The sequence below is a fragment of the Pristiophorus japonicus genome, chromosome 12 (genome assembly GCF_044704955.1).
Source record: "Pristiophorus japonicus isolate sPriJap1 chromosome 12, sPriJap1.hap1, whole genome shotgun sequence".
In the NCBI taxonomy this organism is placed as follows: Eukaryota; Metazoa; Chordata; class Chondrichthyes; family Pristiophoridae; genus Pristiophorus; species Pristiophorus japonicus.
In genome coordinates, this window is record NC_091988.1 from 159,927,182 (window position 1) to 160,169,500 (window position 242,319).

General features: G+C 45.5%; 2 protein-coding genes across 2 annotated transcripts; both read left to right on the top strand.

Annotated features, from left to right (window-relative positions):
* Positions 1 to 107,128: 107,128 nt before the first annotated feature.
* On the top strand, positions 107,129 to 222,887 carry LOC139276883 (bactericidal permeability-increasing protein-like). The gene is made up of 16 exons (XM_070894880.1): positions 107,129 to 107,239; positions 120,351 to 120,483; positions 123,515 to 123,629; positions 132,450 to 132,578; positions 134,059 to 134,214; positions 138,711 to 138,774; positions 140,913 to 140,976; positions 170,822 to 170,913; positions 171,887 to 172,063; positions 175,510 to 175,569; positions 185,175 to 185,342; positions 185,434 to 185,501; positions 201,814 to 201,856; positions 214,124 to 214,187; positions 217,521 to 217,597; positions 221,841 to 222,887. Exons 1-16 carry the CDS (start codon positions 107,129 to 107,131, stop codon positions 221,877 to 221,879), a joined length of 1,560 nt encoding a protein of 519 aa, XP_070750981.1. The 3' UTR covers positions 221,880 to 222,887.
* A 5,365-nt stretch (positions 222,888 to 228,252) lies between these two features.
* Positions 228,253 to 230,135, top strand: LOC139277025 (uncharacterized). Its single transcript, XM_070895030.1, has 3 exons — positions 228,253 to 228,331; positions 228,951 to 229,110; positions 229,420 to 230,135. Exons 2-3 carry the CDS (start codon positions 228,987 to 228,989, stop codon positions 229,902 to 229,904), a joined length of 609 nt encoding a protein of 202 aa, XP_070751131.1. The 5' UTR covers positions 228,253 to 228,331; positions 228,951 to 228,986; the 3' UTR covers positions 229,905 to 230,135.
* Positions 230,136 to 242,319: the final 12,184 nt, after the last annotated feature.

Below are 242,319 nucleotides of genomic sequence, written 5' to 3' on the forward strand. Positions count from 1 at the left end.
AACGCACTACTGAGTGGCTGAATGCTCAGCAAGGGGCCCAAGTTCATCCTGGCTAGCTCCAATTAAAGCAACCTGCACTACTTAAAGACAATCTGTGATACGTCCTTTCTATACAGTATAAATGCACACGAGGCCCATGCTTGAGAAAAGGTCAGTCTGTGACCTGTCCTTTATTCCATAGCACTCAAGTGATGAAGGTGGGTGGAGCTTCCCCTTTTATACCTGAAGGTCCAGGTTAGGAGTGTCTCCCAAAAGTTCACCACCTAGTGGTCATTGTTCTCACAGTGTACAACTTGTCAGTTTATACATGGGTTACAATGCTGGTTGAATACATGACATCACCTCCCCCACAAAGTCTTATTGGGATCACAGGTTGAGTCTCTCTGGTAGTTTAGGCTCTCTTGTAGAGCACCTGAGTTGGGGCTCCGGTTGTTGGGTGCTGGCTTGAGTGTCTGCTGTTTGCGGTGCCTCAGGCCTGTCCGGACTGCCCACAGTGACTGGGCTCTCCTCCTTTTGGTTCCGGTGATCGGTCATCTGTGGTGGAACGATATCATGTTCTTCCTCTGCTTCTTCTATGGGGTTGCTGAACCTCCTTTTTGTTTGATCCACGTGTTTGCGGCAGATTTGTCCATTGGTAAGTTTAACTACCAGAATCCTATTCCCCTCTTTTGCAATCACGGTGCCTGTGAGCCATTTGGGCCCTGCAGCATAGTTGAAGACAAAGACAGGGTCATATACATCAATACATCGTGCCCTCGCATTCCTGTCATGGTAGTCACATTGTGACTGCCGCCTGCTCTCGACAATTTCTTTCATGGTGGGGTGTATCAGGGATAACCTGGTTTTGAGCGTCCTTTTCATTAGCAGCTCTGCGGGTGGAACCCCTGTGAGTGAGTGTGGTCGGGATCTGCAGGCCATCAGGAAGCGTGATAAGCGGCTTTGTAGGGAACCCCCTTGGATTCTGAGCGTCCCCTGTTTGATTATCTGCACTGCTCGTTCTGCCTGGCCGTTTGAGGCCGGCTTGAACGGTGCCGTTCTGACATGGTTAATTTCATTGCCTGCCATGAAGTCCTGGAATTCAGTGCTTGTGAAGCACAGGCCATTGTCACTGACCAAGATATCCGGTAGACCGTGGGCGGCGAACATTGCCCGTAGACTTTCTACCGTGGCAGAGGATGTGCTTGAATTTAAAATGTCACACTCGATCCATTTGGAGTAGGCGTCCACTACAACCAAAAACATTTTCCCATGAAAGGACCTGCATAGTCCACATGGATGCGTGACCAAAGCTTGGCGAGCCAGGACCAGGAGCTAAGGGGGGTTTCCCTAGGTGCGTTGCCCAGCTGGGCACACGTGTTGCACCTGCGAACACAAAGTTCCAGATCTGCATCTATCCCTGGCCACCAAGCATGTGACCTGGCAATTGCCTTCATCATGACAATGCCCGGGTGCTCATTGTGGAGTTCTTTGATGAACACCTCTCTGCCCATCTGGGGCATGACTACATGGTTTCCCCACAGTAGGCAATCGGCCTAATCGAGAGTTCATCCTTGCGCCTGTGAAATGGTTTAAATTCCTCAGGGTTTGCCCCATACATGGCTGCCCAGTCCCCACTCTGGACACATTTCTTAACTAAAGGCAATAGCGGGTCTCTATTTGTCCAGACTTTCTTTAATCTGACGGGCTGTCACGGGTGAGCCTTCGCTTCCGAAAGCTTCAACAGCCATGACCATCTCAGCAGCATGCTCAGTTGTCCCCTCAGTGGTGGCTAGTGGGAGCCTGCTGAGTGCATCGGCACAGTTTTTGGTGCCCGGTCTGTGCCAAATTATATAGTCATAGGTGACTAACGTGAGTGCCCATCTCTGTATGTGGGCCGATGAGTTTGCATTTATGGCCTTGTTGTCGGCCAAAAGGGACGTTAGGGGTTTGTGATCTGTCTCCAGCTCAAACTTCCTGCCAAACAGGTACTGGTGCATTTTCTTTACCGCATATACACATGCAAGCGCCTCCTTTTCTACCATCCCGTAGCCCCTTTCTGCATGGGACAGACTTCTGGAGGCATAAGCTACCGGCTGTAACTGACCCTTGGCATTGACATGCTGCAACACACACCCGACACCATAGGACGACGCATCGCACGTTAACACAAGTTTCTTTCATGGGTCATATAGCATTAACAGATTGTGGAACATAACAAATTTGCGTGCTCGATTAAAAGCCCTTTCCTGGCTGTACCCCCAGACCCATTCGCGACCTTTGCGTAGGAGCACCTGTAGCGGCTCTAGCAGCGTGCTCAATTTGGGAAGAAAGTTACCAAAATAGTTTAGGAGCCCCAGGAACGAACGCAGCTCCGTCATGTTACGGGGTCTGGGTGCTCTCTGGATCACTTCCGTCTTGGATGCAGTAGGGCTGATCCCGTCTGCTGCTACCCTCATCCCCAGGAATTCTACCTCTGGAGCTAGGAAGACACACTTCGCCTTTTTCAGTTGCAGCCCTACCCGGTCCAGTCTGCGTAGAACCTCCTCCAGGTTGTGGAGATGTTCTTCAGTACCACAACCCGTGATGAGGATGTCATCTTGAAAAACCACCGTCCCTGGAATCGACTTGAGGAGGCTTTCCATATTTCGTTGGAAGATCGTGGCGGCCGAGCGAATCCCGAACGGACATCTGTTGTACTCAAACAACCCCTTGTGTGTCGTGATGGTGGTCAGCTTCTTCGACTCACTCGCCAGCTCCTGGGTCATTTAAGCTGAGGTCAGGTCCAATTTTGAAAAAAGTTTTCCACCGGATAGCGTCGCAAAGAGGTCCTCCGCTCTCGGTAGCGGGTACTGGTCTTGGAGTGACACCCGATTGATGGTGGCCTTGTAATCACCACATATCCTGACCGACCCATCCGCCTTGAGCACCGGCACAATCGGGCTCGCCCAGTCACTGAATTCGACTGGCGAGATGATGCCTCCCTCAGCAGGCGGTCCAATTCGCCTTCTATCGTTTCCCGCATCACGTACGGCACCGCTCTGGCCTTGTGGTGTACTGGTCTGGCGTCCGGGTTTATGTGAATCACTACCTTGGTCCCCATGAAAGTGCCAATGCCGGGTTGAAACAGTGAGTCAAATTTGTCCAGGATCTGTGAGCATGATACTCACTCCACAGAGGAAATTGCATTGACATCGCCCCATTTACAGTTCATGACAGCAAGCCAACTCCTCCCCAGTTGTGCGGGACCGTCCCCCGGGACAATCCAGAGTGGCAATCTGTTCTCCGAACCTTTGTGGGTCACGACTACCATGGTGCTGCCTAGCACCGGAATGATTTCCTTTGTGTAAGTCCGTAGCTGTGCGTCAATCGGCGATAATTTTGGCCTCCTGACCTTGGACGGCCACAACTTTTCGAACTGTTTGAAACTTATCAGGGACTGGCTGGCCCCCGTGTCTAGCTCCATTGATACTGGGATGCCATTGAGGAGCACTTTCATCATTATCGGTGGCGTTCTGGTGTATGAACTGTATACGTGCTCCACATGAACTCGCTGAACCTCAGCTTCCAGTGATTTCCCCCAGCATTCATTAACAAGTGTTGATGGCCCCATTACTAGCCGCATTGTCCCTTGCAATGGCGTGAATCACCATTCGGCTAGCCATTGTCTCTGTTGAACTCCCCCTCTGGGCTCGACTACATGTTCGGGCATGCCCAATTGCCCTTGTCTGCTGGAGAACTGTGTGCTGCTTTAACAATGTTGATTCTCTGTCCCAACCATTCCTTAACACAGTACCTCTCGTCTGTTCTGCCACTGGCCATGCTCGCGTGATTTAAATCCCAGTTTCTCGTCGCCATTGATACGTCCTTACTGTACAGTATAAATGCACACGAGGCTCATGCTTAAGAGAAGGTCAGTCTGTGACCTGTCCTTTATTCCATAACACTCAAGTGATGAAGGTGGGTGGAGCTTCCCCTTTTATACCTGAAGGTCCAGGTTAGGAGTGTCTCCCAAAAGTTCACCACCAAGTGGTCATTGTTCTCACAGTGTACAACTTGTCAGTTTAAATATTGGTTTCAATGCTGGTTGAATACATGACAGTCTGCACCTCTTAAAGGGGAGGTGCAATCTGCCTGCAGCAGCTCATTGAACTGGCTGAAAATGCTAGAACATCAACTAATGATGGCACAACAGGGGAGCGAGCATGTAGAAAGGTTCTTGGATACAGCAATGGAGGCCCTGATGCAGGAGGTGGATAGGAGGAGAGGCCCTGTTTCCACAGGGGGCCAAGAGGCCCTCCAGTTAAATCGCAATCAGCAATGGGAGTAGATAGCTATAGCTGTCAATGCCAGCAGTGTAGCCCCAAGGACCTGGTTGCAGTGCAGGAAGAAGTTTAATGATCTCACACGTGTGTTCAAGTTCAGTGAGTCCAGCTTCAAATGCCATATCCCACCATCTGCACCACTAGCCTCACACACTGCTCAATGCACCAAACTCCACCTACCAACAGTCTCCAACAAGCATGACTCATACTTCACATTCATAGCATCACCTCACCCTCATACATTTACAACTGCTGTAAGCCTCACACCCACATCTCACAGCTTGCACACATTGACAGCTAATCAACCATGACAGGCACAACACCCAAACACATTGCACCACACTCACTGACACACTTCCTTCTCTCTTGCAGAACAAGGTGGCTCACAATTAGAACTAGCAGGAGCTGCCCGACGGGGCACAGATGCGAGTGCATAATCTTACCCCCATGGAGAAGACAGTGCTGGGCATTCTTGGGAGGCTAATTGCAGAGCCCGTGGGCAGTGGCTGAAACAATCCAAGATGATGGAAACATAGAAACATAGAAACATAGAAAATAAGTGCAGGAGTAGGACATTCGGACCTTCAAGCCTGCACCGCCATTCAATAAGATCATGGCTGATCATTCCCTCAGTACCCCTTTCCTGCTTTCTCTCCATACCCCTTGATCCTCTGAGCCGTAAGGACCATATCTAACTCCCTCTTGAATATATCCAATGAACTGGCATCAACAACTCTCTGCGGCAGGGAATTCCACAGGTTAACAACTCTCTGAGTGATGAAGTTTCTCCTCATCTCAGTCCTAAATGGCCTACCTCTTATCCTAAGACTATGTCCCCTGGTTCTGGACTTCCCCAACATCGGGAACATTCTTCCCGCATCTAACCTGTCCAGTCCCGTCAGAAACTTATACGTTTCTATGAGATCCCCTCCCATCCTTCTAAACTCCAGTCTCTCCTCATATGACAGTCCAACCATCCCTGGAATTAGTCTGGTGAACCTTCGCTGCACTCCATCAATAGCAAGAACGTATTTTCTCAGATTAGGAGACCAAAACTGAACACAATATTCCAGGTGAGGCCTCACCAAGGCTCTGTACAATTGCAGTAAGACCTCCCTGCTTCTCTACTCAAATCCCCTAGCTATGAAGGCCAACATACCATTTGCCTTCTTCACCGCCTGTTGTACCTGTATGCCAACCTTCAATGACTGATGAACCAGGTCTCATTGCACCTCCCCTTTTCCTAATCTGCCACCATTCAGATAATATTCTGCCTTCGTGTTTTTGCTCCAAAAATGGATAACCTCACATTTATCCACATTATACTGCATCTGCCATGCATTTGCCCACTCACCTAACCTGTCCAAGTCACCCTGCAGCCTCTTAGCATCCCCTTCACAGCTCACCCAGTTTAATGTAATCTGCAAACTTGGAGATATTACACTCAATTCCTTCATCTAAATCATTGATGTGTATTGTAAAGAGCTGGGGTCCCAGCACTGAGCCCTACGGCACTCCACTAGTCACTGCCTGCCATTCTGAAAAGAACCCGTTTATCCTGACTCTCTGCTTCCTGTCTGCCAACCAGTTCTCTATCCACGTCAGTACATTACCCCAATACCATGCGCTTTGACTTTGCACACCAATCTCTTGTGCGGGACCTTGTCAAAATCCTTTTAAATGTCCAAATACACCACATCAACTGGTTCCCCCTTGTCCACTCTGCTAGTTACATCCTCAAAAAATTCCATTAGATTTGTCAAGCATGATTTCCCTTTCATAAATCCATGCTGACTTGGACCGATCCTGTCACTGCTTTCCAAATGCACTGCTATTTCATCCTTAATGATTGATTCCAACATTTTCCCCACTACTGATGTCAGGCTAACTGATCTATAATTACCCATTTTCTCTCTTCATCCTTTTTTAAAAAGTGGTGTTACATTAGCTACCGTCCAGTCCATAGGAACTGATCCAGAGTTGATAGACTGTTGGAAAATGATCACCAATGCATCCACTATTTCTAGGGCCACTTCCTTAAGTACTCTGGGATGCAGACAATCAGGCCCCAGGGATTTATCAGCCTTCAATCCCATCAATTTCCCTAACACAATCTACCGCCTAATGAGGATAGCCTACAGTTCCTCCTTCTCACTAGACCCACTGTCCCCTAGTACATTCGGAAGGTTAATCGTGTCTTCCTTCGTGAAGACAGAACCGAAGTATTTGTTCAATTGGTCTGCCATTTCTTTGTTCCCCATTATAAATTCACCTGAATCCGACTGCAAGGGACCTACATTTGTCTTCACTAAACTTTTTCTCTTCACATATAAGCTTTTGCAGTCAGTTTTTATGTTTCCTGCAAGCTTCCTCTTGTACTCTATTTTCCCCCTCTTAATTAAACCCTTAGTCCTCTTCTGTTGAATTCTAAATTTCTCCCAGTCCTCAGGTTTGTTACTTTATCTAGCCAATTTATATGCCTCTTCCTTGATTTTAACACTATCCTTAATTTCTCTTGTTAGCTACGGTTGAGCCACCTTCCCCGTTTTATTTTTACTCCAGAGAGGGATGTACAATTGCTGAACTTCATCCAGGCGATCTTTAAATGTTTGCCATTGCTTATCCACCGTCAACCCTTTACGTATCCTTTGCCAGTCTCTTCTAGCCAATTCACACCTCATACCGTCGAAGTTATCTTTCCTTAAGTTCAGGACCCTAGTTTACGAATTAACTGTGTCACTCAGGACCCTAGTTTCCGAATTAACTGTTTCACTGGTGCAAGGGTCAAGGATGTCTCGGAGCGGTGCAGGACATTCTGAAAAGGAAGGGTGAACAGCCAGTTGTCGTGGTGCATATAGGTACCAACGATATAGGTAAAAAATGGGATGAGGTCCTACGGGACGAATTTAGGGAGCTAGGAGCTAAATTAAAAAGTAGGACCTCAAAAGTAGTAATCTCAGGATTGCTACCAGTGCCACGTGCTAGTCAGAGTAGGAATCGCAGGATAGCTCACATGAATACGTGGCTTGAGGAGTGGTGCAAAAGGGAGAGATTCAAATTCCTGGGACATTGGAACCGGTTCTGGGGGAGGTGGGATCAGTACAAACCGGACGGTCTGCACCTGGGCAGGACCGGAACCAATGTCCTATGGGGAGTGTTTGCTAGTGCTGTTGGGGAAGAGTTAAACTAACATGGCAGGGGGATGGGAACCTATGCAGGAAGACAGAGGGAAATAAAATGGAGGCAGAAGCAAAAGATAGAAAGGAGAATAGTAAAAGTGGAGGGCAGAGAAACCCAAGGCAAAAAACAAAAAGAGCCACATTACAGCAAAATTTTAAAGGGGCAAAGGGTGTTAAAAAGACAAGCCTGAAGGCTCTGTGCCTCAATGCGAGGAGTATTCGGAATAAGGTGGACGAATTAACTGCGCAGACAGCAGTTAACGGATATGATGTAATTGGCATCACGGAGACATGGCTCCAGGGTGACCAAGGCTGGGAACTCAACATCCAGGGGTATTCAACATTTAGGAAGGATAGACAGAGAGGAAAAGGAGGCGGGGTGGCATTTCTGGTTAAAGAGGAAATTAATGCAATAGTAAGAAGGGACATTAGCCTAGATGATGTGGAATTGGTATGGGTGGAGCTGCGGAATACCAAAGGGCAGAAAACGTTAGTGGGAGTTGTGTGCAGACCACCAAACAGTAGTAGTGAGGGTGGGGACAGCATCAAACAAGAAATAAGGAATGTGTGCAATAAAGGTACAGCAGTTATCATGGGGGACTTTAACATATTGATTGGGCTAACCAAACTGGTAGTAATGCGGTGGAGGAGGATTTCCTGGACTGTATTAGGGATGATTTTCTCGACCAACATGTCGAGGAACCAACTAGAGAGCTGGCCATCCTAGACTGGGTGATTTGTAATGATTCGGGACTAATTAGCAATCTTGTTGTGCGAGGCCCCTTGGGGAAGAGTGACCATAATATGGTCGAATTCTTTATTAAGATGATGGTATCCTCATACCTAATCCTCCTTCTCACTTCCCCATTCCCCCTCGTCCCACAATCTCTTCTGATTTACAAGCTGTACATGGTGTAAGCATGACCCTCTTACTTTCCCCTGCCCCGCACCACAATCCTATCCTTGGGCCTTTCTCATTTCAGAGACCCAAGAAATCCAAACTGCCCAGCCAGTGGTGCAAGAGGAAGAGGAAGAGGAGGAGGAGAGTGATGATGAAGAAGAAACACCGTCACTTGATCTGACAGTCACAGCCACCAACTCAGACAGACATTGCACAAACTTTAGATGTAACTTAGAGGCGGGATCTGCATATGGTGAGTCAGCAGGCACGAGTGGACTGTTGCCAGGGCAAGGAGAAAGGGTAGCGCAAGTAACGCAGGTGCCAGCTCCTCAGAGGGTGAAGTTGCACACAGGTTCTGCTGCAAAGGACTCAGATGAGGACATTGATGGAGCAGCCTACAGAAGAATGTTGATGGGTAGGCACAATGAAATGTTTGGCAGATTAGTCGGCCTGCCAGAAAGCCTAAATGCAATGTTAAGGAGCATGGAAGAATCTGGCACCAATCTTGTACATGGCTTTGTGCAGAGCTTGGAGCCCATGATTTCCAGCATGGAAGTGATGGCTAACTCCATTAGCACACTTGTAGACCCAACCATTATGTAGCGTCTGATGGCTGATGTCTCAGCTTCCATTGTCGCACAAGCAGAAGCCACCCAACGTCTGAGTGCTACAGTGGAAGCTTGGACTTTTCTCATGCAAGCTCGGCTTGCTGCCACTGTGGCTGCATTTACCAGTGTGGAAAGGACTTGCAGAGTGTCACAGCAGTCCAGCAATCTGTCCTCCAACAGATGGCTAGGAAGACTGAAGCGCCACCCCAGGGGAGTATCAGTGGCTCCATGGAGCACGAACCTGCTGTCCTCTCTCAGGAAGGCAGCATTCATCCTCCTACCACTGCCACTCCACCAGTGGCCTTGATGTTGCCTGCCAGCCGGCCAGCACAGACTGCTGTCACCCATGCCAAGGTGGTGCAGTCTACAGCCGGGCCTTCTAGGACCAGAGCTGCTCGAGGTTGTCCTGCAAGTCTCCTGCACTGAAAGTCAGCAGCCTTCCACCAACCATGCTGCAGCCACTGGGGTAGCACTGCTTAGGAGCACTAGGACAGAGAAAGGCACACATACAAGGATGTTGCCAGAACTGCAGAATTTTAGCCACGAGAAATGATTGGATAGGCTGGGGTCTTTCTCTTTGGAATAGAGGACGCTGAGGGGAGACTTGATTGAGGTGTAGAAAATTATGAGGAGCCTAGATAGAGTAGATAGGAAGGACCTATTTCCCTTAGCAGACAGATCAACAATCAGGGGAATAGACTTCAAGTACTTGCTGAAGGATTAGAGGGGAGTTGAAGAGAAACCTTTTCACCCAGAGGGTAGTGGGGGTCTGGAACTCACTGCCTGAAAGAATGGTTGAGGCAGAAACCCTAATCACATTTAAAAAGTACTTGGTGTTGCAATCTACAAGGCTACGGACCAGGAGCTGAAAAGTGGGATTAGGCTGGATAGCTCTTTCAGCCGTCACAGACACAATAATCCGAGTGGCCTCCTTCTGTGCCTTAAATTTCTGTGATTCTATGATTCTACTTGTTATGTATGTAAACATTACCACAATGTGTAAGACTTGCCACCAGGGGATGCACCTGTAGGAGACCCAAGGGTCACCTGCACACCGTGGGCAAGCAGGTATAAAAGGCAGTCTACCATGCTACCTCCAGACTCTGGAGTCACAATAAAGAGACCAAGGTCACAACAGTTTGAGCTTAAGATGTACAGTCTCGTGGAGTTACTCTAAACGTAACAATTGGCGACGAGTAACAGATCACAAACTTTCGCAGTTATGGCTGCCGTTGGTATTCTTGAGAGATTTGTTGAGGGTGATGATTGGGAAGCCTTCGTTGAGCGTCTTGACCAGTACTTCATGGCCAACAAGCTGGAAAAGGAAGAAACCGCGATCAAGCGCAGGGCGATTCTCCTCACCGTTTGCGGATCCACGATATATGGCCTCATCAAAAATCTGCTAGCACCAACGAAACCAATGGAGAAGACATATGAAGAGCTGGGCACGCTGGTTCAGGAACAGCTCAAGCCGAAGGAGAGCATCTTGATGGCCAGGTATCGCTTTTATACACACCATCGCTCCAAGGGCCAGGACATGGTGAGCTATGTCGCTGACCTAAGACACCTTGTGGGACCGTGCGTATTTGCTGGATTTTTGGGGGAAGTGTTGCAGGACTTTTTCGTGCTTAGAATCAGCCACGAGGTCATTCTTTGCAAACTGCTGTCTGCCGAATCCCTAGATCTGAGCAAGGCCATCATGATAACTCAGGTTTTTATGTCCATGAACGATAACACTAAACAGATATAATTGCAGCATCGGAACTCACTGGCAAGTACTGTGCATAAAATAACGCCTTCAGCAGGCAGAACTGTACATGGCAAGGCCTACACGCCCGCAGAGGCCAGACCTAGGATGACTCAGAGCCCGCTGTGGGGCGTGAATGCGAATCCATTAGCACCATGTTGGCACAGCAGAGGTGATCATTGAGCCCATCAATGTCAATTCAAGCACTACGTGTGCAAGGGCTGTGGAAAAATGGGGCACCTCCAGCGAATGTGCAGACATGCTGCGACTCACCACATGGCAGAGTCGGCAGAAGATGACCGATCCGGCGTGGGTCACGCTGAAGAGTAAGAGAAGCAACTCAACCCGAGTCTGAAGAGGAAGTGTATGGGGTACACACCTTCACCATCAAAAGCCCTCTGATAATGTTAAAAGTCAAATTAAACGGCATTTCAGTTTCCATGGAATTGGACATGGGGGTGAGTCAATTATAAGCCAGAAAGCTTTTGAGAAACTGTGGGGCAACAAGGCACAAAGGCCAAAACTAAGCCCGATCCACACCAAGCTGCGCACTTACACCAAAGAGCTCATACCAGTCATTGGCAGTGCGGCAGTGAAGGTATCGTACGATGGAGAGCTGTCCACTATGGATTGTACCAGGCAATGGCCCAACGCTGTTCGGCAGAAGCTGGCTAGGAAAGATCCGATGGAACTAGGAGGACATCAAAGCACTGTCTTCGGAGGATGACGCCTCGTGCGCCCAAGTGCTAAACAAATTCCCTTCATTATTCGAGCCAGGCATCGGCAACTTCACAGGCACCAAAGTGCAGATCCATCTAGTCCCTGATGGACCCATTCATCACAAGGCCCGAGCGGTTCCATACATGATGCGAGAGAAAGTCGAGTTCGAGCTGGACAGACTTCAATGAGAGGGGATCATATCACCAGTCGAGTTCAATGAGTGGGCCAGTCCAATCGTGCTGGTGTTGAAGAGCAACGGGACGGTCAGAATCTGCGGGGACTACAAGGTAACGATTAACCGAGTCTCGTTACAGGACCAGTATCCACTACCCAAAGCAGATGATCTGTTTGCAACACTAGCAGGGGGGAAGTCGTTCACCAAGCTGGATCTAACTTCTGCTTACATGACACAGGAGCTGGTTGAACCTTCAAAAAAATTGACATGCATCAACATGCACAGAGGGCTGTTCATATACCACATATGCCCCTTTGGGATTCGCTCGGTGGCGGCCACCTTCCAGAGGATTATGGAGAGTCTGCTGAAATCGGTTCCACGCACCATGGTGTTCCAGGATGACATCTTGATCACTGGCCGCAACACCACTGAACTCTTGCTCAACCTGGAAGAGGTTATCAAGCGACTGGACAGAGTGGGACTCCGGCTGAAAGGCTCCAAGTGTGTTTTCCTGGCGCCAGAAGTCGAATTTCTGGGGAGAAAGATTGTGGCGGACAGCATCATACCCATAGACTCCAAGACGGAGGCCATCAATAATGCACCGAGACCACAGAATGTGATGGAACTGCGTTTGTTCCTGGGACTCCTCAACTATTTTGATAACTTTCTACCGGGGTTAAGCACTTTGCTGGAACCATTGCATTTATTGCTACGCAAGGGTGACAACTGGGTTTGGGGTAAATCCCAAGACACAGCCTTTAACAAGGCCAGAAACCTGCTATGTTCCAACAAGTTACTTGTATTGTATGACCCATGTAAACGTTTAGTACTAGATTGTGATGCATCTTCGTACGTGGTTGGTTGTGTGTTACAGCAAGCCAATGGGTCAGGCAAACTGCAACCGGTTGCATGTGTCCAGAGCTTTTCTAAGGCTGAAAGAGCTTACAGTATGGTTAAGAAAGAAGCATTAGCATGCGTATACGGGGTTAAGAAAATGCACCAATACCTATTTGGGTTCAGGTTCGAGCTCGAAACCGACCACAAGCCGCTCAGTGGAGCCTCCCTTGGTTATCCTCAGAAAACAAAGCTATTAACACCAATGCTTCGTCCCGCATCCAAAGATGGGCACTAACGTTATCTGCGTATGATTATGTAATCCGCCACAGACCAGGCACTGAGAACTGTGTGGACGCCCTCAGTCGGCTACCATTGCCCACCACTGGGGTGGAAATGGCACAACCCGCAGACTTGCTTCTTGTAATGGATGCTTTTGAGAGTGAGGGGTCACCCGTCATGGCTCGCCAGATCAGGACCTGGACTAGCCAGGACACAGTCCTATCACCATTAAAAAGCTGTGTCCTTAATGGGAGCTGGTCGGCGGTCCCAGGAGAAATGCAAGACGTAAGGACGAAATGTCCATCCATTCGGACTGCCTCCTATGGGGGAACCGTGTAATTTTGGCAAAAAGAGGCAGGGAAATATTTATACGCGAAATTCACAGTACCCACCCAGGCATAGTCATGATAAAGGTTATTGCCAGGTCGCATTTTTGGTGGCCCGGCATTGACTCAGAATTGGAGTCATGCGTACACCAATGCAACACTTGCTCACAGTTGAGCAATGCACCAAGGGAGGCCCCACTGAGTCTGTGGTCATGGCCCTCCAAACCATGGTCAAGAGTCCATGTAGTTTTCACTGGCCCCTTTCGAGGAAAGATGTTCCCAGTAGCAATGGATGCTTATTCTAAATGGATTGAATGTATAATAATGTCATCACGTACGTCCACTGCCACCATTGAAAGCCTCCGGGCCATGTTCGCCACCCATGGTATGCCCAATGTCCTTGTTAGTGACAATGGACCATGCTTCACCAGCTTGGAATTCAACGAGTTCATGACCTGCAGTGGCATCAAGCATGTCAGATCTGCGCCGTTTAAGCCCGCATCCAATGGTCAAGCAGAACGGGCAGTCCAAACCATCAAGCAGAGCTTGAAACGCGTGATGGATGGTTCCCTGCAGACCCGGTTATCTCGGATTCTGCTCAGCTACCGCACGCGACCCCACTCGCTTACTGGTGTTTCCCCTGCAGAATTGCTAATGAAGAGAGCACTCAAAACCAGGCTCTCCTTAGTCCACCTGGATCTCAATGATCATGTAGAAACTGGGCGTTACCGACATAGCATGTACCAAGATCGCGCAGCTGTATCACGTGATATTGCAGTTAATGACCCTGTGTTTGTTCTTAATTATGGTCATGATCCCAAATGGGTTGCTGGCACTGTGTTAGCCAAGGAGGGGAATAGAGTGTTTGTTGTCAAACTTTTGAACAGACAAACGTGCAGAAAGCACTTGGATCAGACCAAACTACGGTTCACTGACAACCAAGAACAATTTGAAGAGGACATTACCATCATTGATCCACTCACATACACCAACCAGCAATCGACCTCGCGGTCAACCATGAGGATGAACCCACCATGCCCGACAGTCCGATCAGACCAGCCAGACCGCAGTGCAGCAATGATCCGACCGACTCACCCATGCCAGGACTTCAACTCAGGCGATCAACCTGGGGACGCAGAGCCCCGGATCGCCTCAACTTGTAAATAACTTGTACATAAGCCTTTGGGGGGGGATGATGTTATTTTTGTAAACATTACCAATGTGTAAGACTTGCCACCAGGGGGCACAGCTGTGGGAGACCCACAGGTCAGCTGCACACCCTGGGCAAGCAGGTATAAAGGCAGTCTACCATGCTGCCTCCAGACTCTGGAGTCACAATAAAGAGACCAAGGTCACAACAGTTTGAGCTTAAGATGTACAGTCTTGTGGAGTTAGTGTAAACGTAACACTAATGAGCAGATAATCTGGTTTTGGTTGATGGATAAATATTGGCCAGAGCACTGGGGAGAACTCAGTTTAATGTCTCGTCTGAAAGACATCACCTCCGACAGTGCAGCGCTCCCTCTGCACAGCCTAGATTCTGTGCTCACAACCTTCAGACTCAGAGGCGATAGAGCTACCACTGTGCCATGACTGACAGCTTAACTATAGGGGTGTTGCGAATAGTCTGGTAAAAGGCAACGCACCTGTCCTCTGAGTTGAAGAGGTATCGTGACAGGCAGAGACGATTTTTTTTTGAAAAGGGAGGAACTTACCCAAATATGAATGTAAAAATAGAATTAAAAACTAAAAGAACACATGCTGAGCCTGTGACCCCCCCCATAGAGAGATACCGGTCATGACTATATCATCAGCAAGAGGCACTGATTTGCCATAAGAAGGGAGACTAACATGGAGAAGTTCAGCCAGCACCGACTTGTTGCACACACCTAGCAGCTGGTCTGTGAAGATCATTGGCAGAGGCCTGGAATGGAAACAGGCCACCTGCCCCAGTTTGAGATGAGGAATGAAGTTTGGCACTAGGGGAATACAAAGAGGAATAGTACAAACAATAGGCCATGAAAAAAACACATTTAGAAGGAGTTAAAGAGTTAAATGGAGCTTTTTTGTAGGTTGTTTTCTCTGTCATTTTAAACTTCTGTGTACACATGACAACAGCAAAGCACCTCAGCCTTTTTATAAGTGTTTCCTCCTTAATAAGAATGATAAATCAGCCAGCTACCCTCAAAGGCTGTGCAGCTGGGAAAACAATAGCAGGATTTAGTGCCAATGGAGTATATCCTGTATTTTTAGCCAGGGTTGTATTTGATCATATTAATGGAAGGACAGCAACAGCTGAAGAAAGATTGAAACGTCTACAAGCGTGGGCTTGTCTACAGTTCACTGGCAATAAATCAGCAGAGTTAATGACTGGAAAACAGTGGGACCCCATTCATAACAGCATTCCATAGAAATCTCCCAGCACTGTCCATAATCCTCAAATCTGTGTGCAGTCATTGTCACTAAGAAAGAGCTCTATCTTCTTTGCCACTGCACTGTAGTGTTTTGAAAAATTCCATGAATAACTAATTCATGGCATAATGCTAAAATAATTGTTCTTCAGATTACAAGCAGTCTTAAGAGCAAAAAATGTCCACGGCCTTAATTCTGCTAAAGCTGTATTTGAATTTCATCGCCTCCGATAACTAATTTTTTTGTGCAGCATGCACTTGAATCTCAACAGTGAACAAGGCTGGTTGGAGTCCACACAGTATTATAGTTCTCTCTCTATGTTGTTATCGCTCTAAAATGTAGAGTGTTGCAAATCTTAAAGACATACATGCACATATTTGAATATACTTAACTTTTCATCAGTCCGAAATATAGCAATACTGGTCATTTTGTGTCTTGTTGTAATTAATAGTTAATATACGAGAGGATTGGGTGGCATAGTCAGTTCACAGTTGCGGCCTGAATTTCAACTTTGCCCAACTGTTGGGCAATGACTGGTATAGGAATAGAAATTAAATACTGGTTCAGTTGGGGATGTTCTTTTAAGGTTGATGTCACTAGGGCAGAGTGGACAGGACTTTACCCTCTGGGGAGCATCTGATGCCAATACTGTATGCCAAAAGAGGAAAATGTTCCAGCACCCAGTACTGGCATTCTACACCTTAATAAACATCAAATTCATAAACCAAACTGAGCAGTCAACACTGAGGTAAATTCTTGACCTCTGCTTGGCAATAGGAGATAAGTCACAAACAGAGGTGAATCAATTTGACAGTGGAAAAATCAGAAGACAAGCCAACTCTGGCACCTTACATGTACCTCTGAACAGCTGGGTATAAAGTGACACTGGCAGAGGTCTGAGAGCAGGTTGCAAGATCTCTTAATGAGAGAATAGTATGTAGCGCTTGCTATGGGCTGGGAAGTTTCCCGTTGCCGAGCGTGCAAGTTTGGGGATGGGTCGGCAGTAAAAATCCCAGAAATAGCAAGCGTGTTGGGAACCCACCATCGCCCCGCTGCCTCACACATTTAACTCGGGTAGTTTGAGGGCGTGACACGGACCCGATTGACAGTGGCGGACAACCTCATTGAAGTCATTCAGCAATTTGCAGGTCATTTCTGCAACCTTAGAAGCCACCCTCACCACATTGTTACTCAGTATCACAACATTGAGGGATTGGCCCTTTGATCTTCACTTTACATGCCATCTACTACATCAGCTTGGGTGCCGCTTATATTGTCTCACCTAGGTCCTCAGAGTCGGACCAAGATGAGCCCCACCACCAATAACACCAGCTGCACCAGTAGTAGTAGCAAATGAGCCAAAGGTGGGCAGGGGAAACGTTACAGGGACACCTTCAAAGCCTCCCTGAAAAAGTGCAACATCCCCACTGACATCTGGGAGTCCCTGGCCCTAAGTGGAGGAAAAGCATCCGGGAGGGTGCTGAGCACCTCGAGTCTCATCGCCGAGAGCATGCAGAAACCAAGCGCAGTGGAAAGAGCATGCGGCAAACCAGTCCCACCCACCCCTTCCCTCAACCTGTGACAGGGACTGTGGTTCTTGTATTGGACTGTTCAGCCACCTAAAGACTCATTTTAAGAGTGGAAACAAGTCTTCCTCGATTCCGAGGGACTGCCTATGATGATGATAAGCAGCAACCACAATAGCAGACTTCTCCTCAATAACCTGATGCTCTACAGGAGGGAGGAGGGCACCACAGGGATGCACCGTGCCTGAAGCGATACCCCCAACACAGGCTATACAGACAGAGGATGGGCTTCTTCAGCATGACAGAGCACCAGTGCTTCAGGAGGCTCAGGCTATCGCGCCAGGTCATCGCAGACACTTGTGGCTGGCTGGAACAAGACCTGCTGCCCAGAGGTCCTTGTGGACACTCCTTACCAGTGGCTGTCAACATCACTAGCGCCTTCAACTTCTTCACCTCCGGCTCCTTCCAGGGATCTAAAGCAGACATTTGCGGCATCTCGTAGTCGGTTGCCCACAGATGACCGATGCCATGTTTGGCAAGTCAGTCAATTACATCAATTTTGCCACTGATGAGGCCAGTGTTACTGAGCAGTCGGTCGACTTTACAGCTCTGACTGGCTTACCACAGGTGCAGGGCATCATCGAATGCACACATGTGGCCATCAAGGCACCCATCATCACCCAGGAGTCTTTGTGAACCGCAAGGGTTTCCACTCCCTCAAAGTGCCACTCCCTCAATGTGCAGCTCGCCTGAAACCATAAAAGGATGATTGTGCATGTGTGCACCAGATTCCCTAGCAGCAGTCATGACTCTTTCGTTCTGCACCAGTCTACCCTCCTTCTGCTCTTTGCACCTCCAAACAGACTTGCCAGCTGGCTGCTTGGGTCTATCTACTGAAGACGTGGCTCATAACACCCTTGAGGATGTCAAGTGCTGAGGCCGAGAAGTATAATAATGAGAGCCACATGTCCACCAGATGTGTCATGGAGCAAACAATAGGTATACTGAAGATGCGCATCAGATGCCTTGACAGGTCTGGAGGAGTCCTGCAATACGCACCAGCTAGGGTCTCCAGAATCATTGTCATCTGCTGCATGTGGCACAACATAGCGCAGTATTGAGGCTTGGAGCTGCAGGAGGAACGAGGCACAGAGTGCACAGCCTCTTCAGAGGAGGAGGAGGAACCTGAGGTGGAGATGGCAATAGCAGTGGTTCACATTGCTGCCCAGGAGGCCCGGGATGGCCGCATCATGGCCAAATTTACTTAACTTGCTCCAATTGCTCCAATGCACCCATATGGCTGCCACATGCTGTGCAAAGTCCCCCCGGCACTCCCCCCCCCCGACACCCCCACAAACCGAATAACACCATAATGCATCCTACAATGAACAAGTTATTCCTGTCACCAAAGCCCCAGTGCCAGAGGTCAAGTAATGTCTCACCGTTCATTCCAAGTGACAAAGCCACTTCCAAGGTAGCAGTCAAAAATGGACAGGAGTGGTGCAAAGAAAAAAATTGTGTGTCATCAAAATAGCTGACACTTAACACTAACATGTTTTTCATACACACGTGTGCATCTACTTTTGTGTCCCTTTTCTTTTCCGAGTGCTTTTACCAGGTGAGTTCAGCAGAGTTCTGCTTCAGCAGATTTAGAGGCAGGCTGCTCACTTCCCTGCTGCGACTGCATAGACACTTTAGGCGGACGTTCTCTGGGTTTTGGAGCCTGCGATGGCCTCGCCAAAGTCTGCTCTTCCCATATCTGTGCAGGGGCAGACTCGGCCATCGGGATCGGAGGAAGCATCTGGGGCTTTGACTGAGGAGGAGACAATGGGGGAGAAATGGGAGCGCTTTGAGCAGAGCCCCCACGTCCATGTCCCCTCTCACCATCATCTCTCTCATGGACCACCCACACTTCCCTGCTAGCAAGGAGCACCTTGTTGTACATCAGTGGGGTGATGAACTCCCAAGCCTACGTTTATATCCCTCCTGGAGAGTAGGTCTGTGAGCGCCTGCCATTTGTTGTCCACAGCTACCATGTGCTCATGTAGTGGTGCATTTGCTGCTCCATGCAGGTGGCCATCCTTTCCATGGAGCAGCACATCATCACCATTGCCTGCAACATGGTGGTGCTCCTGTTGGAGATGGACTCCTCCATTCTCTACACATTTGCAGACATCACAGCTGCAAAAAAATGCCAGACCCTCATGCAATTGTTGCTGTCCTTCCAAGATCGCCCCCTTTCTCGATGGCCCTCAAGGCTCAGCGTCTGCATGCAGCTCCGCAGAGCTTAGAGGGTTCTGCACCCTCCAGTGAGGAGTCTCCACTGCTGTACCTGTCAACACCAGCTGCTCTTGCTCACTTGTGAATTGTGAGAAACCAGGTGACAACTCTACTCAACATCATAGGCAGTTCCTCGAAATCGAGGAAGACTTGCTTCTCCTCTAAAAGTGAGTTCTCAGGTGACTGAACAGTCCAATACGCGAATTGCAGTCTCTGTCACAGATGGGACAGACAGTGGTTGAAGGAAAGAGTGGGAGGGGAGTCTGGTTTGCCGCACGCTCCTTCCGCTGCCTGCGCTTGTTTTCTGCATGCTCTCGGCAACGGGACTCAAGGTGCTCAGTGCCCTCCTGAATGCTCTTCCTCCACTTTGGGCGGTCTTTGGCCAGGGATTCCCAGGTGTCAGTGTGGTTGCACTTTATCAAGGAGGCTTTGAGGGTGTCCTTGAAGCGTTTCCTCTGCCCACCTGGGGATCGCTTGCCGTGTAGGAGTTCCGAGTAGAGCGTTCGCTTTGGGAGTCTTGTGTCGGGCATGTGGCCTACCCAACGGAGCTGGTCGAGTGTGGTCAGTGCTTCAATGCTAGGGATGTTGGCCTGATCGAGAACACTGACAGTGGTGCGTCTATCTTCCCAGGGGATTTTCAGGATCTTGAGAAGACATCATTAGTGGTATTTCTCCAGCGATTTGAGATGTCTATATATGGTCCACATCTCTGAGCCATACAGGAGAGCGGGTATCACTACAGCCCTGTAGACCATAAGCTTGGTGCCAGATTTGAGGGCCTGATCTTCGAACACTCTCTTCCTCAGGCGACCGAAGGCTGCGCTGGCGTACTGGAGACAGTGTTGGGCCTCGTCGTCGATGTCTGCTATTGCTGATAGTAGGCTCCCAAGGTATGGAAAGTGGTCCACATTATCGAAGGCCACGCCATGGATTTTGATGTCTAGGGGGCTGTGATGTGTGGCGCAGTTTGATGAAAATGACCAGGAGATCCAGGAGCTAATAAACCGCAAGTGCAGGGCATTTCTGAACCTAAAGCAACAACCCGACTCGGGAGCAGCAAAGCAGCTGTACAGATGGCTGAAGGCCAAAGTCCAACAAAAAACCCGCGAACTAAAGAATACATAGTGGGTGGAGAAAGCACAGGAGATTCAGCAACTGGCCAACAGCCATGACGTGCGAGGATTCTTCACCGCAGTCAAGTCTACCTACGGCCCAAGCACCCAAGACCCCACCCCACTGCTGGCCAAGAACGGAGAGACACTCATCAAGGACACCTAGGCAGTCAAGGCCCACTGGAAGGAGCACTTCGAAGATCTCCTTAATCGAGACTCTGCCTTTGGCACGAGTGTCCTCGACTCCATCTCGCAGCATGCTACACGCCACCATCTCAGCAAAACCCCAGAAAAGGCCATCCATCAGCTCAAGAACAACAAGGCATCAGGAGCAGATGGAATCCCCGCTGAGGCACTAAAGTATAGTGGAGAGGCACTATTGGCGCGAATGTATGACCTCATCGCTCTCATCTGGAAAGAGGAGTGCATGCCTGGAGATCTCAGAGATGCCGTAATCGTGACCAACTCTACTCTATAGCGCGAAGGACCCACTGAGGTGTGCGTATCTGCACTAGTGCTGGCTGCACTTGGGTCTGCTGACGGCGCATCCTCAGAGGCTGGAGTTTCCTCTGAGGAGTCTTCTTCCTCTGGCTGGACAGTGGGAGGGCACTTGATGCACCTGTGGGAGAATAAAGAGATGAATTACAAGTGTTATAATAAGAATGTGTAACGTTATCATTATGCAGATGATGATATTTCACTGGCTGCTGACATCAGTCACCATATGAATGACTGCTGTATGCCATGTGACGTTATGAGATGTGATTCTGTCACTAGGTTGCTGGTATGTCCCCCTATCTCCGCCTCCCATCACCAGCATCCCTCCACTCCCAAGATCTCGAGAGCCCCCTTCTCTGCTGGTGTTAGTTGGGTGAAGACTGGAGCGCCACCTCCAGCTCTCTGTCTCTCCCGCGTGTTCTGCACTCTTTTCTTCTGCAAGGAAGGGAAGAAGTGAAATTGGAGTGAGAGTGCTGGAATGAGTGTAAGGAATGGAAGGGTTACATCTGTAGAGGGTGACTATGAAGGAGTGGGGTGACAATGCCGAATGACCTCCTTCTGTGGTGTTACTTGCTATGATTGCATTAGGTGAGGGTGTTCGTCAGATAGGGATGTGAGTATGTACATAGAGAGTGAAGGATGGGTGGACTTGGAAGGTATGTTGGTGTGAGGAATGATGTGCAGGAGTAGGCTTGGGAAGGCAGAGTGATGGGGTCGGGGTGACAGGCACCTCAGGATGTAGGTGAGTGTGGCATTGTACTCACCTTTCTTGACCTCATGAGATCATCGAATCTTTTCCTGCAATGGATCCAGGTCCTCCTCACCACACTCCTGCTGCTGCTGACCTTCTCTGCTATATCCAGCCAGGCTCGTTTGGTATATTTTGGAGGTCTCCTTCGCTTATCAGCAGGGAAGAGGACCGCACTGCGTGCTCTGCCTGCCTCCACCAGAGTGAGCAGAGATATGCCTGAAAACCATGGTGCAACCCTCTGCCTTTGGCTATCCATCATTGCTATAAGAGTAGTCAGCCCTTTAGATTTCAGGTTCCACTCTCCTCGAGCAACCTTCAAATGATTTAGTACAAGGTTGCTTTAAATATTGACACTGGAAATGAGTCATCGATGACACCATCAGACCCACTCTATTTAATTGAGCCGGGAAACGCGCATGACTGCTTTAAGAGGGGCCATTAAGTGAAACTCGCCCTGAAGAACACGCTGAGCAGAACATCACGTTCCCGACCCGTTACACGGCCCACATGCACCCGACCCAACTCCACAGTGGAAATTCCAGCCAAAGTCATCTAAAATGGAAGAGAGGATTTTATTTTAATTCATTCTCGGGTTGTGGGCACCGCTGACAAGGCCAGCATTTATTGCCTATCCCTAGTTGCCCTTGAGAAGGTGGGACTTCGTCTTGAACTGCCGCCGTCCATGTGGTGAAGGTTCTGCCATAATGCAGTTATGAAGGGAGTTTGACCTAGTCACAATGAAGGAACGGCGATGTAAGGTGGGCTGCTATGTGACTTGGAGGGAAACCTGGAGATGATGGTGTATCCATGCACCTGCTGCCTTTGTGCTTCGAGGGGGAAGCCATTGTTTTCGGTCCCTGCCACAAACTCCGTTCCCTAGCCACTGACTCCATCCCTCTCCCCAACTTCTGTCTGAGGCTGAACCAGACTGTTCACAACCTTGGTGCCATATTTGACACTGAAATTAGCTTTTGACCACATATCCGCAGCATAACTAAGACAGCCTAGTTCCACCTCCGTAACATCGCCCGTCTCTGCCCTTGCCTCTGCTGTGAAGCCTTCATCCATGACTTTGTTACCTCTAGATTTAACTATGCCTATGCATTCTATCCTATGTAAACTAGAGGTGATTCAAAACTCAGCTGCCCGTGTTCTAACTCACACCAAGTCCCGCTCACCAACCTTGCCGACCTACATTGGCTTCCGATTAAGCAACACCCCGATTTGAAAATTCTCATCCTTGTTTTCAAAACCATCCATGGTCTCGGCCCCTCCCTAACTCTGTAATCTCCTCCAACCCTACAACCCCTCCCCGCCGAGATGTCTGCACTCCTCTAATTCCGCCCTCTTGAGCATCCCTAATTATAATCGCTCAATTGGTGGCGGTGTCTTCTGCTGCCTAGGCCCCAAGCTCTGGAATTTCCTGCCTAAACCTCTCGACCTTACTACCTCTCTTTCCTCCTTGTGTCAACTGTGGCTCAGTTGGTAGCACCTGCCTCTGAGTCAGAAGGCTATGGATTCAAGCCCCACTCCAGAGATTGAGCATATAAATCTAGGCTAACACTCCAGTGGAGTACTGCACTGTAGGAGTTGTTGTCTTTTGGATGAGACATTAAACCAAGGACCCCTCTGCTCTCTCAGGTGGATGTAAAAGATCCCGCAGCAGAATTTCAAAGAAAAGCAGTGGAGTTATCCCCGGTGTCCTGAGCCAATAGTTATCCCTCAAGCAACATCACTAAAACAGATTATCTGGTCATTATCACATTGCTGTTTGTGGGAGCTTGCTGCCATGTTTCCGACATTACAACAGTGACTACACTCCAAAAGTACTTCATTGGCTGTAAAACGCTTTGAGATGTCCGGTAGTCGTGAAAGGCGCTATATAAATGCAAGTCTTCCTTCCTTCCTTCCTTCCTTCCTTCCTTCCTTCCTTCCTTCCTTCCTTCCTTCCTGAAGTTGCAATGACCGCTATTGTACATGTGTGTGCTGTTCTGCTGCTGTTCGGACAACTCTTTGTGGATTCATTATCCATGGGAGCAAGGGATAAGCTTTGTCACCAACAAGTCATCCACCCAGAAGAGGTCAAGGAGGCCGCATTTTGAAGGATGAATACAACATGACAACTCCTTCTTCTCTCACATTGATGTGTCAGATTCTTTGCGGAGCATCACACACAATCTGTACATTCCTGGAGTGGAAGCCCATCCTGAAGAAGTTGACGTGGTTTTCTGTCATAACTCGTAAACTAACATGGGTGCCATCTATTACATCTATTTGGTCTATTACACACTGGACTTTGAAAACACAGAAACCCCTTAAAACTGGATGGCCCTACCTCGCTGTTACCTTGATGTGATGCTGAAGATGATGATTTCCCCATGCCCGTACTGCGCCTTGGCTGATATTACAGAGATTCCTCCATGGCTGCCTGAAATGAGTGCTCACCATAAAAGCTGAGTGGAATTGTCACCTGAAAAGCCACAGAGGGAGACAGCAATGAGGGCACATGCCTATGCGCATTTGGAAAGAGATGACATGATAGGTCCAAGTCAGCATGGATTTGTGAAAGGGAAATCATGCTTGACAAATCTTCTGGAATTTTTTGAGGATGTTTCCAGTAGAGTGGACAAGGGAGAACCAGTTGATGTGGTATATTTGGACTTTCAGAAGGCTTTCGACAAGGTCCCACACAAGAGATTAATGTGCAAAGTTGAAGCACATGGGATTGGGGGTAGTGTGCTGACATGGATTGAGAACTGGTTGTCAGACAGGAAGCAAAGAGTAGGAGTAAATGGGTACTTTTCAGAATGGCAGGCAGTGACTAGTGGGGTACCGCAAGGTTCTGTGCTGGGGCCCCAGCTGTTTACACTGTACATTAATGATTTAGACGCGAGGATTAAATGTAGTATCTCCAAATTTGCGGATGACACTAAGTTGGGTGGCAGTGTGAGCTGCGAGGAGGATGCTATGAGGCTGCAGAGTGACTTGGATAGGTTAGGTGAGTGGGCAAATGCATGGCAGATGAAGTATAATGTGAATAAATGTGAGGTTATCCACTTTGGTGGTAAAAACAGAGAGACAGACTATTATCTGAATGGTGACAGATTAGGAAAAGGAGAGGTGCAACGAGACCTGGGTGTCATGGTTCATCAGTCATTGAAGGTTGGCATGCAGGTACAGCAGGCAGTTAAGAAAGCAAATGGCATGTTGGCCTTCATAGCGAGGGGATTTGAGTACATGGGCAGGGAGGTGTTGCTACAGTTGTACAGGGCCTTGGTGAGGCCACACCTGAAGTATTGTGTACAGTTTTGGTCTCCTAACTTGAGGAAGGACATTCTTGCTATTGAGGGAGTGCAGCGAAGGTTCACCAGACTGATTCCTGGGATGGCGGGACTGACCTATCAAGAAAGACTGGATCAACTGGGCTTGTATTCACTGGAGTTCAGAAGAATGAGAGGGGATCTCATAGAAACGTTTAAAATTCTGATGGGTTCAGACAGGTTAGATGCAGGAAGAATGTTCCCAATGTTGGGGAAGTCCAGAACCAGGTGTCACAGTCTAAGTATAAGGGGTAAGCCATTTAGGACCGAGATGAGGAGAAGCTTCTTCACCCAGAGAGTGGTGAACCTGTGGAATTCTCTACCACAGAAAGTTGTTGAGGCCAATTCACTAAATATATTCAAAAAGGAGTTAGATGAAGTCCTTACTACTAGGGTGATCAAGGGGTATGGCGAGAAAGTAGGAATGGGGTACTGAAGTTGCATGTTCAGCCATGAACTCATTGAATGGCGGTGAAGGCTAGAAGGGCCGAATGACCTACTCCTGCATCTATTTTCTATGTTTCTATGTTTCTATGCCTGCAGGTCTTCATGCAGTAGGTGGCAGACCTGCTCTCTTTAGTGATGCACATTCTTCTTAGACACACCTCCTCACTAAGGTTCTCATATAACCTGTGCTGCCTCTATATTTTATGGGGGGGGGGGAATAATATCTGAGTCTACATCCCCCTTAAATACTGCCTGACTCTCCTTTGCTCCATGCTGTGCTGCTGCTCTTCCGCCATGATAATGACATGCCTTTTCTGGCATGCCTTTAGGGAATGCCATACCTGCTCTTATGAGGCTCTCACCACGGGTGATGGAGGAAGTGATAATCTCCCAGAGGTCTCACCCTGTCAGAAGCAGCAAGAAGCAAGACCAAGTCCGTGTAGGCAGAATGCCAACAAAAATATATTAAAAATCGCTGTTAAAGAAATCATTCCCAACTGCAGAAACCACGACTGAAATTCTTCACAAACTCCTCACGTCTGTCTGTCTCAGCGGATCCCGGCAACATATTAGAATTCTCAGTCTAACCTACCCTGAGTGCTGTGTAAGTGTAAAAGCAGGAAACTTGAAGCTGCAGTGGCACCAGCCCTCATTATAATATATGCAAATGAGCTCACTCAGGACTCAGCAGTTGGAGCTAGAACAGCCATTAAGTGGGAATACACAAAATCAATGGAATCAGTACGTCTTCCTCCATGTATGAACATAATACAGTACTGTGGCTTCACTATGGTAACACCTCTTTAAATGGAAGCCATCTCTACATTGGGAAGAGAAAGTCCAGCTTGATGTCTTTTTCACTGTATGAATGGGTCTTTGTGATATGAATGATCTCATGTTAAACGTTGCTCAAAAAGAAAAGCACAAGAAAAAGCTTCCGAGTAATTTCATCCACAAGTTTATAGTAAAGATTATCAATTCGAGCCTGTCTTCTGCTGGCAGCAAACAGTCTCCATAACATTGATCTAGTTTTAGATTTCATCCATCTGTTTATTACTCTGTCACTGTTAACAACTTCTTTCATTTCCCTTTTATCAAAGGATCACTGAAAAGATCAACATGGCTTTAATCAGGGAATCAGCAATTCAAGCAAAGCAAGTCAAACCCTTTCAGATTGAATTGGTCCAAATTTGGCTCTGTCAACATTTCTCATCTATTGACATCACACAAACAACCCTCATGTGGCAGGAAAGTCAATTAACAGATAAACAGCAGAAATATTTTGAAACAAGTTAATCTTATTGAGGGTCCTAACAGGCAGATGGGAGACTTTACAACAATGCCTGGAAATCACAAACAGCTCAAGGTCTGGACTTGCTGAGATTATAAACTGCACATGTTTTGATCATGCTTTTTTATTATGAATTATTTTGGCTTCACATAACTTTTTGGATATAGTTTTATTTGAACTGTGACCATCTTTAGAAGCTTTGCACACAAGACAAAACATTTAGTCTGTGTATTTAAGGAAGTATATACTTGTATTGGAGGCTGTTCAGAGAAGGTTCACGAGGTTGATTCAGGAGATGAGGGGGTTGACTTATGAGGATAGGTTGATTAGGTTTGGCCTATACACATTGGAGGTCAGAAGAATGAGAGGTGATTGAAACTTATAAGATAATGAGGGGGCTCAACAAGGCAGAGAGGATATTTCCACATGGGGGAAACAAAAACTAGGGTACATAGTTGAAGAATAAAAGGCTGCCCATTTAAAACTGAGATGAGGAGAAATTTCTTCTCTCAGAGGGTTCTAAATGTATGGAATTTTCTGCCCTAGAGAGCTGTGAAGGCTGGATCATTGAATATATTTAAGGCAGAGATAGACAGATTTTTGAGCGATAAGAGAGTAAAGGGTTATAGAAACATAGAAACATAGAAAATAGGTGCAGTAGGCCATTCGGTCCATCAAGCTTGCACCACCATTCAATAAGATCATGGCTGATCATTCCCTCAGTGCCCCTTTCCTGCTTTCTCTCCATACCCCTTGATCCCTTTAGCCGTAAGGGCCATATCTAACTCCCTCTTGAATATATCCAATGAACTGGCAACAACAACTCTCTGCGGTAGGGAATTCCACAGGTTAACAACTCTCTGAGTGAAGAAGTTTCTCCTCATCTCAATCCAAAATAGCCTACCCCTTATCCTAAGACTGTGTCCCCTGGTTCTGGACTTCCCCATCATCGGGAACATTCTTCCCACATCTAACCTGTCCAGTCCCGTTAGAATCTTACAAATTTCTATGAGATCCCCTCTCATCCTTCTAAACTCCAGTATATAAAGGCCCAGTTGATCCAGTCGCTCCTCATATGTCAGTCCCGCCATCCCGGGAATCAGTCTGGTGAACCTTCGCTGAATAGCATAGCAAGAACGTCCTTCCTCAGATTAGGAGACCAAAACTGAACACAATATTCCAGGTGAGGCCTCACCAAGGCCCTATACAACTGCAGTAAGACCTCCCTGCTCCTATACTCAAATCCCCTAGCTATGAAGACCAACATACCATTTGCCTTCATCACCGCTTGCTGTACCTGCATGCCAACTGTCAATGACTGATGAACCATGACACCCAGGTCTCATTGCACCTCCCCCTTTCCTAATCTGCCACCATTCAGATAATATTCTGCCTTCGCGTTTTTGCCACCAAAATGGATAACCTCACATTTATCCACATTATACTGCATCTGCCATGCATTTGCCCACTCACCTAACCTGTCCAAGTCACCCTGCAGCTTTTTAGCATCCTCCTCACAGCTCACACTGCCATCCAGTTTAGTGTCGTCTGCAAACTTGGAGATATTACACTCAATTCCTTCATCTAAATCATTAATATACATTGTAAAGAGCTGGGGTCGCAGCACTGAGCCCTGTGGCACTCCACTAGTCACTGCCTGCCATTCTGAAAAGGACCCATTTATCTCAACTCTCTGCTTCCTGTCTGCCAAACAGTTCTCAATCCACATCAGTACATTACCATGTGTTTTGATTTTGCACACCAATCTCTTGTGTGGGACCTTGTCAAAAGCCTTTTGAAAGTCCAAATACACCACATCCACTGGTTCTCCCTTGTCCACTCTACTAGTTACATCCTCAAAAAATTCCAGAAGATTCGTCAAGCATGATTTCCCTTTCATAAATCCATGCTGACTTGGACCAATCCTGTCACTGCTTTCCAAATGCGCTGCTATTTCATCTTTAATAATTGATTCCAACATTTTTCCCACTACTGCTGTCAGGCTAACCGGTCTATAATTACCCGTTTTCTCTCTCCCTCCTTTTTTAAACAGTGGTGTTACATTAGCTACCCTCCAGTCCATAGGAATTGATCCAGAGTCGATGGACTGCTGGAAAATGATCACCAATGCATCCATTATTTCTATGGCCATTTCCTTAAGTATTCTGGGATGCAGACTATCAGGCCCCGGGGATTTATCGGCCTTCAATCCCATCAATTTTCCTAACACAATTTCCCGCTTTATAAGGATATCCTTCAGTCCCTCCTTCTCTCTAGACCCTCGGTCCCCGAGTATTTCCGGAAGGTTATTTGTGTCTTCCTTCGTGAAAACAGAACCAAAGTATTTGTTTAACTGGTCTGCCATTTCTTTGTTCCCCATTATAAATTCACCTGAATCTGACTGCAAGGGACATACGTTTGTTTTCACTAATCTTTTTCTCTTCACATATCTATAGAAACTTTAGTAGTCAGTTTTTATGTTCCCAGCAAGCTCCTTTTCATACTCTATTTTCCCCCTCCTAATTAAACCCTTTGTCCTCCTCTGCTGTATTACAAAATTCTCCCAGTCCTCAGGTTTGCTGCTTTTTCTGGCCAATTTATATGCCTCTTTCTTGGATTTAACACTATCCTTAATTTCCCTTGTTAGCCACGGTTGAGCCACCTTCCCCGTTTTATTTTTACTCCAGACAGGGATGTACAATTGTTGAAATTCATCCATGTGATCTTTAAATGTTTGCCATTTCCTATCCACCGTCAACCCTTTAAGTATCACTCGCCAGTCTATTCTAGCCAATTCACGTCTCATACCATCGAAGTTATCTTTCCTTAAGTTCAGGACTCTAGTCTCTGAATTAACTGTGTCACTCTCCATCTTAATAAAGAATTCTACCATGTTACGGTCACTCTTCCCCAAGGGGCCTCGCACAACAAGATTGTTAATTAATCCTTTCTCATTGTACATCACCCAGTCTAGGATGGCCAGCCCTCTAGTTGGTTCCTCGACATTTTGGTCTAGAAAACTATCCCTAATACACTCCAGGAAATCCTCCTCCGCCGCATTGCTACCAGTTTGGTTAGCCCAGTCAATATGTAAATTAAAGTCGCCCATGATAACTGCTGTACCTTTATTGCACGCATCCCTAATTTCTTGTTTGATGCTGTCCCCATCCTCATTACTACTGTTTGGTGATCTGTACACAACTCCCACTAGCGTTTTCTGCCCTTTGGTATTCCGTAGCTCCACCCATACAGATTCCACATCATCCAAGCTAATGTCCTTCCTTATTATTGCATTAATTTCCTCTTGAACCAGCAATGCCACCCCACCTCCTTTTCCTTTCTTTCTATCTTTCCTAAATGTTGAATACCCCTGGATGTTGAGTTCCCAGCCTTGGTCACCCTGGAGCCATGTCTCCGTGATGGGGAGTGGGCAGGAAGGTGGAGCTGAATCCATGATCGTATCAGCCATGATCTTATTGAATGGCGGAGCAGGCTCGAGGGGCCGAATGGCCTACTCATGCTCCTATTTCTTATGTTCTTATAACTGACAAAACATATGAGAATGATTCCAGGGATGAGGGACTTCAATTATGTGGATAGACTAGAGAAGCTGGGGTTGTTCTCCTTTGAGCAGAGAAAGTTGAAAGATTTGATAGAGGTGTTCAAAATCATGAGGGGTTTAGACAGAGTAGATGGAGAGAAATTGTTCCCATTGGTGGAAGGGTCGAGAAGCAGAGGACACAGACTTAAGATGATTGGCAAAAGAACCAAAGGCAACACGAGGAAGCCCGTTTTACGCAGCGAGTGGTTAGCATCTGGAATGCATTGCCTGAAAGGGTGGTGGAGGCAGACTCAATCATGGTTTTCAAAAGGGAATTAGATAAGTAACTGAAGGAAAAAAAATTCAGGGCTACGAGAGAAGGGCAAGGGAGTGGGACTGGCTGATGTGCTCTTGTAGAGAGCCGGCACGGGCTCAATGGGCCGAATGGCCTCTTTCTGTGCTGTAACCATTCTATGATTCTATAATTTAATACAGCCTATAATGTCATGTATCTCACATTACTGTAAATAACTGTATCTTACCATGCTATACATGACTGTAACTGGATATGACCTGTAACAATAAGCATACCTTACCACCAGTGGTGCACTTGCAAGAGACACTCCATACCTGTCCCACTGAGGTATATAAAGGGAGGTCTCAGGCAAGTGCAGCACTGGAGAGCTGGAATTAAAGGTGCAGGTCCTGAGTGACCTTGACTTCAGCATGTGTCTCGTGTAAGTCAGTACATTAGAGTCAGGACTTAACATATACCATATAGTTATCTTTCAAACTTAACAGAGGTGTTTTGGGATTTATTTATTTTTTGTTTCCATTTTGGTCTTCTCGTCCATGACATGCATTATTCAGCAGCTTGGCGGGGGGGGGGTGCGGGGGTGGGAGTGGTGGAAGGGGATAATTTTCTTCCAGACTACTTCCAATATGGCCCTGGTAGAAGAGGGTGTATGATATTTGCTGTAAGTAATTGTTCAATCTTTTCACCATGCTAACATTGCCGCAGGTAACTAGTCTATCACCATTGTCACCCTTCTCTTTCACCATGCCAGCGCCGAGTTAATATCCTGAGCCTTCAATTTGGTAAACAGCCACATATGGGATAAACAACCATTTTACCATTCTAAGCTACATTATGTTGCAGCCTTTATATATGTACCAACTATGTAATATATCTCAAAATTAGCTCTTTCTCCCACTGAGGTTTAGATGTGAAGTTTTTTAGTACAATACTACAGGTAATCTTCAAATGAAAAAGAATCTTTTAAAGTCTGTCTTTATTATGTATTTATGTTTCACTTCAATATTTTGTTTTGATATTTTTCACCAAGTGTATTTGTTTTCAAGCTGCACATTATAGCCACATTGTGGGATGCTTTCAATTACTATTTCAAGTGGCATGTGCACAGTCATTTAAGTGTAACCAGTTCATGAAAGCTACATAGAATGCTTGAATGTTTACTGATGTGTATTCCAGTTTTAAACATTGCTTTGCCTCATGCCACACTTGGCATTCAGATTAGGCAGCGCTTTGTCATTAACTGTAAAGATGTTCAGTGAAAGCTTTCTTTTCACTCATACTTTTCTTTTCCCTGATACGTGCGTCTACTTCATATTTTGGGTACCGATTGCACAAAAGCATCCTGCTTGGAAAAATACTTAGTAAAGGAGCTAAACATTAAAGCCCCGAAAAACTGCAGCAATCCCAGTGGACTCCCATTGTAAGTTCATTGGGAGTCCAGCGGAACAGCCACAAATGCAGCCGAGATCTGGCTTAGCCTTTAAAGGCATGCAATCCTTCTGCTCTCTTCTCTGTACCCAGACAATCCAATATGTTCAAGAACATGGAGAATCTGCCCTATTGTCTGTCCAGGTATGGTTTATTGATAGTTTACTGTGCTTCGCCCATTGACCACACCTTCAGTCACTCCTCTAACACCTTGCTTAAAAGAACAACGATAACTACAACTAGGATTTATATAGTGCCATTAACGTCGAAAAATGTCCCAAAGTGCTTCACTGAGATGTAATCAGATAAAAATGGATGTCTAGCCAAAGAAGGAGATATTAGGAGGGTTTTTCTTTTTTTTATTTATTCATGGGATGTGGGCATACCTGGCAATGCCAGCATTTATTGCCCATCCCTAATTGCCCTTAAGAAGGTGGAAGTGAGCTGCCTTCTTGAACCACTACTGCCCATGTGGTGAAGGTACTTCCACAGTACTGTAAGGTAGGGAGCTCCAGGATTTTGACCTGGCAACGATGAAGAAACAGAAATATAATTCCAAATCGGGATGGTATGTGCCTTGGAGGGGAATTTAGATGTGCTGGTGTTCCCATGTGCCTGCTACCCTTGTCCTTCTAGGTGGTAGAGGTCACGGGTTTGGGAAGTGATGTCGAAGAAGCCTTGGTGATTGCTGCAGTGCAGCTTGTAGATGGTACACACTGCAGCTACAGTGCGCTGGTGGTGGAGGGAGTGAATGTTTAAGATGATGAATGGGGTAACAACTAAGTGGGCTGCTTTGTCCTGAAGGTGTCGAGATTCTTGAGTGTTGTTGGAGCTGCACACTTCCAGGTGAGTGGAGAATATTCTGTCACACAAAAACTTAGGTGGCCAAAATCTTGGTCAAGGTCGATTTTAAGGCGGTCTTAAAGAGATGAGGGAAGTGGAGAGGCAGAGAGGTTTAAGAAGGAAATGCCATAGCTTTGAGCCTAGGTAGAGGGGAAGGGAGGGGGTGGAATGCACAAGAGGTCAGAAACAGAGGAACAGAGAATTTTGAAGGGTGTTCTAAGAAATTACAGAGATAGAGAAGTGTGAGGCCATGAAGGGATTTAAACACGAGGGTGAGAATTTTAAATTGGAGGCAATGGGGAATTGATAGTCAGCAAGGACAGGGGTAATTAGTGAGCGAGATTTCATGTGGGGACAATATACAGGCAGCAGAGTTTTTGGATGAGTTGACGTTTATGGAGGATGGGAGGCTGGCCGGGAGGGCATTGGAATAATAGAGTCGTAGGTGACAAAGGCACGGATGAGGATATCATCAACAGATGGGCTGAGGCATGGTCAGAGATGGGCAATGTAACAGAAGTGGAACCACACAGTTTTATGATGGTAACAATATGGTTCCGGAAGCAGCAAGCTTTTCTTCAATGCAATATTATACAGAACACAGTAAGCTACAGTGATTCTTCAGAATCTCTCTGGGCTTTATTACAGGGCTCTATCAGATTTATCCAGGCATCTAAAACAGGACATGAGAATTCCTATTGTCTATTCTGTATAGTGGCATGGGCCTCAATGTATCTGTTTTTTCCCTCTGTCTGTGAAGGCCTTACTGGAGACATCAGCCATGACTACAGAGGATACACCTGATCACCAATCAACCATCTGCATAAATGGTTCTGAGTCGTGAGGGCTCACAAGATGAACTGTTATATAATGAATCCAGCTTCTTGGATACCTGATATTGATATACAGAATAAGTTGATTGCCATCCACACTAGCTGCACATTAATAACATTGATTCACCTTTGTCTGCTCATTTCTCTCTCTTACAACCTTTAGTACATAAAGAAAGAAAGACTTGCATTTATATAGCGCCTTTCACGACCACCAGACATCTCAAAGCGCTTTATAACCAACAAAGTACTTTAGGAGCGTAGTCACTGCTGTAATGTAGGAAACGCAGCAGCCAACTTGCGCACAGCAAGCCCCCACAAACAGCAATGTGATAATGACCAGATAATCTGTTTTTGTTACATGGGTGATTATGAAGAAAAAGAAGGAAGGAGTTGCATTTATAAAGCGCCTTTCACAACCTCAGGACACATTGATTCTACAGCCAATTAAGTACTTTTGAAATGAAGTCACTATTTAATGTGAGAAACGCGGCAGGCAATTTGCGCAAAGCAAGGTCCCACAAACAGCAATGAGATAATAACCAGATAATCTATTTTAGTGAAGTTAACTGAGGGACAAATATTGGCCAGGCCACCAGGGAGACCTCTCCTGCTCTTCTCCAATTGGGATCTTTTACATCCACCTGAGGGGACCTCGGTTTTAAAGACAGCACCTCCGACAGTGCAGCGCTCCCTCAGCACTGCACTGGACTGTCAGCCTAGATTTGTACTCGAGACTGTGGAGTGGGACTTGAACTCACAATCTTCTGATGCTGAGCCACAGCTGACAACTATGAAAGTAACAAAGAATCGCAGTGCATATTCAAAAATATAAAAGGTCACATAGTTGCTACCCCTCCCATTACATTTGGCCGTGTGCACAAAGCACTAGGTTTGGACCCTATGCTGTTTTTGAAGCATTTTAAATAGCAAAATACTGACAGGGATGTTTTGCCAGTAGTTTCAGTTATACACTTGACCAAGGACATTTTCCAACAGCTGTGGGTTCTACTCCAACTCTTTGAATTTAGTCATCATCATAGGCAGTCCCTCAAAACGAGGATGACTTGCTTCCGCGTCAAAAAAAGGATGAGTTCACAGGTGTTTCGAATGAAGAACCCGAACTACATCCTCAAGGGTGGAAGATGCCTGCGCGTGGATTTTTTTAACATCGGTAGCAGTTGCACACCAGCCACCACACGGGCTTGACAGAGCTAGGTCTTGGTCCAGTGGCGAGGATTACCCAAGACTAACTGGAGACCTGCTCTGCTTCACGGACCTAGTGTGCACACATATCGCAGTGTGGGCTGGCTCGTGCTGCCCCTGGGGCCCTGGCCCCGAACTCATGCCTCCTCTGGGCCCCAATCACATCCCTCCGCAGTCTCTCACAGCTCCTTCGCCCGATCTCGTCGCTCCTGCTGCATCTGCCCACGCTCCAATCACCGACCTGGACCTTGCTGACATCACTCGTCGCTGCAGTTGCCCTCCTCACCTGCTCGCGCTGCTTGCTGAAGTGGTATGCCGCCACGCTGTCCAGGGGCTGACGCTCGCCCTGACCTGCCGCTGATGGTCTCTCGCAGGTCGGGGCAGTAATCTTCCCACCAAACCATATCCACAATCCCAAAAGTGAAAGTTTGATCAAGGTTATTAGTTTCAGTGTAAGAAGATGCCCATTTGGCGCCCAAATTTTTATTCAACTCCTAAAAGCTAGTTCAACCCCTTCAGAGAGTCACAAATTATTTCCTCAGGTCTCATTGTGGGAAATGGTGCATTTATGTAGCACCTTATCACATCAAGGTGTCTCAAAGCGCTTTACATTGAATTTCTTTTGGAGTGCAATGACTTCTGTGGTACGTCCAAACATGTAGGTACAGTTAACATTCACAATCATAATGAATCAGTGAAGCGTTGGCTGGAATGGGTAATAATCATACTAAATGATTATAAATTGTATCAAAATGCCCATAAAATTAATAAGCATTGGGGTGCGGGGGGGGGGGAGGGGGGATTTTAACCCCCAAAAACAGGTGGGTTGGGTCGGGGGAAAAGCAAAGTCTTAAAAAATTGAATCCCGACCAGAAACCATTTTCAACCCACCAACGTCCGGTTTTAACGGAGGTGGGACATGGGGGTGGGGGGGTTAGTGAGCCCACTCCTAGGAGGGTGGATCGTCCATTTAAACATTATAACAAGGCTGGCGTTCCTCATATTTAACCAGCATTTTAAATTTAATTGTGGCTGGTTGGGTTTCACAGGCCTCAGCTGATGACTGCTGGATCCAGCGTCCCATCTAACTAACCCACCCCCGGCGATTGTAGACTCCCCCACGAGGGCTCCGATCTCCCCCACCCCCAGACCTCCGATCGTCTTCCCCGCCTCCCCCCTTACCCACCACCCCCCCCCCCCCACTAATCGTTCTTCAGGCCGGCCCCGATGTTCTCTCCCTGCCCCCTCAACTCCCCCACCCCCGCCATCATTCTCCAGGCCAGCCCCGATATTCTGTCCTTCCCCACCCCCCCCCCCACTTCCCGATCAATCTCCGATGTTTTCTGCCTCCCATCCAGCACCCCAATCTTCCTCCAGCCCCCGATGTTTTCTGCCACCCCTCCGCCCCGCCCTGACCACCCTCCAGCCCCTGATGTTTTCTGCCACCCCTCCGCCCCGCCCTGACCACCCTCCAGCCCCTGATGTTCGCTGCCCCCACCCCCCAGCTCCGATCATCCTCCGACCCCCACCCGATCCCTCCCTCCCTCCTCTCTGCCACCTGGTGCCACAGGCCTACCCACCTGCAGCCAGCCTCTCCACTTGACTGGCGATGGGCGGGAAACAGAGGTTTCAAATGCAAATCAGGCCCAGCCATTAAAGTCAGCAGGGCCTGCAGGAAACCCGTTGTCCCGGGTTTCCAGACCGCTTCACAGCCCCCACCCCCCCACCCGCTCCCAACCCGCCTCCCCATTAAAATTCCTGCCTGAGCAAGTGTTATCAGAGCAAACAAAGTAGCTCTTGCCTAAGAGATTTGGCTTTTCAGCTCCCTCCCCACTAAGAATCATACAGCACAGAAGGAGGCCATTCGGCTCATCGTGCCTATACTGGCTCTTTGAAAGAGCGATCCAATTATTCCCACTCCCCTGCTCTTTCCCTAATAGCCCTGTATTTTCTATACACAATTTTTTCCTAACAGTCTCTATCTAATTTATTTTGAATTAAAGCTTAAATTACTGTATTTTCAGATTTTTTTTCATACAAGGAATATAAGATTTATTAAAAAATACCACAAAGCCTGCAGGAAATGTGTCAGTAAAAAAAAGTCACATAGCTGGATATATGGAAACAGTCAATTAAGATTATAAAATACACACAGTCCACACATACCACTTAAAGTGGCTGCTCTATCACATCCAAACCATGTTCTCACGCAAGCTGATGAAGGCTGTAAACAAAATAACCCTGCACTGGACAAATATAGAAACTTAGCATGTTAGCTGCAAATTTAGGGGTAAAAGGAGTGATTCCAGCTGTAACCAATTACTACTTTACAGTTCAAATACAGATTCAATGAAAGCGTTTAATGCGGAGAGGGCTGATATGATTTTACCCCATACGTAGAAGCTGCAGCAGCAAATTCAAGACAGAATAAAGCAGCTAAACAGAAGGGCATAAAAAATATAAAATGGAGAAAGGTTGTGCAATCCATCAAGACCTATCCTTCAAAGAAACCAACATTGAGCTGAATACACGGGGGTTGGTTTTAACCTTGCCTTCCTGTCAAAAACAAGGCGGGTAAACAGTTAAAATCTACCGGGTGACTTCCCCAACACTGCCCTGCCCAGCATTTCCAATTTTTATTGGCACTTATTGGACAGGCTAAGCCGCTTTAAATTTGCAGATCAGGGTCTAATGAAGTCACTGGGCTCCGACTGCAATTTTAACTCCGGCCTGATCAGGGAAGCTACTGTGGTTTTCCTATCAGGTTAAGGCCTGTCAGAAGAGATCATTCGCATCCCACAAGGGAAGTTAAGGTCGCCCCAGTCCCGGACTCCCCCCATTCCTACCATGAGATGTCCCCGGATGCTCCATTCCACACATACCCAAGTGACCCTGGGCGACCAACAGCTGCCTGATTTTCTAAAGTCTGATAGCCGCTTCCTGCCCACTTCCTGCCCGTTCTGGCCGTCATATTGGTAAAGGCCAAATAATTGACGCCCAGTGCTCAAGCTTAAAACAGGCATTAGCCCCTTTGAATATGCAAATAAAGGACATGTTTGAGGCCCCCACTGCAAGACTGGTCCACATGCGACTGAACAAACCATTCCTTTAAGGGCTACGTATCAGGCCATAACCAACAAGGTAAGATTCTAAAATATACTGACCTGAATGTGGAGCAGGGAGGAGCACTCATAACAAGAACGTTGGGCTGCTATTGCTCCCGCTATTGATTCCATCCCCTCCCCTTCAAAGGAGGTGTGTGGGGTGGCTTGACCCATCCACCTCCATGGCACGAACCTGGTATTGCAGTACTTCCAGGAACGGTGCAGTGGCTCTCGGCCTTTTGGCTAAGAGCATTGGCGCAGAGTGATCCTTGATGTGTGCAAGGTGACCTCTGGCGTTTGTGATTTGACAAAGAATTGGAAAGATTGGCAACGAAAATTTTTTTTAAAAAGCCAGGCTACTAATCACCAATCATCCCCCTCCCTCCCTTACCTGAGGGCTCTGCGGATCAACCACACTTTACCGGGTGAGCTGCCTCGGACTCTCCGCAGCTCGCCAGCTTCATGGAATTGAGGCCTGATAACAGGTGTGCCTCGGCCCCACAATTCAGGCACGGGGAATTTCTTAGCCGTCATGTGTTGGAATTATTCATTTCTAACTTCAGTGCCCATGGCTTTTGAGGAAGTATTCAGCATGGGTACGGTAGCATAGAGGTTATGTTACTGGGATTTTCTGAACTAGTAATCCAGAGGCCTGGACTAATGATCCAGAGAAATGAGTTCAATTCCAATTTGAATTCAATTAAATAAATCTGGAATAAAAAGCAAGTATCAGTAATGGTGACCATGAAACTACCGGATTGTTGTGAAAACCCATCTGGTTCACTCGTGTCCTTTAGGGAAGGAAATCTGCCGTCATACCCAGTCTGGCCTATATGTGACTCCAGACCCACAGCAATGTGGTTGACTCTTAACTGCCCTCTGAAATGGCCCAGCAAGCCATTCAGTTGTATTCAAGTAGGTAGCTCACCACCAGTTTCTCGAGGGCAATTAGGAATGGGCAATAAATGCTGGCCTTGCCAGCGATGTCCACATCCCATGAATTAATAACAATGAAAAAACTGGACCTACCTGCATCTGAATGTTTGCATACACAATACACATCAATCTATTTCGCTTGCATTATCACACAAGGTAAAGCATCAATTGAAGAAATGGTTAATACTTTTGTACTGACTGTGTGGCCTAGGATCTGATTCATTTTGTATCTGCCTGAGCAACAGCTGCAGAGTTATGTTGTCCAGTCACACCACCAAATGAAAAGGGAGGCGGAACTAGATTGCAACTTGCGCGCTTTTGTGTATGCATGAAATATGACTCACGCTGCCATTTAATTTATGTTGATTGAAAAACACGGTGGAACACACTGTCAGCAGTCATTTAGTTGCAATCAGAAAATAGAGTAGCAGTTTAAGCTTTAACTACAGGTGACTAGACAGGTATTGTATCGGCTGCAGTTATACTGACCTCACACAAAGAAAAATTGGTGCAAGCCGCCTTTTTGCAGTAGCCTCGTATGTACTCCCACAGTCAAGGAGCTGCAGAGGGCAGCTTAAAAGAAAAACTCCAGTCTAAACTGTTTCTGTAGAGCCAGTATTTTCTTCAACTTCTACATGAATGAACTAGTGCCTGAGCAAAGATTCCCTTCAAACAAACAGCAGAATTAGTAATTGAACCCATTACAAAGACAAAAATAGATATTTTAATACATATTCCTATGCAGTTAAAAATTGATAAAGATTGGCACTAAAGCAGTGAAAACCAGCAACAAACAGAATCAACTGTTTTGTATCTGATTCAACATTCGCAAGGCACTGGGCAGGTACTGTACTTACTATTAAAATCCATTTCTTCCTTTCATTAACACTCCAAACTCAGTGTCCTCAACTTACAGCACTCATTGTGTTCAGAAACAGCTCTCCAATCCAGCGCGTCTCCAAAGCTCATCTGCTGTTCTGCCAGTCAGGCTAGAATTAGAACAAAAGGCTGCAGGTGGGAGGGATCAATGCGGTGGGAACTCTGAAAGGTAGAGTTAAATCACCTTTTGCAGTTAAACTGAATGGCAATGAGGGGCAGCCCCAATATTTCAGTCAAGGTTTCTTGTCTCATTCTGCCAACACATGGAGAGGAACTGCTCATCATTCCTCCATTTTATCAAGAAAACAAAGATCTGGTGAAAAATTAGATTAGATGGAGGGTGAAATTCATCTTTTTTTCTTGGAAGTCATTAGATTCTTTTTGGAATATTCAAGTTTCTTTAAGATTATGCAGTACCCCAGATAAGTTTGAAAACATGTTTATTAAGGAGCTGAGTAGGGGGTAGCTAACAGACACATATAGGCGATGAAATGGGTACAACATGCATTAAGGAGATGTATCCTTGTGCCCTTCAATGTGTATGGTTCAGCTTGCTGAATGAGAGGAACTGAGCCATGCAGACCAGCAAGATCAAAATAGAAAAAGCTGTAAATAGAGCAGATGCTGTTTCCGGCCTTAAACCCATCCTCAGGTCTGAGGGCTGGTGATTCTCCACAGATGCTGCCTGACTTGCTGACTATCTCCAGCTTTTCTATTTTTATTTTCAGATTTCCAACATCTGCAATATTTTGTTCCTTGTTTAGACCAGAAAGATCCCAGGTTTGAGCCTTCTCCTATTCTGTACTGAGTTATCTAATCTTAGGCAGGTAGTAGTTAAGGTGCTACAATTGTCCTCAGGGCTTTTGGTTAAGGGGGTGAAATTCCAATAGGGTGCCTGCTCCTGATCACAATTCAGCAAGCCCTGCTGGAAGTGTGCATTTGTGGACATCAGTTAACAAGGTCCACAGTTAGACAACCCAATAACACTCATTGTCTAGGCTCACACATGAAGAATGGCAATTGGGGCATGGTACCACAGGATGATGGCAACCCCAGCAGGGAGTCAATCTCCTCAGGAGAGGAAGGAATGAGACAAAAAAAAACTATTCTATTTTGATCCCCTTTCCTTTTTCTGTTCCCAACATGACACATGTAAAGATCATGTACAACAGGAATCACTGGGTCACAGAATACCGCCCAACTGCCAGTAATGCTGCTCCACTTTCACTCCCCACAATTGAAGGATCCAAAGATGACCTGCAACAGTAGGACGATCACTGAGTCCTCCTCCATTTCAGTTGCCCCCAAAGGTTTGTCACCATCCTCCGCCTGCTCCACAAAGACATGCAGGCCGTGATCCTGACCAATGAATCCACCACAGACCAATCCATGTCTGGACCGGGGTCAAGCAGGGCTGCGTCATCGCACCAACGTTCTTCTCGATCTTCCTCGCTGCAATGCTCCATCTCACTATCAAAAAGCTCCCCACTGGAGTGGAACTAAATTATAGAACCAATGGGAATCTATTTAACCTATGTCGACTCCAGGCTAGATCCAAGGCCGTCCCATCCTCTGTCATCGAACTACAGTACGCAGACGATGCTTGTATCTACGCATACTCAGAGGCCGACCTCCAACCATCAGCACCTTCACCGAGGCGTATGAAAGCATGGGCCTTACACTAAACATCCATGAGACAAAGGTCCTCCACCAATCTGACCCCGCCACACAGCACTGCCCCCGCGTCATCAAAATCCATGGCTCGGCCTTGGACAACGTGGACCAGTTTCCATATCTTGAGAGTCTACTATCAACAAGGGCAGACATCAATGATGAGGTCCAACTCCGCCTCCAGTGTGCCAGCATAGCCTTTGGTTGCCTGAGGAAGAGAGTGTTTGAAGACCAGAACCTCAAATCTGGCACCAAGCTTATGGTCTACAGTGCAGTAGTGATACTTGTTCTCCTATATGGCTCAGAGACATGGACTATATACAGCAGACATCTCAAAGCGCTGGAGAAATACCACCAGCACTGCCTCCGCAAGATCCTGAAAATCCACTGGGAGGATAGATGCACCAACATCAGTGTTCTCAATCAGGCCAACATCCCCAGCATCGAAGCACTGACCACACTCGACCAGTTCCGCTGGACAGGCCACATCATCTGCATGCCCGACATGAGACTCCCTAAGCAAGTGCTCTACTCGAAACTCCGACACGGTAAGCGAGCCCCAGGTGGGCAGAGGAAACGTTTCAAGGACACCCTCAAAGCCTCCTTGATAAAGTGCAACATCCCCACCAGCACATGCGAATCTCTGGCCCAAGACAGCCCTAAGTGGAGGAAGAGTATCCGGGAGGGCGCAGAGCACCTTGAGTCTCGTTGCCGAGAGCATGCAGAAAGCAAGCGCAGGCAGCGGAAGGAGCATGCAGCAAACCAGACTACCCACCCATCCTTTCCTTCAACCACTGTTTGTTCCACCTGGGACAGAGACTGTAATTCCCACATTGGACTGTACAACCACCTGAGAACTCACTTTTAGAGTGGAAGCAAGTCTTCCTCGATTTCGAGGGACTGCCTATGCTGATGGTGATGAAGTGACACACCATCCTGACTTGGACATATAATCGCTGAATATTCATCATCTCGGGATCTAAATCTTGGAATTCCAAAACCCACCATCGTGGGAGTACCATCATTGCAAATACCACAATGATTCATGGAGAAACACACCATTACCTTTTCACCTTTGTCAGTGTCACCCAGATCCTGAGAACAAATGACAAAAAGGTGGGGCAGAAGTGAGTGCAGAGTGAGTTAAAATAATTTGTAAACAAAAGAATCCAGACAGCAGTTTCTGTAATTGCTGCAGTTCAGAACACAAGAACACAAGAGGGTCCTGTGGTTATACAAAGCTGGAATAGCAAGCTGCAGCTTGTCAGAAACTCAAATCACCAGGCACTGGTGCTACTTGAAACGGAAGATTTGAAACCCTTATATAAAACAGCACACAGACAATGCACTGTACAGACACCTGACTCAATGTAATTATCACTTGGATCAAAATCACACAGAAAATGTTGAAGGAAATAATCTTGTTAGACATCTTTGGCTCAAGACAGAAAAGAGGAAGGGGGAAACTATTATAAATAGCTGGTGAACAAAGGGAGAGACTTGTTGAAAAAAAATTAGACCTTTATTAACGTCTTTTGCAGATGAAACAGATGTGCATTCAGTTTGGGAATGAAACACGTGCAGCAGAACTGGCAACAATAGGGGTCGGATCTTGCTGGAGAAATAATGTGCAAATTGGTGAGTTTGCAGGGGATTAAAAGATATGGCATGAGTTGCGAATCTCCAGAGCATGCTAGTTGATTTACATTGCCCCACTGTTTGCTTCGCTCAAACGGCATCTCACCCTTAGCCTCCCTGTTATTTTTAAGAACTTGCTAGATTTGCACATTAATTGTCCATTAAACTCACGGCAGAAAGTTTTGGCTGGTAATTAAAAGCGTAAGTATCCTTTTAACCATGTGATAGTTGTTAATTAAATGCCAAACAATCTCTCTGTCCCTGAAAAGAAACAAGTTAAAATGTTCAATCTCATTGTTGCATATAGTAAATTCATTTTAGAGATTTTAAATATTTTTATTTTTAATATTTAATTTTTTTTTAACTCTTCCTTTTGTCTCTTTTTTTCTCTCTCTCTTAGTCCAATCTTACTTTCCCTCTCTTTGGCTCAATTTTTCCCAGTGATTTACGCCGTTTTTTTGGCACACACCGCTTTTGTTGGCCTAAATTTAAAAATCCAAGTTTCCCCAAAAATTGTGCACCAGCGTAACTCAGTTAGTTACAATTTTTTTAATTAGTTTTTTTTGCGTCATATGGGGCGTAACCTGATGTCGGCAGCAGTTTTTCAAAATTATGCAAGTTTGTCCAACTTACAATTCTCCTAGGACAGCGTATGTGATCACTCCCGAAAAACCTTCTGGGCACTTAAGAAAAACCAGCGCAGTTCAAAAATTCGGCGCCGAAAGACACCATTGTTTTGTGGCAAAGTTTTGTTGGGAGTCAAGAACACATAAATATGCACTATCAAGCATAAATTTTTCCAACAGAAAATGCAGAAAATGGAAGTTTCATGCAATTCTTTAAGTTTGTAAAGTGACACGCCACCACAGAACGTCTCCAAACCGGGCTCGAGGGTCGGAGTGTTGGCCAGCAGAATCGGTCCCTTGCCCGGATACAGGGGCTCAGCTTCAAAAGAAGCCCGGGTGGGGGGCGGCGGTGGGGGGTGTGTGGAAGCTGAACGGAAGGCTTGAGAAGCCTTACACTGCCACTAAGCATCAAAAGAAGTCTGGGGGGGGGCTGAGGCGGGAGGGGAGGGTGCGGGGGGGAAGCCGATCTGAAGGCATGAGAAGCCTTATACTATGCAACTATGCAACAAGCAGCATCAAATGAAGCCCGGGGAGGCTGAGGGGGTTGGTGGGGGGGGGGGGTTTCCTGATCTAAGCAAGCCCATTGCGCATGCTCAGACCTGGGTGTGGTCCATACCAGGGCATCGACCTTGCCGTTTTGAGCTTCTTACAAAGGTACAATTTAATCATGGGAGCAATACTGACAATGCCGTACCTCATGCAAGCCTTCTACATGATGGTGTTGCAGCGGAGACAATTGATTCGACGTCATTGCATGAGGAACCTCCGAGCATGTAGGTTGGTGGGCAGGAGGCCTTACCCACATCAGGTATATCAAGACAGGCGTTCATACCTGCACCTGAGTGATGCAGACTGTGTCGGAAGGCTGTGTTTCCGCAAAGAAGTTGTAACTGAGATCTGTGAGTTAGTAAAAGCAGACTTGCAACCTAGAAACATCAGGAGTACTGCTTTGCCAGTTGAAGTGAAGGTTACAGCTGCACTTCCATTCTATGCATCTGGATTGTTCCAGGCAACAACTGGGGATGTGTGCGCTATTTCTCAACATACAACACATATCTGTATTCGGCAGGTGACTGCTGCACTATATGCACGGAAGAATGACTACATAAAGTTCTCCATGAAGGCTCGGCTTGGGATTGGAGTGGGAGTGGCAGTTGATTCTGTCAATGGGTGCGGAGTCTGGGCATGTTCCCTTATTGCAGCAGCTAACTCCGACATTCCCTCACTTATGTGCCCTGACAGTGCATCAGCTATCTGCGACATTCCCTCCCTCATGTGCACCGACATTGTATCTGCTGCCTGAGACATTCCCTCCCTCATGTTCCCAGACAGTGTTCCCATTTCTCGTGAGAGTGTTGCTACTTCTCCCAACAGTCCCGATACATCATCACCCACCCCACTGATGGTATCCAGGAGTGATCGTGTAAGGTCAATGCTCTATGCACTCATTGCCATCATCTGAACCATATCCGTTGGATCCTGCACCTCAGGAGAGAGCTGTCAAGCTCTCCTTCCCCTCCTCACCCTGGGTGTGGCTCGCAGCATCCCACTGTGATCCGCAGCCTTGGACGGTGGGGCCCTGGGTTGCTTTGCTGCACTTCATTGGAATCCCCAGCCTCGGACTGTGGGAAACCATGGAATGTCCCAGCAACACTCGTACCACTCAGGAAAGGGGCTAGCACCTCAATGGGCGGCACCTGCACCTCCTCCAACGTGAGTACAAGAGCTAGGGCTTCATCCATCACCTCCCCCTCACTCTCATCCCCATGCTCTTGGTCTGGAAGGTGGGATTGGAAGATGTTCTCCTCTTCAGGCTCGTGCGTGTCTGAATCTTCTACATCGGCTTCAGCCTCGTCAGGGGTTGGCCTGAAATTCTGCAAAATATAACAGAACAGAAAAATGGTTAGCAGCAGAGGAGGGGGCAGGGTGGGTGGCATGAGTAGGCTCACACAGCGCAGGCAGCAGGTTGATTTGAAGGACCACGATGAATGATAGCACATTGTATCAACTGATGTGTAGCTGATGGAGACATCCCCAGGAACCAAAGCATGGCTAGCCCGTGCAGTACTTAACATTTAGCAAAGCCAGACTGTGGAATTTGCAGAACTCTCCCTCGCGTGTGGGCCCAGCTTGAGCAGTGTTAGTTGCTTTTCTCCAGGCAGGGCCCATCAAAGCAGCAACGCTCTCTTCCAAGGGTGTCAGTGGGTGCAGATTTGCCGAGCCTCCTCCTGTTCGAGTTCTTTCCCATTTGTTGTGTGCCACCTTCCTTTGCAAAGATGAAAACATAACTTTTTAGTGAGGGTGTCTTTCTGTTGGGTGGGACATATACAGCTGGTCTCATTTACAATTGCAATTCCATTGAATAAATGAAAATATTACTTACACTAACTACTTGACCAAGGTCCTGCCACTTCATTTTGCACTAGCCTACAGACCTAGGGGCAGTCACCATTGCACAGTAATCTTCTACAATTTGGTTCCAGCGTTTCTTCATTTCTTTTGATGAAATTTTTATGTGACCTCTGCTGGTGTCCAGATTGTGCCATCTGGCCTCAATTACAGTAACCAGTGCCTCCACTTCATCCTGTAATAAATTCTTTGTCCTTGAGCTACGTTGCATCTTGTATTGCAGCTCCGATTTTTCCAATGAGAATTAAAGTTCTCACACACAGCTGGCTCTTTAAAAATGGCCGAATGCAGACCGGGAGCTGTACTGGGCATGCGCGCCCATAGCAATCACGTCAAAAACGTCTATTATTTTCGCCCAAGCGCAGAAGGGGGAGCATCGTTTTTTTCGGCGCAGACATTAGGCTCCTCTCCCCAAATCTACAGAACAGGCTGCGCAGCGCCAATTTCAAAAAATAGAATGGGAAACTTGGCACTTATATTTTTTGGAGTAGTCAGAACTAGAAAAAACAAGCGTAACTCTGGCAATACGCAAAAAACGGCATTGGGGAAAATTGAGCCCTTTATTTCTTTTTACGGCGCAAGAAAGATTTTCAGCAGAAGGGTGCAGAAGAAAGTCTAACTAATGGGGCATGCCATAAGGTACCCTGGTCCAGCAAGATCCGGCCCCAGATAAATACCGGGAGTGACATGATCAGTAAGCAATTGCATATAAAGCAAAGAAGTCAAATTTTGGTCATCTGAAATTAAAACATTTCAGGATTTTAAAAAACTCTCCTTTTCTTGAATGAAAATTGTTTTGAGATGAGTTATGCTTCGGTATTAAACAAAGTGAATTTGTATGGGCTGCAGGCATAGAAGTTTTGTATTAAAGCTAAATGACCTAGTTTGGTGGAATTAAGGTCCTGAAGTCTAAAAGGAATATGGAAGTGGCTGGGTTCTGACAATATTTGGGCAGAATGAACTATATTGGGAGTGTTAAATATAGGGCCAGCTGGGGGTGGGAGAAGTGGGTTGTCTGGGGCATGGATCTGTGAGAAGTAAGTCGTGTTGTGAAAGCACTGAAACCCAGTGTGAGATACAAACATGATGGGAGAGGAGATGGGGCCTGGAAGCACTGACATGGTTTGGCACCTTCAATTGGGGAAGATGGATTGTGGGACCATTGAGGGGACAACTGAGGACTTGAAGCACTGGCAGGACCTAGGGTCACCAAGGGTGGAGATGTGGGCTGGGACCACTTGAGAATGATGGGCATTGGGAAAAATCGAGGATCCAAGTCCGAGTACAGGCACAGGAGCAGGACTAGGAGTAGGCCAATCACACCTTTAAATCATAGAACCATGCAGCACAGAATAAGGCCATTTGGTCCATTGTACTTGTGCCGGCTCTTTGAAAGAGCTGTTCAATCCCCCGTACTTTCCCCACAGCAATTTTTTTCTTGTTAAGAAGGTATTCAATTCCATTTTGAAAGTTACAATTGAATCTGCTTCCACCACCCCTTTAGGTAGTGAATTCCAGATCGTAACGACACGCTGCGTAAAAGAAAATGTCCTCATCTCTCATCTGGTTCTTGTGCCAATTATCTTGAATCTAGTTACAGATCCTCCAGCCAGTGGAAACAGTTTCTTCTTATTTACTCTAACAAAACCCATCATCATTTTGAATGGAGCAGAAAAAAAAATCACCCTCTTGGTGTTTTGAAGATGAACATTTTATCTAATTTACTCCCCCAGTCCACATACTAAAAGTTACCTTTGTTGATCTTTATTACGAGATATTATTTTTCATCTGAATGTCAGGCACCTTCCTATTAAATTTAAGATAATCAAACAACCAGTCTAGTATGGCATTGAAATTCCTATGATGCTATTCTATTACTGGGCTGTGCAACTTAGGTCTGTGATAGACTGGTTCTCTAATTTCCTATCATATCCTCAAATAGGAATGGAGTAGGTTTACTCTCTGTTAAACCTTTCTCTCATTTATCATTTTCTATCTGTCATGAGACCCGCTGAACACATTATGGGGGCTGTCCTATGAGTGCGGTGTAACTTCCACAGTCCGTGGGGCCTTCTGCCTGTTGCACTACATTGGACAATTCTGAGATGCCTCTCCTAAGTGCCAGTTAAGGTTTTTGAAATTGGTATGAGCTGGATCATTTGCGCACCTCCCATCTATTGAAGGGAGTAACGTTTAGAGCTTCGCTTCTTCACAGCAACAAGTCTCCAGAATTTATTATTGTCTATTTTTAGGGACAGAATGATTGAGCAATCGCCAAACATGAACTGATCAGAGAGAGCCAGCGTGGATTAGTAAGTGGAATTGGAGGCAACATGTGGACATGGGTAGGTATTAGGTTAGGAGATAGAAAACAAAGGAGTCATCATAGGCAGTCCCTCGAAGCGAGGATGACTTGCTTCCACGCCAAAAAAGGATGAGTTCACAGGTGTTTCAATGAAGGACCTAATATTCCAGGTACTGAACTACATAGTGTAGGGTGGAAGATGCCTGTGCGTGGATTCTTTTGACGTGTGGTGGCCGTTGCACACCAGCCACCACACAGGCTTGACAGAGCCAGATCTTGGTCCAGTGACAAGTAGAGGCAATGGCTATGTACTGCAATTAACAGGAAGTGACTAGTGGTGTCCCCCAGGGATTTGCACTGAGGTCTCAGCTATTCACTGTATTTATAAATGACTTAGATGAAGGCATAGAGGGCCATATATCCAAATTTGCTGATAACACCAAGTTAGGTTGCAGAGTAAGTCCAATTCCATGTGCTCCCATTCTGTTAACGATGTTTTGCATGGAACGTCATCGACTAGGGGGATTCAAGGGGTATGGTGAGAAAGCAGGAATGGGGTACTGAAGTTGCATGTTCAGCCATGAACTCGTTGAATGGCGGTGCAGGCTCGAAGAGCCGAATGGCTTACTCCTGCACCTATTTTCTATGTTTCTATGTTTCTATGCCTTCTGGAAGTCCAAATAAATAAAATCCATAGACACTCCCTTATCTAACACCTGCTCAAAAAGGTCAACTAGGTTCGTCAGACATGACTTGCCCATTACAAATCTGCACTGGCTCTCTCTGATCAGTTCATGTTTGTCCAATTGCTCAGTCACCAGAATAATACTGGGGCTAAAAGGGTTGAATTATGAGGACAGATTGCATAGACTAGGCTTGTATTACCTTGATTTTAGAAAGTTAAGTGCTGATGTAATTGTGTTGTTTAAGATGATTATAGTTGCTAGGGTAGATATCCATCTCCCTCCCCTCTGGTGGGGAGTCCAGAACAAGGAGTATAACCCTAAAATTCGAGCTAGGCTGTTCAGGGACGATGTCAGGAAGCAGTTCTTCACACAAAGGGTAGTGGAAATCTGGAACTCTAACTCAAAATGCTGCAACAATTAGGTCAATTGAAAATTTCAAAACTGAGATTGATAGATTTTCTGTTAGGTAAGGGTATTAAGGGTTATGGAACCAAGGCGAATAGATGGAGTTAGGTTACATATCAGCCATGATCTAATTGAATGGCAGAACAGGCTCAAGGGGCTGAATGGCCCCTGCCTTAGCTCTTCTGCTGCTGAAACCCTCATCCATGCTTTTGTTACCTCTAGACTCAACTACTCTTGGCTGGCCTCCCACATTCTACCCTATGTAAACTTGAGGTTATCCAAAATTCGGCAGAACGTGTCCTAACTCGCACCAAGTCTTGCTCACCCATCACCCCTGTGCTCACTGACCTATATTGACTCCCAGTTAAGCAACGCCTCAATTTCAAAATTCTCATCCTGGTTTACAAATCCCTCCATGGCCTTGCCCCTCCCTATCTCTGAAGTCTTCTTCAGCCTCATAACCCCCCCCGAGATATCTGCGCTTTTCAAATTCTGCCCTCTTGAGCATCCCTGATTACTGCTCAACCATTGGTGGCTGTGCCTTCAGCTGCCTGGGCACTAAGCACTGGAACTCTCCTCCCTAAACCTCTCCACCTGTCTATCCTCCTTTAATTTGTTCCTTAAAACCTACCTCATTGACCAAGATTTGGGTCATCTGCCTTAATTTCTTCTTACGTGGCTTGGTGTCAAATTTATTTGTTTTGTCTTATAACACTAAGGCGTTATTTAAATACAAGTTGTTGTTGTTGTGATAATGAGACTCAATACTGTCCATTTTATTTGGCAGCTGCTCTGTTTCATCTTTTTCTTTTGGGTTCTTCCCTTAACTTTCCATCACTCGCCTGCAGTGCTCTGCAATATTCATTATTTTCATCTGAGTGCTCCAGATTGATTCTAGGGTTATCTTGATAATTACTACGTAAATGTTTGCAACCTTGGCTGCTTGTTGCAAATTGTTAATGGTTTGTTTGTTTTTCTTTCGATTCATAAGTTGGTTCCATAAGATTGGTTTCTTACTGTCTGTAGTTGTTGCTGTTTATTTCAGTAAAAATAACTTACAAATAAGCAGTTTTAAAAAAAGAATTAGGGTGATCCTAGGTGAAGAAAACACATATGAAAGACACAGAGAGCGGAGTCAAGCGAAATGTGAAATGACAGACCTAATAACTACAGCTGATGACAGACTATGCCTAAACCTGCTCATTTAGTCACTCGCTATTGAAGAATTTCAAAACTTCACTGTCAGATGTTTGGGGAATGCCTAGAATGCTGATGAAGGAAATCTTCGCAAAGGACTCTGTGGAGCTTTTCTGTCTGAACTTGGAGTTCAGCTGGATCTAGAGAAACGTCTCAGGAGCGACATCACAGCTCTTCCCACCTGAATCTCAGCCTCAGGGAAAAGGCCAGCTGGCACGACCCAGGACAAAGAAACTGCACAACCACAATTTAAGATAGCACAAGATTCAGACTGAAAAGTAGGCACCATGTAAGTTGCCTAGCCAAGTAAGTAATATACATGATATGGACAAAATAATTTTAACGACAACATTGTTTTCATCTATTGTCTTTCTTTCTACTTTGAAAAAAAGTTTTAATTATGACTAAAAGTTAAGCAGCAACATTTTGTGTTAAAACCAGGTAGAAATTTAGATTTTAATAGGTGTTGATATTAATATGCTCATGACTTAGATTTTGATCCTGATGTACTTTTGATAAGTTACGTTTTATATCTACATTGGTCTTGGCCTATATGTAGGTCAGTATTTGAGTTTGAGGATGACATTGCAATACTGCTAAGTACAGCCTGGCTACTGTAATGGATGTGTACTGTAGGAAATATATGAGTGGCACCGTTCCATTGCTATATTTTATTTTGTATTTTATCACAGATTAATGTGGCTTTGCTTTTAAGAAAATTATGTTGTTTATTTCAATCTTGGTCGCAAATGACTTACATTTCCATTGTTTATATGGGCGTGAGAGGTTACATACCTAATTGGACCACTAAGTATCCTATAGGATAGTTTATAGGCTATTGGAGCCGACTGGTAAGAACCCCAAATCGTATGAATTAGTAAGGCTAGATGGCCACTCAACAGCGGTCTGGAGTAAACCAGAATTTCCTGGCATAAGGTAACAGATTAGTAAGTCAACCACAGGGAATGGACTCAATTTCAATCTTCAAGCCCCAGGCATGTCATCCTGGAATTAATTCGACAACAAAGAGATACCTCTTACATTTTCTCCTCCCCCCAGAAGGAATATCACCAGTTAATAATTAGATATTAGAGCTCTCGTGCTGAAGTACCTGAAACCTGAAGGTGGATTTCTCTCTTTGTTGCATCTGAGGAACAAATTCCATCAGGTTTCCATCCCCACAGCGCTGCCCTGGGATTCCCTGGAACTTCCCAATTTGAAATAGGAGCAAGCCTTTTAAAATGGCAGCCAGGGGTCTCCCGGGGTCACTGCCTCACGTTACTGTTTATAGGACCAATGGATGTCCTAATGGAAGGGTCTTGAACGAAATCTGGCACAATTTTAATAGCGTCACAATTTACTGCTCGGAGCAGAGAATTGTTCCCAAGTGTCGTATAACTCAAGATATTTGGTACTAAACAGAGTCATTGGGTCTAACTGAGATTTAAACTTAAAATTAGGAAATTATCTGGCCCCACTGGCAACATTTATTCTACTCGTAGGAAATTTAAAATCCAAGCAGCAGAAGAAAACCAAATCAAATGATTATTATCACACATTGCATTTAACTTACAAGTCACAGATTTATGCAACCCTGTCGCAAAGTTTTGTTTTGGGTGGACATTTTGTGTTTGAAAGCTGCGCACACGGTTGACTGGCCGCAGTCTCGTTGCAGTGAGAACATTTCCATATATTGTTTATGCGCGGAGCTTGGTAAACCAATTAAATCACCTAATAAACCTTTGTAGATTCAGCACATGCTAAAAAAGATATATAGGACAATGTCTTGTGAGGCAATTTGGGGTGCTGAACCTTTAAAGCGATGTGTAAATTGTACAACCCATTCGACATGTTGATTGCTCACTCAAAACTTAACAATGGTTATTTCGAATCAGGCTCTCACTGTGACTTTCAGTTGTCACAACAGACAAATGTGAACTTGCAGCACCAACCAATTCTCATCCTTATTTTCAAATCCCTCCATGGCCTCGCCCCTCCCTATCTCTGTAATCTCCAGCAGCCCAACATACTCCCGAGATGTCTGTGCTCCTTTAATTCTGCCCTCTTGAGCATCCCTGATTGTAATCATTCAATTGGTGGCTGTGCCTTCTGTTGCCTAGGCCCCAATCTCTGGAACTCCCTGCCTAAACCTCTCCACTTCTCTACCTCTCTTTCCTCCTTCAAGACGCGCCTTAAAGCATACCTCTTTGAGCAAGGTGTCAAATTTTTATCTCATAATACTCCTGTGAAGCGCCTTAAAACATTTCATTAAGTTAAAGGTGCTATATAAATACAAGTTGTTGTTGTTGTTGTTGTTATAGGCCCAAAGTTTCACGTGCACCAAACAACCGAAAGGGACTCGTGGTGATAGCAGGCAATCACCACAGAAAATAAAACATTTGTCAACTATTCAGTTTGGGGAAAGCTCATCCTAAAGAGTCACACAAAGATAGGTGCTTGACCCCTGGAGTAGCGATAGTGAGTGTGCAGAATGAAAGGAAACCCTAGTCCTGAAGAAGACGAGGCAACATTTTTTGCAGCACCTACAACAGTAAGGGCATGAATTTAAGAAGCGCTTAAGCCTCATAGTCCACAAACAACTACAAAACAAAATGTGCCAAACCTGCCTCCAGCATTCTCTCACTGCAGCAGAGGATCCTTTTCTCGTATGCTCAAAATAGCTGACTTTTACTAAAATCATTTGGTGGGAAGGAGCAGGAACTAGTGATTAACCAGTGGGCAGAAACTAAAATGGTGTCTGGGGTCATAAATATATCAAATGACCCTGATTACATTATCATCATCATAGGCAGTCCCTCGGAATCGAGGAAGACTTGCTTCCACTCTTAGCATGAGTTCTTAGGTGACTGTACAGTCCAATACGAGAACCACAGTCTCTGACACAGGTGAGACAGATAGTTGCTGAGGGAAAGGATGGGCAGGGAGCCTGGTTTGCCGCACGCTCCTTCCGCTGCCTGCGCTTGATTTCTGCATGCTCTCAGCGATGATACTCGAGGAGCTCAGCGCCCTCCCGGATGCATTTCCTCCACTTAGGGCGGTCTATGGCCAAGGACTCCCAGGTGTCAGTGAGGATGTCACACTTTATCAGGGAGGCTTTGAGGGTGCCCTTGTAACGTTTCCTCTGCCCGCGTTTGCCGTGGACGAGTTCCAAGTAGAGCGCTTGCTTTGGGAGTCTCGTGTCTGGCATGCGAACTATGTGGCCCGCCCAGCGGAGTTGATCAAGTGTGGTCAGTGCTTCAATGCTGGGGATGTTGGCCTGGACGAGGACGCTAATGGTTGTGCGTCAGTCCTCCCAGGGGATCTGCAGGATCTTGCGGAGACATCGCTGGTGGTATTTCTCCAGCGACTTGAGGTGTCTACTGTACATGGTCCACGTCTCTGAGCCATACAGGAGGACGGGTATTAGTACGGCCCAGTAGACCATGAGCTTAGTTTTGAGGGCCTGGTCTTCAAACACTGCGCCATGGCCCCAACCCTCTTCTCAATCTTCCTTGCTGCCATGCTCCACCTCACAGTTGATAAGCTCCCCACTGGAGTGGAGCTAAACTACAGAACCTTCACCGTCTCCAGGCCAGGTCCAAGACCACTCCAACCTCTGTTGTCGGGCTACAGTATGCGGGCGATGCCTGTGTCTGTGCACACACAGAGGCTGAACTCCAGGACATAGTCGACGTATTTATCGAGGCGTATGAAAGCATGGGCCTTACGCTGAACATTAGTAAGACAAAGGTCCTGCACCAGCCTGTCCTCGCCACACAGCACTGCCCCCCAAACATCAAGATCCACGGCGTGGCCCTGGACAACGTGGACCACTTCCCCTATCTCGGGAACCTCCATCAACAAGCGCAGGCATTGATGGTGAGATCCAACACCACCTCCAGTGCGCCAGTGCAGCCTTCGGTCACCTGGGAATTACATTATATCCATGAGGCTCTCAACTATTTCTGGGAGTTGCTCCGGCTCCCAGGATTGAGGCCTACCTAAAAATTGGGCAAGAACTTGGCGCTTCTATTTTCTTCCCTATTTTGATTCCATTACCGCAAATGGGGCAGTAGGGTCACAGAAATCACCCCCATATCTGGGCACATGATAAGTCCTTTAAACAATGACAATGATTTCTATTTGACTACTAGGTTCACTCCCCAGATATTGGTCATGTAAAGACACACTCCAGTTCATAGTGAGTGAGGACTTGCTTATCGGAGTTGACTTTGGCATGGAACAAGAGGGAAGTATCTGGGATAACAGTGCAAAAATGAAACCTCATTTACATTTTTAGTGCCTGATGTACTAGACCCAATGCCTCAGGAGCTTCCCCACCACATAACATCACACTGTGCACTTTGGGAGCAGAGCAGGCAAGTTGGTGGCACTTGACATGTTGATGTATTATGAGATTTGACCATCATATTACCAGCCCCAATATCATCATCCATTTACTGATTACATCATCTTACAGTCCTTTGTTCAACAAACCAAGATGTTCCATCAGAAAGCTACATCGAATTTGAGAGACAATCCGACAGGGACCCGCCCAAGAAAGCACTGACAAACCTATAATACTGAGGTCTGACTCTTTTTTGAGATCCACCCAAAGAAACCAGAAATTTATTTTTTAACTAACATGCCCGGACATCTAAATGTCACCCTAACGTTTCACCAGCATGCAATTTGATATAACAGCATTAGTGTAGTGTAAAACCACAGCATGCATACATGATAGACTATTAAAGTAAACTAGTAGGAAATATAAAAACAGATAGCAAGAGTTTCTATAGGTATATAAAAACGAAAAGAGTGGCTAGAGTAAATGTTGATCCCTTGGAGGACGAGACCGGGGAATTAGTAATGGGGAACATGGAGATGGCAGAAACTCAGAACAAATATTTTGTATCAGTCTTTACGGTAGAGGACACTAATAATATTCCAACAGTGGATAGTCAAGGGGCTACAAGGGCGGGAGGGGAGGAACTTAACACATTCACAATCACTAAGGAGGTGGTACTCTGTAAGATAATGGGACTAAAGGCAGATAAATCCCCTGGACCTGATGGCTTGCATCCTAGGGTCTTAAGAGAAGTAGCGACAGGGATAGTGGATGCATTGCTTGTAATTTACCAAACTTCCCTGGATTCTGGGGAAGTCCCAGCAGATTGGAAAACTGCCTATTTGAAAAAGGAGGCAAACAAAAAGCAGGAAACTATAGACCAGTTAGCCTAACATCTGTGGTTTGGAAGATGTTGGAGCCCATTATTAAAGAAGCAGTAGCAGGACATTTGGAAAAGCAAAATTCAGTCAGGCAGAGTCAGCATGAATTTATGAAGGGGAAGTCATGTTTGACTAATTTGCTAGAATTCTTTGAGGATGTAACGAACAGGGTCGATAAAGGGGAACCAGTGGATGTAGTGTATTTGGACTTCCAGAAGGCACTTGACAAGGTGCCACATAAAAGGTTACTGCACAAGATAAAAGATCACGGGGTTGGGGGTAATATATTAGCATGGATAGAGGATTGGCTAATGAACAGAAAACAGAGGGTCGGGATAAATGGTTCATTCTCGGGTTGGCAATCAGTAATGAATGGGGTGCCGCAGGGATCAGTGCTGGGACCCCAACTATTTACAATCTATATTAACAACCTGGAGGAAGGGACTGAGTGTAACATAGTCAGGTTTGCCAATGATACAAAGATGGGAGGAAAAGTAATATGTGAGAAGGACACACAAAATCTGCAAAAGGACATAGACAGGCTAAGTGAGTGGGCAAAAATATGGCAGATGGAGTATAATGTTGGAAAGTGTGAGGTTATGCACTTTGGCAGAAAAAATCAAAGAGCAAGTTATTATTTAAATGGAGAAATATTGCAAAGTGCTGCAGTACAGCAGAACCTGGGGGTACTTCTGCATGAAACACAAAAGGCTAGTATGCAGGTACAGCAAGTGATCAGGAAGGCCAATGGTATCTTGGCCTTTATTGCAAAGGGGATGGAGTATAAAAGTAGGGAAGTCTTGCTACAGTTGTACAAGGTATTGGTGAGGCCACACCTGGAATACTGCGTGCAGTTTTGGTTTCCAGATTTACGAAAGGATATACTTGCTTTGGAGGCAGTTCAGAGAAGGTTCACTAGGTTGATTCCAGAGATGAGGGGGTTGACTTATGAGGAAAGATTGAGTAGGTTGGGCCTCTACTCATTGGAGTTCAGAAGAATGAGAGGTGATCTTATCGAAATATATAAGATTATGAGGGGGCTTGACAAGGTGGATGCAGAGAGGATGTTTCCGCTGATAGGGGAGACTAGAACTAGGGGGCATGATCTTAGAATAAGGGGCCGCCCATTTAAAACTGAGATGAGGAGAAATTTCTTCTCTCAAAGGGTTGTGGATCTGTGGAATTTGCTGCCTCAGAGAGCTGTGGAAAGTGGGACATTGAATAAATTTAAGACAGAAATAGACAGTTTCTTAAACAATAAGGAAATAAGGGGTTATGGGGATCGGGCAGGGAAGTGGGCCTGAGTCCATGATCGGATCAGCCATGATCGTATTGAATGGCGGAGCAGGCTCGAGGGGCCGTATGGCCTACTCCTGCTCCTATTCCTTATGTTCTTATGAGTTGAGTGCCCCATTTAGTATTGAAAGGATGTTGGATTTATTCTTGAATCCAGCATCTTTGTATCCGCTAACTGAGAAAACATTCTATTATTGTGAGGGTACTTTTGGAGCTGGTCCTTTCACTGGTCTGATCTTCCCCTCGATGAAAGAAGCAATTTGCATTTATACAGCATCTGATTTGCAGGATGTCCCAAAATGCTTCACTTCGAATCTATTTTTGAAGTGTAGTCAAAAAAAGACAGCCAATTTTCACACAGCAATTTCTCACAAACAACAAATGAAATGAATAATATTTTTGGTGTGGTGGTTGAGGGACAAATGTTGAACAGAATACCGGGAGAACTCTCTACTCTTTGAATGAATAGTGCCATGGACTCTTTGACATCCACAGTACAGGCAGATGGGTTCCCAGTTTCATCTGAAAGTCAACACGACCGAATACCTTGGTACTGCCCTGAGGTGTCAGCCTAGATTATATACTCAAATCCACGATTGGGGCTTGAACCCACGACCTTCGGAATGTTTGGCTCATACTCCGCTCAGCTTTATAAAAACATTGTAAAAATAACTGTGGAAGCACGAGCACTCTGCTAAGCTAAGTTGTGGTGAAACTGCTCCAGGGGTATTAGCTAGCCCAAAAAAGGAGGCAATAAGTGAGGAAGGCAGCAATCATATTTTTTTTACCACAATGATTCAGGAGTGAAGCACATGCAGCCATTTATCAAGCAGTGAACTCCCAAATACCAAACTGGAATTAAAGTTAGACTATTCATTAAGAAGGGTTTCTAATCTTGCCTGAAATCAGATTGTTTAATGTTCTAAAAGGATGTTGTTGGTTCAGCATTTTTCATGCAATATGACGTTGTTTTGCAACATTAAACAGAGAATTAAAATCAGAATGAATTTGAATCCAACTAACAGCAGGGCTTTGCAGTAATTAGTTCAGCTTTAGTTGTGTGTTAAAAGATTATTTGTATCTTATAGACATGTCTGGTATAAACTATCTGGGACTTTCAGAGTCCAACATAAAATAATTTTTAATTATCTCAAACCTGCCACACCTTGTTTGTTGGCTAACACTCCTGGCAGGTTTCTCAGTGGTATAGTAATAGGGTTACACGAGACAGAATTAAATTGAATGTATTTTGCTGTCTCTTGGCGTATTTTGATTGATGTTGGAGTAAATATCTGATCTCATATTCTAAAAGGGTGTGGATGTAGCCTATACCACATTTTGACAGTTAACACAGATACAGACAAAGCACAAAAAAATTAGTTTATACCTCAATCCGATACTTTGATCTTTGCGTGTTGAGGATTAAGTGAACTCCATTTCAAATAGTTTCTGATTGCAGTGTTTCTCAACAGAAGCTTTGTTTGGATATTCGTGATGATTCAGTCTTCTCTATCTCTGTAGTAGCAGTCCCAAATTGCAATTGTATGGAGGACTGTAGACCATCAGCAAGCGATTACAGGAACTGTACAAGAGTATTGGAGCAACTATCAGGACAGATGGTGCATGGCAACTGGGCGGTGGTTAATTTGCATGTAATCCACACCACTTCTAATAAATCTCTAGTATGCAGTCCTGTCTATTCTCTTTGTTTAACTTCCTTCTCATTGGCTTGTTACAAACGTGCAGAACTGAAAGTACACATAGACATACCCAATGAAGCCTAACTTTAAATCCTTAGCATAAGTTTGAGGACTATGCTATTCTTACTAGTTTAAAACAGAATAAAAGATCACCTCCATTCTTAATTCAGAGAATACTGGGACTGGGATTTAAAGAATATCACATAGTTTTGTACATATATAATCTAGCTTATACTGTTGTATTATCAAGAACAGTTGCGGCACAGCTTAGTAGTATTAAAAATCATAACATTAATGGTGCCTCTCCCTCTCCTAATACAGGCACCCATGGATAGATACTGGTATGCATTGTGGCCATTTTTGGGTGTAAAAAGTGAACAACATTGACAAATTTAGCAGTAAGACAGCCAGCACCCAATCGTCTGGAGATCGAAAATGGACCGTGTCCGCAGAGACACGATGTACAAATCTCTGGACAAGGAGGGAAAGAACGTTCCAAACGTGGCCCTCATCCTGAGGGCCACCTTTGTGTGCGGCTGCATCAAGCTGTGCATAGTCACTTCGTACGCAAACACCAAGTATCAGTACGTGCTGAGATTCTATCTGTCCCCGGTGTTGCGAAGGATGGGTCTGACCAGACTGCCGCGGAACGCTCCAACCAGTTGGACCATGCCTCAGCACCTGTCCTTCGTGAAAAACACCTTTGACCACAAGACCATGAAGCAGTGTCGGCACGCAAGATCCTGGTCGCCCTACAAAAGAAAGAGATGATGGATCCTGTCGGGTGGTTCCCTAAACAGACTGTCGAACTTGTTTGGCAGAATGTCTCATCGCCAGAGCTTTCACACAAGCACCAAGGCATAGCTTGGTTGGCGGTGAGAAGGGCCCTACCCGTCAAATCCTTCATGCACAGCCGGGGTTTCAGAGACACGGCACTCTGCCCCCGAGTTGGCTGTGGTGCGGACGAGACTGGCATCCATCTCCTTTGGGACTGCCCCTTTGCAAGGCAGGTCTGGAAGGAGATGCAGTGGTTGCTGTCGAGGTTCATCCCAAGCAGCTCCGTAACACAGGACTCTGTGCTCTGCGGACTGTTCCCAGGGACACACACCGAGACAGATATCATCTGCTGCTGGAGGGCCATCAACTCGGTCTTCCCGAAACTTGCTGGTCTTCCAGAGCAAGGAGATATCCACGGCCGAGTGTTACAGAGTGGCGCAATCCAAGGTCCAGGAGTACGTGCTGAGGGACACACTAAAGATTGGTGCAGTCGCAGCAAAGGCACGATGGGGAAGAGCCACAGTTTAAGGCTGGTAAACTCAGGGGATGGAACCAGACCCCCCTTGGGCTGTACTTGTTAATCTGCTTGTATACATAGAGCACCATGTACTTAAAAACACCTGTGTTGTGCCATGTACAATGAAAGTCTCTGCACTGTTTAGTAACTTGTAAAGAAATGTAAATGTATCCCCATCCGTTCCATGTACTGCATTCATCTGCATAGTGCTACATGTAACGTGATTCGTGATCGGTATTGAAATGTATCCTGGAATGTAATGTAAACCTGTTCTCATCTGCTCCATGTAATACCCTCATTTGCACAGTATTACATGTAATGTGATTTACGGATTGTACTAAACTGTACCTTGAAATGAAATGCACGCTAGTGCATTGTATGGAACTGCTGTCAGCATCCAAACGAATTGTATGGAATTGCTGACCGCAAAGTACTGAGCTATTTTCCAATGTATTGTGAAATTTTTTTATGAATAAAGTATATTTTTGAAAAAAAATGACAGCCAGCGCCCAATCTGTGCGTGCGTTCAGGCCACTGATAAATTTGTCTGCCTCACTATTTATGAGTCCCAGGCAGCTTCCCCGCTCAGGGTTCTTCAGTGGCCCCTGCGGCCTCCAACAAAGGTACATTTAGGTTTTTTTTTTAATTTCAAAAACCTTCTGGTGTAGCGAGGAGGAGCAGAACTATTCCCCAAACTCCCTCGTCATCGCGATTTCCCCCTCCCCCTGTTTCCTGCTGCAACCCTCCTCCTAAGATTTACCTTTGGATGCTTCAATGTATGAGCTGTATAGACACGACTGGCGCTAACAGATCACACATAAAATGTAAATGAGGCCCAATTTAGTGCCGGCCTCAGGTATCCTGATTGGAGCACACGCTCCCTGCACAGCGCCAAGTCTGAACTCACAAACGGGCCTAAACATATTTCTACATCCCATTTTTTGCACTAGACGTTGCATTACATTTCACAATGGCAACATATCAAGCAATTATCAAAAAACACTGTGGGCCTGAATTTGGGGAAACACAAGTTCCACCCGTTTTTCGGCGGTCCCCGGGCAGTGCGTCTTTTTTTACTGCCCGGTACCGCTGAGGTCGAATGCACGGGAGTTTCATCCCACTTTTCTTGATGGTAGCGGGAGTGGTGTGCAGCGGGCAGTGGCCGGCGGAGGAAGCCTTTCCACTCGGGAATCTTCGGCTCCCGAGTTGTGCGCACGCGGGTGCACGGCTGTCAAGGTCCACCCCCAAGAGGCACCGATCAGAGGCCAGAGATTGCCGACCTGAGATCGTTCGGGTGGGGGGGGGGGGAGAGATCGCTGTGGAAGGCGGGGGGGGGAGAGATCGCTGTGGGGGGGGGGGGGGAGAGATCGCTGTGCGGGGGGGGTGGAGAGAGATCGCTGTGGGGGGGGCGGGAGATCGCTGTGGAGGGCGGGGGGGAGAGATCGCTGTGGTGGGGAGGGAGAAAGATCGCTGTGGGGGGGGGAGATCGCTGTGGGAGGGTGATTGATGTGGGGGGGGAGAGATCGCTGTGGGGGTGTGATCGATGTGGGGGGGGAGAGTGATCACTGTGGGGAGGGTGATCGATGTGGGGGTGGGAAGAGATCGCTGTGGGGGGGAAAGATCACTGTTTAGGGGGGAGATGGGGAGATCGCTGTGGGGGGTGAGAGAGACTGAGGGGTGAGAGAGACTGGGGTGTGAGAGAGACTGGGGGTATGAGATAGAGAGAGAGACTGGGGCGGTGAGAGAGATTGTGGGGGAGAGACTGAGGCGGGGTGAGAGAGACTGGGGGGTGGGAGAGACTGGGGGGTGGGAGAGAGACAGAATGGTGAGAGAGACTGGGGGGGTGAGAGCGACTGGGGGTGGGAGAGACTGGAGAGTGTGGGAGAGACTGAGGGGTGAGAGAGAATGGGGAGGGTGAGAGAGACTGGGGAGGGTGAGAGAGACTGGGGAGGGTGAGAGAGACTGGGGGGGTGAGAGAGACTGAGGAGTGAGAGAGACTGGGGAGGGTGAGAGAGACTGGGGGGTGGGAGAGACTGGAGGGTGTGGGAGAGACTGAGGGGTGAGAGAGACTGAGGGGTGAGAGAGACTGAGGGGTGAGAGAGACTGGGGGGGGGTGAGAGAGACTGGAGGGTATGTGAGAGAGAGAGACTGGGGGGTGAGAGAGATTGGGGGGAGAGACTGAGGGGGGGTGAGAGAGACTGGGGGGTGAGAGAGACTGGGGTGTGAGAGAGACTGGGGTTGTGAGAGAGAGAGAGACTGGGGGGGTGAGAGAGATTGTGGGGGAGAGACTGAGGCGGGGTGAGAGAGACTGGGGGGTGGGAGAGACTGGGGGGTGGGAGAGAGATAGAATGGTGAGAGAGACTGGGGGGGTGAGAGCGACTGGGGGTGGGAGAGACTGGAGAGTGTGGGAGAGACTGAGGGGTGAGAGAGAATGGGGAGGGTGAGAGAGACTGGGGGGGTGAGAGAGACTGAGGAGTGAGAGAGACTGGGGAGGGTGAGAGAGACTGGGGGGTGGGAGAGACTGGAGGGTGTGGGAGAGACTGAGGGGTGAGAGAGACTGAGGGGTGAGAGAGACTGGGGGGGTGAGAGAGACTGGGGGGTGGGAGAGACTGGAGGGTGTGAGAGAGACTGAGGGGTGAGAGAGACCGGGGGAATGAGAGAGACTGGGGGGGGGGGTGAGAGAGACTAATAATATTTTTATTATAGTTCATTAATAAAGGAGTAAATAAGGCTTTATTAGACCATTTATATTATTGCCTAACACTAAAAAATACTACAATCCATTTAAAAATACATTAAACTGTGGAGAACTATAAAGATCTGTGCAATATCAAACAAACCTGTCAGCTCTGTGTACATACCGCCCACTTAAGATCCACTTAAAAGCACCTTCTCCAGGACGGTATGCAGTTCCGGCAGTATGTCATGAAATTTTCACTTTTGGGCGGTATGTGGGCAGTCTGCATGGGCGGTGTGTCACACATGAAACCTCTGCCGGGCGACATGTCGGTGGAATTTACCTGTTTTTTGACAAAACATGTGTCTTTGGGCAGTAAATGGGCAGTAAGTGGTCAGTAGTGGGCGGTATGTCGATGAATTTCGGGCCCTGTGTTTGCACCATGGTAGCAGACAGTTTCTAACAAAGGAAATTCCATGCACCAATATCAATTTCTTCCTCCAATGGGTTTGTGTACAGTGGATATCATCATCATCGTCATCGGCAGTCCCTCGGAATTGAGGAAGACTTGCTTCCACTCTTAACGTGAGTTCTTAGGTGGCTGTACAGTCTAATACGAGGACCACAGTCTCTGTCACAGGTGGGGCAGATAGTCTAAGTTCCTGGGCAACTATGGCGGTGCGGCATTCCGGCCTGTCACTGTTGGGGTTGTCCATGAGGGTCCTGACATTCCAGGTCCCGAACTTCATGTTAGAGGAGTGGAAGGTGTGTGTGATTTCTTTTAACGTGGGGTGGCCGTTGCACACCGGCTACCAAACGGGCTTAGCTGAGCAAGGTCTTGATCCAATGGCAAGGGGGTCCAAGACGACTGGAGACCAGGCACTGCTATATAGGCCTAATTACCTATGGCGAGATGTTGGCCGCAGGCTCGGCACTGGGTAGTGCCCTTGATGGTAGGTGGTCCGAGGCTTGGCTAGGGGCAGGCATTGGGAGGGTCAGTGGCCCACTGGGGTTGGATAGTGAGATGGGCAGCTTAACAAAATAGATCACAAGGGAGGAAAGGTGGATATTTGCAGCAACGGCAAGTCAGTGTGGTTCTGTAATGGAAACTAGAACTGGGCATCATTATATTCAGTGTTATTTACTGTAAAACCTTTTCACTGAGATTGCACAATAGAAATTCTTTCCATCTTGGAGGGTTCAATCTCAGATCCTGGAGGATGTACTTCAAACTGTGCTCATTCAAAAGGCTAATCTTACAAACATATTGTAACACCCTTAGCAAAACAGCAACAATACTGCACTTTATGACATCCCCAGGTTGGAACTACTGGTCTTGACTGACACTCATACTGGAGCATAAGTTGAGAGGAAGGAGGGAACACTTGTCAGGCCTGGGGGATGAGAGAACAATGTTTATGGGAGAAGCTGGCATTCCTTCTTGGACCATTCAAGCTGACTTGCTGCGAGGTTAGCCAAGGATTGGCACTGCTAGCAGTCAGCAATATCATAATTTTCTGGACATTGCACAGGAGCAACTTTATGGAAGAAAACATTCAATGTTCCAGTTTTCTAGTGGCCTAAATGGGGTAAACATCTGGCTTCTGTGCAATTCTGTGGCAGTGTGTGTCTGATCACTGCAGTCCCCTGGCAGTGTGTTTAACCCCTGCAGTCCCCTGGCAGTGTGTTTAACCCCTGCAGTCCCCTGGCAGTGTGTTTAACCCCTGCAATCTCCTGGCAGTGTGTTTAACCCCTGCAGTCCCCTGGCAGTGTGTTTAACCCCTGCAATCTCCTGGCAGTGTGTTTAACCCCTGCAGTCCCCTGGCAGTGTGTTTAACCCCTGCAATCTCCTGGCAGTGTGTTTAACCCCTGCAGTCCCCTGGCAGTGTGTTTAACCCCTGCAATCTCCTGGTAGTGTGTTTAACCCCTGCAGTCCCCTGGCAGTGTGTTTAACCCCTGCAATCTCCTGGCAGTGTGTTTAACCCCTGCAGTCCCCTGGCAGTGTGTTTAACCCCTGCAGTCCCGTGGCAGTGTGTTTAATCACTGCAGTCCCCTGGCAGTGTGTTTAATCTCTGCAGTCCCCTGGCAGTGTGTTTAACCCCTGCAGTCCCGTGGCAGTGTGTTTAATCACTGCAGTCCCCTGGCAGTGTGTTTAATCCCTGCAGTCCCCTGGCAGTGTGTTTAACCCCTGCAGTCCCGTGGCAGTGTGTTTAAACCCTGCAGTCCCCTGGCAGTGTGTTTAACCCCTGCAGTCCCCTGGCAGTGTGTTTAACCCCTGCAGTCCCCTGGCAGTGTATTTAACCCCTGCAGTCCCCTGGCAGTGTGTTTAAACCCTGTAGTCCCCTGGCAGTGTGTTTAAACCCTGCAGTCCCCTGGCAGTGTGTTTAACCCCTGCATTCCCCTGGCAGTGTGTTTAACCCCTGCAGTCCCCTGGCAGTGTGTTTAACCCCTGCAGTCCCGTGGCAGTGTGTTTAAACCCTGCAGTCCCCTGGCAGTGTGTTTAACCCCTGCAGTCCCCTGGCAGTGTGTTTAACCCCTGCAGTCCCCTGGCAGTGTGTTTAAACCCTGCAGTCCCCTGGCAGTGTGTTTAAACCCTGCAGTCCCCTGGCAGTGTGTTTAACCCCTGCAGTCCCCTGGCAGTGTGTTTAAACCCTGCAGTCCCCTGGCAGTGTGTTTAAACCCTGCAGTCCCCTGGCAGTGTGTTTAACCCCTGCAGTCCCCTGGCAGTGTGTTTAACCCCTGCAGTCCCCTGGCAGTGTGTTTAACCCCTGCAGTCCCGTGGCAGTGTGTTTAAACCCTGCAGTCCCCTGGCAGTGTGTTTAACCCCTGCAGTCCCCTGGCAGTGTATTTAACCCCTGCAGTCCCCTGGCAGTGTGTTTAACCCCTGCAGTCCCCTGGCAGTGTGTTTAAACCCTGCAGTCCCCTGGCAGTGTGTTTAATCCCTGCAATCCCCTGGCAGTGTGTTTAATCCCTGCAATCCCCTGGCAGTGTGTTTAACCCCTGCAGTCCCCTGGCAGTGTGTTTAATCCCTGCAATCCCCTGGCAGTGTGTTTAACCCTTGCAGTCCCCTGGCAGTGTGTTTAATCACTGCAGTCCCCTGGCAGTGTGTTTAATCACTGCAGTCCCCTGGCAGTGTGTTTAATCACTGCAGTCCCCTGGCAGTGTGTTTAACCCCTGCAGTCCCCTGGCAGTGTGTTTAAACCCTGCAGTCCCCTGGCAGTGTGTTTAATCCCTGCAATCCCCTGGCAGTGTGTTTAATCCCTGCAATCCCCTGGCAGTGTGTTTAACCCCTGCAGTCCCCTGGCAGTGTGTTTAATCCCTGCAATCCCCTGGCAGTGTGTTTAATCCCTGCAATCCCCTGGCAGTGTGTTTAACCCTTGCAGTCCCCTGGCAGTGTGTTTAATCACTGCAGTCCCCTGGCAGTGTGTTTAATCACTGCAGTCCCCTGGCAGTGTGTTTAATCACTGCAGTCCCCTGGCAGTGTGTTTAATCACTGCAGTCCCCTGGCAGTGTGTTTAACCCTTGCAGTCCCCTGGCAGTGTGTTTAACCCTTGCAGTCCCCTGGCAGTGTGTTTAATCACTGCAGTCCCCTGGCAGTGTGTTTAACCCTTGCAGTCCCCTGGCAGTGTGTTTAATCCCTGCAATCCCCTGGCAGTGTGTTTAACCCTTGCAATCTCCTGGTAGTGTGTTTAATCCCTGCAATCTCCTGGCAGTGTGTTTAACCCCTGCAGTCCCCTGGCAGTGTGTTTAATCACTACAGTCCCCTGGCAGTGTGTTTAATCACTACAGTCCCCTGGCAGTGTGTTTAATCACTGCAGTCCCCTGGCAGTGTGTTTGATCCCTGCAGTCCCCTGACAGTGTGTTTAATCACTGCAGTCCCCTGGCAGTGTGTATCTGATCCCTGCAGTCATAGAAACATGGAAACATAGTGTTATATATGTGGACATGTATTTACTCTGTACAGCCACCAGTGGGCTCATCCCCTGGAGTCCCAAGGGATCCCACAATCCCTTGGGAGCACAGGTATTTAAGGAGGCTTCACAGGCTGGAGAGGCACGCTGGAGACCTGCAATAAAAGACTAAGGTCACACTTTACTTTGAGTTCACAGTGTTCAGTCTGACTCTTTCTCCATACACAACAACTGGAGATGAGATACGGATAGCGAACCCAAAGATGCAGAGAACAGTGGGCATCCTGGAGAAATTCTCGGAGGGCGATGATTGGAAAACTTTTGTGGAGCAACTCGACCAATACTTCGTGGAAACGAGCTAGATAGGGAAGAGAGCGCTGCCAAATGAAGGGCGATCCTCCTCACCGTCTGTGGGGCACCAACGTATGGCCTCATGAAAAATCTGCTTACTCCAGCGAAACCCACGAAGAAATCGTACGATGATTTGTGCACACTGGTCCGAGAGCATTTGAGCCTAAAGGAAAGCATTCTGATGTCGAGGTGCTGGTTCTACACCTACAAAAGGTCTGAAGGCCAGGAAGTGGCGAGTTATGTCACCGAGCTAAGACGCCTTGCAGGACATTGCAAATTTGAAGGACATTTGGAGCACATGCTCAGAGACTTTTTCGTACTTGGCATTGGCCACAAAACCATACTTCGCAAACTTTTGACTGCAGAGACCCCAACCTTGAGCAAGGCCAAAGCAATAGCCTAAGCGTTCATTGCCACCAGTAACAATATGAAGCAAATCTCTCAGCACACAAGTGCTGCTACAAATACTGTGAACAAAGTGATGTTGTTTTCGAATCATAACGTACAGGGCAGGTTACATATGCCTGCAGCTGCATGTCTGCAGATGTCACAGAGTCCACCATCAAGGGTGATGAATGCAAGGCCATTAACACCTTGTTGGCGCTACGGGGATGATCATCATTTCCATTCATGCCGATTCAAAGAGTAGGTTTGCAAGGGCTGTGGAACAATGGGACACCTCCAACGAGTGTGCAGGCGAGCTGCAAAGCCTGTTAAACCTGCAAACCACCATGTTGCAAAGGAGGACAGATCCAGGGAGGATCACGACAAACCAGAGCCTCAGATCAAGGAGGCAGAGGTACATGGGGTGCACACAATTCACCACGAATTGTCCCCCGATAATGCTGAATGTTGAACTAAATGGACTCCTAGTGTCAATGGAGCTGGACACGGGCGCGAGCCAGTCTATCATGGGCAAAAAGACTTTCGAAAGATTGTGATGCAACAAGGCCTCAAGGCCAGTCTTAACTCCAGTTCGCACGAAACTAAGAAATTACACAAAAGAACTGATTCCTGTAATCGGCAGTGCTACCGTAAAGGTCTCCTACGATGGAGCGGTGCACAAGCTACCATTCTGGGTGGTACCGGGCGATGGTCCCACGCTGCTCAGCAGGAGCTGGCTGGGAACGATACGCTGGAACTGGGATGACGTCCGAGTGCTATCACTCGCTGATGACACTTTGTGTGCCCAGGTCTTAAATAAATTTCCTTCACTGTTCGAACCAGGCATCAGGAAATTCCAAGGAGCAAAAGTGCAGATCCACCTAATTCCAGGGGCGTGACCCATCCATCACAAGGTGAGAGCAGTACCATACCTGATGAGAGAAAGGGTAGGGATCGAGTTAGACCGGCTGCAAAGAGAGGGCATCATTTTAGCGATCGAGTTCAGGCCCACCAATATGAAGATGTAGGCAATCGAGAACGTACCGAGGCCACAGAATGTGACGGAGCTGCGGTCATTTCTGGGACTCTTGAATTACTTTGGTAACTTGTTACCGGGTCTCAACACACTGCTAGAACCACTACATGTCTTACTACGAAAAGGGAGCGAATGGGTTTGGGGCAAAAGCCAAGAAAATGCCTTTGTAAAAGCGAGAAAATTGTTATGCTCAAACAAATTGCTTGTGTTGTGTGATCCATGTAAACGTTTGGTACGAGCATGTGATGCGTCATCATATGGCGTCAGGTGTGTATTGCAACAAGCTAATGATTTCGGGAAACTGCAACCAGTTGCTTATGCATCCAGGAGTCTGTCTAAGGCCAAGAGAGCCAACAGCATGATTGAAAAAGAAACTTTAGTGTGTGTCTATGGGGTAAAGAAAATGCATCAATACCTGTTTGGGCTAAAATTCGAATTGGAAACTGACCGTAAGCCACTTATATCCCTGTTTTCTGAGAGTAAAGGGATAAATACCAACACATCGGCCCACATCCAGAGATGGGCGCTCACGTTGTCTGCATACAACTACGCCATCCGCCTCAGGCCAGGAACAGAAAACTGCATTGATGCTCTCAGTAGGCTGCCATTGCCCACCATGGGTGTGAAAATGGCATAGCCCGCAGATCTAGCCATGGTTATGGAAGCATTTGAGAGTGAGCAATCACTCATCACTGCCCGGCAGATCAAAACCTGGACAAGCCAGGATCCCGTATTATCTCCAGTCAAAAGCTGTATGCTTCACCGGAGCTGGTCCAGTGTCTCAGTGGAAATGCAGGAAGAGATAAAGCCATTCCAGCAGCGCAAAAATGAAATGTCTATACAGGCAGCCTGCCTTCTGTGGGACAATCGAGTAATGGTCCCCAAGAAGGGCAGAGACACCTTCATCAATGACCTCCACAGTACCCACCCAGGCATCGTAATGATGAAAGTGATAGATCCCACAGGTGGTGGCCCGGTATCAATGCGGACTTAGAGTCCTGGGTTCACAGATGTAATACATGCTCGCAGTTAAGCAATGTACCCAGGGAGGCGCTGCTAAGTTTATGGTCTTGGCCCTCCAAGCTATGGTCTAGGGTACAAGTCGACTAGGCAGGCCTGTTCTTGGGTAAAATGTTCCTTGTGGTTGTAGACGCATACTCCAAGTGGATTGAATGTGAGATAATGTCGGCTAGCACATCCGCTGCAACTACTGAAAGCCTGCGGGCCATGTTTGCCACTCACGACTTACCCGGTGTCCCGGTGAGCGACAACAGGCCATGTTTTACCAGTGCCGAGTTCAAAGAATTCACGATCCGTAACGCGATCAAACATGTCACATCTGCCCTGTTTAAACCAGCGTCCAATGGTCAGGCAGAGAGAGCAGTGCAAACCATAAAGCAAGGCTTGGAGAGAGTAACTGAAGGCTCACTGCAGACTCGCCTATCCCGAGTCCTGCTTAGCTACCGCACGAGACCCCACTCACTCACTCACTGGGATCCCACCTGCTGAACTGTTCATGAAAAGATCACTTAAAACAAGACTCTCGTTTGTTCACCCTGATCTACATGAATAGGTAGAGAGCAGGCGGCTTCAACAAAGTGCATACCATGATAGCGCAAATGTGTCACGCGAGATTGAAATCAATGATTGTGTTAAATTATGGACAAGGTCCCAAGTGGCTTCCCGGCACTGTTGTGGCCAAAGAGGGGAGCAAGGTGTTTCGGGTCAAACTTTCAAATGGACTCATTCACCAGAAACACTTGGACCAAATCAAACTCAGATTCACGGATTATCCTGAGCAACCCACCTTGGACCCTATCTTTTTTGATCCCCCAATATACACACCAGTGGCAACTGGCACCACGGTTGACCACGAAGTAGAACCCATCGTCCATAGCAGCCCTGCAGGGCCCAACACACCAGGCAGCCCAGCAAGGCCATCTGCACAGCAACCCAGCGAGGGCCCAACAAATGATTCAACAACACTAGCTTTCACACCGAGACGATCAACCAGGGCAAGAAGGGCCCCAGATCGACTCACATTGTAAATAGTTACACTATTGACTTTGGTGGGGAGTGTTGTTATATATGTGGACTTGTATTTACTCTGTACAGCCACCAGAGGGCTCATCCCCTGGAGTCCCAAGGGATCCCACCATCCCTTGGGAGCACAGGTATTTAAGGAGGCTTCACAGGCTGGAGAGGCACTCTGGAGACCTGCAATAAAAGACTACGGTCATACTTTACTTTGAGCTCACAGTGTTCAATCTGACTCTTTCTCCATACACAACACATAGAAATCTACAGCATAGAAGGAGGCCATTTCGGCCCATTGTGTCCGCGCCGGCCGACAACGAGCCACACAGCCCTCGGTCAGCAGCCTTGAAGGTTACATATAAACCTATGAACAATGAACAATGGCAGACAGGTAAAGAGCATCCGGCCCAACCACCTTATCCACCTGGCCTGCTACTTTCAGGGATCTGTGGACAAGCACTCCAAGGTCCCTTTGTTCATCTACACTATTAAGTGGACTACCACTTAATGTGTATACCCTTTCCTTATTAGCCCTCCTAAAGTCCATCACCTCACACTTCTCTGAATTAAATTCCATTTGTCACTGCTCTGCCCACCTGACCAGTAGATTGATATCCTCCTGAAGTCCATGACTTTTCTCTTCATTAATAACCACACAGCAATTTTAGTGTCATCTGCAAACTTTTTAATCATACCCCCTATATTCAAATCTAGATCATTGATTTATACCACAAAAAAAAAGTGACCCAGTACTGAGCCCAAGGAACCCCACCCTTCCAGTCACAAAAACATCTATCAACCATTACCCTTTGCTTCCTACCTCTAAGCCAATTTTGGATCCAACTTTGCCCTGGATTCCATGGGCTTTAACCTTCGTGACCAGTCTACCATGTGGGACCTTATCAAAAGCTTTGCTAAAGTTCATATACACTACATTGTACGCACTATCCTCATCGACCCTCCTGGTTACCTCCTCGAAAAATTCAATCAGGTTAGTCAAACACGATCTTCCCTTAACAAATCTGTGCTGACTGCCCCTGATTAATCCTTGCCTTTCTAAACATAAATTTATCCTGTCCTTCAGGATTTTTTCCAATAATTTTCCCACCACTGAGGTTAAGCTGATAGGCCTATAATTACTCAGGCTATCCCTTTCTCCCTTCTTAAGCAAGGGTACCACATTAGCAGTCCTCCAGTCCTCTGGCACCATGCCTGAATCCAAAGAGGACTGGAAAATGATGGTCAAAAACTCTGCTTTTTCCTCTCTTGCTTCGCTCAACAGCCTGGGATGCATTTCATCTGGGCCTGGGGACTTATCCCTTTCAAAGCTGCCAAGTCCCCTGGTAGTGTGTGTTTAATCACTGCATTCCCCTGACAGTGTGTGTGTGATTCCTGCAGTACAGTGGCAGTGTGTGTTTAAACCCTGCAGTCCCCTGGCAGTGTGTGTTAAATCCCTGCCATCCCCTGACAGTGTTTCTGATTGCTGCAGACTCCTGTCAGTGTGTGTGTGATCCCTGCAGTACAGTGACAGTGTCTGTCTGACTCTCTGGCAGTTTAATCTGAGTGTGTGAGGGACGGAAGACTCTCCTTCTGATTTTGACGCTCAAATTAAATAAAACGCTGATTGCCTGCATTCTGCACGTGTACTTCATTGCTGCTCCTGTCTATCATGGAGCACAGAAGGACATTAAATTAGTTCCACCAGACCTCTATATTTAGGATGACAAAATAATCTTGTGGACAGCCTGAGAGTCAGTCCCTAAAACAGTATTACTGTTTTCAGACTCACACTGCTACTGGACTGCAGGCGACCAGGCTCCCATCCAAAAATAGACACTATGGGCCCCTACTTTCCACTTGCTGGATTTTTGGTGCCCGCACATTTTAATGTACATAGAAACATAGAAACATAGAAAATAGGTGCAGGAGTAGACCATTCACCCTTCGAGCCTACACCACCATTCAATGAGTTCATGGCTGAACATGCAACTTCAGTACCCCATTCCTGCTTTCTCGCCATACCCCTTGATCCCCGAGTATAAGGACTACATCTAACTCCTTTTTGAATATATTTAGTGAATTGGCCTCAACTACTTTCTGTGGTAGAGAATTCCACAGGTTCACCACTCTCTGGGTGAAGAAGTTTCTCTCATCTCGGTCCTAAATCGCTTACCCCTTATCCTTAGACTGTGGCCCCTGATTCTGGACTTCCCCAACATTGGGAACATTCTTCCTGCATCTAACCTGTCTAAACCCGTCAGAATTTTAAACGTTTCTATGAGATCCCCTTTCATTCTTCTGAACTCCAGTGAATACAAGCCCAGTTGATCCAGTCCTTATTGATATGTCAGTCCCGTCATCCTGGGAATCAGTCTGGTGAACCTTCGCTGCACTCCCTCAATAGCAAGAATGTCCTTCCTCAAGTTAGGAGACCAAAACTGTACACAATACTCCAGGTGTGGCCTCACCAAGGCCCTGTACAACTGTAGTAACACGTCCTGCCCCTGTACTCAAATCCCCTCACTATGAAGGCCAACATGCCATTTGTTTTCTTAACCGCCTGCTGTACCTGCATGCCAACCTTCAATGATTGATGTACCATGACACCCAGGTCTCGTTGCACCTCCCCTTTTCCTAATCTGTCACCATTCAGATAATAGTCTGTGTCTCTGTTTTTACCACCAAAGTGGATAACCTCACATTTATCCACATTATACTTCATCTGCCATGCATTTGCCCACTCACCTAACCTATCCAAGTCACTCTGCAGCCTCATAGCATCCTCCTCGCAGCTCACACTGCTACCCAACTTAGCGTCATCTGCAAATTTGGAGATACTACATTTAATCCCCTTGTCTAAATCATTAATGTACAATGTAAACAGCTGGGGCCCCAGCACAGAACCTTGCGGTACCCCACTAGTCACTGCCTGCCATTCTGAAAAGTACCCATTTACTCCTACTCTTTGCTTCCTGTCTGCCAAACAGTTCTCAATCCATGTCAGCACACTACCCCAATCCCATGTGCTTTAACTTTGCACATTAATCTCTTGTGTGGGACCTTGTCGAAAGCCTTCTGAAAGTCTAAATACACCACATCAACTGGTTCTCCCTTGTCCACTCTACTGGAAACATCCTCAAAAAATTCCAGAAGATTTGTCAAGCATGATTTCCCTTTCACAAATCCATGCTGACTTGGACCTATCATGTCACCTCTTTCCAAATGCACTGCTATGACATCCTTAATAATTGATTCCATCATTTTGCCCACTACCGATGTCAGGCTGACCGGTCTATAATTCCCTGTTTTCTCTCTCCCTCCTTTTTTAAAAAGTGGGGTTCCACTCCATAGGAACTGATCCAGAGTCGATGGAATGTTGGAAAATGATTGTCAATGCATCCGCTATTTCCAAAGCCACCTCCTTAAGTACTCTGGGATGCAGTCCATCAGGCCCTGGGGATTTATCAGCCTTCAAGCCCATCAATTTCCCCAACACAATTTCCCGACTAATAAGGATTTCCCTCAGTTCCTCCTTCTTACTAGACCCTCTGACCCCTTTTATATCCGGAAGGTTGTTTGTGTCCTCCTTCGTGAATACCGAACCAAAGTACTTGTTCAATTGGTCTGCCATTTCTTTGTTCCCCGTTATGACTTCCTCTGATTCTGACTGCAGGGGACCTATGTTTGTCTTTACTAACCTTTTCCTTTTTACATATCTATAGAAGCTTTTGCAGTCCGTCTTAATGTTCCCTGCAAGCTTCTTCTCGTACTCTATTTTCCCTGCCCTAATCAAACCCTTTGTCCTCCTCTGCTGAGTTCTGAATTTCTCCCAGTCCCCAGGTTCGCTGCTATTTCTGGCCAATTTGTATGTCACTTCCTTGGCTTTAATATTATCCCTGATTTCCCTTGATAGCCACGGTTGAGCCACCTTCCCTTTTTTATTTTTACGCCAGACAGGGATGTACAATTGTTGTAGTTCATCCATGCGGTCTCTAAATGTCTGCCATTGCCCATCCACAGTCAACCCCTTAAGTATCATTCGCCAATCTATCCTAGCCAATTCATGCCTCATACCTTCAAAGTTACCCTTCTTTAAGTTCTGGACAATGGTCTCTGAATTAACTGTTTCATTCTCCATCCTAATGTAGAATTCTACCATATTATGGTCACTCTTCCCCAAGGGGCCTCGCACAACGAGATTGCTAATTAATCCTCTCTCATTACACAACACCCAGTCTAAGATGGCCTCCTCCCTAGTTGGTTCCTCGACATATTGGTCTCGAAAACCATCCCTTATGCACTCCAGGAAATCCTCCTCCACTGTATTGCTTCCAGTTTGGTTAGTCCAATCTATATGCATATTAAAGTCACCCATGATAACTGCTGCACCTTTATTGCATGCGCCCCTAATTTCCTATTTGATGCCCTCCCCAACATCACTACTACAATTTTTTTGTGTATGTTTGCGCCAGAAAAAAAATCGGGACTTTCACCAAAGCAATATTTTAATTTGGCACAGCATTGTCCGAAGTTAGTCTGGGGAGCTTCAAGTCTGCACTAAAAACTCTTTGGATACGTGCGAAAAGCTGAAATTGCCAGGGCAACCAGAGACGCTGAAGCAAGCTGAAGCCCGCTCCCCTGAAAGGACTGCTACCCCACCACTGCCCAAAAGACCACAAAGGACCTCCCCTCTGGCTGGATCCACAGCCATCGCTCCTCCCCGCCCCCCCCCCCCCCCGCACCACCCCGGCCCGAATGGCCCTCCCGCTCCCAAACTTCAACTCGCGGGGGCGGGGGGCCATTGGGCCCGGGATTGCAGCGGGTCCAGGGGGTGTCGGAAAGCAGTCCTATGGTTTGGGATTGCAGCGGGGAGAGCAATCCTTTCGTCCTAGAAATATTCTTCCTTTGCCCCAAAAAGAATTTCCCTGTGAAATAAAAAGTATTTTATTTTGTATTCTTATTGCCTCGCTCCTGTCCTCTTGTGCGGCGCGCCGATTCCTTAACTTAACAGATAGGTTTGTTTGTAGTGCTTTTGGCCAGTGTGCTCCACACTGAAAAAAATCATGGATGGCCAAAATCGGTCAAAGGGCCAAAAACAGCACGGAAATCAGTTTTTAACCAAACATGCGCCAAAAAATCTTGCGTACCAAAAACCGGTCCTGACAGTCGCCGCTGGCATACAAATTTTGAGCAAAATTGCTAAATCATGATTGCTCAAAAAAAATCAGCGGACGCCAAAAAAGCGACGCCCAATGGCACCGAAAATAGAGCCATCTTCTAATTATGAACCTTTAAAGGTTAGATTCCTTTGATAGCACACGGTTAATGCAGTTGCATTAAATTCTTTTGTGCATTATTTTAATGCAGCTAGGTTAAAAAGTGAAGGAAGGAATTTTAAACAGACCAGTTAGCAGTGTGCTACAAGATCAAATTAAACCTAGTTGTTTATAGAGTGGAGCTTGCATAAACTTAATCCAACCATGACAGATCTTGACAATTTACAGAAATAACTGTTGATTCAACTGCTATATGAACTCTAGATTTAGAATAAGTTGCTTTTAGTATTAGCTTCATTCAAAGATTTCCACTCTGGGCTCCTCTGATGGCTAAGTTGGTAACGTTTGGGCTAGACTTTCGGCAACATACCGCCCAATTACCACTCATATTATCACCCATTTACCAATAAGGAAGCCATTACTGCCCATTTCATGCATAAACTGGAAACGAATGCCCAGTTACCGCCCATATATCGCTGGCAGTAAATTTGGCAGTCTATTACCGCCGGCGGTAAACAGAACCAACCGCCCATTTGTTTTTGCTGATTTTCCCAGCACTTCAATGTGCACCGCCCAAATACTGCCCAAATTACCGCCGGGCACTAATTCGGCAATTCACTCAAATACCGCCCAAATTACCAGCGGTCTAAAGTACCGCCCTGCACTGACCTGACCTTATACCAGCGGTATGGACATCATGTTTTAAAATGGATGAACTTGAAGAAAAGACTGCTTCAAGTTGGTGGGAGCATTAAAGTCATTCGTGAGTGGATTTTAAGGATGTTTGAAATCAATGCTCATAATCTGAGGGTATTGTAGTCTATCTGGATTAAGTTTTTGGCTGTTTAAGGAAAATTGAATAATTTATAAGATAGTTTAGTGGATTTTTAAAGGAATGAGGCCTGCAATTTCTCTGCCAATATTGCTGACTAATTACGTGCTGCGAAATAGAGCTGGAAGACGGTTTATTGAAGAGCATTATGTGCTCAAAGAGGTGGTAGACTGCTGAGGAGGAGGAGACCTTAGACCCAATGCATTTACAGGAATAAACGGTCATACCTGGACCTGTCCAATAACACGTGCGTTAGAAGGAGAAAGGAGGTCATCAATGAGATATGCCAGTTCATTAAGGGAGAGCTGCAGCCTACCAGCACCATCAGGACTGCACTGCCCGTTGAGGTTAAGGTGACTGTGGCACTTTCATTCTAAGCATCAGGCTCCTTTCAGGCATCAGCTGGCGACATTTGCTGCATCTCTCAGCATGCCACACATCGATGCATTAGCCAGGTGACAGAAGTGCTTTACGTACGAAGGTTTGACTTTATAAACTTCCCAATGACCAGGGAGGCACAGAGTGAGAGGGCTTTGGGTTTTTTGAGAAAAGCAAACTTCCCCAAGGTCCAGGGTGCAATAGATTATATACACATTGCCCTGCGAGCACCTTTACAGGATGCAGAGGTGTTTCGGAACCTGAACATGCAGCTCGTTGTCGACCAAAATCAAATAATCATGGCAGTAAATGCCAATTTTCCAGGGAGCATTCATGATGCACACATCTTGCTTGAAAGCACTGTCTCCGACCTCTTTACGAGTCAGCCACAAGGTCAATGCTGGATGCTGGGTGACAAAAGATACAGCCTCGCCACCTGGCTATTGACCCCCTCCGTAAGCCCCAGATAGATGCCGAGCATCAATACAATAACAGCCACATAGCCACACACAATATAATCGAAAAGACAATCAGAGTGCTGAAGCAGTGCTTCAGATGCCTGGACCACTCTGGAGGCAGCTTACAATACCACCCTTGGCAGGTCGTGGAGCTCATTGTGGTGTGTTGCATGTTGCACAACTTAGCAATCAGAAGAGGACAGGAATTGCCAATGGGGATTGCAGGACCACCTCAGGATAGAGGGGACAAGGGGCAAAGGAAGAAGCGAAAGAGGAAAGGGAGGAAGAGGAGGTCAAGGAGGAAGAGGAGGAGTCTGGCGATGAGCCCACGACACCACCCACCCCTACACCGCCGGAGAAGCCCCGCGGTAGTTACGCAGCTTCAAAACTGTTATCAGCAGCTCATAAATGAATGCTTTGCTTGAATGATAAGAGTTATGTTTCATCCTTGCCTGGCCATTGTTTGCAACCCTTGTATTGATTGTTAACCTTCAGTTTGTAAAAGTGAGTGAGACACTGTACAATAATTGTTCAGTTGAATAAAATATTTTATAAATTTTGAAAAATTAATCTTTTGAAATAAATTAATAAATAATAAATAATTCTTTTTAAAGTAAATGTGCAACAAAATGTAAACAAAGCAACAATATTGAAAACGTTAATGCCACAACACCCACAACGACCTCCCCAACAGTCAACAAATTTTGAATAATCACTCCGCCCCGCCCCACCCCCGCCAACCCACCAAAAAATCTACCTGCGGCCACCATTCCCACCCGCCTTCCGCCCGCCCCCCTCCCCCCACCAACCCTCCACGTTATCCCCAATTGTTTTTTTCCATTACCCCTGCCCCTGCCCGAGTTGGAACCAGTGCGTTGTGCAGCAGGCCGCCTCGAACGTTGCTGCTGTGTGGGGGGGGGGGGGGGGGGTGATAGTGGCAGCACCATGTGTGGGGAATCTGGAGACGATGGAGGGTTTGATGACCCGTCTTCGGAGTCAGAAGTATCGCCATGCTCCTGACTCCCCTGTGCTGTCGGCAGTGGTGATACGACGCCTTGGGGTTCAGTGTCGTAGCCTGACTCCAGCGTCTGCCGCATGGCATCAATGGAATCGGCGGTTCACCACATCACCGCAATCAGCATCGTCATGTCCTTCGATTGGCGTGCTGACTGCGTGCCGACGTTTCCGGTGAGTGCACCTATTGCCTGGAGGAGCTCTCGACCAATGTCAACGCTTGCCCTAGACAGTGCAACCATGTCCAGGTCGACGTATAATGATTGGTGCTCCGGGGCAAAGCATGTTCCTGCGCCTGGGCAGCTAGAAAACATAATATGAGAGGTAAGCAGAAGGGGAAGGGAGGAAGGGTAAGGGTGACATTTGCGCAGACATATGTAGGCATATGTAGAGGAGCAACACTACTGCATTATATATCACCGAGAGACGCTACATACAATGAACATGAATAGAATTTACAGAGACTACATGGTATTATAATAAGATTTCATGGCCCCAGCATTGCATTACATTACTTAGCATTATTTATATATTATGTTCACATGACTCAATTACATGAATGGTGCACGGCCCGGGGATTATGCATGACATACGTGGCAGCAACATCGGATCTGCACCCCCACGGGTGGCCGAGCGATCATGTGCCCTCGTGAGGGCTGCGGCCCGCTCCTCTAGGTCAGTGAGTTCTTCCAGCTCTGCCGGCCCTCCTCCGGTGCTGCAGCACTCACCGCGATTGAAAGCAATTGTTTTCTGCAATGATGACAATAGCATGGTATAAGATAATTGCCCAGGTACTAGTACGCAGCACACAGACATCCACAATTACCCATCCCCAATGCCTTTCAACAATGTCCCATTAATGCACCGTTCGCATGAAAGTAATGCACGATGAACACATCTTAGTACAGGAAAACAATATAATAACATCGTTGATAGTAAATAATGCGTGTCACCAAGCTTACCAATATTAACAACATCACAATGTGGCAGATTTACATTTTAAATAATGAGTCAGTGCATGATTAAAGTTATTCAAGTTATTACTTACTCTTGCGGCAGAAACAAGGCCGTTCCAGTGCTTGCGGTACTGGACTGGCCCCCGAAGGACCTGGGCAACTGAGGACACCGCCTCGGCAATCTCTGCCCATATTTGCTGGTACACAGACGGGGTGGGTTTCCCACGACCAAGGCAGGTTGGGCATCCATCGTGAAACATTTTGCCCTCTTCCTCCTTCCTACCTTGGCCTCCACCATCAATTGATCCTTACTATCCATTATATATAATAAGTGACCTCTATCTTTTTTTATGGATCAGAAACAGAGATGTGTGATTTCTCCTCCAATGAATGAGAACACACAGCACAGGCAGGCAGTCTCTCTTTTCTCTCTTTCTCTCTCTCTCTCCCCCTCCCTTCCTCATCTGCACATGCGTGGGCTAACCCGGCCCCCGAACAGTGTGAAAAAGAAGAAAAAAAACGCGCATGCGCAGTAAGGCCGTTGCCAAGGACGCGGCCTTACATGAGGAAAAATACCGCTCCCGCCCAATCTCTACTGCTGCCGCCGGGGAAAAAAAGCTGAAACTAGCGGCTTTGGATCTTAGCGGTATTCCGGCCGTACTGAAAAGTCGAGACATGTATACCACCGGAATACCGCTGAGATATGGGCGGTAGCGGTAAAAGTGGGAAGTCTCGCCTTCACTCATTTAAATTTATGTCTTCCTGGCTGAACATGAAATAATATTTTAGATTTACTTACCATAGAGTCATGGGCCGGAATTTTACCGGCACAGAGAAGGTGGGATCCGAGACGAGTCAGCTGTCAAATTTGAAAAGATTGACAGCGGATCGGGAGCCTGCTGTCATCCCGCCTCCACTTTAAACTCACCTTTAGATTTTTAGAGCTTGCCAACGGCTTTCCCACTGCTCGGGGATCATGTCAGGTAAGGAGGTCGGGTGTTGTAAAAGCATGGGATGCATTAGTAACTTGCAGCTGAAAATGGCCTATAAAAGATCCGATTTCACAGCTGTTCACTTTCCAATCTCAGAAGCTGTTACTTACTGCATTTGGAAGACAGATTGAGCTTTATGCAGGTTGCAAGCGTTTGAAGCAAACTCTCGATCCAGTGTCACCTCATTGGAACAACCTCTCACCACTGACAGATTACTTCTGTCATCTCAACCTCACCTGCCATCTATTCCATCAGCATCAGTGCCCTTGAAAAAATCTCACCTTGGTCCTCAGAATCCCACCACGATCAGCCCCAACACCAGCAGCACCAGGCACACCAGCATCACCAACAACACCAAACTTCTCCGCAATCAACTGATGTTGCACAGGACACAGGACATCAGCACCCAACCACATTGCTGCCAAGGAGGCCAGGGATGGCCTCACCATGGCCAGGTTTACTTCACTTTGACGCTGTACGCCCTGGCTGCCACATGATTCACCAGGTTGGCACCACCTCACACCAAGACCATAAAGCATCCCTGCAATGCCCAAGCCATTCCTTTCACCATGGTGGGGGGTACTGTTATGTCTCACCATTCACTACAACTTACTAAACCACTTCCAAAGGTGCATACAAATCTGTCCAAGAACGCAAAGTGTTGAAAATGAAGACGTTTGGCAACATATTAACAGAATCTTTTCATGGACATTGGCGAAAACACCCAAGTGCCCTCCCTTGTGTATTGTTAGTTGGTATGATTGGACAAGGATGAGGGTGAGTGTGAGGGCTGGCTAGTGAGATGGGGATGTGATAATGTAGATAGAGAGAGAGGGATGGGTGGAGGTGCAAGGTAAGTTGGTGTGAGTAAGGATGTGCAGGAGTAGGGTAGGGAAGGCAGAGTGATGGGGATGTGATGAGTGGCACAGCAGGATGAGGTTGAGTGTGGCTTTGCAGTAACATTCTGTGAGCTACTGAGATCATTAAAAGGTTTGTGCCACTGCAGCCTAGTCCTTCTGACGACATCACTGCTTGTGCCCTCCTGTGCAATATGCAACCAGGTTGCATTGGTCTCCTGGGGAGATCTTTTCCACCCATTGGAAGGGAAGAGAACCTCCCTGCATGCTCCCTCCATAAGCATATGGAGGGAGTCATGGGAGAGCCTGGGCGCAGACGTGCTCCTTTGAGCAGTGTTTGTCAGTGTTTGCAGCACCTCAATGCTGCAGAACACCGACAGCACAACTGTCAAAATAGATTTGGCCATGGTTCCTTTAAAGAAACCGACCGATGACGCATCATCAATGATGTCATCAGATCCGCTTCCTTTTAACTGGCCGGGAACCTCGCTGGGCAGGCTTATTAAACCCAATCAGGGTAATTTCACTTGTAGAGAGCGGGATGGAACAGGCAGCGGACCGGGACCTCACTCCAGACTCCAGCCACTCTGGACTTGCCTCAGTAGGCAAAATTGTGACCATAGAATCATACTGCAAAGAAAGAAGCCATTCAGTCCATCCTGACTGTACCGTATCTTTAAAAGCGCTATCCAATTAGTCCCACTCCCTGCTCTTTCCTCATAGCCCTGAAAAATTTTCTCTTTCAAGTATTGATCTCATTCCCTTTCAAAAATTACTACTGAATCTGCTTCCACCAGCCTTTCCAGGAGTGCATTTTAGATCATAACAACTCACTGCATTAAAAAAATGCTTTTCATCTCCCCTCTGGTTCTTTTATCAATTATTTTAAAAACACTTTAGGGTTTATTGAAAATCCTTTAGATCTCCTGAATGTAATGACAAACAATGGGTATTCATAAGTGCAGTTTGTGCAGAAGGAGTTTCCTTTTTGACATACCCTTAATATTTCACTAATAGTTGGCATGACATGCACCTGACATATATATGTAAAGAATACATCAAGATTAAAGCTGCACAGAGACCTGTGTGAGCTAAGGAATTTAATAATACTCTTATATTCTTTATATAACAAGTTTTGCAACCCTTTAATGAGGGGCCTCTATTTCAGGGTTCCAGAAATATGAGGGAGTCTTTTATTAAGAGGTACTTCTCTAACACCTTCAAGATGAGAACTCACAGAAGCAGTACCATTTGCTTACTGATACATTTTCTTTCAATACTCCCAAGGAAGGGTATTGGTTAAATAGTATAAGTGAGTTGAAGACACAAAAGAAAAGACTAGCACTTCACCACTTTTCTCAGAGATGTGTCAAAGTGCTTTACATTGCAGTGACCATGATTTTATAGGCAGAATTATCAGACATTGTGTCCATAGAAAGATCCCACCAGCGGCATTGAGATGATTGAGAGAAAAATATTGGCCAGGATACCCAGAAAATCCTACTCTATGGGTTTACTAGCAGGAAGATGAATCCTTGATTTAATTCGCAACCAAAGGACGGCACTACTAATAATGCTGTACTCCTTCATTATTGCACTGAAGTGTCAGTCGAGATCATGTGCTCAAGTCCTGGAAGAAGATTGAGCTCACAACCATCTGATTCAGAGGTAAAAGTACTACCAACTAAAGGTCTTTTCCCATTTAAAAAAACACACGTTATTATGATGAGGACTATTCAAACCTAAAAAATAACAGTGAGTTGACATCGCAGGGCCAAAATTGCCCACTGCTGGAAACAGGATGCACGAACACTATTCCTAGTGTTTTCACCACCGCGGTGGATGAGGTGCCGTCTTGAACGAAATTCCTCTCTTTAGCTTTTTTTTTCAGCAGACAGGAAGTCGGTCATAATGGGGGCGGATATGCAGCGGTGAGCACACTAGAGGGGCGGAAGTGGGCGGGGGATGCGGAGTAGCCACCGCTGCCAGTCACCAGCGTAGCGCTGATGACATCATCGTGGCGCTGCATCACCATGGCTCTCCCCTTCACTTAAAATCCTACTCTATGGGTTTACTAGCAGGAAGATGAATCCTTGATTTAATTCGCAACCAAAGGACGGCACTACTAATAATGCTGTACTCCTTCATTATTGCACTGAAGTGTCAGTCGAGATCATGTGCTCAAGTCTGGAAGAAGATTGAGCTCACAACCATCTGATTCAGAGGTAAAAGTACTACCAACTAAAGGTCAAACCCAGGGGCATAATTGTCGAGCTGTTATAGCAGTCGGCCAACAAAAAGAAAACATGGTGACAGCGGCAGTGCATCCTCCCTTTTAAAGGGAGCCGCACCGCCATTTTAGAAAGCCACAGCCTCACTGGACCATCTGAGAAAAGTAGCTTTTGGCACCGCCCGGCGGGAGAAAGATTCTCTCGGCGGAATTTTGGCGTCGGGGGGAACATTGGCGGTGCGCCTTCTGATGACGCAGTATTGGGGTGAGCGGGTCACCGCCAGGATACTGCAGGTGTGGAATTTTTTAAATGGTGGCCATTACACGAAAAATCGGCGACCATTGCACTCTGCAGCGTGGCTGCCAATTTCCAACGGTAACAGGCCTTAAGGTAAGAGGCAATTTCAGCCCCCCACCAGTTTCTAAATTGTCATAATTGTGTCTCCACATGCCAGTGTCAAAGACTGCTAATTAGATAATACATATTACCCTCCTCTTGCTCACCCACCTTTTAGTAGAATGAGCAGTATTAAAAAATTAACTGGAAACGGTTTCAAAAATTGAAAATGATGCCATATTGTGTGTATGGGTCTGCCTTAGGTATCTTGAGGCGTGCAGTGGCATCAGTTACTTCTGTAAATGATCTGAGCATCTTGTTTTTGTGGGAGTTAGCTATACAATAGTGCGATTCGAGGGGTGTGACAATAGTACCCCTTGCAACCCGAACCAGATAATCGTATCTATTCCTTCAATCTCTGGACTGAGCAGCACTTGGTGAGATGAGACTTGATTCAAATCATTGTACTACTTTATTTCACAGCACGTGATCAGACTCAATGACTATCATGATCAGATTCACTTGTTTCAATCCTTTGTCTTCACATAAGACTACAAAATAATGAACACGCTACACTTCCCCACATCAGTGGATCATCTGGCATAAATAGGTCAGATGTAAAAAAAATCTGTGCCATTATTTTGAAGGAAACTAAGTTCTCCTCTGTGTCCTGGCCAATATTTACTCTTCATCCAACATCACTAAAAACAGATGATCTGGTCATTATCATACTGCTGTTTGTGGGAGCTTGCTGTGCACAAATTAGCTGCCATGTTTCCTACATACAACAGTGACTGCACATCATAAAGTACTTCATCAGCTATAAAGTGTTTGGACCTCCTGAGGTTGTGAAAGGCACTATACAAATGCAAGTTCTGTTCTGAGAAAATCACATGGACTTTCAATGTAAAAGCAACACCAATATTCACACTTGAATATGTTAAAAATATGCATCAAACAGATTAGCACTGTTATGGCTCTTTGGAATGAGCAGTAATAGGCCATTCAGCCCTTCGAGTCTGCACCGCAATTCAATATGATCATGGCTGATCCTCTATCTCAATACCATATTCTTGCTTTTTCCCCATACCCCTTGATGCCTTTTGTTTCTAGAAATCTATTTATCTCCCTCTTAAATATATTCAGTGACTTGGCCTCCACAGCCTTCTGTGGGAGAGAATTCTACAGGTTCACCACACTGAGTAAAAAAATGTCTCCTCATCTCGGTCCTAAGTTTCATACCCCATACCCTGACACTGTGACCCCTTGTTCTAGACTTCCCATCTAGGGAAAACATCCTCCCCGTATCCAGTCTATCCAACCCAGTCAGAATGTTATACGTTTCAATGAGATCCCCTCTCATTCTTCTAAACTCTGGTGAATACAGGCCTAGTCAACCCAATCTCTCCTCATATGACAGTCCTGCCATCCCAGGAATCAGTCTGGTGAACCTTCATTGCACTCCCTCGACATCAACTATATCCTTTCATAGAAACATAGAAACAGAAAATAGGTGCAGGAGTAGGCCATCCGGCCCTTCGAGTCTGCACCACCATTCAATAAGATCATGGCTGATCATTCACCTCAGTACCCCTTTCCTGCTTTCTCTCCATACCCCTTGATCCCTTTAGCCGTAAGGACCATATCTAACTCCCTCTTGAATATATCCAATGAACTGGCATCACAACTCTCTGCGGTAGAGAATTCCACAGGTTAATAACTCTCTGAGTGAAGAAGTTTCTCCTCATCTCAGTCCTTATCATTAGACTATGTCCCCTGGCTCTGGACTTGCCCAACATTGGGAACATTCTTCCTGCATCTAACCTGTCCAGTCCTGTCAGAATTTTATATGTTTCTATGAGATCCCCTCTCATCCTTCTAAACTCCAGTGAATACAGGCCCAGTTGATCCAGTCTCTCCTCATATGTCAGTCCTGCCATCCCGGGAATCAGTCTGGTGAACCTTCGCTGCACTCCCTCAATAGCAAGAACGTCCTTCCTCAGATTAGGAGATCAAAACTGAACACAATATTCCAGGTGAAGCCTCACTAAGGCCCTGTACAACTGTATTAAGACTTCCCTGCTCCTATACTCAAATCCCCTAGCTTTGAAGGCCAACATACCATTTGCTTTCTTCACTGCCTGCTGTACCTGCATGCCAACTTTCAATGACTGATGTACCAAGACACCCAGGTCTCGTTGCACCTTCCCTTTTCCTAATCTGCCACCATTCAGATAATTTTCTGTCTTCGTGTTTTTGCCACGAAAGTGGATAACCTCACATTTATCCACATTATACTGCATCTGCCACTTGTTTGCCCACTCATCTAACCTATCCAAGTCACCCTGCAGCCTCTTAGCGTCCTCCTCACAGCTCACACCGCCTCCCAGGTAAGTGTCATCTGCAAACTTGGAGCTTTTACACTCAATTCCCTCATCAAAATTATTAACGTATATTGTAAATAGCTGGGGTCCCAGCACTGAGCCCTGCGGCACCCCACTAGTCACTGCCTGCCATTCTGAAAAGGACCCGTTTATCCCCACTCTCTGCTTCCTGTCTGCCAACCAGTTCTCTATCCACATCAGTACATTACCCCCAATACCGTGTGCTTTAATTTTGCACACAAATCTCTTGTGTGGGACCTTGTCAAAAGCCTTTTGAAAGTCCAAATACACCACATCCACTGGTTCTCCCTTGTCCACTCTACTAGTTACATCCTCAAAAACTTCTAGAAGTTTTGTCAAGCATGATTTCCCTTTCATAAATCCATGCTTACTTGGACCGATCCCGTCACTGCTTTCCAAATGTGCTGCTATTTCATCTTTACTAATTGATTCCAACATTTTCCCCACTACTGATGTCAGGCTAACTGGTCTATAATTACCCGTTTTCTCTCTCCCTCCTTTCTTAAACAGTGGTGTTACATTAGCTGCCCTCCAGTCCATAGGAACCAATCCAGAGTTGATAGACTGTTGGAAAATGATCACCTATGCATCCACTATTTCTAGGGCTACTTCCTTAAGTACTCTGGGATGCAGGCTATCAGGCCCCAGGGATTTATCGGCCTTCAATCCCATCAATTTCCCTAACACAATTTCCTGCCCAATAAGGATTTCCTTCAGTTCCTCCTTCTCACTGGACCCTCGGTCCCCTAGTATTTCCGGAAGGTTATTTTATTTGTGTCTTCCTTCGTGAAGACCGAACCAAAGTATTTGTTTAACTGGTCCACCATTTCTTTGTTCCCCATTATAAATTCACTTGAATCTGACTGCAAGGGACCTACATTTGTTTTCACATAGCTATAGAAGCTTTTGCAATCAGTTTTTATGTTCCCAGCAAGCTTCCTCTCATACTCTATTTCCCCCCTCCTAATTAAACCCTTTGTCCTCCTCTGCTGTATTATAAAATTCTCCCAGTCCTCAGGTTTGCTGCTTTTTCTGCCCAATGTATATGCCTCTTCCTTGGATTTAACACTATCCTTAATTTCCCTTGTTAGCCACAGTTGAGCCACTTTCCCCGTTTTATTTTTACTCCAGACCGGGATGTACAATTGCTGAAGTTCATCCATGTGATCTTTAAATGATTGCCATTTCCTATCCACCGTCAACCCTTTAAGTATTACTCGCCATTCTATTATAGCCAATTCATGTCTCATACCATCAAAGTTACCTTTCCTTAAGTTCAGGAGCCTAGTCTCTGAATTAACTATGTCACTCTCCATCTTAATAAAGAATTCTACCATATTATGGTCACTCTTCCCCAAGGGGCCTCGCACAACAAGATTGCTAATTAGTCCTTTCACATTACACATCACCCAGTCTAGGAAGGCCAGCCCTGTATTTGGTTCCTCAACATATTGGTCTAGAAAACTATCCCTAATACACTCCAGGAAATCCTCCTCCATTGCATTGCTACCAGTTTGGTTAGCCCAATCAATATGTAGATTAAAGTCGCCCATGATAACTGCTGTACCCTTATTGCACGCATCCCTAATTTCTTGTTTGATGCTGTCCCCAAACTCACTACTACTGTTTGGTGGTCTGTACACAACTCCCACTAGCGTTTTCTGCCCTTTGGTATTCCGCAGCTCCGTCCATACCGCTTCCACATCATCCAAGCTAATGTCCTTCCTTACTATTGCATTAATTTCCTCTTGAACCAGCAATGCCACCCCACCTCCTTTTCTTTTCTGACTATCCTTCCTAAATGTTGAATACCCCTGGATATTGAGTTCCCAACCTTGGTCACCCTGGAGCCATGTCTCCGTGATAGGTAAGGAGACCAAAACTGCAGACAATACTCCAGGTGTGGTCTCACCAAGGCCCTATATAACTGTAGTAAGACATCCTTGCTCCTGTACTCAAATCCTCTTGCAATGAAGGCCAACATACCATTTCCCTTCCTAATTACTTGCTGCACCTACATGTTTGCTTTCAATGAATGGTGTACAAGGATCCCCAGGTCCCTCTGTACATCAACACTTCCCAAGCCATCACCATTTAACTAATACTTTGTCCTTATGTTTTTCCTACCAAAGTGGATAACTTCACATTTATCCACGTTATACTGCATCTGCTATGTGTTTGCCCACTCACTCAACCTAAATAAATCGCCTTGCAGCATCTTTGCATCCTCCTCACAACTCACAATCCCACCTAGTTTTGTGTCGTCAGCAAACTTGGAAATATTACATTTGGTTCCCTCATCCAAATCATTTATATATATTGTGAATAGCTGGGACCCAAGCACTGATCCCTGTGGTACCCCACTAATCACTGCCCGCCACCCCGAAAAAGACCTGTTTATTCCTACTGTTTCCTGTCAGTTAACTAATTTTCAATCCATGTCAATACATTACCGCCAACCCCATGTGCTTTAATTTTGCACACTAACCTCTTATGTGGGACTTTATCAAAGGCCTTCTGATCTATTCTATCAGGTACATCCTCAAAAAACTCCAGTAGGTTTGTCAAACATGATTTTCCTTTCATAAATCCATGTTGACTTTGTTTAATCCCGTTGATATTATCTAAGTGTACGGTTATCACATCTTTTAGAATAGACTCCAGCATTTTCCCTACTACTGATGTTAGGCTAACTGGTCTGTAGTTCCCCGTTTTCCCTCTCCCTCCTTTTTTAAATAGTGAGGTTACATTTGCCACCCTCCAATCTGCAGGAACTGTTCCATAATCTGTAGAATTTTGGAAGATGACAACCAATGCATCTGCTATTTCCATGGCTACCTCTTTTAGTATTCTGGGATGCAAATCATCAAGCCCTGGGGATTTATCTGCCTTCAGTCCCATTAGTGTCTCCAATACTATTTTCTTACAAATTATAATTTCCTTTAATTCCTCTTGCTCATTAGACCCTCGCATTTCTGTGACGTTATTTGTGTCCTCTTTCATGAAGTCAGAACTGAAGTATTTATTTAATTGTTCTGCCATTTCCTTGTGCCCCATTACAAATTCTCCTGTTTCTGTCTGTAAAGGACCGTCATTTGTCTTCACTAATCTTTTTCTTTTTATGTACTTGTAAAAATTTTTGCAGTCGGTTTTTATGTTCCTTGCAAGTTTACTCTCATACTCTATTTTTCCCCTCTTAAACAACCTCTTGGTCCTTTTGTGCTGAATTCTAAACTGCTCCCAATCCTCAGGCTTGCTACTTTTTCTGGCAACTTTGTATAACTCCTCTTTGGATCTAATACTATCCTTAATTTCTTTTGTTAGCCATGGTTGGGCCACTTTTCCTTTTGTGTTTTTACGCCAGAAAGGAATGTATAACTGTTGCAATTCATGCATTCGTTCCTTAAATATTAGCCATTGCCTATCTACTGTCTTGCTTTTTAATGAATCTTCCCAATCTATCATAGCCAATTCATTCCTCATACCTTTGTAGTTTCCTTTGTATAGATTTAGGACCCTAATTTCGAATTAGACTACTTCACTTTCCATCTTAATAAGAAATGTAATCATGTTATGGTCACTCTTCCCTAAAGGACCCCGCACAACAAGACTGTTAATTAACCCCTTCTCATTACACAATTCTCAATCTAGGATAGCCTGTTCCCTAGTAGGCTGCTCAATATACCACCTCGTACACACTACAGGAATTCATCTGCCACAGTATTATTACTAATTTGGTTTGGCCAGTCTATATTCTGATTAAAGTTACCTACGATTACTGTAGTACCCTTGCTACATGCATCTCTAATTTTCTGTTTGATGCCGTCCCCTACACTACCACTACTGTTTGGAGGCCTATAGACAACTCCCACCAATATTTTCTGCCCCTTGGTGCTCCTTAGCTCCACCCAGACTGATTCTACATCTTGATTTTCTGAGCCAATATTCTTTTTCACTATTGCTCTGATTTCATCCTTTACTAACAACGCCACACCACCCCCTCTTCCTTTTTGCCTGTCCTTCCTAAATATCAAAAATCCTTGGATATTCAGTTCCCAACCCTAGTCACCCTGCAACCATGTCTCCGTAATTGCAACTACATGCATCCGTTTACATCTATTTGCACTGTTAATTTGCCTACCTTATTACAGATGCTTCGTGCATTCAGATACAATGCCTTTAAATTTGTCTTTTTAACATTATTAGACATATTAACATTATTTTGTACTATAGCCCTATTTGTCGTATCGCTTTTTTTCTTACCTGGACCCTATTTGCTAGTGCACTCTTTTGTTTGTATGCTCTGTTCCTCCCTGACATAATCTGGTTATCGTTACCACAATCACTTTTCTGCATTGCTTCCTTTTCTTTTCTCTTTAGCAATCTAGATTGCTCTCTACTGCGAATGTTCTCCCCCCCCTCCCCACTGCCGCCGCCCCCCCGGCCCCCCCACCCCCCTTATTCAGTTTGAAGCCCTATCTACCTCCCTAGTTAGTCGGTTCGCTAGAACTCTAGTCCCAGCATAGTTCAGGTGTAGTCCGTCCCCACAGAACAGCTCTCTCTTCCCCGAGTAGTGGTGCCAGTGCCCCATGAATCAAATACCCACTTCTCCCATGTCAACTTCTGATCCAATCATTCATCTCCCTGATTCTATTGACCCTGTGCCAATTTGCTCGTGGCTCAGGTAATAATGCAGAGATTATTACCTTTGTGGTTCTGCTTTTCAATTTAGTCCTTAGCTGGTCAAACTCTCTCAGCAGAACCTCTTTCTTAGTTCTACCTATGTGTACCACGACAACTGGATCCTCCCCCTCCCACTCCAGGTTCTTCTCCAGCCCGGAGGAGATGACCTTTACCCTGGCACCAGGTAGGCAACACAGCCTTTGGGACGCACGCTCTTGGCTGCAGAGAATCCTATCTATGCCCCTAAATATACTGTCCGCTACTACAACCACCTGCCTCTTTACTCCTCCCACGCGAATGGCTTTCTGCAATACGGTGCCTTGGTCAGTCTGCTCGTCCAGCCCCAAGTCTGCACACTTGTCCACAAGGGTTACAAGAACCTCAAATCTATTGGACAAGTGCAGGGGCTGAGGCTCCTGCAATACAACCTCCTGGATCCCCGTACCTGCCTCACTCTCAGTCACACCCTCCTGTCTCTGACCACGTGTCAATTCTAAAGTATTTAATCTAGAGGATGTGGCTGCCTCCTGGAGCAAAAGGTCCAGGTAACTTTCTCCCTCCCTGATGTCTTGCAATGTCTGCAGCTCGGACTCCAGCTCCTCAACTCGGAGCCGAAGTTCGTCGAGCCGCAGCATAGCAATGTTGATCATTGGAAGAACTCAGTGTAATGCAAGAGCATTGGGAGAAGGGAGTGGCAATCAACATTCTACACAATCAGACCCACATATTCAGATGCACATATTCTTAACATTAGAGATGAGACATTAGCCACCTGGTAGGAAGGTGAATCATGCGTGGAGCAGACTTAAAGATCTTACAGAGGCTGGAAAAAATGTAGCGTCTGTTGGGATTAGCAAATTAATGTCACAATGTCTGGTTTTGATCATGAGCTATAAAATAAGTCAAAACTTATATTGTAAAAAATCCCCCATCTGGAAAGCTTGCAGAGATAGGGTTACGATAATTTTATTATCTGGCTGAAACCACCAGTGAAAAAATACATTTCAATTCACTACAGCTTTTTTAAAATGATTCATTTTCTTTTGAACAGCATGACTCAAACAGGAAAGGGACAATTCCAGGTACAAATTCTGATCTCTGCATTGTGGATCATTCAGACATTCCGAAATTTCAAAAATCCATTATAGTACCAGGGCCAATGTTCCCCACCAAGCAGACATTCAACTGTTCTACTGCGAGCTATTTTTGGCTCAGTGATCAACAATCTCATGTGAAATTCCTTTGTATACTATCGTACCAAAGTCATTAGCCTGCTTACTTTGTCAACTGCTGTTCTATTCTCCTCTTTAATTGCTGTGATAATACTTCTGAATTTTCTTGTGAGGTGCCCCAGAGAGCAGCATTAGATCTGTTGTTGTTTAGAATGGGGACAGAATCAACACTCTCCAACTTTTCAGATGATCCAAAAATGAGAGGGACTGCAAACAATGGCTTAGAAATCCCAGCCTCCCCGGGTCCGTACTGAGTGTGTACGGACCTGGGAAGGCATCGCAAAAGCCGGTTTTCAGCGCACAATGCGCATGCACTGAAAACCGGCTTTTCTGATCTGTCAAGCTCTTGTCCTTGCCAATATTTATCCCTAAATTAACATCACTGAAACTGTTGTGTAGGCATGCCTGTTCACTGTGTGATGCCTGTATGCAGCATTGAATGTACCCTTGTACTGTACACACCTTACCGGTACACTAGAGGGTGCTGTTGCTGGAGGCCCAGGGGTTGCCTGCACACGGCAGGTAACCGAGTATAAAAGGGAACTCACAGCTTGTTGTCGTCACTCAGGAGCTGCTAATAAAAGACTGCAGGTCTGCAGAGTTTAAGCACCATACCCTGCCTCATGGAGTCAATACTAAAGGTGCCCACATACACCACAACTGGCGATGGGAATACGCTCAACATGTCTAACCTCAGCAACTTTCAGCAATTTACGGAGGGGGAAGATTGGGATGCTTTTGTGGAACACTTCTTCATAGCCAACGACCTGGACGGGGACACACCAGCCACACTACCGAACAAACACAGGGCCCATCCTGCTTAGCAGTTGTGGGCCCACCATCTACGGTCTCGTCAAGGACTGACTAGCCTCGGAGAAGACAACCACCAAGAGCTATGAGGAACTTGTAACAATCATACAGGAACAACTAAAACCGAAAGAAAGCATCCTCATAGCCAGGCACCGGTTCTACACTTACCGGCGACTTGAGGGCCAAGAAATTGCCAAGTATGCTGCACACTTAAGAAGACTAGCTGCACCGTGTGAGTTTGGCGACCACCTTAATGAAGCACTAAGAGACATATTTGTCATCAGAATCGGCCACGAAGGCCTCCTACACAAATTGCTCTCGGCTGACATTACGGTCACCCTGCAGAAAGCAATTCAAGTGAGTCAGGCCTACATGGTTTCGGCCAGTGACTCCAGGCGAATACTGACCCAGGACTCTAAACCGGCGAGTGCAGTGCACCGCATGGACACTTCTAAAGGTAGAAATGCTGCCCCAAGTCCCACAACCCTGAGTCCGCCACATGGGGCAAACCGGATGGCCCCGTGCTAGCGCTGTGGAGGAAACCACAGGGTCCACCAGTGCTGCTACAAAGACTATGCATGCAAAGGCTGCAAAGAAAAAGGGCATCTTCAGACAATGTGCAGAAAAGGCTGTACTCACTGTGTCTCTGATGAGTTAGCTAATCACCGGGGCTCCGACACAGATGAAGATGAAACTGCTCTCACCCTGGGAGAGAAGTATGGAATCTTTACCTGCTCCACCGGAAGTTCTCCGTGGATGATGGAAGTGGACATCGATGGGGCCCCAGTCTCCATGGAGATCGACACCGGGGCGAGCCAGTCTGTGATGAGCCAAAAGACTTTTGAAAAAATTTGGAGGAATCCTGGCACTCGACCAAAACTGTCTCCTGTCCAGGCAAAGCTGCTCACCTACACCAAAGGTAAAACCCAAATCGTTGGCAGTGTAGATGTCCAGGTCTCCCAGGGCGGCATGTTGCACAAACTCCCCCTGTGGATTGTAGCCGGCGATGGTCCCACGCTGCTGGGCAGGAATTGGATGAACCGGGTCCACATCAGGCGAAGTGGTGCTGTGGAAGAAAAGACCACCACAGCCTGCCTGCAGCAAGACCACAGAATGATTGCAGCACCACAAGAACGTGGAAGAAAAGAGCACCACAGCCTGCCTGCAAGAAGACCACAAAATGGCTGCAGCACCACAAGAACGTGGAAGAAAAGAGCACCACAAAATGGCTGCAGCACACCAGGTAGCAGACCTCCTTCATGCCACGAGTCAACATGGAGGAGCATCATGTGACATCGAGCAGCCAATCGGATTTGAAAACTCCCTTAAAGGAGACCAGTAACCAAAAAAATTTAAAGGGAAAGTTCCAACTATTTGAGTATACGGACTTTAAAGCTAAAGATGCAATTAAAGGGTGCAGGTATGGAAATGTATGCAATGTAACCATGAATTGTGATGCCGGTTTAACTAATGTGACTAATGAGATGAATGCAGGTGTCAGTAAGGTTAAGAACAAGTTTATTATGCTTAATAATAATGATAGAGATTGTGAAATGCCTAATATAACCATGTCTGTTGAAACCAGGACACCCAAAAGTTATGCAAGTGCTAGAATGTATAATGCAGGCTCGACTATGTGTGATCAGAGCCAAGGTGTCATGTATACCGTTAGGATACTGCCAAAGGACATTGGGTCCTACAGGGACCATGCTTATGCCAATGAAATCCCCCTGTGGGAGACCCCCTGGTCCAGCAGGCTACCTGATCATGTAGCCTGGACCTTTGGAACGAATGTGATGCCCCTTGCAGGACACACACACAGGCAGTGGGAGTAGACCCATTACAGGGACAGTAGTCAATGGGCAGCCCAGCCACCATCAAAAGCAACATGCACCAGACCAGCCCAACAGCCCCTGGCCACCAGGGTCAACACCAGAAGCATGAGGCCAATACCCTCCAGCTTCCCTGGCAAACCCTGGAATGACCTGACTCTCATTCCCATTGGTGGACAAGGAGCCCACCCAGTCTTGTGGCCCTGCCCACCACCCCATAACTACCCACATCACAGTGTAGACACCCCACCCACTGCTGCCGTGGCTACCTCCCCGAGGGATCCCACAACAGTGACACCCACTTGGTTTGTGAGGGAGGGGAAATGTACGAGGCCAGCCTCAAGCACAGGGGTCACACCTGGCAACCACACAACCCTCACCACAACCTCCAACAGCCCACCACTGATCACCTCCCCTGATCATCACAACTAGGCCATGAAAAATGCTCAGTGGGGAGTATTGTTGTGTAGGCATGCTTGTTCACTGGGTGATGTCTGTATGCAACATTGAATGTACCCTTGTACTGTACACACCTTACCGGTACACTAGAGGGTGCTGTTGCTGGAGGCCCAGGGGTTGCCTGCACACGGCAGATAACCGAGTATAAAAGGGAACTCACAGCTTGTTGTCGTCACTCAGGAGCTGCTAATAAAAGACTGCAGGTCTGCAGAGTTTAAGCACCATACCCTGACTCGTGGAGTCATTACTAAAGGTGCCTACATATACCACAGAAACAGATTTTCTGATCATTATCACATTGCTTTTTGTGGGAGCTTACTGTGCACTAATTTGCTGCCACGTTTCCTACAATACAACAATGACTGCACTTCAAAATATAATTAATTGGCTGTAAAGTGCTTTGGGACATCCGGTGGTCATGAAAGGTGCTTTTTAATAGGGTGATCAAGTACAGAAAAACCTAGATTGATTTGGGAGTTGGGCTGACAAGTGGCAAATCACAAATACAAAGTCATGTGATTGGGAAAGCATAATAAACTGTGGCTACGTAGGCTAGCTAGCATTATTCTACAGGACAGACCACGGGAATGTGAAATTTGGGGATACTGCTTGCTAGATTGCTAAAGCCAACCACGTGCAACAGTAAAGAGAGCTATAGAGCAGAAAATATCCGGAAATGATTCTGAGTTTGTACAAAACACTGGTCTGGCCCCAGCTACTGTGTGCAATCTGGTCAACAAATTATGAAAAAGGCATTTAGGCATTGGTACAGCAAAAGGCAATTAAAGTGACATCAAGAATTATGCACCTGAGTTGTGAGTGGAGGCCGCAGAAGCTGGGAATGTTAACACTGGAGAAAAGAAGGAACAGTGTATTTATAGAAGTAGTCAAGATCCTAAAGAGGATAGCCAAGATAAACATTAAGCCTAAATATATTTAATGTGGTCACAGACTCTACAAAAAAGCGCATAGCCTTAAACTCAGAGGAGGAAGGGTGAAGGGACAGTTTTCATTTAACTACTTTATGCAAAAAGTGGTGAATGCATGAAACCGACAGACAAGAGAGGCTATAGTATTTTGGGACTTTTACCTATATGGTGAGGAAGGGACTTTGTTTTAATTTATATTATATTACTATAAGGTTGGATTCAACTTACAAAGAGTTACCTTCCAGAAATACAAGATTTTGACTAAACATTTAAAGGCAGCAGCAGAAAGGGACTCGGACAATTTGACGCGTTAATGAGCTACATTAAGGTGAGATGGAGCAGCCATCTATCTGTGTGTCACTTTAACTTTGAGACAATGGGGTTCATTAGACTTGATGTTAAGCATGTTTTCCCATTATAATAGTATGGTATTAATTCACTGTGCCCAGCAGGGAACTTAGCTAAAAAAGACACATTGGTTCCACTTACTTCAAAGAGAAAGCATTTCATTTAGGATGGCAACTTTGATTGACAGCTCAGTGAACTATAGAACTTCACAGTACAGAAGAAGGCTATTCGGACTATTATGTTTGTGCTGACTCTTTACTAGAGAAATCCAAATCAATCGTTCTGCCCACACGTTCCTCATAGCCTTGTATCTTTCTCTGCTTCAAATAATTAGCCAATTTTCCATTAAAAAATCCATGTTCTTTGCTTCAAGCAATCCTTGTGGCAAAGCATTACATACTTGAACAATCGTCAATGAAAAATACATTCTTTGAACCGTTTTCCTCACTCTCTTAGAGATCATTTCAAATTGATGATCTCACATCACCAATTCCACAACTATTCATGATTAAACTCTTTAATTTTAAAATCCTCAATTAAATCCCCTCTTGGCCTTCTCTATTCCAGTGGAAGTAATCCCAATATCTTAAGTCTCTCCTTACAGCTATAATTTCCCATCTCTGGTATCATCCTGGTAAATCCATACTGAACACATTCATTGCCTTTAGTGTCCTTTCTATAACTACACAAAAAAACTGCAAATATGATGTACCAATATTGTGTATAAATTCAGCATTACTTCTTTACTCTTGTACTCTATGCCCCATGTATGAATCCCAAAATGTCATCTCCTTTTTATAGCTTTATCTTCCTGCATTAGCACTTTCAGGAAATTATATATTTGAACCACTATGTCTTTTATTCAATCATACTCTTCATTGCCTTCCCATTAAAAGTATACTGCCATTTCTAATTTTTGCTCCCAAATATTAACCCACACTTATCTATATTCAATTGCAGCTGCCACTTGTCTTCCTGTCCCATTAATCTGTCTATGTGTATCTGGTCTTTTTCAGTCCTCCTCACTGTCTGCCAAGCCGCCTACTTTTGTGTTGTCAGTAGATGTTGAGATTGTGTTCCTTATAACCAAATCAAAATCATCTCTATATACCAAGCACAAAAGTGATTCCAGTACTAACCCAGTGGTATACCACTTTCAATCCTTTTCCAGTTGCCTTAGCAATATCTAGTTTAAAATTGAGCTTTCACTTACAGCAGAGGCAAAGTCACATTTTATTTATTTTTATGGTATGAGGAGCAATAGGAAATAGATCAATTCCATTATGAAAACTGTATTCTGTTCATTCGTGTAGTTCATATAAAATAAACCAGATTGTTGCTTTACAATTGTACCTTGCATGCTCCTCAGTCCACCTTCCTGTCCACCCATAAAGACAGGAACATTCTCGTTGGAAAATTGTGTGACAAGAGTTCTATTTTATGACCCCCCTCCCCAGATAATATCATAATTAGCTAGATAATTGGCAATAAAGTTGCACTCCAAAGTGTAGACGATGCAGGGTCTGTTTACAGGAGTGACATTGAACCCAAGAGAATATCTAATGCGAGACCTGCAAAATTTACAACAGAGATAAAGGGTGCTGATTGGATCAGCAAATTCAAAGAGAGTTGACTAAGTAGAAGGAGAAAATTTAGATTAAAAACTATGACAGGTATAGTGGGATATATTTTCTAGACACTGAAACTGGCCAGATGAGCACAATCTCTCTGGTCCTATGCATTCCTATGTTTTTGTTAAGTTTAGTTAGTGCAGGTCTGACCTAGACCAAAATGTTCACTTTCTCTGCAACTTTGGAATGCTGTACAAGTTTATTATTAATGACCTTAAATTAATAAAAACCTGACTTTCAGCCCGTGTTTTGATCGCCTTTTTTATTTCATTGTTGAAGGGAAGGAAGACTTATCTCCAAGAAACATCTCAAACCAATTATCATGCAATAAGTTACTTTAATATGCAGAGATTATATTATTTGGCAATCATAACAATCAACTCATTACATCAATCTGATGAATGACCACCTCATAAATAACAAACTAATCAGATCTTTTGGTACCTTTGGTTGAAAAGCCACGTTGGTTAGGCCATTGCGAAAACTCACAGCTCTTCTTCAATTAGAGCCACAGGACCCCGCTGAACCACCAAACAGGCGCAGGGCCTCCGTTTAACATCTCAGCTAAAGATGACCCCTCGAACAATGCAGAACTTCTTCAGCGCTGCACTGGAATGTCAGCCTAAATAAGTGTTCATATCCTAGAGTGGGCTTGAACTCATGACCTTCTAACCCAGAGGCAAAAATGCTACCACTGACACGCAAGGATTCTCAGCATAGTGCAATATGCAGACAAATCATTCATTGCTGCTTTCTCCTGACATTACAGCACTTTTTACTCTTGTACTTTTTTCCTAAAATTCCCAAACACAGGAACGTCAGGCCCAATGTGTTTTTGGCTTACATGTTGTGTATTTTATGCAATAAATGGGCTTCAATCAGAGATAAAACTTGATATAAGACTATAAGAAAATGAGAAATGATAAAGGTAATTCGGCCTATCAAGTTTGTGATGTATAATAATGGCATCATTTACATTGAAATTTAGGTGTTGTTCTCATTTTATGTGGAAAAAGCTGAGAAATATCAGCAGCTCCAATGTGTAAAAGTTATTTTTAATTTAATCGCAGATACTCACTTCCATGGAGGTTCAGCAAAACCCAACAAAATAAAATGCATTGTTGTTGTTTCACATTAAATGTTATGCAGATTCATTTTATCATTGTAAGATACAGTATTACTTAAGTTGTATTATTGAAAAGTTTCAGTCGTGAGAGTTAATTGCAAAGAGAAGAAAATGACTTCTATTCATTTCATAATGAGTGAAATTTTAGTTTGCCAAAAAGACATGAAGCTGATGACAATATATTTTGCAATAACTAACACATGCAGCACAATTCAATTCCGGCTGAAGAAATTGCACATCTTCCACCTACAGTCATTCACATGACGAGTCAACTTAGTGAAAGCTGAAACTCTAGCTCCATCTATCTGAATAAGTAGGTGTTTGTCCAGACCCGGTTATCAGTACTTGTAATCTCCACATTAATGTTGCTCATAAACATGTAGGGAAACACTTCAAGTTCCATACATTTTCACTGATGTCAATAAAAGGGGCATATTGAGAGTGACACACATAAACAGTAAGAGCTTGCAAATCAATTTAAACAAGCGCTGCTGTGTGTATTTTTAAGAATACATTTTAAATCAAATTGTGATTGGCACTTCAAATGAAATTGTGATTGGCACTTCAAATGAATAACACGAGGGCCCCTATTTTCCACTTGCTAGATTTTTGGTGCCCGCGCAGGTTAACGTACAATTTTTTTTGTACGTTTGCGCCAGAAAAAAAAATCGGGACTTTTGCCAAACAAATATTTGAATTTGGCGCTGCACTCTCCGAAGTTGTCTGGGGGGGGAGGCGGAGCTTCAAGTCTGCGCTAAAAACTCTCTGGGCATGCGCGAAAAAAGAAACTTCCTGGACTGGATCAGACATTTTTAAAGAGCCCTTTGTGATCGGATCGTTTTTCCTTTTGTGATCGGATCGTGCTGGCTGGATCTTTCTGCAATTTTGAGCATTAAAACCTGGAAAACATGGCTGAGAGGGAAGTGGAAGAGGAAGTTGAAGGAGGAGGAGGAATGACCATTCGATTTCTCCCACATGAAGTGGTATTCCTGGTAGATATCATTGAGAGGAAATGGGATCTGCTGGCAACTCAGGGGGAAAAGTGAAAAAAAGTAAAACCTGCTATAATAGCTCAATGTTGGACTGATGTTGCTGTAGAATACAATGCAGTAGCCATCACCCGGAGAATCGGTGGGCAGCTGAAAAAGAAGTAGCAGGTCCTAGGACAATTAGTTAAAGTAAGTATGCACTGCAATTACATTTGTAAATGTGTGTGTGTGGCCACCACAGCAGAAGGACCCTCTCTTAAAAAGTTCTATTTTCATCTTTGCAGTTGGCGAATGCAAAGATCAGGAACCACAGGAATTGTACTGGTGGAGGACCATCAAGTAAGCTGCAATTGAACCAGCTGGAACAGAGGATCTCTGATCTGATTAAAGCTCACCGGAGAAGATCCACCACCAATGTGGATGCTGGGCCCAGGTCAAATAGACAGGGTAAGCCCTGCAATTTGCACTGTGGGTTGGCTAAATATTGTGTGGGCTAGCTAGACTTTAATGGGTGTTTTCGATATGTTTTACAGCAGCTACGTGTCAGGAAGAGGCAGAAGGTGATCCAGAAGGACAAGCTGAAGGACAAGCAGAAGTACCAGCAGAAGTAGCACCCAAAGGACATCCAGAAGAAAGTCCAGAATTGTTTCCTGATTTTGAGCAGGCTGATCTGGATAAAGGCCAGCATGAAGATTCCTCCCACTGATCAGATGGTCATATTGGACCTGCAGCCGGTGGAACCCATGGATCAGGACGCAACCTAGTGTGGTCCAGCAATGCACACCTGTGAGAGGGATGCCCAATAGGGTCGAGGAACAAGGCACAGGTGGGAGACGGCGAAGGAGGGTGGAAAGGATAGCTGAACCATAAGCGCAGGTAGACATGGTACAGCTCAATGGGATGAGTGGGGAGAGTATGCAGCTAACCAGATCGCTACCAGGTGAGGGTAGAAATTGCGGGACTGTCAGAAGAAGTAGCAACACTGTCTGGAGGAATAGGACCACCACTGGCGGGGCAGATTAGGGAGGGAATGGTGGATGCACTTGATGCACTGTCGGGACAACTGATGGGGAAATTGTTTGACATATGCAACGGAAATTTGCAACTAGCTGCTGCAATAAGGGAACACACCCAGGTTGTCATTCAACAACACCAATTGGCGGCATCATCTGCTGCCACTCAAATCATTCCCAGACCATCCTCAGGGACTGTGCCTCAGGGTGATCCACAGCATGAAAAAGAAGACGAACCCGAGCCTTCCAGAAAGATGTCTACCAGGTCTGCTCCTGTCCAACCCCACAACCAACGAAAAACAAAAAAGTATAACCTTGGGCTCACCAGGGGGCCGAGGAAATCTGCTGCACCAACAGACAGGGCTAAGGGTAGAGACATCAGGGTGGGTAAGTGGGGTACTATGCGCTAGTGGTCGTTGAATAAGGAGTAGAGATATTTGTATCTTGCTGTTACTTGTTTTGTTAATAGAAAAGTTTGATACAATCAAGTTTTGTTAATTGAAAATGTTAAAGTTTGTGAGAAGTTTAAAGTTTGATACATGTTAATTCAAATTTTAAAGTTTGATATTTCTTCATTGAAAAGTTAAATGTTTTATTAAAGTTAAGTACAAATGTACAAATGTCTAATAAACCTATTCTTTTAATTTAATCAGAATCAGTGCATTGTTTTGTGAATTTAACCACATAAACCAACACAACATTATTAAAAGTGCAAACAGGTGTAAACAGTCAACATGGTGCGACACTATAATCAACCGTGCCACCGTTTAGCCTTCAGGCAGAAAGACTTTCACGGATTAGCCACTGACGCAAGTCTCTAGCAATGACTAGATGTCCCCCTGATCGCCCCACCCTCCTCCGCCGTCATCCTGCGGCTTGAGGTGGTTCCTCCTCCTGCTGCTGGCCCTCCTCCTCCTCCTCCTCCCCATCATCATCCTCGTCAGCCTCTTCCGAATCCTCATCCTTCCTTCTCCCCTCAGGAGGATCTTCAGTGTCCAGGAATTCTCTACCACAGAAAGTAGTTGAGGCCAATTCACTAAATATATTCAAAAGGGAGTTAGATGAAGTCCTTACTACTCGGGGGATCAAGGGTTATGGCGAGAAAGCAGGAAGGGGGTACTGAAGTTTCATGTTCAGCCATGAACTCATTGAATGGCGGTGCAGGCTAGAAGGGCTGAATGGCCTGCTCCTGCACCTATTTTCTATGTTTCTATGTTTCTATGACCTCCTTCCTGAATCGCAGCCTGCGAACACAGTCTGCCTCACTCAGTTACAGGTATGAGTGCCTCTCCCTATAGACTCACTGAGGGTAAGGCCTCCTCCCCATCAATCTGTCTCCCCGATATCGGCGCCACATTATTCATCGCCTCTGCATGTGCATGCCATGTATGGCCAACGCCCTTATCACATCAGGCATGCTAAAAATTATTAATGTTATTATGCAGATAAATACTTAAATGACTGACGCCACTCCTCTCCGTTTTGCTCCACAAGGCTGGGTGACTCCTTAGTTCGGACCACCCTAATCTGCGCATGCATTTGTTTGCTTGTTTGTTTGTTCAGTTATTCTCTTGGGTCACCTGTGACAAATGCTGATTTCTGCCTTGCTGCTGTGCCTGTGCACAAACTGTCCCACTTTGGATGTTGACTACAGTGATTCTGCCGGGCTCTGGTGCCTGTGTCCGGCCGAGCCCGTGACCCTGCCCAGCCAGCACTCCCCTGACCCGTGCCTGGAGCCTGGCGAGCAACGATTATGTCGGGGTGGACAGTCGCGATTTTGGTGAAAAAAAAACCCACCCTAACCCTAACCCAGCAAAGTTATTTCAGTTCCGTCCCTCCGAAAAACTTATACATTTGTTTATTAAATTGTCTCACTCCAAAAACTCGGAAATTACTTTCTGAGTTATTTTCAGAGTACCTGTCCAAAAAGAATCCATGTATTTGTACTTTATTTTGTCTTCTTTTGCCTGGCCCTAATGTTCTTTTGTGCGCCGCACCGATTTCCTTAAGTTCACAGAAGGTTTTTTTTGGGGGGGTGGCTTTTTGGCAGTGCGTGCGGCGCTGAAAAAATCGTGGATGGCCGAAATCAGCTACTTGCAGAAAAATGGCGCCCGAGCCCGAGCCCGTTTTCACTTGTGTCTGCGCCAAAAAATTTTAAACTGGTGCACATGGTCCGCGCCGGCATACAAACGTCAGCGAAAATTGTAAACTGAGGATTTGACCCGAAAACACGTTTGGACGCCAAAAAATGGCGCACAATCGTGGCCTTAGCAGTTCAGCTCACACACACTTTTTAAAGTCACCGATAGTTTGTATGTTGTGAATTCTAAGCAAGATTAAATGAATTCATCACTATTAGGAATCTATCCTTCCTATGTTATGAACCAAACCCAGATTTGATAGGCAGAGATTGTTTACTTATAAATCACATGCACTTAAGTAGAGAAAACACTTAGGAATAAATAAGATATGACAGTGCAAACAAGACTGGGTTGGCTGGAATGAATAGCTGCAATGGCCACAAGCTGTTTTCTTGTTCTGTACCTTATATTCTTAAGTTGAGAGACAATTCTGTAAAATTGTTTTGCAACTTTGAGCTCCAGCTTTCCCAGTGAATATTGGAATATTCCACTCAGGTCAAACTTTGATATTCCAGTCTCCCAGCCCAAGCAATGTGATATAATTATGAGTTCACCTCACTGTGCCCTGAATGCGTAATGTCACTGTCCAGAGCTATTATATAATTAAGGCATTTAATTTCAGGATGTGATGAATGCATTTCATTATAGACTGGAAGGGATCAACCATAATTCCCAATATTGCCATAATTATACAGATGGGGGGGAACCTTTGACCTCCGCCCCCAGCAGCCAGGAAGTCGGCAGAATGGCTGCGCTGCCCGCCCTCAGCCAGTGTCAAGAGGCCTTCAAACATTTTCAGGTTGAGGCCTCATTTGTAGTCAGTGAGCCACAGGCACCAAATAGGTGTGCCACTGCAGCTGGCCAGTTAAAGGAGGGCTGGCCCCTACACAAAGCAGGTTAGACTGGGGAGGGGTGCGAGCAACAAGCCACAATTGTTTGTGAAGCTAGCAGAAGCACTCTTCCTCCTGGCCTCCCCCAAATATATATATAAAATAAAGAATATTTGGGGCTGTTTTGTGGAGCAGGCACCAGCGGATCTTTTAAGCATTGCTGATTAGGCCGCTCATCACCTGGTACAAAATGACATCGTCTGCACGTATGGAGTCAACTTCCACAGTTATGCCGTCACCACCTAGCTCTACCATTCCACCACCTATATTGACCCTTCGATTGTCTTCTTAAACTCAACTCCCCCTTATCTCACCCTCACCTCAAACATCACGACTAACTGTGCAGTTGGCTCGACTTTATCCTTTCCTTCCTTGGCCCCAGGTCCCAGCCTTTACAGTCTTCCACCCAATCTAGTCTAGAAGCCACATCCCTCTGCAGCTTCACCCCATATCCTCTTCCCTCTCCTAGCTCATCTCGCCTCTGAGACTCCCCTGTAGCTTTCCCATCCTTTTCCTACAAAACACCCCATTCCCCTTCCTGATCCCTGTGATAGCTGACATTATCAATGGTTCCCTCTCCTTACATAAAAACATAAGAACATAAGAATTAGGAGCAGGAGTAGGCCATGTGGCCCCTCGAGCCTGCTCCGCCATTCAATAAGATCATGGCTGATCTGATTCTGGCCTCAACTCCACCTCCCTGCCTGCTCCCATAATCATTCACTCCTTTAGCGCTCAAATCTGTCTATCTCCACCTTAAATATATTCAATGACCCAGCCTCCACAGCTCTCTTAGGTGTCCTCTCCCCTTCAAAACCAACATTATTGCCACACCCCCTCAACTCTTCTGCCCTTATCAAATATCCCCTCTGCCCAACCTCTCTTCCAATTTATTTTGCTTCATTTCCTTCTCTCCCAAAACTTGCTGTTCAAATCCCTCCAGTCCAACTTCCACCTGCCTCACAGCATTGAAACAGCCCTACTCAAGGTCACAGGTGACGTCCTCTGTGACTGTGATGCTTTATCCCTTCTGTCCTCCTCGACTCCTTCACAGCATTCAACTTCATTGACCGTCCTCCTCTAACATCGCTCCTCCATCATCGAGCTTCATGAAACTGCCCGACATGGTTCCTTTCCTATCTATCTAAACATAATCAGCACGTCTCCAGCAATAGCTTTTTTTTCCATCCCACACATAGTCACCTCCGGAGTCCTCCAAGGATCTGTCCTGGGCCCCCACATCCTCCTCATCTGTATGCTACACCTCATTGACATTCCACATGTCTATCTCGCCACCACCTCCCTTGACCCCTCAACCGCCTCTGTACAGTTAGGTTGCTAATCTGACATCCAATTTTCCTCAAAACTCAGAAGGACAAAGCCACCATCTTCAGCCCCAACACAAACAGCATTTCCTTGCCACCAATTCCATCCCCCTCTTCAGCAACTGAGTCAGTTTCAACCAGACCATCCATAACCTTGGTGTCATGTGCAGCCCTGAGCTCCACTGCAGACCCTTGCCCTTTCCATCACAGAGACAGATTACTTCCACCTGCATGACATTGCTAGTTTCATTTCTACCTGAGCCCCATTGCTTCTGAAACCCCCCATACTTGCATTAGTCACCCCAGACTTGATCAGCCCAATGGTCTTGCTGGACCCTGGTGCTCCATCCCTCATGAATTCCAAACTCTGCCACATGCATCCTGAATAAAAGATTCTGTTTGGCCATTATTGTTCCCTGCCCTCCAACACATCAGATTTAAAATCCTCATCCATCTCTTTAAATTTGTCCACGAGGTATCTGCAATTTCTTCATACCGTATGTTACTGGCTCCCCCTTCTCTAAACACTCTGGCCCCTATTTTTGGGCGCCATTTTTTTGGTGCACGGCGATTTCGTTTTGGCATAATGGGTCAGTTTAAATTTTCCCCAAAGTTTTGCCACTGTTTTTGGCGGCAGATATTTTGGCGCTGGTCTACTTTATCATACGTGGGCGCCAGAAATGTGATTGTGGAAAATAGGGGCCTCTATCCCTCTGACTCTGGCCTTTTTGTATACCCCCACACTTCCACTTTGCTTTCTGTTGGTAGCAAAGCATTCAGCAGCAAGAATCCTACTCTCTGGAATGCCCTTGTCAAACGTTTTAACCTTCTTCGCCTTGAAAAGACTTCTCAAAACTCATCTCTTCAGGCAAGCTTTGCCTCCTAACCCATACTCTGGCTCAGTATTGGCTTTTATGATGTCCAACTGTGAACCACCTTACATTACAGGCACTGTGCCAATTGTTTTCTTGTTATTAGTCTTATTGTTGTTATTATTATAGTGGTAAAGTTTCAAAAGTTGAAACAGTGGTCTTGTCAATAGAGGGAATATTCACATCCAGTCCGAATTTCAACTCAGGGCTGATGAGCACACCAAAGTTCTACACTGTTACATTCAGTCAGGGAAGGTGCTGGAATTGAGGGACAGGGCGTAGATTTCTGACAAGAGCCAAACAGGACGGTTTCAGTTTTGCCGATGTTTAGTTGGAGAAAGTTCTGGCTTATCCACGAGTTGATGTTGGAGAGACAGTCCATCAATATAGTAAACGTATTCAAGGTAAAGGTGAGTGTTATCAACCCCTATAAGAAAGATGACCATAATTTTAGTGTTGAGTGTCAACATGTATAAGGTTAGATCGGGCCAAGCTGTAATGTTGGAGCAAATTAGTGGTGACCATGCAGATGAGGGAGGGCAAGCTATTGCAAGTGATGTGCTGGTTACTTTGGGAAAGGTAGGAATGGAGTCAGGAGAGCATGAAGCTACAGTAGCAAACTACAGAAGAGAGGCGATGGAGGAATTATACAGTGGCGAAGTGTCTTGAAGATCACAGAGAGGTTGAGTAGGACAAGGAGGAGGAAGATATCACAGTACAGGCATATCACTAGTGACTTTACCCAAGGCAGTTTTGTTGTGGTAGGATGGATGAAAGCTAGACAAGTGCCTCAACTTTCATCACCATTACTCACTGCCAACTGGCATGCATGAGGCATAATGGACTGGGGGAAGAGGCAGAAACCTGTTGACTGTGTCTCCTTCCAGTTTGGTGCACTTGGTGCATTTCTGTAGGCAACTTAAACGGAACTAGGATGTCCTTGGTGTGATGATTTCATCCTAAATGCTGTTTTCCAACTTTCGAGCATGAGGAACACCAGATACAAACATGTCTATGCTAACGGGGCATATTCCACACTCCTGTGTGCCAGCAGGTAGTGAAGCCCACAGGCTTAATGTTAATGAGCAGAAGATCGCAGGCTCTTACCTGGCCAATCAACAATTAAATCCAGTGTAACCTCACACTGTATTTGCTTATCGCTGCTAAACTGGACTGAAATGAGTCAGGTCATTTTGCTGACGCTGACTCAAAGCAGAGAGTTAACACATCCTCAAAGAATTGTTGTACTGTACAATGTTGTAGAAATGAATAAATCTGAGACACAATTTATCCTACTCCCACACACTTTATAACTACTTTGAATGAATATAGAGGTATGTTTTTGTCCAGTATTCCCCAGACAAAGCTTTGCGAATGTGGGCATGAAGTTCTAAAACGGGATTGCAAATCACAGAAATTACTTAAAAGTCACATAAGCAATTATACAATAATCTAACACTTTAAAGGTTTTCATGAATAGAATAACATTATGCTCACTATATATCTGCAAAATAAGTCAATGTACAATATGCGCCATTCACAGGGAAATTATAAAACACAAATGCATTAAACAATGGAGTACAGAACAATCCACATAAAAATACAGTGCAGACCAAGTAGTATGCCAAAGCATTTAAATTTAAAATTTAGTTCCTTACATTTTAACCACCAGGATAAAAATACCAGCCGGCTTGAAAGTAGACCAGTAATAAGGTGGCCCCGAGCCAGCCTATAATGAGCCCTATGTAGTCAAGCTGTGGCCTCAACTAGTTTCCATGGGAGCTAATTAAAAGTATTAAATCTCTGGCAGAATGACTTTATGCCCTGCCCACATTCGGGTGAGTTCCATTCTAAATATATGAAAGCATTTAAAGTGGGATTTTTCTGAAACACAAACATGACTAATTTCTTGCATCAACCAATTTAATACATGCATCCATTGCAGTCCTGCATACAGATAGATAGTTGTCAATCTGCAGAAGCTTCACTAAAAGAAACATAAGCAATTTTTTTTTTTAGAAATAGTTTTTTTTCCCTTTTAAACTCTGGTGTTCAAAGGGGCGTAATTGAGACAAACATCATTAAATCTTTCACATGCAGCAACCAAAGTTGGCAGGATGCAAGCTCCTTCAAGGCTTCCAGTGGAAGAGGAAGAGCAGCTCTAAAGGGGATAATAAAGGCAGGCACAACTACACCTCATGCATTATGTACTCATCCATTCTTACCCCCTAACCTTCATTTACTGGCCCAGACAAACCTTCCTGGGCATGTCAGATGAGACCTAGCTTCAGCATCTTCACCAAGATAAATGCTACATCGCTATTTCCTTGAGACTGTCCTTCAGACAGCCTGCACCATATTTCTTACATTACAACAGTGACCACACAAGTACTTCATTCACTGTAAAGCATTTTGGGACGTCCAGGGGTTGTGAAAGGCACTATAAAAATGCAAGTCTTTCTTTTTCTTTCACATAGCTAGATCTACCTGTGAGCACTAATTCTTTTATGTCACAATCCTTCCAAGCCACCATCAAGAACATGTGCTGAACCAGCTCTCCACAGATATATCAGGAAAGTGAGAGAGAATGTTTGCAAGGGGCAACACGTTCAACACTCTCTCTGTGGAAAGGAGAAAGGACTCAGAACGTTCCCTGGATGGCAGGGATTTCAAGAATGCAGAGTATTGTATTGCATAGACCAATTAACCTGGTTGTCACCTCCTGATAGGAAAGGTACACTGTTATATTTTGGAGATGGGAGTGCCAAACTTGGCAATTCTCCTTGCACATATCTCATACAGTAGCAAACGCACTTTGAGAGCCATCAAACAGCGGCTGCATTCTGTCACTTGTTCGCAGACTTTGTTTTGCTCTGCCACAGCGCCTCTTCTCCACGCTCCCTACACACAACATTGCAAAGGATGACAAATGTTTTGAATGTATTTTGAACCATTATAAAGGCTGAAATAATACTGCTCTAATGTGCAGAAACTTAGCTAGAAGTGGGCACATCCCTTTAAATTTGGGCTGACAGACAGATTTTCCATGTCCTCCATTAAGATGGGTGCCAATGCAAAACGACCATAGTTGTTCGAGGAACTCATTATTCACAGGGCCTGATTTCACAAAATGTTGCCAAAAGTGGACTTTCGGCCTCCAGCCAAACACTTCAGCAAAATCAAGACTTATTCACAAACCTCCTAAATTGGAATTAATTAGCTACAGAAAGAGTGGAAACAATTTATTTTTTAAAATGTTTTTGCAAACCTATATTTCATAACTATGGGACTAATTAAGTTCTGGGTGAAAAAGTAGATCATAATTATCATTTCCTTTCAAAAGTTAATAGCACATCTGGAATTTGATATACTCCAACTGATTAAAATCACAGTGACATATAGAAAAAAATTATGTGGGATTGAGTTTAAAGACTATCATGCAACAAAAGAACTCAAAATCATAACATAGAGGGAACTAATTGAGCAGTTTGTACCCAACATATACCTCTAAAAGTTTCTACCCAGTTAGATTAATGGATGAAAATGTCTTCTCTTTGCCAGAGGTAGGTGAGGTTAGCAGTTTCAAAGTGTTCTTACCACAGAAATGCCCACATTGGCACAAATTGGTAATCGTAGAAAGGTAACCAGACTGGCTGGTGTACAAAACAGAATTGTAACACTGTTGCTATAGGGATCACTTTTCTGATGTTGCAGTATACTGTTAGCATAGTGTAGAGGATGCTTTACTTATTTATCCTACATATGGCCAGAGAGTGATGAATTACAGATGATATATTGTTGCGTATGCAATAACTCAATGGGCTTAGTACCGTGAACTCAATCAGGTGCGACCTGACTCTACTTTATTAGCTCTCAAAGTGAGGATTAAACATGGAGGCTTTCTTTAGATACAAGGGCTGCATGTGTGTGTCTGTGGCCCAATGACCTCTGCTGGTTGCTCCCATGGTGGCAGGTTAACCCAGGCATACATACATTACAATATCATAGCTATATATTAGAGAAATTTAGGTCGAAATTTTGTTTAGGCAGGCAGGTTGGGGACAAGGTGAGGTGCGAGACAGGCAGGGTCTGAGGCAGGCAGGAAACGCAGGCCCTGCCGATTTTACTGGCAGGGCCTAATTTGAATGTGAGGCCTCGGTTCCCACAGGCAGCCAGCCAGCTTGAGAAGCTGGGGGTGGGTAGGTCGAAGTTGCGAGGGGTCGGTCTAGGGGAGGGATCGTGGGAGGGGGTTTGGGATTGGCCTGAGTGGGCATTAGAATCAGTGGGACGGGTGATCAGGATCGGCGGGGGCGGGTGGCGATCAGGAGGAGGGTCGGTGGTTGGGAATGGGGGGCGGCAATCAGGAGGGGGGAGAGAGGATCGGTGGGGTTGCAGGATCGGCAGGTGATGGGGTGGCCGAGGAGGTCCGGGATCGCAGGCACGGGGGGATCGTGGGTGGTAGGGATCGGAGATCGTGGGGGGGGATCAGAGGTCGCCAGTGGTGGGTCAGTCAGGGATCGGGGTGGGGGGCAGAGGATTGCGGATGGCCTTATCATCATTGTTGGGGGGTGGAGGCCTGGGGAGATGGGGGGAGGTCTGTGAATGCAATTGGAGGCCTCATGGAAGAGCTGCTGATCGCTGGGGGATGGTGAGATAGGGACCCTGGATCCAGGAGGTAGGTATAAAGCTACTTACCTCCTAGATCCAGCAGTCCCTGTCTCTGTTTAATTGTTGGGTTTTACTGATAGTGTGAAACTCGTCCGCAGGCAGTTAAAAACAAAATGGAGTGGGAAATAGGGGCTTCTAGCCTCATTACAATATTTAAGTTGTGGTAATGCCCCCTGGCAGCGCGTTGTCTGCCCGCGCCCCCCGTCCCGCCTCAGGTAAAGCCAGAAGTGGGCGGGTTGGAGGTGGGATCAGGTCGGGATTCACATTTTTAACAATGTAACTGCCTCCACGCTCCAAACCCCACACCCACCCCCCCTTTTTTGATGTGAAAATTCTGGCTTTAGCAATTTTGAATTAGGATAAATTGATGCTTTGTAGGGATCAATAGTTATAGAAAATTATTGCAGAACCACAATTCTCATGTTTGCAATAAAACATAATGCAGAAATGGCACAAGATCAGTAGTTCATATTTCATCTAAAAAGACTGGTGCAGTGGAAGCCACTCCAATGCTATCCTCCAAACTTCAAATACTATTTGTTATGCAACTGATTCAGCAATCCTGGTGCTGCAAAGTGATGAGCTGGCATCACTGGATGCTAAGAGGCCAGTTTCATGAATCCCATTTAAATATGCTTCCGGCACCACTTGGTACTTGCCCAGGGAGCACGACTAAGGGGTATCCATCTCTTTTGCACTTTTACATAAGTTTGTATTTTATACACAGAAATACATAGAAGTTACAACACAGAAAACCATTTGGCTCAACCAGTCCATGTCAGCTTTTACTCTCAACACAAGTATTTTTGGTGAACGTTAATGGGGCTAAAATTCCGGCCTCACCAGGTCCGTACAGAATGCGTACGGACCCGGCAAGGAACCGCAAAAGCCGGTTTTCGGCGCGCAAAGCACATGCGCCGAAAACCAGCTTTTCCGATCTGTCAAGTTTTTTAGTTTGACAGATCGAACGCATCCCCGCAGCCAGGACATTCGCGCGGGTGAGTCTGTTGCCCAGCGAATGTCCTTAAAACTCTTGCGCCTGGTAAAAGCAGGCACATAGCCTACTTTTACCAGCGTAAGAGTTTTAAGACACATAAAAATAAAAATTAAACACATATTTTATGTTAAAAACCCTGTCCACTAAGGTAAGTTTATTTTAAACCCTATTAAAACACTTTTAAAAAAAATCCAAAAAATATATTTTTTTTTCTAAAACATTTAATGAACTTTAATTTCAATTAATTTTAATTATGTGAGGTGTGTTTTTTATTTTTTATGTTGTGTTTAGTGTATTTGGATTTTTTTTCTCATTAATAGCAACAAGAACTTGTAGATACGGAGTTGTCATTGCTATTAATGAGAATACTGTACCTGATTGGTTGTACACTCACATTTGACTCCACCTTCTGCATTGGAACCTTGAAGACCCATGGCTGAAAATCTCACTGCAACATGACAATTTTACCGTTACCAAAGACCAGATTGAACTCATAAAACATAGACAATTTACATTGCCTTTAAATGCACACAATTGCAAAGCGCATTGAATAGTATGTAATAGTAACAGCTGAAATTGGTTTTATAAAATAATGTAAAGTTTAACTAGAATCAGTAGAATTAGATTATGCACCAGATGCCCATGTATACAATATATTCAGAAACAACAGTTTACTGGAAAATGAAAACATTAACCATGACGGTAGTCTGGAGGACAAGTTCATGGAATGCATTCGAGACAGTTTCATAGAACAATAGATCATGGAACCAACCAGGGAACAGGCTATTTTAAACTTGTCCAAGTCGGAAACTAGAGTTTTAAACTTAAATAAAGCCAATTAGATAGGTATGCAAGGCGAGTTGGCTAAGGTAGATTGGAAAAATAGATTAAAAGGTATTGCTCTTTCAAAGTTCCCTAGATTCTAGAACACTCCCAGCGGATTGGAAGGTAGCAAATGTAATGCCGCTATTCAAGAAAGGAGGGAGAAAGAAAATGGGGAACTACAAACCAGTTAGCCTGACATCAGTCATCGGGGAAATGCTGGAATCCATTGTTAAGGAAGTGCTATCAGGGCACTTAGGAAATCATAACATGATTAGGCAGAGCCATCATGGTTTTATGAAAGGGAAATCGTGTTTGACAAATTTATTAGAGTTTTTTGAGGATGTAACTAACAGGGTAGATAAAGGGGAACCAGTGGATGTAGTGTATTTGGATTTCCAAAAGACATTCGATAAGTTGCCACATAAAAGATTATTACACAAGATAAGGGATTATGGGATTGGAGGTAACGTATTAGCATGGATAAAGGATTGGTTAATAGACAGAAAAGAGAATAGGGATAAACGGGTCTTTTCAGGTTAGCAGGCTGTAACTAGTGGGGTGCCGCAAGGATCAGTGCTGGGGCCTCAGCTATTTACAATCTATATGAATGACCTAGATTACAAGACTGAGTGTAATGTATCCAAGTTTGCTGATGATACAAAGCTAGGTGGGACAGTAAACTGTGAGGAGAACGCAAAGCATCTGCAAAGGGATATGGATAGACTAGGTGAGTGGGCAATAAGATGGCAGATGGAATATGATTCAGGAAAATGTGAGGTTATTCACTTTGGTAGGAAGAATAGAAAAACAGAATATTTTTTAAATGGTGAGAAACTTTTAAATGTCCTTACTATACAGTATAAATGCACACGGGGCCCATACTTGAGAAACAGTCACTCTGTGACCAGTAACCTTTATTAGCCAGCACTGAAGTGATGAAGGTGGGTGGAGCTTCCCCTTTTATACCTGGAAGTCCAGGTTAGGAGTGTCTCCCACAAGTTCACCACCTAGTGGTCAATATTCTCAAGGTGTACAACTTAGGTCAGTTTATACATGGGTTACAATGACAGTTGAATACATGACATCACCTCCCCCCAAAGCCTTATTGGGATCACAGGTTAAGTCTCTCTGGTGGTTTACGCTCCCTTGTAGAACGCCTAAGTTGGGGCTCCGGTTGTTGGGCGCTGGCCTGAGTGTCTGCTGTTTGCGGTGCCTCAGGCCTATCCGGACTGCCCACAGTGACTGGGCTCTCCTCCGCTTGGTTCCAGTGTTCGGTCACCTGTGGAGGAGTGAACTCTAACATCGTGTTCTTCCTCTGCTTCTTCTGTGGGGTTGCTGAACCTCCTTTTTGTTTGATCCACGTGCTTGCGGCAGATTTGTCCATTGGTGAGTTTAACTACCAGAATCCTATTCCCCTCTTTGGCAATCACAGTGCCTGCGAGCCATTTGGGCTCTGCAGCGTAGTTGAGGACAAAGACAGGGTCATTGACATCAATACATTGCGCCCTCGCATTCCTGTCATGGTAGTCACATTGTGACTGGTGCCTGCTCTCAACAATTTCTTTCATGGCGGGGTGTATAAGGGATAACCTGGTTTTGAGCGTCCTTTTCATTAGCAGCTCTGTGGGTGGGACCCCTGTGAGCGAGTGTGTTTGGAATCTATTGGCCAACAGGAGGCATGATAAGCGGCTTTGTAGAGACCCCCCTTGGATTCTGAGCATCCCCTGTTTGATTATCTGCACTGCTCGTTCCGCCTGGCCATTTGAGGCTGGCTTGAACGGTGCCGTTCTGACATGGTTGATACCATTTCCTGCCATGAAATCCTGGAATTCAATGCTTGTAAAGCACGGGCCATTGTCGCTGACCAAGACGCCCGGTAGACCATGGGTAGCGAACATTGCCTGTAGACTTTCTACCGTGGCAGAGGATGTGCTTGAATTGAGAATGTCACACTCGTCCATTTGGAGTAGGTGTCTACTACAACCAAAAACATTTTTCCCATGAAAGGACCTGCGTAGTCCACATGGATGTGTGACCATGGCTTGGCGGGCCAGGACCAGGGGCTAAGGGGGGCTTCCCTGGGCGCATTGCCCAGCTGGGCACATGTGTTGCACCTGCGAACACAAAGTTCCAGATCTGCATCTATCCCTGGCCACCAAACGTGTGATCTGGCAATTGCCTTCATCATGACAATGCCCGGGTGCTCATTGTGGAGTTCTCTGATGAGCATCTCTCTGCCCATCTAGGGCATGACTACTCGGTTTCCCCATAGTAAGCAAGGCCTGAATCAAGAGTTCATCCTTGCGCCTGTGAAATGTTTGAACTCCTCAGGGCATGCCCCACACATGGCTGCCCAGTCCCCATTCAGGACAGATTTCTTGACTAAGGACAGTAGCAGATCGCTATTTGTCCAGACATTTCTCTGACGGGCTGTCACGGGTGAGCCTTCGCTTTCGAAAGCTTCAACAGCCATGACCATCTCAGCAGCATGCTCGGTTGCCCCCTCGGTGGTGGCTAGTGGGAGCCTGCTGAGTGCATCGGCGCAGTTTTCAGTGCCCGGTCTGTGCCGAATTGTATAATCATAGGCGGCTAGCGTGAGTGCCCACCTCTGTATGCGGGCCGATGCATTTGCATTTATGGCCTTGTTGTCGGCCAAAAGGAATGTTAGGGGTTTGTGATCTGTCTCCAGCTCAAATTTCCTGCCAAACAGGTACTGGTGCATTTTTTTTTACTGCATATACACATGCTAGCGCTTCCTTTTCTACCATCCCGTAGCCCCGTTCTGCCTGGGACAGACTTCTGGAGGCATAAGCTACCGGCTGTAACTGACCCTTGGCATTAACATGCTGCAACACACACCCGACCCCATAGGATGACGCGTTGCACGTTAAAACAAGTTTCTTACATGGGTCATATAGCGTTAACAGATTGTTGGAGCATAACAAATTTCATGCTCTATCAAAAGCCCTTTCCTGGCTGTCCCCCCAGACCCATTCGCGACCTTTGCGTAGGAGCACGTGTAGCGGCTCTAACAGCATGCTCACTTTGGGAAGAAAGTTACCAAAATAGTTCAGGAGCCCCAAGAACGAACGCAGCTCCGTCATGTTACGGGGTCTGGGTGCTCTTTGGTTCGCTTCTGTTTTGGACGCAGTAGGTCTGATCCCGTCTGCTGCTACCCTCATCCCCAGGAATTCTACCTCTGGAGCTAGGAAGACGCACTTCACCTTTTTCAGTCGCAGACCTACCCGGTCCAGTCTGCGTAGCACCTCCTCCAGGTTGTGGAGGTGTTCGTCAGTATCACAACCCGTGATGAGGATGTCGTCTTGAAAAACCACTGTCCTTGGAATCGACTTGAGGAGGCTTTCCATATTTCGTTGGAAGATCGCGGCAGCCGAGCGAATCCCAAACGGACATCTGTTGTACTCAAACAACCCATTGTGTATCGTGATGGTGGTCAGCTTCTTCCACTCACTCGCCAGCTCCTGGGTAACGTAAGCTGAGATCAGGTACAATTTTGAAAAAAGTTTGCCACCGGATAGCATCGCAAAGAGGTCCTCCGCTCTCGGTAGCGGGTACTGGTCTTGGAGTGACACCTGATTGATGGTGGCCTTGTAATCACCACATATCCTGACCGACACATCCGCCTTGAGCACCGGCACAATTGGGCTCGCCCAGTCACTGAATTCGACTGGTGAGATGATGCCTTCCCTCAGCAGGCGGTCCAATTCGCCTTCTATCTTTTCCCGCATCACATACGGCATCGCTCTGGCCTTGTGGTGTACTGGCCTGGCGTCCGGGTTTATGTGAATCACTTCCTTGGTCCCCATGAAAGTGCCAATGCCGGATTGAAATAGTGAGTCAAATTTGTCCAGGACCTGTGAGCATGATATTCGCTCCACAGAAGAAATTGCATTGACATCGCCCCATTTCCAGTTCATGACAGCCAGCCAAATCCTACCTAGCAGTGCGGGACCGTCCCCCGGGACAATCCAGAGTGGCAAACTGTTCTCCGAATCTTTGTGGGTCACGACTACCGTGGCGCTGCCTAGCATCAGAATGATCTCCTTTGCATATGTACGTAGCTGTGCGTCAATTGGCAATAATTTTGGCCTCCTGGTCTTGGACACCCACAACTTGTCGAACTGTTTGATACTCATCAGGGACTGGCTAGCCCCCGTGTCTAGCTTCATTGATACTGGGATGCCATTGAGGAGCACTTTCATCATTATTGGTGGCGTCCTGCTGTATGAACTGTATATGTGCTCCACATGAACTCGCTGAACTTCAGCTTCCAGCGATTTCCCCCATTTGGCCTCGTAGGGCTTACATCGTCCCCAGCCTCCTCGTACATCAACCTGGCTGCAGGCTTCCTGCACATACGCGCCAAGTGACCGCTGACGTTGCAGTTTCTGCAGGTATATTGCTGATACCTGCAAGCTCTGGCTGTGTGTTTGCCTCCACACCTCCAACATGAGCCATTGTTGGAAACAAAAGGTCCATTACCAGTCGATCGTCTCTGACTGTCTCTGTAACTGCCCTTAAGCGCACCATTGACAGGTGTTGATGGCCCCATTACTGGCCGCATTGTCCCTTGCGATGGCATGAATCGCCGTTCAGCTAGCGATTGTCTCTGTTGAATTCCCCCTTTGGTTTCGACTACATGCTCGGGCATGTCCGATTGCCCCTGTCCGCCTGGAGAACTGTGTGCCGCATTAACAATATTGACCCTGTCCATTTGCTGCATTTAAACCAAGATTTTTGTCAAACATCATTCTGGTCTCTTCCTCCCGAGATAAATGTCTGGGCCATCAAAGCTGCCATTTCCAGGGTCAAGTCTTTGGTCTCAATCAGTTTCCTGAAAACCCCAGCGTGCCCGATGCCCTCAATAAAAAAGTCTTGCAGCATCTCCGCTCTGAATGCATCTGGGAACTTACATAGGCTCGCCAGTCACCGGAGGTCTGCCACGAAGTCTGGAACATTTTGCCCTTCTCGCCGCTGGTGCGTGTAAAACCGGTGTCTCGCCATGTGCATGCTGCTCGCCGGTTTAAAGTGTTCCCCGATCAACTTACTGAGCTCTTCAAAAGTCTTCTCTGGCGCTTGAAGGTCCTTCATCAGGGAGTACGTCCCGGATCCACAAACCGTCAGGAGATGAGCCCTGCGTTTGTCGGCCGATCCTTGTCCCAGCCATTCCTTAGTGACGAAACTTTGCTGTAGTCTCTCAATAAAATCGTCCCAATCATCACCAACACAGTACCTCTCGTCTGTGCTGCTTGTGGCCATGCTCGCGTGGTTTAAATCCCAGTTTCTCATCGGCAATAATATGTCCTTACTATACAGTATAAATGCACATGAGGTCCATACTTGAGAGAAGGTCACTCTGTGACCAGTAACCTTTATTAGCCAGCACTGAAGTGAAGAAGGGGGGTGGAGCTTCCCGTTTTATACCTGAAAGTCCAGGTTAGCAGTGTCTCCCATAGTTCACCACCTAGTGGTCAGTGTTCTCACGATGTACAACTTAGGTCAGTTTATACATGGGTTACAATGACAGTTGAATACATGACAGATAGACTAGGTGAGTGGGCAATAAGACGGCAGATGGAATATGATGTCGGAAAATGTGAGGTTATTCACTTTGGTAGGAAGAATAGAAAAACAGAATATTTTTTAAATGGTGAGAAACTTTTAAATGTTGGTGTTCAGAGAGATTTGAGTGTTCTTGTGCAGAAAGCTAGCTTGCAGGTACAGCAAGCGATAAGGAAGGCAAATGGCATGTTATCCTTTATTGCAAGGGGATTGGAGTATAAGAGTAAGGAAGTCTTGCTACAATTGTATAGCATCTTGATGAGACCACATCTGGAGTACTTTACACAGTTTTGGTCTCCTTATCTAAGGAAGGATAAACTTGCCTTGGAGGCGGAACAACGGAGATTCACTGGATTGATTCCTGGGATGAGAGGGCTGTCTTATGATGAGAGATTGTGTAGAATGGGCCTATACTCTCTCGAGTTTAGAAGACTAAGAGATGATCTCATTGAAGATTCTGAAGTGGATTAACAGGCTGATGTTTCCCCTGGCTGGAGTGTCTAAAACTAGGAGCACAGTCTGAGGATATGCAGTAGTCCATTTAAGACAGAGATATCAGATTTTTGAACGATAAGGGAGAGAAGGATTATGGGAAATGGGCAGGAAAGTGGAGCTGAGCCCAAGATCAGATTAGCCATGATCTGATTAAATGGCAGGGGTCTATTCCTGCTCCTATTTCTTATATTCTTATGAGAAGGAATTTCTTCACTCAGAGGGTTGTAAATCTTTTGAATTCTTTGCCCCAGAGGGCTGTGGATGCCGAGTGTCTGAATATATTCAAGGCTGAGATAGATAGATTTGTGGTGTTTAGGGGAATCAAGGGATGTGGAAATTGGGCGGGAAATTGGAGTTGAGGTCGATGATCAGCCATGATCTTATTGAATGGCGGAGCAGGCTCGAGGGGCCATTGGCCTACTCCTGCTCCTATTTCTTATGTTCTTATGTTCTTATAACCTTCTCTCATGAGAAATATAAATCTCACCAATTCATGGAAATTCAGTCTTACAATCTTGGACAAACATTTAGGTTTCATTTAATTTCATAAAGCTTGAGCTTAACAAGAATGTTGGTCACTTTAGAAACACTTACATTTATGTAGCGCCTTTCACAATCTCAGGACATCCCAGGGCGTTTTACAACCAATTAAGCACTTATTTGATGTGTAGTCGCTGTTGTAATGTAGGAAAGATGGCAGGCAATTTGCGCACATCAAGCTCCCACAAGCAGCAATGTGACAATGACCAGATAATCTGTTTTAGTGATGTTGGTTGAGGGATAAATATTGGCCAGGACATCAGGCAGAGCTCCCCTGCTCTTCTTTGAAATAGTGCCATAAGAACTTTTACGTCCACCTGAAAGGACAGATGGGGCCTTAGTTTAACGTCTCATCGGACAGACAGTTCAAGGAAATGGGGGCCTGAAAATGTGAAATGTTTCTTTTCAGTTTTATTAAATTTAAATAATATTGCTGCAAGAAACAAGTGGACTAAAATCATTGCTGCTGAACGTATGCACATTCCTAACCCTAATGCAGTTTTATATGAAATAGGCTAGAATGGGAATTAATTTCTGAGTCAAAAAAGCTCATGAGTTGTTGTTTCAGTTTTTAACCTATAGATTCAAGACTTCAAGGACACGATGAGGTCGCCTGGACATCTTGTTTTCTGCGCACTTTTTCTCCACGCAGTTGGTGTTTGGGCCATTAACCCTGGATTTGAAGGAAAAATCACCACCAGAGGAATTGATTATGGTATGTTACCACAATGTAGTGTTCTAATATCTTAAAGGGAAATGTCTGCATGTGTATGTGGGTAGGAGGAAGTGCTTAGAATGTTCTATATGTTTTTCTACAACTTTTCACATCAGCTTTGCATCGAAGTATGATGAACAGTTGCTCTGCACTCACCCACACGTCTTGCATTCATTAGTGGAATTGCAATATTGTGGAACAGAATTCAATATGAAATCAGGGAATACTGAATCTCCTTATTCCCAGGAGGATAAGTAGTTACTTTATGCTTTTCAAAGTTATGTTCAATTTTATTCTCCTGTATTTAAATTGTATCTTCTGTAAATTCTGTTATCCAACAATCCTTGCTTGTTCTCACTGCAAAAAGGCAGCTTCCACAGGCAATTTTATGCCACCGACAAACTGAAATTTATCTTAATGCACCGAGTAAATTGAATGTGGCATCTGCCAGAGTTAACAATCTACCCCGTTAGCACTGGGACATTGTAAGAGTTGGTCATCGTACGATCCTGAACTCTCCAATAGGTGGGAAACCATCATTATGACTGAACTTATATTTCAGGGTGAACTACAAATTTGTACTTATTGCATACATAAAATGACATAGAAGTACAAATAAAGCAGCATACAAAATAGTAATCCTGTAGCTAACTCAGTGACAATTTAATCTAATTACAGAGATTAAAATAATGTGATGTTTTGAATTTTAGAGTTGTCAGGCCTTTAAACTGAATATTTTGATGACCTTTTTACACAAATGAAGCACATTGAATGAAGTCTCAATTTTATCCCAATTTTAATTTATTCATAGCATAACATTGCTCATACAAACATGTGAAATTGGCAGACAGGCTAAGACCAGCTACTCCATCAAGCCTGCCTTGCACCATGATGGCTGGACCATCATAACATACTCATCAGATTTCATTCATTTATTCTCATTTCTATTATGCCATGTATGTGAATGCTTTTCCTGCCAAGCTCAGGGACCCCATGACCTAGTCCTAGGCCTCAAAAAAAAATCATTCATCAGATAATCACGGCTCTTCTGCCCGCTTTAAGAGTCGTTCCATCTCTTTTGAATAGTCCCATTGCAGCACCACTTGCAATTCTTCCCCTGGCAGTGGCCCTGCAAATTTTTTAAATTCAGTTACTTATCCAACTCCCTTTTAAAAGCCGTGATTGACTCTGCCTTCACCACCCTTTCAGGCAGTGCATTCCAGATCCTAACCACTCGCTGTGTAAAAATGTTTTTTCTGATGTCGCCTTTGGTTTTTTTGCCAATCACCTTAAATCTGTGTCCTCTGGTTCTCGACCCTTCTGCCAATGGGAACAGTTTCTCATTATCTGCTCTGTCCAGACCCCTCATGATTTTGAACACCTCTATCAAATCCTCTCTCAATCTTTTCTGCTCTAAGGAGAACAACCTCCAGTTTTTCCAGTCTATCCACGTAACTGAAGTCCCTCATCCCTGGAATCATTCTCGTAAACCTTCTCTGCATCTTCCCTGAGGCCTTTACATCCTTCCTAAAGTGTGATGCCCAGAATTGAACACAATATTCCAGTTGAGGCTGAACCACTGTTTTATACAGCTTTATCATATCCATGCTTTTGTACTCTATACCTCTATTCATGAAGCCCAGGATCCTGTAAGCTTTTTTAACTGTCTTCTTGACCTCCCTTGCCACCTTCAAAGATTTGTGCATATATACCCCCAGGTCTCTCTGTTCATTCACCTCTTTTAGGATTGCACCCTTTAGTTTATATTTACTCTCCTCATTCTTCCTACCAAAATGTATCATTTCACACTTTTCTGTGTTAAATTGCATCTGCCACGTCTGTCCATTCCACCAGCCTGTCTATGTCCTCGTGAAGTCTATACTATCCTCTTCCACTGTTCACTATACCTGTACATCCAACTGCATGTGGACAGTGTAGAACCTTTAAGGGTTCTTGGATAAGACAACACCAATTGGCAGCAGTCAGTATGTTTTGTGCAATGGATCAAGATTTATTAAACTTACAGCAGTAGTATACTTAACAAAAGGAGATAACTGAACGAAAGCTCGCAGGCCTAGGTCTCCGGAAACTTCCGGACACAGTCGACGTCGTGTTCAATCTGTTCGGTGCTACTCCAGCAATTTCTGTGCAGAAGTATTCTTTGAGTATCGCTGTTTTAACCAATTTCTTATCAAAGGTTCGTTTGTCCAATGTCCATATATGGTCTTTAACAAAATCACCTTTCTTAATTGGTTCTAGTGGTCAAAATACCATTATCGCTGAGGTAATATCTTGTCCACTCCTGCCTCCAGTAATTTTCCATCAACCCTACTTTGTTCATGTTGTACATTCTTTTACATCATTGTAATTTGCCTTATCTCTTTTGCTCCTAATAAGCAGTACCCGGTCTGGTACCAAGGGCCCATTTCAAACTGTCTCTCTAGTCTTGGATGGTGCCCACACTATCTTACTTTAATCTATCGGATGGGTACCTTAACTCCAATGATCTGCCTTATTTTATGTTTATACTAACTTTGTGATTAGTTTTGTTAAATTAACTCTAATTTCTACTCTGCATGTTATTTAATAATTTGACCTTCACCAGCAGCCTGTGGCTGCTTGTGAACTGAGCTGAGTCAAACTGCTTTTTGCATTTGAGCAGTCTATATTCCCATGCCCACAGAGAATCATGGGTAAGATTAGTTTGGTCAATGACTACAAATAGAATATCTCTATGACTCTCTAATACCAGTCCTTCTTACAACGGGCTTTACACAATTCATAAGACCTGGCAGTTACAGCAAGGTGGGGACTGCTGGATCCAGGAGGTAAGTGCCTTTATACCTAACTTCTGGATCCAGGGTCCCTACCTAACCAAACCACTGTGATTGAATATCCGCACATGAGGTTTTGTTTGGAAACGCAAATGAAAATCGCTGAAGACTTTTTGACAATCACAGAACCCCATCAAGATGAAAGTCCATTTTGCCATTTCAAATTATTTGAAATAATTGGTGCAATTGTCTTTCAGGTTGCCAGATCATAATGTCTGTTTTACAAGCCAGGTTGTTAGAAATGAAAATTCCAGACATATCGGGCATCAAATATACAAATGCCTTACACCAACTTCAATACAACATAAAAAGGTATGCTAATTATAGTTTCTTTGACAATAATTGTCTAAAAGGGTTGTGCGTGTCTTATCCAACAGAGGCTCAGCTCACTTTAAATAAGTGTCTTCACATATGACTATGAGAGAAAGTAGCACTTGAGAGCTAAATAGCATTTTTCCAACAAGTAAAGTCTAAGAGGGGAAAGGCACTTGATCCTTTTACACTTTCTGATTCGAAGATTGAGTCAACCTCCTCGCTATTCCTTCCTATTCCTCGATATTGAAATCCCCTGACTCCACAAGCTTGCCATAATCCAGTTTCTAGCAGCATCATCATATTGGAAGTGCAATTCATTTTTGACAACGTTGGATTTGTAATTGTTTTTGCACTTGTTGTAGCATAAGTATGTCAATATCTTGTGGCAAATATTATGTTAAACCAAACTGGTTTAGAGTTCAAAGATTGAAATTCCAGGTGCCATTCTTACAGTACCGTTGGTGCTCCCAGGGCCAATGCTAGATGGTGTCCTTTCTCCAGTGTGGAGAGTGAATACTGGTTTCTGAAAAACCACATCACAATGACAGTGGGTAGCGAATGAATTCAGGGCTCACAGATCCTTTTGCAGTTTTACCAAATGTTGTGTATGGAGAAAGAGTCAGACTGAACACTGTGAGCTCAAAGTAAAGTGTGACCGTAGTCTTTTATTGCAGGGCTCCAGAGTGCCTCTCCAACCTGTGAAGCCATCTTAAATACCTGTGCTCCCAAGGGATTATGGGATCCCTTGAGACTCCGGGGAATGAGCCCTCTGGTGGCTGTACAGAGTAAATACAAGTCCACATATATAACAACATCCGCCCCCCGCCCCCCCCAAAGTCAATAGTGCAACTATTTACAATGTGAGTCGATCTGGGACCCTTCTTGCCCTGGTTCATTGGCTCAGTGTGAAAGTTGGTGTTGTTGAATCATTTGTTGGGTCCTCACTGGGCTGCTGTGCAGCTGGCCTTGCTGGGCTGCCTGGTGTGTTGGGCCCTGCAGGGTTGCTGTGGATGATGGGTTCTGCTTCGTGGTCAACCGTGGTGTCGGTAGCCACTGGTGTGTGTGTTGGGGGATCAAAAAAGGTAGGGTCCAAGGTGGGTTGCTCAGGGTAGTCCGTGAATCTAAGTTTGATTTGGTCCAAGTGTTTCCGGTGAATGAGTCAATTTGAAAGTTTGACCCGAAACACCCTGCTCCCCTCTTTGGCCACGACAGTGCCGGAAAGCCACTTGGGACCTTGTCCATAATTTAATACAAATACAGGATAATTGACTTCAATCTCGCGTGACACATTTGCGCTATCATGGTATGCACTTTGTTGAAGCCGCCTGCTCTCTACCTGTTCATGAAGATCAGGGTGAACTAATGAGAGCCTTGTCTTCAGTACTCTTTTCATGAGCAGTTCAGCAGGTGGGATCCCAGTGAGTGAGTGAGTGGGGTCTCGTGCAGTGGCTAAACAGGACTCAGGATAGGCGAATCTGCATTGAGCCTTCAGTTACCCTCTTCAAGCCTTGCTTGATGGTTTGCACTGCTCTCTCTGCCTGACCATTGGATGCTGGTTTAAACGGGGCAGATGTGACATGTTTGATCCCGTTACGGGTCATGAATTCTTTGAACTCAGCGCTGGTAAAACATGGCCCGTTGTCGCTCCCAGGACATTGGGTAAGCCGTGTGTGACAAACATGGCCCGCAGGCTTTCAGTGGTGGCAGCGGACGTGCTAGCCGACATTATCTCACATTCAATCCACTTGGAGTACTCGTCTACAACCACAAGGAACATTTTACCCAAAAAAGGGCCTGCATAGTCGACATGTACCCTAGACGACAGTTTGGAGGGCCAAGACCATAAACTTAGCGGCACCTCCCCTGGGTACATTGCTTAACTGCGAGCAGGACTCTAAGTCCGCATCGATACCAGGCCACCACACATGGGATCTGGCTATTGCTTTCATCATTACAATGCCTGGGTGGGTACTGTGGAGGTCATTGATGAAGGTGTCTCTGCCCTTCTTGAGGACCACTACCTGATTTCCCCACAGAAGACAGTCTGCCTGTATAGACATTTCACCTTTGTGCCGCTGGAACAGCTTTATCTCTTCCTGCATTTCCACTGGGACACTGGACCAGCTCTTGTGAAGCACACAGCTTTTGACTAGAGATAATAAGGGGTCCTGGCTTGTCCAGGTTTTGATCTGCCGGGCAGTGACGGGTGATTGCTCACTCTCAAATGCTTCCATAACCCATGGCTAGATCTGCGGGCTGCGCCATTTCCCCTCCCGTGGTGGGCAATGGCAGCCTACTGAGAGCATCGGTGCAGTTTTCTGTGTCTGGCCTGTGGCGGATGGTGTAGTTGTATGCGGACAACGTGAGCGCCCATCTCTGGATGCGGGCCGATGCATTGGTATTTATCCCTTTACTCTCGGAAAACAGGGATATAAGTGGCTTATGGTCAGTTTCCAATTCAAATTTTAGTCCAAACAAGTACTGATGCATTTTCTTTACCCCATAGACACACGCTGACGTTTCTTTTTCAATCATGCTGTTGGCTCTCTTGGCGTTAGACAGACTCCTGGATGCATAAGCAACTAGTTGTAGTTTCCCGAAATCATTAGCTTGTTGCAATACACACCCGACGCCATATGACGACCCATCACATGCTAGTACCAAATGTTTACATGGATCATACAACACAAGCAAGTTGTTTGAGCATAACAATTTTCTCGCTTTTCCAAAGGCATTTTCTTGGCTTTTGCCACAAACCCATTCGCCCCCTTTTCGTAGTAAGACACGTAGTGGTTCTAGCAGTGTGCTGAGACCCGGTAAGAAGTTATCAAAATTATTCAAGAGTCCCAGAAACGACTGCAGCTCCGTCACGTTCTGTGGCCTCGGAGCGTTCTCGATTGCCTCCGTCCTCATGTTGGTGGGCCTGATGCCGTCCGCCGCAATCCTCCTTCCCAGGAACTCCACTTCAAGCGCCAGGAAAACACACGTCAAGCGTTTTAATCTGAGCCCCATGCGGTTGAGTCGACTAAGAACCTCCTCCAGGTTCTGCAGGTGCTCGACTGTGTTCCGACCTATGACCAAGATATCATCCTGGAAGATCACGGTGTGCGGAACTGACTTCAGTAAACTTTCCATGTTTCTCTGGAATATCGCCGCCGCTGATTGGATTCCAAACGGGCATCTGTTATAAACTAAAAGACCTTTGTGCATGTTGATGCAGATGAGGGCCTTTGATGATTCCTCCAGTTCCTGCATCATGTAGGCTGAAGTCAGATCCAGCTTCGTGAACATCTTTCCTCCCGCCAGCGTTGCAGAGAGGTCGTCAGCCTTTGGTAGTGGGTATTGGTCCTGCAGGGAGAAACGATTGATAGTTACTTTGTAATCGCCATAGATTCTGACGGTGCCATCTCCCTTGAGGACTGGGACAATAGGACTGGCCCACTCGCTGAACTCGATCAGTGAAGTGATGCCCTCTCATTGCAGCCAGTCTAGCTCGATCTCTACCCTTTCTCTCATCATGTATGGTACTGCTCTCGCCTTGTGATGGATGGGTCGCGCTCCCGGAATTAGGTGGATCTGCACTTTTGCTCCTTGGAATTTCCCGATGCCTGGTTTGAACAACGAAGGAAATGTGTTTAAGACCTGGGCACATGAATGTAGTTAGCAGGCGATAGCGCTCGGACATCGTCCCAGTTTCAGCATATCTTTCCCAGCCAGCTCCTGCCGAGCAACATGGGACCATTGCCCGGTACCACCCAGAGTGGTAGCTTGTGCACCGCTCCATCGTAGGAGACCTTTACGGTAGCACTGCCAATTACAGGAATCAGTTCTTTAGTGTGAGTTCTTAGTCTCGTGCGAACTGGAGTTGAGGCCTTGAGGCCTTGAGGCCTTGTTGCACCACCATCTTTTGAAAGTATTTTTGCCTATGGGCTCGCGCCCATATCCAGCTCCATTGACACCAGGAGTCCATTTAGTTCAACATTCAGCATTATCGGGGGACAATTCGTGGTGAATGTGTGCACCCCATTTGCCTCTACCTCCTCTATCTGAGGCTCTGGTTCGTAGTGATCCTCCGTGGATCTGTCCTCCTCTGCAACATGGTGGTTTGCAGGTTTAACAGGCTTAGCAGCTTGCCTGCACACTCGATGGAGGTGTCCCATTGTTCCACAGCCCTTGCAAACGTATCCTTTGAATCGGCATGAATGAAAACGATGATCACTCCCCCAGCGCTAACAAGGTGTTAATAGCCTTGCATTCATCACCCTTGAGACATCTGCGGACGTGTAGCTGCAGGTGTGTGTGACCTGCCCTGTACATTACGATTCGAAAACAACATCACTTTGTTCACAGTACTTATAGCAGCACTTATGTGCTAAGAGATTTGCTTTGTACTGTCACTGGTGGCAATGAACGCCTGGGCTATCACTATGGCCTTACTCAAGGTTGAGTCCCTACAGTCAAAAGTTTGCGAAGTATGGTTTTGTGGCCAATGCCAAGTACGAAAAAGTCTCTGAGCATGTGCTCCAAATGTCCTTCAAATTCGCAATGTCCTGCAAGGCGTCTCAGCTCAGCGACATAACTCGCCACTTCCCTGCCTTCAGACCTTTTGTAGATGTAGAACCAGTACCTCACCATCAGAACGCTTTCCTTCGGGTTCAAATGCTCTCGGACCAGTGTGCACAAATCGTCGTACGATTTCTCCGTGGGTTTCGCTGGAGTGAGCAGATTCTTCATGAGGCCATACGTTGGTGCCCCACAGACGGTGAGGAGGATCGCTCTGCGTTTGGCAGCGCTCTCTTCACCATCTAGCTCATTGGCCACAAAGTATTGGTCGAGTCGCTCCACAACAGTTTCGCAATCATCTCCCTCCGAAAATTTCTCCAGGAAGCCCATTGTTCTCTGCATCTTTGGGTTCGCTATCTGTATCTCATCGCCAGTTGTTGTGTATGGAGAAAGAGTCAGACTGAACACTGTGAACTCAAAGGAAAGTATGACCTTTGTCTTTTATTGCAGGTCTCCAGGGTGCTTCTCCAACCTGTGAAGCCTTCTTAAATATCTGTGTTCCCAAGGGATTATGGGATCCCTTGAGATTCCAGGGAATGAGCCCTCTGGTGGCTGTACAGAGTAAATACAAGTCCACATATATAACACCAAATGTCCCTATCTGTCTCTGCACATCTTGAAACATCTTGGCCCCAAATTTGCATGGGACATAAATTCCGCATAATGCCATGATGGTGCCCTCCAGGGGTAACCCTGCCAAAGTATGTGGGATCAGTTCATTTTTATGGACACGGCAGATACCCACACACTATAGATGCATCTTGGGTGCCCTCCAGCCCACACAGACTGGAAACTCTGGCACTGGTCCTTCTCCTCGCCCAAAGAGAAACTATTTTTTTTTAAACTTACCAGTTTATTTCCCTAGCCTGACTGACCTCTCCCCCAACTATGGGACTTACTTGTGTTGGCTGGAGGTTAGTACATCTGATCTCTTGAGCATATCAGCTTCCAGCCTTACACCAAGTCCCACCGAGATTGGGACTGTTGGAACTCCCAGTGTTCCTTCTCTATTTCAGGGAACCATGTTTGAAGTGGAGAGAGGTTCTTCCCCCATACAAGGCCACTGCAAACTCCCAGTGATGGCCAGGTCCCAACAGAGCAAGGTCAAGGCTGCTGCACACCCACCATAGCTAAGGTGTGAGTGTGCCAGACTGTGCAGATTAGGGGTCCTTTTTGTTTGTTGCTAAAAGCCAAGTGCACTTTTCCTGTTCATATGAGTTAACTTCTTTTGTGGAGGAAGAGATTTTTTTAGTGGTCTTTCAAGTGAAGATGTCAATGCTAAAGATCAGAATACTTCTCTATTTTTTGACAAGAACATCAAGACCACTTAGGTCAGGTGTAACACAGTCTAGATGTTGAGTAAACCTCCCTCCATTCTGCCCTGAATAGGCCTTAAACTCAATGTCAGAGCAGCACTAGTGTGATTTTATAAGCTATCTAAGATACATAATTTAGTGTCAATTTGTGCTGAATTTATGGGGAGTTTTTGTACTATGTTTAGTTAAAATTGTGTTCTTAACATTTTACAGCATAGGATGAGGCCATTCAGCTGACTACATCTGTGCCAGCTCTCTGAAAGAGCTACTATATAATCCCAGAAAATGCTGGAAATACTCAGCAGGTCAGGCAGTATCTATTGGGAGATTAACTGAATTAATGTTTCAGGTCTTTAGTCAGAACTGGAAAAAGTTAGAGATTTAGAAGGTTTTAAGCAACTGCAGGGGCAGGGAAAGGGAGGAAAGAACAAAAGGGAAGGCCTGCGATCGGGTGGAAGGCAGGAGAGATTAAATGACAAAAGATATGATTGTACAAAGCAAAAGGAAATGGTAATGGGACAAGTAAAGAAACAAAAAATGGGTCTAAAAGAGATGTAAATGGGAATAGCAGAATCATCAACAGCTGCCATCTGAAAAAATAGGGGCAGTGGTTATGGTCTGAAATTGTTGAATTCAATTTTGAGTCCAGAAGGTTGTAAAGTGCCCAATCAAACGATGAGTTACTGTTCCTTGATCTTACGTGGAGCTTCATTGGAACAATGTGAGAGGCCGAGGACAAAGAGATCAGAGTGTGACTGGGGTGGAGAATTAAAGTGTCAGTTTACCGGAAGCTCAGGGTCACGCTTGCGGACTGAATGGGGGTATTCCGCAAAGCGGTCACCCAATCTACATTTGGTCTCTCCAATGTAGAGGAGACCACATTGTGACCAGCGAATACACTCGCACGCTAACCTCTCTGCCCTGAATTCTATCCCTGAACTCCAGTGATTTGTTTTCTTTCTTTACGGTCTTATTAACCTACGTCAGTACTGTTAGTGATTTGTGTATCTGTATCCCCCGATCCTTCTGCTCCTATACCCCATTAAGACACTTATTTTCCAAGGAGTATGTGGCCTCCTTATTCTTCCTATCAAAATGACGCACCTTACACTTAACTGTATTGAATTTCATTTATCAATTACATGCCTATTCTGCAAATGTATTAATATCTTAATATGATAGAGCAAAAATATGATTAATGAATTAAACAGTTTTATATACTGTGAATATTTATTTATGTATTGATTAGCATGCTATTAGTCATTTAAAATGGTTTTATTGTCTTAAACTGGCTTACACTCGGGTATTACAATTTAAATGACAATTTTTGTTGAAAAGATTTATTAGAACCACATCATCTGAAAGGTGAAACATAAACAAAATATCATCTGTCAAAAGAGCACAACAACAGCTTGCATTTATAAAGCGCCTTTAAAGTAACAAGAGTTCCAAAGCACTTCACAGCTAATTTATGAGGAATGGCTGTATAGCCATGGGAGACAGGTTAAAAGAGGTGACTGAAAGCAAGAAGAGATGCGTTTTTCAGAAGGTTTTGAAGGAGCACAGAGTTGAAGGGAGTTTGAGAGAGAAGGACTTAGCCAACTGAAAACTTTGCCACCTATATTGGGCTGAAGGGAGGGGTTGTTACACAGGAGGCCAGAATCCAAGGACTGAAGCATTTGCATGTCTGGAGGAAGTTACAGAGACAGAGAGGTATTAGGCCATGGATAAATTTGAAAACAAGGGTAAAGATTTTAAATTAGATATATTGGAGAACCAATAAGTGAGCACGGAGGGAATGGGGAAGCAGGACAGGATGGAAGCAGCTGTGTTTCCGACAAATTGCAGCTTATAGAGGATAGCTAATGGAGGGTGCTGGACTGATGAGTACATTTGGAGACAACAATAGTGAAGAAGAGCTGTGGTAGGGGAAGAGACAAGCAATGTTGCAAAGGTAGAAGCTTAGTTCAGGTCAAGTTTTGTTCAGACTAAGTGAAAGACAAATGGCATTGATAGCATTAAAGCAAGGTTTATGTCAAGTGGCAAACAGTAGCTTAAGTCTTCACAATGTTCACTAAAGGAAGTTGTGACTCATCAAAGGGGTGATTTTAACCTAACCCACCTATCGGGTAACTGATGGAATCGGCCATTTTACACACTATATGAAACATATGAAAATGTGTTATTTGAGCATTGGCATTTTATTTATTTATAACATATATATATATATATATGTGTGTGTGTGTAAATCTATGTAAGTATGTCTGTGCGTGAGTGAATTTATCCACAAGTGCATTGATGCATGTTTATTTTCTTGGCCAATGTCACACAAAATCATCCAAAACTTGGCTGCCCGTGTCCTAACTCGTACCAAGTCCCACTCACCCCTGTGCTCGCTGACCTACATTGGCTCCTGGTTAAGCAACGCCTCGATTTCAAGATTCTCATCCATGTTTAAAAATCTCTCCATGGCCTCACTCCTCCCTATCTCTGTAATCTCTTTCAGCCTCACAATCCCACGAGATGTCTGCGCTCCTCCAATTCTGCCCTCTTGAACGTCCCTGATTATAACTGCTCAAACATCGGTGGCCGTGCTTTCAGCTGCCTGGGCCCTCAGCTCTGGAACTCCCTCTCGAGCCTCTCTACCTCTCTTTCCTCCTTTAAGACACTCCTTAAAACCTACCTCTTTAACCAAGCTTTTGGTCACCTGCTGTAATTTCTTCTTATGTGGCTCGGTACCAAATTTATCTGTTTTGTCTTATAACACTGCTGAAAAGTGCCTTGGGAGGTTTTATTATGTTAAAGGCGCTATATAAATAAAAATTGTTGTTTTTGAAGTGGCTCAAATGGAAATCTCTCAAATTGTAGGCCAAGTACACTGCACACCCAGATTGCTCAAATTGTAAACACAATTCATCCAGCAGGCTTTATTTTTCAGGATCACCATAAGTAACGTGAACTTGCCAGACATGAGTTTCACTTCAGTCCCTAACATGGGGTTGAAAGTTGCTGTTTCTAATGGTTACATTGAGACGAACGGTAACTGGCACATCAAATCAAAGATTTTGTAAGTACTCCTTACCTCAGAAAAAAACTTACAGCACTTGGGTTTGAATCATTTATCTTGGCAAGTGCCCTTTGCAACTCATGCGTACTATTCTGGAGGTCTGTGTACAGTCTTACTGCAGGATTAAATTCTTACAAATTCACCAGAAAACACATTGAATGCACCAGATTTGAGAATTGCCTCATTTTCAGTTACATTTTGAGCTTTCTTCCAATACAGTGTGTTCAGTGTAAAAAGGTATTGGGTCTGAAAATCTGGCAGATGTATGGCAGCTGGGCTGTAAATTAGATCTAGACTCAGAGATGCCATGACCCCACCTTACCCAGGAATTTCCAGCTGGCCTTGTGTGGGGTGGGGGGGCAGAGTCTCTGCCTGTCCCAATAAGGCCATTGATGCAGAAGGCAGTGGACAATGACTCCCAACACCACAAATGCCGAGCAGAGGCTGAGCAGAGGCCCAGCAGATCATTGGTGGTGGTACAGTCTACCAGGTCACTGAAACGCAGAAGTGGGCCCCACTGAGAGATCCAAGCCTGGATCATGACCTTGATCACTGATGGAAAAAAAAGTTTAAAAAAAAAACTTATTTAGATGCAGCCTCCTTACAAAGAGGTTTTATTTCCGGGTGGAGCATGGACAGAGTTTTCCAGCCTCAGGGTGAAGGTGCGCAACCCTTGATATACATCAATATAAAAGCGGATGCTGGAATCTGGAATAAAAACAGAAAATGCTGGAAATCTCAGCGGGTCAGGCAGCATCTGTGGAGAGAAAACAGAGTTAACGTTTCAGGACGAAGGGTTATCGACCCGAAATGTTAACTCTGTTTTTCTCTCCACAGATGCTGCCTGACCCGCTGAGATTTCCAGCATTTTCTGTTTTTATTCCTTGATATACACCCATGGTTTGGGCCCACCATTGGCATCTAAATGAAGGGACTTCCCCCTGTTCCTAGGAACTTTAACAGGGAAATCTCAACTCCCAGGTGGGCACTTTTGCCAGATTGTGCGCACCACACCCTTCTCCCGCAGATATGCAGCCCATGTTTCCATAAATGAACCTATATGCAACAGGAATTTTGGATGCAACAATCTTTCGTAGATGCACATGATGCAGAATTGTATGTTGATCACACAAATTTTCAATCCACGGAATTTAAGTCTCCAGATATAAACTGAAACTGAATAAACAGAGCTGTGAGTTAATGCCAAGAGAATTTCTTCAATTTTATAGCCAAGTCTTTGAAGTTCACAGTAACTTGAGAGAACAACAGCACACATAGCTTTTAAAGAAACATATTAATGTCAGGATATCACTATCTTGTTGAAAACATAATTTAATGATTTATACATCAGAGTAATTGAGTTTGTTTATTTCTGGGCCTGTTAACCTGCAAGAATCAACATTTCACCCATTTAGTTCCAGCATCAATTAGCATTTGATATTTACAATTTTTAACTTACATTGAGCCTTTTATTCTGCAGAAGGACTTACGGTACTGTAAAGGCGAAGTTCAACAGCATTGCCATCTCCTTTTACCTTACGTTTGGCAAGGACAATACGGGCAGGCCTACTGCATCAATAACAGACTGTGCAAGTTACATTTCAAAACTCCAAATTTATGTTCCAGGAAAAGCTAGGTATCTGTGTTCTTTCCCATACTTTTATCCTGCATTTCCCCTTCATACTTCATCATGTGTTTAGTAGATACCTGTGTTTTGCATTATGGTATTTCAAATTTTATAGTCAGTTTATGCAGCTGCCTCCAATGTCTGCACTGTATAACCTAACCATGCGCATGTTCTTTCAGAGTTAGGGTGTGCATTGTGAATTTTTTGTCTGTGAGGATTAACCTTTATCACAACTTGTATTGGATTTTTGCAAGACGGACCAACTGCTGCCATTACTAAGTAGTAATGGTTCCATTCACCTATCCACATTATTGACAACATTGCCTCATCCAACATTTCACTTCACTACAGTCTTCCTTGTCTTGCTAGATTTTTTATATACTAATATGCTCAAGCTCCTTAGAACATTCCTCTCCTATTCTTCCTAAACTCTAAATACACTGTCCAACATGATTGTTTCTTCTCTGCACCCTAACAGTTGAAATAGAGGTTTATTGCAAATCATTCATCCCCAGATTTCAGAACTGTGGAACTCTTTACCGCCCCAAGCTCTTCTTTACCCTTTATAATTGGCAGATTTATAAAACCCAAGTTTGGTTCCACCTAACCATTACTTCTTGGCTTCTCTCCTGCTCTTTTCATTCTTGGCAGTGTCCAGCATGGAGTCTTGGCTCCTCACCCAGGTTTGTCAATTTAATAAAAACACTGATCAATTTATGACACTTTTCACTCCTTTCCTTTTGACACTTAAAAGGACACTGTAACCAAAAAGAAACAATAAACAAATAACCTTCGTCAAAATTACATCATGTGCAAGTGAAGAAATTGAGACTGATTTTCTTGAGGTCAGTGCCCAAGAAATCCCTATTTCTCAATTGCAGAAGTCAGGAAAATGAGGTGGACTCACTTAATGCCAGGTCTCCACCCCAATTATGTTGGCCTGGAATTTCTGGGGCATTCCAGCACTAGTCACAGGCCAATACTGCCATGGGAATGAGGTACAAGGGGACATTCCCACCCTCTGCCTCAATTTCCTGAGATTGTGTCGGGGGGGGGGGGGGTGGATGGGGTGACCATTTCCATTAATATCCTATGATTACTGGCATTAGGGCTTGAGCTTGGACCTCACTGAGACTGAAGATCTGAGGAGGCCTCTCAGGCCTGTAGCTGTGCTTCTGTCCCCAATTCCCAGCACATGACCTTACCAGGATGGGCTAGGGCCAGGATGCAACTGGGCCCTATGACTGACCTAGCCCACCAACTTGGGGAAGATAGAGACCTGGGAAGGCAGAATGCCTCAAAGTGCACTCTGCCTGTACAGTGCTCTGGCAGGGTAGCGGGGTGTGGGGGGGTGGAGGGGGCGCGGTGGTGGGGGGGAGGAGGGGGAAGAGTGGAGGGGAAGACAGGAAAATCAGCCCCATTATGTTTTTCAATACCATTGCTTTATGTGTTGGCAAATAAATAAAAAGTAGTTTGTCAAACAGTTTTGCACTGTAACTGTTCACGGTCATTTAGCTTTCTATTATGGGTGACAATGTTTGAGGAATTATTGCTGCAACAGCAAATAAACAGAAACAATGGCCCGAATGTTCCTCTCCTATGCACTGATGGAAACAGTCTCATCTTGCTGCAGGTCGGCCCAGCACAGGGGAACCAAACAAAGTTCTTGGCAAGTCTTGCAAATGGTCCTTCCTCAGATCAGGCAGTCTGAGAAGGGGCAGCCAGCAAGGTCAGAGAGGCGTATAAAGCTAAGTGATCTTCCTCCACTCCAAAGTGTTGCACTGGATCCTCAGAGCTGGAGGTATTCTGGCTGATGTTTTTGGACAGACCTCTCATGTCTGAAGAAATGGCTGGATCTCCTGTCATGGAGCATACCTGCACCTGGAGAACATCAGCCCAATACAGATGATATGAACACGAAAATCCAGGCGCTTGGGTGCACTCCAACTGACCTGCATTCAGGCAGAGAAGGGATGAAAATTGGGGCCAATATCTTTTAAGATGCAGTAATTTTACTGACACAACATTGTATATGTCAACCATTAGCACTTTGAAATTCTGAGCGACATCAATATATACCGACAAGAATCAGTACAATTGGGACCTTTATGCACCCCCACCCCAATCAAGTGCAGTGACAAATGCAATAAATAAACGCTGCTTCTCCATTTGAGTTGTTAAAATCTAACCAGCACTAAGGACAACTGCTTCTGTCTGCTGAAGGCAGGAACTCCCTTTAAAATGGGAGTATTCACTTCCAGTATTCAGACGCAGACATCAGGACCATTAGCCATGACAGTACGGAGAGAGGAGGAACAGAAACTGTCCCGTTTCCTACATTCCATTAGTGACTATAATTATAAAGTACTTAATTGAACTGCATCCCGCAGCATGCTACCCGCCACTATCTCAGCAAAACCCCAGCACTGCACGAGGTAGAAAAGGCCATCCATCAGCTCAAGAACAACAAAGCATCGGGAGCGGATAGAATCCCCGCCGAGGCACTAAAGTATGGTGGAGAAGCACTATTGGTACAAATGCATGACCTCATCTCTCTTATCTGGAAGGAGCAGAGCATGCCGGGAAATATCAGAGATGCCGTAATCGTGACCATCTTCAAAAAAGGGGTCAAGTCCGACTGCGGCAACTACAGAGGAATCTCCCTGCTGTTGGCCACTGGGAAAGTCATTGCTAGAATTCTCCTCAACTGTCTTCTCCCTGTGGCGGAAGAGCTCCTCCCAGTGTCACAATGCAGATTCCGTTCACTAAGGGGTACAACGGACATCATCTTCACCACGCGACAACTACAAGAGAAATGCAGGGAACAGCACCAACTCTTGTACATAGCCTTCTTTGACCTCACAAAGGCTTTTGACACTGCCAACCGTGAGGGATTATGGAGCGTCCTCCTCCGTTTCGGCTGCCCCCAAATGTTTGCCACCATCCTCCACCTGCTCCACGATGACATGCAAGCCGTGATCATGACCAACAGATCCAGCAAAGACCCAATCCACATCCGGACCGGGGTCAAGCAGTGCTGCGTCATCGCACCAATGCTCTTCTCGATCTTCCTCCCTGCAATACTCCATCTCACTCTCAATAAGCTGGAGTGGAACTAAACTATAGAACCAATGGGAACCTGTTCAACCTTCATCACCTCCAGGCGAGATCCAAAGTCATCCCATCCTCTGTCATCGAACTATAGTACGTGGACGACGCTTGCGGCTGCGCACATTCAGAGGCCAAACTCCAAGCCATCGTCAACATCTTCATCGAGTCGTACAAAAGCATGGGCCTTACACTAAACATCAGTAAGATAAAGGCCCTCCACCAACCTGTCCCCGCCACACAGCACTGCCCCCGGTCATCAAAATCCACGCCGTGGCCTTGGACAACGGGGACCATTTTCCATAACTCGGGAGCCTACTATCAGCAAGGGCAGACATCGACGACGAGGTCCAACACCGCCTCCAGTGTGCCAGCGCAGCCTTTGGTCGCTTGAGGAAGAGAGTTTTTGAAGACCAGGACCTCAAATCTGGCACTATGCTTATGGTCTACAGAGCAGTAGTGATACTCGCCCTCCTATATGGCTCAGAGTGGTCGACCATATACACTAGACACCTCAAAGCGCTGCAGAAGTACCACCAGCGCTGCCTCCGCAAGATCCTGCAAATCCCCTGAGAGGACAGACACACCAACGCCGGTATTCTCGACCAGGCCAACATCCCCAGCATCGAAGTACTGACCACACTTGACCAGCTCCATTGGGCAGGCCACATCGTCTACTTGCCTGACACAAGACTCCCAAAGCAAGCACTCTATTTGGAACTCATACACAGCAAGCGAACTCCAGGTGGGCAGAGGAAACGTTTCACGGACACCCTTAAAGCCTCCTTGATAAAGTGCAACATCCCCACCGGCACCTGGGAATCCCTGGCCCAAGACCACCCAAAGTGGAGGAAGAGCATCCGGGAGAGTGCTGAGCACCTCGAGTCTCATCGCCGAGAGCATGCGGAAACCAAGCGCAGAGAGCAGAAGGAGCGTGCGACAAACCAGACTCCCTCCCCACCCTTTCCTTCAACGACTGTCTGTCCCACCTGCGACAGAGACTGTAATTCCCGTATTGGACTGTACAGCCACCTGAGAACTCACTTTTAGAGTGGAAGCAAGTCTTCCTCAATTTCGAGGGACTGCCTATGATGATGAATTGGATGTAAAGCGCTTTGGGGCATCCTAATGATGGGAAAGGCCCTATATAATTGCAAGTCTTTCTTTTTGTGTTTTCTTTCACTCGTCACTGGACTTGCCTGGGGATGCATAGATTTTATCAAGACTGCAGGCTGTGCATAGAGGCTGAAAGGATAAAATCAAACTGCAGGGTGTCTGAGCAGATCAGCAATCAAGTCCTTAAATATTATGCTCATAATACAAAAAAAATGTTTTACCTAAAATTTTCTAGAAAGTTATGATTAATTAATATTCCATCATTGTTCTTTTATACCCAGCTGGTTGTACAACCTAATCATCAGATGGTTTGAACCATCCTTAAGAAGCTATCTAAATGGCAAGGTATGGTATAAAGCATAGTTAATTTAAGCGAAGTAACACCTGCGAAGTGGGGGCCACCCCGAGAGATCTATTTGCCTTTATATGCTATTAATGTAAATACAGTAACACAATATAACGGCAATTTCAAGATTTATTGACAAAAAACATTATATTTGTGAACTAGTTATTTGATATTTCAAAGTTACTTGGCCATTTAGATGTTAACACTTGAGCAAAATTCTTTCCCTAAAGAGTGGTTAGAATGTAGAACTTGCTACCACATGGAAAAGTACAGATGTTTTTAAGGGGAAGCTAGGTACATAAATGAGGAAGAAAGGAATAGAAGGATATGCTGATAGGGTTAGATGAAGTAGGGTGGGAGGAGGCTCATGTGGAGCATGCTTGGACCAGTTGGGCCGAATGGCCCATTTCTGTTCTGTAATTCTATGTAAAATATGTCTGGTGACAAACAGCGTGCAAGGAAGAAGAGAGAAAATGAGGTGGAAATACATCATTAGTTTACTCTTTGCCACAAGTTTTCTATTTTAAATATTACATGCCGCATACTTCAATAAGTTTGGCAATTCCTAAAATTAACATGTAAGGAAACACACAGACAATAAGGAGGGGAAGTTGGTTATTGCTATAAAAGGACAAAGTTCAGTTAGGGTATCTATGGGCAGATATTTATAAATAAACTGAGGGAAGGGCTAACTTTATTGTGCAAATGCCAATATTATTTAAAATAATATTACCTCTTGCTGAATTAGGGGTTAATGCCAGGATCAATGAGCACCAAGCAAATAAATGCACCATACAACTTTTACTAAAGCAATCTTTACCAAAATGTTTTGAAGAAGTTTCTTTCTTACTTACCCAACCCCTACTTAGTAATCTTACTTTTTTATAATTGTTTCTGAGTATCATAGCAAATCAGGTAGGGTATTTACTGCATTTTGGGGCCAGATATTTATAGGTGTTCTAATAAATACTTGCTCGCTATTTCCTTCAACAATGGAATGTGCTTATAGTTATAAACCTTAGTGCCAATAGTCAAAGTAAACAATAAAGTCTTCCTGAAGAACTTCCTCGGTCTATCTGTTCAAAACAGATAGGGGCAATATGATATTTGTGTTTATAGATGTAACCAAAAATCCCAAGTAGAAAACATACTGCAGTCTGCCTAAGTGTGGTGGGGAGCTTCTGTTCCATAACTATTAGACTTGACAACTTGCCCAGGTTTTAATCAGAAAGGTACTTCGAGCATAATTGAGAAAACTTTGCAAAGAAGAAAATGCACCTAGCTTCCTCACCATATCATAAGCTTATAAAAATTAAGACAATAAAAATATCACCAATGAATATAAAATATTCAATCAGAATTCTGTGTCATCAACCAATTTGCTACCCTTGACTTTTCTTCATGGATAATAAACAAAAGACATTCTCACTGATCCAAGACAAGTGACACAAGTCCAAATTTTCACCTGAGGCTCTAAACCACTTGCAGAATTCCAAAATTTGTCCCAATCTCTTCAATACACAATGCAAAAATTCCTATTTTACAGGCCTGTTAAACAAATGTTCAGCAAATTGTTCAGGATTTTCAAAAAGTTATTAATGGTCTGAGATGCATAATTTAACAAAAGAAAATCAACAATCAAAGATATCATAGATAGAAACATAGAAAATAGGTGCAGGAGTAGGCCATTCGGCCCTTCGAGCCTGCACCGCCATTCAATGAGTTCATGGCTGAACAATGTGCCCAAACATAAAAATAATATGGGCAGAATACAGGGTACTGCAATATTCCACCTTTGGGAACAGGAAGCTGATACCTCCTAATTCAATTCTTATGCTGATTCAGTGTTCTGTATAGTGCAGGGTATATCATTTCAAAATAACTGAAGCGGCAATAACACTGGGACACCAACATACACAAACTATGGAAGCTGATGTTGGAGTTAAAATCTAATGCAAATAAACAATCTTTGGAAATAATGGTATTTTGTTAAGTTGACTAAGTTTACGCATTTAAGAAAGGCAGAGAAATTAGTGCCTTAGAGCATCATATAATTAATGTTATATAATAAAATATTAAATGTAAGCTTCTGTAACAATATTTTTAATTGTGGCAATAATTTATTTTACTTTTGCAGATCTGTCTTGAATTGCAGAACATTCTCAGTGAAAAAGTGCATCCATTTCTCCAAACTGTGCCAGGTGTGAGAAAAATATTAAGTACTCAGGTTGTAATATTATAATATAACTAGCAGATGTCACATAGCTTTGCTCATGGTGAATTGTATAACATACTGTTTTATAATGACGGGGGCTATATCCTATATAAAACACATGTATTATTGTATAATGCAAGACAATAGACACCATTGAGGTAGAAGGATAAACTTTATTAAATGAACATAGTAAATATAAATGCGTGTTATGCATATCATGCTGCTGTATAATACTAAACTCTGGATGGCTCTGTTTTCTTCAGGAAGAAATTTGATTATTGTTACGGTCCTGTCAGGAGAATTGTAAAGGATTATTCCCACCTCCTGAGAAACAAGCTCACCTCTGGCACCTAGACACCAGGGCCATGAAAATACATGAGTCATGTGTATTATGTTATCTCTAATTAGTACAGCAAGACTGTTGCGGATTGCCAAATTGACAGTAAATGTCTCTGACCTGAGAGACTCCAGCTCAGAGTCTTTGAGGTGGAGTGTGATTTAGAGACACTCTGACATATAACAAGGGAGTTTTTAAATAGTTTTCTCCAGAGTACGGTCACACCTCAGAGGAAAGCACAGGTGCAGGAAGGGGAGAGTATGACTGTTCATCAGCAGGGTAAGGAGAACCAAGGGGCAATACAGAAATAGGTTGTGTCCAACAGATAAAATGTACTTGCTACCTGTGAGGATAAGGATGCAATTTGCGGGGTAGATAGCCAGAATGCTAACCATGGCACCGTGGAGCAAGAGGCGGTCCAAGGGGGGAGAGCAGAATAGAAAGGTTGTAGTCATCGGGGATTCAATAATTAGGGGGATTTGTAGCGTCTTCTGCAGTCGATACAGAGAATCCAAAAGGCTCTGTTGTCTACCTGGTAAAGGATATCTCGGAGCAACTGGAGAGGAACTTGGAAAGGGAGAGTGAGGATCCAGTTGTCGTGCACCAATGATAATGGGACGAGGTTCTACTAAGGGAATATAAGAAGTTATGAAGTACATTAACAAACAGGACCTCACAGGTGATAATCTCGGGATTACTACCCAAGCTACTTGCCAATAGGCACAGGAATAGGCAGATCGGGAAGGTGAATGCGTGACTAAAAGACTGGTGTGGGAAGGAGTGGTTCCATTTCATGGGACACTGGCACCAGTACTGGAACAGGAAGGAGCTGTACCATTGGGGCATGGCTCCATCGGAATCGGAGTGGGGCCAGTGCCCTAGAGGAAAGGATAAAGGATGTGTCTATTTGTACTAAGTGAAATGCAGCCGTTTCTCTGATTGGCTCTCCAGACCTATTGCTGATTGGTCCCCTTGGAGGATAAGCCACACCCTGAAGTTCCTCTGGAATATGTAACTGGAACCGCCCAGCCCAAGTTCTGAGTGAATTTCCAATTTGTAATTCGATCCATTTTGACTTCAGAAGCCACAGAGGATAGATTTCCCCAAAAGCTACCAAGTTCTAGCCGAAGTCCCTTACCCCAGCACAAGTGCATCCCTCCCGCAGCTGGGCCATTACCTCAGCATAAGTGCATCCCTCCGCCAGCTGAAGACCCTTACCCATGCACAAGATCTTACCCCCTCCTCCCCACCAGGACCCCCACCCCCCCCCCCCAATGATGGGGCATTGTGTGCGGATTGTTAACATGTGAAGTGAATAGTCGTAACTTCTGCCCTTCCCCCAAGCTCTCTCTCTGCCCCCCAATTCTCTCTCTCTCTCTCTGCCTCCCCATGTCTCTCTCTGACCCCCCGCCCCCCCAAGCTCTCTCTTTGCCGACCCCCTGAGCTCTCTTTCTTCCTGCCACCGCCTCCTCCCCACCCCACCCAAGGGCTCTCGCTCTCTCTGCCCCCCAATTCTCTCTCTCTCTCTCTCTCTCTCTGCCTCCCCATGTCTCTCTCTGACCCCCCCGCCTCCCCAGCTCTCTCTTTGCCGACCCCCCGAGCTCTCTTTCTTCCTGCCACCGCCTCCCCCCACCCCACCCAAGCCCTCTCTCTCACTCTGCACATCCCCCCACCCCAAGCTCGCTCTCTCCCTGTCCCTCCCAAGCTCTCTCTCTCTCTCTGCCCCCCCCCCCCAAGCCCTCTCTCTCTCTCTGCCCCCCAAGCTCTCTCTCTCTCTCTGCACCCCAAGCTCTCTCTCTCTCTCTCTGCCCCCCCAAGCTCTCTCTCTGCCCCCAAGCTCTCTCTCTCTCTGCCCCCCCAAGCTCTCTCTCTCTCTGCCCCCCCAAGCTCTCTCTCTGCCCCCCCCCAAGCTCTCTCCCTCTCTCTGCCCCCCCAAGCTCTCTCTCTGCCCCCCCCAAAGCTCTCTCCCTCTCTCTGCCCCCCCAAGCTCTCTCTCTGCCCCCCCAAGCTCTCTCCCTCTCTCTGCCCCCCCCAAGCTCTCTCTGCCCCCCCGCAAGCTCTCTCCCTCTCTCTGCCCCCCAAGCTCTCTCTCTGCCCCCCCCCAAGCTCTCTCTCTGCCCCCCCCCCAGCTCTCTCTCTGCCCCCCCCCCCCCCAAGCTCTCTCCCTCTCTCTGTCCCCCAAGCTCTCTCTCTCTCTCTCTGCACCCCTCAAGCTCTCTCTCTGCCCCTCCAAGCTCTCCCTCTCTGCCCCCCAAGCTCTCTCCCTCTCTCTGCCCCCCAAGCTCTCTCTCTCTCTCTCTGCACCCCTCAAGCTCTCTCTCTGCCCCCCAAGCTCTCTCTCTCTCTGCACCCCCCAAGCTCTCTCTGTGCCCCTCCAAGCTCTCCCTCTCTCTGCCCCCCGCTCTCTCTCTCTGCCCCCCCAAGCTCTCTCTCTCTCTCTAACCTCCCAAGCTCTCTCTCTCTCTCTAACCTCCCAAGCTCTCTCTCTCTCTCTGCCCCCCCCCCAAGCCCTCTCTCTCTCTCTGCCCCCCAAGCTCTCTCTCTCTCTCTGCACCCCAAGCTCTCTCTCTCTCTCTCTCTCTCTGCCCCCCCAAGCTCTCTCTCTGCCCCCAAGCTCTCTCTCTCTCTGCCCCCCCAAGCTCTCTCTCTGCCCCCCCCAAGCTCTCTCCCTCTCTCTGCCCCCCCAAGCTCTCTCTCTGCCCCCCCCAAAGCTCTCTCCCTCTCTCTGCCCCCCCCAAAGCTCTCTCCCTCTCTCTGCCCCCCCAAGCTCTCTCTCTGCCCCCCCCCCCAAGCTCTCTCCCTCTCTCTGCCCCCCCCAAGCTCTCTCTGCCCCCCCGCAAGCTCTCTCCCTCTCTCTGCCCCCCAAGCTCTCTCTCTGCCCCCCCCAAGCTCTCTCTCTGCCCCCCCCCAGCTCTCTCTCTGCCCCCCCCCAAGCTCTCTCCCTCTCTCTGTCCCCCAAGCTCTCTCTCTCTCTGCACCCCTCAAGCTCTCTCTCTGCCCCTCCAAGCTCTCCCTCTCTGCCCCCCAAGCTCTCTCCCTCTCTCTGCCCCCCAAGCTCTCTCTCTCTCTCTCTGCACCCCTCAAGCTCTCTCTCTGCCCCCCAAGCTCTCTCTCTCTCTGCACCCCCCAAGCTCTCTCTGTGCCCCTCCAAGCTCTCCCTCTCTCTGCCCCCCGCTCTCTCTCTCTGCCCCCCCAAGCTCTCTCTCTCTCTCTAACCTCCCAAGCTCTCTCTCTCTCTCTGCCCCCCCAAGCTCTCTCTCTCTCTCTAACCTCCCAAGCTCTCTCTCTCTAACCTCCCAAGCTCTCTCTCTCTCTCTGCCCCTCCAAGCTCTCTCTCTCTCTGCCGCCCCTCCCCCCAAGCTCTCTCTGCCCGCTGTCCCTGGCGCTGTGGGAGGCTCGGGGCCCACGGCCCGCTCGGGGCTCAGCGCTGCGGTTGCGTTCGGCAGCACAGTGGAGGCAATGTGGTGTTGGACACATGCGCAGAAAAGGGTTAGTGAGAATTGCACTGGGTGGGGGTGGAGTCGGTGATATTTGTCCTAATTCTTGCTTCTGCGCATGCGTTGGGAGGTGCATGCGCAGAAGGGATACTTAGTTCAAATAGTTACTGCAAAGAATAAATAGGGCTGCCGATAGGACTTTAAACTAGTAAAATGGAGGGCAAGCAAATGGTGAAAATAATATTATTTTGCAGATTAAAGAAGTAGAAGATGAAAGTACAGGTCAGACCAAGGTAAGGAACAAGGATAACATTAACGGTACGGGAACTAATAAAGTTAGAAAACAGAATCTTAAAAGGACAGTTAAAAACAAAGTCAAAGGAACAACTATTAAAGACGAACGATAGACAGTATCCAAAGTAAAACGTGGGGACTGGAGACAACAAGCTGCAGCAAGGAATCAGATGTTGTAGGAATAACTGAAACATGACTACATAAAGAACAGGACTGGTAACTAAATATTGCAGGTTATAACATAATCATAACAGATAGGGAAGAAAGAAAGGTGTAGGGTAGCTGTACTAATTAGAGATAATATAATGGCAGTAGAATAAAGGGACATAACTAACAGGTGATTAGAAACAGAATCCATATGAATTGAAATGGAGGCAGACAAAAAGCAGGAAACTATAGACCAGTTAGCCTAACATCTGTCGTTGGGAAAATGTTGGAGTCCATTATTAAGGAAGCAGTGGCGGGACATTTGGAAAAGCATAATTCAATCAAGCAGAGTCAGCATGCTTTTATGAAAGAGAAATCATGTTTGACAATTTTGCTGTAGTTCTTTGAGGATGTAACGAACAGGGTGGATATGGGGGAACTAGTGGATGTGGTGTATTTGGATTTCCAGAAGGCATTTGATAAGATGCCACATAAAAGGTTACTGCACAAGAGAGTTGGGATAAATGGGTCATTTTCTGGTTGGCAAACAGTGACTAGTGGCGATTGGTGCTGGGTCTTCAACTATTTACAATCTATATTAATGACTTGGATAAAGGGACCAAGTGTAATGTAGCCAAGTTTGCTGATGATACAAAGATGAGTGGGAAAGCAAATTGTGAGGAGGACACAAAAAATCTGCAAAGGGATACAGGCTAAGTGAGTGGGCAAAAATTTGGCAGTTGGAATATAATGTGGGAAAATGCGAGGTTATCCACTTTGGCAGAAAAAATAGAAAAGCAAAGTATAATTTAAATGGAGAAAAATTGCAAAGTGCTGCAGTACAGAGGGACTTGGTTGTCCTTGTGCATGAAACACAAAAAGTTAGTATGAAGGTACAGCAAGTAATCAGGAAGGCAAATGGAATGTTGGCCTTTATTGCAAGGGGGAATAGAGTATAAAAGCAGAGAAGTCCTGTTACAACTGTACAGGGTATTGGTGAGGCCAAACCTAGAATACTGCGTCAGTTTTGGTCTCCGTATTTAAGGAAGTATATACTCGCATTGGACGCTGTTCAGAGAAGGTTCACTATGTTGATTTCGGAGATGAGGGGGTTGACTTATGAGGATAGGTTGAGTAGGTTGGGCCTATACACACTGGAGTTCAGAAGAATGAGAGGTGATCTTATCGAAACATATAAGGTAATGAGGGGGCTCAACAAGGTGGATACAGAGAGAATATTTCCATTCATAGGTGAAACTAAAACGAGGGGACATAGTCTCAGAATAAAGGGCCGCCCATTTAAAACTGAAATGAGGAGGACTTTCTTCTCTCTAAGTGTTGTAAATCTATGGAATTCTCTGCCCCAGAGAGCTATGGAGGCTGGGTCATTGAATATATTTAAAGTGGACAGACAGATATTTGAGCAATAAGGGAATAAAGGGTTATGGGGAGCAGGTAGGGAAGTGGAACTGAGTCCATGATCAGATGAGCCATGATCTTATTAAATGGCGGAGCAGGCTCGAGGGGCCAGGTGGCCTACTCCTGCTCCTATTTCTTATGTTCTTATGAAATAAAAGACAAGAGATTGATCACACTAATAGGGGTATACTACTGACCACCTATTAGTGGAAAGGAGCTGGAGGAAGAAATATGTAAGGAAATATGTGAAATGAGTAAAGGACATAGAATAATAATTATGGTAGATTTTAACTACCCCCAAATAAATTGATAAAAAGAGGTAGCGAAGGAGGTATAGGGAATTAAGCTTTTACAATGTGCGCAGGACTTCTATGCTACCTAGTATGTAAAAAACCCAAAAAGAGAGGGAGTACTGCTAGATCTAGTAATGATAAATGAACCAGAAGAGATAAGAGACATAAGCATTGAGGAACATCTAGGCAATAGTGATCACAACATAATGCCATCTACAAGATGCATTGCAGCAACTCGCTAAGGCTTCTTCAACAGCATCTCCCAAACCCACGATCTCTACCACCTAGAAGGGCAAGGGCTGTAGACATGGAATCACCATCACCTGCAAGTTCCCCTCCAAGTTACACACCATCCTGATTTAGAAATATATTACCGTTCCTTCATTGTTGCTGAATCCTGGAACTCACTCCCTAACCGCACTGTGGGAGTACCTTCACCATAAGGACCGCACCACCTTCTCAAGAGCAATTAGGGATGGGCAATAAATGCTGGCCTTGCCAGCGACATCCACATTCCAGGAACAAATAATAATAAAATGCATTTTAAGCTAACGATTGAGAAGAACATAAGTAAGACAAAGACCAAAGTAATACATTGCATAAAAGTTGATTTTCAGGGCATGAGAATGGAACTTAGGAAAATAGACTGGAAAATTTATTGACAAAGAAATCGAACAGAAATGGGAAACATTTAAAACAGTGATCAATGGAGCCCAGGAGAAATATATCCCTCTGAATATATCCCACTAAATACCCAATACACCATGGATAAATAAATGACAAAGTGGAATACGAAAAGGTTAGGAAAGATGTAAAAAAAACAATTAGGAAGGCAAAGAGAAACTACAAAATTAAATTATCAAGGAATATAAAAATAAATAGTGAAATATTCTACAGACACATAAATAACAAAATAAAAATCAGGATAGGGATAGAGCCACTAAGGGACACAAACAATAAACACATTAGTAATGACAGCAAAATGGCAGAAATATTAAATAATTACTTTGCAATCATTATGCGCTAGATTTTACACTTTTCTGCTTAGCGCCCACAAATGGGCGATATTTCCAGTGTGGGCGGTAAAAAAAGGGTTTTCAGATCGCCGGCTTCTTGCCCATTCTCAAAGCACGTAGTCTCCATTTTTGAAAATGGGTGTTACCGCGAGCGATATGAAATGGATGGTAGCGTTAAATTTTTTGACCTTCTGCTGTAAAGTGTCGCCGTCCTTAGCAACGGCATGGCAACGTCGATTCCCGCGATTCAGGAGGTCAAGGGTCACCATGACATGCGCAGAAGAGGAGACAGAGCAAGAGGGAGCTCAGAGGGACTGAAGGCGTGTCTGGGTGTGGTGTGGCTGCTTTGGGAGGAAGGAGGGAGACTTTACAGCAAGTAGGGAAACAAAAATTAGCTGTTACCAGCCACATATTTTCCTGAATTTGGCCTATAATGGAGAGAGAGATGGAGGCATCACAGCACGCTGTGGAGACTGACACTGGAGACAACAGTGAGGTGGGAGAGGAGCACATTGGAGGCCGCAAAAGAGCCAGGAGGTTTTCGGACGAGGCAAATGCCTCCCTCCTGCAGGAGGTCGAGTTACACTGGGGTGATTTGACACAGGGAGGGCGTTGGAAGCCCACTCCATAGGTCTACCAGAGGATATGGACCAAGATAGCAGAGGTAGTCTCGTCGGCGACCAACGAGGTTCGTGAGGGCAACCAATGCCGCAAATGATGAAACGACCTTGTGGGATCCGCAAGAGTAAGTATTACATTGATTTATATGTACTTATGTATTTATATAATTTGATTTGTAACAATCATGAGTGACTATCAGCAGATGTGAGGTCTTTCACTTTTACCTGGAACGCTTTACTCAAAGCCTGCGGTCATGGTGCACATCTTTAGGTAAAGAATTATCATTTTCATAATAATCATGATTACATCTATCGGTTATGTGTTGGATCAGTCTTTGTGACAGTACCTAGCAATGATATCACGCAATGATCTCATGCCATGTCATTTTGTCACCTTTTACAGAAGAAGCTATCGACGATGAGGTCCGTGCAAAGGCGAACGGGTGGGAAGCCACTGAGATGGAGGAGCGGGTGCTCGCACTTGTGGGGAAGCACCCCCGGACAGCCACGGACGCATCTGCAGACCCTGAAGTGATGCCACGTGAGTAAAACTTACACCATTGCATGATGTAAAGTCAATAGATGCCACACCCATTTATATCCAACCAATCATATATGATGGATGATTTCTAATTGTCATAGAAATAGTGATGGCCTAATGATAATCATTGCAATGCAAATGTGTTGATGGTCATGAAATGTGATGTCTGTGATGATTTTGAGAGCGGTGGTGCTTTTGTCATGCATATATGTGTGTAGCGTTGGCTCACCTTGTCACCCTAGCACCTGCTTCTCCTCTAATAACCTCATTTGTGTTTTGCAGCTCAGCCAGTCCCAAGGCAAGACCACAGAGGCCAGAAGGTGGAGGCGCAGGGCCCGACTCTCCGGACGATTCTACATCTGGTGCTGAGGAGCTCCAATTCTCACCAGTCAATCCGCTGGGTCTGTTCTCCACGGATGAGAGCGCGGACTTCGAGGAACCTGCATCGCCACGCTCCAGAAGCCATTTCACCCCAAGGCCATCTAGTGGTCCTCCGGTCATTCTGCCTCCACTCTGGAGGTACCGGCCCCAAGCACCTCACCACAGGGCACCCCATTTGTCCCCAGGACGGCGCCGACCACATGGAGTTCTCGTGGATGCAGCAGGTCTGTTCCACGAGCGCCACATGAGAGCAGAGAGATGGTACAGTTGTCCAGGAGGACTGTAGACATTGGTGACCAGCTCATCGAAGTATTAGGGGGCATATCCCGACAGCTGGCCACCATGACCAAGTAATTCCGCAGATGGCGGAGTCCCTGGATGCGATAGCCAGGAACATTGCTGGCACAGGCCTCCCAGTGGTCCCCGAGCACAGCACTCCACCCCTAGGTTCCGCACCACCACTGCGAATGACAGATGAGAGCAAGGACCAAGATCCTGCTTCTGCATCAGAGAATGTTGCCCCCTCGGCACCCCCCATTCCCGTATCCGTGCAACCACCGCCTTCATCCCTCCCAATGAGGCACTGCCTGAGGAGCTCCTCGGCCAGGCGTCGTGGAGCGAGGATTGGAAGGTGCAGAGGTGGGGAGAAGAAGGGGAGGGGGGAAGGAAAGTGAGGTGCATGTCCGCAGGTGATGGCTGTGTTATATCTCCATCTGGGTGTATGCAATTTGTTATAATGTATGGGGACTGGGGACCATCCTCCTGCTTTGCCTTTGTATTCTGTGTTGCTGGACATGTTGAACATTTGATTGATGTCAATGGTGGAAAAAGTGGGGCGTGGGCGGGGTTGGGTGTTATTGCCTGTGATACTTATGATTTCAGACCAATATTGGTATAAAAAATTTTTTTATTGAACATAACCTTGTTGCGCATTGTCTCAGATAGCTGGACCATTACACTGGTGATTCCTTAACATGAAAGGGTTAAATACAACTTAACTTCAATCATAGTAAACTTTAACTGGCACCAAGCTGATGGGCACCATTGATGTCTGAGCTGTATACACACAGCAGTGTGTCAGTGTTGTCACTCACATCAACGCACTTTCAGGCAAATCGTTCAGATATCAGCTCCTCACGTAAGAATTTTGCAGCTATGTAGCCACCATGGGCCCTTTCCTGCGGTCTGGAGGGGCTCATGAGTCTTACACTCATAATAAATGGTGAGACTGAGTACTGTGTGCAGTGAACAAGTGTGACCTTAGCTCCTTTATTAAGGTTCCAGAGTGCAGGTACCAAGTGGGTGGTCTGCTTATATACTGTGCTCCCAAGGGATGCTGGGATCCCTTGGGACTCCAACAGGTAGGCCCTCTGGTGGTCAGGTGTGTTGCAGGTTACAAGGGGTTAAATACATAACAACACTCCCCCGTGAAGTCAACAGTACACTTATTTACAAGGTGAGACGATCTGGCGCTTTGCGCTCCCTTGTCGATCGTCTCGGTACAAATGCTGGTGTCGGTGGGTTGGTCAGTTCTTTACTGGGCTGTTGGGCAGCCGGCCTTGCCGGGCTGCTGGGGATGATGAGTTCGGTTTCGTGGTCAACTATGATGTCAGTTGCCACTTGTGTGTGTGTTGCAGGGTCAAAGTTGGTGGTGTCCTCTTCGGGTTGTTCATAGCTGTTGGTGAACCGCAATTTGATTTGGTCCAAATGTTTTCTGTGCGTTTATCCATTGGTCAGTTTGACCTGAAGCACCCTACTCCCCTCTTTAGCTGTTACCGTGCCAGTGAGCCATTTGGGACCATGTCCATAATTGAGCACAAACACAGGGTCATTGATCTCAATATCCCTTGACAAATTTGCGCGGTCATGGTACACACTTTGTTGATGCCGCTTGCCCTCCATGTGATCATGGAGATCAGGGTGGACAAGAGAGTCTTGTTTTAAGCGCCCTTTTCATGAGCAGCTCAGCTGGAGGAATCCTGGTGGTGAGTGGGGTCTGGTGCGGTAGCTGAGCAGCACTCGGGACAACTGGGTCTGCAGGGAGCCTTCCGACATACGTTTCAAGCTTTACTTGATGGTCTGAACTGCCTGTTCCGCCTGGCTGTTGAATGAGGGCTTGAATGGGGCAGATGTGACACGTTTGATCCCATTGTGGGTCATGAATTCCTTGAATTCAGCCCTGGTGAAGCACTGCCCATTGTCGCTGACTAGGACATCAGGCAAGCCATGTGTGGCAAACGTGGCTTGTAGGATTTTAATGGTGGCCGTGGATGTGCTTACAGACATTATTGCACATTCAATCCATTCTGAGTAAGCGTCCATGACAACCAAAAACATTTTACCTAGGAATGGGCCCGCATAGTCTACATGGATCCTCAACCACGGTTTGGATGGCCATGACCACAAACTTAGCGGTGCCTTTCTGGGTGCATTGCTCAACTGAGAGCAAGTGTTGCACTGTTTCAATGCCTGGGTGGGTGTTGTGCAGTTTGCAAATAAATGTGTCTCTGCCTTTCTTGGGCAAGACCACGCAATTGTCCCACAAAAGACAGTCCGCCTGCAGGGACAACTCGTCTTTGCGTTGGTAGAACGGCTTAATCGCTTCCTGCACCTCCACTGGGACCCTGGACCAGCTCCCATGGAGGACACAATTTTTTACAAGGACAGTAAAGGATCCTGGCTGATCCAGGTCCTGATCTGCTGGGCCGTAACGGGGAACCTCTCATTCTCAAATGCTCCCATGACCATGAGCAAGTCCACTGGCTGTGCCATTTCCACCACGGTGGTGGGTAATGGTAGCCGACTGAGCAGTTCTGTGCAGTTCTCTGTGCCTCGTCTGTGGCGGATTACATAGTTGTATGCCGACAACGTGAACGCCCATCTTTGGATGCGGCAGAGGCATTGGTATTAATCTCTTTGCTCTCCGAGAACAGCGATATGAGCGGCTTGTGGTCAGTTTCAAGCTCGAACTTGACGCCAAATAAGTACTGGTGCATTTTTTTTACCCCGTAAACGCACGCCAGAGCCTCTTTTTCAGCCATGCAGTAGGCCCTTTCCGCCTTGGACAAACTCCTGGATGCATACACAACATTGCAAAATCCCTGATTCATTAGCCTGTTGTAACACGCACCCGACCCCGCATGACGACGCATCACAAGCTAACACGAATCGTTTACATGGGTTATACAGGACAAGCAGTTTGTTGGAACACAATAAATTTCTGGCTTTCTTAAAGGCAGCCTGTTGTGAATTCCCCCATACCCAGTCGCCTCCCTTGCGCAGTAGTACATGTAGGGGTTCTAGCAGGGTGCTTAACCCAGGTAGGAAATTATCGAAATAGTTAAGGAGTCCCAGGAACGACCGCAGCTCCATCATATTTTGATGCGCATTCTTGATGGCCTCCGTCTTGGCGTCAGTGGGTCTGATGCCGTCTGCTGCGATTCTCCTTCCTAAGAATTCGACGTCCTGTGCCAGGAAAACACACTTCGAGCGTTTCAACCTGAACCCCATGCGATCCAACCGTCTAAGAACCTCCTCCAGATTCTTCAAGTGCTCCATGGTGTCCCGACCTGTAACCAATATGTCATCCTGGAAGACCACTGTGCAAGGAATCGACTTTAGCAGGCTTTCCATGTTCGACTGGAAGATTGCTGCGGCCGACCGAATCCCGAACGGGCACCAGTTGTAGATAAACAGACCTTTGTGCGTATTGATGCAGGTGAGGCCTTTCGAAGACTCCTCCAACTCCTGTGTCATGCAGGCCGAGGTCAGGTCCAGCTTGGTGAACGTCTTCCCTCCAGCCAGGGTCGCAAATAGGTCGTCTGCCTTGGGTAGCGGGTACTAGTCCTGCAGCAAAAAACGGTTAATCGTTACTTTATAGTCCCCGCAAATTCTAACTGTACCATCCTCCTTGAGTACCGGGACAATCGAACTGGCCGAGTCATTGAATTACACCGGCACGATGATGCCTTCACATTGCAGCCTGTCCAGCTCGATTTCCATTTTGTCACGCATCATGTACGGTACCACCCAAGTCTTGTGGTGGATGGGTTGCGTACCGGGAACAAAATAGATCTGCACTTTCGCTCCCGAGAAGCTTCCAATGCCTGGCTCAAATAACGATGGGAACTTGCTTAGAACCTGGGTACATGAAGTGTCGTCGACGGACGAAAGCGCTCGGATGTCGTCCCACTTCCAGCAGATTTTCCCCAGCCTGCTTCTGCCAAACAACATGGTGCCATCCCCTGGCACAATCCACAGTGGGAGTTCATGTACTGCTCCATCATAGGAGACTTTGACTTCAGAAATGCCAATTACAGGGATTAGTTCCTTGGTGTAAGTCCTTAGTTTGGTGTGAATGGGGCTGAGCTTGGACCTGTGTGCCTTCTTTCCCACAGCCTGTCAAAGGCCTTTTTACTCATTATGGACTGACTTGCCCCCATGTCCAGCTCCATGGATACTGGAATGCCGTTCAGTTCAACTTTCAACATTATTGGTGGGCATTTCATTGTAAACGTGTGTACCCCGTACACATCTGCCTCCTCAGTACGAGTTTCCAACTCAGTCTGATCCACTGTGGATCAATCTTCCTCTGCAACGTGGTGGTTTGCAGGGTTTGCCGTGAGCCTGCACATTCATTGGAGGTGTCCTATTGTTCTGCAGCCATTGCACGCATAGTGCTTAAAGCGGCATTGATGGGGCCATGATCACCTCCACAGCGCCAACAGGGCGTGTACGTTCTGCCATGTACATTTCTGCTCAAAACTGGCGTTACTTTATGCACAGTACTGGCCGAAACTTCTTTGTTCTGTGAAATCTGCTTGGTGTTATCGCTGGTGGTCATAAAGGCCTGGGCTATCGTTATAGCTTTACTCAGATTCGGAGTTTCTACAGTCAACAGTTTGAGAAGGATTGTCTCATGTCCGATGCCTAGTACAAAAAAGTCACTGAGCATTTGTTCTAGGAACCCCTCAAACTCACAATGTCCTGCAAGGCGCCTTAGTTCGGCGAGAGGCCTATAAAGGCCAGCGGGAGTCAGGCAGATCGAGGAGGCAGGAGCTCGGAGCAGTGCGAGTCCAGGGTCGGCGAGAGGCTTGTGCAGCGATAGGGAGAAGGCAAAAAAGAAGTAGAAAGAAACAGAAAGGTGACGTCACAGCCAAGGGGGTAAGTGATTGGCTGGTGATTGGTGAGTAGTTTTTCTTTTTTCTCTTCTATAACAGTGAGTAAACTTTATCATTGTTAGAAACATAGAAACATAGAAAATAGGTGCAGGAGCAAGCCATTCAGCCCTTCTAGCCTGCACCGCCATTCAATGAGTTCATGGCTGAACATGAAACTTCAGTACCCACTTCCTGCTTTCACGCCATACCCCTTGATCCCCCGAGTAGTAAGGACTTCATCTAACTCCCTTTTGAATATATTTAGTGAATTGGCCTCAACTACTTCCTGTGGTAGAGAATTCCACAGGTTCACCACTCTCTGGGTGAAGAAGTTTCTCCTTATCTCGGTCCTAAATGGCTTACCCCTTATCCTTAGACTGTGACCCCTGGTTCTGGACTTCCCCAACATTGGGAATATTCTTCCTGCATCCAATCTGTCCAAACCCGTCAGAATTTTAAACGTTTCTATGAGGTCCCCTCTCACTCTTCTGAACTCCAGTGAATACAAGCCCAGTTGATCCAGTCTTTCTTGATAGGACAGTCCCACCATCCCGGGAATCAGTCTGGTGAATCTTCGCTGCACTCCCTCAATAGCAAGTATGTCCTTCCTCAAGTTAGGAGACCAAAACTGTACACAATACTCCAGGTGTGGCCTCACCAAGGCCCTGTACAACTGTAGCAACACCTCCCTGCCCCTGTACTCAAATCCCCTCGCTATGAAGGCCAACATGCCATTTGCTTTCTTAACCGCCTGCTGTACCTGCATGCCAACCTTCAATGACTGATGTACCATGACACCCAGGTCTCGTTGCACCTTCCCTTTTCCTAATCTGTCACCATTCAGATAATAGTCTGTCTCTCTGTTTTTACCACCAAAATGGATAACCTCACATTTATCCACATTATACTTCATCTGCCACGCATTTGCCCACTCACCTAACCTATCCAAGTCACTCTGTAGCCTCATAGCATCCTCCTCGCAGCTCACACTGCCACCCAACTTAGTGTCATCCGCAAATTTGGAGATACTACATTTAATCCCCTCGTCTAAATCATTAATGTACAATGTAAACAGCTGGGGCCCCAGCACAGAACCCTGCGGTACCCCACTAGTCACTGCCTGCCATTCCGAAAAGTACCCATTTACTCCTACTCTTTGCTTCCTGTCTGACAACCAGTTCTCAATCCACGTCAGCACACTACCCCCAATCCCATGTGCTTTAACTTTGCACATTAATCTCCTGTGTGGGACCTTGTCGAAAGCCTTCTGAAAGTCCAAATATACCACATCAACTGGTACTCCTTTGTCCACTTTATTGGAAACATCCTCAAAAAATTCCAGAAGATTTGTCAAGCATGATCTCCCTTTCACAAATCCATGCTGACTTGGACCTATCATGTCACCATTTTCCAAATGCGCTGCTATGACATCCTTAATAATTGATTCCATCATTTTACCCACTACTGAGGTCAGGCTGACCGGTCTATAATTCCCTGCTTTCTCTCTCCCTCCTTTTTTAAAAAGTGGGGTTACATTGGCTACCCTCCACTCGATAGGAACTGATCCAGAGTCAATGGAATGTTGGAAAATGACTGTCAATGCATCCGCTATTTCCAAGGCCACCTCCTTAAGTACTCTGGGATGCAGTCCATCAGGCCCTGGGGATTTATCGGCCTTCAATCCCATCAATTTCCCCAACACAATTTCCCGACTAATAAAGATTTCCCTCAGTTCCTCCTCCTTAATAGACCCTCTGACCACTTTTATATCCGGAAGGTTGTTTGTGTCCTCCTTAGTGAATACTGAACCAAAGTACTTGTTCAATTGGTCTGCCATTTCTTTGTTCCCCGTTATGACTTCCCCTGATTCTGACTGCAGGGGACCTACGTTTGTCTTTACTAACCTTTTTCTCTTTACATACCTATAGAAACTTTTGCAATCCGCCTTAATGTTCCCTGCAAGCTTCTTCTCGTACTTCATTTTCCCTGCCCTAATCAAACCCTTTGTCCTCCTCTGCTGAGTTCTAAATTTCTCCCAGTCCCCAGGTTCGCTGCTATTTCTGGCCAATTTGTATGCCATTTCCTTGGCTTTAATATTATCCCTGATTTCCCTAGATAGCCACGGTTGAGCCACCTTCCCTTTTTTATTTTTACGCCAGACAGGAATGTACAATTGTTGTAATTCATCCATGCGGTCTCTAAATGTCTGCCATTGCCCATCCACAGTCAACCCCTTAAGTATCATTAGCCAATCTATCTTAGCCAATTCATGCCTCATACCTTCAAAGTTACCCTTCTTTAAGTTCTGGACCATGGTCTCTGAATTAACTGTTTCATTCTCCATCCTAATGCAGAATTCCACCATATTATGGTCACTCTTCCCCAAGGGGCCTCGCACAATGAGATTGCTAATTAATCCTCTCTCATTACACAACACCCAGTCTAAGATGGCCTCCCCCCTAGTTGGTTCCTCGACATATTGGTCTAGAAAACCATCCCTTATGCATTCCAGGAAATCCTCCTCCACCGTATTGCTTCCAGTTTGGCTAGCCCAATCTATGTTAAACAGAAGATCAATGTTGCCAATTTAAGTGTATCGAAGGGTTAAGTCATGGCAGGAGAGCTCGGTCACGTGTTATGCTCCTCCTGTACCATGTGGGAACTCAGGGACACTTCCGGTGTCCCTGATGACTACGTGTGCGGGAAGTGTATCTGCCTCCAGCTCCTGACAGACCGCGTTGCGGAATTGGAGCTGAGGGTGAATTCACTCTGGAGCATCCACGATGCTGAGAATGACATGAATAGCACGTTTAGTGAGTTGGTCTTACCATAGGTGAAGGGTCCACAGCCAGCTAGGGAATGGAAGACCAGCAGAAAGAGCAGTGCAAGGAAGGTAGTGCAGGGGTCCCCTGCGGTCATCCCCCTGCAAAACAGATACACCGTTTTGAGTACTGTTGAGGGAGATGAATCATCAGGGGAGGGCAGCAGCAGCCAAATTCATGGCACCGTGGCTGGCTCTGCTGCACAGGAGGGCAGGAAAAAGAGTGGGAGAGCGATAAGGATAGGGGATTCGATTGTAAGGGGAATAGATAGGTGTTTCTGTGGCCGCAACCGAGACTCCAGGATGGTATGTTGCCTCCCTGGTGCAAGGGTCAAGGATGTCTCGGAGTGGGTGCAGGACATTCTGAAAAGGGAGGGTGAACAGCCAGTTGTCGTGGTGCACATTAGTACCAACGATATAGGTAAAAAAAGGGATGAGGTCCTACGAGACGAATTTAAGGAGCTAGGAGCTAAATTAAAGCTTAGGACCTCAAAAGTAGTCATCTCAGGATTGCTACCAGTGCCACGTGCTAGTCAGAGTAGGAATCGCAGGATAGCTCAGAAGAATACGTGGCTTGAGCAGTGGTGCAGCAGGGAGGGATTCAAATTCCTGGGGCATTGGAACCGGTTCTGGGGGAGGTGGGACCAGTACAAACCGGACGGTCTGCACCTAGGCAGGACCGGAACCAATGCCCTAAGGGGAGTGTTTGCTAGTGCTGTTGGGGAGGAATTAAACTAATATGGCAGGGGGATGGGAACCAATGCAGGGAGACAGAGGGAAACAAAAAGGAGACAAAAGCAAAAGACAGAAAGGAGATGAGTAAAAGTGGAGGGCAGAGAAACCCAAGGCAAAAAACAAAAAGGGCCACTGAATGTAAAGGGGCTGCAGGAGGGGTCAAAACTAAAAATCATGGTTTAAAAACTAGTATTAAAACACTCTACCTAAATGCCGCAGCATTCGAAATAAAGTAAATGAGTTGACGGCACAAATCATTACAAATGGGTATGATTTGGTGGCCATTACAGAAACGTGGTTGCAGGGGGGCCAAGACTGGGAATTAAACATACAAGGGTATCTGACGATTCGGAAAGATAGACAAGAAGGGAAAGGAGGTGGGGTAGCTCTGTTAATAAAGGATGATAACAGGGCAGTTGTGAGAGACGATATTGGCTCTAATGAACAAAATGTTGAATCATTGTGGGTGGAGATTAGAGATAGTAAGGGGAAAAAGTCACTGGTGGGCGTAGTTTATAGGCTCCCAAATAATAACTTCACGGTGGGGCGGGCAATAATCAAGGGAATAATGGAGGCCTGTGAAAAAGGAACAGCAGTAATCATGGGGGATTTTAACCTACATATCGATTGGTCAAATCAAATCGCACAGGGTAGCCTGGAGGAGAAATTCATAGAATGCATACGGGATTGTTTCTTAGAACAGTGTGTTACAGAACCTACAAGGGAGTAAGCTATCTTAGATCTGGTCCTGTGTAATGAGACAGGAATAATAAACGATATCCTTGTAAAAGATCCTCTCGGGATGAGTGATCACAGTATGGTTGAATTTGTAATACAGATTGAGGGTGAGGAAGTAGTGTCTCAAACGAGCGTACTATGCTTAAACAAAGGGGACTACAGTGGGATGAGGGCAGAGTTGGCTAAAGTAGACTGGAAACACAGACTAAACGGTGGCACAATTGAGGAACAGTGGAGGACTTTTAAGGAGCTCTTTCATAGTGCTCAACAAAAATATATTCCAGTGAAAAAGAAGGGCGGTAAGAGAAGGGATAACAAGCCGTGGATAACCAAGGAAATAAAGGAGAGTATCAAATTAAAAACCAATGCGTATAAGGTGGCCAAGGTTAGTGGGAAACTAGAGGATTGGGAAAATTTTAAACGACAGCAAAGAATGACTAAGAAAGCAATAAAGAAAGGAAAGATAGTTTACGAAGGTAAACTTGCGCAAAACATAAAAACAGATAGTAAAAGCTTTTACCGATCTATAAAACGGAAAAGAGTGACTAAAGTAAATGTTGGTCCCTTAGAAGATGAGAAGGGAGATTTAATAATGGGAAATGTGGAAATGGCTGAGACCTTAAACAATTATTTTGCTTCGGTCTTCACAGTGGAAGACACAGAAACCATGCCAGAAATTGCTGGTCACAGGAATGTGGGAAGGGATGACCTTGAGACAATCACTATCACTAGGGGGATAGTGCTGGACAGGCTAATGGGACTCAAGTAGACAAGTCCCCTGGTCCTGATGAAATGCATCCCAGGGTATTAAAAGAGATGGCGGAAGTTAGAGCAGATGCATTCGTTATAATCTACCAAAATTCTCTGGATTCTGGGGAGGTACCAGCGGATTGGAAAGCAGCTAATGTAACGCCTCTATTTAAAAAAGGGGGCAGACAAAAGGCAGGTAACTATAGGCCAGTTAGTTTAACAGCTGTAGTGGGGAAAATGCTTGAAACTATCATGAAGGAAGAAATAGCGGGACATCTAGACAGCAATAGTGCAATCAAGCAGACGCAGCATGGATTCATGAAGGGGAAATCATGTTTAACTAATTTACTGGAATTATTTGAGAATATAACGAGCATGGTGGATAGAGGTGTACCGATGGATGTGGTGTATTTAGATTTTCAAAAGGCATTCGATAAAGTGCCACACAAAAGGTTACTGCAGAAGATAAAGGTACGCGGAGTCAGTGGAAATGTATTAGCATGGATAGAGAATTGGCTGGCTAACAGAAAGCAGAGAGTCGGGATAAATGGGTCCTTTTCGGGTTGGAAATCGGTGGTTAGTGGTGTGCCACAGGGATCGGTGCTGGGACCACAACTGTTTACAATATACATAGATGACCTGGAAGAGGGGACAGAGTGTAGTGTAACAAAATTTGCAGATGACACAAATATTAGTGGGAAAGCGCGTTGTGTAGAGAGGCTGCAAAGAGATTTAGATAGGTTAAGCGAATGGGCTAAGGTTTGCCAGATGGAATACAATGTCGGAAAGTGTGAGGTCATCCACCTTGGAAAAAAAAACAGTAAAAGGGAATATTATTTGAATGGGGTGAAATTACAACATGCTGCGGTGCAGAGGGACCTGGGGGTCCTTGTGCATGAATCCCAAAAATTTAGTTTGCAGGTGCAGCAGGTAATCAGGAAGGCGAATGGAATGTTGGCCTTCATTGCGAGAGGGATGGAGTACAAAAGCAGGGAGGTCCTTCTGCAACTGTATAGGGTAATGGTGAGGCCGCACCTGGAGTACTGCGTGCAGTTTTGGTCACCTTACTTAAGGAAGGATATACTAGCTTTAGAGGGGGTACAGAGACGATTCACTAGGCTGATTCCAGAGATGAGGGGGTTACCTTATGATGATAGTATGAGTAGACTGGGTCTTTACTCGTTGGAGTTCAGAAGGATGAGGGGTGATCTTATAGAAACATTTAAAATAATGAAAGGGATAGACAAGATAGAGGCAGAGAGGTTGTTTCCACTGGTCGGGGAGACTAGAACTAGGGGGCACAGCCTCAAAATACAGGGGAGCCAATTTAAAACCGAGTTGAGAAGGAATTTCTTCTCCCAGAGGGTTGTGAATCTGTGGAATTCTCTGCCCAAGGAAGGAGTTGAGCCTAGCTCATTGAATGTATTCAAGTCACAGATAGCTAGATTTTTAACCAATAAGGAAATTAAGGGTTATGGGGAGCGGGCGGGTAAGTGGAGCTGAATCCACGGCCAGATCAGCCATGATCTTGTTGAATGGCGGAGCAGGCTCGAGGGGCTAGATGGCCTACTCCTGTTCCTAATTCTTATGTTCTTATGTTCTTATGACATAGCTCGCCACTTCCTGGCCCTCCGATCGTTGACACGTGTAGAACGACATCTCGCCATCAAAACACTTTCCTTAGAATTTAGGTGCTCCCGGACCAGCGTACACAATCCTTCGTAGGATTTCTCTGTTGGTTTTGCCGGGGCCAGGAGATTCTTCATGAGGCCATAGGTTGTTGCTCCGCAGATAGTTAGGAGGATCGCCCTTCGTTTGGTGGCGTTCTCGTCCCCTTCGAGCTCATTGGCTACAAAGTATTAGTCAAGTCTCTTCACGAAGGCCTCCCAATCATTCCCTTCTGAGAACTTCTCCAGGATGCCGATTGTTCTTTGCATTTTCATGTGGTTGTTCATTACCTCGTCGCCAATTGTTACTCTCATAATAAACGGTGAGACTGAGTACTGTGTGCAATGAGCAAGTGTGACCTTAGCTCCTTTATTAAGGTTCCAGAGTACAGGTACCTCGTGGGTGACCTGCTTATATGCTGTGCTCCTAAGGGATGCTGAGATCCCTTGGGACTCCAACAGGTGGGCCCTCTGGTGGTTAGGTGTGATGCAGGTTACAAGGGGTTAAATACATAACAGTGAGCATGGTGGCAAAGCCAGCCTGATTGTCTGGCCCTAAGTCAGCGTCCTGCCCCTCGTCGTCCTCTTCCTCTCTCTCCTGAGGTGGAGCATCAGTGCCTTCTGGCAATTCTTGCCCCTCCTGATAGCTAGGTTGTGCAGCATCGGGCACATGATCACAAACTTATCTACTTGCTCAGGGTTGTATTGTAGCTCCCCTCTTGAGTGGTCAAGACATATGAAGCGCTGCTTAAGCACAGTTATTGTTTGCTGGCCCCATTGCATTGAAAGTATAATAGCGATTGATCAGAAGTAATGATTTCCACCTCGAGTAAACCCCCAATAGTCGAGAGTTTGAAAATATGTCTATTGAGATGGTCACTTCACCTGAGAAGAACTCCAGCATTAATGCAAACTTCCCCGAAGTTGAAGCAGCCTTTTGAATGAAGTGACCTACGATTTAAAAAATGGCAGCCACACCGCTGCTGTTCGTTCAGAACAGTTCCACTTTTTCTGGGCGTGTTTTTTGACGAGCGATATTTGGGGCGATATGTGTGCGAGGTGGTGAAAGTGACGGTGCGTGATCTCCTGGACGCAAGTTTTGCCAAATGTGCTCTTTATGACGGGCAGTATTATTGAATCTCGGTGTTAATTCCGTGCGGAAAGTAACGCTGGGCGATTTTATGGCCGTTGATTTCGCCCATTCTGATGATTCCGCCCAAAAAAAGTGGGCGGGTGGTAATATTTTTACCCAACGTTAAGCACATGGGGAAAGTAACGCTCGGCGATAAGTTTCCTAAAAATGTCCGTCAGTTTCCATTTTGTGCGAAAATGGGTGATATATGGGCATTAAACGTCATTTCAGTGGTAAAATGGGCGTTAATTGGGCGTTAAGCAGACAAAAAAAGTGGAGGTTCTAGCCCTATATGCTGACTGGTGGACAGCTAATGTGATTCCTATATTTAAAAAGTCCGACATGAGACTCCCTAAGCAAGTGCTCTACTCGGAGCTCCGACTCGGTAAGCGAGCCCCAGGTGGGCAGAGGAAACGTTTGAAGGACACCCTCAAAGCCTCTTTGATAAAGTGCAACATCCCCACCGGCACCTGGGAATCCCTGGCCAAAGACTGCCCAAAATGGAGGAAGAGCATCTGGGAGGGCGCTGAGCACCTTGAGTCTCGTCGCCAAGAGCATGCGGAAATCAAGCGCAGACAGCAGAAGGAGCGTGCGGCAAACCAGGCTCCCCACCCGTCGTTTCCTTCAACCACTGTCTGCCCCACCTGTGACAGAGACTGTAATTCCTGCATTGGACTGTACAACCACCTGAGAACTCACTTTTCGAGTGGAAGCAAGTCTTCCTCAATTTCGAGGGAGTGCCTATGATGATGATGATGATTTAAAAAGGCCGATAAAATAAGCCCAAGGACTAATTAGCTTAACATCAGTGGTGAGAAAGATAATGGAATCTTTACGCAAGGATGTAATAGAAAAACATCTAGAAACTGAAAATATAATAAAGAATGTCAGCTCAGGTTTCAACAGGGAAGGTATTGCTTGACCAACTTTATTGAATTCTTTGAAGAAGTAAAAGAAAGGGTAGTCAAGAGTAATGCAGTAGAATGTATTTGGATTTTCAAAAGGCCTTTGATAAGGTCATCATCATCGGCAGTTTCCTCGGAATCGAGGAAGATTTGCTTCCACACCTGAAGTGAGTTCTTTGGTGGCTTACCAGTCCAATACGAGAGCCACAGACTCTGTCACAGGTGTGATAGATAGTCGTTGAGGGAAGGGGTGGGTGGGACAGGTTTGCCGCACGCTCTTTCCGCTGCCTGCGCTTGATTTCTGCATGCTCTTGGCGTTGAGACTCGAGGTGCTCAGCGCCCTCTCGGATGCAATTCCTCCACTTAGGGCTGTCTTGGGCCAGGGACTACCAGGTGACAGTGGGGATGTCGCACTTTATCAGGGAGGCTTTGAGGGTGTCCTTTAGCGTTTCCGCTGCCCACCTTTGACTCGGTTGCTGTGAAGGAGCTCCGAGTAGAGCATTTGCTTTGAGAGTCTCGTGTCTGGCATGCGAACTATGTGGCCTGCCCAGCGGAGCTGATCGAGTGTAGTCAGAACTTCAATGCTGGGGATGTTAGCCTGAATGAGGATGCTGATGTTGGTGCGCCTGTCCTCCCAGGGGATTTGTAGGATCTTGCGAAGACATCGTTGGTGATATTTCTCCAGCGACTTAAGGTGTCTGCTGTACATGGTCCATGTTTTTGAGCCATACAGGAGGGTGGGTATTACTACAGCCCTGTAGACCATGAGCTTGGTGGCAGTTTTGAGGGCCTGGTTTTTGAACACTCTTTTCCTCAGGCGACCGAAGGCTGCACTGGCGCACTGGAGGCGGTGTTGGATCTCGTCGTCGATTCTTGCTCTTGTTGATAGGAGGCTCCCGAGATATGGGAAGTGGTCCACGTTGTCCAGGGCCGCGCTGTGGATCTTGATGACTGGGGGGCAATGCTGTGCGGTGAGGACAGGCTGGCGGAGGACCTTTGTCTTACGGATGTTTAGCGTAAGGCCCATGCTTTCGTACACCTCAGTAAATACGTCGACTATGTCCTGGAGTTCAGCCTCTGTATGTGCGCAGACACAGGCGTCACCCGCGTACACATATATATATATATATAAGGTACCGCATAGTAGACTCATAACTAAGATCAGAACATGTGGAGTCAGGGGACAAGTAGCAGAATGGATATAAAACAAAAAACAGAGAGTAGGAGTTAAAGGTATGTTTAAATAGCAAACATTTAAAGATCACATGGATGAACTTCAACAATTGTACATCCCTGTCTGGAGTAAAAATAAAATGGGGAAGGTGGCTCAACTGTGGCTAACAAGGGAAATTAGGGATAGTGTTAAATCCAAGGAAGAGGCATATAAATTGGCCAGAAAAAGCAGCAAACCTGAGGATTGGGAGAAATTTAGAATTCAGCAGAGGAGGACAAAGAGTTTAATTAGGATGGGAAAAATAGAGTATGAGAGGAAACTTGCTAGGAACATAAAACGTGACTGCACAAGCTTCTATAGATATGTGAAGAGAAAGATTAGTGAAGACAAACGTAGGTCCCATGCAGTCAGAATCAGGTGAATTTATAATGGGGAACAAAGAAATGGCAGACCAATTGAACAAATACTTTGGTTCTGTCTTCACGAAGGAAGACACAAATAACCTTTCGGAAATACTAGCGGACCGAGGGTCTAGCGAGAAGGAAGAACTGAAGGAAATCCTTATTAGTCAGGAAATTGTGTGAGGGAAATTGATGGGATTGAAGGCCGATAAATCCCCAGGGCCTGATAGTCTGCATCCCAGAGTACTTAAGGAAGTGGCCCTAGAAATAGTGGATGCATTGGTGATCATTTTCCAACAGTCTATCGACTCTGGATCAGTTCCTATGGCAAGGAGGGAGAGAGAAAACTGACATCAGTAGTGGGAAAATGTTGGAATCAATTATTAAAGATGAAATAGCAGAGCATTTGGAAAGCAGTGACAGGATCAGTCCAATCAGCATGCATTTATGAAAGGGAAATCATGCTTGACAAATCTTCTGGAATTTTTAGCTGATGTAACGAGTAAAGTTGACAAGGGGAAACCAGTGGATGTGGTGTATTTGGACTTTCAAAAGGCTTTTGACAAGGTCCCACACAAGAGATTGGTGTGCAAAATTAAAGCACATGGTATTGGTAGTAATGTATTGACGTGGATAGAGAACTGGTTGGCAGACAGGAAGCAGAGAGTCGGGATAAATGGGTCCTTTTCAGAATGGCATGCAGTGACTATTGGGGTGCCGCAGGGCTCAGTGCTGGGACCCCAGGCTATTTACAATATACATCAATGATTTAGATGAAGGAATTGAAAGTAATATCTCCAAGTTTGCAGATGACACTAAGCTGGGTGGCGGTGTGAGCTGTGAGGAGGATGCTAAGAGGCTGCAGGGTGACTTGGACAGATTAGGTGAGTGGGCAAATGCATGGCAGATGCGGGGTAATGTGGATAAATGTGAGGTTATCCACTTTGGTGGCAAAAACATGAAGGCAGAATATTATTTGATTGGCGGCAGGTTAGGAAACGGGGAGGTGCAATGAGACCTGGGTGTTATGGTACATCAGTCATTGAAGGTTGGCATGCAGGTGCAGCAGGCGGTGAAGAAGGCAAATGGCATGTTGGCCTTCATAGCTAGGGGATTTGACTATAGGAGCAGGGAGGTCTTGCTGCAGCTGTACAGGGCCTTGGTGGGACCTCACCTGGAATATTGTGTTAGTTTTGATCTCCTAATCTGAGGAAGGACGTTCTTGCTGTTGAGGGAGTGCAACGAAAGTTCACCAGACTGATTCCCAGGATGGCGGGACTGACATATGAGGAGAAACTGGATCGACTGGGACTGTATTCACTGGAGTTTAGAAGAATGAGAGGAGATCGAATAGAAACATATTAAATTCTGACGGGACTGGACAGATTAGATGCGGAAAGAATGTTCCCGATGTTGCGGGAGTCCAGAACCAGGGGTCACAGTCTAAGGATAAGGGGTAAGCCATTTAGGACCGAGATGAGGAGAAACTGCTTCACACAGAGAGTTGTTGACCTGTGGAATTCTCTTCCGCAGAGAGTTGTTGATGCCAGTTCATTAGATATGTTCAAGAGGAATTTGGATATGGCACCTACGGCGAAAGGGATCAAGGGATATGGAGAGAAAGCAGGAAAGGGGTACTGAGGTGAGGGATCAGCCATGAACTTATGGAATGGTGGTGCAGGCTCGAAGAGCTGAATGGCTTATTCCTGCACCTATTTTCTATGTTTCTATGTTTACTTTTGAGACTGGCAAGAGGTGGGAAATGGTGTTCCACAAGGATCTGTGCTGGGATCACTGTTGTTCACCATTTACATAAACAATTTGGACTTGGTAATCGGAAGTGCAATTACAAAATTTGTGGACGTCATCAAATTGAGCATGCAGTTAATACAGAGGAGGACTGCGACAAAATACAGGAAGACATTAATAAACTGGCAGCATGGGTGTAGAATTGACAAATGAAATTCAATATGGAAAATAAGTGTCTCAATGGGGTAGAAGAGCAGAGGGATCTGGGGGGTACAGATACACAAATCACAAAAGGTAGTGTTGCAGGTTAATAAGGCCATAAAAAAACAAAGCACTAGCGTTCAGGGATAGAATTGATAAGAATAGAAGCTGTATTAAACTTGCATCGAACCCTGGTTAGACCCCACTTGGAGCAGTGTGAACAGTTCAGGTCTTCATATTATAAAAAGGATATGGAGGTACTGGAGAAAGTGCAAAAAAGATTTACTAGGATGATACCAGAACTGTGAGCTGATACCTATCAGGAAAGATTGAACAGGCTGGGGCTCTTGTCTCTAGAAAAGAAAAGACTGGGGGGGTGACCTGATAGAGGTCCATAAGATTATGAAAGGGTTTGATAGGGTAGACATACAGAAGGTGCTTCCACCTGCGGGGATAACCAGAACTAGTGGGCCATAAATATAAGACAGTCACTAATAAATCTATTGGAGAAACTTCTTTACCCAGAGAGTGGTTAGAATGTTGAACTCGCTGCCACAATGAGTAGTTGAGGCAAATAGTATTGATGTGTTTAAGGGGAAGCTAGATAAACACATGAGGAAAAAACGAATAGAAGGATATGTTGATGGGGTTAGATGAAGAAGGATGGAAGGCAGCTCATGTAGAGCATAAACACTGACATGGACGTGTTGGGCCGAAAGGCCAGTTTCTGTGCTGTAAATACTACATACTTTGTAAAATGCTTGGTCCCGGCCTGCACGGGTTATTTCCGAGGGGTTTTATCTGGGACAGAACTTCTGTCTGCCACAAACATGGTGGGCCCAAAATTCAGGACCGCTGGAAAGCAGGTGCTCCCTCCACCTTTTTGTTGCCATTAGCCCCGAAATTTTTTCGTGGCTGGGCCACCCCATATTCAGCTCCAAAAGTGAACAAATGGGTTCCAGCGCTAATGAACCCGTCCAAAGTGGACAGCGGTGTGGCTGTCTTAATTTGAGCTTTATCACCACTGAGAAATACAGCATGCAGGTAAGGGTTTCTAATGAGCCAGCTGCTCCCTGGCCTTTTTAAAGGCCAGAATTTGCAGCAAGGCCCTGAGGGGGGAAGGAGTTTGGAAGGAGTTTGGAAGGATGGCTGGTATAAGAGGTGCAAGGAGAGCCAACAGGTTCAATGATATGGAGCTGGAGACACTGATGGACGGTGTGGAGAAGAAGAATAATGTTTCCTGATGTGGGGAGACCTGGCAGACCGCCAGTACATAATGCATGGAGAGAGATTGCAGGGCGGGTGTCAGGCACCTCCATATATGTGAGGATGCATCCTCCCACGAGGGTGCTGGCCAGTCTGCACTCAGCCCTTCCAGGGTGGCGATGAGTCGATGCCTCCTAGCTCTGGGGTGACAGGGATCCTCCTCCTCCTCCTCCTCCTCAGGTGGTACTGCTGGCTCGATCTCCAGCGGCTGTCCCCTCATAATGGCCAGGTTGTGCAGCATGCAGCAGACCACGATGATTATGGAGCTCTGTTGAGGAGAGTACTACAAGGTGCCACCAGAGCGGTCCAGGCACCGGAATCTCTGCTTAAGGATGCCTATGCACTGCTCTATGATATACCTGGTGGCACAATGAGCATCATTGTATGCATGCTCTGGCACTGTCCTGAAGTTCCGCAGAGGAGTGAGCAGCCAAGTGGACAGGGGATATCCCTTGTCCCCAAGCAGCCAACCGTGATCCTGATTCGGGCCGGTGAAGACGGCGGGCACACTGGTCTGGTGCAGAATGAACGAATCATGTCGGGCCGGTGAAGACGGCGGGCACACTGGTCTGGTGCAGAATGAACGAATCATGGCTGCTGCCTCCCTTGCCCAATGCCTGTCTGCATGGTGCTGATGGCGATGCCTTCTCGAGCATGCCACCCGGCTTCTGAGCAGGTGTACCAGGTGTCGCCCTCCCAACACTCCTCCCATCCTCAGGGTGAACCCTGCCAAGCAGGTCTCTGCAGCCCACAGGTCTCCACTAAAGAGTCAGACCTGAAAGTTGTACAAAAGTATGTGCAAACCTCTGAGCAGCACTCAGCAGGTTTAATGGAGCCAAAATAATTAATACAATTATTTCAAAAAATAAATACTGTGGACCATAAAAAATGAAATAAAAACACTAATAATTAATAAAACGATATAAAAAAATAAACACTGCGAATGCTGGAAAATGAAATGAAAACACTAATAAGTAATAAAACTTTTTACTAACCAAAGGGCCCCAGCAGTGTCGCGTTTGAGCACCGTAGTGAAAACCTCGCGGGAGCACTGCCAGGAAAAGTTCTGCCTTTTCCTCGGTAAATTTCGCTGTGGTAGTCCCTTTCCAGCAGCCCGCAAGCTGCAGAGCTCAACGCTGGAAACCTTCCTTTACAGCGGCTTCACAGCGCCGTTTCCGGTGGAAGTGCACACCGTTGAAATCCTCCCCGAGCTGAATATGACTAGGGGAGGGAAAAGTACTCGACCACGACGGCCAATCGACTTTTTCACTCGACCACTCAAACTCCACGGTAGCTGTCCCTTTGGGGACGGTGAATGTCGGGCCCGGTGCCTCATCTGAGGCAGGGGATGGGGCCGTCCTATGCTGGGAGTTCCTGCTTCTTTGGCCTCAGTGAGGCCTGGTGTAATTTCAGAGGCCAGTATGCTCATTGAGATGAGGCCTATTGGCCTTGTGTTTGGGGAAAGCAGGATCCAGGCTGGTGTTGCAATCTGACGCTCAATTTTCTTTCAGACTTTTTTAAGAAAATCCCCGACAACAGGGGGCAATAATCCTCTGCTTCCCAAGGGGGACCAAGCAGTCCATACATTACCAGACCTGCAAGCTTCCTGACGAGTTTTCGGGATGTTTGGGGGAGGTGCTCTGCAGATGTGTCCCCATTTAGCTGAAGGCCAGCTCCTGGAGGCCCCAGCCTCTGACCCCATGAATATCAACTGACATTTTAACCATGCTGAATTTTAACCCTCTCTGCGGCAGTGAACTAGTGAGCAGCAGTTTTACTGAGCCGCTTCAGGAAATTGTAGCAAGTTAGTCGCAGGGTCATGTGAGAAGTTAGTCATTCTTGCGACCCCTGGAATTTCAGACCCTGTGCTGATGATAGGAATGTCCACTGTACACTGCAACAAGTTGGAGATGAGCAACATTAAAATTATATTCTGTCAGGGAAATAATATCATCCACCTAGTCAGATTACATAAAGTTGGACAAATGCTAATCACATAACTTTTATGTAGTCTAATGGAAAGAGTGGGCTTGATGAGACAAATGATCTTTTATTTCATACTTTCATGTTGTGGTTGCACTAGAGAGGGTACATGGGAGATTTACGAGGATGTTGCCAGGACTGGAGATTTTTAGCTATGAGGAAAATTGGATAGGCTGGGGTTGTTTTCTTTGGAACAGAGGAGGCTGAGGGGAGGTTTAATTGAGGTATATAAAATTATGAGGGGCCTAGATAGAGTGGATAGGAAGGACCTATTTTCCTTAGCAGAGAGGTCAATAACCCAGGGGCATAGATTTAAAGTAGTTGGTGGAAGGATTAGAAGGGAGATGAGGGAAAAAAAATTCACTCAGAGGGTTGTGGGGGTCTGGAACTCACTGCCAGAAAAGGTGGTAGACACAGACACCTTCATCACGTTTAAAAAGTACTTGGATGTGCACTTAAAGAGCCGTGACCTACAGGGCTACGGATCTAGTGCTGGAAGGTATGATAGGCTGGGTAACTCTTTCTCGACCGGCACAGACATGATGGGCCAAATGGTCTCCTTCTATGTCATAATTTTTCTATGATTCTATGTTCTGATGTTATACTGAAGAGCACTCTTAACAATTGATAACATTTTAATGTGTTCTAACTCTTCGCTCTTTCAGTGACAAAGAAAATTGACAAATATGTTGGGATTGACTACTCTTTAACCAGTCCTCCAATAGTGGCAAAAGATTCCCTGATTCTGCCCCTCAAGGTATGAAAGCACTGTACAATGAAAAGATGTGCAAGCAAGGATTTCTAATTGAATGAAAATAAATGTTTCTCCAAGAAGAATCTTTTTTACAGAAGTGTACAAACAATAAAAGTGTTTTACTAGAAACTGATCAAATATAAATGGTATTCGTTCAGGGTCATTAATTATATATTCAGAAGAATGTTTTTATATTGAAATGAGCAAATTTCTCATGGCATTACTCATGTTGAGTCAGAGAATGTGCTATTTTATAATGATAGCAGCACTATACTGCCTGAGGTACAATGCATTATATAATACACCACCTGATCTCCTGTGCCATTGCTCTAGAAATTGCCTGAAATTGTCTATCTCCTTCTTTCCTATTCTCTAATCTTTCTATGTCACAGTCTGTGTCTTTCTACGTCTCCTTTTCTGAGATAGAAGTTGTTGGCAGAAGCCCGCATCGCGACTTGAGCACACAAACTATGCTGATGCTTCAATGCAGCATTGAGGAAATGTTACTTTGTTGGAGGTGTTCTCCCTCAGATGAGATATTAAACTAAGATCCACCTGCCTGTCTGGGTGTTGTCAAAGATCGAAGGCATTGCTCAAAGAAAAGCTGGGAGATCTCCTGATGTCCTGGCCAACATTTGGTCTTAACATAATATCAGGGAAAAAAAGCAAATTTGACTGCTCAGTCATCTCATTGTGGGATACTACTGGTGTAGGATTGCTGCTGCATTTGACTTGATAACAACAGTTGTTGCATGTTAAAAAGTAATTTGTTGTATGAAGTGCTTTCAATATAATATGGCACGGCAAAGTATTTTTTTTTAAGTTCTTTGTATTTGCTCTTTGGATATCTTTTTATGTATTATGCACAATCACTGAATAAGTACATGAAGTTATTCAAAAAGAAACAATTTTAATGGCTTACTGAGAAACCATTATGCATCAGAAATATACTGACTGAACTGTAATTCCATATCAGGGGGAATTTTACAATCTCTTGCATCGTACCAACGTTCCATTTTCTGCTCCACCACTGGATTTTTTAGTGGGCCATGATCGCATGCTTTACATTGGATTCTCTGAATATTTCTTTAATACTGCTGGTTATGTATTCAACTCAGTGGGAGATTTATCCATTAACATTACTGATGACATGGTGAGTAGAACATGATTCATACTTTTCTGTGCAATCATATAATTTCTGTGGATAATTCCATGTTTAAAATTGTGTCAAGGACTTCAGGCTTGAATAAGATTGTCTACAAGTTCTTATTTAATCACCAGACTAAATCCAGAAATCAATAGAGCAGTTATCACTTCGACATATGTTACAATTGATATGGGTGACCATGTTTGCAATTTTAATGAAATATGAATTGATCTCCTATTGTGTTGCACACAGAGATTCAAGACTAAGTGCTCTTTTCGGGATAAGCACGGTTAGCGGGTGGGGAGATGGTTGAATCAGGGCAGAAGAGAAGAAAAGAGGGGGTGGAAGGACAGAGAGTGTAAGGAAGGAGAGAAAGGGAAGGAGGAAGGAAAGAGGAGAAAGGAAATATGGAGATGGGGAGAGCAAAGGAGGGAGAGGTATGAGAGGAATGGACAGAGGAGGGAAGAGGAAAAGAGAGAAGAGGAGAGAGGAGATGGGGAGGGGAAAGAATGAAGAGAGAAAGAAGGAGAGAAAGACTTGCATTTATATAGCCCCTTTGACGAAGTCCCAAAGTACTTTATACTCAATTAAATACTTTTGAAGTGTAGTCACTTGTAATGTGGGAAAGGCGGCAGCCAATTTGCGTACGACAAGCTCCCACAAACAGCAATGTGATAATGACCAGATAATCTGTTTCAGTGATGTTGATTGAGGGATAAATATTGGCCAGGACACTCGGGATTACACCCCTGCTCTTCTTAGAAATAGTGTCCACCTGAGAAAGCAGACAGGGGCTCGGTTTAACATCTCATCCAAAAGACGGCACCGCCAACACTCCCTCTGGTGTGTCAGCCTAGATTTTTGTGCTCAAGTCTCAGGAGTGGGAATTGAACCCACAACCTTTTGACTCAGAGGTGAGAGTGTCACCCACTGAGATTATTGAAGCATATAAGATTCTGAGGGGGCTTGACAGGGTAGATGCAGAGAGGGTGTTTCCCTTCGGTGGGGAATCTAGAACTAAGGGGCATAGTTTCAGAATAAGGGGTCGCCCATTTAAAACGGAAATGAGGAATTTCTTCTCTCAGACGGTCATGAATATTTGGAATTCTCTGCCCCAGAGAGCTGTAGAGGTTGGGTCTTTGAATATATTTAAGGCGGAGATAGACAGATTTTTGAATGATAAGAGAATAAAGGGTTATGGGGAGCAGGCAGGGAAGGGGATCAGCCATGACCTTATTGAATGGCGGAGTAGGCTCGAGGGGACTACTCCTGCGCCTATTTTTTATGTTCTTATTCCAACAAAGCTGCTGCTTGCTCTGTTGGTTTCTGTAATGAAGCATCCAAGATGATGCTACAAAGGAAAGCTGCAGATCCGAGAGCCAGAGCTGTCAGTTGGCCTCAGAGCCTGCAAGTAGGTGTGATTGTTCCTCAAACATTCTTCTTTTCAGTCGAGTACTCCTGCATTCTGGGTCCCATGACTCAGAGGCTAATGGCAGTATTCTCCTCAGCCTCTACTGGAAAGGTGACACATCCTTACCCTCTCCCCACTTCCCCAATTCCCTGTGATCTGTGAATCGCCCGGAGCCAGATCCTCACTCACACTATCTAATTGTCCCTGGCTGAAAGTATCTGAGCTGGTGTCTGGGTGTGAGGAAGCAAGTAATTTGGAGAGAATTGGGGTCGGGAATCTTGGTGCTTGGTCGTGCTGCAGGGATCTCTGGATGGTTTGGTCCTCATCATCCTCTTCATCACCATCATCATAACTGACCAGGAAGAAATCTCTCTTTTTCTTCCTCCCCCTTCTCTTCATCATTTACTGAGATTGGATTGGAGATAAAAGGTAGAAGAATAATGGCACCAATATGTTTTGACCACTTCGCAGCAAGCAACGGGCAAGAACTTAAAGGTAATCAATGACTCTGGGACTGATCAACCTTCTTACTTGCCATCGTGCAGCCTGCTTTAGGTTCAGTATGGGATTTATGCCTGCTCTTAGCAAGCTTAGGTCCTGCAGGGCCCATCAGGTGATATACTGCACAAAATTTCTTGGGTAGCCCAGAATTCCCCCAAAGCTGGCTGCAGAAGTAGGGGGACGGGGGGATGGGGGAGGTTCGGCGAAAGACGTAATGCCTAACCAATTGGAATTTCGAAGGAGTTCAAAAGTGATGGAAGCCTAACGGTCATGTGTTGTGCCCCAGATTCCTGTCCGCTTGCAGGTACAACTTCAGCTTCCACCTCCCCTCACCACGGAATTTCAGGCCCAATTCATTCTACTCATATTATTGCTATTTTGACAATGTTAGTTATTTTATCTGGGTGTTTACAGTTCTATAGTGAGGAAATCATTCCAATCTCAAGTCTTGTTTGAGTTTGTTAATTTTGTTATATTCTCTAATACTGTGCTAAGTCTATATTATTATAATTTAGTGCACATGTCTCCTCTCAAACTTTTCTCTAATGAAAACAAGATCAGTTCTATGAATTTCTCCTTTCAAATAGACCCCAAACTCTTGGAATGATATTTGTTGATCTTCTTTGAATCCTTTCCATCAATGCCCTTTTGATATTCTCCCTATGATACATCATTTTAAATTTGGAAATCTTCCAATGTTCAAAGTACAGCAAAGATTACAATGTACTGGCTCTGTAAATCCGCAGGGTGCCCCATCTAGGCATAAGTTCCCTAAGCCTTTGTTGCTGTCTCTGGTTCACAGAGTCAGGGAGAGGTCCTTCGTTGCTTTCCACCAATGCCCGCCATCGAAGTAAAACCAAAAAAGTCAAGTATAAATGCCAGTTTCTTTTGAGAGCTGATTATTGTGAAATATAAATCTCAGAGTTTGTCTCTTTTGTTGGAGTGCTGTTGTGTTTATATATAAGGGGTTATTAATAAATTACATTGGATGGTTGCCTAGAGCCTGAAGCCCAATTTCACATATACATTTCAGATGAAAGATGATTCTCACTGATTCTGCAAAAGAAGCAGATTTTGGGTTTGACGTAAGATGTTGCAAGTTAACCCATGAAACATCTTAGTTGTCGCCCAGCATCAAAAATTAAGAATGCTCAACTCCTTTCAACCTACGGTCTGTTTCCATTACAGGAAATCATTTCCATGTATTGCTTTATCTTTCTACATTATAGATTTGATTAACTTTCTTAAAAACATGTTATCAATCCTAAAACACTCAGTCTGACTTTTATGCTGTGTACTGAAGATATTACAACTAATCGAAAATGATAAATAAGGCCTAGCTTACCCAAAACAGCCCTTCCTAGCACAGGAACCCCCTTTGATATACACGTGGAAGTAGCCAAGTATGTAAAACCTGCTCATATCTTACTGGTAAGGACCAATTCAACTATGATTCTCTTGCCCATGAGTTATGAAGACATTCATTAAAATAATTCCACTAATTAAATGTAACTGGTAATGTACAATTTTCTTGTTGCAGCTTCCCGAGGATTCACATATACACTTGGATACGGCAACCATTGGAACTTTGATACCACAGGTAATACATAGATACTTTCAAATGCACTTTTTGCATTTTTTTATGTTTGTTCTGCATTTAAACAAAAAGTGTTATAATTCTAGTTAGTTAGAATTTAATATACAGGTGATGCTGCTTACGATAAGCCTATTTTGTACAAATTTCTGCTTACAATGAACATACTTAAATATTCTGAACTGAATGTACTACAGCTCTGTATAAATATCACTCGTATATAACAAACATATTGCCCGTTTGCAATTAACTAGCTACAAACAACTTGCCAATTAGCCACAATCCAATGCTTCCAGTGGGGAACCAAATTGACATGGAACAGGGGTTGGATAATGGGCTGCAACATTGTAGCCATGATTTTCAAGTCCACACTTCATATACCCCTTCACAAGTCAGATAACTGGGTCTTCTTTGAGAATTCTTTACATCTTTCCCTTGTCCAAACTCTTGTTTCACTCTTTTGACCCTTCTATCTGTATCGGTGAAGTAACTATTCTAGCTGGCATGGAAAATAGGAACAGGAGTGGGCCATTCAGCCACTCGAGACCGTTCCACTATTCAATTAGATCATGGCTGATCTGTACTGCAACTCCATTTACCCACCTTGGTTCCATATCTCTTAATACCTTTACCTAACAAGATAATGGGCTCAAACCTCCACTTTTGTGGTTATCACCTAAAAATGGGCGTTATTTCTGGCATGGGCGGTAAAAAAGGGTTTTCAGATCGCCGGCTTCTCGCCCATTCTCAAATCACCTAGTCTCCATTTTTGAAAATGGGCGTTACCACGAGCGATATGAAATAGGCGGTAGCATAAAATTTTTTTGACCTTCTGCCATAAAGTGTGGCCGTCCTTAGCAACGGCAAGCAACGCTCAATTCCCGTAATTCTGGAGGTCAAGGGTCACCATGACATGCGCAGAGGAGACAAAAAGAGAGGGAGCTCAGAGGGACTGAAGGTATGGTTGGGTGTGGTGAGGCTGCTTTGGGAGGAAGGAGGGAGACTTTAGAGTTTCACAGAAAGTAGGCAAACAAAAAGTTGGTGTTACCAGCCACATATTTGCCCGAATTTGGCCTATAATTGAGAGAGAGGAGGAAGCATCACAGCATGCTGTGGAGACTGATGCTGGAGAGAGCAGTGAGGTGGGAGAGGAACACACTGGAGGCCGCAAAAGAGCCAGGAGGTTCTCGGACAAGGGAAATGCCTCCCTCCTATAGGGGTGATTTGACACAGGGAGAGCGTGGGAAGCCCACCCCAAAGGCCTACCAGAGGATATCGACCAAGATAGCAGAGGTGGTCTCATCGGTGACCAACGAGGTGCGTGAGGGCAACCAATGCCGCAAACGATGGAACGACCTTGTGGGATCTGCAAGAGTAAGTATTACATTGATTTACATGTACTTATGTATTTATATAATTTGATTTGTAATAGTCATGAGTGACTATCAGTAGATGTGAGATCTTGCATTTTTACCGGGAATGTTTTACTCAAAGCCTGCGGTGACGGTGTATGTCTTTAGGTAAAGAATGATAATAATCATAATAATCATGATTACATCTGTCGGTTATGTGTTGTATCAGTGTCTGTGACAGTACCTAGCAAGAATATCACGCAATGATCTCATGCCATGTCGTTCTGTCACCGTTTACAATGAAGCTATAGAAGATGAGGTCCGTGCAGAGGCAAACGGGTGGGGGCATCAAAGAGATGGAGGAGCAAGTGCTCACACTCGTGAGGAAGCATCCCCGGACAGCCACGGATACATCTGCAGACCTTGAAGTAATGCCACGTGAGTAAAGCTTACACCATTGCGTCATGTAAAGTCTATAGATGCCACACCCACTCATATCCGAACAATCATATATGATAGATGATTTCTAAAAATGTCATAGAAATAATGCTGGCCTAATGCAAATAATTGCAATGCACAATGTGTTGATGGTCATGAAACGTGATGTCTGTGATGATTTTGATAGCGGTGGTGCTTTTGTCGTGCGTATGCTGTATGTAGCGCTGGACTCACCTTGTGACCCTAGTATCCCCTTCTCCTTTAATAACCTCATTTGTGTTTTGCAGCTCAGCCAGCAGCGCGGCCCCAGGCAAGGCCACAGAGGCCAGAAGGTGGGGGCACGGGGCAGGAAGCGGTGTATGATCCTACTACATCTGGTGCTGAGGAGCTCTGATTCTCGCACGTCAATCCGCTGGGTCTGTTCTCTACGGCTGAGAGTGCAGACTTCGAAGAACCTGGGTCGCCACGCTCCAGAAGCCATTCCACCCCAAGGCCATCTAGTGGTCCTCCAATCCTGCCTCCACTCTGGAGGTACCGGCCCGAAGCACCTCTACACAGGGCACTCCATTTGTCCCCAGGACGGCGCCGACCCCACGGAGGCCTCGTGGATGCGGCAGGTCTGTTCCACAAGTGCGACATGAGAGCGGAGAGATGGTACAGTAGTCCAGGAGGATGGCAGACATTGGTGACCAGCTCATCAAAGCATTGGGGGGCATATCCCGACAGCTGGCCAGCATGACTGAGTACATTCCACGCATGGCGGGATCCCTGGATGCGATAGCCAGGAACACTGCTGCCACAGGCCTCCCATTGGTCCCCGAGGGCGGCACTCAACCCGTAGGTTCTGCACCCCCATTGCAAATGACAGATGAGACCAAGGACCAAGATCCTGCTTCTGCATCAGAAAATGTTGCCCCCTCGGCACTCCCCGCTCCCGTACCCATGCAAACCACCGCATCTGCCTTCATCCCCCCCCCCCCACTGCCCAATGAGACACCGCTGAGGAGCTCCTCGACCAGGCACCGTGGAGCGAGGAGGGGAAGGGGTAGAGGTGGGGAGAAGAGGGAGAGGGGGGAAGGAAAGTGAGGTGCATGTGCGCAGGTGATGGCTGTGTTATATCTCCATCTGGGTGTATGCAATTTGTTGCAATGTATGGAGGCTGGAGACCACGCTCCTGCTTTGCCTTTGTATTCTGTGTTGCTGGACATGTTGAACATGTGATTGATGTCAATGGTGGAAAAAGTGGAGTGTGGGTAGGGGTTGGGTGTTATTGGCTGAGAGACTTATGATTTCAGACCAATGTTGGTATTAAATTTTTGTTATTGAACATAACCTTGTAGCGCATTGTCTCAGATAGCTGGACCATTACACACTGATGATTTTTTAACATGAAAGGGTTAAATACAACTTAACATCAATCAACGTAAACTTTAATTGGCACCAAGGTGATGGGCACCATTGATGTCTGAACTGCACACACTCAGCAGTGTGTCAGCATTGTCACTCACACCAGCGCTCTTTCAGGCAAATTGTTCAGCTATCAGCTCCTCACGTAAGAGTGGGATTTAACAAATGCCAGCCACACCGCTGGTGGTCGTTCCGGTTAGTTCCACTTTTTGTGGGCAGTTTTTTGAGTGAGCGATATTGTGGGCGATATATGTGCGAGGTGGTGAAATTGATCGTGGGCAATATCCATGTCCGCTAGTTTGGGTAAATATGCTCTTTACGACAAAAAACAGTGGGCGGGCGTTAATATTGAATCTCGGCATTAATTCCATGCGGAAAGTAATGCTGGGCGATATTATGGCCGTTGATTTCACCCATTCTGCTGATTCCGCCCCAAAAAAGTGGGCGGATGGTAATATTTTTTCCCGACGTTAAGCACATGGGGAAAGTAACGCTCGGTGATAAGTTTCCTAAAAATGCCCGTCAATTTCCATTTTATGTCAAAATGGGCAATATATGGGCATTATATGTCATTTCAGCAGTAAAATGGACGATAAGTGGGTGTTAAGCATGCAAAAAAAGTGGAGATTCTAGCTCCAAATCTCACTCCTTCATCTTGATTCAATTATGTCTATCATTCTGCTGTCCTTGTTTGCCAGGGTCAGTGACAATGTTCTCTTTAAGCTGCGAGGCCCCTATGGCCGCTCAGCGCTCTGGAGGTCCCACAAGGCCGGCGCACCGGCTTTCAAATGGAAAAAAACGAACATGCACGGAATTTTGAATGGGTCGCGCAGCCCATTAAAGGTACCGCGCGGACCTCACAAAAATTAGACGGATCATTGGTCAGTGATAAAGGAAGTCAGGTGGTCACAAAATCCATTATGCCATTATACACCGGCTTTTTGTCAAAGTGGAAAATGTTGCTTTCATTGTCTAAACTGAGATATTAAGAATGAGTGTCAAAGGGCACCTAATACCCATGACACCACGTAGCTTTAACAAGAGAGGAGAGAAGAGGGGAAAGGAGAAAATAGGCGGAAAATGAATAAAACAGCTCCTGAAGTGATCATAAAACCACTGTGACAATGGAAACACATTAAAGTAGATTTACCAATTTCTATGCTGAAAACAGAATTTAGACATGCAGGAGAGAGGAACAAGACAAAAATAGATGTGCAGTTAAATTGTTCAGTACTAGGGAGAAATCATTTTTGGTCAAAATACATATTAATTTGCTCAAAATAAAGGCAGTATTCTTAACACTGTGATTTTTAAACAAGCCTTCATTTCCCTCAGCTGAAAACTGCTAATCCAACACACTTCATGGTTTGAACTTTAAAAAAACAAGAAGATTCAACAATAGTGACCCCTGCTGATCTAAACCAGTTATCACCAATGTCAATCCAAGTACCATGAAACACAATTTACAAATGGCCATTTTACTGTTACAGTAAACCTCACAGCATTAAGCTAGACTATTGAGAAAAATATAAAGCTTATAAGTACAAAATTACCAAAACGAAATTATTATTAATAAGCAACTTTTTAAAAAATTCATTCCTGGGATGTGGTGTCGCTGGCAAGGCCAGCATTTATTGTCCATCTCTAATTGTTCTTGAGAAGGTGGTGGTGAGCTGCCTTCTTGAACCGCTGCAGTCCGTGTGGTGAAGGTACTCCCATAGTGCTGCTAGGAGGAAGTTTAGGATTTTGATCCAGCGACAATGAAAGAACAGCGATATATTTCCAAGTCAGGGTGCTGTATGACTTGGAGGTGATGGTGTTCCCATGTACCTGTTGCCATTATCCTTCTAGGTGCTGGAAGTCACGGATCTGGGAGGTGCTGTCAAAGAAGCCTTGGCAAGTTGCTGCAGTGCATCTTGTAGATGGTACACACTGCAGCCACGGTGTGCCGGTGGTGGAGGGAGTGAATGTTGAAGGTGGTGGATGGAGGGCCAATAAAGCGGGCTGCTTTGTTCTGGTTGGTGTCGAGCTTCTTGAGTGTTGTTGGAGCTGCACTCATCCAGGCAAGGGGAGAGTATTCCATCAAACTCCTGACTTGTGCCTTATAGATGATGGAAAGTCTTTGGGGAGTCAGGAGGTGAGACACACACCGCAGAATACCCTACCTCTGACCTGTTCTTGTTGCCACAGAATTTATATGGCTGGTCCAGTTAAGTTTCTGGTCAATGGTAACCAGGATGTTGATGATGGGGGATTCGGCGATATTATTGCCGTTGAATGTCAACTTACAAAAAATTAAACTAATTTACATGGAAACATTGTGAATTAGATTAGCTGTTTATAGGGTGCATTCACACTATAGCTGTAGTGTTGGTGCAAAGTAATTTTGCAGTTATAGGTTCCAATGTTCATCTCACCCCTGCAGTTGCCCTGACCTGAACCCACGTGAAGTGGGTGGAGGTTCAAATCATTAGCATAGCTCCAACATGCCCCCAGTGATGACTTGCCCCGAGCAGGTCAACTTTCAGCATTTCAGGAGTTAGCATGTAGAATCCTCTGCATGTTGCCACACATAATCTGTAGGTAGAGGGAATGGAAGCTCTTCCTATTGAGGCAGTTGAGAGGTGTTCTGTAGCAGCCTGCAATGCAACGTAGGTGCCTCTGCTTACACCCTGGGCCTGCGAGAGGGAGGAAAGCCTATAAAAGTGGATGGCCCTATCTTGCTGCTGTCTTCCTGTGATGCTAACGGTGATCAGTTCCCCAGCTCTCCTGTAAAGGACACCTGATAAATACATGCCCATACTGCAGCCTAGCTGACATTGAAGAGATTGCCCGTGGCTGTCTGATCAGCTATTATAAAAGTTGATTGCAGTGTTCCACTTCAAAGCCACAGACAGAACTGTGTGGGCACATGACTGTAGGTGCCAGAGCTGCCCTATTGTCTCCTTGGTGAAGCGCACACTTCTTGAGCACAATCCCTGTAAAGTTGCTCACATGACCTGTGCTGCCTATATATTCTACGGGGGCGGGGCGGGGGGGAGAGAGAGAAAGAGATAATGAGTTGAATCTTAACCCTTAAAAACAGGTGGGTTAGGTCGGGTGAGATGTTACAACCTTTAAAATCTCAAACCCAACCCAAACCCGAGCCCAACCCGCCTATTTCCAGGTGTACCGGAGGCGGGGCGGGGGAGTACAGCCAACCCGCTCCCAGGAAGCAGGTGGGTCAATTAAATATTTCAATGAAGGTGGCAGCCTCTGATTTAACCTGCTGTGCAGGTTTAACTCTGGCCGGCCGAGTTTCACAGGCCTCGAGAAACCCGGCAGGGAGATGAAGATAGCTTCGGGGAGAAGGTAAATGCTTCTCCCCCCGGCCCGTCCAAGTTCTCCGCCTCCCCCCCACCCCCCCCTCCGCCCCCCCATTAGAAACCTCTCGATACACACACCCCACCCCAGGTCAGGGGTCGGACCCCACTCCACACGCTCCCACTAGCAGCAGCAAGTGAGTTTCCTGCAGCTGCAATGTGCTCCAGAGTGCTCCTCGTCTGACTGGGAGTCAAGCCTGTCAATCAGGCTGACTTCCAGGCAGGGAATCTGTCAAAGCAAAACTACGGATGCTGCAGAGTCAAAGCTCCACAGCATGCAGGGAAACCCGAACTTCCAGATTTTCCTGACAGAAGCTCCGCTCCACCCCCCCCCCCCGCCCTACCCCCAACCTACGCAGCCTGCCCCTGTCAAGATTCAGCCCAATGCTCCTTAACTGTACCTGACTCCCTTTGCTTCATCCTATGCTGCTGCACTTCCTTTTCCATGACAATAGCATACCAGTGTTTTCCCATAAGGAATGTAGCCATACCCGCTCCTGAGACGTCACTGCAGGGGCTGAATTTTCCGTGGAGGTAGCGGGCACAATCAGTGGCGGGTTGGGTAGGAATGTTGTTTTTTTTCACAGTGGGTCAGGAACCTGCTGTCAATTCATTCCCACGGTGCCTTCCCCCCAGGTGTATGCGTCAGCATGGAGCTGACCTGACCTGCAGCGGCGGGGAACCCAATTGAAATCCTTATGAGGTACATTAAAGGCACTTAAGAACCCTTTTTCCCCGCTACTTTTAAATTTCTCTGCATGGCCACGGGATTCACACAGCTTGGGAACCATGTCTGTCAACCTGAGGCGAGAGTTCCCTGGCCATTGCTCCAGCTGATTATTTGACAGGATGGAAAATAAACAAAAATAAAAACATGTTGATTACATCAGCTAACAGATTGATGGTGATTCTGCTCTACTTGAAAAACTACTGGTAAATTTTTCACTGGCCATTCTCAGCTGTTGCCTTTCAACTGAACAGTAATTGCAGTGAATTGATCAGCACTTAAAAAAAAGACATATACCATTTGAATAAATGTTTGTGTTGTTTCTGGTCAGGTTTTTCTCACAGTATATTGTGATTGTCCAGTTACACAATGAATCAAGTCATCAACCATAACAATTTCATTCTCATCACTCATTCCACTGATTCAATTTGCTTTCAGTCCCTGAATATGACTAATTTAATTTTTCAGTCTGAGACTTTAGGATGAATTTCTGCGGAGGTTCTCTCACTTGTCCATTGTTAACTTCAATGGAAGATCTGCAGAAATCCCAGAAACACACTGTAAGCACCACTTACACTGTGTGTCAGGGTTTCCGCAGCTCTTCCACTGATCTTGCAAAAGATTGTAAATCCATCCCTTTACAATTATAGTTAAAATCTGCTTAATTTTATATATTACCTTTACACACAAATCTTTTACTTGTACCTGTTATTGATACAAAAGTCTATAGCTTGTGATTAATGCACCAATAACTTCCCAATTAATGTACTTTTTTATCTATGTTCTTGATCGTAGTTGTAGATGCAGTCATATTAGTTAATGATAATTTTATTTAAATATTTCTTTGTCACTCATATATAATTTTTATTATATTATTGTAAAGTTTCAACACCCACTTTAATGTAATATGGTCAGGGTCCCTTTAAGGATCCCAGCTGAAAACTCGTCATGAGTGACGTCACCAGACCTGCTCCATCTAATTGGGCCGGATAACATGCTGGGCGGGCTAAATAGGCCCCATTAAGGTAAGTTCATTTTGTACAGTGGGATGGAACTAGGAGCAGGGGAGTGGGGAGTGGGGAGTGGGGGGATCTGATGACAAGGGTGTTATGCTCTTATGTTGAGGTTGTCCATGAGGGTCTTGACGTTCCAAGCCCCGAATTTCATTTTGAAGGGTGAAAGATTCCTGTGCGTGAGTTCTTTTAAAGTGGGGTGGCTGTTGCACACCGGCTACCACACGGGCTTAGCAGAGTAAGGTCTTGGTCCAGTGGCAAGGAGTCTGCATACATTCAGAAGCCGAATGCCAAGCCATTGTCAACATCTTCGCCGAGGCGTACAAAAGCACGGGCCTTACACTAAACATCCATAAAACACAGGTCCTCCACCAACCGGACCCCGCCACACAGAACTGCCCCCGGTCATCAAAATCTACGTTGCAGCCTTGGACAACAGGGACCATTTTCCACACCTCGGGAGCCTACTATCAGCAAGGGCAGACATTGATGACGCGGTCCAACACCGCCTCCAGTGTGCCAGTGCAGCCTTCAGTCGCCTGAGGAAGAGAGTGTTTGAAGACCAGAACCTCAAATCTGGCACCAAGCTTATGGTCTCCAGTGCAGTAGTGATACCTGCCCTCCTATATGGCTCAGAGACATGGACCATATACAATAGACACCTCAAAGCGCTGGAGAAATACCACCAGCACTGTCTTCGCAAGATCCTGCAAATCCACTGGGAGGATAAGTGCACCAATGTCAGTGTTCTCGCTCAGGCCAACATTTCCAGCATTGAAGCACTGAGCACACTCGACTAGCTCTGTTGGGCGGGCCACATCATCCGCATGCCCGACACGAGACTCCCTAAGCAAGCATTCTACTCTGAACACCTACACGGCGAGCGAGTCCCAGGTGGGCAGAGGAAACGTTTCAAGAACACCCTCAAAGTCTCCTTGATAAAGTGTACCATCCCTACCGACACCTGGGAATCCCTGGCCAAAGACCGTCCTAAATAGAGGAAGAGCATCCAGGAGGGCGCTGAGCACCTCGAGTCTCGTTGCCGAGAGCATGCAGAAAACAAGCACAGACAGCGGAAGGAGCGTGCGGCAAACCAGACTCCCCACCCACCCTTTCCTTCAACCACTGTCTGCCCCACCTGTTACAGTGAATGTAATTCTCATATTGGACTGTACAATCACCTGAGAACTCACTTTTAGAGTGAAAGCAAGTTTTCCTCGCTTTCTAGGTACTGCCTATGATGATGATGATGATACTCTTATTTAAAATCATAGAAATTAAATATGCACAATTGTTCATTTAATCATTCCAGGTGAAAAAAATGTATCCACTCATGAGAATGAAACTTCACCTTGTTACTGATTCAGCACCATTTGTGGCTTTTGGGTCTGGTAAAATCATTCTCACAACGTCTGGAGATATCTATGCTTTTGCTATCTTACCAAATTCAACATTAGCTCCACTCTTCAATGTTAAACTGGTGAGTTTTGGACTTCTTATAATTTGCAAAAACAATTTGATTTACAAGTTATGCTGGAATCTGACATCTGAATCTTTATTTCTATTCACAGAACACACAGATCACAACCACAGTAGGTATAAAAAATGACAAGATTACTGGGCAGCTAACGTTGGACAGGTAATATATGTTATAATAAAGTAATTGAGAGAAATCATTCATGAACTCAGCTTAATAAATCGCGTTGATGAATAGTTCTCAGTGGTCAGAGCCCTGAAGTTGGTAAATACCTGTTAAATGTAAATACCTGTTGTTTGTAAAACTGAAGTGTTTAATGTTTGTAAACTCCCATTCCCTACGCCTAATTTGTAACCTGCGCCTTGTTTTCTGAAGTGTGGACAGGGTTTTTTCGAATGTACAAAAATCTTCCCTTACTCCATTCTAAGTTGGTGTGGAGTAAGTTTTCACTGCCGAAACTTTGAAAGCAGGTGTGGGTGGCTGGACACGCCCCCTTTTGGAAAAGGAATTCTGTTCTGGAGTGAAGCTGTTCTGGCTGACTAGAACTGGAGCAAACTAAATGCCGAGAATTTGAATTTCTAAGATACTCCGTTCTACACCAGTTGCTCAAAAAATTCAGGAGCAACTGAGGCCGAAACTTGGGCCCATGGTCTCTCCCTGTATATTGCTGACTTGATCTCCACTGTGCTGATCTGAGGAAGCTATTGTATGCCTAACAGTATCTTGTTGGGTGTCCTGTTACATCTGCTCCTGACCTGCATCATCTAGGAAAAGGAGTAAAAAAAGTCCGTTTTTAAAAAGTGAGAGATGGATTTGGTACAGGTTGAGAATTTAATGCCAAGTATATTTTGTCCTTGGATCTATTTCGTAGGGGAGAATATTGTTTTAGTCTTTAACTTGTTAGAATTTAGGATAGTTTTTTCTGCATCAAATGGATAGATGGACAGAGGCTACCTGCTTCCTATTGATCCTGGTATAAAGCTATATTTTCAGATGTTTGGGTATCTTTCTGCCTCTGCTAGAATCTAATCTGTCCTGCTTAATTTATCATGATCACAGTTATAGTTTGAAAATAATTCCATTCCTGAGGTTTCATTTGGAAAGATTGTAAATGTTTTACTCTTAGATTTCTTTGTGATTGGCCATGGCTGGTCCATTGTTCTCGTATGCCAGAAATAGCCTTTTTTTCCCTCTTCCTTAGGAGGGAAAAGCCTTCACATTCTGTCCTAGGAAAAGGAAAAACTGCTTTTCGTTTGTGTTCCTTTTTTTAAATATATCTAGAATGTTATTTAAATTTTTTTTTAAGATCACTTTTTATAATCGATTTACTTTGCAATGCAGTGACTGTGTGGGGGCATCTCTCCTAGTTTGTGCGCAGCAAGAAGTCACAGACAGCTATAAAATTAATGACTAGTTGATTGGTTTCTGGGGGGACTTGTCTATCTTGCCACTGCAACCTTCATCCACTCCTTTTTCTATTCCAGATTCTAATTTGTCATTGTCCTCATTCCTATGTCCACCACCCTGCATAAACGCCAACCATCCAGAACTCTGCTGCTGATTTTCTGTCATGTTTGCTCATTTTTCCAGAAATGTAAAGCTAGCAGCTGATTAGGATGGTACCTGTCACACCATCCTAATCAGCTGCGATCTTTGCATTTTCTCCCTAAGCAACACTGGATAAAAATGATCCCGGAAAAATACAAATTTTGGGCTGCTGCCATTCATGACACTAGAAGAATAGCTCAATCTCCAAAACGTAGGCTGGAAAGAGGACCAAAAGTCTTCCGACTACTGTAGAGATTCATAGATGAATAACGCCGGAGAGAGAAGGAAAGTGGTTGCTGCTCATGAACCCATTCAAGAACGTAATCTGGGATTGATATGTTAATCAGCACATGTTTGGCAAATGGTGGAGTTGCTGAATGGATATGGAAAATTAGACGCAGTGTATAATACAACTGTTTTTGCTGTAGAAACTACTGATCACAAATATCAATCAAAGATGTGATGGGGAAGCAATGCAGGCATACTGTTTAATGGTAGAGTGCACTTAAACTGCACCACTAGCTTAGTGAATTTTTTTTGTCAATGGCTTTTTCAATAAACCAAGAAAAGGTGTTACCACTGCTGTAATGCTGCCTTTATTTTTATCCTGTAATCACAATGGGGGCACTTCTACAGAGATTGCACGAACATGATGGCCTTCTGTGGATTGGCCAGTTCAAACGGTCACAGGACAGAGTGGAGATTGCTTGTTCAAACTGTCACAGGACAGAGTGGAGAGCACCAGTTCAAAATTTTAGTCTTTAAGGGCAGGAGTGTACTAAAAAAAATTAATAATTTAATAACTAGAGACAGGGCAGCTCCGTCCCATGGAGTCCACATCCTATGCCAGGTAGGAAGTTCTGAATGCTTCGCGTACCCTGGGTGACTGGGTGGATGATCAGCCATGATCTTGTTGAATGGCGGTGCAGGCATGAAGGGCCGAATGGCCTACTCCTGCACCTAGTTTCTATGTTTCTATGTTTCTAAATGGGTACGCTGCCTTCCCAAATCCCTACCCTTCAGCACTCCCCATCTTTCCTACTCTCCTGCCGCTGCCCGAGGCTTGACTCCCTCTTAAATAAGTCTACAGCTTCTCTATGTGTCTCTCTTGGCATCCTCTGAGGTACCCATCGAGGCACTCATCACTACCTCCTTACGGACAGCAACCCCAACTGTCCCATCCTACACTCTCACCGACCCTCCCGTCCGGCACGACCGCTGATAGCTAAGCTTTTCAACCTCCTTCATACCCCTCTCCCCGCTCCCAGTGCTGACCCTGTAGACTCTGCCAGCAGATCGGTTATCACTGTCCCACTCCGCATCTCCCTCCAGAATGTTCATTCAGTGGTGAATAAGGCCCTTGGTATCAATGAACTTATGTGGATGACTGCATCGACATCATGGAAACCTGGCTGAGAGCTGATGACATCTTCTCCTTTAATTAAGCTTCCCCGCCTGGCTATTCCTTCCACCACTTGCCTCGCCTAGACCACTGCAGTGGCATTGTAGCCCTCATCACCAAATAGCAGCTTGGTCTGTCATCCATACTCTTCTGGCAACTTCTTTGAGCACCTCACCTGTTTTCAGGCCTCTGCCCTCTCGATTAAAATCGTCATTTTTTTACCACCTTTCCAAGTTTCTCACCGAGATATCTTCACTGCTTTCCTCCCTCTGCGTCTGCACCGAGCGGCTTCGCACCTTCGGTGATTGCAGCCTGAATCTCAACTTATCACACTCTCTCTCCTCTAAGTTCATTACCCTCCTATCCTCCCTAAATCTCTCCCTCCATATAAGCTCCCCTACCCATGGTCATGGCCACCCCTCAACCTCACCATCTCCCGTGGCCTTTCTACACCCATCGTGTCAATCACAGATAAGGCCATCTCTGATCATTTCCTTGTATCCCTCTCCACACATATTCCCCTTCCCCCTCACAACACCATTTTCTTCTGTGTCCGGCCCGGGAAAAAACTCTTCCCCATGTCACTTACAACTGCATTTTCAGATTCCCAACCTTTGGCCCTCCATTCATCGTGAACAATTTGCTAAATCATAGCCTCACCTCCAACTTTAAGGCTCTTGTCCCCATTAAAAACATTACTCTCTCTCTCTCTCTCTCTCTCTCTCTCTCACCCTGGTCGTTTCCTCTGCTATGGCCCTCATGTCCACTTCCTTAGGTCCAACGGACACAGGCTTGGACATCTATGATGGACAACTGGTTTAACCATTCATCGCCAGACCACATAAAGATCTGCTCTGCTCTGCCAAAACTGCTCACTAACCCAGGATCATCCTGGAAAGCAAAGATAACCCACCTTCTCTTCCCCCGCTACAAACCGTTGTCTTAAACCCATCTCCCTTGCCTCTTCCACCCTCACCTCAAACAAGTGCGAGGAGCTCATGGACTTCTTTGTCACAAAGATTGAGACCATCTGTTCAGCTGCCTCTGCCATTTCCTTCCCTTGTCCTAGCATACTAGGCAAAATTTCCTCTGCTCCCTGCTCTAGCCCTGTACTCACATCTTTCTCTAGTCTCTCTCCTATCTCACGCCATGTCCAATCCGAGTTTATCGTGTCCATGAGGCCCACCTGCTGCTCCCTAGATCTAATACCCACCAGACTGCTAATGATACAACTTCCTTTCCTGGGCCCCATGTTAGCTCCTGTTGGTAATGGTTCCCTCTCCTCAGGTACTGTCCCCCTGCCGTCATCACCCCTTTCCTCAAAAAATCCACCCTTGAAACCTCTGTCCTTGCAAACTACTGCCCGATATCCAACCTCCCTTTCCTCTTCAAAGTGCTTGAAAATTATGTCGCCTCCCAAATCCACGACCATCTTTCCCGGAACTCCATTTGTGAATCCCTCCAATCAAGTTTCCACCCCTGCCACAGTACTGAAACAGCCCCTTTCAAAGTCATAAATGACTGTGTTAGTGGTAAACTATCCCTCCTCATCCTTCGCGAGCTGTCTGCAGTCTTCAACGTGATTGACCACACCATCCTCCTCCAACGCCTCTCCTCCGTCATCCAGCTGGATGGGACTGAACTCATGTAGAAACATAGAAACATAGAAAATAGGTGCAGGAGTAGGCCATTCGGCCCTTCGAGCCTGCACCACCATTCGATAAGATCATGCTGATCAGTCCCTCAATATCCTTTTCCTGCTTTCTCTCCATACCCCTTGATCCCTTTAGCCGTAAGGGCCATATCTAACTCCCTCTTGAATATATCCAATGAACTGGCATCAACAACTCTCTGTGGCAGGGAATTCCACAGGTTAACAACTCTCGAATGAAGAAGTTTCTCCTCATCTCAGTCCTAAATGGCCTACCCCTTATCCTAAGACTGTGTCTCCTGGTTCTGGACTTCCCCAACATCGGAACATTCTACCCGCATCTAACCTGTCCCGTCCCATCGGAATCTTAAATGTTTCTATGAGATCCCCTCTCATCCTTCTAAACTCCAGTGTATAAAGGTCCAGTTGATCCAGTCTCTCCTCATATGTCAGTCCTGCCATCCCGGGAATCAGTCTGGTGAACCTTCGCTGCACTCCCTCAATAGCAAGAACGTCCTTCCGCATATTAGGAGATCAAAACTGAACACAATATTCCAGGTGAGGCCTCACCAAGGCCCTGTACAACTGCAGTAAGACTTCCCTGCTCCTATACTCAAATCTCCTAGCTATGAAGGCCAACATATCATTTGCCTTCTGGATGCTGACGGCATCCAGTTCTACCTCACCACCACATCTCTTGACCCCACCACTGTCTCTGATTTGTCATGCTGCTTGTCCGACATCCAGTACTGGATGTGCAGAAATTTCCTCCAACTAAATATTGGGAAGACTGAAACCATTGTCTCTGGCCCCTTCCATGAACTCCATTCTCTAGTCACTGACTCCATCCCTCTCCCTGACAACCCTATGAGGCTGTACCAGACCATTTGCAACCTTGGTGTCATATTTGACACAAAGGAGTGCTTCCGACCACATATGCGCTACATTACCAATACAGCCTAATTCCACCTCTGTAACATTGTCCAACACCACTCTTGCCTCAGCTCATCTGCTGCTGAAGCCCTCATCCATGCCTTTGTTACCTCTAGACTTGACTATTCCATGGCTCTCCTGGCCGGCCTCCCATCTTCCACGCTACATAAACTTGTACTCATCCAAAACTCTGCTGCCCATAACCTAACTCACACCAATTCACCCATCACCCCTGTGCTCACTGACCTACGTTGGCTCCTGGTCTGGCAACACCTCAAATTAAAATTTCTCATCCTTGTTTTCAAATCCCTCCATGGCCTCGCCCCTCCTTATCTCTGTAACCTCCTCCAGCCCTAACAAGCCTTCGACATCTCTGAGCTGCTCCAATTCTGGCTTCTTGCACATCCCCAATTTTCATCTCTCCACCATTGGCCTTCAGCTGCCAAGGCCCTAAGCTCTGGAATTCCCTCCCAAAACCTCTTCACCTCTCCTTCCTCCTTTAAGATGCTCATCTATCCTGATATTTCTTTATGTGGCTTGGTGTTAAATTTTGTTCAATAACGCTCTTGTGAAGCGACCAAATGTTTTATTACGCAGGGATAGTGGATGCATTGGTTGTAATTTACCAAAATTCCCTGGATTCTGGGGAGATCCCAGCAGATTGGAAAACTGCAAATGTAATGCCCCTATTTAAAAAAGGAGGCAGACCAAAAGTAGGAAACTATAGACAAGTTAGCCTAACATCTATGGTTGGGAAAATGTTGGAGTCCATTATTAAAGAAGCAGTAGCAGAACATTTGGATAAGCAAAATTTGGTCAGGCAGAGTCAGCATGGATTTATGAAGGGGAAGTCATGTTTGACAAATTTGCAGGAGTTCTTTGAGGATGTAACGAACAGGGTGAATAAAGGGGAACCAGTGGATGTGGTATATTTGGACTTCCAGAAGGCATTTGACAAGGTGCCACATAAAAGGTTAATTGCACAAGATAAAAGTTCATGAGGTTGGGGGTAATATATTAGTATGGATAGAGGATTGGCTAACTAACAGAGAACAGAGAGTCAGGATAAATGGTTCATCCTCTGGTTGGCAACCAGTAATTGGTGGGTGCCGCAGGGATCAGTGCTGAGACCCCAACTATTTATATCCATATTAACGACTTGGAAGAAGGAACTGCGTGTAACATAGCATAGTTTGCTGATGCTACAAAGATGGGAGGAAAAGCAATGTGTGAGGAGGACACAAAACATCTGCAAAAGGACATATACAGGCTAAGTGAGTGGGAAAAAATTTAGCAGATGGAGTATAATGTTGGAAAGTGTGAGGTCATGCACTTTGGCAGAAAAAAAATCAAAGAGCAAGTTATTATTTAAATGGAGAAAGATTGCAAAGTGCCGCAGTACAGCGGGATCTGGGGGTACTTGTGCATGAAACACAAAAGGATAATTTGCAGGTACAAGTGATCAGGAAGGCCAATGGTATCTTGGCCTTTATTGCAAAGGGGATGGAGTATAAAAGCAGGGAAGTCTTGCTACAGCTATACAAGTTTTGGTGAGGCCATGCCTGGAATACTGCGTGCAGTTTTGGTTTCCATATTTACGAAAGGATATACTTGCTTTTAGGCAGTTCAGAGAAGGTTCACTCGGTTGATTCCGGGGATGAGGGGGTTGACTTATGAGGAAAGGTTGAGTAGGTTGGGCCTCTACTCATTGGAGTTCAGAAGAATGTGAGGCAATCTTATCGAAACATATAAGATTATGAGGGGGTTTGACAAGGTGGATGCAGAGAGGATGTTTCCACTGATGGGGGAGACTAGAACTAGAGGGCATGATCTTAGAATAAGGGGCCTCCCATTTAAAACAGAGATGAGGAAAAATTTATTCTCTCAGAGGGTTGTAAATCTGTGGAATTTGCTGCCTCAGAGAGCTGTGGAAGCTGGGACATTGAATAAATTTAAGACAGGAATAGACAGTTTCTTAAATGATAAGATGATAAGGGGTTATGGGAACGGGTGGGGAAGTGGAGCTGAGTACATGATCAGATCAGCCACGATCTTATCGAATGGCGGAGCAGGCTTGAGGAGCCGTATGGCCTACTCCTGTTCCTATTTCTTATGTTCTTATTAAGTTAAAGTTGGTATATAAATGTGAGTTATTGTTGTTGTTGCCATTCGTTCTGTGATGGCTCCTCCTTTTTAGATCTGGATGCAGTGTCTTCAGCTTGTGCAGGTTCCCAGACACGTCTCTATTAACACAGCTTTGCTGAAAAGTCCCAAGCTACAACTCCTCACAAGTATCCGGCAATCAATTTAAATGCTGCTGTCTAAGTGAGTGACTGCCCTAAGTGACAGCAGCATTTGACCGAGTGTGTCACCAAGGAACCCTAGTGAAATCATCTCAATCCCAGGACATCACTGCAAGAGTTCCTCAGGGCAGTGTCCTTGGCCAACCACCTGCTTCATCAAAGACCTTCTCTCCATTATAAAGTCAGAAGAGGGGATGGCCATTGATGATTGCACAGCCTTCAGTGCCATTCGCAATTGCTCACATGCAGAATGGACAATGTGGTGTATGAAATGATACAATGAACTCCGTACTGTGAGCCAGTGACTAGCTGTAACCAGGTCAGTCTTTATGGCTTCCGGAAGTGAAGATACAAAGGTGAAGTTCATGTTATATACTGGGTCCAGCACCAGTGTACCTATGACCCTAGGACCCCTGACGGTAGTACCCCCTGTTGGTGGGCAGACCTTATGTACATATATTCTTGGCAAAAGTCTATATTACAAGTTCAGATGGTCCGGAGCCCTTTGCTTCCTGGTTGACCATCTCAGTACAATCCCAGTGCTTTCCGAGTCTCTCACAACTTGGGGCTGGCTGTTGACCACAGTGGGTTCTTCTGATGGCTGGACATGAGTTGGTTGGTCGTCTAAGCTCGCGGTGTCTTCTTCCAACTGTTCTGGTTTGTCAGTGTGTCTTTGCTTGATTTGATCAATGTGTTTCCTGCACATCTGCCCATTCTTGAGCTTAACCATATACACCTGGTTACCCTCCTTATCCGTAACATTGCCTGGGAGCCACTTGGGCCCTTGACCATGGTTAACTACATACACTAGGTCATTTGCAGATATGTCGCGTGACACTGCGGCGCTGTCGTGATACCACTGCTGGCGCTGACGTCGGGTTTCGACATAATCGTTAAGGTCAGGATGGACTAGAGAGAGCCTGGTTTTGAGGCCTCTCTTCATCAATAGTTCTGCAGACAGGACCCCGGTGAGCATGGGTGGCCTTGTCCTGTAACTGAGCAGTATGCGTGACAGGTGTGTCTGCAAGGAACCGTGAGTTACACGTTTCAGGCTCTGCTTGATGGTTGAACTGCCTGCTCCGCTTGACCATTGGATGCGGGTTTAAACGGGGCTGACCTCATGTGTTTTATGTCATTGCATTTCATGAACTCTTGAAACTCCAGGCTCGTGAAACTTGGTCCATTGTCGCTGACAACGATGTCTGGCAGACCATGTGTGCCAAACATGGCTCTCAGATTCTCAATGGTGGCAGTGGAAGTGCTGGATGACATGATCACACATTCTAGCCATTTGGAGTATGCATCCATCACCACAAAAAATATTTTACTGAGGAAGGGGCCCGCAAAGTTGATGTGGATTCTAGACCATGGTTTGGATGGCCATGACCACAGACTGAGCGGAGCTTCCTTTGGGGCATTGCTTAACTGCATGCAAATGCTGCACTGATGCACACATGCCTCTAAGGCCGAGTCAATGCCAGGTCACCAAATATGGGACCTGGGATTGGTCTTCATCATAACAATACCGGGATGCGTACTATGTAACTCCCGTACGAATCTCACCCTACCTTTCTTGGGCATTACAACATGATTACCCCACAGTAAACAGTCAGACTGGATGGAAAGCTCATCTTTGCAATGGCTGCATGGTTTGGTTTCATCACCCATTCCCTTGGGGATGGTCAACCAGTCCCCGTTAAGAACAGAATGTTTTACAACCAATAAGGCCGGATCCTGGCTGATCCAGGTCTTAACTTGTTGAGCAGTGACAGGCGACCCTTCACTCTCAAAGGCATCCATGACCATGAGTAGCTCTTCAGGCATTGGCGTTTCCACCTCCGGTGTGGACAACGGTAACCGGCTCAATGCATCAGCGCAGTTGTCGGTGTCTGGTCTATGGCGAATGACATAATAATAGGCAGGTAATGTCAGCGCCAACCTCTGGATGCAGGGCGATGCGTTGGTATTGATACCTTTATGTTCCGAGAACAACGATATAAGCGGCTTGTGATCGGTTTCCAGCTCGAAGCAAAGCCCAAACGGGTACTGGTGCATTTTTTTTACCCCATAAACACACACTAAAGCCTCTTTCTCTACCATGCCGTAGGCTCTTTCCGCCTTGGACAGGCTTCAAGATGCATATGCAACTGGTTGTAGTTTGCCTGACTCATTGGCTTGCTGGAGTATGCAGCCAACCCCATAGGACGACGCATCACAGACCAAAACTAGATGCTTGCATGGGTCACACAGTATCAGTAGCTTGTGGGAACACAACAGATTTCTAGCCTTCTCAAAGGCTCTGTCTTGAAGTTCACCTCACACCCAGTCATCTCCTTTCCTGGGCAGCTTGTGCAAAGGCTCTAATACTGTGCTCAATTTGGGTAAGAAGTTACCGAAGTAGTTGAGAAGACCCAGGAACAAACGCAGCTCCATCACATTCTGGGGCCTGGGCGCATTTTTGATGGCCTCTGTTTTAGTGTCTGTAGGCCTGATTCCATCTGCAGCAATCTTTCGCCCAAGAAATTCGACCTCTGGTGCCATGCAAACACACTTCGAATGTTTCAGCCTGAGACCCACTTTGTCCAGACGACGCCGAACCTCTTCCAAATTGTGCAGGTGCTCGGCGGTGTCACGACCTGTGACTAGGATGTCGTCTTGGAATACCACGGTCCTGGGGACGGATTTCAATAGGCTCTCCATGTAACATGGCTGCTGCCGAACGAATGCCAAAAGGGCACCTGTTGTAAATAAACAGTCCTTTGTGTGTGTTGGTGTACGTAAGTTTCTTTGATGATTCAGCTAGTTCCTGTGTCATGTCGGCCGACATTAGATCCAATTTGGTGAACGATTTTCCCCTGCAAACAGGTCATCAGCTTTCGGTAATGGGTACTGATCTTGTTTCGAAACTCGGTTGATCGTGACCTTGTAGTCTCCACAAATCCTGACCGTGCCATCGCTCTTTCACACCGGAACAATGGAGCTGGCCCATTCATTAAATTCGACCTTTGAGATGACCCCCTCACGTTGTAGCCTGTCCAATTTGAGCTCGACCTTTTCTCTCATCATGTGTGGGACCACCATGGCTTTGTGATGGATGGGCCGTGCGTCTGGGCCTAGGTGAATCTGCACCTTGGCTCCCTTGAAGCTGCCAATTCCTGGTTCAAACAGTGAGGGAAATTTGCTCAGCACTTCAGCACACAAATCATCATCCGCTGATGACAAAGCTTTGATATCGTACCATTTCCATTTTATTTTCTCGAGCCAACTCCTGCCGAATAATGATGGGCTGTTGCCCGGGATAATCCATAACGGTAGATCATGAACCGCTCCCTCATACGACACTCTTACTGCTGCACTACTGATCACTGGTATGAGCTCTTTGGTGTAGGTACGCAACTTCGCATTTATCGGACTCAGCTTGGGTCTTTCTGCCTTGGTCTCCCACAGCTTTTCGAAAGTCCTCTGGCTCATTATCGATTGACTCGCACCCATGACTAATTCCATGGATATCGGCATGCCGTTTAATTTTACCTCCATCATTATCGGTTGGCTCTTTGTTAGTAATTTTACCTCCATCATTATCGGTTGGCTCTTTGTTAGGAATGCACATACGCTATAAACTTCCTCCTCGGAGCTCTCAAATGCCTCGGGCTACATCGCCAGATCCACGCTGAATTGATCACGTGGTGTGTCGCAGCTCGCTTGCTCTGCTGTGGACACATCCACTGAAGATGCCCCATCTTCGCACACTCTCTGCATACATACTGCCTGAAGCGGCACTGATGGGGTTGGTGATTGCCCCCGCAACGCCAACACGTTGAGCTCCGTTTTGCGCCCAATGGCGGGCTTTGAGCGGCTCCCGTTCTTGCATATGCAGTCGAGTAGCCCTCGATGGCGAACTTTGAGTGGCTCCCGGTCTTACAGACGCAGTCGAGCAGGTCCTGCCATGTGCAGCTCTGCCAGCCGTTGATACAATTTTGTACACAGTACTTGTTGTGGAGTTCCTGTTTTGTTGCGATATCTGCTTCGTGTTTTTCTGCATGGACATGCAAGCCTGGGTGATGGTGATGACCTTGCTGAGGCCCGGCGTCTCCGCAGCCAGCAGCTGACTTAAGATCGATTCGTGGTTGACCCCAATCGTGAAAAAGTCATGCAGCATGTCTTCCAATTCAGGCCCAAATTTACAAGGCCCTGCAAGACATCTCAGATCGGCAACAAATGCCGCTACGCCCTTGCCTTCTGGACGAATGTGCATATAGAAGCGATATCTGGATATGAGGATTCCTTCCATGGGTTTAAGGTGTTCCCGAACTAGAGCACACAGTTCTTTGTAATCCTTTTCCGTAGGAAGTGTGGGTGAGAGCAGATTCTTGATGAGTGCATAGATCATGGGGCCACAGACGGTGAGAAGAACTGTCCTGCGCTTCTCTGCATCCTTGTCTTTGTTTAGATTGTTTGCCACGAAATACTGGTCAAGACGATCCGTGAAATCTCCCCAATCCGCTCCCTCATTGAATCTCTCGAGAATTCCAACAGTACTCGATCATGCTGTGCTCGCCATACTTTTGCGTGGGTTCATATTTGCCTTGTCTCCAGTTGTGGTGTATGAAATGATACAATGAACTCCGTACTATGAGCCAGTGACTAGGTGTAACCTGGTCAATCTTTAATGGCTTCCAGAAGTGTAGATACAAAGGTGACGTTCAGGTTATATACCGGGCCCAGCACAAGTGTACCTATGACACGAAGACCTCTGACGGTAGTGCCCCCTATTGGTGGGCAGACTTTATGTACATACATTACAGACAATATTCGGGCTTGTGCTGATAAGTGGCAAGTAACATTCGTGCCACACAAGTGTCAGGTAATGACCATCTCCAACAAGAGTCTAACCACCGCCCTTGACATTCAATGGCATTAGCATCGCTGAATCCACCAACATCAACATCCTAGCGGTGGGAGGGTCACCATTAACCAGAAACTTAGCTGGACCAGCCACATAAATACTGTGGCAACAAGAGCAGGGCAGAGGCTGGGTATTCTGCGGTGAGTGTCTCACCTCCTGATTCCCCAAAGCCCTTCCACCATCTACAAGGCACAAGTCAAGAGTGTGATGGAATACTCTCACCTTGCCTGGATGAGTGCCACTCCAACAAAATTCAAGGAGCTCAAAACCATCCAGGACAAAGCAGCCCGCTTGATTGGCACCCCGTCCACCACATCAAACATTCACTCCCTCCACTACCAGTGCACCGTGGCTGCAGTGTGTACCAGCTACATGATTCACTGCAGCAACTCACTAAGGCTTCTTCAACAACACGTCCCAAACCCGCAACCTCTACCACCTAGAAGGACAATGTCAGCAGACGCATGGAAATACCACCACCTCCAAGTATCTCTCTAAGTCGCACACCATCCTGACTTGGAAATATATCACTATTCCTTCATCGTCGCTGGGTCAAAATTCTGGAACTCCCTACCTAACAGCACTAAGGGAGTAACTTCATCATATGGAATGCATTGATTCAAGAAGGCGGCTCACATAGAAACATAGAAAATAAGTGCAGGAGTAGGCCATTCGGCCCTTCGAGCCTGCACCACCATTCAATAAGATCATGCTGATCATTCACCTCAGTACCCCTTTCCTGCTTTCTCTCCATACCCCTTGATCCCTTTAGCCATAAGAGCCATACCTAACTCCCTCTTGAATATATCCAATGAGCTGGCATCAACAATTCTCTGCGGTAGAGAATTCCATAGGTTAACAACTCTCTGAGTGAAGAAGTTTCTCCTCATCTCAGTCCTAAATGGCTTACCCCTTATCCTTAGTCTGTGTCCTCTGGTTCTGGACTTCCCCAACATCGGGAATATTCTTCCTGCATCTAACCTGTCCAGTCCCGTCAGAATTTTATATGTTTCTATGAGATCCCCTCTCATCCTTCTAAACTCCAGTGAATACAGGCCCAGTCGATCCAGTCTCTCCTCATATGTCAGTCCTGACATCCCGGGAATCAGTCTGGTGAACCTTCGCTGCACTCCCTCAATAGCAGGAACGTCCTTCCTCAGATTAGGAGACCAAAACTGAACACAATATTTCAGGTGAGGCCTCACCAAGGCCCTGTACAACTGCAGTAAAACCTCCCTGCTCTTATATTCAAATCCCCTAGCTACGAAGTCCAACATACCATTTGCCTTCTTCACCGACTGCTGTACCTGCATGCCAACTTTCAATGACTGATGTACCATGACACCCAGGTCTCGTTGCACCTCCCCTTTTCCTAATTTGCCGCCATGCAGATAATATTCTGCCTTCGTGTTTTTGCCACCAAAGTGGATAACCTCACATTTATCCACATTATACTGCATTTGCCATGCATTTGCCCACTCACCTAACCTGTCCAAGTCACCCTGCAGCCTCTTAGCATCCTCCTCACAGCTCACACTGTCACCCAGCTTAGTGTCATCTGCAAACTTGGAAATATTACACTCAATTCCTTCATCGAAATCATTAATGTATATTGTAAATAGCTGGGGTCCCAGCACTGAGCCCTGCGGCACCCCACTAGTCACTGCCTGCCATTCCGAAAAGGACCCGTTTATCGCAACTCTCTGCTTCCTGTCTGCCAAACAGTTCTCTATCCTCGTTAGTACATTACCCACAATGCCATGTGCTTTAATTTTGCACACCAATCTCTTGTGTGGGACCTTGTCAAAAGCCTTTTGAAAGTCCAAATACACTACATCAACTGGTTCTCCCATGTCCAGTCTACTAGTTACAACCTCAAAAAATTCTAGAAGATTTGTCAAGCATGATTTCCCTTTCATAAATCCATGCTGACTTGGACCGATCCTGTCACTGCTTTCCAAATGCGCTGCTATTCAATCTTTAATAATTGATTCCAACATTTTCCCCACTACTGATGTCAGGCTAACCGGTGTATAATTACCCATTTTCTTTCTCCCTTCTTTTTTAAAAAATGGTGTTACATTAGCTACCCTCCAGTCCATAGGAACTGATCCAGAGTCGATAGACTGTTGGAAAATGATCGCCAGTGCATCCACTACTTCTAGGGCCACTTCCTTAAGTACTCTGGGATGCAGACTATCAGGCCCTGGAGATTTATCGGCCTTCAATCCCGTCAATTTCCCTAACACAATTTCCCACCTAATAAGCATTTCCTTCAGTTCATCCTTCTTTGTAGACCCTCATTCCCCTAGTATTTCCTGAAGGTTAATTGTTTCTTCCTTCATGAAGACAGAACCAAAGTAGTTGTTCAACTGGTCTGCCATTTCTTTGTTCCCCATTATAAATTCACCTGAATCTGACTGCAAGGGACCTACGTTTGTCTTCACTAATCTTTTTCTCTTCACATATCTATAGAAACTTCTGCAGTCAGTTTTTATGTTCCCAGCAAGCTTCCTCTCATACTCTATTTTCCCCCTCCTAATTAAACCCTTTGTCCTCCTCTGCTGTATTATAAAATTCTCCCAGTCCTCAGGTTCTCCACCATCTTCTCAAGAGAAATTAGGGATGCGCAATAAATGCAGGCCTTGCCAGAGATGCCAACATCCCATTAATGAATAAAGTTTAAAAAAACACATTAAGATGTGATACTTTTGAAAGAAGTGGCATTATGGACATACACTGGACTCAAAGGGGCCGAAATTCAGCTCCCCAATAAGGCCCGTTACTGCCCGTTTGCGGCAGAGTCACCACGTACCTATGTTTCTATGTTAGTCAAGCGGCTGCGGATTTCTGGTTGAATGGCCGCCGCCAGCTAAATTCAGCTCGGGGGGTTTTCTGGTGGTCCCCACTTCCGCCCTGCCGTGCCTGCATCATCAGTGCACACCGTCAGGCACCCCCACCTCTCACAAAAGTTAGCGAGCAAAATTTTATTGCCGCCGAGCGGAGCCCCCGACAGCTTTTCTGTCAGTGCACCTTGTATGCTCTCTCTCTGCCCTGGCTGTGCGGCGGTCATTAAAGGCGAGGGCCATTAAAGGTGAGGGCCCAATGTTACGGCTGCCATTTATTTATTTTTTGTTGGCCGACTTCCATGTCGGCCAGCCTATTGAGCTCCCAGGTTTGGCCAGGCCACCAACAGGCAGCATGGTACTCCCTCTTGGGTGCCAGGCCAGCCGAAACCCTCCCTGGTACTCCAGTTTCCGATAGCGACTGATGGCCGATTCTCTCCCCTTTAATGGAGGCGAGGTACGTGGTGATGCAGACACGCAATGATGTCACCACCGATCCACTGCTAAGTGACAGCGGCAGAGAATCCATCCCACCTCCATTTCCGTTCCTCACCAACACTTACCACTGCACTTCCGCCCCCTTTATGACTGACTTCCTGGCCAATTAAACAAAAAACAAAGAGGTAAATTTCGCAGAAGAGGGGACCTCTTCTGAAATGACGGTAAAAACTCTTTTAAAAAAAGGTAAGAGCGGCAACTTTCCAGCGGAACTAAACCTCGGCCGCAAAATGTTGTATGTATCTTAAATAGATAGATATGGGATAGATCTTACTTCCTTTCTACTTTAAGTCCTTCTATTGTCTATTAAAACCTGCTATGAAGTTGCTAATTAATACCAAATATAACTTTTGAAACTGCTAATGGATATTTATTGTTATTCTTCAGGATGCAATTATCTTTAAAGAAATCTAACATTGGTCCATTTCAAGTAAGTATTGTTCATCCTTTATTTTCAGTTGCAACAATTGCAAACATTTTTTAGTGTTGATGGCAAATGAGGATAAGACATATTAGCCGGGAAATTCCTCAGAACTGCTCCTTCCAGCTCCACCACCATAACATTGTATGTACAGGTGGAAATATCACTTACATGTGTAAATGGTGTTTCCATCACAATTCCCGAGAAGTTTCGGTAGTGGAGCAAAGCCGAGAAAATTTCCAGCCATAACTACAGGCATTCGATAAGGTGCCACATAAAAGGTTATTACACAAGATAAGGGATCAAGGGTTTGGAGATAATTTATTAGCATGGATAGAGGATTGGTTAACGGACAGAAAACAGAGTATCTTTTTCAGGTTGGCAGGCTGTAACTAGTGGGTTGCCGCAAAGATCAGTGCAGGGGCCTCAGCTATTTATAATCTATATTAATGGCCTAGCTGAAGGGACCAAGTGTAATGTTTCAAAGTTTCCTGACGATACAAAGCTAGGTGGGACAGTAAGCTGTGAGGAGAACACAAAGTGCCAGCAAAGGGATATAGATGGACTAAGTGAGTGGACAGTTAGGTGACAGATGGAGTATAATGTAAGGAAATGTGAGGTTATTCACTTTGGTAGGAAGATTAGAAAAAGAGAATATTTTTTAAATGGTGAGAAACTTAAATGCTGGTGTTGAGAGAGATTTGGGTGTCCTTGTGCAAGAAACACAGAACGTTAGCATGCAGGTACAGCAAACAATAAGAAAGGCAAATGGCATGTTGTCCTTTATTGCAAGGGGGTTGGAGTCTAAGAGTAAGGAAGTCTTGCTATAATTGTACAGGGCCTTGCTGAGACCACACCTGGAGTACTGTGCACAGTTTTGATCTCCTTATCTAAGGAAGGATATACTTGCCTTGGAGACGGTGCAACAAAGGTTCACTGGATTGATTCCTGGGATGAGAGGGCTTTCTTATGATGAGAGATTGTGTAGAATGGGCCTATACTCTCTGGAGTTTAGAAGAATGAGCGGTGATCACATTGAAACATACAAGATTCTGAAGGCAATTAACAGGGTAGATGCTGAAGTTTCCCTTGGTTGGAGTGTCTAGATCTCGGGGGCACAGTCTCAGAATAAGGGGTAGACTATTTAAGACAGAGATAACAGATTTTTGAACGATAAGGGAGAGAAGGGTTATGGGAAGTGGGCAGGAAAGTGGAACTGAGCCCAAGATCAGATCAGCCATGATCTGATTAAATGGCGAAGCAGGCTCGAAGCGTCAAATGGTCTACTCCTGCTCCTATTTCTTATGTTCTTATGAGAAGGAATTTCTTCATTCAGAGGGTTGTGAATCTTTGGAATTCTCTGCCCTCGAGGGCTCTGGATGCTGATCTCTGAATACATTCAAGGCTGAGTTAGATAGATTTTTGGAATCTAGGGGAAGCAAGGGATATGGCGATCGGGCAGGAAAGTGGAGTTGAGGTCGATGATCAGCCATGATCTTATTGAATGGAGGAGCAGGCACGAGGGACCATATTTCTAATGTTCTTACACATCTCTCAGCTGATGAGCAAATGAGTCAGCACAAACATAAATGAGCAAGCTGGAGTCAGATTCATTCTAAGCAAATCATTCAAGGCTATTTAGTTGTCTGCAAATTACATCCGAATCGTTATGAATGCAGAACTAACTGGTCATGGGCAACCAATATATTTTCTCCTGAGCTGTGCAATGTAAAAACACTACTTTAAGCAAAGTAATCTAAATTAAGTCTTTTTGGAGGAAAGAAACTTTTTGAACTATGGTGACAGCAGGGCTAAGCAATGCTCTAGCAAGCAAGCTTCCATATTTATAGCCGTTTTTACGTTGGCAGTGTACTGTCATTGCACAAGGCACTTGGCCCCCATCAATTTTCACTCCAGCATTTTAAAGGCGTTTTTACGAATGATTTATGGGTCCATTTACAGATATTTTCCAGAGATTACTGGGCTCGGAGTAGATCCCAGAGGGCTGTAAAATAGCAATTGTAACTCCAATCGTCAAACAGATTGGTGATGAGCATTGAAATATTAACTTCTACATTTCGCATAAATTGTGGGAAAATTGATTGAAACAGTTATAAATGAGGTTGATGAGTTACAGGCGCAAGTTGCCATGTGGGGTTATGATATACCGGCTATAACGGAGAACTGGCTTAAACATGGGCAGGAATGGGAACTAAACATTCCTGGCTACAATGTATTCAGGAGGGAGAGGGAAGAGAAAAAAGACATGAGGGACAGGCATTATTGATCAAGTATATTATAGTTCTGCAGAGGGACGCTATACCAGAGGTTCAAAGACGAAGGGGACGAAATTGTCCTATTGCGCAGTGCCAGTTAGTGCCACCAGCCAGCGATAACGGCGCGCTGATGAGTTAGCACGAGGGCGGACACATCGACCCACGAGGATTTTCCCCTGGGGCACCGGCGGTAAAAAGTGTTTTGTACCGCGCCCCACGATTAGCACACCGGCACAGCGCACACACAGTGATGACGTCATCACCGTGTGCACCGACCCCTTTGCGCCCTTCGGGGGAAATTGCCCAGCGGGACATGAAATTGCCACCGACAACTTCTCGATGCAGGTAGCTGTGATGGCTGTAGTGTCTGGCCGCCCTTAAAGGGGAAGTGGTAGCGCGGCGGCCGCCATCTTTTTTCTGTCAGCCGACTTTTCAGTTGGCCCGACAATGGCGGCCATTGGTGTGGACATGCCGCCAACATGCAACCTGGCACCCCCTCTTGGGTGCCAGGCCACTAGCTCGGCCGACACCCTCCCTGGTGACCCAGTGGGAGCCACTAAAGAGGCTGCAGAGTCCACCATGACCCTTCACTTTACAAGAAGGGGAGCGATGTAGTGAGGCATCAGCGTGCCGCGGCATGTCCGCATCACTCTGATGACATCAGCGCCACATTGATGTGCTGAGCACCGCGCCAAGTGTCACATCTCACAAGCACCACGCGAGCGCTCCATTAGCGCAACAATTTTTTTTGCTCAAAGAGCCCAAATCCACACTGTGCCTGCGCTTCTCGCATCGGCATTAAAAAAAACACCTCATTCATATTATGCACTCCAAACCAAGCACGGGGCAAATTCGGCACCTAAATCTATTTATTTAGAGTTATGGAACAGAAAAGGAGCTGTCACATTGCTGGGTGTTTACTATAGACCTCCAAATAGTAAGCACAGAAACATAGAAACATAGAAAATAGGTGCAGGAGTAGGCCAATCGGCACTTCGAGCCTGCACCACCATTCAATATGATCATGGTTGATCATTTGTGCAACTTTAGTACCCCACTCCTGCTTTCTCTCCATACCTCTTGATCCCTTTAGCCATAAGGGCCACATCTAACTCCCTTTTGAATATATCTAACGAACTGGCCTCAACAACTTTCTGTGGTAGAGAATTCCACAGATTCACAATTCTCCGAGTGAAGAAGTTTCGCCTCATCTCGGTCCTAAATGGCTTACCCCTTATCCTTAGACTGTGACCCCTAGTTCTGGACTTCCCCAACATCGAGAATATTCTTCCTGCATCTAACCTGTCCAATCCCATCAGAATTTTATATGTTTCTATGAGATACCCTCTCATTCTTCTAAATTCCAGTGAATATAAGCCTAGTCGATCCAGTCTTTCTTCATATGTCAGTCCTGCCATCCCGGGAATCAGTCTGGTGAACCTTCGCTGCACTCCCTCAATAGCAAGAATGTCCTTCTGTCCTTCCTCAGATTAAGAGACAAAAATTGTACACAATATTCAAGGTGTGGCCTCATCAAGACCCTGTACAACTGCAGTAAGACCTCCCTGCTCCTATACTCAAATCCTTTCGCTATGAAGGCCAACATGCCGTTTGCCTTCTTCACCACCTGCTGTACCTGCATGCCAACTTTCAATGACTGATGTACCATGACACCCAGGTCTCATTGCACCTCCCCTTTTCCTAATCTGTCACCATTCAGATAATATTATGCCTTCGTGTTTTTGCCCCCAAAGTGGATAACCTCACATTTATCCACATTATACTGCATCTGCCATGCATTTGCCCACCAACCTAACCTGTCCAAATCACTCTGCAGCCTCTTAGCATCCTCCTCACAGCTCACACTGCCACCCAGCTTGTGTCATCTGCAAACTTGGAGATATTACATTCAATTCCTTCAGCTAAATCATTAATGTATATTGTAAATAGCTGGGATCCCAGCACTGAACCTTGCGGTACCCCACTAGTCACTGCCTGCCATTCCGAAAAGGACCCATTTATCCCCACTCTCTGCTTCCTGTCTGCCAAACAGTTCTCTATCCATGTCAATACATTACCCCCAATACCGTGTGCTTTAATTTTGCACACCAATCTCTTGCGTGGGACCTTGTCAAAAGCCTTTTGAAAGTCCAAATACACCACATCCACTGGTTCTCCCTTGTCCACTCTACTTGTTACATCCTCAAAAAATTTTAGAAGATTTGTCAAGCATGATTTCCCTTTCATAAATCTATGCTGACTCGGACCAATTCTGTCACTGCTTTCCAAATGCGCTGCTATTACATCTTTAATAATTGATTCCAACATTTTCCTCACTACCGATGTCAGCCTAACCCGTCTATAATTCCCTGTTATCTCTCTCCCTCCTTTTTTAAAAAGTGGTGTTGCATTAGCTACCCTCCAGTCCATGGGAATTTATCCAGGGTCAATCGACTGTTGGAAAATGATCACCAATGCATCCACTATTTCTCGGGCCACTTCCTTAAGTACTCTGGTATGCAGACTATCAGGCCCCAGGGATTTATCAGCCTTCAGTCCCATCAATTTCCCTAACCAATTTCCTGACTAATAAGGATTTCCTTCAGTTCCTCCTTCTCGCTAGACACTCGGTCCCCTCGCATTTCCGGAAGGTTATTTGTGTCTTCTTTAGTGAAGCCAGAACTAAAGTATTTGTTCAATTGGTCTGCCATTTCTTTGTTCCCCATTATAAATTCGTCTGATTCTGACTGCAAGGGACCTAAATTTGTCTTGACTAATCTTTATCTCTTCACATACCTATAGAAGCTTTTGCAGTCAGTTTTGATGTTCCCTGCAAGCTTACTCCCGTACTCTATTTTCCCCCCTCCTAATTAAACCCTTTGTCCTCCTCTGCTGAATTCTAAATTTCTCCCAGTCCTGCTTTTTCTGGCCAATTTATATGCCTTTTCCTTGGATTTAACACTATCCCTAATTTCACTTGTTAGCCACGGTTAATCCACCTTCCCCATTTTACTTTTACGCCAGACAGGGATGTACAATTGTTGATGTTCATCCATGAGATCTTTAAATGTCTGCCATTGCCTATCCACCATCAACCCTTTAAGTACCATTCGCCAGTCTATCCTAGCCAATTCACGTCTCATACCATCGATATTACCCTTCTTTAAGTTCAGGACCCTAGTCTCTGAATTAACTGTGTCACTCTCCCTCTTAATAAAGAATTCTATCATATCATGGTCACTCTTCCCCAAGGGATCTCGCACAACAAGATTGCTAATTAATCCTCTCTCGTTGGATGGCCAGTCTTGGATGGCCAGCTCTCTAGTTGGTTCCTCAATGTATTGGTCTACAAAACCATCCCTTATACACTCCAGGAAATCATCCTCCACCGTATTACTACCAGTTTGGTTCGCCCAATCTATATGCAGATTAAAGTCACCCATGATAACTGCAGTACCTTTATTGCACACATCCCTAATTTCCTGTTTGATGCCATCCCCGACCTCACTACTACTGTTTGGTGGTCTGAACACAACTCCCATTAGCGTTTTCTGCCCTTTGGTGTTCCGCAGCTCTACCCATACAGATTCTACATCATCCAAGCTAATGTCCTTCCTTACTATTACGTTAATCTCCTCTTTAACCAGCAATGCTACACCACCTCCTTTTCCTTTTTTGTCTCTCCTTCCTGAATATTGAATACCCCTGGATGTTGAGTTCCCAGCCTTGGTCACCCTGAAGCCAATTACATCATATCCATTAACACCTTTGAGGTCCTACTTTTTAATTTAACTCCTAGCTCCCTAAATTCAGCTTGTAGGACCTCATCCCGTTTTTTACCTATATCATTGGTACTTATATGCACCAAGACAACTGGTTGTTCACCCTCCCCCTCCAGAATGCCCTGCCACCGCTCCGAGACATCCTTGACTCTTGCATCAGGGAGGCAACATACTATCCTGGAGTCTCGATTGCGGCCGCAGAAGCGCCTATCTATTCCCTTTACAATAAAATCCCCTACTACTATAGCTCTCCCACTCTTTTTTCTGCCCTCCTGTGCAGTAGAGCCACCCATGGTGCCATAAATTTGGCTGCTGCTGCCTTCCCCTGATGAATCATCTACCCCAACAGTACCCAAAAAGGTATATCTGTTTTGGAGGGAGATGACCGCAAGAGACCCCTGCACTACCTTCCTTCCACTGCTCTGCCTGATGGTCACCCATTCCCTATCCGCCTGTGTAATGTTTACCTGCGGTTTGACCAACTCACTAAACATGCTATTCATGACATCCTCAGCATTGCGGATGCTCCAGAGTGAGTCCATGCGCACCTCCAGTGCCGCAATGCAGTCTGTCAGGGGCTGCAGCTGGACACACTTCCTGCACACATAGTTGTCAGGGACACTGGAAACGTCCCTGACTTCCCACATAGTACAGGGGGAGCATGACACGGGTCTGGGCTCTCCTGCCATGACTTAACCCTTAAATTAACTTCATTTAGAAACAATGCCAAAGGTTACCTACTGATAAGAAAAGTAAAAGAAAACAAAAAAGATTAAATACTCTCCAATCCACCAGCCAATCACTTACCCGCTTGGCTGTGACATCAACCTTCAATTTCTTATTACTTCTTTATTTACTCTTGTCCCTGCACCAGCTAGCTGCTCCTGACTGCTGCTCCGACTGCCTGAACTCCTGGCCTTTTATAGGCCTCGATCCTCTACCTCCCGCCGCTCCCGACTGCTGCTCCAACTGCCCGAACTTCTGGCCTTTTATAAGCCTCGATCCTCGACCTCCCACTTCTCCCAACTGCCGCTCTGACTGCCCGAATTCCTGGCCTTTTATAGCCTGGATCCTCGACTTCCTGCTGCTCCGACTGCCTGAACTCCTGGCCTTTTATAGGCCTCGATCCTCGACCTCCCGCTGCTCCCGACTGCTGTTCCGACTGCCTGAACTCCTGGCCTTTTATAGGCCTCGATTCTCGACCTCCCGCCGCTCCCAACTGCTGGAGATAGAAAAGAAAACCTGCAGGCAAATTTCAGAGAAATGGAAAAACAGAGCTGTAATAGTAGGAGACTTCAATTGCAGTAATATGGACTCAGGAAAAAACAGAGTAAAGGGCACGGACAGGTAAAGAATTCCTAAAATGTGTACAGGAGAACTTCTTTAATCAGTATGTTGCTAGCCCAATGAGGAATGAGGCAGTGCCGAATATCGCTCGGGGGAACAAAATAGGGCAAATGGAGGGTATTTCAATGGGAGAACAACTGGGCAATAGTAATCATAATATAATTAGGTTTAAAGTAGTTATGGAAAGGGACAAAGAAAAATTAAAAGTGAAAATACCCAACCGGAAGAGAGACAATTTCAGTGATTTGAGAAGGAATCTTGCACAGGTGGACTGGAAACAAAGATCAGCCAGGAAAACAGTAAATGAGCAATGGCAGGTCTTCAAGTCAGAGATAGTTTGGGTACAAACCAAGCATATTCCTATCAGGAGGAAAGATGGGACATCCAAAGCTAGAGCTCCCTGGATGACAAAGGAAATAGAGGTTAAAATAAAACAAAAAAAGATTTATGACAAAAGTCAGGTACAGAATGCAATAGAAAACCAGGCAGAACACAGCAGGGGGAAACTGAAAAAGCATATAAGAAGGACAAAGAGAGAGTATTAGAAAAGATTAGTGGGTAACACAAAAGGGAACCCAAAAATGTTTTATAAACATATAAAAAGGAGAAGGAATGTTAAAGGAATGGCGGAGGCAGAGGGCTTGACTGAGGTGTTGAATGCTTTGCATCTGTCTTCACGAAAGAAGAGGATGGTTAATGTCGCAATGGGGGAGGGGATGGGACGAGTAGAGATATTGCACAGAATAAAAATACATAAAAAGAAGGTTCTAAATAGGATGGCATCACTCAAATTTAACAAGTCACCTGGTCCAAATGCAATGCATTAGGGTAGAGATAGGGTAGAGATAGCAGAAGATCTGACCACAATCTTTCAAACCTCCTTGGATATGAGAATGGTGCCAGAGGACTGGAGGGTTGTAAATGTTACACCCATGTTCTAAAAAGGGAAGATGCTGTATATATGTTTTTCAAAAGATATTTGATAAAGTACCACACAACAGAAAATAGAAGCACACGACATTAAAGGGACGGTGGTAAGTTGAGTACGTAATTGGCTAAGGGATAGAAGGCAGAGAGTAGTGGTGAAAAGGTGTGTTTCTGACTGGAGGGAAGTGTGCAATGGTGTCCACCAGGGATTGGTATCAGGACCATTGCTTTTCTTGTTATAAATGACATGAACATGGGCATAGGGAGTATAATTTTTACATTTGCGAATGAAAGTAAACCTGGCAACATAGTAAATAGTGAGCAGAGTAGTAACAGACTTCAGGAGGACATAGAAATGGTTAGTCATATGATAGATGCAATTTAAAGCGGCAAGTGTGACGTGTTATATTTTGGAGAAACAACATGGAGAGGCAGTATAATCTAAATGGTACTATTTTGAGGGGGTGCAAGAGCAGAGAGTCCTGGGGGTCTCTGTTCACAAATCTTTGAAGGTGGCAGGGCAAGTATATAAGGCGGTTAAGAAAGCATATGGGATACTTGGCTTTGCAAATAGGGACATTGAATACAAAGACAAGGAAGTCATGCTAAACCATAGAAATCTCTGTTTAGGCCTCAGCTAGTGTATTGTGTACAATTCTGGGCACCACACTTTAGGAAGGATGTCAAGGCCTTGAAGAGGAGGTTTACCAGGATGATACGAGGGATGAGGGACATCAGTTACATGGAGAGATTGGAGATGCTGGGATTGTTCTCCTTAGAGCAGAGAAGGCTAAAGAGAGATTTAATAGAGGTATGCAAAATAATGATGAGTTTTGATAGAGCAAGTACGGAGAAATTGTTTCCTCTGGCAACTGGGTTGATAACCAAACATCATAGATTTAAAATAATTGGCAAAAGAACTAGAGGAGAAATGAGGAGAAATGTTGTTAAGATCTGGAACACACTACCTGAAAGAGTGGTAGAATCAGATTCCATAGGAACTTTCAAAAGGCAATTGGACATGTACTTGAAGAAGATTATTTTGCAAGGTTATAGGGAAAAAGCTGGGGTGTGGGACTAAATTGGAGAGCTCTTTAAAAGAACTGGCACAGGCACGATGGTGCGAATGGTTTCCTTCTGTGCTGTATGATTCTAACAGTGTTTAAGACATACATTAATAAGAGAGAGTCAGTCGTTTTATAATAATAATATTAGTTATATAGCACCTTTAATGTAGTAAAATGACCCAAGGTGCTTCACAACAATTTTAGGAGTAAGAAGTAGAGTTTGACAAATCTGTTGAATCTTTTGATGAAGTTAGTGACCTCATGAATAAAGGCATGGCAATAGATATTATTTACCTGGATTTTAAAATAGTATTTGACATTATCCCACATAAAAGATGACTGCATAAGGTTTCAACCCATAGTATAAATGGAAATGTATTGAATTGGATTAAAGGATGGCAAGTTGAAAAAAATAAGCAGTAGTAAATGGGAAAGCAACTGGCAAGGAAGTGACTGCTAGCACTGCACCACAGAGAGTCTGTTCAACGGTATTTGTGTTTTCAGATAACACCAAAATGGCAATAGCGGCAATGAGAAGAACCAGTGGGCCCAAATTCACAATGATATGGAAATGCTCAGGCTGATTTTCTTCTACTTAACTCCCCATGTTTATTTTTTATTAATCATTCTCGGGATATGGGCGTCGCTAGCAAGCCCAGCCTTTATTGCCCATCGCTGGTTGCAGTTGAGAAGGTGGTGGTTGACAGGCTGCAGTCTGTGTGATGAAGTACTCGCACAGTGCTGTTAGGTAGGGCATTCCAGGAAATTGACTCAGTGACCATAAAGGAATGGGGATATATGTCCAAGTCGGGATGGTGTGTGACTTGGAGTGTATGATGTTCCCATATACCTGCTGCCCTTGTCCTTCAGGTGGTGGAGGTCACGGGTTTGAGAGGTGCTGTCAGAGAAGCCTTGGCACGTTGCTGGGAAGTAGGCAAATTTATGTCATTTGAAGGATATATATATATATAGTTTATAATTCTAATAAATTAAACAAAGATATCTCACATAAAAGAATAAAGGTAAAAGCTAGTGTCTGAAGGTCTTACCCTGCCTGAGATACATTACAATTTAACTCCAAAATAGAAGAAAACAGTTTAAAGAAGGCTTTTGTAATGTCTTTGCAAAGTAAAGCCTTTATTTTGCTCTGGTAACCTTGCCAGCATTGGTGGTAGCTGAAAATGTGACATTAGATACAGAGCAAAAGGTCAGCAATCCAATGTCCATGTTTTTGTATTACTTTTATTTTAGTTTAATAAAAATGTAAATGCTAATGTAAGATCCTAACAAACAAGGCAAGAAACAGAAGTGTTCTCATTTTTATTGCGCCTACATTTCGTTTTGAGATGTGCAACTGATCTTTTGGCCATTTCCAGTTGGGGAAAAATCAATGTGCATTTTGCAAAGTTTCGTGATCCTCTCTTTTGCAATTGTTGCCAGCAGAGAAATAAAACTATCAGGATACTGCGCCCAAAATACGCTTGAAATTGCACTGGTTAGGTTACAGTTTAAGTTTCCACTAAAATTAATTTGCATATCACAAATGTATAATCTTCCAAGAACCAGCTCAATCGGTCAACATAATATAATGTCATTGTTTCTTTCTTGTTTTCTTTCCATTAAAATAATATTCCTTGATGTATTTAAGAGTGGTAACCTGGTGCAGTTTTATTAATACAACTGAAAATGGGGTTCTCAACAAAAATAAGCAGTCCTCTACCTCTGAGTATTCTGATTTAAGATATTTGAAAATAACTTTAAAAAAAATAAACTGAACCATAGAATAGTTTTATTGGTGTACATGTCAGTTTCTTCATAAATTAAATATTTTTTGATATGAAAATATGTTTAAATCGTGCCTGTGCACCTAAGAAAATGAGCGCAATTTGAAGAACCTTCCCAAACCAGCGCAATCGGTGGAATCTCATAATTTTGACTTGGGGGTATAATGTATGCACCTTGAGTGTGCTCACAGGTTTGTAGAGCTAGTGCATTGTGAGTGGCTTAGCCAGACATGTGATGTTCACATGACTCAATAAAATCCCAGTCAGTCCAGGATGAGGTATGCAGTTGTTAGCCTAGTGGATGAACTGGTAATGTGTAGTGTGATTGTTAAACCTTTGTTAAAAAACCAACTAGTTCTTAATAGCAATGTGTTGCTATAAATTCTTAAGAAAAGAACCCATGAAGCAAATACATTACAGGGGGCATGGCCAGTTTTGTGGGCAGGACCTGATTTGAGTGCATTGAATCTTGAACCAGTGTAAAAGATCATGGAAAAACACATGTAACTCACTAACATTGAAAATTCCCCAATCTGTTGCGCCAATTTTGCTGGAATCTAGGCACAAAACTAGCAGAAACAAGCGGAAACCTTTCACCCATTGTCTCTGAATGTCATGGAGAAATCCTTCTATTTATTTCACACCAGACACATACATATGTTAGCTTTGCCATAAACAATGATGTGTTGCTATGCTGAGGTGGAGCTTTCATCCTTTATTTTCTATCGCTCCAAAACATCAGAATCGGTGAATATAATGAAATCATGGGTACAATGATAACTATCTTTGAAATTATGAAATTTGGTTATTTTTAAAACATCTTATTCTAGGTCTCCTTCTCTTACTTAGGTAGTGGAATATAAATCAAATAAAATTTACATTTGGAGCCATTAATGCTATAGTCAGCAAATCCTGTGATATATTACCTGTTGACTTTCATTCCAAAGTGGCTTTTAACCAGAGTTCTTACTTGGCATAGTCAAAAACAGTTAATAAATTACTCAGGACTGTACTAATCATTTTAATCAACATTTTATAAATGTTTGACTTTGGCTCTTTTTCCTCACTGTAATAACATACTTTATTCTCACAGGTAAACTGCCTGCAAACTTCAATTGATTTCTTGGTTTCAATTGTTATTTTACCACGTATTAATGGTAAGTATCAACCTGAAAAATAAAAGTGGACTTTATCATTATTAGAAGTTCTGTAAAAGTTCAGCTTTACCTTGAGTTTTTCTGCATTAAAAGCAACACCAATTCCCAAAAGTACAAAAATCCTTCAATTGCTTAAAAATATAACTTTAGCTCTCCTGATGGCTCAGTGATTTTCTCGAAGGAGTAGCTGAATCATAAAGACCAGGGAAGTCACAGCCTCAATTCCTGATCTTTGCTGAAGTAACTAATTGCAGCAAGAGTAACAGTAGGAGTTGAGAAGACAAAAATCAATTAAGGTGTCCTGGCCAATATTTATCCCTCAATCAACATCACTAAAAAACAGATTATCTGGTCATTATCACATTGCTGTTCGTGGGATCTTGCTGTGCGCAAATTGGCTGCCACATTTCCTACATTACAACAGTGACTACACTGCAAAAAGTGCTTCATTGGCTGTAAAGCGCTTTGGGACGTCCGTTGGTCGTGAAAGGCATTATATAAATGAAAGTCTTTCTTTCTTTACTTCTGACCGGAATCTAGCAATATTCTGCTCGACGGATTAGCCTGCCTAAAGTCACTGTCAAGGCTCACATATTAATCATGGCCACTTGCATGAGGTTCCATGCACAGTCAATGCTTACAAAGAGGGGGAGAGTGCAGAAAATTGGTGAAAGAAATAAATGTCATCTACATTTCGAATGTCAATATGTAATAAACCATTATGTATTACTGGTGGTGTGTGAAGTTCCCCACTGCCAGCACATACTCACAAAATTACTCCCAATATTTTAATATGGCATAGGAGAGGAAGACAGATCTAACTTTTAAGGGCAAGGATTCACTTGAATTGAGCCAGCCAGAGCTCTTGCTAGTTTGGTCCATTTTTAGCTGACCAAACTGGTGAACAGGTGCTTGCAGGTAAAATTCTATATTTGTGTACTCTGAAAGCACGGCCTTTCCTATGTGATAAGGTTTTACAGCTGGTGATAAACAGGTTAAGTAGTGGGAGAAGAAGACATGTGCAGATCCAGTTTAGAGGGGTGGGGACAATAAACGGCTATGGTCACAAAAGTGGGGCAAACATTCAGATTCTCTTTGGCGAATCTCAGAAGGAATTTCAACCCATTAGCAGTATGCTGAAGGTGCAGGGGACTAAAAAGAGACAAGAAACAATGAAGGGAAAAGGAACCCTAGGCACAGGTGTAAGACTGCAGACAAGTAACAGAACAAGCCAGCACTCAACTCGTGTTTGTTGGTTGCTGGCATTGAGGTTGTGCTGTACAAGATGGTTGCAAGTAGGGTTGTCTCTGTACTACTCCATGATACCGTCCCTCCAGGTTATCAATGCAACTTAAAGCAAGGAGGAGGAGCCAAGTTTCAGCCCACAGTTGACAATTACCATATGCCAGCACTAAGCTTCATGGTAGGCATAGGTGGTCTTGCAGCAGAGGGTACAAGTCTGTATCTGCCTCTCTGCTGACCAAGACCATAATCAGAGGAAGTTTTGCTACGCTGTACAAAACCCTGGTTAGACCACATTTGGAATACTGTGTACAGTCTGGGCACCGCACATTAGAAAGGAGATACTGGCCTTGGAAGGAATTTCACTAGAACGTTACCAGGGCTCAAAGGGTTAAATTCTGAGGAGATATTAGATAATAAACTAGGCTTGTATTCCCTGGGATAGAGAAGGTTAAGGGGTGATTTGATTGAGGTTTGTAGGATTTTGAAAGTAAGTATGGGCAATGGACCCTTTAAGCTGCGCAGCTACACTGCACTCTGGAGCTCCCATGCAACCGGCTCACTGGCTTTTAAATGGGTAAAATCGCGCATACGCGGTATTTTGAATGAGTTGCGCACCCAAAAAAAATTAAAGGGAATATTGCTAGTGGGAGAAGTCTAGGACAAGGGACAAGGGGACATAATGCTAAAATCAGAGCCAGGCCATTCAGCAGAGAAGTTAGGAAACACTTCTCCACACAAATATGATACAAATATGGAATTCTTTCCCACAAAAAGCAGTAAATGCTAGCTCAATTAATAATTTTAAATCGGAGATTGATAGAGTTTTGCTAGCAAGGATATTAAAGGCTATGGAGACAAGGGGGCTGAAATTCGGTAAGGCCCCGCTTGGGGGCGGTAACTGAGACGAGACGGAACTTCCTGCGCCCGGCACAGAAGTCCCAGCCCGGCCATGAAATTGGGGTTACCGCCCTGAGAGGAAGTGGAGCACAATGTCGGGCGCCCTACTTCCTCTCAGGGGCAGGACCGGGGCGGTAAGGGTGTGAAATATCCAGTGCTACGTGGATCACGGCATAGCGCTGATACGAGCACAGGGCTTTTCCTTCCGCTAACTCCACTGGAAGGCAGTAGAGCTCCCCAGGCGAGAATTTGTTTGCATCCTGTTAGTGAACAGGAGGCGCAAATAATGCAAATTTCTCCCCCAGTGCTTGTAAATGGAATTAGATCACAGATCAGCCATGATTTAATTGAATGACCGAACAGGTTCAAGGAGCTGAATGGCCTACTCCTCTTCCTATGAAAGTTACTATTGAATCCGCTTCCACCAACCTTTCAAGCAGAGCATTCCATTTTTCAACTCACTGCATTAAACAAATTCTCCTCATCTCCCCCCGGAGTAGAGTAGATGGAACTTTATTCTACACTTAGCCTGTTACACTAGCTCTAGAACTGCTTATTGCTGACAAAATGAAAAACAGATCTGTTCTCCCAGCACTAACAACCACACCTTGTTAGCAACAAAAATTCACCTTTTTAAAAAATAACTATCACTGCATGTCATTCACATAATTGCTATGCTACAGGTGAACACTCAAAGTGAGCTGTTATGCAAACTCTTGCAATATTATACATTAAATTGAAATCACTAGCTTTAAAATGGGGGAAAAAAATCTTAAAGAAAATGTAAGAGTTGGACACTGAGAAAAAGAAAATGCTCCAAAATGATATACAAACAATACAGAAAATTATATTGGGACCAAAATAAACATTTCAGCAAAAAAGTCCATTTGGAGCCACTAACAGCAGGGAATTAGAAATTTTCCACATCAGCCCTACCCATGCATCCTGGCATATGCCAGGCGTGCCAAAGCAGCACATCTTCCCTATGTTGAATATATTCGGCAAACACGTTGTTCTAAATTTTGCATCATTACAGCATCTTTTGTAGCAACCCAAATGTGAAATGTGTTGCAAGTTAGAAATATGGCCGTATGGTCAAGACTGTGGGGATGGGCGGTGCAGGCCTATTGTTAATTTTAAAATTAAGCCCACAATATGTATAACTGACATGCAAACTATTGTTTTATGCAGCTGTCCTGGCTGATGGATACCCGCTTCCTCTGATCGACCACATCAAATTTTCTAACCTTATTGTACAGCCTCACAAGGTAAAGTCACGTAGTTTTAGAACTGTTGCATAAGGAACAGCCGCCTAACACTATGAAGCAATATATGGTTGTGTTCATTAATTATATACAAATGCTACAAGTCAAGACATTTATTGTAATGGACATATCAACTGAAAATAAGGTTTATACTATAAAATAGATCCAAGTTGTAGCAATATAAAGTATTATAATGTTGGGGCTATTAGTACATTTAATACTCAACATGTCCAATCTCTGAAGACCAGCAATCAACAAAGCAAATAGAATACTGAACTATATGGTCAAAATGGTAGAGTAAAAATCAGAGGAAGTTATGCTTAAACTGTACAGTGCACTGGTCAGGTCACTCTTTGAATACTGTGTCTAGCCCTGGTCACCAAGATGCAACGGGACACCATCACCAGTACCTGTGCATATATTTCATACTCACAGGCCTCCTTCTTTCAAATGTCAGGTCCCCGAGATCTGGGTCCCTGAGGTTCCTCAGTCGAGGAACGCCATCTCCCTACCCTCCGGTCAGTAATTGTCTCCTAATCTTCTCTGTTCTCCTCAACTGTGTCCAACTTGGTTCTGGATTGGAATTGTTCCTGTTTTTCCTAAATGTCACTCTACTCCTTCATTGCTTCCTGGATTGCTCTCCACTGGCCTCCGAGATCAACCTCCTATACCTCAAGACCAGTTCTCTGCACCGTTACTGTCTGCTGGTTTGACTTCTGTTCATTCTCTAGCTTCTGGTTGCACCTTGCTCTCCTTTTTTTCCCAACCAGTTTATTTCCATTGTCACCTGCTGCCTAGCAGCTTCCTCCCCTTTTATGTTAGGCCATATAATATTGGTTTGGTTACCTACTCCCTTGTCAACTGCTACTTTTATTATATAAAAACAGAAAATGCTGGAAACACTCAGCAGGTCAGGCAGCATCTGTGGAGAGAAAAACAGAATTAATGGTTCAGGTTGATGCCCCTTTATCAAAAATGGAAAAAGTTAGAGATGTAACAGATTTTAAGCAGGTGCAGAGGCAGGGAAGGTGGAGGGGAGGAAAGAACAAAAGGGAAGGTCCATGATAGGATGAAAGGCAGGAGTGATTAAATGACAAAAGGTATGATAGTACAACGCAAAAGGAGATGGCAATTGGGACAAGGAAAGAAACTAAGTATAGGTCCACAAGAGGTGTAAATGAGAATAGCAGAATCATCAACATCATCTGAAAAAATAGGGGCAGAGGTTACAGTCTGAAATTGTTGAACTCGATGCTGAGTCCAGGAGACTGTAAAGTGCCTAATTGAAAAACGTAAGCTGTTCCTAGAGCTTACGTTGAGCTTTGTGGAACAGTGTAGGAGGCCAAGGACAGAGAGGTCAGAGTGGGAGCGGAGCAGAGAATTAAAATGGCGGGCGACCGAAAGCTCAGAGTCACACTTACGGACTGAATGGAGGTGTTCCACAAAGCGGTCACCCAATATGCTTTTGGTCTCCCCAAAGTAGAGGAGACCACATCGTGGGCAGGGAATACAGTTAAATACAAGAAGAACGAGTAAATCGCTATTTCCCCTGGAAGGAGTGTTTGGTGTGTTGGACGGCTTTGTGCTACTTTTATTTTCCTGCCCAGATCTCTCCCACTGGCTCATGAAGTTTAAAGTTCCCCACTTCGCATGTGTCCTGTCATGTGTGCATTTGGTTGCTGCTCTGGATACATCCCCATTCCCCCACCCCCCACCTCCATTCTTTCTTTCAGCCATCCTTGGTATTGTTTTAATTTTTCCCTTTTGACTTTAAAAAATGGTTATGGTGCTTCAAGTCTTGTTGCAGAATGCCATTAGTCTTTTACACAGTGATGGACGCCACAGTAAGGATTATGCCACACCCTTGCCTTTTGCGATGCACCTTATTGGGAGGTAGTTGAAGGAAAATAATCACAAGCCCCCTTGGCAACTGCCGACATCACTCGCCTCAGTCTCTCCTGAGCTATTAACAATTGCTTCCCTACAGAAGAGGGAATTCACCGCTCTCTTCAACCACCTTCCTTGATGACCGGGCATTCGTTCTAAGCCTCCTGGAATGAACAGAGAAGCCTTGCAGTCAAACCAGTACCCTCTTCCTATTCTCGCACATAAATACTTCGTACACACACTTGTTTTCCCCATTCCTCCACGACTGTAAGCCACCACAGTGCCACCTCCTTAGCAGTTACTTCCAAAACAGGCTGCAGCTTAGGGTGTTACTGCCACTTCAGCCATGACCTAGTAGCGTAACCTTATTCATGCGATGGAAGCTTTACCTAAGTGCAAAGACCAGCAACATGTAATTCATAGATTCACACAAACGTACGTTAATTTAAGAACGCACCATTCTTCATCAGAAAGTGCCCAGATTAAAATCCAACCCCATTATCTGCAGAACAAATCCTTCTGACTCTCCTATGGTGATTTAACTCTACCTTCTCCATTAATGGTATTGGTGCCTTTAAAGCCCAGGATGTTCTTGGTTTTCACTTGTTTTCATGGCTGCAGCCAATACTGCGCTCCCAAGTGTGTATGTGTGACAACTATTATATTTGAATTAGGCACTACAGCAAGTTCGGATGCAGAGCTCTGGGTCCCCAATGGAGCAACTTTCCAGTGTCTTTCACACTAACTGCTACCAGAGAGTGAAAGAACAGCTCTATTCTGTCACAATGTCATTAAGCAACTCCCAATTAATGCTCAGATATTGTTAACAATTTTTTTACTGTGCTTATGATAATTTAGATTCTGTCATGTTATGCTAAATATTGGTTACTTGTACTGTGATCACTGACACTGAGCCTTGTCATGATGTTTGCCAAAATAGTCCAGAAATTGCTGGAGCAGTGCATCTCGCAAGGAGTGCCATGAATTGGATTTTTTAAACTCACCCTTCAAATGTTATTTTTGAGTTGCAAATAGCAGGAAATGTAAGTTAATAATGGCATGGTGACATCAACGGAGCATCTGGGATCTCGTGAACATCAGGTCTAATGGTCTATCTGTTTAACCAATTACATTTAAGGATAGAGAAAGAAACAGAGCGAATAACAAAGAAACAAATAGGGTGAATTAGAGTCAAATAAGATACAGAAAGAGAAATAAAGAGATGGAAAGGAAGGAAGAGGATTAAGAGAGAAAACATAGACAAAAAGGAAAAATAATATAGAAAAACCTCCAGGAACAAATTACTACCTGCAGGAGTGATACTCCAAACTTTCATTGTTCCCTTTCAGGGCCTTCTAGTTTGAATGGTATGTCAGGATCATAACTCACCTCAATAACCAGGTCCTTACGACATGAACTATCAGCCTTAAATGGCTGCAGCACAATTAGTTCGCATTAATGAGACAAATTCAGTAATTTCATGACACAATATGGGGAAGCTCACGATGAGATGGTAATTTTTTCCATTTTAATGAGGCTAACAGTGGATCGGCGTAAATCGTCCAGCAATTTGTGGCAAATCGGAACTCATTGCGTATTTTTTCTTCGCCACAAGTTGCTGTGCTTTTTACGCATTAATAATGGTGCCACTGTTATTTTTCCAGCAATTTCTGGGCCAATGTTACAGATGTAGTTAAATCAAATTGCTGGTTGAGATACATCTTTGTGTCTTATTCAGTCCTTAAACCTTTGATGAGCACTTCAGTCCATATTAAACCTTAGATCTGTGAGTGGCAGAACATTAGCTTGTTAACATTCACCTAATTAGTATATGCCAGATAATTAAAATCAAGCTAAATTAGGCATCATATATTAAATGTTAGGAAAAACATAAATTCTACATATTGGAAAAGCGGGAATGTTTAGCTTAGACCACCTTGCTCATATCTGTTACACCTTGTGATTGCAATTACATATTTCCTACATACCGCTTGTCCAATTATGATTTTATTCTTATTTCTCCCACATTTGCTTTTCCAGAACAAGCAAGACCAGAAAAGTTACTATTTTTAGTGATTTGTGAATACCTTTTTCATAAAAATTGCTAGTTTTCATAGTACACTTTTAGATATGCAGGGTAGTAATACTGTATGACAGATTTGGATGACTCCCCTGCCCTTAGAAATCTATAAACTCATGTATTTGTCTCAACTTTTATAATATTGTGAAATTATTATGCTACTAAAGGCTGCTTGACTAATGAATGCTTCCATGGTGCTATGAGTTGTGTTAAATGTAAACATGACATCTAAACCATGATTCTAGGTACTTACTGAGTCTGTATTTTTATATTTTTTAGAATTTCCTGCTGTTTGCCACAGATCTCACCTACAATTGAATATCAAAGAATTTGCACACCAATGATTCAGTGGTCCCAAACTGAAACATTCAGGAAGAAAATTATTATGCACATTTTTCTTTCCAAATGATGTTTGTCTAAAGCAATTGTCCTTGCATTTCATAATACTTTACATGTAAACACAATGGCCTGGAATTTGCGGTCAGCAGCGAAGCAAAGGTGTTGGCCCCGAAGTACGCTTCGCGCAAGGATCTCACAATCTCTGTGTCAAGAACTTCGGCTTTCCCGACCTTCAATTCAAATCAAAAGAGATTAGTGGGGATCCCCTAGTGCAAGCTGCTGTGACATCAACAGATTGTCTAAGCAGCCAATCAAAATGCAGAATTCTCACAGACAGCGAACAAGGAAGTGGGTAAGCTCTTAAAATTCTAACTTTTAAAAAATGTTGAAGAGAGCAAAACAAAGATTGGGGCTCTCACATGATGGACAAACTTTAAAAATATATATATATTTTTTAAAGGTACTTAAACATTTTAAATGTTTTATTAAAATGGACAAATTTCACACTGCACAGAATTAAAATTAGATTTTCAGCCTCTTAAACTTTGTTTAGCAGTCACTATGCTGTTAAAACCCCAGTTACACCAAATCCCTTTGGACCTAACTTTCAGTGGGGAATTTAACAGCGTAATTACTGCTGAAGAGCCAAAGTTTACGTCAGTTTCCCTAATTTGGGTGATTTCACTGATTGTCGTCTCTCTCAGGGCGGGGGGCATAGCGCAGCCTGTGAATGACAGTCTGCAACTTCAGGATTTCTACAATAGCCTGTGCATGCTCCAAATCCCGAAGTTGCAGTCAGTTTCAAAGGCGTAATGACGGCGAATGCTGTTAGTTTGCTGTCAACCTGACTACAAATTCCGGGCCATTAATGCTTTATATTATTTTACTACAATTACCAAGGTCCGAAGGCTGATAATAAATGGATCTGTACAAGAAACTGATCAATATTCCACTTTTTAAAAGTACATAATAAAGGCTACAAATGTTTGCTTCTGTTTCTTTTATGTATTTGTTTACTTCTATTGCCTCAGTAAATTGAACACAATATCTTGTAGTCTCACTCAATCCTGTACCTATGTTTTCTTGCTGGATACTATTCGCTCCCCAAATCACGGAGGTTCAGTTGTCCTCAGTATATCATTTCATTTGTATCTGTCATTCTCCATCTCAGCGCTTTATTCCACATGCTTTGTGACCAGTCGTTCACATTGAGGAAGTACAGGAAGAGACAATATTTGGCTGACTTTGATCATCGCAGCATATGAGAAGGTGAATTATTGATCATACATTTCATCTTCATGTACAAATATGGGGGGGAGGGGGAATCATGAGCGTTCTATTTGAGGTGACATTCCCAATATTCTGTGTAAAAGACTCCATGTAAAAGCACGTTTAATCTTTTCCGCCTAGTATTGGCTGCAGACTTTTATGATGTCTGATGCATCCGATGTAATTCATTCATCAGTTCTCTTTGGTTCAGCTTTATACTTAATCACAGTCACTATTGGCAACCAGGTAATAGCAGCCAGCAAATAATTGTGCAGTGGAATTAGCCTTGGTCTTCTCAGTCTCACCCTCTTCTCAATACCATCTCCTAGTTTCAAGACCTTCAGGCCTTATTGGGGGACAAAAGAAGAAATATTATGTCTCAGAATGAGGCCACATGCACAGTGTAGTGGAAGGCGGTTGTCTAGCTTGTGCTTGTAGTGAAATTCTTAGAAGACTATTCCCCTGTGGAATAATAGCATTATGCTATTGATGTGTAATGATTGAATTTATTTGTTCACAATATATGGGCAATGCTGATAAAGCTTCATTTTAATTGTCCATCCCTAGTTTCCCTAAGAAAGTTGAGGTGTGCCTCCTCCTTGAACTGCTGCAGACTTTGTGATGTTGATGTTCCCACGATGATGTTGGGCAGGGAATTCCAGGATATTAATACAGCAAAAATGAAGGAATGGTAGTATATGCCCAAGTAAGGACTGTGTCTGCCTTGGAGGTGAAATTGGAGGTGATGGTGTTCCCATGATCTTACTGCTCCTGTCCTTCTTAGTGGTTGCAGGACTAGGAGGGGCTGTTGAGGTTAGCTTGGTAAGTTGCTGCAATGTATGCTGTAGATAGTATGGCAACCAGAGTATGTCAGTGGTGGAGGTGGATGACTACAGAGTCCAGTGGTAGGGGCACCGATCAAGGGACTACTTGCGTGGATGGTATCACACATCTAGTGTTGTTGCAGCTTCCTGCATGAAGGTGAATGGTGAGTATTCCATGTAAGCTTTGTAGATGATGGAGCGGCTCGTGAGCCACTAATCAGAGTTCCCAGCCTTTGTCCTGCTCTTGTAGCCAGATTGTTGATAGAGTTGGTCCAGTAAAGCATCTGGTCAATGGTAATCCCCAGAATGTTGATCGTAGTGGAGGCTCAGCGATGGTGGTGCCAACGAACTAAAAATGCCCATCCTCTATATCTTCCATGCTTGCACAATCTGTCAAGGTATGAACATAAGTGCTGATGTATAAAATAGTGGAGGAGCTTGACTCAGGCTCTCCCTTCACTCTTCCCACCCCAGGATAATCATCACTCTGCCATTAGGACAGTATTGCTGCAGGCCTGGGAGGAGGCAAAGGAAGAAGACTTGAGGGAGCAACTCGGTATTATCACCACTGTCAGTGACAAGCCTAATGTGAATGTTAACTGTGCCAGCTGTGGCTCAGTGGGTAGCACTGTCACCTCGGAGTCAGAAGGTTGTGGGTTCAAGACCCACTCCAGAGACTTGAACACAAAAAATCTCTTCAGTGCAGTGCTGAGGGAGTGCTGCACTGTCAGAGGTACTGCCTTTCAGATGAGACGTTAAACCGATGCCCCGTCTGCTCTCTCTAGTGGATATAAAAGATTCCATGGCATTATTTTGAAGAGCAGGAAAGTTATCCCCAGCGTCCTGGTCAATATTTATCCCTCAATCAGGATAGCAAAAAAACAGATTATCTGGTCATTATCACATTGCTGTTTGTGGGAGCTTACTTGTGAGCAAATTGGCTGCCACGTTTCCTACATTACAACCGTGACTACACTCCAAAAATACTCCTTTGGCTGTAAAGCTCTTTGAGACATCCAGTGGCTGTGAAAGGCGCTATATAAATCCAACTCTTTTTTTTTAACCACAGGGATCCTTGCAGCACAATCTGCACCTGGATGTCTGCTGATCTAGAGCCTGTATAGCCACTTCCACACAGTCTCTGCCAGATTGCTGCGGATTGGAAGATATAGGTCTTCCTCTGATAGAACCTAGCTTACCTGCTGGCATCCCTACATTTTTTATCACTTCTTCCTCTAAAAGACATAAATTAATTAGGAATCCCAATGGGAAAGCCACTATCCCAATATCTTGGTCACACAAAAATGGCAGCACCAAAACATTTGGCACAAAGCTTCCTCACTAAGTGGAAATTGAAAATAAATAAAAAAGTAAAAAAAAAATACATGACAACCTCAAAATGCTGCTACTTATTCTAACATTGTGCTCTTTAAATGTATTTCCAGAAACAGCACAACTAGCAGCCCCAGATCCTTAATTCATGACTGATTAATAATTGACACAAACATGGGAAATTATGCAAATATCCAAGTAATATCATTGGAGCTAATTGTAATATAACGAATTACAAATTGATAAATTGATACCGGTCTAGCACAGATGCAAAACCTAACTGGAGAATTCAGTAAAATGGATCTCTTCCCATTTTTCCAATCGGTTACACCAACTTTATGGGAGCGAGATTGTCCCTTTTTGCGATGCCTGTTAGCACCTCCGGGGGGCGTTAATGGGCCACAAAGCACTTTACACCTGGGGGCGCTACCGGATCTTGGGAAATTGCCCAGGATTTTACGGAGGCGCTGTCATGGCATCGCCACACCCCACGAGTAGCGACCCGGGCCACTGCACAACAGGGGGATATTGCCCCGCGAGGCTGGTGCGATGGGTGTCAGCACCAGCTTCACAGGTTGCGAATCAGGTTGACATCCGCTCGCAGGGTGGAAGTTAAAGGGGAGGTCACCAGCACCCAGCAGCACCATCTTACTTGTTTTGCTGACTCTCAGGTTGGCTCTGTTGGTTCCCCCCTAGCATGGCCCAGGCCACCATCGTGTAGCCCGGCAATCCAGTTTGGATGCTGGGCTGCAGCCCAGGTACCACGCTGCCCTGGTGGTCTAATGGAGGCCTTACAGAGTGCGTAGCGACCGTCCCCTTTAAGTGAAGGGGCGTTGAAACACATCAGCGCTACACGGAGCAACCGTGTAGTGCTCCCAATCGGTCTGTGTAGCCTGCCATATGTGGACATTTTGATCAGAAATATAGCTCAGAAAAGAATTAATAAGTGGTAAACTATAATGAGGATTTTGATTCGTAGGGTTTGAATAATGAGCTCAGACCTGCAATGTGTCTGCATCCCCATCCATCAGATATGTTTGTAAGTACCATATTGTAAGTGTGTGTCTAAGTACTATTGTATGTACTGTATGCTTAATAAGACTATGAATGCTTGACCTCCATGCTTCAAGAATCATTTTGATTTTGAGTAACAGATAGAACATCTTGGGGTAGAAATTCACCCCCGCCAGAAACCTGGCGCACCTACTGTTTTCCAAATGTTTTTACCGTCGTGTCAGAAGAGGCGGACTGTTGATCCATTTTCAGCTCTTTGGCAATTTCTTTGGAGCAGACTGGAAGTCCATCATTATGGGGGCGAAAGTGCAGCGGTAAGTGCTGGTGAGAGGCGGAAGTAGGAGCGGGATGGAGTGTCCACCGCTGTCACTCAGTGGCGGAGTGGTGGAGGCGTTACTGCGCATGTGCGTCACCAAGTATTTCACCTCCGTTAAAGGGGAGAGAAGTAGCGATTGTTTAGGTTCGGCCCACTGGGCCACCAGGAAGGGTTTCGGCCAGGCCAGCGGCCTGGCACCCAAGAGGGGGGTGCCATGCTGCCTGTTGGTGGCCCAGCCAAACCCAGGGCCATAACTGTCTGGCCGATTGGGAAGTCGGCCGGCAAAAAGAAAAGAAAAGAAAAAGAAAAAGCTGTCGGGGGCACCGCGCGCCGAATTCTTTCACCTAAATTTCGCGGGGGGGGGCCATGGAGGTGAGGGAGATTGGCGGTGCGCGCTTTGATGACGTGCATAGGACGGTCAGCAGCAGCAGGGCAGAAGTGGGGACCGCCAGAAAATTCCCCGAGGTGAATTTCGATCGTAGCGGCCATTGGACCGGAAGTCGCAGCCGCTAGACTCCGCCGCCTGGCCGCCACTTTCTGGCGGTAAGTGGCCTTTTTGGGAGACTAAATTTCGTCCGCCATAAATCATAAATAAAAACCATCCTCTAACAATGAAAAGTTGGTTTCTTTATAAAATAGAATTATGTCAGGGATAAATATGTTTTCATTTATGTTTTGTGGCAATAAAGGCAGGCTAATATGTGACAAAGTGGGCAATGGTAGATTTCGAACAATTTGTGTTTATCTTCCCATCAGCATTCCATGAGATGGTCTTCAGAATATTATGATTAACATTATAAAAAATCTGTGCTATTGTTTCCTTGATCACAACTGATTATCCCTGGCTTCAAAAAAAATTAAGATTTTAAAACATGAGAATATTTCAATGCTGAACAGTTCAAGCATAGCCTTTAATATCTAATGAATGTCCATTTGGATGCATAAACAGCACAAGCATTTGGGAGCACACATTCTATTATGTACACCTTTATCTAAAAGATCGATCTCAAAACAGCATTCTGTTTACCATGTGATGAAATAAAGCTTGTCCATTTCATTCTAAGAAATTTGTCCATTCAAAAAACCATATGAAAAGCTGGAAGAAGTTTTACTGTTTGTTCATTCTTACCTTGATAAATCCAAAAATATAACCCTTTGTGGACTGTTTCCAGATGTTATAAGTCAATGTGCTGTGTACTAGTTGCTTAATATCTTTACTTCTTTAAATTAAATTTAAATAAATTTAATTAGTGGTGTTTAGCTGTACCAATGCCTTCAGTGTGATATTTTTCATCATTAGAGACAGAGACTGCAGTGAGAATACTGTGGGCCCGAAATTGGTCGTTGTATAAGGTATGCCCATTTCCCGACGGTATGCCGGCGGTGCGTCGTTTCAAACCGCCGGCATACCGCCGAGACCGAAGAGGACAAAAAATGTTTTGGCATTATGTCAGTTGTATGCCAACGATCTGCAGTGGGCAGTAGGTAACATAGTAGTCGATCCAGATCGACTTTCTTTTCAATGGACGGTGTGGCACTGAACTGCGCATGCGTGATTTTTTCCCCTGTTTTTTTCACAGAAGCGTTTTACACGGGATTTCAGGGGTCACCCGGGCATGCGCAGTGAGGTGAAGAGGAGGGAGAGAGAATGAGAAGGAGCAGCAAGCTAGTCGACGGTCAGTTACTTTAAAACACATTGCAGAGTTAAAAAATATTCATAACAACTAATAATTCTATAGTTTGACATATTTTACAAAGCAAAAAGCATAACAATATAAATATAATGGAAATATTAATTTAAAAAGTCAAAGCGCAGGAACATTGAAAAGAACGGGAGGTTGAGGGCACCCGCCTTCGACGAGACGGAGTTACCTGCCCTTCTCAAGAATATTACAGAGAGGTACACTGAGCTAACGAAGGTTGGTCATGGAAAGCCCCCCCCAAAGGAGTACAACAGGATATGGGACGAGATCGGAGAGGCTATGTACTCCACAAGTACCATGGTATGCACCGGGGAAAGTTGCCGTAAGAGGTGGAACGACCTGGTGAGGGTAGCAAAAGTAATGATTTTATTTATGCACCCCCTACGTGCCATGTACCATGTAAATGTAGGTTCAGTGTCACACGGATGATGTTATTTATCTTAAGGTTTTGCCGATGTATTCGTGCTTTCAGGCAATGACAAGATGATCAACGCAGTGTTTTTTAATGTGTATGTGTGTGTGTGTGACCCTGTATGTCTGCGATGTTAAATGGATTGAATATTTTTACTTTCATTTACTTTACTTTCTGCAGAAGAAGACATCTGCAAAAGCAGCTGATCAGCGGCTTATGGGGGAGGAAGAACCCACAACGCAAGAGCCATTGACAGAGATAGAGATCCATGCCCTGTCGCTGGTCGGGGATAGCAACTGTGCCACTACCGGCATTGGAACTGACCCACTCACACAGGATGGTAAGTTGAATACAATCCCCGGTCTGTGTTGCAGTTCTGTCATGTCAAGTAATGTAACTGTAACTGTAATGTTGGGCTCATGTAATGTAAGTTTGTTTCACTATAATGTTGGACTCATGTGATGTACTGCAATGTTGGGGGCATGTAACGCAATGCATATATGTATTGTCTATCTGCGATATGTAATGCAGTACTGCAACAGTGGTGGACATTTAAGTAAGACTGCAATAAGTCACTGTACTATGTACTCATGTAACCCTGACCGTCCCCTGGTGACAAGCATTTTTAAATGTTGTTTTGTACTTCCAGACTCGGACGATTCAGAACATACCAACACAGAGAGACCAGACGACAGATCCACTGCCTCCAACTCTGGCGTCACCCAGTCCTCTCCTGACTTCACCACTGTCAGAGATGATGAAAACGAAGAGGAAGAGGAAGAGCCACTCATCCTGGAGCCAGTGGAGGTGGAGGTGGGGGTGGAGATGGAGGAGGATACACCAGCTCCATGTGGGCCAACTGGAACATCCTCCACCACCGAGTCTATATTCAGGGGATTCCCCCATGGCTCCTCTGATTCTGTGAGACCAAGTGCTGTGCAGCAATATACCCCCAGTGTTGCAGCGACGGAGGTTGGTGCAGAAAAGGTCATTTGCTGCACGACAGATAGTCATGTACCAGGACATGGTGCGTCTGTGGCAGGCCAGCGTCGACATAGGTCGAGAGCTGCTCAAGGCCATGGCTACGATAGCCGCAAACATCGCAGCTCTATCAGAACGGCAGTCGGAGGATAGTGTCATGTCTGATCACCGAGATGGAGCAGACCGCCGACCCCGTCGAAGCCATGTGGCAATCGACGGGATGGGACATGGCGCGGAATCCCCCCGTGCCATAGTAGTCAGGTCAAAAGCACCTGAGGGTGAGGAGCTGCCAGCAGCTTCCAGCCCTGAAGCCGTGCCTTCCACATCACGAGCTTCTCCTGAGGCCCCATTTATTGCGCCTGCAATGTCTGACCCCCAATAACAGCAACAGCACTCAGGGTGCGGTGCTGCACGCCGGCTTTGTACCACCTCGGGCTCAGGGGCAGTGGGAAAGGGAAGGGCGGGAATAAGAAAGGGGGGAATAGTCCCAAGGGTGGTGTAGCATGGGGTTGAAGTTGTGGTCGAGGACAGTAAAGGGTCTTTTGTTGTACTTGTTCATTGAATAATTGAAGTTTGAGAAAAGTTTATTCATGTTGTTAAAGTTTTGTTAAAGTTGTTATTAAAGTTGTTACAGTAGTTATATAGTTATAACTTTCACAAAGTTATAAAATTGTTGCATATTTTTGACATTTTGACATAAACGTTTAAATTGAATTTAAGCACTCGTGTACAGTGTCAAACTTTTGGGGTAACAGTCATCAGGGTCGCCAAACGCAGCTCTCCACATTCAAACAAAGCATTCATTTATGAGCTGCTGCCGTAACAATTTTGCAGTGGCATACGTTCCGCGCACCCTCTGCTGTGGTGTTGGGGGGGTGGTGCCATGGGTTCATCTGGAAGCTCCTCATCTTCCTCCCCCACATTTTCCTCTTCTTCCTCCTCTGTCTCCTGCACTCTCTCTCCAGGTGGTCCCGCAGTCAACCTGTGGCAATTCCTGTCCCTGCTTGATTGCTAAACTATGCAACATGCAGCACACCACTGTGAACTGAGCAACTGCTCAGGGTGGTATTGCAGCCTGCCTCCCGAGTGGTCCAAGCATCGAAAGCGCTGCTTCAGCACTCCAATTGTCTTTTCGATAATATTGCTGTGGCTATATGGCTCTTATTATATCGTTGCTCGGCTTCTGTCTGAGAGTTCTGCAGGGGAATCAAGAGCCAGGTGGCGAGGCCGTACACTTTGTCCCCCAGCATCCAGCACTTACCTTGTGGCTTAGACTTCAACAGGTCAGACACAGTGCTCTCACTCAAGATGTGTGCATCATGGATGCTCCCTGGAAAGTTGGCATTCACTTCCATTACGTGCTGTGTATGGTTGCATACGAGTTGCACCTTGAGGGAGTGAAATCCCTTGTGGTTTCGGTACACCTCCGCCTCATGTAATGGTGCTCGCAGGGCAATATGGGTACAGTCAACAGCACCCTGTACCTTGGGGAAGCCGGCAATGCATGCAAATCCCAAAGTCTGTGCCTCCCTGGTCATTGGGAAGTTTATAAATTCCATCCAGTGTGCATACAGTGCTTCGGTTACCTGTCGAATGCACCGATGAGTAGCGTACTGAGAAATATAGCATATGTCCCCAGCTGATGACTGAAAAGAGCCACATGCATAAAAGGGAAAGTGCCGCAGTCACCTTCACCTCGACAGAGAGTGCAGTAATGTTGGTGGTACTGGGCTGCAGGTCTGCCTTAATGAGCTGGCAAATCTCATTGATCACCTCTTTTCAGAAGTGCAGCCTTTAAACGCACTATCAATCAGTCAGGTCCAAGTATGAACGCTTCTCCCTGAAAAATTCTTTGCTGGTAAGGCCTCCTCCTTCTCATCAGTCTGCGACATCCTCCATTACCCTGATAACTCTGTTCAATAAACCTTCTCACATCTGGATCCTGCAGGTGGGCTAGCGTTAATGGCTAAAGAGGAGGTTAACACAATAATAAGGAAGAACATTAGCTTGGATGATGTGGAATCTATATGGGTAGAGTTGCAAAACACCAAAGGGCAGAAAACATTAGTGGGAGTTGTGTACAGACCAGCAAATAGTGTTGGGAGGTTGGGGATGGCATCAAACAGGAAATTAGGGATGCGTGCAATAAGGGTACAGCAGTTATCATGGGTGATTTTAACCGACATATTGATTGGGCTAACCAAACTGGTAGCAATACTGTGGAGGAGGATTTCCTGGAGTGTATAAGAGATGGTTTTCTAGACTAATATGTCGAGGAACCAACTAGAGAGCAGGCCATCCTAGGCTGGGTCTTGTGTATTAATTAGCAATTTGGTTGTGTATGGCCCCTTGGGGAAGAGTGACCATAATATGGTAGAATTCTTCATTAAGATGGAGAGTGACACAGTTGATACAGAGACTAGGGTCCTGAACTTAAAGAAAGGAAACTTCGATGGTATGAGATGTGATTTGGCTACGATAGACTGGCGAATGATACTTAAAGGGTTGACGGTGGATAGGCAATGGCAAACATTTAAAGATCACATGGATGAATTACAACTATTGTACATCCCTGTCTAGCGTAAAAATAAAACAGGAAAGGTGGCTCAGCCATGGCTAACAAGCGAAATTAGGGATAGTGTCAAGGAAGAAGCATATAAATTGGCCAGAAAAAGCAGCAAACCTGAGGATTGGGAGAAATTTAGAATTCAGCAGAGGAGGACTAAGGGTTTAATTAGGAGGGGGAAAATAGAGTATAGGAGTAAGCTTGCAGGGAACATAAAAACTGACTGCGAAAGCTTCTATAGATATGTGAAGAGAAAATGATTAGTGAAGACTAATGTAGGTCCCTTGCAGTCAGAATCAGGTGAATACATAATGAGGAACAAGGAAATGGCAGACCAATTAAACAAATACTTTGGTTCTGTCTTCACTAAGGAAGACACGAATAACCTCCCGAAAATACTAGGGGATCGAGGGTCTCGCGGGAAGGAGGAACTGAGGGAAATCTTTATTAGTCAGGAAATGGTGTTAGGGAAACTGATGCGACTGAGGCCGATAAATCCCCAGGACCTGATAGTCTGCATCCCAGAGTACTTAAAGAAGTGGCCCTAGAAATAGTAGATGCATTGGTGGTCATTTTCCAAAATTCCATGGACTCTGGATCAGTCCCTATGGATTGGAGGGTAGCTAATGTAACACCACTTTTTAAAAAAGGAGTGAGAGAAAAAAGGGAATTATAGACCGGTTAGCCTGACATCGGTGGTGGGGAAAATGCTGGAATCAATTATTAAAGATGTAATAGCAGTGCATTTGGAAAGTAGTGACAGGATCAGTCCAAGTCAGCATGGATTTATGAGAGAGAAATTATGCTTGACAAATCTTTTAGAATTTTTTGAGGATGTAGCTAGTAGAGTGGACAAGGCAGAACCAGTGGATGTGGTGTATTTGGACTTTCAAAAGGCTTTTGACAAGGTCCCACACAAGAGATTAGTGTATAAAATTAAGGCACATGGTATTGGGGGTAATGTATTGACGTGGATAGAGAACTGGTTGGCAGACAGGAAGCAAAGAGTGGGAATAAATGGGTCCTTTTCAGAATGGCAGGCAGTGACTAGTGGGGTGCCGTAAGGTTCAGTGCTGGGACCCCAGCTATTTACAATATACATTAATGATTTAGACAAAGAAATTGAATGTAATATCTCCAAGTTTGCAGATGACACTAAGCTGGGTGACAGTGTGAGCTGTGAGGAGGATACTAAGAGGCTGCAGGGTGACTTGGACAGGTTAGGTGAATGGACAAATGCATGGCAGATGCAGTATAATGTGGATAAATGTGAGGTTATCCACTTTGGTGGCAAAAACAGGAAGGCAGATTATTATCTGAATGGTGGCAGATTAGTAAAAGGGGAGGTGCAACGAGATTTGGGTGTCATGGTACATCAGTCACTGAAGGTAGGCATGCAGGTACAGCAGGCAGTAAAGAAAGAAAATGGCATGCTGGCCTTCATAGCGAGGGGATTTGAGTATAGGAGCAGGCAAGTCTTATTGCAGTTGTACAGGTCCTTGGTGAGACCATACCTTGAGTATTGTGTGCAGTTTTGGTCTCCTAATCTGAGGAAGGATGTGCTTGCTATTGAGGGAGTGCAGCGAAGTTCACCAGACTAATTCCTGGGATGGCAGGACTGACATATGAAGAAAGACTGGATTAGCTAGGCTTATACTCACTGGAATTTAAAAGAATGAGAGGGGATCTCATAGAAACATATAAAATTATGACGGGACTGGATAGGTTAGATGCAGGAAGAATGTTCCCAATGTTGGGGAAGTCCAGAACCAGGGGTCACAGTCTAAGGATAAGGGGTAAACCATATAGGACCGAGATGAGGAGAAACTTTTTCACCCAGAGAGTGGTGAACCTGTGGAATTCTCTACCACAGAATGTTGTTGAGTCCAGTTCGTTGGATATATTCGAGAGGGAGTTAGATGTGGCCCTTATGGCTAAGGGGATCAGGGTGGTATGGAGCGAAGGCAGGAGTGGGGTACTGAAGTTGCATGATCAGCCATGATCATATTGAATGGTGGTGCAGGCTCGAAGGGCCGAATGGCCTGCTCCTGCACCTATTTTCTATGTTTCTATGTTTCTGTTAGACAGGCAGTCAGCCACACAGGCTGAGATAGTACAGGCTTTTTAAATCTCCAGAATATTTTTCAATGAAAAAATATAACTAAAATGCCTTTGATCTTAATAAATTACTCAATACCAATAAACATACCTTTTCCACTATAAATTACTGTCACTGTTCACCTCAGAAATACAGAGGTGCTACTTTAGCTGACTGTTCCAGATTTAAAAATTGCGGATCCATGCACTCCGCCCTTTCCCACCCACTTAACATCGCGTAAAACCACATTTTCCAGGACAGTATGCAGCTCCAGTGGTATGTCTGTGGTATGCGATGAAAATCGGACTTTTTGGGCAGTATGCGGGCGGTCCTGCATGGCGGACGGTGTGCATACCGCTCGGCGGTATATCAATGATGAATATTCCACCGAGTGATATGTTGGTGGTATGTGTTTTTTCACCAAAATCACATTTTTGAGCGCTAAGCGGGCGGTAGGGGCCTATGTAGTTTAAGCAGCATCACTGCCCAATACAGTAACAGTTAGTCCTGGTTTGCACAACCCAAGATGTATATTTTTTTTATTTGTTCACGGGATGTTGGCATCGCTGGCAAGGCCAGCTTTTATTGTGCATCCCTAATTGCCCTTGAGAAGGTGGTGATGATCCGCCTTCTTGAACCGCTACAGTCCATGTGGTGAAGGTATTCCCACAGTGCTGCTAAGGAAGGAGTTCCAGGATTTTGACCCAGTGACGATGAAGGAATGGAGATATATTTCCAAGTCAGGATGGCATGTGACTTGGAGGGGAATTTGCAGGTGACGGTGTTCCCATGCGTCTGCTGCCCTTGTCCTTCTAGGTGATAGAGGTTGCAGGTTTGAGAGGTGCTGCCGAAGAAGCTGCAATGCATCTTGTAGTTGGTACACACAGCAGCCATGGTGCACCGGTGGTAGAGGGAGTGAATGTTTAAGGTGGTGGATAGGGGGACAAGGCGACTGCTTTGTCCTGGGTGGTCTCGAGCTTCTTGAGAGTTGTTGGAGCTGCACTCATCCAGATAAATGGAGTATTGCCTCACACTCCTGACTTGTGCCTTGTAGATCGTGGAAAGGCTTTGTGGAGTAAGGAAGTAAGACACTCGCTGCAGAATACCCAGCCTCTGACCTGCTCATGTTGCCACAGTGTTTACGTGGCTGGTCCAGTTAAGTTTCCGGTCAATGGTTACCCCCAGGATTTTGATGGTGGGGGATTTGGCAATGGTAATGCCATTGAATGTCAAAGGGCAGTGGTCAGACTATCACTTGTGGGAGATAGTCATTGCCTGGTACTTGTGTGGCGCGAATGTTACTTGCCACTTATCAGCCACTTATCAGTCCTGAATGTCATCCATGTCTTGCTGCATGTGGGCATGGACTGTTCCATTATCTGAGGAGTTGCGAATGGAACTGAACACCGTGCAATCATCAGTGACTATCCCCACGTCTGACCTTATGATGGAGGGAAGGTCATTGATGAAGCAGCTGAAGATGGTTGAGCTTAGGACACTTTACTGAGGAACTCCTGCAGCGATGTACTGGGGCTGAGATGATTGACCTCCAACAACTACAATCATCTTGGCCTGACGGGCCAAATGGCCTTCTTCCATGCTGCAACCATCTTCCTTTGTGCTAAGTATGACTCCAGCCAGTGGAGAGTTTTCCCCTGATTCCCATTGACTTAAATTTTACTCAGGCTCCTTGATGCCACACTCGGTCAAATGCTGCCTTTATGTCAAGGGCAGTCACTCTCACCTCATCTCTGGAATTCGGCTCTTTTGTCCATGTTTGGACCAAAGTTGCAATGAAGTCTGAAGCCGAGCTGTCCTGGCAGAACCCAAAATAAGCATCAGTGAGAAGGTTGTTGGTGAGTATGTGCCACTTAAAAGCACTGTCGATTACACCTTCCATCATTTTGCTGATGATTGAGAGCAGACTGATGGGGTGGTAATTGGCCACATTGGATTTGTCCTGCTTTTTGTGGACAGGACATACCTGGGCAGTTTTCCACATTGTCCAGTAGATGCCAGTGTTGTAGCTGTACTAAAACAGCTTGGCTAGAGGCACGACTAGTTCTGGAGCACAAGTCTTCAGCACGACAGCCGGGATGTTGTCAGGGCCCATAGCCTTTGCAGTATCCAGTGTGCTCAGCCATTTCTTGATATCACGTGGACTGAATCGAATTGGCTGAAGACTGGCTTTAATGATGGTGAGAACCTCAGGAGAAGGCCAATATGGATCATCCACTCAGCTGAAGATGGCTACAAACGCTTCAGCCTTGTCTTTTGCACTAGCGTGTTGGGCTCCACCATCATTAAGGATGGGGATTTTCATGAAGCTTCCTCCTCCCGTTAGTTGTTTAATTGTCCACCACCATTCACGACTGGATGTGGCAGGACAGCAGAGCTTTGACCTGATCCGTGGAATCACTTAGCCCTGTTTATAGCATACTGCTTCCTCTGTTTAACATGCATGTAGCCCTGTGCTGCAGCTTCCCCAGGTTAGCACCTCATTGTTAGGTACATCTGGTGCTGTTCCTGGCTTGCACTTCTGCACTCCTCATTGAACCAGGGTTGGTCCCCTGGTTTGATGGTAATGGTAGAGTGAGGGATAATTCGGACCATGAGGTTACAGATTGTGGTGGAATACCTGGAAGACCTGGGGGTATATGTTGCTGCTGATGGCCCACAGCACCTCATGGATGCCCAGTTTTGAGCTGCTAGATCTGATCTGATTCTATCCCATTTAGCACGGTGTTACGACCACACATGATGGAGGGTGTCCTCAATATGAAGATGGGTCTTCATCTCCACAAGGACTGCGCGGTGGTCACTGCTAGCAATGCAGACATGGACAGATGTATCTGCGACAGGTAGATTGGTGAGGACGAGGTCAAGTATGTTTTTTCCTCATGTTGGTTCCCTCAGCACCTGCCGCACGCCCAGTCTGGCAGCTATGTCCTTCACACCCTCCTGACTGTATACCACTGTGCCGCCACCTCTCATGGGTCTGTTCTGCCGGTGGGACACAGCATACCCAGTGATTGTGATGGAGGAGTCTGGGACATTGGCTGAAAGGTATGATTCTGAGAATATGACAAGGTATGATTCTGTGAATATTAACAGACATTTGGACAAGTATGGTTTGATTAATAAAAGCCAGCATGGATTTATTAAAGGCAAATCATGTTTAACTAATTTGATTGAGTTTTTTGATGAGGTAACAGAGAGGGTTATTGAGGGCAATGTGGTTGATGTGGTGTACATGGACTTCCAAAAGGCGTTTGATAAAGTGCCTCATAATAGGCTTGCCAGTAAAGTTGAAGCCCATGGAATAAAAGGGACAGTGGCAGCATGGATACGAAATTAGCTAGATAACAGGAAAGAGAGTAGTGATGAATGGTTGTTTTTCGGACTGGAGGAAGTTACACAGTGGTGTTCCCCAAGGGTCGGTACTAGGACCGCTGCTTTTTTTGATATATATTAATGACTTGGACTTGGGAGTACAGGGCACAATTTCAAAATTTGCAGATGACACAAAACTTGGAAGTATAGTGAACAGTGAGGAGGATAGTGAATGACTTCAAGAAGACTTCAAGAAGACATAGAAAGGTTGGTGAAATGGGCGGACACGTGGCAAATGAAATTTAATGCAGAAAAGTGAGAAGTGATACATTTTGATAGGAAGAACACGGAGAGGCAACATAAACTAAACAGTACAATTCTAAAGGGGGTGTATGAACAGAGAGACCTGGGGGTATATGTGCACAAATCGTTGAAGGTGGCAGGGCAGATTGAGAAAGTGGTTTTAAAAACATATGGGATCCTGGGCTTCATAAATAGAGACTTAGGGTTAGATTTTCCGTTATTTTTGCATGCATAATGCCCACTTACCGTCCATTTTAATGCTGAAATAACATGCAACGCCCAGATATCGCCCATTTAGCCACAAAATGGAAACTGACGCCGATTTCTCGGTCGCTTATCGCTGAGCGTTACTTTCCGCACATGCATAACAGCGAGAAAAAATAATACTGCCCGCCCACTTTTTTGGGGGCGGAATCATCAGAATTGGAGATCCCAATGCCCATAATATCGCCAGTGTTACTTTTTGCACGTAATTAACGCCGAGATTTAATAATACCGCCCGGCCACTGCTTTTTGTCGTAAAGATCACATTTGACAAAACTAACGCCCAGTATATCGCCCATCCTTACTTTTGGTACCTCGCACACATCTCGCCAACAATATCGCTCACTGAAAAACAACGCTGGGAAAAAATGGAACTAAATGAAACCAGTCACAGCGGTATGGGTGCCATGTTCTAAATCACACGTCGCATCATTTAAAAGGCTGCTCTGCTTCAACCTCGGGGGAGTTCGGATGTACTCTGGAGGTCTTTGGAGGTGATGTGAATATCTGTACAAACATTTTATCTCACTGTGGACAATTGGAATTTACTAGGTGTCTTGGTGGGGACATTCATTCTTTGTGAACAATCGGTGGAAAACAGATAGCTATTGGAATGGAGCCTGTCCTTTCTCACCCTCTCTTGATGACCACTCACATGCTGCAGACTAGAGATGGCAGAAGGTACATTCAACAGCATCATGTGCCCAATGTAAGACGTGACAGATTGATGAGGAGGACCAGATGTTACACCCCCTGCAAGTACAGGCAGAAGCAGTCTTACCTTAACTTGTGCGACACCACCTGCCTTCGGAGACTGCGCTTCCACAAAGAGGTTATCAGTGAGATATGCCAGCTCCTAAGAGGAAATCTGCAGCCTGCCAGCACCATCCGAACCGCACTGTCCATTGAGGTCAAAGTCATCGCGGCACTGTCTTTCTACGCATCGGGTTCTTTTCAGGCCTCAGCTGGCGACATTTGTGGTATGTCTCAGCATGCCACACATTGTTGCATTAGACAGGTCACTGAAGCTCTGTACGCATGCAGGATGGACTTTATCAGCTTCCCTATGACCAGGAGAGGGCTTTAGGAGTCTACCGAATTGCTAACTTCCCCAAGGTGCAGGGAGCAATAGACTGTACGCACATCGCGATGCGGGCACCTTTTCAGAATGCAGAGGTTTTCAGGAACCGCAAGGGATTCCACTCACTGAATGTGCAACTCGTTATCGACCACCAGCAAATTATTATAGCAGTGAATGCTAAATTTCCAGGCAGCATCCATGATGCTCACATCCTGCGTGAGAGCACTGTATCTGACTTGATAAACAATCAGCCACAAGGTCAATGCTGGATGCTTGGTGACAAAGGATATGGCCTCGCCACCTGGCTGATGATCCCGCTGTGTGACACCCACACCGAAGCCGAGAAGCGATAAAACGAGAGCCACAGATCCACTCGCATTATCGTCGAGAAAACTGTTGGAGTGCTGAAGCAGCGCTTTAGATGCCTGGAACACTCAGGAGGCGAGCTCCAATACTACCCTGAGCAGGTAGCTCAATTCATGGAGGTATGCTGCATGCTGCACAACTTAGCTATCAGGAGGGGACAAGAATTGCCAGAAGGGTCTGACGGTCCACTCAGGAGAGAGAGGATGAGGACGAGGAGGTGGACGCTGACCTCGGGACAGACAATCAGGCTGACACTGAAGCCATGCCCCCACCCCCCTCTAGACCGCAGGAAAGGGCCTGTGGTGGCTACATAGCTGCAAGTCTCTTACGTCAGGAGCTCATAAGTGAGCGCTTTGCCGAAAGAACGTTGGTGTATTTACAAGGCTGACACACTGCTGGGTGTGCAGGTCATACATCAATGGTGTGCATCACCTTGGTGACAGTTAAACTTTAAGTTGATTCAAGTTAAGCATAATTATACCCTTTGATGTTAAGGAATCACCAGTGTGTAACGGTGCAGCTATCTGAGCCAATGCGCAACAAGATTATGTTAAATAAAAAACATTTAAACCGACCATTTGTCTGAAATCATAAGTATATCTGTAAAAACCACCCCACCCCACAACAAATTTATTACATTTATATAATTACAATGGTCCCCATTTCCCGCAATACAGAACACAAATGCAAACCAACAAGGTAGCCCTCTCGCCCCGACCCTCCCACCAAAATAGCAGCAGCAACCTAAAAATATGCCCCAGACAACACCTGTGGCCATGTACCTCATTTTCTGCCCCCCCCACCCTCCTCATCCCCAACTCTATCCCTTCCCCTCCTGACTCCAAGCCGCCTGGCCAAGGAGTTCCTCAGGCGATGCTTCATTGGGGGGGGGATGACGGCAGAACCGCTGCTTGGACAGATACGGGAGAGGACGGTCCCGAGGTGGGAACATGCTCCGAGCCAGAAGCAAGCTGTTGCTCCTGGCTCTCATGTGTCATTGGCAATGGGGGTGCGACACCTTGGGGTGCAGTGCCACACTCCGGGACCACTGGGTGCCCTCTGCCACTAGTGTTCCTGGCTAACAGCTGCAGGGCCTGCTCCATCGCTTCCATGTTAAGTATTATTTGTTGGACAAAAATTCGGTGCCAACTATGTTCTGGGTGCTTAGTAGGCTTTTTGCTGCTGGTGAATCTCCCTCGTGCCTCTCACAACAGCCAAATAAGCACACACCAAACCCACATATGCTTTCAGTCCCTCTCTGCTCCCTCTCTCTCTGTCTCCTCTTCTGTGCATGTAATGATGACCCCTGACCTCCTGAATCACGGGAAACGAGCATTGCCATGCCATTGCTAAGGATGGCAACACTTTACGGCAGAAGGTCAGAGAAATTTAATGCTAATGCCCATTTCATATCGCTCGCTTAACGCCCAATTTTTAAAATGGAGACTAGGGGCTTTGAAAATGGGCGACAAGCCGGTGATCTGAAAACCCATTTTTACCGCCCATGCTGGAAATACCATTCATTTTTGGGTGATCTGTACAAAAGTGTCAAATCTAGCCCATAGAGTACAAAAGCAAAGAAGTTATGATGAATCCTTATAAAACACTGGTTCGGCCTCAACCGGGGTATTGTGTCCAATTCTGGGCACCACACTTTTGGAAGGATGTGAAGACCTTGGCGAGGGTGCAGAAAAAATTTACAAGAATAGTTCCAGTGATGAGAGTCTTCAGTTACGTGGATAGACTGGAGAAGCTGGGGTTCGCCTTCGAGCAAAGAAGGTTGAAAGGTGTTCAAAATCATGAGGGGTCTAGACAGAGTAGATAGAAAGGAACTGTTCCCATTGGCAGAAGGGTTGAGAACCAGAGGACACAGATTTAAGGTGATTGGCAGAAGAACCAAAGGCAACATGAAGAAACCTTTTTTATGCAGCGAGTGGTTAGGATCGAGAATGCACAGCCTCAAAGGGTGGTGGAGGCAGATTCAATCGTGGCTTTCAAAAGGGAAAATATTTGCAGGGCTATGGGGAAAGGGCGATGGAGTGGGATGAGCTGAAGTGCTCTTGCATGGGCTTGATGGGCCGAATTTCCTCCTTCTGTGCTGTAACCATTCTATGATTCTATGACTGGTGCTTAAGTGGTCTGTGGGGCAGCTCTCCCAATTTTGGCACAAGTACTCAGTTGTTAGTGAGGAGGACTTTGCAGGGTTGACTGGGTTGGTGTGCTGATTTCATGTCTGAAGCTGGTGCCAAGGTCCATACCGAGTGGTCCGTCCAGCTGGTTCTAAAGCAAAGAAGTTCTGTTGTGGGGAATCTGGCACAACTGTTGACATTTTTTTTAAACACAGCATTAATGGGCATGCATCATTTTAAACATAATATTATCTATTAATGCTGTTTAAAACCAATAAATTTGCAACAAAAATCTGAATTGTGCTGGAAGACTCAAAACATCTGAAGTTTTTTTGCACTTAGTTACCAATTATATTAGGTACCTACAAATACCTAAGTGTCACTCTTTTGGAATGAAACTCTATTTTAGTTTAAAAGCTTCCTATTTG

Coding starts and splice junctions, on each gene's coding strand:
- LOC139276883 (XM_070894880.1), top strand. CDS start 107,129: ATGTATAAGGTTAGATCGGGCCAAGCTGTAATGTTGGAGCAAATTAGT. Junction 201,857..214,123: donor CTAACATTGGTCCATTTCAA/GTAAGTATTGTT, acceptor TTATTCTCACAG/GTAAACTGCCTGCAAACTTC. Junction 217,598..221,840: donor TTATTGTACAGCCTCACAAG/GTAAAGTCACGT, acceptor TATATTTTTTAG/AATTTCCTGCTGTTTGCCAC.
- LOC139277025 (XM_070895030.1), top strand. CDS start 228,987: ATGGGGGAGGAAGAACCCACAACGCAAGAGCCATTGACAGAGATAGAG. Junction 229,111..229,419: donor TGACCCACTCACACAGGATG/GTAAGTTGAATA, acceptor TTGTACTTCCAG/ACTCGGACGATTCAGAACAT.